At 45.1% G+C, this 288,358-nt stretch overlaps 6 protein-coding genes across 18 annotated transcripts; 2 read left to right on the forward strand and 4 right to left on the reverse strand.

The window, feature by feature from the left end:
- Positions 1-13,738: 13,738 nt before the first annotated feature.
- Positions 13,739-44,818, forward strand: LOC146351930 (elongation factor 2-like). Its single transcript, XM_084832860.1, has 15 exons — positions 13,739-13,855; positions 21,504-21,718; positions 28,187-28,368; positions 30,172-30,383; positions 31,436-31,617; positions 32,368-32,473; positions 33,638-33,751; positions 34,355-34,493; positions 34,959-35,154; positions 35,477-35,735; positions 37,023-37,130; positions 40,626-40,979; positions 41,508-41,690; positions 43,215-43,347; positions 44,437-44,818. Exons 1-15 carry the CDS (start codon positions 13,853-13,855, stop codon positions 44,628-44,630), a joined length of 2,580 nt encoding a protein of 859 aa, XP_084688986.1. The 5' UTR covers positions 13,739-13,852; the 3' UTR covers positions 44,631-44,818.
- On the reverse strand, positions 44,809-99,810 carry PIAS2 (protein inhibitor of activated STAT 2). 8 transcript variants are annotated; one of them, XM_084832863.1, is made up of 15 exons: positions 99,709-99,810; positions 90,128-90,231; positions 84,301-84,775; positions 81,466-81,550; positions 80,673-80,723; positions 80,487-80,577; positions 79,775-79,909; positions 79,451-79,556; positions 78,314-78,387; positions 76,772-76,932; positions 74,551-74,684; positions 69,787-69,955; positions 53,375-53,514; positions 51,609-51,646; positions 44,809-50,864 (listed from the first exon to the last, which is right to left on the reverse strand). In XM_084832863.1, the coding sequence occupies exons 2-15, from the start codon at positions 90,221-90,223 to the stop codon at positions 50,679-50,681; spliced, it is 1,941 nt and encodes a 646-aa protein (XP_084688989.1). In that variant the 5' UTR covers positions 90,224-90,231; positions 99,709-99,810; the 3' UTR covers positions 44,809-50,678. The 8 variants fall into 8 exon arrangements, with proteins under 8 accessions (XP_084688989.1, XP_084688991.1, XP_084688988.1 ...); XM_084832862.1 differs by having other exon boundaries at positions 50,170-50,867; positions 90,128-90,227; XM_084832866.1 differs by having other exon boundaries at positions 50,170-50,838.
- A 16,290-nt stretch (positions 99,811-116,100) lies between these two features.
- On the forward strand, positions 116,101-160,588 carry KATNAL2 (katanin catalytic subunit A1 like 2). Its single transcript, XM_084832871.1, has 16 exons — positions 116,101-116,267; positions 130,550-130,620; positions 134,396-134,562; positions 136,012-136,048; positions 136,987-137,116; positions 138,332-138,430; positions 139,262-139,360; positions 141,877-141,954; positions 143,061-143,159; positions 144,010-144,073; positions 145,061-145,179; positions 148,232-148,323; positions 150,236-150,346; positions 155,796-155,958; positions 157,954-158,056; positions 159,917-160,588. Exons 1-16 carry the CDS (start codon positions 116,217-116,219, stop codon positions 160,054-160,056), a joined length of 1,623 nt encoding a protein of 540 aa, XP_084688997.1. The 5' UTR covers positions 116,101-116,216; the 3' UTR covers positions 160,057-160,588.
- A 5,297-nt stretch (positions 160,589-165,885) lies between these two features.
- On the reverse strand, positions 165,886-188,566 carry HDHD2 (haloacid dehalogenase like hydrolase domain containing 2). Of its 5 annotated transcripts, none has more exons than XM_084832874.1 (7): positions 188,494-188,566; positions 186,024-186,124; positions 185,075-185,283; positions 176,818-176,902; positions 174,051-174,267; positions 173,502-173,565; positions 165,886-166,710 (listed from the first exon to the last, which is right to left on the reverse strand). In XM_084832874.1, exons 1-7 carry the CDS (start codon positions 188,494-188,496, stop codon positions 166,607-166,609), a joined length of 783 nt encoding a protein of 260 aa, XP_084689000.1. In that variant the 5' UTR covers positions 188,497-188,566; the 3' UTR covers positions 165,886-166,606. The 5 variants fall into 5 exon arrangements, with proteins under 5 accessions (XP_084689000.1, XP_084689003.1, XP_084688998.1 ...); XM_084832877.1 differs by having other exon boundaries at positions 188,378-188,566; XM_084832872.1 differs by having other exon boundaries at positions 188,332-188,566.
- Positions 188,567-193,575: 5,009 nt separating this feature from the next.
- Positions 193,576-208,124, reverse strand: IER3IP1 (immediate early response 3 interacting protein 1). Of its 2 annotated transcripts, none has more exons than XM_084832878.1 (3): positions 207,947-208,124; positions 195,457-195,558; positions 193,576-193,762 (listed from the first exon to the last, which is right to left on the reverse strand). In XM_084832878.1, the coding sequence occupies exons 1-3, from the start codon at positions 208,035-208,037 to the stop codon at positions 193,707-193,709; spliced, it is 249 nt and encodes an 82-aa protein (XP_084689004.1). In that variant the 5' UTR covers positions 208,038-208,124; the 3' UTR covers positions 193,576-193,706. The 2 variants fall into 2 exon arrangements, with proteins under 2 accessions (XP_084689004.1, XP_084689005.1); XM_084832879.1 differs by lacking the exon at positions 207,947-208,124 and adding an exon at positions 198,626-198,808.
- Positions 208,125-225,021: 16,897 nt separating this feature from the next.
- SKOR2 (SKI family transcriptional corepressor 2) lies at positions 225,022-269,822 on the reverse strand. The gene is made up of 8 exons (XM_084832014.1): positions 267,429-269,822; positions 260,926-260,986; positions 260,412-260,486; positions 245,321-245,386; positions 244,793-244,891; positions 239,968-240,035; positions 233,650-233,715; positions 225,022-225,783 (listed from the first exon to the last, which is right to left on the reverse strand). Exons 1-7 carry the CDS (start codon positions 269,820-269,822, stop codon positions 233,653-233,655), a joined length of 2,826 nt encoding a protein of 941 aa, XP_084688140.1. The 3' UTR covers positions 225,022-225,783; positions 233,650-233,652.
- Positions 269,823-288,358: the final 18,536 nt, after the last annotated feature.

Genomic DNA, 288,358 nt, shown 5'->3' on the forward strand with positions numbered 1-288,358 from the left:
GCAGCAGAACACCCAGATGAAAAGGCTCTTTGAAATTAAAGATTCTTTTAGCTGATACCAAACGAATGTGATGTGCCTCCCAAAGGAGTTCCAGAAGACTCCAGATAGACCAATGATCTGACCTCGGCCTAGATCTCAATGGCCTGGTTCACAAGTAACACTAACCCATGGTTTATTTAAACCATGATTTCTTGCCCTACCCAGGGTTTGTCTGGCAGAAAATAAATCAAACCATGACTGGTTTTCTCAGTCTCTGAGTTGTTTGTTTCCCCCCTCCTTTGCCCACTACCTCCCCGTATCTCAAATGCCTTTGTGGCCCTACAGTACTGGCATGAAAAGTGGCTGCTTTAAAAAAAAAACAAATCAGTTTTACCCACCACCTCTGTAGCCCGGCAAAACAACCCATGATTCTAGGTTTGTATGTAACAACAACCCATGGTTTAAACAAACCAGAATTTACAACCCAACAACAAACTATGGGTTCTCTTTCTGGGTTGTTTGTGGTTAGCAAAACATGGTTTGTTAGCCTGGCTGTGTTCACACATCATGACAACTGAGAATTCAACAACCCATACCCTGGGTTAGTGTTATGTTAGATAAAGATAATTTTTATCTTTGTTGTTTTAAATCTGTATTTTAAACTCCTGTACTGCTGCTAGGTTTTATTGTGGTTGTATTGTTATATTGTGGTTTTAATGTTCTATATATTTTAAATTGTTTTATTGTGTGTTGTTTGGCTTTAATTTTTGTGAACCGCCCAGGGAGCTTCAGCTATTGGGCGGTATAGAAATGAAATAAATAAATAAATAAAATAAAATTATGTGTGAACCAGGCCACTGTGGTTGTAAACCTGCGTCTGAGCTTCAGACTACAGGTGGGGGCTCACAGGATGGCATGCTCCTCTATTGGAAAAAACAAACAAACAACCATCTATGTAGAATGCTAGGTGTTCAAGATATAGGGTTGCCATATTGCCCAGTTGGCCAGGTTTTACCGAATTGCAGCCTCCCTCCCTCCAGTGCACCTAGCTTGCCTTGTAAGGTGCATGCAGCATGCTAGCCCCTGGGATGCAGGCATGGCCCCCTCTGGCTCAGGAATCATTTTGGGAGAAGGTAGGGTGGAAGTCATAGAGGAACAAGCAGAGCTAGTTGATGGAGCAAGCTGCACTGTTTCTGTCCAGGGGATACGAGATAACTTATTGGGAGACTTTTTGGGAGAAGGTAGGGTGGAAGTCATAGAGGAACAAGCAGAGCTAGTTGATGGAGCAAGCTGCACTGTTTCTGTCCAGGGGATATGAGATAACTTATTGGGAGACTTTTTGGGAGAAGGTAGGGTGGAAGTCATAGAGGAACAAGCAGAGCTAGTTGATGGAGCAAGCTGCACTGTTTCTGTCCAGGGGATACGAGATAACTTATTGGGAGACTTTTTGGGAGAAGGTAGGGTGGAAGTCATAGAGGAACAAGCAGAGCTAGTTGATGGAGCAAGCTGCACTGTTTCTGTCCAGGGGATACGAGATAACTTATTGGGAGACTTCAATGGGGTACACACTTGGGATCAAAGTGCTTGGCAGCCACAGTTTGTAGGTGCTTCTCAGGGCATCTCCGCACCTGCATTTTATCGCACATTCATGATTGGCCACTCACGGAGGTTTGCAGGTCCATTACACAATGTCATAATCCTCCAGAGATTTTCCCACCTTTTCCCCCTGCCTATCCCGGGCCGTGTTATCCCCAAATGGGGGGGGGCAGTATTTCTTCAGCCCACGCAACAGGAGCACCAAGACCTCCCCGTGTATTTCTCCCATAGTGCGAAGGAACTGCTGTGTGTGTGGGGCTGTGGGCGGTTGTTGGGGGTGCGGTCATGGTGATGACGGCAGTGACATCGGTGCAGTGGGCATGTCGGTGTACTGACCTGCGGGCTTGCTGCCACGCTGGCTTGCCGCCATGCCATGGCTAAATGCGATGCACCGACTTTTGCTCCCAACTTTGGCTCCCTCCTCCGCAACACAGAATGGCCGGCATGCCAGCAGCTCACCAGGAAGCCGGTGCCTGCAGGGGCAGGGTTTGGGCAGTTCAGTGGAGGTTGCTGTCTACCCATTGCATGTCAATCACAACCAAGCCACCAGTAATCTGCGAAGGGAGGGAAAGGGGCAGGAACCAGGGAGGAAATGTCGTGATGCTCTCAGTGCGTATAATGGCTTTTCGTGGAAAAGTAGCCGCCCCATGAAAAGGTAAGGAATGGAATATAACAAGATAGAAACAACTGTGTAAAGGAGCCCAGTCTAATCCCGTGATGAAACCAGATGGAGAAAGCCCTGGTACTGAGACAGATTTCTGCCCCCGTGTGATGAACCCCTCAGTCTCTGCCTCACTTTTACCATTCTCCCTGCATGAACTGACCTATTTCTTGAGGAGCTTTTCTGTTTCATCCATGCAGCCCCAAATTCACCAGGTGCTTTGATCACTGGAAGCATGAGGAAGGAAGGAAGGAAGGAAGGAAGGAAGGAAGGAAGGAAGGAAGGAAGGAAGGAAGGAGGCCCTGACTGACTCCATCTACAAAAGCCTGCCCAGAGAGCACCACTCGATGGGGTGCATGTTATCGGACAAATTGTTGGGGGATGATGGCTGAGATTAAAGGCACAATCCTATGCATGTTTGGACAGAAAACATCCTACAACTCCCAGCATTCTGCTGTCAACTGTAATGCTGCTGTTTGGGCAGACTTTGGATTGAATTGGTTCCAGCCACCAGTAGGCAACCCACAGGAAGCACTGCCCACTTTTCCCCACAGCCTAGCTGATCAATGATCAGCTTTAGGTGCTTTCAGCCCAGTGGAGGCTGGTGGCTCTGATGTCAGTGGGGCGGTAAATCTGCTCCAGTGAAGAAGCACCTTGGATAGTTCCTTTAAAGGTCTGACTGGTTCTGACTGAAACCCGGAGCAGATTCACTGCTCTGCTGGCATCAGAGCCACCAGGCTGCACTGCTTCAACCAGAGCTAAATCCATTTTGTCTTGATTAACTTTCAGTTTATTCATCCAGTCTATTAGTGAGGTGAGGCAGATCTTCAGTGATGATACTCCCATACCTTGTTCACATAAAAAAGAGAAACAGTTGAGAGTTGTTAGCATACTGATGACAACCTACTCCAACCCTCCAGATAACTTCTTCCAGTAGATTCATGCCTGTGTTATATAGAATGGTCTTTGTCTTTAAAAAGGACCATGCATGCCGCTTTACTTTCAAGGATCCATGGATTAAACGCATGTCTTGTCTTGCACGAAGACTTGATTAGAGCTGGCCTTGCTGGTTTACATAGCCAAAGTTGCTTCCAAGATTTTCAGTTCAAGGTTGTTGCTCTAAATAGTAATGTCAGGTTGCTGGGTGAAACCCAACGTCACTCGAGTGGACTTCCACTCACACAAAGGGACTTTCCTCTCCTACTATCATCTCTGCATCCTCCCTCACCTCCCAAAATCTCCTCTGGAGTTTCTCCCAACCCTTCAGAGCCACTTTTGAGGGCGTGTAGGGGGAATGTAGGGGGGAGGCTGCATTGACCCCTCCCCATTCTGATGGAAGCCATTCTGTCTGCAGGAGGGACTAATGCCTGAGAGCTAAACTCAATTGGGAGAAGCTCTCAGGGGCCATATTCCAGTGGTGGGCAGAGCCGAAGGCAAAATGAGCAGGGCCACCATTCCCCAAATGCTGGCAATTGTAGCTTCAAGCTCTGACTGCCAGTAACTGAGCCTTGGGAGAGGCATGCCAGCTTTTTAGAATGGGAAATAAAACCTGTGCAAAAACTGGGAAACCACCAAAGAACCAGCAGTTGAGGGGAAAGGGTTTATTTTTATTTATTTTTAATTTTATTTAAAACATTTGTATCCTGCCTGATATCATTACAATCTCAGGGTGGCATACAGATAAAATCAATTTAAACAGTGTGAAGCAATAAATAATTTCAATAACTAAAAGTATATTAAACCATTAAGCTAGCCAATACCAATTTAAAATGTAAAACAATAAAACAGTTAAAACAGTTTGCAAACTCAGGGAATCCAAATAGCCCTCAAAGGCTTTGGTAAAAAGCCATGTTTTAACTTGACGTGCAAATGAAACCAGTGTCTGCACCAATCGGGCCTCCAAGGGGAGGGCATTCCACAACCGGGGTGCCACAGCAGAGAAGGCCCTCTCCCACATCCCACCATAATGTATGTCTCACACTGGTGGGATGCACAGGAGGGACCCTCCAACAGATCTCAGTCCTCGGGCAGGCATATATAGGGAGAGGCGCTCCCTCAAATATCGAGGTCCCAAGCTGCTTAGGGCTTTAAATGTCATCACTAGCACCTTGAATTCTGACTGGAAGCGTATCGGCAGCCAGTGCAATTCCTTTCAGACCGATGTTATGTGATCTTTACGTGATGTTCCAGTCAGCAGTCTAGCTGCTGCATTTTGCACTAGCTGCAATTCCCGAGTCGTCTTAAAGGGCAGCCCCATGTAAAGTGCATTGCAGAAGTCTAACTGGGAAGATGAGCCCAGGAGAAGAGTGTGCGGCCATCTGACAAAACCCAGAGGGCCAGATTGGAACCCGAGGTGTGCTGGATTTTGCCCATGACCTCTGGTTCTGCACTCCTGGGCTAAGAGATACAACCCACTGCTTGTCCATTACATTACCCCCAAAGTTCATGCTGTTGTTCGCACTGTCCCATATCTGGATATGAAACAGAGGAGGGCTAGCGTCCCTGACTTTCAATAAATACACATGGCCATCTAGCCGACTGAGAATGTCATTGCACTGGTGTCTCTCAGTCTGGAAGCAGGTGTTCATGCAAGCCAGAAACGATCCAGGCCAACGAGGGGGGAACTGTAAGTAAAAACAGATGTGGATGCCTGAGCAGCAACTGAAAAGCTACAGCCTGTGCTAGTCACCCTGAGTCCTCTTGTGGATAGCTGCTTACAAGAGATTAAGTGTATTCCTGCACTGAATGCTAAAAATAAAAAATTAGGACTGCTGTTATCCAAAATAAAGAATTCCTTGTATTGCTACAGTATACAAGTGAATCATGGAGAGACTGGCAAGAGGACACTGGCTTAAGTTCTTCTTCCTCTTCTTCTTCCTTTTCATCCATTACTAGAGAGTGGTTTCATTAGAACTAATCTGGGTTAACATGGTGTTTTAAGAGTGATCAGATTCCTGCACAAAGGAGATCCTCTCTATAGGCATGCTTAAATTGGTGATCGAAGAGCCCGTGTCAACATACACACATCGTAGGGTGCAAAAGGTTTGACCATCTAGACATCTTACAAAAGTGGTGTCATCTCTAAAACCTCCAGTCTTATGACCAACTTCTAGGGGCTTATAAAGGGCGTAGCAGCCCCCCATAACTGATTTACAAGGCCAATAGTTACATCACAAGGTACATGGATGAAACAAGCTGGGGAACAGTGTATATAACTCCAGACTGTCCACTCTGACTGACCTTGGTGGGGCAGACCACCTTTCTGAACCCTCCAAAAAGGAGTGACGGGACCACTACTTACACCAACATGGCTGAAACTGGTGCCACTTGGAAGAGATCACCTTCCCGCATCATAAAATTTCCCATCTGACTACTTTACATGGGGTCAACCCCAAATCAAGCACTTCAATATGGTTGGAGGCATAACAACGTTCACTATACTGATGTTGGTATTTTGACACGGGCTCTTGCACTATGGGGAAACATCAGCTGCTTCCAACCCACCCACCCCTCAGGTTCTGGACATGTGTTTTTATTTTGTAGAGATGCATCTCAAACCTCTCAGAGCTACAAGGTAGGGGAGGGGGCTGTTTCAGGAGGAAAGTGGTGGTTAGGGGAAAGGGTTAAAAAAAACCTTCATCCCTGCCACTCTGATCCAAATCAATCCTTCCTGATGCGGCGTTGAAGCAAAGAAGCAGGCTGTTGGTGGTTTTATTTATTATTCTTGTGAGTTTGGACAAGACGGTGTTCATGCACTGAGGATACTTCCAGATGAGGCTTGTATCATGCCGTTGCTCCGCCTCATTCACTGAATTTTACTGGAGGTCCAGATGATGAAGTCTTCCACTTATAACCCTTCTGTTTCCCCACCACTGCTTCCATGTTTCTTCTTACCGTGGAAAGTCCAATTTCGGCTGTCTAGCCGCAGGAAAGCAGAGTGGGGGAAGCGGCTGCTGGACAACACATAGGATGTGTCGTACCGGCAGCAGTTCCTCATTCCCCGCCCTGCAACACCCCACAGAACACTGCGTTTTCACCACTCCATGCTCCTCTTCCGAGTGTGGGGCTGTTCCGAGCTGCCTGCAAGGCAGCACGGGGGGGGGGGGTTGGTTCTCTGGGAACCAACCTCGGAGCATGGGCTCTGAGGTCGGTTCCCGGAAAACTACATATCCTGTGGCCGTCTATCCGCTGACTAGCGGCCATAGGATTGCTCTCTCCAGGATATAAAGATCGAATATCTGTACAATGCACTAGGAGCTCTCCATTTGGAAACACCCTACATCTGACTAGCACTGGTAGAGTGGACCCAAGTCTCCAGAGATGCTGATGTCATCTGATGTTCAGAATTTCCCTGTTCCCTCTCAGCTTAGCTGCAATCATCACAGTAGCTGGGGAAAGGGATTTTTCCAGCAATGATATATTGTCCCCTGTTAAAATGCACAGTATTTTGGGGTGGCTTGGTCTTGAATGGGCAACTGAGATCTGACAAGGTGCTGTGTGCTGACCCCAGGCCAGCAAACGAGAAGTTAAAGTCGTTGTCTAACTAGTCATGTTCTGCACTCTTGTGAAGGGGTAGAAGGGTCTGGTAAGGACTGCATATTAATGCTTAAGAAAATAAAGCATCTTATGACACTTTGAAGACTGGTGGATATACTGTGGCATAGCCGCATAAACTTTCGTGGGCCACTTTGTCAGATGCATGAAATGCTAGCCTCAACTGGTGAATATATGTATACATGAGGTGGTATAGAAGGGGAAACATTGTAAACAGTGGGACCAAATGCTTACAAATGCAAGCCACCCAGTAGATCTGTGACATTTCTATGCAAAGCTCCAATGTAGAAAGGACAAGAATGTTGAGCATTCACAAGAGCAGGAATGAGTGATAATATGATTTCCTTAATTTTGCTATGCTAATCAAACATCTGTAGTGGGAGAAAAAGCTAAAATCATGCTTAAGTCCTAAATGAATAGAATCAAATTTGCTACTCAGAGAGCAATCCTATGTCCCCTAGACAGTGTCTAGTGGATTGTTTGGTTTACTGGCTCCCAGGTCAGAACCAGGGCTCCAACCTTGAAGTCAGTAAACCGTACTTCCCTCTCCTGGATGGAGACCGGGGAAAGGGGTCCAGGGGGCAGGGAGGGGATGAGTCCAGCTGCCTTATGCAGCTTCCTACGTTCACCCCAGCCTCCTTCCCTCCTGCTCCCAAGAGCCACTGCTAGAGTGGCGAAATTGCCCATCGAGCAAAAATGCAGGGTGGCCAGAGCACAGAGACGAGGATCGCCTCCATGTTCCAGCCGCCCTGCATTAGGGTACTCAGCAGCCTTCAGCCTCAGAGGCTGCCAACTATCCACACAGGATTGCACGGCACCCCACATTTGACTTCAAGAACTCTCATGCTAGAGTCTCCCTTTCAAGCGTTGTTATTAGTGTATGTTAGTGGTTTTCAGCTCAGCAGCAGAAGAATGTTCTGGGAGACTGAAACATTCTCCTGCTGGTTTCTGTATGTTGCCCTTTTGGAAGAAGGGTCAGATTTGTGCCCACTTATTCTTTTGCTAGAGAACGACCTGTTTGTTCTACGTAGTCAGAAGAAAGGCATTGTGAGCTGGTGACAGCATACAGATCACGCTGAAAGATGAGCGGACAGATGAGCCTCTCACAATGTCGCTAATATTATTGGGTCCCGTAATGAGGGGGCTGCAGGTATCTCACTCACATATACACTGAATGTGTGGAGGCAGCTGTTACCCCCCACCCAACCCAGCATCCATGCATTCAGCATTTGTGTGTAAAGTGTCAACACACATGCAAATGCATGCAGATAAGGCACCCCAGCAATTGAGTAAGTCACTTGATCACCCAGGGTTCTTAAATGCGTGGAGAAACCCTGCGCACATACAGTGGTGGGGTGCTGAATGTTGAAGTGCAGGTACTCATCATGACAATCCCCAAAGCCAAGCCCCCGAGGAAAGTCCAAAAATGCAGCCAGCTATGTTGATCCATGAAAGAACGAAAGAAGCTCCGTGCTACTGACCCTGGACCGTTTCTTTACCCTGCTTCTGAATTCCGTAACGTACCTGACTGATTTACTGTGCTTGACCACTCTTGCCTTAGCCTAAACCTCCTTGGACTGAAATCTGTGTGCTTGACCATTTGCACGCCAAATTGACTATTCTACTGCATTGCTCCCTGTACTTGCTTGCAAAGAGCCAAGACGCAGTCTAGAGCAGGACAGGTAGCAGATGTCATAATGGTCTGCGCGAATCGAAAAGTAACAGTGCTGCATCCCTGTGAGCCCAGGCTCCACTACGCCACTGTGCTGAAGGCACAGATGCTGGAAGCCTGGCCAGCAGGCAGGTAAATCGATATCAGAAGGTACAGCCAGTGGGCATAATCCAGCTTCCACTCTGCCCTGTGAGTATGCACACGGGGATATGTGTGTGTGCACCCCCTATAGTGTTGACCGAGTGATATGGGGACAAAGTTAGGATTTAGATTTGCTGCAGAATCTGTGACCTGGGTTTGTATCTCTTACAGTTAGAGATCGTTGTGAGCACATCAGGCAGGGCTGGAGTCAAGGGTAGGCATGGTTGAGCACCAGCTGAGGGCCCAGACCGCAGCAGCCCCCACCCCCCAACAAGAGCCCCCTGGACTTGCTTCTCCTCTTCACCCTTGCAATCTGCTTGTTCACCTGCCCCTTGCTCTGGCCCAGACAACAGTGATAGTGAGAAGGAGGAGCAATAGAAGCCATTGCCTACCTGCTGACTGGCTCTCTGCCTGTCAAACAAGCGGCAGCAATGATGCAAAAGAAGATGAGGAACTAAAGAAAAGCCGTGCTGGATCTGACTAGGGGTCCATCTAGACCAGCATTCTGTTCACACAGTGGCCAACCAGTTGTTGACAGAAAACCCACAAGCAGGACATGAATACAATAGCACCTTCCCACCCATGTTCCCCTGCAACTGGCGCACATAAGCGTACTGCCTCTGATATTGAAGGTAGCACATAGCCATCACAACTAGTAACCATTGATAGCCTTTTCCTCCAGGAATTTGTCTAATCCCCTTTTAAAGCCATCTAAATTGGTGGCCATCACTACGTCTTGTGGTAGTGAATGCCATAGTTTGATTATGGGCTCTGTGAAGAAGGACTTCCTTTTAATTGTCTTGAATCTCTCACCAATCAGCTTCAAGGGATAACCCCAGGTTCTAGTATTATGAGAGAAGAAAAACATCTCCCTATCCACATTCCCCACACCATGCACAATTTTGTACACCTCTATCATGTGTCCCCTTACTCGCTGTTTTTCCAAGCTAAACAATCCCAGCTGCTGTAAGTTTCCCTCATAGGGGAGTTGTTCCAGCTCTGTGATCATGTTAGCTGACCTTTTCTACTGCTAGAAAAGCTAGCATTAGCAGCTGGTGACAATGGCAGGGAGAAGGTAGATTCATGGGGGGGGTGGCGGCATTGAGGGGGTCTTGCCCAAGGGGCCTCAAAAACCTAGAGCCAACACTGGCATCAGGACCAGAAAATTTAATTAGCTTTTAAGAGGCACTGCTGAATATTGTTCGTTGGTGGATTGCATTCTAAACTACCAAATATATTAGGGTGATGTAAAGTGACAAACAAGCTCTCCAAGATCAAAGCAATAGCAATGAGGGAATGACATGTGTACCTTGCACACCCTCTGCTGGTTAGGCAGCCATCTGTGAAAATGCTTCAGGATTTGAGCAGATGAAAGTCGGCTGCTTTATAAAGAGAAGGCTTGCATTTATCTCAGAATTTTATAAACCGCACATGGGGGAGTAAATACACACGGCCATTTTCCAAGCACTAACTAACTACACTGTTCTTGTAACTCCTTGGTAAACTAGTCTTCTGTAACGTCCCAAGAAGTGGAAAGAAGAATTCACCTCACCACTTTCTTTCTTCCTTTAAAATATTTTTAGGCGCCCTTCAGGAGAACTCTCGGGATAGTGTACAAGGAAAAACATAGATATGATAGACCACAATAAAATAAACACAGAGCAGTGTTTAAACCCCCTTCATGGATCACTGCCTTGTTGTGGCAAAGGGGCTTGCGTAACTCAGTGAAGCCATAAGCTATGCCGTGCAGGGCCACCCAAGACGGACAGGTCATGGTGGAGAGTTCTGACAAAATGTGGTCCACTGGAGAAGGAAATGGCAACCCGCTCCAGTATTCCTGCCAAGAAAACCCCATGGAACGTATCATAAGGCTAAAAGAGATGACGCTGGAAGATGAGCCCCTCAGGTCGGAAGGTGTCCAATATGCTACTGGGGAAGAGCAGAGGGTATTTCCAAGTAGCGCCAGAAAGAGTGAAGCGGCTGGGCCAAACCCGAAAGGACACTCAGCTGTGGATGTGTCTGGTGGTGAAAAGAAAATCCGATGCTGTAAAGAACAATATTGTTTAGGAACCTGGACTAGACAGCATCACTGATGCAATGAATATGGACTTGAGCACGCTCCGGGAGAGAGCGCAGGATAGGAAGGCCTGGAGTGCTATGGTCCATGGGGTCAGAAAGAGTCGGACACGACTGAACGACTGAACAACAACAACAACAATTGTTTAAACATAATAAACATAGTGCAACACACCAAAAAATCAGCATAAAAATTCAGCAGAGCAGATAAGTGGAGTCAAGCCAAGCCAAGCCAGGTTTATTTATAACCCCCTTTTCTGCATTTACAGTATGTACACACCAGATATACATACAGCAATATTCTGTAAGAATTATGTTCATTACAAAATGATCAAAAGGTGCAATCCTGTTCTGAAGGAACATAGCGGGGGGGGGGGGAACCTCAGGCCGTGAGCTAAATCCGGCCCTCTTAAGGTCCCCGTTTGGCCCCCCTGCTTTCCCCAGATGGCCACATCCCTTTCCACAACTGCCAATTGTTTGGTGGCTTCCCAGGCTTTTCACGGTTTATTCCCTGTTCTAAAAGGTTGAAATGCCTCTAATAAGACTTAGGGCTTCTCCACATGGGGCTTTAATCCTGCGATTGAGATTGGTTACTCAGGGAAGTTTGCAGGTCCTTTGCATGATGTGGTCAACCTGCAGCACCTCTCCCGTGGGTTCTGACCATTTCCGCGGCTTAATTTGAAATGGAAATGATGAGCTAATAAAAAGAAGCAGTTTGATTTTGTCTGTGTAAAGAGGAGGGGGCGCTATAACAGTGCCATCTGGTGGCTGTATAATGAAAGTTGCAGATAAAGGGGGGAAGGGAAGCACACAGAAAGGGATAATCCTGCAAAGAATCTGGAAGGAGAAGCCACAGTAAAATCACGGGATAAAAAGCCTCTGTGTGGAGAAGCCCAGAGTTACTGCCAGTAAGAGCTTTAAGCTAAAATATGTGGATTTTTTTTTTACCCTTTTGCCTTGACCCCGCCCTTTTTCCTTTGAATCTGCCCACCACTGGAATGCAGCCCCCAAGAGCTCCTCCAATGGAATTCAGCCCTTGGGATGAAGGAGGTTCACAACCACAGCACTATAGGATCTGACAGAAGCCCCGCTACACCTGCACAGCATGACACATGCTGTCACCACGGCTCATATATTCCAGTGGCACTCTCCGCTGGCATATCTGCTAAGCCGGTGAAAATGTGCCAGCGGAATAGGATGGAGTCGTGGGTAGAAAGTGAGCAACACAGGGGAGAAGCCCACTTACACCAAATCCTATAGTCCTCCAGACCATGCCCATGCCCATCGATGGCATAACTTTACACCAATCATGGAGCCAATGCAAGGAATCATTCTCTCATTGAACTTAATGGAGAGGAAAACATAAATTTTAAAAAATTACTGCTCCTGCAATGATGACCATCCCACCCACATTGCCGCAAGGAAGTATAGAATATGACATAACTCTGCACCCAAATACAGTGTACCGGCGCCTGCTTTTAAACCCTAGACTGGGAACAGGGCATGCAGCATCTGCATTGGTCTATATCACTCTGGCCTCATGCTGTGCCCACTAAAGGCTAAATTGCACAATATGCTACCTCTTTTCTTTTTTGGTTTACTTACAAGTAGGTGGATTGGGACCACCACACATGGGTAGGGGAGGTTTAAGCCTTCCCTTTCCAGCTTCCTGTTTTCTTAAATTCTCCCCCACCCCTGCAAGAGGGCTAAAAAAAGAGAGACTCCATTGGCATGAAGTCGCTTTTATTTATTACATTTTTATCCCACCCACCATCCAAGGAACTTACGACAGTGTGCACAGTTGTCCCTCCCTCCCACCCATCCACCCAATTTTATCCTCACAGTAATCTTGTGTGATAGGTTAAGCTGCCCCAAAGCCAGTCAGTGAGTTTCATAGCTGAGTGCAAATTTGAATCTGGGGCTCTCTGGATCCTAGTGCCATAATTCAAACATCTGACAAAGTGGGGTCTGGCCCATGAAAGCTTGTGTTACAAGCAACATTTGATAGTGTTTAAAGGGTGTCACAGGACTCCTTTGTGTGACGTTTGCTGCAGAAGCAAAGAAAGGAAGACTGCAGGCTTGTGTGTTTTCGGGTTGTATTACTCAGATAGTTGTGTTTCGTGTGTGAACAAAGACACACATGTGCAGTGATGCAATTAGGTAATACTTGATTATGGACCAAGGGGGCAATCCTATGCATGTTTAGACAGAAAAAAAGCCCTATAACTTGTTGTACGATTTTTTTTTCTGTCTAAACACGCATAGGATTGTGCTCTTAATGGTCTTCTGGGGTATATGTCTCTTTAGATCAGGGATGTTCACCTCTTTCAGTCCAGGGGCCACATTGCATATCAGCGGCCGCATTCCAGTGGGAGGCTGGGCCAAAGGCAAAAAAGGTGAGGCCAAAATACCAAAAACACCAGCATATTTTAGCTTAAAGCTGTTACTGCTAGTAACTAAGCCTTAGGGAAGGCACATTAACCTTTTAAAATGGGGGGGGGGGTCTGCACAAAAGCTGGGAAACCACCAAATACCCAGTGGTTAAGGGCAAGGGGGTGTGGTCAACTGGGGAACCCTGGCCGGCCAGATTTGGCCCCTGGGCTGTAGCTTTCCCGCCCCTGCTTTAGATGGCGGTGCGCGCCTTCGCTCCACGGTGTGGTAAGCCAGCCTTGCTGTGTTTGCCTCCCCCCACCCCAGTTCAGCTGCGTGGGGCCCTGGGCCTCTGCCCCATTGCCCTGACAGCACCACTGCAGCAAGTGCCCCTATTTCCCTGTGCAATAGGTTGGACAGTGAGCATTGGCTGTACTACAATGCAAGGATGGGAAGGTGCTTCTGGGAGAGATGGGCTGTGGCAGGGGAACAACTTCCTGGAGGCCTGCGCTGCTCCGCCGCCATGGCAACGCCAGGCTCCGCCCCGCTTCCAAGACCCCTCCGCCTGCCCGCCCTCTCTCCCTCCCTCACAGAGCCGAGTTGTGAGGCCGCAGATCATAGACGCCGCTCCGAAGGCTAGAAGGCCTCCCCGCGCTCGGCCTCCGGAGCGTCCGCTCTAGGAGCCCCTCGCCCGTCGGTGGTTTTTCGCCCTCCTCTCCCGGCACTGAGCCCTCCTCGGTCTCGGCTGAGGCGGCGGCACAACCAGGGCGGGGGAACGGAAATATCCGGAGCCATCCGCCAAAATGGTGAGCGGACCCCCGGGGGGGAAGGCCCGATACCCCGAGCGGGGGCGGCCGGCGACCCGCCCGCGCCCCCATTTTGTGACGCAGACGCCTTTCGTTTCGACACGGCCCCCTCGTTCCTCACGACCCCCCGCCCTCCCCGCGACCATTTTCAGGGCCCCGCCATTCCCCCCCCCCCGGCCCAGTGAAAGGGCACCTGTCAGGGTGGTGTCGGGGGCACTTGCCCCGCAAGACTTGGGCGCGGGGGGGGGGCTGGGATGTATGTGGGGAGGGGGGTAGTAAGCCCCCCTCTCCCTTTGGGCCCTCTTATGTCATAAACAGAATGGACGCCTGTTGGGATGGCATCGCTTCCTGCCCCTCCCCGGTGCCTCTTGCCTTCGTGCCCGTGATATTTTATAGCATATAAAACCCATTGTGGTAGCAATGCGAATTTAGGCATGCGTTTACCTTGGACATCGTCTCTGGAGGGTGGAGGGATCTGTGAAAACCTTGGCGGGGAAACTCCTGTCTTAAAAGCTGTTGAGGTGATCCAGACTGGTAATTAAAGGAATCGCCCTCATCCGTGAAATTTCTGCAGCCCCACAAGCAATCCTGAGTACGTTTTCCAAAGCCTTGCTCTGGGTTTGAGACTACTGTGTAACTGCCCTTTTCTTCCCACTCAAGAGGATGTTCTTTTTCCCTGTCGCTCACATTATCCGTAACGGTTTGGTAAAAGGGTTCCTGTGCAGTGGAAGAGGTAGATGGCTGTTCTGCTTATATCTATATCTGGACCAGACCACAAAGGCCGATTTATTTATTTCTGTTTTGTCCAGATCGTTGTTGACAGCATTAGGAAAAGAGAGGGTGCAGGTTTATTGTTAATCTGGGCCTGTATTCTAAATGCCTTGTCAAATATCGAAATTTGTTTTCCTCCTTCCTCTATTGCTCAGGTGGTAAAGGACTGTATGCGTTTATGTACACACTCCTCTCCCTCTGTGTGTGAGATAAATATTGTGATGCACATTCATTGCAGTGGTCGTCTGGTGCCACAGAATCTAATGAAACTATGTGCAAAGTAATTCAAGGAATGGCAGAATTTGAGAGAAAGAAACGAGAAAGATGCATTTTAAAAATAATGATCTTAACTGCTGTTCGTTTGTGTTGATTCTGTACCTTGTTTGAAGAAGATCTGTTGTGTCTTCGAGGAGGGCATCCATATACTGCAGCATGCACTGCAAGAGTGTGTGTGGGGGTGGATGTATTTATTTTTTGGCTAGCTTCCCTCTCTGGCTTTAAATAGCAGCAGAATCTAGCAAGAATATTTAAAGAAACACAGTCACAATTCTGCTTTCTTCGTCAAGGGAGAGACTGAGTGATGGCAGCTTTAAAGATAATTGTACATTTCAAGTGTTCTAAGTGCTAAGTGAGATACATTATCTCAGTAGTCCTTATGACAAACCTGTAAAGTAGGCCAGTATTAAGATTCTTATACTGCTTATACAGAGGGGCTGAGAGAAAAGTGGCTTGCTTAAGGTCACATAACTGTTGTGCCTGAGGTGAAATATGGATCAGGTACTTCCTGGCTTATGCTTATGCAGCCCAATCCTTTGTGTGTTTACTCTGAAGTATATCCCACTGAGTTTAAGAGGACTTGTTCTCAAGTAAATGTGCATAGGATTACAGCCAGTATGCTACACCAGCACTTGCCAGGAGTTTTGCATAGAACGGTTTACCCTTCAAATCTAATTTGTTATTTTCATTCCTTGGTTGGTTATTTGGTAGGGTGCTTCCAGGCAGAAGGTTTTTTGAACATAAGACATGCTGATTTGGTACACTTGATACTGGCAAACCATTGGGGGCAGGGGTGTGGGATGTGTTGATGCCCATAGGGATTGCTGCTAGTCCAAACAACTGACTGGGCATGAGAGAGTGACACAGGCCCAAACAATTCTGAGAGGGTAGCTGTGTTAGTCTGTTGCAGCAAAAATGGGCCAAAACAGGTGGTACACACAAAACAGGTGTGTGCAAAGCCCACACACAGTTTCATCTGCTTTCAGTTCAGATGTGTTCAGGCCTAAATCAACCGTGGAGAAGGGTGTGGTCTGGGCACAGGCCTGTTTTATTCTTTGTAAGCATATGAGACCCAAGATAACTTCTTTGCAATGTCTTGTTTTCTTTCTCTGCCAGTGTTTTGTTAGATTCCCGCCCCCTCTGGCTTAAACATAAGAACATAAGAAGAGCCCTGCTGGATCAGACCAAAGGTCCATCTAGTCCAGCATTCTGTTCACATAGTAGCCAACCAGCTGCCCACAGGGAACCCACAAGCAGGACATAGTGCAACATCACCCTCCCACCCAAGTTCCCCAGCAGCTGGTGTACATAGGCACACTGCCTCTGATACTGGAGGTAACATAGAGCCATCAGAACTAATAATCATCAATAGCCTTATCCTCTATGAATTTATCCAGTCCCATTTTAAAGCCATCCAAATTGGTGGCCAGCACTACCTCTTGGGGAAGTGAATTCCATAGTTTAACTATGCACTGCGTGAAGAAGTCCTTTTATCTGTCCTGAATCTCCTGCCAATCAGCTTCATGGGTTGACCCCGGGTTCTAGTATTTTGAGAGAAGAAGAAAAATGTCTCCCTATCCACTTCCTCCATACCATGCATAGTTTTGTACACCTCTATCATGTCTCCCCTTACTCGCCTTGGCAGGCCCCAAACATTTTCTAGGATCAGCAAAAGAGAAAGATAGGTGGGGGAGGGAAATGTATAGAAAGAGATGAAGAGAAAGTAGGGGAGAGATTAAACAAACAGAAAGACGTACATACAATTTTGAAACGAGAAAGTGGGTTCTGTGTAGCAAGGCTGGAGTTAAATGTGGGTCTGCATGTGAAGAGGTCTGAGGCTACTGGCTTAGCTCCTGCAGCTCATTTCCATATAGCAAGTGTAGGGAACCTGTAGCTGTTTACCTATTGGACTACAACTCCCAGCAGTCCCAGCCAGCATGACCAATGGTCAGGGATGATGGGGGTTGTAGGTCAACATCATTTGGAGGGCTACGGATTCTCTACCCCTGCCATAAAGGTTATTGCTTGAGGTTGTTGGCTGGGGGGCAGGTGGTATACTTTGGTGGGTCCTGGTGAAGTGCCTGGCTCAGGCTGCAACCCCATTATGGGTAGCTAAATTGTAAATCATGATTACTTTGCAAACTTGTGAGATTTGCTGGAGCCAATCAGAGGCAGTGTTACAACAGAACAGGCAACATTCGGAACAGTGTATTGCTGGTCCAGGCCTTTCTCTGAACACAGAACTTGTGTTTGTGCAGTGAAACTGTGACATGTAATTCGAGAGACAGAGATGATAGCGTAGTTTGCATGTCATGACAACCCACAATTTTATTATTATTTTTAATTGTGGGTTGTGAATGAGAGAGCATGTTGGTGCATGCTGCACAATCATTCCTGCTGCAAGTGGGAGAGGCTAAACAACCCAGGGCTGTTCCGTCCCTGGGTTGTTTAGCAGTGTGTCTGAACCCAGACCTCTAGCTTCTCTCTCCCCTGACAAGCCACAAAAAGAATTCATGGAGTTCAAGAGTTGTTTCTCTGGCTTGCTGTGGAAGAGACAAGCCAGGGGCCCCGGTCCAGACCCAGTGCTAAACATTACCCACTTACTGGGAGTAAGCCCCATTTCCTTACTAAGGCAATATTAATAAATTGGATATAGGATTGAACGGTGGTATAAAAATTCTGTAGGGTTTTCCATAGGGTTATGCCCTCACTGCTCGGAAGCCTTCACACTCTGAAGCTTCCAAGATTTCTGTGCCCTGCTGGGCTGAAGCCAGCAGGGTGGGAGGAGCAGCAGAGGTGATCTTTGCCTTCCGGTCCTCCGAACCATATTTTCGCTAGAAGGGCTTTTTAACCCTTCTAAATGAGGGCGCTTTGGGAACTCCCTCTTTACCCCGTCCCCAAGGTCAATTTTCTGATCTCAGAGAGACAACCAGCATGGTTCTCTCTGCACCGGCTGCAAGGGGTCGGGGGTCAGATCTCCAACTCTCCCTTCTGAGGTCAGAGCACTGTCTCAGACCTTGGAAGGGGATTTCTGAGTCATCTTATGGTCCCTGAGACACTCAACAAAGGACCATAGGATTGCTCTCTTAAATAATAAGTAAAATAAAATGGTATATTCTCTCTGCTTATCCTATAAGCTGCGTACCTAGAGATGTGAAGACCCTGAAAATAAATAGAAACTCTTGGAGACCCTATTTTTTCCTGAAGCCTTTAAATAATTTTCTAGTGGAAAAAATGGACATTTGGGAGGAAATTGAGGGGAGGAAAACCCAACCTGTTAAGAATGGACTTCTCTGTTAGAATAATGTGAAATGCTTTTTAAGGCAGGGTTGTTTTCCTGCAATTTACGCTCTCAAAATTGTTTCTAATAACCATGCAAGACAATCTGTGGCATTAGGAAATTATAATCACTATATTTGGAAAACATGTACAACTAACCCCCCCCCCCCCCCGAATTGAGAGTTGGAAATGTTTTGAAAGAGGGATCATTGCATACAGTGGTCACATTCAGACAGTCATCCACAGTGTCATAAACTATGGGTCATGAAGCTGTAGATGAGAATCATGGCTCTCATTCCTTTTTCACCCTCCCCTCCTCTCATTGTGCAACAGTTCTGGGGTGGTCCTGGCTTACATTAAGCCAGATCTCCCTATTATGTCCAAAGTAGACATGACAATGTACAAACCGGGTCATTAAGCCCATGAGCTTGGAGTATATCTGAAGCTGATCACTGCTACAGAGAAAGCCCTGCCCTGCACCTCAGCTTGGAGCCAAGCACCTCCAAAGCTCAGGTGTTGCTTCATAGATGAGCCCCTCTCCCTGAGCTCTGAGGAGGATAAGGGCTTATCCTTGCCATGCTCAGCTTTATGCTCATTGTCGTGACTGGCAAATGAATTTGTGGACCTCCGATCTTAATTAATAGAAGGCTTTTTAGCAGGGGTCCAACATTTTTGACTGGCTTACTAGACAAACCAGTTAGTGGATGCCTCCACCACCCCTCCTGGCTAGTACCCCGCTCTCCTGGCAAGAGGAATGTGCCAGCTTGGATGCCACTACTTCAAGGCACCCTGAATGCCTCCACACAGCAACACCCAAGACACACACATCCCTTGCTGGCCTTTTTGAGAGGAAGGGCAATTGGGGAGCAGCATCCAATGCCTCATAGAATCATAGAATAGTAGGGTTGGAAGGGGCCTACAAGGCCATCGAGTCCAACCCCCTGCTCAGTGCAGGAATCCAAGTCAGAGCATCCCTGACAGATGGCTGTCCAGCCTCGTCTTGAACGCCTCCAGGGTGGGAGAGCCCACCACCTCCCTAGGTCATTGGTTCCATTGTCGTATTGCTCTAACAGTCACGAAGTTTTTCCTGATGTTCAGCCGGAATCTGGCTTCCTGTAACTTGAGCCCATTATTCCATGTCCTGCACTCTGGGATGATCAAGAAGAGATCCTGGCCTTCTTCTCTGTGACAACCTTTCAAGTACTTGAAGAGTGCTATCATATCTCCACTCAGTCTTCCCTTCTCAAGGCTAAACATGCCCAGTTCTTTCAGTCTCTCTTCATAGGGCTTTGTTTCCAGTCCCCTGATCATCTTTGTTGCCCTCCTCTGAACCCTCTCCAGTTTGTCTGCATCCTTCTTAAAGTGTGGTGCCCAGAACTGGACACAGTACTCCAGATGAGGCCTAAGCAGTGCTGAGTAGAGGGGAACTAGGACTTCCCGGGATTTGGAAGCTATGCTTCTATTAATGCAGCCCAAAAGAGCATTGGCCTTTTTTGCAGCCACATCACATTGTTGGCTCATATTCAGCTTGTGATCGACAACAATTCCAAGATCCTTCTCGCTTGTAGTGTGGTTGAGCCACGTATCCCCCATCTTGTAACTGTGCATTTGGTTTCTTTTTCCTAGGTGCAGAACTTGGCATTTATCCCTATGAAATGTCATTCTGTTGTTTTCTGCCCAGTGCTCCAGTCTACCCAGATCACTTTGAATTTTGTTTCTGTCTTCCAAAGCATTAGCTGTCCCACCCACTTTGGTGTCATCTGCAAATTTGATCAGCATTCCCTGCACCTCCTCCTCCAAGTCATTAATAAAAATGTTGAAGAGCACTGGGCCCAGGACTGAGCCCTGCAGTACCCCACTCGTTACCTCTCCCCAGTTTGAGAAGGTCCCATTGATAAGCACTCTTTGAGTCCGATTCTGTAGCCAACTGTGGATCCACCGGATCGTTGTTTCATCTAGCCCACTTTGAGCTAGTTTGCTCATCAGGATTTCATGGGGCACTTTGTCGAAAGCTTTGCTGAAGTCGAGGTATATGATGTCTACAGCATTCCCATGGTCTACAAGGGAGGTTACTTGATCAAAAAATGAGATCAGAACTCCTCCCAAGGAAATGCTGGCAGAGAGGGGAGCATGCTGGCTTGGATGATGCTGGGTGAAGATGCTCAGGTGGGGACTGGTGGGGTGTGTGCAGCAGTTTTTTTCCTCTGAGGCCAAAGTGCTCCAGGCACCATGTCCACATAATTGTCAGAAAACCCTGAGTCTTTCTCTGAACATTAGAGCTTTGGAGATGATGATGATTGCTATGAACCTGCTGAGATAATCCCTGCCCATTTCTGCATCCTTGAAGTTGTGCAGAAGTCTGGTTGTTTGCCATGCTTGCCAGAGGCTGGTGCCACACTCACTGTGTTTAGAACAAGTGGTAAAGCCTGCTCTTTGGTTATGAGGCCTAATAATGACAGAATTGCTGTTACAGCCATGTGAAGATATGTATGGCCATTTTGTTGGTGTTGAAAAGCCATTTTTTGGCAAATATTGAAAGCCATAGTTTTTGTGGGTTATAGTTTGGTGATACAAGTAAGTGGAATTTTGGAGTGTCATAGTCTCTTATTTCAGCTCCTCGCTTCAATGGCACTTAGGGGTTGCATGCTGGTCAATTAACTGCCTGTTATTTGACTATGGTCGAATATTCCATGAGGCCCAGCATGCTGCTGTGTAGGTGGCAACTTAATTTTTAAATTTATGATGATTTTGTTTGTTAGTGAGGAGCTGCTTGTCCCTTAACCCTGAAGCAGACAGGGACAAATCTATAGCATGCTATAACTACAAGCATCTCTGGGTAGGAATGTAAGCAGCCATTAGCGGCAAAGGTCAATGTTTTAATTGCATTAAAAAAATAATTTGTAACTCTAGGCTGACACTGGTGTTCCAAGATGAAAGCCAAACAGAACTGTTTGGTGAATTGTTCACATTCATAGAGACTTTACCTAACATCGTTTAAAGTTATAAAAAATCATTAGTCTTTTAAATTTCATTGTATTATGATAAATGTTAACTAATTTGTTTTCATAACTAGCATAAGGATTAGAATTGTAACAACAACAAATAATGTTGAACAATAAAATGTGCTAATAAAATTCGTGTTTTAAAAATGCTTGACCGGTATCTGATCAACTACCCTGCTCTAATGCTATAGAAACTAGCGGTTGCAATATATGAGATTCATTTGAAAAAAGTCCTTAGAGTAAGACATGCGTGTATTTTCTGTGTCTGTCTTGGCGGAAAAGGCCTGAGCTTTGTTTGCTGTCCTCCCTTTTTCACTCAGGTGAATTTCACAGTAGATCAGATCCGAGCGATCATGGACAAAAAGTCCAACATCAGGAACATGTCTGTGATTGCTCATGTTGACCATGGCAAGTCTACGCTTACAGATTCGTTGGTGTGTAAAGCCGGTATCATAGCTTCAGCCAGAGCTGGTGAAACACGATTTACTGACACACGGAAAGATGAGCAGGAAAGATGTATCACAATCAAGTCTACGTGAGTATCATTAACATTGTGTAGACTGTTTTTGGCAGTAAACCACAAGCCAGTTACAAATGAAACATTTTAAGACAATGGGATTAAATTAGGTTTATTTCAAATATTTCATCTTAACTGATTTATGGATCAGGTGGTTTGTCTGATTGAAGCAACTCAGAGATGCCAAGTTGCCTTTCCTTAATTGTGGACATGAAAAGGCTGTTTTATGTTCTTCTGTAGGCTGGGTACTTCTAGGGTTGGGTTCCAGTGGGGTAGCCATGTCAGTCTGTTGCAACAAAAACAGTGAAGAGTCTCTACTGAAGATGACAGATTTAGGTGGCATAAACTTTCATGGACTACAATCTACTTCATCAGATGCAATGCACATTTATTTGGGAGTAAGTTCTACTTTTTAATTGGGCTTGGTTTCCAATAAATGTGCATTTACTTTTCCTTTGTTTCACTAACTCAACAGTACTTTTTTGCTCACCAGTATGCCTGGTTTAATTTGGCCCCTTTTTATTTTAATACTTATATCCCACCTATCCAGCATAACAGCAGCTTACACAATTTTTGCAACATTATGAAAATGATTCAGAAACTTTGCATTCACAAGCAGCTAACAGTGAAGATGTTAAAAACATTTTTAAAAATCCCATTGGCTATGCGAGTAATCCCGAAAAAGGGGAGGCTTGGTTTCACTCTGAAAACCCACAAGGGATTTGGCCAGATGTGACTCTCCTGGGAGGGAATTCCAAAAGGAGGATGCCACCATTTCAGAGAGAGCCTGACATGTGGCCCCTAACACTTGCCTTTTGTAAAATGAAGGGACCCTAAACAGTACCTCCTCAGCTGATCTTAATGCGCATAGAGGAACACATAGGAGTACTGTAACCTGTATCAACCCATAGGTGTGGTGTTTGTTGTTCATTTGGTCAGTCACTTCCAACTCTTTGTGACTTCATGGACCAGCCTACGCCAGAGCTTCCTGTCGGCCATCGCCACCCCCGTCGCTCCCCCAAGGTCGAGTCCGTCACCTCCAGAATATCATCCATCCATCTTGCCCTTGGGCAGCCCCTCTTCCTTTTGCCTTCCACTTTCCCTAGCATCAGCATCTTCTCCAGGGTATCCTCTTTTCTCCTAATGTGGCCAAAGTACTTCAGTTTTGCCGTTAATATCATTCCCTCAAGTGAGCAGTCTGGCTTTATTTCCTGGAGTATGGACTGGTTTGATCTTGCAGTCCAAGGCACTCTCAGAATTTTCCTCCAACACCACAGTTCAAAAGCATCTATCTTCCTTCGCTCAGCCTTCCTTATGGTCCAGCTGTCACAGCCATAGGTTACTACGGGGAATACCATTGCTTGAACTATGCGGACCTTTGTTGTCAGTGTGATGTCTCTGCTCTTCACTATTTTATCAAGATTTGTCATTGCTCTCCTCCCAAGAAGTAAACATCTTCTGATTTCCTGTCTGCAGTCAGCATCTGCAGTAATCTTTGGGCCTAGAAAGACAAAGTCTGTCACTGCCTCCACGTTTTCTCCCTCTATTTGCCAGTTATCAATCAAGCTGGTTGCCATAATCTTGGGTTTTTTTAGGTTTAACTGCAACCCAGCTTTTGCACTTTCTTCTTTCACCTTCATCATAAGGTTCCTCAGCTCATCCTCGCTTTCAGCCATCAAAAGTGGTATCATCTGCATATCTGAGATTGTTAATGTTTCTTCCAGCGATTTTAACTCCAGCCTTGGCTTCATCAAGCCCAGCACGTCACATGATGCGTTCTGCATACAGGTTGAATAGGTAGGGTGAGAGTATACAACCCTGCCGTACTCCTTTTCCAATCTTAAACCAGTCCGTTGTTCCGTGGTCTGTTCTTACTGTTGCTACTTGGTTGTTATACAGATTCCTCAGGAGGCAGACAAGATGGCTTGATATCCCCATCCCACCAAGAACTTGCCACAATTTGTGATGATCCACACAGTCAAAGGCTTTAGAAGAGTCAATAAAACAGAAATAGATGTTTTTCTGAAACTCCCTGGCTTTCTCCATTATCCAGTGGATATTGGCAATTTGGTGTCTAGTTCCTCTGCCTTTTCTAAACGCAGCTCGTATATCTGGCAATTCTCATTCCATGAATTGCTGGAGTCTACCTTGCAAGATCTTGAGCATTACCTTACTGGCACGTGAAATAAGTGCTACTGTTGGATAGTTTGAACATTCATTAGTGTTTCCCTTTTTTGGTATAGGAATATAGGCTGATTTTTTCCAATCTGGTGGCCATTCTTGTGTTATCCAAATCTGCTGGCATATGGCAAGCATCACCTTGACAGCATCATCTTGCAAGATTTTAAACAGTTCAGCTGGGATACCGTCGTCTCCTGCTGCCTTGTTATTAGCAATGCTTCTTAAAGCCCATTCAACCTCACTCTTCAGGATGTCTGGCTCTAACTCACTGACCACACCGTCAAATCTATCCCCGATATTATTATCCTTCCTGTACAGATCTTCCGTATATTCTTGCCACCTTTTCTTGATCTCTTCTGCTTCTGTTAGGTCCTTGCCATCTTTGTTTTTGATCGTACCCATTTTTGCCTGGAATTTACCTCCGATGTTTCTGATTTTCTGGAAGAGGTCTCTTGTCCTTCCTATTCTATTATCTTCTTCCGCTTCCACACATTGCTTGTTTAAAAGTAATTCCTTATCTCTTCTGGCTAACCTCTGGAATTTTGCATTTAATTGGGCATATCTCCCCGTATCACTGTTGCCTTTTGCTTTCCTTCTTTCTTGGGCTACTTCCAGCATCTCAGCAGACAGCCATCTTGCCTTCTTGGTTTTCTTTTTCTATGGGACGTTTTTTGTTGCCGCCTCCTGATCAATGTTGTGAACTTCTGTCCATAGTTCTTCCGGGACCCTATCTACTAAATCTAGTCCCTTAAATCTATTCTTCACCTCCACTGCATATTCCTTAGGAATATTAGTGAACTCATATCTAACTGATCTGTGGGTCTTCCCTGTTCTCTTTAGTCTTATTCTAAATTGTGCAATAAGAAGTTCGTTATCTGAACTACAGTCAGCTCCAGGTCTTGTTTTTACCAACTGTATAGATGTCCGCCACCTTTGGCTACAAAGGATGTAGTCAATCTGATTTCGGTGTCAACCATCTGGTGAAGTCCATGTATAAAGTCATCTTTTAGGTTGCTGGAAGAGAGTGTTTGTTATGCACAGTGAGTTGTCTTGGCAAAATTCTATCAGCCTATGTCCTGCTTCATTTTGTTCTCCCAGACCATGCTTGCCTGTAATTCCAGGTGTTGTTTGACTACCCACCTTGGCGTATTGTCCAGTAGGTGCTACAAATCCTCATAGAACTGATCTACTTCTGCTTCTTCAGCATCTGTGGTTGGGGTGTATATTTGGATCACTGTGATGTTAAATGGCGTACCCTGAATTCGAATTGAGATCATTCTATTGTTTTTTGGATTGTATCCAAGCACTGCTTTTTGTTGTTGTTGTTGTTGTTGTTCGGTCGTTCAGTCGTGTCCGACTCTTCATGACCCAATGGACCATAGCACGCCAGGCCTTCCTGTCCTGCGCTCTCTCCCGGAGTGTGCTCAGGTTCATATTCATTGCATCGGTGATGCTATCTAGCCATCTCATCCTCTGTCGTCCCCTTCTCCTTTTGCCTTCAGTCTTTCCCAGCATCAGGGTCTTTTCCAGAGAGTTTTCTCTTCGCATTAGGTGGCCAAAATATTTCAGCTTCAGCTTCAGTATCTGTCCTTCCAATGAGCACTCAGGGTTGATTTCCTTTAGGATTGACTGATTTGACCTCATTGCAATCCAGGGGACTCGTAAGAGTCTTCTCCAGCACCACAGTTCGAAAGCATCAGTTCTTCGGCGCTCAGCCTTCCTTATAGTCCAGCTCTCACAGCCATACATTACTACTGGGAAAACCATAGCTTTGATTAGACGGACCTTTGTCGGCAAGGTGATGTCTCTGCTTCTTACTATGCAGTCTAGGTTTGCCATAGCTTTCCTCCCAAGGAGCAAGCGTCTTTTAATTTCATGGCTACAGTCACCGTCTGCGGTGATCTTGGAGCCCAAGAAAGTAAAATCTGTCACTGCTTCCATTTCTTCCCCTTCTATATGCCAGGAAGTGATGGGGCCAGATGCCATGATATTCGTTTTTTTAATGTTGAGTTTCAAACCAGCTTTTGCACTCTCCTCTTTCACCCTCAACAAGAGGCTCTTTAGGTCCTCTTCGCTTTCTGCCATTAGGGTGGTATCGTCTGCATATCGGAGGTTGTTGATAATTCTCCCGGCAATCTTAATTCCGACCTCTGATTCATCCAACCCGGCGTTTCTCATGATGTACTCTGCATATAAGTTAAATAAGCAGGGTGACAATATGCAGCCTTGTCGTACTGCTTTCCCAATTTTGAACCACTCGGTTGTTCCATCTCTGGTTCTTACTGTTGCTTCTTGACCCTCGTACAGGTTTCTCAGGAGACAGGTAAGGTGGTCTGGTACTCCCATCACTTTAAGAATTTCCCACAGTTTGTTGTGATCCACACAATCAAAGGCTTTAGCGTAGTCAGTGAAGCAGAAATAGACGTTTTTCTGGAATTCTCTTGCTTTCTCCATGATCCAGCGAACGTTGGTGATTTGATCTCTAGTTCCTCTGCCTCTTCGAAACCCAGCTTGTACTTCCGGTAGTTCTCGGTTCGCATACTGCTGAAGCCTAGCTTGTAGGATTTTGAGCATCACCTTGCTGGCATGTGAAATGAGCGCAATTGTGCGGTAGTTTGAACACTCTTTGGCGTTGCCCTTCTTTGGAATTGGAATGTAAACTGACCTTTTCCAGTCTTGTGGCCACTGTTGAGTGTTCCAGATTTGTTGGCATATTGAGTGCAGCACTTTAACAGCATCATATTTTAGGATTTTGAATAGCTCAGCTGGAATACTGTCATCTCCGCTAGCTTTGTTGTTAGTAATGCTTCCTAAGGCCCACTTGACTTCACTCTCTAGGATGTCTGGCTCAAGTTCAGTGACCGCACTATCATGGCTATCAGGGACATTCAGATCTTTTCTGTATAGTTCTTCTTTGTATTCTTGCCACCTCTTCTTAATCTCATCTGCTTCTGTTAGGTCCCTGCCTTCTTTATCCTTTATCATGCCTGTCTTTGCACAAAACGTTCCCTTGAGATCTCCAATTTTCTTGAAGAGATCTCTAGTCTTTCCCATTCTGTTGTTTTCCTCGATTTCTTTGCATTGTTCATTTAAGAAGGCCTTCTTGTCTCTCCTTGCTATTCTCTGGAACTCTGCATTCAGTTGGATATATCTTCCCCTTTCTCCCTTGCTTTTTGCTTCCCTTCTTTCTTCAGCTACTTGTAAAGCCTCATCAGACAGCCACTTGGCTTTCTTGCATTTCTTTTTCTTTGGGATGGATTTCGTTGCTGCCTCCTGAACAATGTTACGGACCTCCATCCATAGTTCCTCAGGGACTCTGTCTATCAGGTCTAATCCCTCAAATCTATTCCTCACCTCCACTGTATATTCATAAGGGATATGATTGAGGTCATACCTGAATGGTTTAGTGGTTTTCCCTACGTTCTTCAATTTCAGCTGAAATTTTGCAACAAGAAGCTCATGATCTGAGCCACAGTCAGCTCCAGGTCTTGTTTTGACTGACTGTATAGAGCTTCTCCATCTTTGGCTGCAAAGGACATAATCAATCTGATTTCAATATTGACCATCTGGTGATGTCCATGTGTAGAGTCGTCTCTTGTGCTGTTGGAAAGCACTGCTTTAGCCACTTTATTATTAATTATGAAGGCTACTCCATTTCTTCTGTGGTCCTCTTGTCCACAGTAGTAGATCTGGTGGTCATCTGATGTGAAGTGGCCCATTCCAGTCCATTTCAGTTCACTGACACCCAAAATGTCTATATTTAATCTTGACATCTCCCCAATAACCACATCCAATTTGCCCTGGCTCATAGATCTTACGTTCCAGGTTCCTATGGTATGTCGATCTTTAGAACATCGGATTCGTCGTTCACCGGCCACTAGCTGTCCTTTTGGCTTTGAGCTAGCTGTGTCATCACATCTGGGGCTAGTTGAACTTATCCTCTGTTCCTCCCCAGTAGCATTTTGACCATCTTCCGACCTGGGAGTCCCATCTTCCGATGGTATACCGACATATCTCTGGTTGTACTGATCCATTCAGTTTTCACGGCAAGAATACTGGGGTGGGTTGCCGTTACCTTACACAAGGGATCGTATTTAGTCTGACCTCTCTGCCATGACCTTCCCGTCTTCAGTGTCCCTTCACGGTTTAGCTCATGGCGTCATTGAGGTGCTCAAGCTCCAGCACCACGACAAGGTAACAATCTCCTTTGCTGGAGTATACAGCAAAGTGTGGTGTATACAGAAGTTTTAAATAAATAAAATTTAAATGTATTTTGGGAAAACCCTCTATCTGTCTGTTTTGTAGGGCTATTTCTCTCTATTATGAGCTGTCAGAAAATGATTTGGCCTTTATCAAGCAGTCCAAAGATGGCTCTGGTTTTCTTATTAATTTAATCGACTCCCCTGGGCATGTGGATTTCTCCTCTGAAGTCACAGCAGCACTTCGTGTCACTGATGGTGCTCTTGTTGTTGTTGACTGTGTTTCAGGTAAGTGTACTTAAAACTGGGAAACTTTAAATGCACATGAACATTCTGTTCTATGTGAGGCAGCTGATAAGTGGTAGCATAGCATTTGGAGGAGAAGAATCATCTGAGAATAAGCATCTATGTTTTCAGGTGTCCACAATTCCACTTGCCATGGTAAGTGCTCCACTACCCTCTGATAAGTGTGATTATGAGTTTCAGCCTTTCTCCCAAGCTTGGAGCTCAGAAGGGGAACAGGGAATTGTTCCTGATCTTACACTGACCTAGTTTGCATATAATGCTAACCCACTGTTTACCCAAGTCATGGTTTATTTAACCCATAATTTGTTGCCTTATTCCGGGTTTGTCTGGCAGATGATTGAACAAACTGTGGTTTGTTTTCTCAGTCCATGGATTCTTTCTCTCCTCCTGTGCCCACTCCCTCCCTGTATCCCAAATGCCTTTGTGGCGCTGTAGTACTAGCATATAGAGTGGCTGTTTGGTTTTTTTATCACTCTTGCCCACCACTTCTGTAGCCTGGCAGAACGACCCATGAACAACCCACGGTTCTGAGTTCACACGTAACAACAACCCATGTTTTAAACAATTCAGAGTTCACAACCCAACAACAAACCATCAATTCTCTTTCTGGGTTGTTTACGCTTGACAAGCTGTGGTTTGTTGTTAGTGCAGCTGGGTTTGCACATCATGGCAACCCAGAATTCACGAACCCATGGGTTAAATAGACCATTGGTTGGCATTGTGTTCAAACCTGGTCACTGAGTTTCAGAGGCACAGAATGATGTTGGGGACGAGACCTGCCCTGGGGCTGAGCAGGGTCCTTGCAACCACAGATTCCTGTGGATCCCTGTCTTGTTTTTTCACAGCATGGAGAGTGTTGAGGAGTACACCTGATCATTGTACCATTTAGTTGTGTTCCAGCCACAAATACTCCAGAAATTGGAAACGTGGTTATGTGATCTATGGTTGATATTGTTTGCCCCACCTGTTAACCCTCCAAGTTGTTGATTCAGATTCTCCAGAATGCATGCAATAGACTGGAGAGCCAGTATGGATGTTGCAAGCCCGGTATCAAATCCCTCCTTGGCAGTGAAACTCAGTGAGTAGACTTGGACATGTCACTGACTGTCCTATATCACAGGGATGTAATGAGTCTAAATTGTCACTTTGAGCTCTTTGGAAGAAAAGTGGGATGTAACACTTAAAAAGCTATTTTAATAGTTATGTGGGGTGCACTGAGATCCTGTCATAACTTGACCTTTCAACCTTGAGAATTTCACTTTTTTTCCTTTTTCAATAAGCAAGTTTCTGGCCCTCATGGCTGTGAAGATAGGCTTCAGAATATGTGGGCACTGTCTGATGACCTCTTTAGAGCAGGGTATGCTGGGATGGCTCAACAGAATTTCCTGTAGTTGGGGCTTCAGAATAAATTATGTGAAATGAGCGTATTCACATCTGCCTGATTTATTAAGAGCACAGAATTTCAGCAGCGTACATAGTACTAAAGCTTCAAGACTACAGGAGGCAAGAGCTGATGCCGCAGCAGTCCTTCACGGTCTTGTTTTTTGTAAACTGCCCTAAAAGCATTTCTAAGAAAGGGTATATAAATATTTTAAATGACAGTTTTTAAAATTAATTAACAGTCACCTGTAGTTCAGGCTGTTAGGCAGCAAACCATCTCGTTTTTTCTTCTCTTCATCAAGACAAAAATGTCAGGACAAATTCAGTGGGGCAGATCAGTTCTGCTGCAATAGGTTTTCTCTAGAAGCAGTCTAGAAAACATTGGCTATCAACTTTTTCATCTAGGGGTTTGTGTGCAGACTGAGACTGTACTTCGCCAGGCAATTGCTGAGCGCATCAAGCCAGTGCTAATGATGAACAAGATGGATCGTGCTTTGCTGGAGCTGCAGCTAGATCGAGAAGAGCTTTACCAGACCTTCCAGCGCATTGTGGAAAATGTTAACGTTATAATCTCCACTTACGGAGAGGGTGAAACTGGACCCATGGGTAATATTATGGTAAAGAGAACTTACATTGAGATTGGAATAGATCTGAATTTTTTTCATTGGGGGGTGTGTGTGAGTGAGATAGACAGACAGACAGGAAACCCTACTACATAGAATGCAGCACAAAGCTGACAAAAATAAGGATTTTTTAGGCTTATCTGCGCAAACAGTAATCCTACTAATGGAAGCCGCTGCTGCAGTCTTCTCTGAGTAGCTCTTCCAACATCATACCACTCCTTGGTAGAGCACACGTGTTTCATGCAAGAGATCCCAGGATCAATCCCTGACATCTCCAGTTTGAAAGAGAAAAGAAAAAAAAAAAAAGGTCTTGGGTAGCAGGGCTGGGAAAGACATTCCTTTGCCTGAGGCCTTGTAGCAATACTGTTAGATAGTACTGGGCTAGATGGACCAAGGGTTTGATCCTGTGTATGCTCACACTGTAGTGCAACTGCATGAACAGTTAGTTATTTGTGCAGCAAAGCCATGAAAAATAACATTGATGCTGGTATCTGTATTTCTCCATGGAGAAGCCATATTAAAATTACACGATGTAGCTGACTCAAATACCTTTTTAAACATATGACATGGATCCCACAAATGGTTGCCCTGGATAGGATCAGGCTGCAGTCCAACCAACCTTTCCATTGCTCATCAGATCAGCAGATAAGAGGCAGAATCACAGCAAGGCACTTATGTAGTGCAGTGCCCACTAGAGTAGCATGCTTTCATACTTAGGAGTTGCCAAAATGATGCTTTAAAAGACAAGCTAGAATGTACCTGGGGTATGTTCAGACTTTGCTGGCTTTTCCAATAATAGAACTTGGTGGGGTGGAATATAGGGTTTATTTTACTTAGGTAATGTGCTTTGAATTTTTAAATTCTCCTTTCTGCCTCGTAGCCAGCCACTCAAGTACACATTAGCCATTGTTAAAATGGCTCAGCCCTAATTATGTTCACTTGGATACAAGCCTCATAGATTTAATGGAAAATTAAGAAAGTACCCCCAAGAAAGTATGCTCAGGATTACATCCCTCGTAACAAATGAACCCTCCTTCTGTTTGTAGATTGACCCAGTGATTGGTACCGTTGGCTTTGGCTCTGGCTTGCATGGTTGGGCTTTTACTCTTAAACAGTTTGCCGAGATGTATGTAGCCAAATTTGCCGCCAAAGGGGAAAAGGCACATCTCTCTGCAGCTGACAGGGCCAAGAAGGTAGAAGATATGATGAAAAAGCTATGGGGAGAAAAGTGAGTAGAGGCATATATATTTATACATAGCCTTTGGTGTAACCCAGGTAGTCAATTTAGGGAATATTTACAAAAGGGTGATGTGTAGTTATTTATTTATGTATTTATTATTTACAACATTTACATACCGCTCCATACCTAGAACAGATTTCGGAGCCGTGAGCACAAGGAATAAAAGAATTAAAACACAAGTTATACTTGTTTAAAAACACAGTACCAATAGAAATTGTAACTCGTCAATGAAGGAATGCCTCCTGGAACAGTGCTGTTATCAGGAGGCACTGGAAACAATGCAGTGTTGGTGCTTGCCAGACGTCTAGGGGCAGGGAATTCCAGAGGAAGGGGGCTACCATGCTGAAGGCTCTTCTCCTGGTGGACTGAAATTGGGTCATAGGTCTATGTGGAACCACCAGGAGCAAGCCTTCCGATGACCTCAGTGACTGGGCAGGTTGATAAGGTTAATGCATTCATCTGTTATATAACAGTGAGAAAATGTTTAAGTTCTGAAATAACTGGAGATAATAGTGTCTATGTGACTCTGACAACTTTAAGTGTATATTCAGTTTCCTTCTGGTTCTGTAAACTATGAAGATAGTGAGAACAGAGTCAGTTGGGTGTTGCGGGGCACAGTGGGCTTTAATTGACAGATGAATAGGTTAGGTCCAAATAAATAAGCTAGCATCAGGTTCTTTTTCTTTCTCATTTCCTCAGCATGTTACAGTATGTAAGTAACTCTAATTTTTAATTTAGGTATTTTGACCCAGCAACTGGAAAATTCAGCAAATCGGCAACCAGCCCCGATGGAAAGAAATTGCCACGGACATTCTGCCAACTCATCCTGGATCCCATTTTTAAGGTAAAAAAAAAAAAAATTGTGATTGACCAAAACGGTATTACGATGTAAAGCTGAGTGTTATTTTCCCCTCTAGCTGTTAGAACTCTGCCAATAAATTTGTACACCCAAGAACTGGCTAATTTGCATCTACATTAAAATATTAATAATGTTCTTAATTTTATTCTCCCAGTATTTTAGCACTTGAGCTTCCTAGTCTTTTAGCTTTGGTGTTTTAACTCTGTATTTTAAATCTCTACATTGCTGCTAGGTTTTATTGTGGTTGTACTGGTATATGTGGTTTTAAGCTTTCATATTTTGTATTGTTTTATGCTGTGCGGTGTGGTTTTAATTTTTGTGAACCGCCCAGAGAGCTCTGGCTATTGGGTGGTATTAAAAATAAATAAATAAATAAACATAAAATAATTTGGTGTTACCTTTTTTTAGCAATGCTGAAGCCTGAAAAACTCAAACCACTTATTACCAACAGACAGGCTTACCTAGTTCTGATAAAATTACTCTGGAGTAAATGTTTTGAGTTTGCAGCTAAGCAGCCTGGTACTCTCCCTCACCTAGTTATACTTGGATTTAAGGTGATATACAGCCTAATCCAGAAATTAATGTGCCATAAAGCAGACTTTTAGGACCAGGCATGGTGAATGCTACTCTGACAAAATGTCATAGCCCCAGTATCGTGAACCCAGCAGGGCATGCAGAATGCAAAGAGCGCATGAGCTTCAGTTGTAATGAGCATTCCTAATAAAAGGTTGTAACAGTTGCAAGCTATAAGATGGGGAGCTTCTGTTGAGCAGCATTTGGAAGAAAATCAAGTTTAGCCCATGAAAGAACTGTGTATTCAGTAGAGCTGACATGAAATTAAATCTGGCTTTTACGGTGCAATCCTATGCATGTTTACTCAGAAGTAAGTCCCATTGAGTTCAGTAGGACTTACTCCCATGTAAGTGGGTACAGGACTGTAAAATTACAAGTCACTTAGGGCACAATCCTGTGCATGTTTTAACAGAAAAATGTCCTACAATTCCCAGCATTCCCCAGCTAGCCCTTATAGGTAATTCTCATTTAGCTTGACTCTCAACACTCAGTACTTATTTAAATTTGTATCCTGCCTTTAGTGTGTGTGTGTGTGTTTGGCAAATAAAATCTCTTTAACCTACTTTTGCTGTATAGGTCTTTGATGCCATTATGAACTTTAAGAAGGAAGAGGCATCCAAGCTGATAGAGAAATTGGACATCAAGCTAGATGCTGAAGATAGAGAAAAGGAAGGGAAGCCACTTCTCAAGGTACTTTGAAATAGTATGTTTCTGGAGGGGCGGCAATATTAGTCTGTTGTACCAAAACCAACGAAGTCTTGTGGCACCTTACTGACTAACACATTTATTATGGCATAAGCTTACATGAACTACAGCCTACTTCATCAGATACATGAAGTATTATCCTGAGTTCCAAGTGTATATACACACGCATGGGGCGGAGGGTATAAATTTGTAAATAGTCCGTTCAAACGGAAATAGAAATGCAAAAAATACAGACAGTGATAATGACCTTATTTACAGTGGCCATTCACGACACAGTTGTTGAGTGAAACTGTATATTTGTATGTGTGTGTCCCCTCTTAGTATAACATTGCTAAAGAGCACCTGCTTCCTATACAGAAAGTTCCAGGTTCAGTCTTGGGTAGCAAGGCTGGGAAAGGCCTTAAGCAGAGGCACTGGGGTGCCATGGCCAACTACATATGTTCATATGAGATGGGCACTAGAACAATAGTATTGCATTTCTGAAGAACTGAACACCATCCTTTCAAAGTAACCAAACAAGGAAATGAAAGCATTGCTCAGTAACTCTTAACAGAATTTCCAAAGCTGATTTCAATGTATGCTTCCAAGGCTGTAATGCGTCGCTGGTTGCCTGCTGGAGATGCCTTACTTCAGATGATTACCATCCATCTGCCTTCCCCTGTCACTGCACAGAAATATCGCTGTGAACTTCTGTATGAGGGACCACCTGATGATGAAGCAGCAATGGGTAGGACAAGAACATTCAGTAGTTCAAGACAAGAATGTGATTACTTTGCAAATCTCATGAACAGTTTTACTTATATTGTTTTGAGATGTGTCCCAAATTTTCCTTAGTCATATTGTGTTCCTTTGGCTGAAGTTGGCCTCCTCCTTGCTGAGAACATAAAAATATTTAATAATAGGGAGTGAGTCCTGATAATGTGATACAACTTGGAATTCTCAAAGGTCCTCAGCTGAACCATCATAAATCTCTGTATAAGCAGACATCTGTCAAACAAATTTTCTATTTTCTAAGTGTCCCACTTGGACATGCCTAGTTTTTGTCCAGATAACCTCCTGTACCTGATTGATGAAGGAATACGTACCCTAAATGGTACTTACTTCATTAAAAAAGCAAAGCTCCAGTATATCTCAGCCACATTTCAAGAACTGCCTATTTATGCCTCACCATTTATGCCTTGTTTTGCTGCAGGTGTTAAGAACTGTGATCCAAAGGGCCCTTTGATGATGTACATCTCCAAAATGGTCCCCACCTCTGACAAAGGCCGTTTCTATGCCTTTGGGCGGGTCTTCTCTGGCATTGTTTCCACAGGCCAGAAAGTGCGAATAATGGGACCAAATTATACCCCAGGAAAGAAGGAAGATCTCTACCTAAAGCCTATTCAAAGGTAGGTGGTGTTGGCTTTCCTTCTCTAGGAAGTCGAGTGCATGCAAAGAAATCACAATCTTATGAAACACCTCTTGTTTCATTGCGGGTGGTGGTGGTGGAATCTGTTGGGAAGAGGAGCCATTTTTCTTTTTTATAAGATCCCCCCCCCCGTCTTTTATAGTTGGGGGCATATCCAGTAGAAATGTAGTGATTGCAAAGTATGGTAGACAATTTAAAAAGGCACTTACGGAGAATACTTTTTATGTGACAAGGTTGATTAAAAATACTTCCAGTAATAAAACAGATACTCAAGGATTGTTACCCATCCTCTGTCTTTGTAGAACCATTTTGATGATGGGTCGTTATGTTGAGCCCATTGAGGATGTACCTTGTGGCAACATTGTTGGTCTAGTTGGTGTTGACCAGTTTTTGGTGAAGACGGGCACCATTACCACCTTTGAACATGCTCACAACATGAGAGTGATGAAATTTAGTGTTAGCCCAGTTGTGCGTGTTGCAGTTGAAGCAAAAAACCCTGCCGACCTACCAAAACTAGTGGAAGGTCTAAAGCGTCTTGCCAAGTCTGACCCTATGGTCCAGGTGAGTGTTAGCTGTACATGTGTGACTTGGAATTAATGGTTTGCAGTGGAGCTCTGTTAAAAGAGTTTATCTCTGGTTTTCCTAATAGCATTTGAAAGCGTACCACTCAACTGAAGCAACTATATATAGGCTTGTTCAGAACTTGGTTAGAAATCTCCAAAGAAAACTATCCAACCCTTAACTTGGCTACTCAGTTCCTTCCAGTTGAAGACTGAAACAAACCTTTTTGTAAAACCTGGGGTTGGTGGAAGAACAGTACAAGACCTAACCCACCCACAGACACTACACATGTCACCCATGTCTGTAGGCTAAGACAGGATTTAAAAGGATGAGAGGGGAGAGATGGTATATGGGCAGCATGGAGTACTGCTGCAGACATAAAGAAGACTGTATCATGTGACAGAATGGTGTAAAAAAAAATGATCTCAGGAAAGATTTCTTGCCCATTTAATTGATTTTTCCATGGTATGGTGATGCAGTTACCCTGCTGTAGCCAAGCAAGTCTGGCCAGTGCCTGGACAGGAGACCACCTGGGAACCCCATGTATGCTAGCTTGAGTTCCATCATGCCAAAATGTTGAGGTATAAATGGAATAAATAAAATAAGTTCATCTCTGAAGATGCAATCCTATGCATGCTTAGACAGAAAAAAGTCCTACAACTTCCAGCATGCCCCAGCCAGCCATGATAGATTTGCGCCTTTGGACACTTCTGTATTATCCATGATCTTGGAATCTTAAATCCCAGGATGGCATTTTTTTCTTAACACATTTTTAGTGGAGACCCCTTGTTATCTTTCCCAAGCCTTCAAGAAAATAGGATAACAATCACAAATAGACAAACATAAGCCTATCGAGGCTTGATTTTAAGCTGCGCTCCTTCGCTTTGTAAATTGCTTGTGTGTTTTCAACATTATGAAGTGTTTGCCTCCTATTCTGGTGTGTAGTGGCTCTGTTTGAACTGCAAGTTCATTTATTAATGCACAAGCATTAGAGCATAGCATAAGTATCAGAACTGCAGAGTTTCAACTGGCAGCACTCTGCATTTCACAGGTAGGTGTTTTGTTGGGAGATCATTCATGAAAGGTACATCATAGCCTAAAATGGCATTTTTATGATGATTTCAGCCATTTTAGAAAGGCCTACACTGAAGTCCTTTCAAAAACACTTTGCAGAAATGTACCATGTTGCATAGCATGAACTACCAGACTCGTAAATGCTACCAGATTTTGGTAACATTTTCCCCTGGAACCAGAACAGCCACATAACCTGGCTTTCCTATTCTCTAGTGCATTATTGAGGAATCTGGAGAGCACATAATTGCTGGAGCTGGTGAGCTGCATCTGGAAATTTGCCTCAAAGATCTGGAAGAGGACCATGCCTGTATTCCAATCAAGGTATGCAAACTGACTTGCTGGGTGGGAAGGTTTGGGACATGTAAATGCTGATGGACTGGAAATGATGGGTTAAAAAAAAATAGCTGTCTGGGTCTGTGCCAAGAAATAAAGTATAGAAATGGAGTATCTTCTTATGATCTGTGCATGTAATTAATTCTGCTCCTAGAACTTAGATTGACTTTGTTGGGTGAGACTCTTATTCTGTCTGCAAGGGCTGATATAGGAATGGGCAAGGAGGGAGAAGCCAAAGATATGGGACAGGGGTTAAGAAGGTGCAGAGTAAGCTGCTGAAGTCCTGAGAATTGACCAAATTCTCAAGAAGCTTAATTTCAGCAGTAGATACTAGGTTTTAAGTTTACTTGATAGATGTACAGAGCTCTGGCTGTGGGTTCTGCCTGTTGACTTCTAGACTACTGCTGTCCTCTCATGCAGCTCTCAGTAATTTCACTGGGGCTTGTGAAGATTTTTCTCAAGGATACACAAATACGACTTCCGACTGGGACCGATGTCACTCTGGTAGCTTCCCACAGGCACTCTGTGAGAGCTTTCTCAAACAGCTTTTTAAAAGGTTGAAAAACCTTTTCATCTGCCCCCTGGAATTGAAAGGGGGGCAAGGCAGCAGCTCTGGATAACATCTTGGAGAAAAGTAACCCCCATGAGATAATGGGGGCTGGATTCCAGGATTATCTCCCCCGAGCTTTACCAATGCAAAAAGCTGTACTGAGACTCCTATTTTATAGGAGAAAACAGGGCTGATGTGTCCCATAACAATATATGCTTTAAGAAATATCAGCAACTTCTGAGGGATGATTTAAGGAATGTTAACAATATTTGAGAACACCTGAGGACCTGTAAGATCTGTTTGAGAGAAACATATCTGCGCTGAGGAGAGGAAGGGAGCTGGCATCGACTCCCGCCACATCCTCTGTGTCAAAAGTGTTGAGAACAGAAGATACAGGGGAATTATTGACGCTGATAAAGACTTTATCTTCGCAATTTACGGAGCAAGTCAAAAGGTTGGATTTAATCCAAAATTCCATCACCGCCCTGAAAGGAGCTGTAGATTTAATTAATGCGTCACGGCAAAAAATTGAGACGAAAATTAATGAGCTGGAAGACCGAGTGGCAGGAAATGAAACTACAACACAAATTTATTTTAAAAATATCTCTGATAGAATTTCTCAACTGGAGGCCTTCACGAAAAGATCCAATGTACGTATTATTCGGATTAAAAATTTGCCTAATGATGTAAAATTGTCTATTTTTGTGGATAAACTTTTGCATGAGATACACCCTATCCCATCTGATTATTTACTTGATATTGACCAGGCATTTCGTGTGCCAAATACTAAAGGGACTGATTACACGATCATAGCTCAATTTACAAATAATTATATCCTGCGTTTGGCAAGGGAGTCTGGAAGCCTTTCCTGGAAACAAGATAAAGTTATGTTATTTCCAGACTACATCAAAGAGGTGGAGAATAAAAGAAGGCAATTTATCAAAGCAAAGAATATGGCAAAACAAATGAACTTACAATATTATTCAAAACATCCTGCTACACTTTGTATTGTGTCTGAAGGTCAGATGAGAAGTTTCTAAATCATGAAATGGCGGAGGCATGGCTGAACGTAAAATTGCGTGAGAATTCTGTTACAACCCATGAACTGGAATCTTTAAACAAGCTTTGTTAACTGTTTTGTGTTTAGTCTACATGATCCAGGCTAATTCAGAAGATAAATGATTATATATTTATTGGATTACTCTCTTTCATCTTTTATTCTTTCTTGCTTTTCTTTATATTTTTATTTCAAAACAGATAATATATCTAGTATAAAATATATTACTGATGGTTGAAGGTTTATATTAAGTTTTATTATTATATAATACTATATATATATATATATATTCATTACTACTACTACTAATAATAATATAGGCTTTTGGGAATGAATTGTAGACCTGTTTCTTTGATATACAGAGCCTCGTGTGGCGCAGAGTGGTAGGCGGCAGTATTGCAACCAAAACTCTCCCCAAGACCTGAGTTCAATCCCAGCACAAGCTGGGTCTTGGGTAGCCGGCTCAGGTCGACTCAGCCCTCCATCCTTCCGAGGTCGGTAAAATGCGTACCCAGCTTGCTGGGGGAAAGGTAGTCATGACTGGGGAAGGCAATGGCAAACCACCCCACTACAGTCTGCCATGAAAACGCCAGCGGAAGCAGCGTCCCTCTAGGGGTCATTAATGACCCAGTGCTGGTACAGGAGGAACCTTTTCTTTCTTTCTTTGATATAAGATTGATGATATGATATAGAAATGTAAGGTTGTTTATTAAACTGTAAGATTGTTAAGGTTATATAGTTTTTAAAATAGAATGGCATCGGAGGCCGGGGGGTGTTGGAGTTTAAACTCAATTCTTTAAGGGGGAGGGAGAGGGGAGGGAATTTTCTTCTTTTTTCTTCACTTCACTTCACTTCACTTCACTTCCTTTCCTCATCCCTTTTTTTCTCCTGTCTTTGTTATTGTGGTGTCCTCATCAGAATATTGTACTGTCGGGAAACTGAAGTATTGATTAGGTTGTTGGTAATTTTGGTATTGTTTATTTCACTTATAAAGATAAAATAAAAATATATTTTAAAAAAAGGATACACAGATACACTTGCCAGGTTGCTACGGACGAGTACATCTTTCACTTTAGTGAGAGCACAAAACCCCGTTCTTCAGTGTCTGGAGAAGTTAGAAGATTCTCTGTGGTGCTAGGCTGACTTCAGTTGCCTGGGACAATGGCAGGAGCTCTCCTTGATATGGCACTGAGCATCAGAGACACTTGGAGAGCCAAGAGACTTCTTGCTGTTTTCTGAGTGGGGACAAGCAGCTCTCCCACTCCTCAGCTGTAGAGGACAAGTGGCTCAACCCCCATGGTTTTCAGGTTCAGTATAATGAGAGGGAAGGGTCATAGCAAGAAAGAATTATGGCTGGCTACCAAGGTGAAGCAAGATTTGTTGGATTTCACTTGGCAACATACCTCTGACTCAGAAAATTGTGATCATGCATTAGCATTCCAAGAAATAAACAATGCACAGGTTTGTTCAAATGAGATGGCTAACTTGTAACTTGCTGTGTTATCTGTATTACTCTGAAGTAATCCTGAGGGGACAGCTGATTTCACAGATGCTTATGCTAGAGGGTAAACCTGGCAGTTAAACTTGCAATTCACCAAATGTAACTTCCATGTCTGCTGGGTGTGTCTGGCTGATATACATGGCCTGGCATGTTATGAACCCACCCTCCACAAGGGCCACACACACACACCAGGAGGTTCTGCTTTTTGTAGAGGGGCATTGATTTTTGAATGTGTTTGCATGATGGGAATGGATGAGGCAGGGATGGATGACACTTTCCCTTCCATCACTGAAAATTGAAATGTGAATTGTTAAACTGGGACATTTAGGATATGTCATCTATGCAAGCTGGACTGGATTTTATTTGTGTTTGCAGAAATCAGACCCAGTAGTATCTTATCGGGAGACGGTCTGTGAAGAGTCCAGCCAGATGTGCTTGTCCAAATCCCCTAACAAACACAACCGGCTGTACATGAAAGCCCGCCCCTTCCCCGATGGGTTGGCAGAAGATATAGACAAAGGAGATGTCAGCTCCCGCCAAGAGCTGAAGCAGCGAGCTCGGTACCTGGCTGAGAAGTATGAGTGGGATGTGTCTGAAGCAAGGAAGATCTGGTGCTTTGGTCCTGATGGGACAGGTCCCAATATTTTGGTTGACATTACTAAGGGTGTCCAGTACCTCAATGAAATCAAAGACAGTGTGGTGGCTGGATTCCAGTGGGCAACCAAAGAGGTAGGTCTGCTACCAAAATGACACATAAGATATTTTGGGAATAACTCTGTGAATAATGCAGAGCTTGGGTTCAATCTCTAACAACTGCAGTTTTTAAAAAGGTAGCAAGTTTGAGAGATTTCTGCTAAACAGACAATTCTGGACCCCAGTAGACTGACTCAGTATAAGGCTGTTTCACAAGTTTTAGTAGTTTCCCACTAATAATAATAGTCGGCTCTTTTTGTAGCCTAGATATGAACTGACTTGCATAAATTAAATTTTGCCCTGTGGGCTCCATCTGTAACATTCACTGTAGTTCCTATGTCAGTAGATGTTTGACTTTAGGTTTTGATGATTTGCAGTCTATGCAGTGGCAGGAAGATCCCTGCCCATGAAAGCAATATAAATTTACTGTTTCGCCATACAAGTAGTCAGTGAACCAGCACCATAAGTAAACTTTTATTCAAGTGAATTCAATAGTTTACGCATTACAGCACTGTAGTGCCAGAAACATCTTTTCCTTTCCACTTTTGACTGCTCTCCTTGCAGGGCGTTCTATGTGAGGAGAACATGCGGGGGGTTCGCTTTGACATTCATGATGTTACTCTCCATGCTGATGCTATCCATCGTGGTGGGGGACAAATCATCCCAACTGCAAGGAGGGTTTTGTATGCCTCTGCCCTGACTGCACAGCCCCGACTGATGGAACCCATCTATCTTGTAGAGATTCAGGTACGTCGCTGGCATTAGCTTCAAGGGTAGGCAGCTGATGATCCCTCCTGTCATTCCCTGCCCTAGGATTTCCCCATCACAGTGGTTCCAGTCAACTGCAGTTATACTGTACTCCCAGTAGGATTAGAGCAAAAGTGGCACCTCTAGCTTCTAGGAATATCCTCAGTCCCAAACCCAACAGCTTGCTCTGGTATAGGCCTTCACGACCTTCCATGGTGGGGGTGTTTCCTCCACTGCTGTTAGTCTTTCATATGTCCTCCGCACCCTTTGGCAAGTAGAGAAATCTCTGCAACAGGGCTTGTAAATATTTCCAGAAACTAGACTGATGGGATGTTGCTCTTCATCCCAACTCTTTCCCTGCCTTGGGCAGTGGATGTAGATCTGGATTCAAGTGGCCGCTTCTTTCAAGGATGCAGAGTGTGGCTCAGGCCAAACTACTTTCTCTTAGCTTTAGCTCTCTATCTCAAACAGAAATAATACAGACACTTCTTTCAGGCAAACACTGTAAAAAGCCTTGCAATATATTGCTACATAAAGTGCTAGTAACAGCAGCTCTTTTAGTTCTACCTCTGGGCTTCGCCAAGGGGAGTAAGCAGCTTGCCTGTGCTGCTGTACTTTCTGAATTTACCACTTGTGCACAAATGGAGACCTAAGGAACCTCATTTGACAGCTGTTAGGATTTTTTCAGAAAGTGTGTTTAGATGCTTACAGGGCAATTTTAACCCCTGATCTGATACCTGGTGGGAGTTAGGATAGGGTGGACAGGTTCCTCCACCAGCAAGTGGGGTATGTGCCCCCCAAAGACCATAGTTATGCCCACAGAGAACTCTGCAGACATAGATCTGGTGGTGGTAGACCCTGGAACAGGTGCTGTAGGGGAAGGAAAGGAGAGAGGCTACTTTTAATTTTAATCTAAAACCCCTCCTTTCTCTAGTGGGGCAGGACAGTGGATTAGCTACACCAGCCCTCAACTGTGCTAGCCAAGAGCTGGTGTAGCTAATCCCCCCCCCCAGGTTTCAAGCAGGGAAATTCTTTTGAGGAAAAATCTGCCCAGTTAAAAAAGCCCCTGCCCGGTTCAGACTGGCAGGGCTCTGGAGATGGTAGATATCCCCCAAGCCCGATTCATCCAGTTTTGTCTTCTCATTCATGTGGAGGATTCTAGTTCAGCACCAGACTGGGGAAGCTTATTCTTTGCTTTATGACTCAGGCAAGAATTTTGCAGCACAAAACTTAAATGTGTTTAAGACCTCTATTTCCTTAACTCTCCTACTGCGTTAAAATATTCTTCAAAGATTTCAATGGAGCTGTATTTATGATTGGATGTATAATTTTATTTTAAAGGCTGTATTTATATGTATTATGTAGATAATTTTGCAGCACAGAATTCAGAATTACTTGCTTTGATAGTATGAGATCCAGTGTCTGAAAGTGAAATGTATAGCAGTCATGTGGAAGATAAAATTATGCACTGTGGTCCTGCCATTGAGCCAGTAGGAAAAAATCTAAGTGGCTTTTTCTTCCTAGTGCCCAGAACAAGTGGTTGGCGGCATCTATGGTGTGCTGAATCGGAAACGTGGGCATGTTTTTGAAGAGTCCCAAGTAGCTGGCACCCCAATGTTTGTGGTTAAAGCATATCTGCCTGTCAACGAGTCCTTTGGTAAGATACCTTCATTGACTTCAGGACCCTACCCGCTTCACTGGAGTGTGGGGGCTTGTTCAAAACATAAGAATTCCTGATTGTGTTTTGGCTCAGCTCATTAGTTTCAAACCAGTAATGGGGCCTAGCCAACCCAGTGATGAGTTACCACTTTGGGGAACACTAATGTGGGCTGGATGGGCTGCTTGTTCTCCATTACATTTGACAGGGCTAGTTGCATGGGGCTAGTTAATCGCCTTGTAGGCCATTTTAATGCACTTTTAGCTGTTGAAACCCGCCTTTCATCATCCCTGACATCACAGAACAGGGATGGTTGACACTGTGCCCTTCCTTACCTCTCTTCAAAAGAGCAGGCCAGTTAGAGAACAGTGGGCATTGACTGACAGTTTAGCAGCAGAATGCCAGCTGTGTAACTGGCCTTGGCTGGTTCCTTCCTTTCCACATCGTTCTCTACTGTAACTGGGTAAGTCTGGAACCTGTCCATTTTGGAAGAGATCCAGTAAGAGGGCCATGGCTGTAGTTAACCCCTGAATTTTGTGGGGAAAGGAAAGAGCACAAATCCTTAAGGGCATATAAACCAAACACATTTGTCATCTATCAAAAGGTGAGTTACCTTACACATGTCACTGAAAACTCTGCACTGAACAGCCTATCTTAGTAAAACAATGACAATTAGCACTCATAGCATTCAAAATTCTGGGGGAAAGGCTGCCTCCTACTAGCTTATGCAGGGAAAGTATCCCATAGGGGAGTGGTACCAACTCAAGAGGAAGAATGAGCCAGAAAGAACTAAGGTTGAAAGTGAGAAACTAGATAGTGATACTGTAACATGATGAGAAATGGGATAATCAATAAAAAAAGTTACAAGACTAGAGGTACTGCAGAAGGGGAAATGATTGGTTTTGGAAACAGATTAGAGTTCAGGTACCAACCATGAAGTCAAGTCACATGCTGGAACGCTGCTTAAGGTAAACTTGGCAAATATGGATGAAAACTTTGGTTTGAATAAAAGGTCTGACTGTTCTATTCCATTACATGTGAGGTTATATAGTTCCTAGAAGTCATTCATTTTTTCTTCTTTCCCCCTAGGCTTCACAGCTGACTTGAGATCCAATACTGGTGGCCAGGCTTTTCCACAATGCGTCTTTGATCACTGGCAGGTTTTGCCTGGAGACCCTTATGATGCCAATTCACGTCCCTTCCAAGTTGTGGCTGAAACACGCAAACGTAAAGGCTTGAAGGAGGGTATTCCACCTCTGGACAACTTCCTAGACAAATTGTAACTACAGCCTCATCCAAGTGAGGGGTAGCCATTACAGTACCCAACTTCATCATGGAATTGGATTACTTCACAAAGCCAGGAAAGAAGTGGGAAACTGAACAAAGCTGAACAAAAACACAAACCAGCATCTAGCAATTATGTCATGTTCACCCAATGAGAAATAAAAAGTATGTGTTGTTGAACAGCTTATTTGGTAGAATTTTATTTCCTCTAGAAGTAGGTTGCTTCATTTAATGGTTTCCAATGCTCAGATACACAAATCAGGTACAGTTTATGGAGACTTGATGGCCTCTAAGCTTATGTCCATTTGTCCCATACTTACTGCTACTTGCTTGGCACACGATAAGAAATTGTTTCTATAGGCTGAAGACATGTTTACGAAGTGTCCTTGCAAAGCCAGAACTCAATTTTGGAAGTGTTGTCTCCTGTTCTCTAGTACAAGAATATGGCTTAGAATTTGACTGTTTCACAAAGCTACATTTCAGCTCTGAAAAAATGAGATCATCTGACCCAGTGAATCTACCTCATCTCCCGGGATCTGCAGCGCTACAACACAGCAGGTTATCTGGTACACAGTCAGTCTTGGGTTCAGGTGAAATGCACAAGCACTGAACGGATATTAAGCTAGCAAACAGCATGGCTTTAAGAACAAAAGCACAAACCTATCAGGTTGCTTAATTCTGTATGAATTAAACATACGGAGACCTAATGCAATGCAAGATCGATCGTATGAGCTGAGAATTGGCTTAGGTAGTCATTTCGGAAAAGGGAAACCATACCTGGTCATTTAGGCACCTCTTATGTATACTTTAAGTCCAAATATACTATAAATGTTAAGATGTGCCTGTAATAGCAAAAGATCAACATTACAATGAAATTGCAGTTTCAGTTCAGTTTCTTTAGGACTACAAATTGGAAAAAGTAAAAAAAGTTTAGTAGGGAAGAGTTTGCAGCACCTAACAGCAGCCTTTCAGTATAGCTCCTGTTACTTTTCAGCAAATTACAGTGAGAGTTACCCAGCTTTTCACACCCCTGATACACTGCTTACAATACACATGTAGATATGAAAAGGTAAGGCGCCTTTGTACTGAAAGGCTTGCAGGCCCTCTGAGGTAGGAAGAACATGATTTTCCTCCCAATTGTGCCCATATGACTTCCAGAATATGGCCTATGTCAGGGGTAGGCAACCTGGACCCCTCCAGATGTTCTGGACTACAGCTCCCATAATCCTCTACCACTGGACAGGCTGGCTGGGGCTGATTAGAAATATAGTCCAAATATCTGGAGGACACCAGGTTGCCTACCTTTGGTATGTTAAATTAAACCTGCAGTTCCCTCCCAAGGTGGTCCTACTCCTGCTTTAAACATATGCTTCCAGAGCCTCTCAGCGTTGTACCACTTAAACTTGCACTTGGTGCTCCTCAGGTACGAAGTCTGGCTATGGAAGAACTTAACAAAAAGGAGCCATTCACACACGTTTCTCCCAGTTATGGAGGATTCCCAGAAACAAATGTGTGCCAAGAATCCTGCAGATGAAGTTGCACTCCATCTGCAGAGTTCCTATTCTTGGGATGCTCAGGAATCACCCAGCTGATAAGGAAATAATGTTCTGTAGAAACCCCTCTCCACTGGAGGCGATTCCACAGTGGCCTCATCTGAACCAGGACTAGCTGGATCAGAGTGTAAACCACTCTCCAATAGTCCTCAAAGCACTCATTAGCCTCTTCAATTGTTTTTTAAACCCTAGAGATTTGATATAGACCTTAGGGTGAGATCCTAACCTGTTTATGCAGTCAAGTATGTCATTCTCACAGTTACCTAAAGAGAATTAGGATCAATCTTTCTAGCAGCAGCTTGTCCACGTTATATGAATTGAGATTATAAAAACAGTTTTCACACAAAATGTGGCATAACACAAGCTAACTCAGCAGAAGCTTAGCACCACACTCAAATCTGAAGCACTGGCCATTTTGCAGGACTTAAAGAACTGCTTTTCCTTGCCCCTTCAGCCAAGGAGAACAAAACCTTGGTCACTTAACGTGAAGTTTCCTTCTGCTGTGACAGAGGTATCAAAGAATGGGCTACCTTCCCCTGCTGTTCGGGAAGAGCGGGAATCAAGCGGCAAGAGATCTTGCATTAGGCTTAGTACCATCTGGTTCTGGTGCCAGTTCTGTCCCATGGTCAAACTTAAGACAGAAGGAGATTTGTGGAGTGTTGTGTGTATCGAGGGTGAAAGAGAAAGGACAATAAGAGGAGGAATAGGCACCCTACACTTCTGATAAGTACAGGAAAAGACAAGCGCAGCCAGAGCTGAAGTCAATTATGTGCGTTCCTGCAATTCAGCCACCAGTACTAGGGTGAGGTCTGAATGCTTCAGTCACACCAAACCAGAAGGCACCTTCAGTGAGTGACCAATATTCCGTTCTCAGTTTGGTGTGAGGATGCACCCAAGAATGGGATGTGTAACTGCCAACTTCATTATTAGGATTGGTTGGTGGCTGAGATTAAGTGGGAGGAAGCAAGTCTTGTAGTGCCCATCTCCCAAGCTCTACACGCCTCCAGCTTAAGCCATGACCACTCAGAAAAGTGAGAGGGGTGGGGACAAAAGGACTGGATGATGAGCTCCTGTGATATGTGGAAGAGAATGAAGGCATCCTAGAACAAGCTTATGTGATCCTTGATAGAAAGGGCTCTTAGCTCTGAGATCCTTTTGGTAATGTGATTGTCACTAGGAAGGCCGCCTTTAACAGCAACTACACTGAAATGGATCTTAATGGCTCAAATAGTGTCTTTTTAAGCACTTTGAGAACTATACGCAGACTCTACGAGGGGAAGCTGTGTCTCACGGCTGAGGAAAGATTATCCTTGAAGGAATCTTCTGAGATGTGGATGCGACCCTATGGGCATGCAACTATACTTGGAGAGAGGGCCAAAGCCTGTTAGGCTTAAGACCCAAGTCTAGGCCTGGTTGTGACTGGAGATAACAATAGGGTTGGGAGCGCAGCAGCTCTGCCTGTCTTGCATCCTCTTCCCCAATGGGAGATGGCGTGGCGCATGCAAAATGGCTTTGCTGTGTGCATGTCTTCTCCAACTGGAGAAAACCTGAATGTAGCAAAGCCAGGAGGATCATCCTTTCAACGGGCCTGCAGGAGACCAAATGTCATACCTGTTAACATCATGGAGGCATGGCCCCTTACATCATTGTTCACTTGGACTTCCAAAAGGCTTTTGACAAAGTCCCTCACCAAAGACTCCCGAGCAAACTTAGCAGTCATGGAGTAGCAGGACAGGTCCTCTTATGGATCAGTAACTGGTTAGAGAACAGAAAGCAGAGAGTAGGAATAAATGGTAAATTCTCCCAATGGAGGGAAGTAAATAGTGGGGTCCCACAGGGATCTGTATTAGGGCCAACACTTTTCATCCTGTTCATAAATGATCTGAAATTAGGAGTGAGCAGGGAAGTGGCCAAGTTTGCAGATGACACCACATTATTTAGGGTGCTTAAACAAGGGATTGTGAAGAGCTTCAAAAGGATTTCTCCAGACTGGGAGAATGGGCATCTAAATGGCAAATGTGGTTCAATGTAAGCAAGTGTAAAGTGATGCACGTTGGGGCAAAAAATCCCAACTTCAAGGATAGCTTGATGGGATCTGAGCTAGTGGTGACCGACCAAGAAAGAGATCTTGGGGTTGTGGTGGACAGCTCGATGAAAATGTCAGCCCAGTGTGCAGCAGCTGTAAAAAAAGCAAACTCCATGTTTGGCATAATTAGAAAAGGAATTGAAAATAGAACTACCAATATCATACTGCCCCTATACAAATCTATGGTGTGGCCACACTTGGATACTGTGTCCAGTTCTGGACACCACACCTAAAAAAAGATATTGTAGAGCTGGAAAAAGTGCAGAAAAGGCAACTAAAATGATCAAGGAGCTGGAGCATCTCCCCCTATGAGAAGGTTACAACATCTGAGATTGTTTAGCTTGGAAAAAAGGGTACGGGGAGACATGATAGAGGTGTACAAAATTATGCATGGTGCTGAGAATGTGGATAGGGAGACATTTTCCCCCCTCTCAAAATAGTAGAACCCGGGGTCATCCTATGAAGCTGATTGGTGGGAGATTCAGGACAGATAAAAGGAAGGACTTCTTCACATAGCTTAAAGTTAAACTATGGAATTTGCTACCACAGGATGTAGTGACGGCCACCAATTTGGCTTTAAAATGGAGTTGGACAAATTCCTGGAGGAAAAGGCTATCACTGGCTCCTAGGCTTGATGGCTATGTGCTACCTCCAGTACCAGAGGCAGTGAGCCTATGTGCACCAGTTGCTGGGGAACATGGGTGGGAGGGTGCTCTTGAACTCATGTCCTGCTTGTGGATTCCCGGTGGACAGCTGGTTGGCCACTGTGTGAACAGAATGCTGGACTAGATGGACCCTTGGTTTGATCCAGCATGGCTGTTCCTATAATTCGGCCTACGGAGTGCTGGGTGAGGGGGTCACTTGCCGTCCATCCCATTCTGGTTGCCCATCCCTGCTGTAAAAGCATTGGAGTTGGCTGCTTCAGAGTAGAGGGACTGAAATGATTGATGCCTTCTGTTGGTCAGAGGAGGTGTCCTACTACCTGCAAAATGGTGATCTTTTCGGCATGCAAATGGGAGGCTTGAAGGAGCAGCACTATCTTGGGCCCTCACCACCGCACTGCCCTTCTTCCAAACCTCCCCGCTGATGCCTTCTTCCAAATCTCCCTTCTGATACCGATTGTAGGAGATGCTCTTTGGGCAGAAGACCAACTGAACAGGGCACACTGATTCGCTGCTTCAGATATGCGGAAGATGGCTAGGACTGGCACTTGTGGGCTCCCAAAGATACTCCTGGGTTGCGGTGAGGGCAGATGGAAGTATTGTGGTGCTGGAAGGAGTCTGAGCAGCGCTGGTTGTTTTTAACCACACAATGTTGAATGGCTGTTGGCTTTTGTTTTGCAGGCTTGTAGGCCAAGGACAGAGGAGTAAAGTGAAAAGGACTAAGGAGTTAATGTTTAAGAATTTTAAAAAGGATTAATGGCAGAAGAGTTAAGAATTAGTAAACCTGAACAGCTTTGCAACTGAAAAGAGCAAAGTAAGCTCTGTGCTGGGCAAAAGGCAGGGAAGAACTTGGGGTGGAATCAAATGGTACTAAGTGAGATCTCTTGACGCATGAACCCTTCCTTTCCTGGGCGATGGGGGGAGTTAACCCATTCTAGGATGGCTCCTCACACCCAAGCCTAGAACCGATAACCCGTGTCCTGAAAGCAAATTACTAGGCTTTTCGTTCACATTTAATGAAAATGGATTAGATGCATGGAGCTGACTTTGCATAGCATTCTCCCACCCCACCCCGCCCCCATTCTTGTGCTTTTTTGCACCTGTAACTAAACAGTCTCTGAGCAGCATAAATTTCCAAATATGAAAAAAATTCCGGATTTGGGAAAGAGCTGGTGATGTGACTAGAGAGGAAGGGGAGAGGAGAGCGTAAGTTCACACAACTGTTTCACAAAGATTTATCCTCTCCCTGAAGATTTATTATAAGCTCCAATGAAAGGTCAAGAATGCAAACAAATGTGACTCCTTTTCTCTTGTCCTTACATCTGGGATAAACATAGGCTCCTGTCATTCCAGAGTAATTAAGTGCCTTTTTAATTTTTCTTTTAAAAAAACTGTTTACATTATTGCTAGATGTAACAAAAAAATTAAAATTAGGGTATGGAATCCACATAGCAAAGCCATGCCAGTTTCTTCATAATAAGCTTGAAGGGCTGACTTGTTCAAAAACAGACCATATTTTTTCCAAGTAAAGAGAGAAGTAAAAGCCCAAGATGATTAAAAAAATCCTTCCAGTCAGTTTTCTTCCTCTTGCAGTAGTACTGTCAATTACACATGTAGCAGGTAACAGAATCCATTTTCTTCCTTCAATAAATATCCAAACTAAGGTCCAGACAGCAGATGGTCCGTGGATTTAGGCATGCGAATGGCAGCCATGTGCAATTTCAGACCGGCGGATTTTGCCAGCTTTTAGTCCAGGGAGATGATGTCAGGAATGTTGCTCCCACTGCTGGTGAGAACTGCTGTCTCGCTCCGGCCTGAGGAACTAACGCGAGCGCTGCTCTCATGGTGGCTGGTGGAGGTGATGATGTTGCCGGGAGTGGTGCTTGTTGGCAATGTCGAGGTGAGACTATCCAAAAACATAGGAGCACAGTACTGCTTGAAACAAATAATGATGCATATAAGAGAGACTAGATGCACAAGGAGGGGAAAAAACACAAGCATCCAAGCTACTAGAGTAAGGAAACTGCATCAAGCTTCAGCTAAGACATGGCCAATGCCAATCTGGCTATTGTAAGCCACCAATGAATGGCTCAAAGAGGGCAATTTTGGAACACCGCATTACACAGACACACAGGGTGGAGAACATGTGGCCCTCCAGATGTCGCTGGGCTGCAATTCCAGTCATCCCTCACCACTGGCCATGCTGTGGCTAGGGCTGATGGGAGTTGCAGTCCACCAACACCTGGTGGGCCATGTATTCCCTACCCCTGCTACAAAGGAATCGGTCCACACAGTACATTATTAGCCATACGCACAGGCCATGCTTATCTGTCACCTATCCAGACACCCTCAGTGTGCTGCCTTGTGGACATGAGGTGGGATACAAATGAAATTATTAAAAAGCGTTGCTCTGCTATGAAATCGTTTCTAGCACTTCATGTTTCTAGTGCACATGCCTCACAGGGATGTTGAAAGTTTCAACAACAAATTTAACCTGAGAATGCTACAGAGGGGCCATGGGACAGCAGTCAAGGCCTTTTTAATCTGCAAAAAGTGTAGGACTATCAGTACTAAGAGGGCTTTCCCCCCTTCACTCATTTCCAAGTAATTCCAGTTTAATTCATATTTCTAAGATGTTATTAACAAAAGTAGATCATTTGTAGTCAAAAGACTTACCTGTGGATCAACTTGGATTAAAGAAAGAAAATCCAGACCTAGGAAGAAGAGACACGCTGCCTTTAGAGAACAGGTAAGATTTTATTAAAGGCTGCGTCAACAGAGCCAGTCTAGCAAGAGGTTGGAGTCTAGGACTGGGGAGAGCTAGGTTCCAGTCCCCACCCAGCCATGAAGCTCAGCTATTATCTTGGGCCAGTTATCATCTCCCAGCCTAACCTACCTCACAGGGTAGGATAAACAAGGAAGACAGAATGGAAGGAGTGGCTGGGGAGCAGATAAAATGCATAGACAGAACTGTCAGACTGGATAGGCTGACGTTGAAAAGCTTTTTTAAAAGTGTTCCCAGGGACAGATGTTGGAGCTGCCCATACAAATCAATGGAGAAATCCAATTTAATGTAGCTGGGATTGGGCACAAGCGTGTTCACCCTACTGCCCAGAAAAAATCTCAAATGGAGAAAAATTCCCAAATACAATCCAATGAGGACTATGTATGAGGATAGAAAAAAAGGAAAACCCAGCCAGGAGAATGGGGAGTAGAAAAAGAAAGGGAATGGTGTGGCTAGAATCCTGAGCAGAAGCATTCCACACATATAGACCCCACCAATATGCTCTACCACCAAGCTCTGGCTCTTTCCTGAAATATACCCAGCTGAACTACCGCCTACAGTGCATGCTTTTTCAGCAAAAGAAAGCCCTTACTGAGCCTGAGAAAAGGACAAGAAATGTATCAAAAAAATATTATATCGGGCAACACTACAAATACATTTCAGAACCAGGAAGGATTTGCTGGATATCTTCAGTAATGTAGGGCAAAGTTTGGGAAGTGTGCAAATTCACATTTCAATTCAAGAAGTTGGATAAAGAATTCTTGTTCTGCCAGCAGAAGGATACCGCTTGCGAAACTGGAGTTCTGTGCCCTCTCCTCCCCAGTGAAGCCCCCACCCTCCTGTGGCCTCCAAGTCTCCCCTGGAGGATCCCCTAACTCTCGGAACAGATTTGAAGGGTGCATGGGGGAAGAGGCTGCAGTGGGGAGGATGAAGAAGTCCTGTTCCACCAGGGGTATCCTTCCGATGGCAGATCAAGGATTCTGGATCCAAGCCAAGATATGTAGCTGTTTGAACACTGACGCTTTCAAGTTGCAACTTAATTCAGTTAAAAGTTTGAACCAAATCTTCCACTGGCTCTATACGCCGAGTGACTGTTATAAAAGAATTAAATGGGCTTATGTACTAGGTATATATGCCAAAGGCTTACACTGCTTTCCTTTAAGAAGGTTGGGTGGCTGAAGATTCAACTTTGCTGATAACACTGATAGCGATAACTGTAACTGCAATATTCCAAGTGAATTACACTGCAATCAGATGTCAATTAATAAAGGGTAGCAAGAAAAATCTCATTAAGTACTGAAAGAGTGAGAAGAGATGCACCACTTTGCGTGTGAACAAGAGAGTTAAAGCAGGCCAAGAGATAAACTAATAAATTATTCCAGCACATAATTAATATTCTGTACTTTAGATTTTGAGTTGACAGGTTATCTGAATCTTGAGCAAAGTATATTCTCAGTGCACATTCAACAAATGTGGGAGTTTAAAGTCTAGAATAAAGCACACAAGTATTATGTACATGTTGGAAATTATATGTTTGGGGTGCAGGAGGGAAGTTCAGACACTTCCCCACGTAGCCTCACTGGCTTCTTACCTTTGCTCCAATTACTATCAGAATGAGTTCAAGAAAACAGACACACACACCAAGAAGTCTACCTACCAGGCAAGTCTGAAGAAATACTCGATATTGGTGGATGATGGAATGGTACAGGGTAGTCCGTTAATGAGGGTGGAATCGCAGTAGGATCCACTGTGCTCACCCCAGGGACTCGAACAGAGGATGGCTGATACATGAGCACCCTGTTTGAAACAGCAGGTGAGAAGTTAGAAATAACCCAGTTCTAAGGGAAGTAATGTCCAACAGTGACCTCTTGTTCATGATGTCACTAGAATACAGCACAATTAACTAGCGTGTGGCACTTCCATGGGATGTCTTTAGTAAAATATTTCTTTTTTGTTTATTTGGATTTCTATCCTGTTAATATGTCCCAAAACAGGCCCTCGTGGAGACTGACAAACACACAATATATTTTTAATATTCAGTTAAAAACAAAGTGATAATTAAAATCAGAATCTAATCACTTTTTTAAAAAGCAAATAACATATCCCCATCCAAGGCAAAAATATGTGCGAATCTTGACTTTTAACAGCAGTCATGATTTAAGAGAAAGCAAAAAGTTAAACACAGAGTTTGGTGCGGGAGATTTAAACATACTATCATCGATGTGTACATGGTAAAAGCCACTTGCGTGCAGCACTAATGAGACAGATGCAAATCTTGCCCAATAAAGTCCTGTTTTATTTACTATTTGAGCTGGTCTCTCCATACAGAAAAACCTCCACATACCATGTTCCTGCTTTACTCAGTTCTCCTGTAAGGCATCTGCTGCCTCTTTAGAATCCAAACTAGCCAGGATTGTGAGCAAGTGTGGGAGCCGTGCCTTCTGGCATCTCAGAAGTCAGAGAGGTGGCCGATTCAAGATGCCCAGTGACCGGGGCCTGAACTCCTTGCCCACAAGAAACACAGGAAGCTGCCATATACCGAATCAGACCATTGGTGTATACAGCTCAATGCTGTCTACTGCACTGACTGTCAGTAAAGACCGTCAGTGGAGGCTGGTGGCTCCGATGTCAGTGGGACAGTGAATCCACTCTGGGTTTCAGTCAGAACTCTAAAAGAGCGATCGTTTTTATCCGCTTCGGATGGTATACCAACTACGCCCTTATCTGGACAGAAACAGCCTAGCTACAGTTATCCATTCTCTGATAGCCTCTCATCTGGATTATTGCAATGTGTTATACGTGGGGGTGCCTTTGAAAACGGTCTCGAAGCTTCAGCTAGTCCAAAATAGGGCAGCAATATTGTTAACAGGGACTGGCCAATGAGATCACATTACGCCAGTACTTTTCCAGCTGCACTGGCTGCCAGTCCATTTCTGGGCCCAATTCAAAGTGCTGGTATTAACATTCAAAGCCCTAAACGGCTTGGGGTCAGGTTATCTGAAGGAATGCCTCCTCCTATATATGCCTATCTGGACCCTAGGATCATCCTCAGGGGTCCTTCTCTGGGAGCCCCTGCCAAAGGAAGTGAGGTGGGTAGCTACCAGGAAGAGGGCCTTTTCTGCTGTGGCACCACAGCTGTGGAATGAGCTCCCTAGAGAAGTTCGCCTGGAACCTACATTGAACTCCTTCTGGTGCCAGGTGAAGACCTTTTTATTCTCAGTATTTTAGCATTTTATTCTTTTAGCTCTGGTGTTTTAAATCTGTATTTTAAATCTCGGCATTGCTGCTAGGTTTTATTCTGGTTGTATTGTTACATTGTGGTTTTAAGCTTTAATATTTTATATTGTTTTATACCGTTTTAATTTTTGTGAACCGCCCAGAGAGCTTCAGATATTGGGCAGTACAGAAATGAAATAAATACATACTTATCCAAGGTGCACCTTGGATAGTTCCTTTAGAGCTCTGACTGATCCTGACTGAAACCTGGAGCGGATTCACCACCCCACTGACATTGGAGCCACCAGCCTCCACTGAAGACCCTGTCCTTAAGGTTTCAGATAAGAGTTTTTCCCAGCCCTACCTGGAGATGCCACTGAACCTGGGCCACAGAATTCAGTTTTTGGATTGTGAAAGTGTAAACTGTTTAATAATTTTGCAATGTGGGCAAAACACATGGAAGAGACCAGAGATCTCTTCTGTTTTTCAACGTCTGACCACATGCTTTGCATACAGAAGGTTCCAGTTTTCATCCCTGGCATCTCCAGTAAAAACATTCTCAAGTAGCAGAGCTGAGAAAGAGTTGGAGCAGACAGTACTTGACTAGATAAACCATTTTCATATATGAACATATTAATTCCTTTCCACCATCAAAATGTAGGCAAAGGAAAAGGAAGCAGAGAGGGAAATGGTAATTAGCTGTGAGAATTTAGCTGCATTGAAAGTGGTTTAGAACTCCTAGTAATGTCAGATTGTTCTACACAGAGTATGGAAGGGACTCTTCTAGTATTCAGAATAATTCCGTTCTACATTCAGAGGAAGGACCAACTGACATGTGAATGAAAATACTGCCTTTTTGCAAGGTGTGATGTTGGCCGTGTCAAGAGCAGCCATTACAGTCAGCCTAGAAAGGGATGGAAATGAGGCAATAACCCAGCTGTGTGGGAGAGGCTCACCAGGTACTTAAAAATTTAAATCCAAGTTTCATATGGCACAACCGCATTCTAACTGAAGCCAAAAAGGATAGAAAAGGTTTTGTGAGGACTAAGAAATTGTGTCTTAATCAAGGTGAGATGAATTAACTTTGTGTGCCTCTGTTAAGAGATACTTATCGACAAATGGCAAGATGAAAGCCTGTAAGGATTAGCTAATACCAACAGACCTCTTCATAGCCACTGTGCCAGTATGGGCGCCCATTTGAGCCACCCAAGTAGCAACGCCCCTCCCAAAGTCCAGACCCAAATGCTTTGGTAGTGTTACTGAGTGGTTAGGCAACGTGAGGAAAGAAAACCTCCCTCCTGGATCTTGTTCGGAAATCTTTAATCCACATTTCCCATCTAGATTGGGGGGGGGGGGTATTGAGACAACAGGAAAACAGAGGATACATAAAACAGGAAAGTAAAACTATATCTTCAGTCTAACTAGCTTCAAAGTTACTCCTCCATGACAGTCACTGGAGAAGGCCTCATACGTCTATGCCTCTACCCCCTTCCTGGGAGAGAAGCCAGGGTCTGGAACAATAATGCATCTGGCTATCCAAGGACCCCTGGTCTCAAAAGAAAAGGAATTCACCCCCTTTTTATCAGGGGTAGCCAAAGGAGGAGGACAAAGGAGTCAGACACAGACACACAGGACTTGCCAATCAAGTGCAAATCATGCATACAGTGAGCACACACCTGCTCCTTATTAGGATGGACAGAGAAAGGGGCCAGCTGTTAATTAAGGGAAAGATACTTGGCCCAGTTTCAGCAAACCGGCTATCTCAAAAAGGAGACTTAATAAAAGAAACTAGGTATGGAAAGGCAGCCCCATGTCACAGCCCCATTCTTCTGGGCTGGCTTCAAGAAACCATGCCAGCACTAGAGACCCAATGAACGATCTGGGGCTTCTGTTCCACAGTTACAATTCATGATAAATAGGAAAGCTAGAAAGTGAGCTGCTGAATCAAAGACAAAAGAGAATCCAGCCCCCTTTGCAGCTACAAAATTAATTTATATGGTAATAATTCAGACAACCATCATGTGTTGAGTTGCTCCAAGTTAAAGAAAATCTCAAACACAGACCTCAAAGTGGCTGTCTTACAACAGAGAAACTTTAGGGACAGAATTCAGCGTGAGACCTCAGAGCTGACATTCATTGTTAAGTATAACACCTTGGAACTTGGCTTGAACAGATCAACCAAATGGCTTAGTCATTATGGTCTGTAGAGTCCAAGTCCCATCTTGTAGTTCACTTTCTTTAATATTGTAGATGTCTCTTTAAACTGAAATGGAGTGTTTGTTTTCTACCTGCCTGTAACCGACCTTTCCATCTTGTTTCTGTCCATTCCTGCATCTGACAAAGTGGGCTTAGCCCATGAAACCTCATGCCTTAGTAATAAAACACTGTTAGTCTCTAAGGTGCCACAGACTCTTTTTGTTTCCAAGCTAAACAGGTATGGCAGCTATCTGACCAGAAAACTACCAGTTGCAATAGAATGATTCTGAGACCTGAACCACCTTTTCCGCTTTAGGAATCTTCAAAGTAATCTACAGCTTACTTGTAATTTTAAATCTCTCTTTTGCTTAACAGGTTTGTTTTGTCCACTGGTTGTTCAAAGTGCTTGACAATCAAAGTCTTACAGATGCCTGCAATATGCTATTCTTGATATAATTTAAAGCCCTGTTGTGCAGCCCGCCAAGACCCACAGCTGTCATCATGAAAACCACTGCCCAAAAAGCTGTGGCATGAATGACAGTGGTAAAACAGTCTTCAGAGGTTGCTAGGGTGGGGAGGTGGCTTTACCTGCAACTTTGTAGCAATCCGAATCACTGCTTTACTGCTGCTAATGGTGGGGATAAAGCAGCAATCTGGTCAGGGGAGACTACTTTCCATTGTCTCCATTTTGACACATGGAGCTATGAGTGCACTTGTAGAGGGAAACATTATCTCAGGAACACCTAAAGCACCAATTTCCTAACTCCTAAACCCATAGTGGGATTTGATCTGTCTGTAGGCCGACTCTGAAAATGCGAAGTTGATCACCCTTCGTGAAGTTCAATGCTGGTTTTGTATACACATTGGGTGATCTCCTCCCACTGGCCAGGACAAGGCAAGGAGCATGTGACCAACATCTTTGCCTTGGTCCTGGCCTCTGCGGCTCCCATCTTCCAGTTCTGTCCTAGCCAAGCTAAAGAAAGAGTAGCGATAGAGGAGCCTCTTTCCCTCTGAGAAAGGAAAGGATGAAGTGACAGGATAAAGTGCACCCCCATGAGAAGCTGGTTTAGATGATTCCTGTGTGTTAGAGTGGAGTCCTAATGAAACCATAGCCTTAGACAAGGGGGGTGGGAATCATTATTAAAACAGACAAGTATAAGAGGGTTCCTTGGTAAGGTCTAGGACAGACCATTCCCCTCCTTCTTTGGATAGCTCCTGTACCTGGGGAGAATCTGTGGAAGCAATCTTAGGATTGCTATGATTACCCACAGTCACGTCCCAGGGATTGGGAGACTCTGGTGCAGAGCTTGCTCAAGAACAGAGTTCTGCTGTAGGTTGGACAGTTGGCTTATGGCTCTTAGAGCACTTAGTCAAGGCAGGTTGCTTACCTGTTACTGTAGTTCTTCGAGTGGTTACCTGTGCATAACACACATGGGCTCTGCACCTACGCTGAACCTCATTCGGGAATCTTCTAAAGCTGAGGAATGTTTTTGGCGGGAACCTTCCCCCACTGTCCATATCCCAGCGGGTTTCTGCCTGTTCCCTCAGTTCCTTGAGACTGCCTACTGTGGCCCTGGATCCAAGGGAAAACACACACCTCAGTACCAACATCAAAATCGACATTGACACCAAAGTGGGGAGTGTCGGTGGATTGTGTGATGCACAGATGACCACTTGAAGAACTACAGGCACAAGTAAGGAACCTGCCTTCCTTCTTCATGGACTCTGTGCATCACATATATCGGTGATTAACAGGCTCACTAACCGGAGGTGGGTAGGTGTCTCGCTATAAGATCAGTGACAGCATGGCTTGGCCAAAGGCACAATCTGAACGTGCTTTGACATCCAGTTTGTAGTGCTTTACAAACAGCGAGGGTTTCAATCATGTTGCTATTTTACATAAGCCCAACAATGGAACACCTTTGCCAAAGGCTGTAGATGTGGCAACCTCTTGTGTCAAATGGGCCCGGATGTGAGACAGGCGCTCCTGACAGCTCATAGGCTAAACAAATTGTTTGTACTATCAATGAGGCTAGCCTTTGAGATGACACAGGAAGACCCCGTAGCAAACAAAAAGTCATTGTGTTTTACGAAAGGATGCTGTTCTTGATCTATAAAAAGCCAATGCCCTGTTCACATCCAGAGCATGCAGCTTGCTCTCCAGTTCAGAAGATGACTATGGGGAAAAAGGCGGCAGTGAAATAGATTGATTGACATGGAAATCTGAGACCACCTCTGGTAAAAAATCAACATTCGGTCTCAGATCAATTTTGTCTTTGTGGAAAATCAGATAGGGATGATCAACTCTCAGAGCACAAATTTCACTAACATGCATGGAGGAAGTGATAGCAACTAAAAAGGCAACTTTCCAACACAATAGATGGAGGTTCGCTGTAGCCACAGGCTCAAAAGCTTTTGAGAGCACAGCATGCAAGACAATGGAGCAGCTCCATTGAGGCATCAGAGTTCTTCACCGGAAGTGCCAAATTCTTTACCCCTCACAAAAACCAATGGGTAGTATGATGTGTAAAGAGTGAAAGCCCTTGTACTTGTCCTCAATAAGGCAAAAGGCTAAATAAATCCTTATGGATGAAAGCTTCAACCCTTTCTGGAGCAAGTGGTGAAGGAATTAAAAAAAAACATTTTCAATTGATCCTGTGAGTGGATTAAAACCCTGAACTTCTGCAACCTTTGTAAAATAAGACCATTTAGCAGCATAAGACTACTGTATGACAGGTTTCCTGGCCACATCTAAGACAGTTTGGACTCCTAATAGAATCTGAACAGGGTTACTCGCAGATTCTCCAGGCTGTGAGTTTCAATGTGTCCAGGTGCTGGATCTTGCCTTGATCCCAAGAGATTAGGTCTGGGATCTGTGGGATTCTCGTAGAAATTCTTCATTGGATAGGCAAAGTAGAGTCATGAACCATGACTCTCTTGGCCACCAAGAGGCGATCAAGATGCAAACCGTCACATCTTCTGTCCATTTCTGGAGGGTCCTCAAGAGGAGTGGGAATGGAGGAAAGAGGTAGAACAGCTCCTCTTGCCACTGGAGTTGGAAAGCATTGCCCAGTGACAATGGGCCAATCCCCACTCTTGTGGAGAACCTCGTGCAAATCGCATTCGATGGAGTTGCAAACAAGTCTGTCATTGGGTGACCCCAACTCCAAAATAGGGGACGTATGATGGTCGGGGACATTTGCCACTCATGGTAAGGTTGATACAAACAGCTTAGAGCATCTGTTAAAACATTGTCCTCTCCTGCAATGAGAAGAGTTCTCAAAATGATGTTCAGCTGAATTGCCCAATCGAACATGTCCACTGTTAGGTCCATGAGCTTGGAGGAGTGTGTGCCCCCTTGTTTCTTGATATGCCAAAGCGCAGCTGTACTGTTGGTAAGGATTTGTACATGCCTTCCTTGTAGGTAAGTCTCAAAGGCACGCATCACCTTCCAGACTGCAAGGAATTCCAAGAAATGAATGTGATACTGTGTCTCCACTCCAGACCATGTCCTTTGGATTCGGAGCAGGCCACAGTGCGCCCCCCATCCCGAGAGAGAAGCGTCTGTTGTTAATATCCGTGTAGGGGATGGTTGGACAAAAGGAGCGCCTTGACACAGGTTGTGGGGCTGCATCCACCACAACAGGGAGTTGGCTACCTTTCTGGAATTTTTAATCGACAGCGTCGAGTATCAGTGGTGGAACTGAAGTTCCAGAGCAGCCACTTTTGCAATGGTCACATCTGAAGCCTTGCCCAATGTAAACTGTGATCGTAACTGCCATATGTCCCAGGAGCGTTTGAATCATATGAGAAGGGACTAGCCACCGAGAATAAAGGGTATTTCCTAGGATAATTAACTTGTCCTGTTGAGGAAGGTAAGCACGTGCAACTGTTGAATCCACTAGTGCCCCTAAAACTTTGAGGTTTTGAGATGGCCTTAAGGTTGACTTTTCTTTGTTCACATATAGGCCTAAGGCTCCCAGAAGGATCAGAACAATCTCGATGGCACAATGCAGGTAGTCTTTGGAATCTGAGACAAGGAGCCAGTCGTCCAGGTAAGGGTAGACTTCAATGCCCTGAAATCGAAGGTACACACACAAAACTGCCATGCACTTTGTAAAGACTCTTGGAGGGGTTGCTAATCCGAAAGGTAGGACTCAGAACTGGAACATGTCGGTTCTGATGATGAATCTCAGAAATTTCTGGTGGGCAGCTGTGATTGCTATATGAAAATATGTGTCCTTCAGGTCTACGGCTGCAAATCAAACATCCTTCCAGAGGAGGGGAAGGATCAATGCCAATGTGGTCATTCTGAACTTTCTGGGGGTAACGAATTTGTTCAGATTCCTTAAATCTAGGATCGGGCGGAGTCCTCCATACCATTTCGGTACTGTAAAATACTGGGAGAAAAAGCCGTTCTCTGTTTGGTATGGCAGAACTCTCTGAATTGCTCCTTTTTGGAGCACAGTCGTCGTCTCTAGAAGTAAGGTCTCTGATGGGGGCATCACCCGAACAGTCCCCAGTGCGGGAAGGGTATGGAACTCTATTTTGTATCCCCCGACTGATTATATTTAACACCCAACTGTCTGTTATTATTGCATTCCAGGTTGAAAGGAACTGAGCAAGTATGGAGCCGAAAAAGGGCTGACTGGGGAGATCATACACAGAGAGTATTAGGAAGTTAAAGCTGACACTTGAAGGCAGGGTCATTCCTTCCACACCCGTGGAAGTACTTAGAGGAGGGAGTTTGCTTCCTCTGTTGTTGGGGTGGCTGGTACTGAGGGTAATGGTCAAATGATTGTTTGGTGGAGTACGGCTGCTGCTAGCGGAACCACTTGCAAGGTCTGTAGGGTTGCTGCTGGTATTAAGGCCCCAGACCCATTTTTCTGGCAGTTGTTTTTGCCTTTTGTACAGAATCCATATATTCAGATGTTGAACAGCCCCTCACCATCAAATGGCAGGTCCTCTATTCTGGAATGGGCCTCAGGAGTCAAGCCAGCAGATCGTAACCAGGCATGCCTCCTGAGCATGACTGCTCTGACCATGGATTTCATGCCGGTTGCTTTGTGGTGGGAGGTACTGATCTGCTGTCTTGGAAGTTTGACAGCTTCCGCATGAAAAACTCTAGCCACATCTCTTTGGTCATCTGGGAGATATGCACAAAGTGAGTCCATTTTTTCCACAGAGGAAAAACTGGTACTGAGCCATCACGGCCTGATAGTTAGCTGATGAGTACATCCGTCGACCCAACAGATCCAATCTTCTACCTTCTTTGTCCACAGGTGATGCATGGACCGTTTGTGATTGTCCCTGCACCGACTCAACAATTATGGAATTGGGACATGGATGTGAATATTAAAAGGCTGTGTCCTTCTCTTGGACATGGTACAAGGACTTGGGCCTTTCTGAAGAGGGTGTCATTGAAGACGGGGCCTTCTACAATTATTGTACTGTTTGAAGGAGAGTCAGGAGAAAAGGAACTGCCGCCACCGGTTTTGATGATTCAGTATGGACAGCATCGAAAACTGGATCTTGGATGTGTTGCTCCAGTTGTTGAACATCAATCCCCAGAGACTCAGCCATTCTACTGACTTGCTCTGAGAAATGGAACATGTCCTCAGAGGGTGATGCTCCCTCTTGGTTTCCAGCAATATCGTCCAGAGAGGAGATGGAATGAGGTATAGATGAATACAGTGATGAGCTGGATTGGTAGTCATCAGCCAAATTATGAGGCGGTGATGGTCTATGCACCGCAACCGACGTAGAGTCTGCTGGTACTGTGGCAGAAGATGGTAATGGACAATCTGGTAACTGCATCCCATGCAACTGAGGTGATTTGTTCTTTGATGCCAGTTGGCTCCTTATTAAAGATGATGAGTGAAGAGGCACAAGCAATGGTGGAAGAAATCCATTCAATGTTGGAGGGTGAGATAAAGTTGGTGACAGAAAAGGCTGGTACGGAGCAGAGGTTGCTCCAAGGTATCTGGTGCAATCATAATAATTTTCTTGATCCTGAGAACAATGCTAGTCATCGAGGGTATAACCTGAGGTGGGAAAGACCATTCAGAGCATCAATCCCAGTCCCGCTGTGGAGATTGGGCCCTCTCCCTGTATTGGTGCCCGTACCAACGGTCTGCATTCAGCGATCTGAGGGACTCAGGGGAATGGAATCGATGTCTTGGTCTAGGCTCTGCAAATGGAGAATGAGGCTGTCGATCGCGAGATGGTGAAATCCTTTGGTCTCAACGCTGAGAAGTATCATCCAGCAAAGAAGACGCAGGCTGATGCTCTCGAGTTGGAGAGATTCCTCGATTCCGAGATGTGGGGGTGAAGACAGTTCAACAATTTCGCCCTCTGAAGCTGCAGAGACTGGCTCCAGTATAGGGGCGTTTGGTATTGTTTGGATCAGAGTTCAGTAATGGTGGTATTGGAACCTTTGCTTTTGAAGATTTAGCAATGTTTCTTTTGCTTTGTTTTTTTAAGCTTTCTCATCCAGATCTTGGATCTTCAGTCTTTTTAGAAAGCTTCTTCGCTAACGATAGTTAGTGAGCGTCCTAGAGTCGGCAGATATACTCGATCCGCAACAGGGACCGAAGACTGCGGGGAGGAGGGGTTGGACAAAAACATAGTGGTTGCCACCTTCTCCTTTACATGAGAGTCGGTCGATTTCTTAGAATCCACTGCCAGTAAGCCTTGCCTCCAAAGCTCCACTTTCAGTCTATCTGACCGGTTTCGCCTCACCTGCTTAGTAAAGGACCGGCAGAGCGAACAAGCCTTGGGTGGATGTGCCTCTCCCAAACAAAAAAGACAGAGGGAGTGAGGATCAGTTGGAGACAATTTGCTCCCACATTTCACACATTTGCAGAAAGGAGCCTTTGAGGCCATACGCTGCAAAGGCCGCAGCTTGTCACAAATAACGAAAAAAGGAGGAAGCCAAACTTTTTTTTTAAGATAACGAAGAAAAGAAAATTAAAATAAGCAGAAAAAGAAAAAAAACAAAGTCCTCAGCAATAGTGCAAAGTACTAAAACGCTCTCTAATTATGGATGAAGATCCCATAGAGGCCACCAGCTAGGCAACTGAAAGAGAACTGGGGGAACGGGTGGGAACACGCTGGAATGTTCACACTGGACAGTGGGGGAGGGTTCCCACCAAAAATGTTCCTCAGCTTTAGAAGTTTCCCGAGCGAGGTTCAGCACAGGCACAGAGCGCATACGTGTGATGCACAGAGACCACGAAGAACTTGAAATTGCTTTGTTTTAGGCTCTTTGCAGCCTAAGAAAGAGAAGGAATCTGAAGAGGAAGGCTCCCAAACCCACTTATGTGTTTCTCAACCGCCTCTTTGTGGCTTGGAAGGTGAGCGAACTCCTATCTGATAGCCTGTTATATGATGGTGCAACAAAATCACAATGCTTGCCATGTGGAGTCTGTATTAATATTTATATGTGTTTGCTGTGTTAAATAGAACCTAGGTAAGTTAGGGTTAACTGTTTGGAGGTGAGTGAGTGCCCCTTCATGGATCACTGCCTTGTTGTGGCGAAGGGGCTTGCGCAACTCAGTGAAGCCATAAGCTATGCCGTGCAGGGCCACCCAAGACAGACAGGTCATGACGGAGAGTTCTGGCAAAATGCGGAGAAGGAAATGGCAACCCACTCCAATATTCTTGCCAAGAAAACCCCATGGAACATATCACAAGGCTAAAAGATATGACGCCGGAAGATGAGCCCCTCAAGTCGGAAGGTGTCCAATATACTACTGGGGAAGAGCAGAGGGTATTTCCAAGTAGTGCCAGAAAGAGTGAAGCGGCTGGGCCAAAGCCGAAAGGACACTCAGCTGTGGATGTGTCTGGTGGTGAAAAGAAAGTCCAATGCTGTAAAGAACAATATTGTTTAGGAACCTGGAATGTAAGATCAATGACTCAAGGTAAGCTGGAGGTGGTCAAACATGAGATGGCAAGATTGAACATCGACATCTTGGGTATCAGCGAACTAAAATGGACAAGCAAGGGCGAATTTAATTCAGGTGACCATTATATCTACTACTGTGGGCAAGAATCCCTTAGAAGAAATGGAGTAGCACTCATAGTCAACAAAGGGGTGGGAAAAGCAGTACTGGGGTACAATCTCAAAAACGACAGAATGATCTCAGTACGAATCCAAGGCAAACCATTCAACATCACAGTAATTCAGGTCTATGCCCCAACCACTGAGGCCGAAGAAGCTGAGGTTGATGGGTTCTATGAAGACCTACAACACCTTCTAGAACTAACACCAAAAAAAAATGTCCTCTTCATCATAGGGGATTGGAATGCTAAAGTAGGAAGTCAAGAAATCAGCGGGATAACAGGCAAGCATGGCCTTGGTGTACAAAACAAAGCAGGGTAAAGGCTAATAGAGTTTTGCCAAGAGAACACGCTGATCATAGCAAACACTCTTTTCCAACAGCACAAGAGGCGACTCTACACATGGACATCACCAGATGGTCAATATCGAAATCACATTATGTCCTTTGCATCCAAAGATGGAGAAGCTCCATACAGTCAGTAAAAACAAGACCAGGAGCTGACTGTGGCTCAGATCATGAGCTTCTTATTGCAAAATTTCAGCTGAAATTGAAGAACGCAGGGAAAACCACTAAACCATTCAGGTATGACCTAAATCATATCCCTGATGAATATACAGTGGAGGTGAGGAACAGATTTAAGGGATTAGACCTGATAGACAGAGCGCCTGAGGAACTATGGACGGAGGTCCGTAACACTGTTCAGGACTCAGCAACTAAAGCCATCCCAAAGAAAAAGAAATGCAAGAAAGCCAAGTGGCTGTCTGATGAGGCTTTACAAGTGGCTGAGGAAAGAAGGGAAGCGAAAAGCAAGGGAGAAAGGGGAGGATATATCCAACTGAATACAGATTTCCAGAGGATAGCAAGGAGAGACAAGAAGGCCTTCTTAAATGAACAATGCAAAGAAATTGAGGAAAACAACAGAATGGGAAAGACTAGAGATCTCTTCAAGAAAATCGGAGATCTCAAGGGAACGTTTTGTGCAAAGACGGGCATGATAAAGGACAAAGAAGGCAGGGACCCAACAGAAGCAGATGAGATTAAGAAGAGGTGGAAAGAATACACTGAAGAACTATACAGGAAAGATCTGAATGTCCCTGATAGCCATTATAGTGCGGTCACTGAACTTGAGCCGCACATCCTAGAGAGTGAAGTCAAGTGGGCCTTAGGAAGCATTACTAACAACAAAGCTAGCGGAGATGACAGTATTCCAGCTGAGCTATTCAAAATCCTAAAAGATGATGCTGTTAAAGTGCTGCACTCAATATGCCAACACATTTGGAACACTCGATAGTGGCCACAAGTCTGGAAAAAGTCAGTTTACATTCCAATTCCAAAGAAGGGCAATGCCAAAGAGCGTTCAAACTACCGTACAATTGCGCTCATTTCACATGCCAGCAAGGTGATGCTCAAAATCCTACAAGCTAGGCTTCAGCAGTATGTGAACTGAGAACTACCGGAAGTACAAGCTGGGTTTCGAAGAGGCAGAGGAGCTAGAGATCAAATCATCAACATTCGCTGGATCATGGGGAAAGCAAGAGAATTCCAGAAAAACGTCTATTTCTGCTTCATTGTCTACGCTAAAGCCTTCGATTGTGTGGATCACAACAAACTGTGGGAAATTCTTCAAGAGATGGGAGTACCAGACCACTTTACCTGTCTCCTAAGAAACCTGTACAAGGGTCAAGAAGCAACAGTAAGAACCGGACATGGAACAACCGATTGGTTCAAAATTGGGAAAGGAGTACGTCAAGGCTGCATATTGTCGCCCTGCTTATTTAACTTATATGCAGAGTACATCATGAGAAACGCCGAGTTGGATGAATCACAGGTCGGAATTAAGATGGCTGGGAGAATTATCAACAACCTCAGATACACAGACAATACCACCCTAATGGCAGAAAGCGAAGAGGATCTAAAGAGCCTCTTGTTGAGGGTGAAAGTGGAGAGTGCAAAAGCTGGTTTGAAACTCAACATCAAAAAAACAAAGATCATGGCATCTGGCCCCATCACTTCCTGGCATATAGAAGGGGAAGAAATGGAAGCAGTGACAGGTTTTATTTTCTTGGGCTCCAAGATCACCACAGATGGTGACTGTAGCCATGAAATTAAAAGACGCTTGCTCCTTGGGAGGAAAGCTATGGCAAACCTAGACAGCATAGTAAGAAGCAGAGACATCACCTTGCCGACAAAGGTTCGTATAATCAAAGCTATGGTTTTCCCAGTAGTAACGTATGGCTGTGAGAGCTGGACTATAAGGAAGGCTGAGTGCCGAAGAATCGATGCTTTCGAACTGTGGTGCTGGAGAAGACTCTTACGAGTCCCCTGGACTGCAAGGAGGTCAAATCAGTCAATCCTAAAGGAAATCAACCCTGAGTGCTCATTGGAAGGACAGATACTGAAGCTGAAGCTCAAATATTTTGGCCACCTAATGCGAAGAGAAAACTCCCTGGAAAAGACCCTGATGCTGGGAAAGATTGAAGGCAACAGGAGAAGGGGACAGCAGAGGATGAGATGGCTAGAAAGCATCACCGATGCAATGAATATGAACTTGAGCACACTCTGGGAGAGAGCGGAGGACAGGAAGGCCTGGCATGCTATGGTCCATGGGGTCACGAAGAGGCGAACACGACTTAACAACTGAACAACAACAGTGAGTGAGTGAAAGGTGGGAGGGGCACGCGTGCGTGCGTGCACGTGTGTGCGGGGAGACTGAGTTTATAAAAGGCAGGAGCAGACAGTTGGGCAGACAGGGCCTTAGGGTTTAATGAAGTTACATCTAGATAGTGAAGTTGTGGGAACAGGAGTTAGAAGGAGTAGAGTAGGCAGGGTAAGGCCGAGAACTGAGTGATTAAATTATATGGATAATATCTCTTGTATTAAATAAAGTTTTGTTTTTAAATCATAAAATCACATGTCTTGTTCACCTTTATGTGCCACCAATAGTATTCATATTGCCTGGGTACTTCTGATTGGGTAAAGGGAACCAATTAGGTATACTGGGTGTCTCTTTTACCTGGTGAATTTAGGAGCTGAAACTCATGGGACAGTGAGGACAGCTGTCCCAAAGCAGAGGCAGACAGACCTGAGGGAGGGTTACATCACAGGTGGCAATTAAGGCATTATCTTGACCAGGGGGGCTGCGGGAGGATTCATTAGTCACACGGATGGAGGCTATTGGGAAGGTAGTTGTGGGTGCAGCCTGTTGGAGGACCCCTTCTGCAAATAGATGCTGCACAAATTGCAAGTCCAAGAAAATGGTGGGGTGTTTGGTGGGAAGAGGGAGGCTGGAGAGTTAGGCCATCCCAGTCTGGGCTGGAGGGTCCCCATGGTATCTTACATAAACTTTCTTTGTATCTAAATGCAAGACTTCAAATTTATCTCGGTTGAATGTCATATTGTTAGATTTGGCCCAGTGTTCCAGGCTGTCTAGATCCTTTTGAGCCTTGAGCCCAAATCTTTTAGGCATCGGCTATCCCTGCTAGCCTTGGTCACCTCCAAATTTGATAAGCAACCCTTCTACAGTCTCATTCAGGTCATTTATAGAAGTGCTGAACAGCCCAGGGCCTAGGACAGAGCCCTGTGGCATTCCGCTAGAGACCACCCTCCAGGAGGATGCAGAGTCTGAGTAGGCTGCTTAACCAACTGTTAATTTACCTAACAGTAGGAGTGTCTAACCCATATTTTACCATCTTTTCAACAAGGATATAATGGGAAATCTTGTCAAATGCTTTGTTGAAATCAAGATATACTACGTCCACAGCATTCCCATGATCCACTAAACTAGTTGCTCTGCCAAAAAAAGAGATACAGTTGGTCTGGCATGAATTCATTGGTCTGGCAATGAATCTTTGAAATTTAGATATGTTTCTTAGGATATATGAGCACAATAAACTGCCTTATACCCAGACAGAGCGTCGATCCATCTACTCAGTACTGTCTACTCTAACCAGCAGTGGCTCTCCATGGTTTCAGGCAGAGGTATTTCTCAGCTCCTCCAGTGCTGCCCAAGGTTCTTTTACTAGGAGGGCTGCCACTGAACAGTTGCGCACACACAGTGGCCAGGAACACTTCATGCCTTGCCTTCATGCCTTGCCTCTGGGCTTCTCAGAGACATCTGGTTAGCCATTCTAGGAAACGGGATGCTGGACTAGATGGACCTTTGGTCTGATCCAGCAGGGCTCTTATGATGTTCTTACAATAAGGTGGGGAATTGAACCCAGGACCTTTTGTATACAAAGCAGTAGTTCCAACATCAAGCTACAGCCCCTCCTCAACTAATAGTAGTCCACTAGTTAGAGAGTGCCCAACATGGAGGAGTAACAGATATTTCAGATATGATTGAAATGCAGCGGAAGCCTCACACTTCCTGTTTAATCTGCCACAAAGTTATTATCAAAATGGCCCATGCAACTACTGTCGAATTCATGTATGGCCTGAATAACTTCCCTTCCCTTCCTTCTCACTTCTTGCGATATGGAACTGTGTCAACTCCCTTGGGATTCTGAAAACCCAGTCTGAAGAAATGAAGACCTGACATTTGGACCGACCAATGAGCAAGGACAGACAACATTTATTCATTTAAAAATCAACAAACCCTTTGGTGGGACTTGCTTGTGTGTCAGACATATATATGCATTTCCTTTTGGGAGGCGCATCTTCCTCTTCATCAGATGAGCTCTCAACAGTAAGATCAATGACATCAACTTTCTTCTTGCTGACCTCACCGATGGGCATGGAGCATGGCTTGCTGACCATGGTGGAACCTGTAAGGTGCACAACCAATGGAGAAAACAGCTACAGCAACTCCTGTCTTGGAGAAGAGAGTGATGTCTACTTCTGATGGTAGTCTGAGTAAATATCTCTACTGAACTTTACAACAGGGGCAGGGAACCTGCAGCCGTCCAGATGTTGCTGGACTCCGATTCTCAGCACTCCTGGCTATGCTGGCTGGGGTTGATGGGAGTGTGTGTCCAACATCTGTAGGACCACAGGTTTGCTTTACAAAGTTCAAAGTGCTTTGTAACCGTAACTCCTTTCAAAGGTAAGCATGGTACCCCCTATGGCAGGCTTGTGGTCAAACTGTGCTCGAACAAAGTTGTTACCCTGCTTCTCTCTTTCAGGCAGGGCTGTACAACCCATGGTCTGCATATAGCCCAAGGTGTTATCTGTGCCCATGTATGACCAAAACGATCACTTAATCGCTGCAGCTGTGGCCTGTTTCCCAGAGGACACTCCAGAAACTAGCACTGCTTCCAGGTTTCGAGGGAGAGTAAATGAATATGCGTATGCATGTGTACGGGGTAAAAGTGTATTTATGTGTGTGTGTATATGTGCGCACACATGCGTGTGAGGCCCTTGGCCCCAACTGACATTCCATGTGGCCTTCAGGACCAAAAAGGTTATGCACCCCTGCTCTAAGAGAAGGTCTTCTCATGTTGAAAAATACAGCGTTGTTTCAAGATCTGATCCCCTGAGGACAGGAGAATAAAGACTGGGGCAGAATCTGTGGACCCAACTTATCCTTTCTTCTGTGACAGGCAATGTGGCAGGAGAAGCTGCAAATTCCACGCTCAAAGCCCAGAACCTGCACTCTTGCCCTCTACAGCCTACCAATGCCTCTTCCCTTCTTCCTTTTTTGACTTTCTTCAGTTAATGAGCAGTTGTAAAGAAAACTACTCATTCACTATGGAGGCATGAGAAGACTGGCCTTAGAGAGGAAGTGGGAAGGACCTCCTACTCCAGGTATTCAGCCAAGTCTTCCTTCATTTGAAGAATTCTGCCTCCTAGTGGATGGAGCTGAGAGCACCCCAGCATCCCAGGCTAGGACCATGTAGGGAGAAAGATTGGTATTTACTATGAAGATTTCTTTTTTGTTGGTGTGTGGAAGGTACCAGGCCAAGCTTTTACTCCTACTTGCTCAAGAGGCAGAAATCATGTAATTTAGTCACGGTCTTCTGGAGTAAATCCCTCCCAGTTCTGTACTATGGATAAGCTTATGATACAAGCCAGAAACTCCATGGTTATCCAGAAAATAGGCAAGGCAGAGAGGGGCAACTTCTTGGGGAGTATTTGGTGTCTCTGGACCATGATACAGGTCTGTATGTAGTTCATGAAAAGGATTAAGAGCTACTGGATGCCCTCCACACACCAACAATAAGAAACCTTATGGTAAGTACTAACATTCCTTTGTCACTGTGGGAGAATATGAAAAAAGCTGGGATATGAAAAAGCAGTGCAATAGCCTGAGTGAGATGAGTGGCTGCTTCGTAACAGAGGGAATATGTTTTGTAACGCTCTCTTCTCAGAAGCTGCCTCTGCGGAGGTATAGGTGTTTGGCTTGCGATGCTTCAGGAATGTATTTGCAGAGGACCAGGGGCACCCAAGCAGACAGAATCTTTGTTGACAGGCTGCTGAGGTAGCCACAGCCTTGGTGGAATGTTCCAAGATGCGGAAAATAGTTGTGCTGTGTTTGATTTGCTACAGCAATATACACCTTCATCTACCTAGCAATGGTGGAAGTGGATAACTTATTTCCCCACGGACACAGGGTAAAGGAAAACAAAACAATGTTCAATTGTCCGAACACTGTGTGTTGACTTAATATTTTAAGAGCTCTGCGCACATCCAATTTGTTCCAGAGGGGTTTAGTAGGCTCTCAAGTTTTGGAATAGAAGGAAGAATGGATTCCCAAGATCTCTGGAATAAGGGGTTAACTTTATATGTGCACAATACCTTCTTGCCTACATGGTATGAAGAAGGGGTCTTGTTTGTAAGGATCACTTTGTCCTTAGAAAAAACACACAACTGGTCTCTGACAGAGCGATTTTTTAGCTCTGAAACCCTACAAGTGGACATTATTTTCACCAGGAAAGCCACCTTGAGGGAAAGCAGCCTTAGCACCTCCCATTTAAGCAGCTTGAATGGGGGCGTCAGTAGAGCTCCTCGAGTACTGTGTGCAGTTTCCAAGAAGGGAGTCTGTGGTCCACTGGAGGGTTGATTAGGATGTTCCATGGAGGAATAGCCAAAGATGTGGATATATGCCTACTGATCTGGATCCTAGTTTACCAAACTGATGAGATCTGCCCTCTTAGTGTTAGGCTTGAGCCCCATTTGTAGGTCTGACTTTAGGAGTGGCAGTAGTTCCCCGAGGCCTGCTGTTCTGTGGTTAATCTTTTCTTTTACTTCAACCAGAGAAGGCTTTCCAAGTTGCTTTGTAGAATGAAGGGAGGCCCTCTGTGGATGAAAGGAATTATATGTAGCCCTGGATTGTCTGCGATCCTCCCTTTTTTGACAGCGTGGCATTGACTTATGTTTGTCCTGCGTCTCAACTATTATCTCTGAGCAGATATATTGATGGAATTCTTTGAATGGACCTGTTATTAGATTGGATCTGGATACTGCATCTTATGTTCCAATGCTTAAGCCAAATACAGCAACTAACAACAATATTGGCAGCCATAACTCTAGATGAAAATCAGACGGAACCAAAGGTAGCATCTGCCATGAAAGCAGAGGCTTTTGACAATTTCAGGAGGGGTCTGTGTAATTTTGCGGAACCTGGGCTTCAGTCTTCTAGGAAGTCCTCAAGCCAGAGGATTGAGGCTCTGGGAAAAAACTAAGTTGGCTCCGATTGCCAGGGCAGCAGCCTCATGGCCTTTTCATAAGACCACGTCTGAAAGTTTTTTTTCCAAATCTCTAAGGATGTGACAGGGGCATCTACTAGTGGAATCTAAAGGTCATGCATTGCAGATTGTTAAAGAGGGTCATACTTATGGGCTATGTGATTTGCTAGTTTACTGTTCAGCGGGGTTACCCATTCTGACTTTATTACCTCACTGAAGGATGGGGAGAGGGGGAGGAAAACACACTGAAGTGGTTTGGACTGAGAAGATTGAGGTACCCTTTGACAATAGAGCAGGATCCTGGGGAGGCACCTGCAAACCTGGGATAAAAGAGAGGTAAGAGGTTTTCACTGTAGAGGAGCCTAGAAAATGGTGATTTCTCTGTGATAAGAGTCCTGATCTGACTGCTCCTTCCTCATCTGAGGGGAGGGGGGATTCTAAACCATTTTTACTCAGTGCAATGCACTGTTTGATCTATACTAGACAGTGTCCAGAGGTGGAGTAAACTAATTATCATAGAATTCTTCAGATTTACTACAGAGAATTCAGCCTGATGTCACCACGTGGTGATCAGGAGATTCCATCAGAGGCATCTGAGTGAGAGGTACATGGGGAGTCTTGGGGTGTTCATGCCAGGGCCCCAATTTTAATCTCTTTTTCCCCTTGGGGTGGGGAGATTCAGGAGGAGGAAAGGAGTCCTGCCCCTTTTATGGGTGTGCTTTGTTGTTCTGCTTTTATGCAGCTGTTCAAGAATACCATTCATTGTAGCCTCAACTCTCTGAATGAATAGAGCATTGAGGGAAGATGCAGAGAAATGGGAAATTGCATCATTCTGGTCAGATACAAGTCTCAGATGCTGGGCTTTCCTGATGGGAAGCAGATCTTGGAAGGTTGTGGAGTTGCTTTCTAACAAATGTATCCCTACTGCCATACAGGAGCCATTGGGATTGTATAGATTACCCTCTGTTGCCATCTGGTGGCCTGCGAGCTGAATACCTTCACTTTGCCAGGGAGAACTGCAGATGGGCTGGAAGTTGTCTACTGGGACTGGAAAAACCTGAATGCGGGTGCTGCTGATGGGGGTGTTGCTCTACTCCAACCTGTGGGAGGCCAGAAGGAAGCCTGGATTCTTTGGTGGAGCTGTCAGTGAGACACTGCCCTTAGATGCCAGTTTGCCACTGAGTTGACTGGAGATGGAACGCCGGTCTTTTCAGCTCTTTTGCTGGGTCGTTTGAGGATTGTGCAAGTTGGGAGTTCCCTTTGTGGTTTGGCAGAGCAAACAAGTCTGATGTTTTGGGCACACAACTTTTTTTGCAGGCTTCATTCCAGAATGCTTCTCTGTTGATGCCATGAGAAGCCAAGATTCGAAGGAGAGAAGAAAAAATGAAAGTGGAGATTTCTTTGGTTTTTAAAACAAGAAGGAACCTCATGAAAGAGTCAGAGCATAAAACTAAGAGGCAAGAATGACAAAGGGTAAGCAGGTTAAAGGATATTTGAAAGGCCTGGCACAGATTTGTTCTCCGGGAACAGGGACGGGGCACGACAAAAATGTGTGTTGGGCTCCTGAACAAGGCAGGGAAGGAACTTGAGGAGCTTACTCCAGGGAGGCAGAAGTATATAAAAAAACCCAAGTCACCCTGCCTCTTCAGCAGGTAGGTGGAAAAAAAGCCCAGCCTGGATACTTTCACATGCCAACAAAGAAAAGTGTTTCATGGCCCAAGCCTCAAGTTACTTACTTTCTATTTTGGTGCACTGTGGGCCAACTACTTTCAAAGCTTCTTTCTTTGGCCTCATAGGGCACCACGAACCATCCTCCTGGAATTTGATCTCATCTACATCCGAACATTCATTTAGAATTTCCATAAAGAGCCTGGAAAATAGTATTAAATATGTTTATTAGTTTGCCTCCATTAATTATGCTGATAGTGCCTTTCAAAGATGCTTCCCATCTAAAAGGAGCTAAAGTATCCTCTCCTCATTCCAGTGGCTACTACTACTGTGAGGTACTACTTACCAGCTGGTATTACATCCTACCAGCATGCATTCTGGGACTGGACACTGGTAGTGGACTGCAGTGTTTTCAGGCTGGCAGGTATACAGGTTTGACCTAATGCTTATTTTATCAGAACTAGTTACATAGGGTGAATTTTTATGAATAGGATTTATTAAGATACCCTTGTAGACATTTACACGTTTGATATTTTGTACTTGTACTTTATGACCAATACCTTGAAACCAGGTTAATATTACTACACTTTTTAAAGTCCCATGTGAATCCTTGAATTCCACAAGGTTCAATATGAATTCTGATCGTGGGCTGTGTGTCAGGGCCCGGCTTCAGCACTGCAGCGGGCCTTGTAGGTTATAGCTAAGATTTGAGTAGAGGTAGCTTTGAAGGGCTTGCGCGCATTCAGCCTCTAGAATGTCAGAACTGGTGTGAGCTTATCTCTGTTGGTGTTCTTGGAGCAGAACCAGGGGGAGTCACCAATTCCCTGTCCACCTGCTGGTCTGGCCTTGGCAGGCAGGGAGGCTGGAAGCTGTCTGTGAGAACCTGACAGAGGTGGGGTGGGGTTTGCAGAAGGGTTGCCCAGGTTGAAGCGTCACTGCTGGAGGGCTGAGCAGTGACACCCTGTTTAGACAGGGACCTTGCTGAAAGGCCCTTGTCTGTCAAGGGATCTGGAGGGGGTGTCTTATAGTCACACCTTCCCTTTTAAGCTGATGCAACGGTGAAGAGCCTTTGCTAGGAACATCTCGTCTTCATTGCCCGAAGCCTTCTTTGTTTGGATCTATCATTGTCTGGGCTTTTGGAGGCACTCTGCACGTGAACTGGAACTTTGGATTGTTAAGGACTTGCCATGAAAAGTACTGCGAGGCTTTTCATAGACTTCAACTCTTGTTGCTGTGGATTGTATGTGTCTGTTTGACATCAGCTCAGCGTTCTGGCAGGCTGGGTTTGTTCTACAACTTTTGGACTTTCCTCTGCCTGGACGCATGCAGTGTGGAGTTACCAATGCGAAAGAGGTGGAACTGAACTCCCTGCGTGTCTGGGTTTACCCTTCCTTTGATCTGGATAGGCCTTGACCATGTAGCCTGGAGTTATCAACAAAAGATTCAAAGTTGGACTCTCTATGGGTGTGGCTTGTTTAAGCCCTTCCAGACATTATCCCTTGATTGCCTGATGGGTTCATTCCAGGAATCATTCCCTTTCCATGTCCGGGGTTGGAACCTCGTAAAAGGATTGCCTGGGTTAGGTACCCAGGAATCCAGAGTCCCTTCCCTTGAGTTCAGAACTGTGGAGAATGACAACGGGAAACCATGTTGATGAGGATCTCAGTCACGGTAGTAGTGTTTAGCTTTGGACTGTTCTGGAATTACATAGAGCCTATAGCAACTGACCATCAGCTATATGATTTCTGAAGAGTGTAACCATTAAGCTTTTGCCATGGGATTTCCTGCAATAAAGAAATCTCACTGATTTGGGTGTCCAGTGTCAGATTGCCTGAGCGTGTGCGCTGGGGGGATTGGGGAGCCTGACACTGTGGAACCAAATCATAGGATGAGGATCCATGTGGTTCTACACTCATATGTTAAGTGCATGTCATCTCACAATCACATAAAGCCACTCACAGACTTCAGTATGGAGCAAACAAAGATTCACGCCAGGCCTGTAGCCTTAGAAACTGGTTGGTAATATAAAAGGTTATAAAACCTTTTGTCACAATACAACACTGGGCCCATATAAATATAATGCTGGTGATCACTTAAGTCCCCAGCTTCAAACTACCTAACAAGTTTCAGATCTGGGCACTAGCCCTTTTATCGCTTTAAATCAGTAGAATGTTTCTGGAAATATACAATGCTAGTTCCTTGATTAAATAGCTCAAATTCAGCAACTACTTTTACCGTTCTAAGATGACAGCTATCTCCCAAAAGCAAGGTATTACATTCTTTTCTTACCCATCTAAGATGAGACTCTCATATGCAGCTTTCTTGTCACACACAGGACATATCCAGGTAGGTTTCTTTTCATTCATTTGTAGATAGAGAGCAGCATCAAAGCACTGCAGGTGGGTACATGTACCAGCACGGCAGGGAATTGTCAGCCTCATTTTCCCCAGCTGGAGACCAGGTCAGGTAGAGACAGTAAGAAGTGATAGTGGGGAGAGGCAGAGTTGGTAATGGAAAAAGGGGGGAAATCCATTGTCAGAGAATGGAACCAGATGGGCTTATTTAAAAAAAAAAATAACACCACACAAGACAAGAGAAGGTTTTGCCCGCAAAAGCTTAAAGCAGAGATCCTCACGTACCCAAAACCTACAGCGTGGATGGACAGGCTTCCTAGGGAAGGTGCAAACTCCTTTTTGATCCATCTCCACCCAAGTTACAGCACTCCTGCCCAGCAATCACATTGCCTCCCACATCTGATCCATGAGACTTAGGGGGAGGAAGGTTTCAGTTATAAGACCTTCCATCAGGAAGAAGTGTTGTATAAAATGCCACATATACCTCTGATAGCACTGTAAAACAATAGGGTGCATGTGTAGATCAGAGGCTTGTATACTCCACAGACCTAATCAGAGAAGCATTCTGTCAGTGGAGGCTGTGACAGCACACTAGAAATGTGGTCAACTAGAATCCTTCCAACAATGCGTTTGAGTGACTCAAATGTCTTAGGGAGGCTCTCAGTAACAGAGACAAAGAACTTTTGACATCTAAATTAGCAGTACAGGCTTATAAACATATGAAACTGCCTTATACAGAGTCAGAACACTGCTTCATCTAGCCCAGTATTGACTACTCTGACTAGAACCAGCTTCCAGAGTTGATTTCCAGCCTGGCTACCCAAGAGGGGGAAGTAGGGCCATTCCACCAGCCCTGCTGAAGACCACCCCCATGAAGGCTCTTCTTCCCTCAATTGTCACCACCAGCAGCCATTCCAGTAGGCTGTGCTGGGGGGTGGAGCTATTCTACCAGCTCTGTTGAAAGACTTCGTTTCCCCTCCCTATTCCCTTTTCCTTGTATCTTGTGTCTTTTAGATTGTAAGCCTGTGGGCAAGGACTGTCTTCTTTTACTGATTATTTGTAAGCTCTTCCAGGAGCTTTTCTGGCTGAGGAGCGGAATAAAAGTACTCTAAATAATAAGATCATTTTTAGCTGAAAATGCTAGGGAATGAACCCAAGACCGTTTATATACAAAGCATGTCTATCACAGGACTATGGTTCCTCCCATCTAGAATTTTTTTTTTGGTAGAAGTTTGTTATCGTACACATAAAGGACAATTCTAGACTTCATTGAAATGAGATGTAGTAATATTTTATCAACCTTCTCTTAATATTTTAGGGGGCTTTCAGTTCCACCCTAAAAACCCGAACTGCACATAAATATGCTAACTATAGTAACTCGGCATACACAATTACTGACATGCTTATTTGCAGAGCCCACCGACCAAGTAAGCTTAACCAAAACAAAGGATTTCCCTGTTTCTCCAGCTTTACTTACAGGACACATCAGTGATACCCGCAGACTGGTGGTGGCAATTTCACTGTCTGGGTCAGCTGTAAGTTTTTCTTTAACTATTATTGGGAGAGGGAGGGGGAGAGAGAAGATTAGAAAATAGAATTACTGTCTTAGTAAAATAAAATGCCAATCTGGTTACTCAACCACTTCAGAGAAGTTCATCGACTACTTATTTCATCTATTTGTAAATCCAACATAAAACAAGAAATTTGATAAAACTGCAAAGTTTTATGCTACAGCACTTTTGAAGACCAACCACACAAATTTAATACTGCAGGGGTAAACTACCTTTGTGGGCACATGTGGAATTTTGAGGGTGCCATGGGCGCCAAAACAAAATTGGCCGTGTATGGCCGTATGTGATTGGCAAGGCGACGCGCACCCAAGTGGTTAAGGTTTGGAAGATTTTATTTATTCAAAATTGTATAAAATATAACATAAAATTTATAAAACATATAAAATGCATAAAACACCCACTCATCCCTCTTCATTCTCTCCTACTCGCACACACACACACGTAGTAACAGAAGGAGCAACGGCAGTAAAATGCATTTGTTGGGAAGTGCAGCAAGTAATAGCGACAGGGAACAAAAGGGAAGATGAGAAGGAGGATAATCTGGAGTGGTGTTGGTGGCAAAAGGTCTGGTGGGCACAGTGGGGGCGGGGAATGCAGGTGCTGTACCACCATCACCTACACTACTGGTTTCCCACTGAGAATACATTTCTAACATCAAGTCAGTAACAAAGGTAGGGAACCTGTGGCCCTCCAAAAGTTGATGGACTAAGCTCCCAGCATCCTTAACATTTTCTCCCAAGTTCTGACAATATTCTGGTCCTTCTCAAGTTTAGTCACATGGGACTTCAAGAACTACTCTGATGAGGAGGCACCTAACTTGAGCAGGAGGGTGCTGTTGCACTCTTGTTCTGTTTGTGGGTTTCCCATGGGCATCTGGTTGGCCACTGTGGGAACAGAATGCTGGACTAGATGGACCTTGATGTGATCCAACATGGCTCTTCTTATGTTCCTAACTTCTTTTATTGGAGTAATTACACTGGAGAAACCTAGAGCACATTATGAACAGGTCACTGAAAGAAAAACACAAGTATCACTCTACTCACTTAGTGCCCGGGAATGATCAGGGTTTCGAATACCTTTCATTTTTAGCCTCTGTAACAACATTGCTGAAGTGAGCTGGCGTACAAGGTAGACAGACATCGAGTAATTCTACAGGGGGGAATGTTATGACAGAATGAGAAGGTCCCAAGATATCACAGAGAATTAAAAAATCTTTATTTACAACAGACACAGAGGACATCATAGCAAGTTAAACAAAAGCTAGAAAGAGTATTTCATGAATATGTTACTTCTGCTTTTTATCCAACACAATTCTGTATTCTTTTACATGACGACATTTTGTAGCATACAAAGAGCTTTCAATTTACCTTTCCAATTTCAGATGCCCAGGAAATAGAAATCTGGTTTGGCACTGCGGAGGATAGCCTGACTAAAGATGTAATATTCAAGGGGCGTCCAGGTCTCTTTTGCTCAATCCCATTTTTAGGTGGCGGAGCATATCCCTGAAAAGCATAGGAACAAAAGTAATATGGCTTATTTCTAAGTATGAATGCAGAAGACTGCAGCATGACAGTGCAATCCTACACAAATCTATTCAAAAGTAAGCCCCACTGAGTTCACTACAACTTATTCTCAGGTAAGTGTGTAGAAGACTGCAGCCTTAGTTACTTAAAACAGCTTTGAGGAGGGAAGAAAGGGCCACATCACTTTTTAAAAGAAGTTCCCTGTGACAGACATTTGGGGTTGTCAGACTTCTAAAAGCATAGCTATGGGAAAGCAAACTTGGATACAATACACACAATACATGTTTGCCAATCTTTCCTTGAAATCAGAGAAGAAAAATTGGAACAAGACATTCCAAGGTGTGAAAATAGGACTTCTAGATCTACTGTGCAAATAATTTTTGTAATGTGTCAGTTCACAGAATTCTGCAATTCTAAATACTATAGTGATCCAGTTCAATGACCTTAATCCCAGGGATATTTAGGTGTGAAGTTGTGTGACATTACCCCTTTGTGTTGGCAAGTCAGGATTGCAAGAAACTTTGGTTCATGCAGAAATCCTATTCCAATATCTTACCGGCAATGGAAAGAGTTTCCCATTTACTTTTATGCACAAACTACTAGGGTAGTTATCTTCTTGAAGGCAGCTTGTTTCTGCCAGGCACAACCTATTTGCAGAAGAGAAATGGCAACATAAACATAAGTTTAAATGCACCTCAATTAAAAGACGCATTTATACACTAATGTAAATAAGTTACGTCACCTCAGCTGAACTTGCACAGTATAATCCCTTCTGCCTCCTGGCAAAAAGTCCCTGTTGTAACAAAATTATAAGTTAGACAATTTTAAGATTACCTTTCAACTCCTGATTTGTAACACAACCGTTTTTTAAAAGAGCTTTAAGTATCTGCAGCCACAGTGTGATCTACTTATATACATGCTTACTATGGGCAGCTATTTACACAATGCAAAAGGTCAAATGTAACCATATTCCATAGGCAGCAACGAGTGAAGCTATTTGCAAACAACACATGGCCAGCCTTCACGGTTGCAGAGATAAACCTGCAGGCAAGCTGACAAATGTGCTCTAAAGAAAAACCAAATTTATTAGTGTTTCCAAGTGCCATTACTGCTAGGTCCATTTATTGTATTTGAGGCAGTCACAGAGTGAAGCCAAAGTGCTATAGATCTACGCATCATGAATCATCACTCATCATATTCTCATTAACTGCATATAACTCGACTTTCAAGTTAGCTGCTGTCATCCAGTTTCATGTTTCCAATGGAATTCTCATTTCGAAACATGCTGCCATCACTTTGTGTAGCCTGGCAAAATAAGTCCATGCATGCTAAAAGACTGTTAAGTGCAAGTCAGGGAACTATTTTGTCTAGAGGTAGCTTTTAGGATGCTGAGTACCCAGCAGGTATTTGCCACTTTACATGGAAGAAAGGATGCCCAAAATAATTTCCCTTAAAGTTCCACTCTCCTGCAATTCTGCTAAAAAAGTTGACCAAACTATACATGAGGAAATTCAGGCTAAGCACTCTGCCATTACCTGGAAATGCAGATTTCTCTCACTTGTTGAGGTGTTAAAGCAAAGATAAAGAACTTCTCTTGGAATCTCTGAATGCTGCTCTGTACTAAAGAGACACACAGAAAAGATGTTTTAGCTGTGATAATCCACTGACAAAGTCCAGAGACTGCAGAAGGCAGTAAAGAGGTAAGAGTCCACACCTCCCCATTCTGTAAGAACACAGATGGCCTTAAACTAACTGAGCTGTCGCTGAACAGCTTTCAAGTCTTCAGCACAGATTAAATGCAAAAATCTTACATCTGCATTTAGATGACTTTAAGTGTTCACCTAGTACGATCAGTTCCCAAAACTATGATATTTTGTATTCTTCAGTAGCTTGGCAAGCCAATAGCTTTATAGTTATCATAACAGAAGACAGCTGTGGCACCTTGGGAGTTGACATGATGTAACTGGTATTAACTGAGGAAGCTGAGCCCTAAATACAGATGGTTAAGTGATTTGCTGTGCTCAAACACTGAAATAATTCCACGGATAGAATTCTGTTGGTCATTGGATAGTCACATATCAATACAGCCAAGCACGCAGGATGTACACATTTAGTGACTTAAACCTAATATATTCTTGCAAAAAAGATAAGTTAGTTGGACCAGGGTACTTAAGACTGTGTTAATGTCAAAATTAATTTTTAGATTGCACATATGTGCACTCAGGTTCCTTGATGCTCTTGCATTCCTTCAGCTCTAGTATGGCTTGCATGCATCCCTCTTTCCCCGCCACCCACAAACTCAGATAAAGGAGAGCAAGATAGGGGAGCCAAGAGCAAAAGGAGAAGGAGGAGGGAAAAATGAGGGACAAGCACCAGTGGAGATGGGGACAAATAAGACAAAGCTCAAGAGAGAGAGGCGGGGGGAAGCAGAAAGTTATGAAGTGAGGGGAGGGAAAAGGTTGAACAAATAACAAGAGAATTCTGGAGATTGGAACAATAAGAGGACCTGTAGTTTGCAGTCTTAGAACACTGAGAAGGCACACTTTATTCTTGGTGAGGGGGTCCTCAGGCACCACCCCTCTACAGAGGGAGAACCATCCCCAGTACCAAATCCTGATCCAACAGCTCCCCTCAGCCACAGGCTCAGGTAATACACATACAAGGGATACACTGTGACATTTTACTGCAGGGGCCCATTTGCTTATCTTATTTACAGCAGTGTTGGTTGAGGCAAATTAACACAGGATCAATTCAGACACCACACTAAATCACACTCAAGGACACTTAACTATGATTTGCCATTATACCAAAATTGGCAAGCCACAGTTACAGCTATTGCTCCTCCTCTGGTGGGCATGGCTCCTTAAATATAGGAGTTGAGCAGATGTAAAATTAAAGCAGACAAGCAGTTCTAAACCACTGTTTGCCTGCGCATTTGGAAGCTCAAACCATAATTTGAGGTCTAAACTATGGTTGGGGCAAACCACAGTTTGGCTGAATTTAGTCACTGTGGTACTTTGTTTTTGCTGAAGTTTTACATGGTTCTTGTCAGATTCATAAATTTCAGTGTACTTCATATAGTAAAAGGACTGTCATTCAAGTTCTTCACACTTAAGAGCACTGATGGACCTCAGATGAACCTACATGTCTGCACAACTTGTGCTGCTAAGAAGCGTATGTTATAACATGATAGCTAGGTACTAACTTCTTGGTTACAACTTGTGCCCCAGGGTTGTTGGTTTTTTCCTCTTTTTGTTTTTGCAGCATCACGTCCATTGTGTGTTTTACATGTCAGTTTTCTACAGGGTTTAAAAAAAATGCTTGCACATACTTTTTTCTATGTCTTCAGTTACCTTTGATCCTTTCTGGCACTGACCACTACGCCCCAGTGTTTTTCCTGGGCTTATATGCAAACCTGATGTGGAGGTTTGATGCCTACAGAGGCAAAAGGAAAAAAGAGTCAGGCTTGGAGGCCTGGAGTTTTCTGTTGGGAGGGGGTAACACTGAGAGGAGTAGTTTCATTTCTCCTGTTAAGTGTCAGTTTCATTTCTTCACCTAAGTTTCATTTCTTCCGGTTTGAAGCGGTACTTTCGGTTTTTAAGGAGGAGGGTATATAAAGACAGCAAGAGCGCCAGTAAGAGTCAGAAAGATCAGACTACAGCCAAAGCAAGAGCAAGGAAGAGAGACAACCAGAGCCTGAAGAGAGAGCAGAGTCTGAAGAGTGAGCAGGAAGAAGCAGCCTAGAAAAGTCTAAGGACAGCTAGGGTAGAGGAACTTGCATTTAGCAACTTTTATTTTCTTTTAATGCCTTTTGTATCACTCAGCTCTAATGTGTAAATATCTTTAATTGTACTGTGTTTGCTTTAATTCTACTAATAAACTGTTGTGGTTAAACCCTGTGTCTAAAGTGTCAGTTATCCCATGTCTACAGCCTGAACCCCACATTACTAGGAAGGGGAAGTTTAAAAGAAGGAAGGTGGGACTCTTAAGGAGGCAAGAGATCCTTAAGGAGCTGCTCAGGGTGTCCAGGTCATAAGGGGAACCTTGGCACCTTGTTTTTGACATTTGTCCCTTACAGAAGTAAAGTTATGGCACATATTTTGTGCTTTACAGCAATGGATTGATTTAAGCATTTGGTGTAAAATATGTGGGAAACTTTAGTCATGCTGAAGTGATACACAGAGAGCATTTTAAAAGCTTCTTGGCATATACAGCACATGCAGTGTGGCCACTACTTCCAGATTATGTAGGAGCTGTGCACATGGTAAGGAACCTTTAAATACTCCTGACAAGAAATTTCAGCATGAATAGTGGCTCTCTCTCTGCCTTGCTAAATCACCCAAGTTATGTTGTTACATTTTAACACTTACCTAAGCTTGTAGGTTTAATAAGAACATCAAGTACATCATAAAATGGAAGGCTTTTCAGCTGAACATCAGGATGCACTGGTGGAACTGGAGGCGATGGCTGCTGCATCTCAAAGCGAGGCTTTGTATCCTGAAGTAGCACTGAACCAAGAGGCGAGGAAGGGGATTGAGGAGTAACTGAAGTAGAGGGGATTGGATGTAGTCCAGCAACAGCCAAATCAGATTCCACAGGAGATGAACTACTGTCCAGATTGAAGACTGAAGGTTTTATAGCAGACAAGTCTGAAAGACCTTCTATTGTCCTAGGATACCGGCGTCGGTAGAGTTCTCGGATCTTTATCTGAACTGCTGGGCTGCAGCCACTCTTCAGCAAGTGCAATGCCCTCATCAGGAGGTCATGTTTGCGCCCACTTTTATTACGTCCAGCAAAGCCTAACAGCACTTGAAGTTCAGAGACCCGAAAACTTGATACCATATTCTAAAAGAAAACACAGATTAACACCATGTCAAAACATGCACAATATATTGAATCAATGGCACTAGACATACAGGTACAAAACTGTAAAATAAAAAGAGATTGCAAGTGTTGTTTAGGAGCTCTCTTTCTCCCTCACTCCTGAAGTTTTTCCTACATCATACAATATTATGCCATATCATGTATAGGCAGAGTTGCAGTCAAGCCTTTGTGGTTTAGTCTCGCCTAACTCACCCAATAAAGTCACTGAAGCACAGACTGTACTGGCATGGTGATGTGGCTGTGAACCCACCCATGTTATGGAAGCAGATGAGAAGATATTCCAGCACATGCATTTATGACTATCCATATCACCTCTGAACTAATAATTTAGATAAATCAATGCATCTCCTATTATGATAGCAACTCCACTAGTAAAATACCAGTTGCAACTGAACTGAAATAGGTATTACAAAAGGATATTAAAAACTCCAAAGGCAACTTCTGGCTGAGCATCTTCCCTTTGTTACAGAAAACATGATCAACACACTGTGGAAATATTACAGAAAATATAAGTTGCATCCTGTGGAGGGTGGCATCTTACACGACAATGGCTGAATCAAAAGGGATTTGTTTTAGAGAATCATAGAATTTTAGAGTTGGAATGGACCTTACAGGTCGCCTAGTACAACTGTCTGCTCAATGCAGCTACAGCATCCTTGTCAGCTCGCTGTAAAGCCTTTGCTTAAATACCTCCACCAAAGGAGAGTCCATCACCGCCCAAGACAGTGGTCTGGTTTGCATGTAATGGCAGAGTTGCGTGCCACTGCCATTTTGAATATGCAACCTCTGATTGGCTCAACTGGAACTTGTTCTGTGACATGTGAACCTGGACGCTATGGGTTAATCCACCCGAAGTTAACCTACAATTAGTTGTTAACCATGATTTGCCGCCTCTATGTGTGAACAGGGCCAGTCTGTTCTACTGTGAAGCAGTTCTTACTGATAGGAAGTTTCTCCTAATATTTAGCCAAAATCTGCTTCCTTGCCATTTTTACCCATTACTTCTAGTCCTGCCCTCCAGAACAATAAAGAACAAGTCTGCTCCTTCTATGGAACCCTTCAGAAAGTTGAAGACAGCTATCATGTCTCCTCTTAATCTTCTCTTCTCCAAGCTAAACATACCCAGCTCTTTCAACTGTTCCTTGGTTTCCTCCACCATTCTACCCTCTTCTGGACGTTTGTCGCTGCCCTTCTTAAAAAGTGGTGCCACTCAAATACAGGACTAGATTTTCAGAGAGTTGGGAAAATGCAAGTCATCATCAGCTTTTGAACACAAAAGTTCAACTGAACTAGTTACCACAATAGACCTTATCTCCTTTGTTTCATCACATTCTTTAAGAACCACCTACACTGTTCCGCCTGTGAGCCAAGTTCAAATAACAACGGCAAATGAAGAGGCATGCTTGGTAGCTATCCTACAAGTGTTAAACTTCCCATCCTTAGAAATCAATCAATGGATGCCCTTAAATATTTTTGGGAGCGCTGGACAATTTTCTTATTCTATCTGGCTTTTAACACCTGCAGTTAAGTAGGCATGAGGTTTTACATCTATACTAAGACTAAACATTTTAATGTCTATACTAAGTGTACAAAGTAACTGAAATAATCACATATTCTTCTCCTGTTTAACCCTATCTTTCCTCTGTGCTTTTCTAGATCATGCGGCAGAGTACCTCTCCTGTCATTCTGTGTGAAGTGCCATGTACATAGATGGTGCTACGTTGGTGCTAATAAAAACAACGTTTAATTGAATTGTTTTCATAATCCATTACCTGCTCCAAACCAGTGGGAAGGGGCAGAAGCTGAAATAAATGCTTTGAGAAAGCTTCCTGGTTGTTTCTTTACACTTGAAACTTCAGCTTTTTTCAACCAGAGATGCGAAAACTCCCAACTACAGTGAGCTCTCTGCACATTCAGCGTTTTAAAGTAGAGTCTCACCGAGAATATCCTCTTTAGTATTGTGCTCTATATATGCTTAGATACTGTAACTAGTTGCCCACATTATAACCAATACAGAGATCATAGGCATTATCACAACCACAATATAGTAGTTTGGCCATTACCATTTTTACTCTTATCTACATCCTCAAGAGCAATGGAACTGGACATCCAGGCAACAATAGAGACGCAAAGATATTGGCAGCTTTAGCTAGAACTGGTGCTGCACACATAAGAATTGATTATTTACGAAGCACCAATGCACATAAATATACAGAACATAAGCAAAGGCACACAGGCCCATTACCCTAAGGAGATTATTAGCTACGTTTCAACAGTAGGGGACACAGAGTAGGAGATTTAACGAAAGACATGGAAAGATGCAAGTTGCTGAGCATCACCAATGAAGCTATCTATGTGAACTCCTAGGTAAGGAGTAGAGCTTGCTCCAGTGAAGAATTACACCACAGATGACCCCGGCAGATACAAACTTGAAAGCTATCATGTAAACAAAGCTGGATGCATAGATCAAAGTAATAACATTTAACATTTGTGTGCCATGTTCAAGTGATCAAAGTACATCATATAAAAGGTAAGCCAACACCATTATCCCCAATACTGCAGATGGGGGAATGAGGCTTAAAGTCTTCTCCCATGGGTCACCTAGCAAATTCATGGCAAAGTGAGATTCAAACTGCGCTCTGTCTCTTAGCCACTATACTACATCAACTCATGTATATAAAGCAATCTGAGGAAATGAGCATAATCTTATATATTTTCCTTGTTCTATGGTGTCTTTGACATATCTGTCATCTACTTTTAAAATGCATATTCATTTTAAATAGGAATAGCAGAAAACATGAAGAACCATGTATACTATCTAAATAATAGATGTTTAAGCCAAATGTCTCTATTCCCACTTCTCTGGTTCAATGCCTGTAAACAAAAATGGTAGAAGTTTAACATTTTGTATTGCTCTTACGATGTGTCACTCTGATTCCACAGAAAATTGTAGTGTATTTTAATTTCTTTCCTTGCAAAAAAATTAAAAGAAGAAAGTGAGGAAGGCTACCATGGCAGTTTTCAGAATTGGGCCTGGGTTGTACATCACAGTTAAGTCAGAATTTTGTGAAATTCTGACTTACCATGAAGGCGTAAATGCACTGGTGTATGCTGCTCTATCACTCCCACTTGGCTCCTCCTATCAGTGGGAGAGGCTAAACAAGCCACTGACTCTCCATCCATAGACTGTTTAGGGTGATATTCAAACTGGGAACTTTGGCTTTCTCCTCTAACAAACCAGAATCATAAGCCAAAGTTTGTTCTTGGCTTATGACTTTGGCTTGTTAGGAGAGGAGAAAACCAAAGTTTCCAGTTCAGTTATCATTCTAAATAGACTATGGATGGATGGCTCTGGCTTCTTTATCCACTCCCTCTGGCAGGAGGAACCAAGTGGGAGCAAGCGGAATGTACCAGCACACTTGTTCATTTGCAGCAAGCCAGTTTTTTAAAAAAATGTTGACTTACTGTGATATCTGAACATGGTTGTCTTTTTAAAAAACCTGCATAGCTATATTGCAGGAATAAATAAAAATCTAACATGCAATGAAGTTCAAATTTAACAATAGTTAGGCAGGTTGCTGACAGACAAGAGGAAGACATACTAGTACCTTTTCTAGTACAATAATGTAATGCTGTATACATATGATATTGCTACTGCAGAAGATTCTGAACATTATAACAACACAACGAAGATGCTTCATCCAACAATAAAGCATTTAGCAGCTTGCACAACTGGTTTAAAAAGTGGAGAGCCACTGCTTATGGGGAAGTGGAATATATCCAAGAGTTCCAAGATATGCACACTTTTGAAATATTTACAATGCTGACCTCGCCCTAGACAACTGAAGATCACAGGATGACCAGTAGCAGGATTACAAAAGGTGACAATCTGATACAATGTAGATGTCACATTCATGAGCTGGAATGAGCAGCTTTCTTGAAAAAGAGGAGATGGGCAGTAGGTACAAATGAAGCATGCTTTGCCTCTCTTACTGGGATAGTCAAGCTCAATTTGTAGCAACACCTGCCAATCAAGGAAAGTTAGGAGACATCAACCCCATGCTCAGGCCTTTTCAACCTACCACATGCAAGCCTGCAAAAGAAGTTGGTACTCTGAGAATAGTAGTTTTGGTATCATAGCCTTCTCCCAACTGCTCTGCTTGGATTGGGAGAATGGGGGAACACAGGACACACACCTCCAAGTGAATCCTATCTACTTCAGAATACTCTGAGCAACTATAGGAAAGGCACTTCAACTTGAACCAGGGACTTGATTACCTATCACCTTTCAGTAGTTGTATAGGGCCACATTTTTTTTAGAAAGTATATGCAACTGTTAGGACGCATTTCATGGAACTCTTATACATGTTTTGGAAACAAATTATGATCCAATAAAACTAACTTTTTGTTCCTACTGTGAAGTACTTGGTTATTATAGTGGCTGTATACACTAGTGTTACAGGAATTTTTTTGGCAAGTTAAGGACATCCACAGGGCACTCTTTAAGGTAGCTGTGCCAAGTAATCTGTAACTTCAATTAACCTTCCTCCATTGCGCATGTAATCAATATTAATCTCTTCCTTTTAATATTTAATACTAGCTCTATTTACAGTTTTGAATTTTATCTTATTTTTGGCCTGGTCAATTGTTTTAGCTTGTTAGGGCGCAATGCTATTGGGATCCGCCCCAATGCTCACAAGCCTCTGAACTAGGAGGCCTACAAGTATCCAAAGCAGAGTGGGAGCCACAGGGCAATTTAGCTAGACAGGCATTTTTGTCCCTCTAGCTGAGGCATCGGGGAGGGGAGGGGAGGGGGCTGGGGAGGGCTGAGGATATGGTGAAAGTCACCCCCTCCCCGCCCCCGGCATGCCCCCTTTCCCTCCTCTCCAAGCTCCCAGGCTCGTAGAGGCATCTGGTGCAGTTCTCTCTGCGCTGGCTGCAAGGGAGAGGGGAGCTTGGCCTCCTGGGTCCGAGGTTGGAGCACTGTCTCCGGCCTCAGATCCAGGAATCAAAAAAAACCTATGCCCCCACAGGATTGCTCTCTTAGTTTCAAGTAGTTATTTCATACACAAATGAAATATCCAAAGGACATTTAATATTTGAGGTGCTTCAGAGTTGGTTTAAGAATATAAATGGCCTTTGAAATTACATTCTTATATTTGTGAGCAATTTTCAGAATCCCTTCATTAGCAGAATATTCAGTTCACATATTTTCTTGGTGTTCAAATAATACCTATTAGGGTTATTACTGAAGTGTTCATAGTTTTGTTTTTAGAAGAATTTTGTGAAATTATAATTTTGGGGTAATCTTACTTGTAGGTTAGAAGCTGCTGAGGTAGTTTTCTGTTGTTTCTTAGCTAAGTTTCTTGCTTGTCTTAGTAGGCGACGTTTTCTTAAAAGGGTCACCATGTTTCTGTCTGGAAAACAAAAAAATAGTAGGAAAACATAGTAGCATGGAGAATAGCTACAGAAGTTTATCTGATGCCTGCAGTAATACTAATGTGATTACCAAACGCTTTGGTAATACAGAATTGAACAATGTAGGTAGGGTTAGAATAGGAGGCAAAGTTGCCCCATTTTCTAGATGAGCAAGACCGGTTATTTAATCAGTCAGATGTTGTCCTGTAGGGCTCAAGAATTCATAAGGAATTTATCAGATAAAGGAGTTAGTCCTCAGGGAGTTAAATACCTAAGGTTTTGATTACCATATGTTTACTACTATTGGGAAATGGTATTCTGCGAATCATGAGCTTCCGTCGTGCATTAAAAACGTGGTTGTTCAGGCAGGCATTTGGGGTGGGTTAGGGTATTTTAGGAAATGTTTTTATTGTAGAATTTTATTGTTTTAAACTGTTTTATTGTATGTTCTACATCACCCAGAGTGGCTGGGTGACCAGCCAGATGGGCGATTAATAAATTTAATAATAAATAAATAAATAAAAAATGATGAATAGGGATGACCGCAATTTTTCAATGTAAAGGCATGTAAAGATGAACACCCAAAAGTAGGATGTTCTTCCCCTTGGTTTTTGTCCTGTAACCTAAAATTGAGACTGCACTGTCTGTCTATAGTTTAATGTTTCATGGTATCTCTGTGTTCAAATTCAGCCAAGAGCCAGCCTCTCATTTCTTAACAGCATTTCTAGATTGATATTGCAGACTACCTAATTATGCAGGATGGGGGAGCACAAAATGTCCTGTGCACCCTGTATTTTGCTGCTGCCTATGAAGTAATTCTTTGCTTCATAGAATCTTAACCAAGGTCAGACAGTAGATGGCTAAGGGATAGTATGTGGGCAGTCAAAGTATCAGCTTCCCACCATTAAAGACAAGAACTGAACAGAGGGATAAAGGGAGCACAGAATGAAAATGCAGCAGAAATGTCTATGTCATCTGTTGGCTTTAGAGGAACACAAGACACGTAGATCCGCTGAACATTCAGGGCTCAGGAGAAAGGATCACTACTTGGCTCCTCCTCTCCCCGGACTGCTTCCATTCAAGCTGATTATTGTAAGAATTCCGTAATTTTAAAAATTGGTGCCGGAGTTCACTGGTTTTCCTCTTCCCTCCCTAAACCTGGGGACCCCTTTGGCTGAAGACTGGGGTAAAATGTTTTACATAAATAAATTTAAATCTAACAAGTTATATTCCTATCATAAGCTTGTTATAGAGCACTAATAAAAATAAAATCAAGTGTTACTAAAAGTAATTTGAAGATGCTGCGATTAGAGGGACAACAATGTCATCAGAAATGATGTGCAGGAAAGTGTGTGTGTGTGTGTGTGTGTGTGAGAGAGAGAGCATGCGCTCATTATTGTATGTGACTGTGGTGCAAGGAGAAATTCATTTAAGCCACTCTGAATGTTCCTTCCTCACTGTTAACTTTTTTAGTTCCATCTAACTGAAATGTGAGTTTGAATACTTTCAGCAAAACTTCTCTGAAAGCAAGGTATTATGATGTAGGAGGAAAACATTTAAAAATATGTTAAAGGCATGAAAAAGTTGATTCAATGGAAGTATGCCAAAGTCTATACAGCATAACTACCCAATTATCAAACAGAGCCATCACCACTCCACAAGCTATCAAAGTATATTATTACATTCAAATGGCAGCATTGCAAAAGTTAACCAATGATTACAAATACATTTTCCAGTTCACATATTCTGGCATAATTTAACAGAACTGTTACATAACTGAGTAAACATTACTTATTACTACTGATCGGCTAGTGGCAATAATTATAATAAAGTAGGTGGAACTAGCATATTACTGACTGTGCAGTCTAACCTTCTTTTGGTCACAGATATGCATCTTTGTGCTAGGCATTAAAGACATCTTCCAATGTTAAGAGTTACTGAGAAAAGTTTAGCGGAGGAGAAAAAGTGAAGGGACTGTGCCCCATCCATCTAATCCGAAAGTTAATAACCTAAAACCAAAACTCTAATCAAATGCACACGTAGCCTGTCTAAAGGGTATGCTAAGTCTCAAAGTTACATAACATCTTGGAACAAAATATTTTAAGATCTTGACTCACAATGAAACTGACAGAAAACCTTTTGTCCATCAAACCCCACTACCTACAAGAAAGCAGTTATTGCAATTCTGGTACAAACTATCTCCCTGTAGGGTGAATTTAAAAATCACGATTTTTAAAAACTCAAAACATTCAGAAGTTTAATAGCCCGATTAAAATTAAATATGAGTACAGGCATGTTAAACCTACACTTAGCACAACCCTATACCCACTTACCTGGGAGTAAGTCCCATTGAATTAAATGAAACTTACTTCTGAGTAAATATGTATAAGGCTGAGCTGATAACCTCTTAAAACTAAATAAATGGTCCTGTATCCAGCATGTTGAGTTGAAGGCTTCTTTCCTATGTAAACATACATTGTAGGAAAAATATATTTGAGGTCAAACATAAATATGGCATTTTAACAGGTTATTATATTGTTATGGGCTTGATCATGGGACCCAAGAACCAGCAAATCACAGACACAGAGATCCAGCCCCTGGCTCTAGCAGATGCCATTTGCATACTACTATAAGGATCATCCACTATAGGTGAGTCTGGGAGACCTCTGTGGGTAACCTAGGTGATCTTTTATACTCGAGTTTTTATGCTCTTAAGTTGTAACTTAGTATGTTTTAATAGTTAGAAACACCACTGGAAAACTTGATTTAGAAATACCACTGGAAAACTTTAATGAGCTTCCGCAGTGCATTAAAAACATGGTTGTTCAGGCAGGCATTTGGGGTGGGTTAGGGTAGTTTAGAAAATGTTTTTACTGTAGAATTTTATTGTTTTAAACTTTTATTATATACTTTGTACATCGCCCAGAGTGGCTGGGTGACCAGCCAGACGGGCGATCAATAAATTTAATTAATAAATAAATTTAAAATCAGCCTTTTCTTTGTGACAAGTCAATTCACCCATTTTCCTGTTTTAAAGACTGGAATCCAAGCCCCCCACCCCACCATTGAGCAGCAATATTCCATTCACTCTGGTTTCCCCTCCATTAAGTACCTAACCAGTGTGAAAAACGAAAACATGCCAAAACAAAGAAAACCTCAACATAAAATGAAGAAAATATTCAGCAGAAAAAGATGAGTTGAAGCAGCAAACCATCCTTCAGTGGCTCAGTGACAGAACATATGCTTTGTGAGCAAAAAATCCCAGATTCATAGACTCACAGGGTTGGAAGGGGCCTACAAGACCATTGAGTCCAACCCCCTGCTCAGCGCAGGAAGCCCGATTCCCAGGCAGTGTCCCATCCAAGTACTAACCAGGGCGGACCCCGCTTAGCTTCTGTTCTGAGATCAGAAAAGATCAGGCGCATCAAGCAATCTCTGGTACCTCCGGGTAGGTCTGCGAGGTGTCTGAAACCCTGGAAAGCCACTGTCGGACAACACCAAACTAGATGGACCAGTGTACTGCGTTAGATGGGCTAGTGGTCTGACTCGGTATAAAGGCAGCTTTCTATGTCCTAGTTCAAAGATTTAAATTGCTGGAGAGGAAAGGGAATTTATAGTTCAGGGTCAAGTCCTGTACTAATGGGACGTTCATTTTATCATCACAGTACACAACCACTGACACAAATTCCTGTGGGATACCAGGAACGCTCAGATAATCACAAGATTAGTTCTAAGACACACTGGTATTAGTGCAGATTAGAAGGTTTGGCTAACAAAGTTTCTCCTACAGCAAGTTTATCTCGAATGTGACTTTTTATTCTACCTTAAACAGAAACCTTTCGGCCCACATAAACAACCAGTGCCTTCCCTCAACAATGGCTGTGTTTGCACACAACGCTAAGCCTTGGTTTATGTTAACCATGGTTTGTTACTTTAGCCATGAATTGTCTTGTAGACAAGCAAACAAACCATGGTTTGTTTTTCCTATTTCTGGTTTGTTTCTCTCTCTCCCATTTTGCCAACCTTCAGAGTGATTTTGTTAGGCTCCTGTCGGTGGCTGACTGTTTCAAGGTGGACAGCAGCACAAACAACCCGAGGATAAGCCACAGTTGTGGATTCAGATGGCTTACAAAGTGTGGCTTGTAAAGACAACAAACCATGGCTTGTATGACCTATTTGCATATAACAAAAAGCGATGGGCTGTTGTGGATGAGTGGGAGAGAGGCACCTGCCTCTTCCTCTCTTCCTCAACAACCCACAATCATAGGTTGCTGAGCTTGATGTCCGAACCCAGACCACTGGGTAGCTTAGGGGCCAAACAACTCAGCAGTTAACCCATGGTTTGTTGTTGGGTTAACCACTGGGTTGTTTAACCCCTAAACAACCCAGCAGTCTGGGTCTAGACATCACGCTCAGTAACCCACAAAGGAGCAGACTGTGGGTTACTGAATCAAAGAAGAAGAGGTGGGTGCACTGCAGGCAGTGTGCCTGCTCTCTCCCACTTGTGCACAATGACCCACCTGTTTTTAAACTGATGTGCTGTTGTTATATGTGAACAGCCTCATTGTGTGGTTTGCAGCTGGTTAACAAACCATGGTTTATTGGCAGCTATTGGTCAGACATGACAAGCCAGATTTCAAACCACACCATCACTTAGTGTTATGTGTGAACCAAATCACCAAAACAAACCACACCATCACTTAGTATTATGTGTGAACCAGGCATTGTGTTGTTAGAAACTAGAAGCTCTAGGTGCATTAGCACAGCAGAACAAATGGACAAAAGTATTCCATAAATGCCTTCTGTACATCTTCCTCATATTAATGAAGTCAGTGAATGCATAAGCTCACGTAACCAGATAAGAAACAGCTTGTTAACCGGGGGTGGGTGGGGGAGGGGGGAGTAGTACAAATTGAAGAGGTAATTGTTGAAGCCCATTTTCCAAGTCTGCTGCATTTGATTTTTTTAAAAGAGAAATATAGCCCCTAGACCCAATTCTGAATCAGTTAAACAAGCAGTTTTGCCAAAGGTAGCATAACTAGATGTTTTAGAAGACCAGGGCCTTGGCCAAATGTAGGCAGTTTTGCCAAATGCTGCCAATTTTATACTAAATAATGAACCACAACGTATGGACCAACAACAATGGAATCTTATGTATTAATTAATTTATGCAAGCTTAAGCAGATGAGATTAAGAAGAGGTGGAAGGAATACACAGAAGAACTATACAGGAAAGATCTTAATATCTCTGATAGCCATGATAGTGCGGTCACTGAACTTGAGCAGGACATCCTCGAGAGTGAAGTCAAGTGGGCCTTAGGAAGCATTAGTAACAACAAAGCTAGCGGAGATGACAGTATTCCAGCTGAGCTATTTAAAATCCTAAAAGATGATGCTGTTAAAGTGCTGCATTCAATATGCCAACAAATTTGGAACACTCAACAATGGCCGCAAGACTGGAAAAGGTCAGTTTACATTCCAATTCCAAAGAAGGGCAATGCCAAAGAGTGTTCAAACTACCGCACAATTGCGCTCATTTCACATGCCAGCAAGGTGATGCTCAAAATCCTACAAGCTAGGCTTCAGCAGTATGCGAACCGAGAACTACCGGAAGTACAAGCGGGGTTTTGAAGAGGCAGAGGAACTAGAGATCAAATCGCCAACATTCGCTGCATCATGGAGAAAGCAGGAGAATTCCAGAAAAACGTCTATTTCTGCTTCATTGACGACGCTAAAGCTTTTGATTGTGTGGATCACAACAAACTGTGGCAAATTCTGAAAGTGATGGGAGTACCAGACCACCTTACCTGTCTCCTGAGAAACCTGTACGAGGGTCAAGAAGCAACAGTAAGAACCAGACATGGAACAACTGAGTGGTTCAAAATTGGGAAAGGAGTACGACAAGGCTGCATATTGTCACCCTGCTTATTTAACTTATATGCAGAGTACATCATGAGAAACGCCGGGTTGGATGAATCACAGGTCGGATTTATGATTGCCGGGAGAATTATCAACAACCTCCGATATGCAGACGATACCACCCTAATGGCAGAAAGCGAAGAGGATCTAAAGAGCCTCTTGTTGAGGGTGAAAGTGGAGAATGCAAAAGCTGGTTTGAAACTCAACATCAAAAAAACGAAGATCATGGCATCTGGCCCCATCACTTCCTGGCATATAGAAGGGGAAGAAATGGAAGCAGTGACAGATTTTACTTTCTTGAGCTCCAAGATCACCGCAGACGGTGACTGTAGCCATGAAATTAAAAGACGCTTGCTCCTTGGGAGGAAAGCTATGGCAAACCTAGACAGCATAGTAAGAAGCAGAGACATCACCTTGCTGACAAAGGTCCGTCTAATCAAAGCTATGGTTTTCCCAGTAGTAATGTATGGCTGTGAGAGCTGGACTATAAGGAAGGCTGAGCGCTGAAGAATCGATGCTTTCGAACTGTGGTGCTGGAGAAGACTCTTACGAGTCCCCTGGACTGCAAGGAGGTCAAATCAGTCCATCCTAAAGGAAATCAACCCTGAGTGCTCATTGGAAGGACAGATACTGAAGCTGAAACTCAAATATTTTGGCCACCTAATGCGAAGAGAAAACTCTCTGGAAAAGACCCTGATGCTGGGAAAGACTGAAGGCAAAAGGAGAAGGGGACGGCAGAGGATGAGATGGCTAGATAGCATCACGGATGCAATGAATATGAACTTGAGCACGCTCCAGGAGAGAGCGCAGGACAGGAAGGCCTGGCGTGCTATGGTCCATGGGGTCACGAAGAGTCGGACACGACTGAACGACTGAACAACAACAACAACATTCCTACTGTGAGATTCTTATATACCAAGTGCACACAGAATACAGTTTGTTGTAATATATAACAAGGGTGGTGAGTAGGGAACCCAAGATGTATTAATGTACTTGTGCAATGTCAAAAGTTCACAACCCAGTCCTACCCTCTCCTCATTCTGCCAAAGAAAAATTTATAATGTGTGATCAGTCTATGGTGAATATGCCAAAAATTAGCTCCATTTTTTAAAGGGAGAAAGTTCCAGTACTTGATGCAATGGCGGAAAACCCAGGAAAGTCGCTGCAAGACATTTGCCAACATAAAGGATGCAATAGATAGGCTAGTACTTCAACAGAGTGCTGACTTTCATACAAAGAAACCAAGAAGTGAAATGCTGGTCAGTAACGATCAGGGACAGCAGAAGGGATGAAATGCTAGCTCCTCTCAAGCCTCTAATAAATGGTATTAAAATAAGCTGGTACTGACACTTAAAACAATCAAAAGAGCAGAACTGTATCAATAACATATTTTGCATAGACACACAGTGTAAGACATATTTCGAAGTGTGTGTGGGGGGATCACTTGATAGGATTCTCGCAGACGACAAATGAAAGGAAACTGAATGTGCAGGCAGAGTAGTATTAATCTATAATCACTGCATTTTCTCCAACATTTCTTAGGTTAATTTAAACTTAAAAATTCCAACAGCTATGCCACAAATCCTAATATTTCATCTGGGGTATTAAAAAACAACTTGAAAGATAGACAAAGAAATATCAAAAGGGGGGGGGGACAACATCAGATGCAAGAACACACCATTTTAAATCATTCCTGTACTTCTCCCTCCCACATCCCCACTCATGAGTACAAACTATTACTACTGATAAGAGATTATTTTTAAAATATGTCAGAATAAATTCTGATTTTGAAAAGGAAAATTAGAATCTGTACCATTCCCCCTAATCGAGTATACTCCAGCACAGGAAACAAAACCAAACATAATTCATTCAAAGTCATATTAGGTTGAAATGGGAAAAAAGAGGGCGAGGTATAATGAAAGCCACAAAGCATCTTAACATCTCATTAACACAATAGTTGCAATCCATGTGTATTATATTCTCCCTCCAGCTCCTAATTTGCAGCAGACAAGGATGAACTCAAAAGCAGATTATCCATGAGGGCTCTCAGTTTCCTTGGGGGAAATATCTTCACATCAGGCCCCCCAAATATAAACACACACTAATAGAATGACCACGTGCATTTTTATCCAGAAGTTAAGTCGCGATGAATTGATGGGGCTTTCACTCAAATAAGCATGCCCAGGATTGTATCTTAAAAGCTGCACAGAGCCTGGTGCTCTCTGCGCTGCCAGTTTTTTAGGAGGGGGGGGAGCAAGAGCAAGGCTAGAAAGGTCAGGAAATGGGCCACAGTAGTAAGCCAGCATGAAGATGGGTGGAGAAAGAAAAACATGTAACAAGATGGAAGGGGAGGTAGGATGCTGTGGGAGAACACAACAGATCTAAAACTTGGCTCTGAGGTGTTTTTTTTTTTTTGAAGGAATCAAGGGGCGTATTCAGTAAAAGGAGAAAAGGATGCAGAAGGAAAAAAGGAGGAGCGGGAGAATTAGTCTGACTGTCCAATATAGGAGAAAAATCTTTATGTGAAATGTCGGGGGAGAATGAAAAGAGAGGCCTGAAAAAGCATTGCAAGGGGCAAAATTCATGCAGAAGGATGAACAGATCAGAGAAGTATCAGAAACAACTCGTGTAACATATGAGAGAAGAAATGCCCAGCAAAAAGAGCTTGTAGGAGTGAGGCAGGGGGAAGAGAAGACATGCGGAGGGTGAGGAATTTGGGGATGAGGAAGGCAGACCTCGAAGGGGCCAGCCTTGTGAAACGTCAGGAAGAAAAAGATGCCATAAACTGGTGAGCCATCTGAGCAGCTAGGAGAAAATTGGGGGGGGGGGGGAGGAAGAGAAATGTAAATTGCATCGCTATGGGGCCAAAGTCCTAAACGATGTGTCCGGGTGGACAACACAGACTGAAAACCTGGGCAGGCAGGGCACGGGGAGGCAAGTATTTGAATGGGGATTTTCACAGAGGGGAAACGCAGAGGCTGCCCCTTAAAAATATAGTTATGGGGCGACTTTTTAAAGGAGTCCGAGCGCGTGGAGAGGCGGGTGGGGGAGAAGTGGCCGAATAAAGCTCATGGCCAAAAGGCTCGGTTCGGGGAGGGGAGAAGAAAGGAGCCCGAGTTAGGCCACAAGCTGCAAAAACAGGAGGAACTGCAGCCAAGGAACAAAAAGGACGCGGTGCTGGTTCCTACGCCGACCTACTCGGAAGTAAGCCCGGCTCAGTCCAGTGAGGCTTACTCCCAGGCTGACGCGGGGGGGGGGGGTGAGTGTGCAGCCGGTGCCTCTTCAGGCGACCATCGGGGGAAGCTGCAGGGGGCGGCGGGGGAAGGAGGAAGAAGAAGGGAGATGAATGGGGGGGCCCGAAGAAGGGGTGAGGGGCCGCCGCCGGCCCGGCCCGCCGTCCGTGTGTGAAGGGGAGGGCGCCGAGAGGCGGTCCCTGGGGGCGGGCGGGAGAAAGGGAGGAGGGGAAGATGCTGCCCCGGGCGCCGAGCGACGGCGGTCTGCGAGGAGCCGCGTTAAAGGGGCGGGCGGGCGGGCGCAGCGACAGCGGCTTCTGCTCACCCTCAGCTCCTCGAAATCCGCCATTTTCTACCCGCCGCCCGGCTCAGCCTCAGCCGCCGCCGCCGCCACCATCCTGCACGCTCCGGGCGCCCCCTCCGCCGCGACGGCCGCGTGACGCGAGGGCGGGGCCGGCCCGGGACGCGCCCCTTCGCCGCCGGGGCGGGGACGCGGGCGCGAGCCGAGCGGCGTGTGCGGCCGCGGGGGGGGGGAGGGGGGCGAGCAAAGGCGACTTTCCCGCCTTTTCGAGCGGCCGCCTCGCCGGTCGATATCGGCGGCCGGCAGAGCGAGATATAAAGCCAATAAATGGTCTGTGCGCGTCTCTGATTCTTCCCCCTCCACGGAAGCTGATTTACTCTCTCACCGCCACCCCGCCTCCCCCTCCTTCACCTCAGATTTATTCTGGGCGGGTCCACTTTTCTTCTTCGGAAACACTGGCGCTCGGTTCTTACCTGGAAGTAGGCCCCAACGAACCCACTGGGACTGACTGAGGACATGTGCAACGCCTGAACTTTTAAGAAGGGCCTAGAGGATATAGGGCGTGCGGGGAGAGGATTGCTTTTCTTCCAGGACCACGGAGGAAAACGTCCGTTCTTTGTTTTGCAACGGCCTCTGGCAGGAATCGCCTCTGGTGCATGTGCAGAATGCAGTTCCCCATGGAAGGGAGGTAGCAAAGCTGAACAGCAGGTGGTGGTAGTGTATGAGAAACTTCTCACTCCTTGTACCCCACATGGGGGTTGGACTCGATGGCCTTGTAGGCCCCTTCCAACCCTACTATTCTATGATTCTATGCATAAAAAAATTATGATGGCTTCCTTTAGTCATCTTCCCGCCCCCTCCCAACCAAACAGCCCCAAACACTGACTTTTCCTTGTAGGGGATGGTTACTTCATCATTTTGCCTGCGCTTTTCTGCACCTTTTCCAGCTCTTTAATCATCCTTAACCTGAACTGTACACATACTTTTATTTATTTATTTACATACCGCTCCGTATCTAGAACAAATTTCAGAGCAGTGAACGCAGTAAAACAGTAAAAGAATAAAAAGATTAAAACACCACATTAAAGTTTGTTGTTGCTCAGTCGTTAAGTCGTGTCCGACTCTTCGTGACCCCATGGACCATAGCACGCCAGGCCTTCCTGTCCTGCGCTCTCTCCCGCAGCATGCTCAAGTCCATATTCATTGCATCGGTGATGCTATCTAGCCATCTCATCCTCTGCCGTCCCCTTCTCCTTTTGCCTTCAGTCTTTCCCAGCAGCAGGGTCTTTTCCAGGGAGTTTTCTCTTCGCATTAGGTGGCCAAAATATTGGAGCTTCAGCTTCATTATCTGTCCTTCCAATGAGCACTCAGGGTTGATTTCCTTTAGGATGGACTGATTTGACCTCCTTGCAGTCCAGGGGACTCGTAAGAGTCTTCTCCAGCACCACAGTTCGAAAGCATCAATTCTTCTGCGCTCAGCCTTCCTTATAGTCCAGCTCTCACAGCCATACATTACTACTGGGAAAACCATAGCTTTGATTATACGGACCTTTGTCGGCAAGATGATGTCTCTGCTTCTTACTATGCTGTCTAGATTTGCCATAGCTTTCCTCCCAAGGTGCAAGCGTCTTTTAATTTCATGGCTACAGTCACCATCTGCGGTGATCTTGGAGCCCAAGAAAGCAAAATCTGTCACAGCTTCCATTTCTTCCCCTTCTATACGCCAGGAAGTGATGGGGCCAGATGCCATGATCTTAGTTTTTTTAATGTTGAGTTTCAAACCAGCTTTTGCACTCTCCTCTTTCACCCTCAGCAAGAGGCTCTTTAGATCCTCTTTACTTTCTGCCATTAGGGTGGTATCGTCTGCATATTGGAGGTTGTTGATAATTCTCCCAGCAATCTTAATTCCGACCTCTGATTCATCCAACCCAGCATTTCTCATGATGTACTCTGCATATAAGTTAAATAAGCAGGGCGACAATATGCAGCCTTGTTGTACTCCTTTCCCAATTTGGAACCAATCGGTTGTTCCACATGTTTAAAAACACAATGACAATAAAAACTGTAACTGGTCAATTAAATAATGCCTCTCAGAACTGTGCTCTGGTTTGTGTACTGCTTTTGCCTTCGCCTGTCCCCCTTCACAATTCGGGAAGAAAGTTTGGGATCTGTATTGACAGTACCCTCTACCAACACCACCCCAACTAGCTTCCCTCAGACCTGACTCAAGTATTCTGTTTCAGCCTGGGTCTTCCCTCACCCCCTCAAATTGTAGCTACGCATTGCCCACAATCCCGCCAAACTACTGCAGGGTTAATTTGCTGAACCCTGGGTGGCTTGGTTCTTCTATGTATCATTCTGCCAAGCAGTATTTTAGCACACATCTATGCAACAAGATGTGGCTATTGCCAAGTACCCCTAGCAGAGAATTGTACCATCTCAACAACTACCATCATTTAGGGAGCAATCCTATGGCCGCTAGTCAGTGGCTAGACGGCCATAGGATATCTGGTTCTCTGGGAACTGACCTCAGAGCCCATGCTCCAAGGTCGGTTCCCAGATAACAGACCTTCCCCCCTTCTGCATTGCCTTGTAGGCAACACTGAACAGCCCTGTGCTCCACGCTCGCAAGAGGAGGATGTAGCGGCCAAAACTGGGCGTTCCAGGGGGTATTCTGGGGTGGGGAGAGTGGAAATGCTGGTACGACACATCCTATGTGTCGTCTGGCAGCCTCCTCTCCTGCTCCACCCGCCCACAGCTAGACAGCCAGAATTGGCTGTCTAGCTGCAAATGCAGGACAGGAGAAGCACGGAGGGAACGATCCTCTCCATACTTCTGCTGCCCTGCATTGGATAGGTGGTCACGTCCGAGTTCGGAGGCATCCATCTATCTGCATAGGATTACGCCTTTAGGCTACCAAAGAGAAGGGAGGCCGATGCAAGACATCCCTCTATCATACCTAGACCCAGCTTAGAATGGTCGTCCACCCACCAGTATTCTCTACAGCATTTTCATTGCTTATTATTCATTATTATTAAAAAAGGAATTAGATGCCTCCCTCTAAAAAAAAGGATTCAAGAAGACTAACAGCAGAATTCAAGCATACAAAATTTTAAAAAAGCTACAATTATACATTAAAATACAACCATGCCATAAAACAGCTAAAACATCAGTGACAACCATAAGCAATTCGCCTGATGCTTTAAACAGCTCATCATATGCCATCAAATACTTGGGAATAGAGTGTTAATCTGGTGCCAAAAAGATATCAATGTTGGTGCCAGGTGGGTCTCATTGGGGAAAGCATTCCGCAATCAGGAGGCCACCACCAAGAAGGCAGTCTTGTTGCAATCTTCCAAACCTCCCTCAGAGGCCTATATTAGACTTTAATTGCTGTGAGACCCTTAAATAATTTAAGGGTCTCAGAGCAATTAAAGTCTAATACACTTAAGTTAAACTTAACTGAAACAGGAGATGAGACGGCTAGAGCGCCGATGGCGGAAGTCTCGCTCCAAGGACGATCAGATGCGGGCTGGAGCTGTATCTTCAGCCTATCATGTGGTGGTGAAGGCAGCAATAAAGGAATTATCATGCTGCCGCTATCGCGTCTGCAGAGTGCTGTCCCAGGAGGCTGTTCCAAGTGGTCCAGAGCCTGGTTGGTCCAGTTGCTCCAGAACCACTCGAGCATTCTAAGGCCTCCTGTGAGGCCTTGGCAAGGCACTTCGCGGATAAAATTGATTGGATTAGGAGTGTTATTCCGTGCACGGTGGATACAGTTAGTGAGCAAGAGGCGGTCTGTGGCAAACCGGCTTTGTGGGATAGGTTCCAGCTTTCATCTGTAAGGCCGACCACCTGCTTACTTGATCCTTGCCCATCTTGGCTCATTATGAGCTGCAGAGAGACTGGGTGAGGGGATCAGGGTGGTGGTGAATGCCTTCCCTGAGGAGAGAGTGATGCCATCAGCCCTCAAGAAGGCAGTGATAAGACCGCTCTTAAAGAAGCCCTCCTTGGATCCCCAAGTTCTGAAAAACTTTCACCCAGTCTCGAATCTGCCATTTTGGGGCAAGGTGATTGAGTGGGTGGTGGCGATGCAGTTGAAGGCACACTTGGAAGAAGCCAATTATCTAGATCCATTTCAGTTGGGCTTCAGGCCTGGGCATGGGACAGAAATGGCCTTGGTCATTTCATTGGTGGATGATATGAGGAGGGCTCTGGATAGGGGCGAATGCTCCTTACTTGTTCTCCTCAACCTCTCAGCGGCTTTTGATACCGTTGACCATGGTATCCTCCTGGACCGCCTGGAGGAGTTGGGCATTGGAGACACCGTATTACGGTGGTTCCGGTCCTTCCTCTCCGGCAGGTACCAGAGGGTAGCACTAGGAGAGGAGGTTTCGGACCCATGGCCGCTCACTTGTGGGGTGCCACAGGGTTCTATCCTCTCCCCGATGGTATTTAACATCTATGTGAAGCCCCTGGGGGCTATCATCAGGAGGTTTGGGGTGCGGTGTCATCAACGTGCGGATGACACGCAGCTCTACCTCTTGTTCAAATCTTCACCAAGGTTGGCAGTAGAATCCCTGTCCAAATGTCTGGAGACAGTGAGTGGCTGCATGGGGAGGAATAAGCTGAAGCTGAACCCGGGCAAGACCGAGGTACTTTTGGTGGGAGACAAGAGGAGGTTGGGGGATGTTGACCTGGTGTTGAATGGGGTACGCCTACCTTTGAAAGACCAGGTCCGTAGCCTGGGGGTCATTTTAGACTCCCAGCTGTCCACGGAGGCTCAGGTGTCAGCTGTGGTCTGGACAGCGCGTACCAACTCCATCTGATACGGCAGCTGCGCCCTTACCTTCCCGACCATCTGCTCCCATCGGTAGTACATGCTCTGGTCTCCTCTCGTTTAGACTACTGTAATGCGCTCTATATGGGGTTACCCTTGAAGACGGTTCAGAAGCTGCAGCTGGTACAGAACGTGGCAGCTCGCCTGATTAAAGGCAGCCACCGGTGAGATCACATCACTCCAGTGCTGAAGGAGTTCCACTGGTTACCAGTTTCTTTCCGGGCCAAATTCAAGGTGCTGGCTTTGACCTTTAAAACCCTATACGGTTCCGGCCCAGCCTATCTTACGGAGCACCTCCAGCAACACCAGACAGGCTGCTTAACAAGATTCTTGGATGGCCTTCTCTCTGTCCCATCAGCCAGGACAGCTAGACTGGTGAGGACGAGGGAAAGGGCCTTCTCTGTGGTAGCCCCCACTCTGTGGAACTCCCTCCCTAGGGAACTCCGCCATGCCCCCTCTTTAATGAGCTTCTGCCACGCATTAAAAACGTGGTTATTCAGGCAGGCATTTGGGGTGGGTTAGGGTATTTTTAGAACTATGATGTTTTTAATGTAAAATTTTATTGTTTTAAACTGTTTTTATTATTGTACATCGCCCAGAGTGGCTGGGTGACCAGCCAGATGGGCGATTAATAAATTTAATAAATAAACATAAAATAAATAAAAAATTAATAAAATGTTCATATGTAGCCATCCATACCAGGCCGCCATGTAGCTACAATTACATTTTAACTGTTCTTCCCACACGAGTCTCAGAAGTAGTAACTGTGGTAGTGCCACAATTACAGGGAAAAGCTTAATCACTGTCACAGCTGTGAGGAACCCCAACTATGCAGCTACATTTTGAGGGTCCAAGTATTATTAAAATCAAATATTTGAACTAGGCCTTAGGCTAATTTCACTGATTAGCAGTACAATGATTTCCTCCTCGAAAGCCAGAAAGGGTGTTTTCTTGGACAGGGATTCTAATCCATGATAGTGAGTAAGGAAACTGGAGTGTGGTAGTAGTATTTTTTTATTAATTATATGAAGCACAAATGTGCATGCTGTGAAGCACAGTGTACATGCTTCTAAGTACGGAATGCCCATCTTAAATGAGACATATAAATGCAGATCTTCATACTTCACGCTAAGTAATGCAGAAGTACTACCCTGGTTATAATCGGGTTGCATTCTGAAGCTGCTCTCTCTAATTAAAAAGTATTTATTTTTAAATGGAAACATATCCTCCATTTCATATATTAAAACACTGAAATCCCATGCATACTTACTTAAAAGCAAGTCTCAAAGAGCCATGGGAAAAATATAGCCATGGAAACAAGAGTGTCACAACAGCAGTCATTCATTCCAAAGTAACACTAAGATGCAAAAGCAGCATTTTGCATTTATAAGAATCCTACCCTTCCGATAATGAATTCTGGATGGCATATGTGATCTCCCATACCCCTTCAACAACCCTGTTCGGGAGGTTAGGCTGAGACACCATGAGAGTGGGTGAAGGTCATCTTGTGAGCTTCAGTAAATGAGGATCTGAACCTGGGCCAAAACTGACACTAACGTCCCATGCTAGCAAGACTCTGTACGTTGCACCAAATTGTACCATCAGAACTATCCAAATCACAAAATAATCCTATTCCACATTATTTATTCTTTTCAAAATTGTTTTTCTAAGAACCTGGGACTATGACAAGAACTGTACATAATCTCAATAGAAACGCATCATGGATTCATAATGGCATCATCATGCCCTTACTCAATAATGAACAGAACATTTTTGGCCTTCTTTTATTGTGACGACATACCAAGTTGACATTTTCAGGAGGCTTTCACCAAGACCCATGTAGCTTTTCCCATATAGCTTTATTATTTATATCCCACCTTTCGTTTAAAACATCAAAGCAACTTACAAAAGGAAAACAAATACAAATATAAAATCCAATAAAATGCAAGCAGCACAAACAGTGAAATGGCAATCAAGTGAGAACCCATCGCTCTCTATGTGTACTTACAATCATGTGCATTAGTTCATGTTTTTCAGTGAATTTTGTTGGCTAAGAAGGGATATGTACGTGCGTGCGTGCATGCACGCTGTGTACTTGTGCACAGCTGTTTTCATGCACATTTTTAAGATACCTGATCCAAAGAATAACTCAGAATCCCAGAAGAAGTGTTATAGGTAGGAAAGATACGAAGTCTGGGATGGTTAACAATTGCAACAAAAGGGCACTGCTGGATATATACCTTAAGCATCCCCTTAATCTTCATTTTCAGTTGTAACCAAGTTTTAAATTACATGTAACTCCACTTTCCCACATTTATCCCTTCTTGTTTCTCTCACCCCACTTCTGTTATTTTTCACATTGTCTATTTTAGACTGTAAGCGCCTTGAGGACAGGAAACTGTCTATTTTTTCCTATGAATCTCTAGAAGGCACTATGCACACTGCTAACAACAACAGCAGCACATTTCATCTGGAGCCTTCAACAAGCAATATTATTTACAGTGATCTGAAAGAATCCAAATACATTGTATCCACTGGTTCATACCACCATGCCTTTAAATGAACAAAGTGTGCGTGTATGCAACCACAGTTGCTTGTAGTTAGGTTACCACCCTTTTTTATGGACAGAGATTTTGCGAGTAACTGAAAATCAGCAGGTAAAGCTTCTCCCATGTGGATATTACCATATTTTCATGCTGGGAAAAAGCTCCTCCTGTTGGTTGTCTTCCTGCTTTAAAGACACAAAACCACTGACATATTAAAAATAGCAATCCTAATTTCTATGAAAATCACAATTAAGCTTGTTTCAACTGGGGTACACGAATTGTACTTGAAATACCAGGATATAGCTTGCCCCAATCTTTTGTTGCTGTAATATGCCAGGGGTGCTGATTTAACACCACTACAGTTAATAAGCTGTTGAATACAAGATTTTGAAAGGGAAATAGGGTATATAGAGTTATGTTGCAGACATACTCCAGCTGCAGTCTAGATGGAAAAACCACTCAAAGAAACCCCCAAACATTAACTTCCCTGGGATTTCAATGCTGAACTCATTTACAAGTATAGCAAATGAGACCCTATAAGTCAGCAATACATTCATATTAGAATTAATGAAACTTTACTAGAGCATTCCAACAGGTTTCTCCCCTTGCATAGCCCATGGATACAGAGGCAATTATTCAAATCCTATTGGAAAAGCTCATATATGATGAGGCCACAAAGGAATCCCTCCCTGCACCCTACAGGCAGAACTCTATTCTGTTGTCACCTCCACATATTTTAACAGGGTGTGTGGTCGGTAGAAGAAATTGGCACAAAGTTTACTAGAAGAAGTTAATATATTCTGATTGATAACTGTTCAAATTATTTTTATCCCATCTTTTCTCTCTCCCTCTCTCTCTCTCTCTCTCATGTATATGTACCTCTTTTGTCCCTCTCCACACATGGACTTATTTTAATCATCTGTGGTTTCTTCCTTGGCCTTTCTTGTACCCCCCCTTGTTTTCTTCATTTCCTACTCCCCCTTCCATATACAGATGTGCTCAGAGCACTCTCCAGTTCCTTTTTTTCCTTGAGCAAAGCTTACTACAATCTCACTTCCTTTCCACCGTGCTAAGTTTTCGAAGATGAAAAAAGAAAGCTCTTCCCCTCCTTAGCCTCTATGCAACACAATCCTATTCAAGTTTACTCTGAAGTAAGTTCTACTGTACTGAAATAGCTTACTCTCAGGTAATAGTGTATAGGATTGCCACCACAACCACCTTTACTCTACAACATTCCTCGCTGCCTTTATATATTTCAGTCATTTCCCAAGCTTTTCTAATTTTCCATTGCTCTTCCCTACTTCCATACACTTTTTTTTAAAAATCACACACTCAGCTCAAGTGTTAGTGGCTTTATTATTCATTTCTTTTTCTGTCTCCTTTTAAACCTCCTGAAACATCTTCTTAACCTTACAGCTTCAGATGTGATTTCTGCCTTCATCCTTTTCCCTCCCTCTTTTTTTGTTTTGGTAGATCTGGGGTTAGATGTGGAAACAGTTGTTGAGGTATCTCCCCTAACCCCGTTTTTCCTCTTTCTCTGAGAAATATCCATCGGGGAAACTGCAATGGTGTTAAATCCAAGCACATAGCACCACTACAGAATAAGGCAATAGGCCTTCTTTTTAAATAATCAGTGTTAGAAACTGAGGCTGAAATCTCCACCTACCCACTTGTTCACTCCAAATCTACCAGGGACAATTGTGTTTGCAGGTTTTCACTACTAATCCCATAGCTTTATTTGCTGAGATTTGAAATTGATTTTTCATTCAGCAAGGATGCAGATTCACCACCATAAATATGGTTGTTATGATGCTCTTATCACATTTTAATGGACTATTCCTACTTAGGAAGCTCTATTTATAAACAATAGAAAACATATTTGTAGGCAAAGATAGTTCATAATTGTGTGTATGATGGACAGAGTTCTATGACTGAGTGAACTTCAATTGGTCCTTTCTGTTTTGAATTTCTGGAAGCAACAAAGAGCAATAAATATGCAAAGAAAGGAGGGGAGTGGAAGAATTAGAGAGTCTTTGCATTGTTTTCTTTGTCCTCACTCAGAAAACTGAAGTAGGAGAGTGGATGTAGCCCAGTGACGACGAGACTGAGCTATGAATGAGGGTGCTCCCCAGTTTGACACTCACCTCTACCTCATCAGGTGGCCTTTGGCAAGCCCATGTCAGCCTCAGTCTCCCATCTACAGTATGGGGAAAATAATACTGCCAGCTTTACAGAGTTATAAGGATTACAACAAGGCTGAATCTATACATAGCAGTTTTACCATTATCATACTGCAGTGATAACTATTGGTGCCCATTGGTGTCATGTGCACCAATAGTTATCATTGCAGTATGATAATGGTAAAACTGTTATGTGTAAATTCAGCCCAAGATAGTGTATGTGAAGCACCTTGAGCTGATCTACAACAAGCTGTAGAAGCGTTAAGTAAATAGGATGTGGGTATATAAATAATTATTGATTAAGCATTAGTAACCTGTTTAAACAGCACCTCCCATGCACCCTTGTGTGATAGAATAGATCGCTCCTTCATTGTCTGTCACAGGAGACTTACTGGTGTTTTGTAGTATTTGCATTTATTTACTAATATAAGGTTGAGCTTAGGTGGAGGTTCGCAACAGTAACACCTGAACAAGTGTCCTGAAGTCCCATCAGATTTCTCTGGGGTGGGGGCACCCAGAACCATAAAGATGTTTCTGGAACTTCAACTAAGCTCTGCCTCTCAGTCTGCATCTTTCTCAGACTGATCTCAGCTGCAATGACCAAGCTGCTTTCTTTGTTCACACAGACTGAATTAGTACATTTCACAGCTGAGGGGGAGGGGAGGTAAGCCTCCTTCCAGAACGTGGCTACCGCCTTGCTAGGGATGGAGGGCTATCAAGCTGAACACCAAAACAAAGGGGTTCTGCCAGGCTATACTTTTCCACCCAGTTTTGGCTTCTTGAAGCACTACCCTGCCCCCCCCCCTGAAATTTTTATAGTGAGTTACTGGGCTGGGGGGATCCCTGAAAGGGCATTGTGACCAACCCTCCAGATCTGTTTACACATCATGCCAGCCTGTGGCTTAATTTACCCGTGGGGGCTGTCACATCATGTCAGACACCTGCAGGAGCCATTTTTGCATGGTGCCCACAGGCACCTGGCTTGCCATGACTTGTCATGTTGTGAAAACCCAGGTGGCAGGGGTTGTTTGAGGGTTTACCTTCAAATAGCACTTAAACAAGCCATGGGTTATTTGAGGGTTGTCTAAGCCTCAGACAACCCCTGCCTTCTGTGTTCGCTTGCCATTGCAAGCCATGGCAAGATGGGCACCATGCAAAATGGCACCCAGCACAATGCACCAGCCCCCACTGGTAAATGATGTCACGGTGGGCTATCATGTTATGTGAACCAGATCTCCATTTCATTACGGCTGGGACATAAGAACAGCCATGCTGGATTAGACCAAGGGTCCATCTAGTCCAACATTCTCTTCACACAGTGGCCAACCAGCTGTCAACCAGGAACCCACAAGCAGGGTATGAGTGCAAAAGCAACCACCCACCCATGTTCCCCAGCAACTGGTGTACATAGGCTCTGCACCTCTGGGACTGGAGGTAGCACATAGCCACCAGGACCAGTAGCCATTGATAGCCTTTTCCTCCAGGAATTTGTCCAACCCCCTTTTAAAGCCATCCAAATTGGTGGCCATTCCTACAACCTGTGGTAGCAAATTCCATAGTTTAACTATGTGCTGTGTGAAGAAGTATTTCCTTTTATCTGTTCTGAATCTCCTACCAATCAGTTTCAAAGGATGACCCCGAGCTCTAATATTTTGAGAGATGGAGAAAAATATCTCCCTATCCACGTTGTCCATACCATGAATAATTTTGTAGACCTCTATCATGTCTCCCCTTACCCTCCCTTTTTCCAAGCGAAACAATCCCAGCTGTTGTAACCTTCTCTCTTAGGGGAGATGCTCCAGCCCCTTGCCCCTTTCTGCACTTTTTCCAGCTGTACAATATCTTTTTTAGGTGTGGCGACCAGAAATGTACACAGTATTCTTCCAAGTGTGACCACACTATAGATTTGTATAGGGGCACTATGATATTGCCCCTTCATGGATCACTGCCTTGTTGTGGCGAAGGGGCTTGCGTAACTCAGTGAAGCCATAAGCTATGCCGTGCAGGGCCACCCAAGACGGACAGGTCATGGCGGAGAGTTCTGACAAAATGTGGTCCACTGGAGAAGGAAATGGCAACCCACTCCAGTATTCTTGCCAAGAAAACCCCATGGAACGTATCACAAGGCTAAAAGATATGACGCCGGAAGATGAGCCCCTCAGGTCGGAAGGTGTCCAATATGCTACTGGGGAAGAGCAGAGGGTATTTCCAAGTAGCGCCAGAAAGAGTGAAGTGGCTGGGCCAAACCCGAAAGGACACTCAGCTGTGGATGTGTCTGGTGGTGAAAAGAAAATCCGATGCTGTAAAGAACAATATTGTTTAGGAACCTGGAATGTCAGATCAATGAATCAAGGTAAGCTGGAGGTGGTCAAACATGAGATGGCAAGATTGAACATCGACATCTTGGGAATCAGCGAACTAAAATGGACAGGCATGGGCGAATTTAATTCAGGTAACCATCATATCTACTATTGTGGCCAAGAATCCCTTAGAAGAAATGGAGTAGCACTCATAGTCAACAAAAGGGTGGGAAAAGCAGTACTGGGGTACAATCTTAAAAATGATAGAATGATCTCAGTACGAATCCAAGGCAAACCATTCAACATCACAGTAATTCAAGTCTATGCTCCAACCACTGAGGCCGAAGAAGCTGAGGTTGATCGGTTCTATGAAGACCTACAACACCTTCTAGAACTAACACCAAAAAAAGATGTCCTCTTCATCATAGGGGATTGGAATGCTAAAGTAGGAAGTCAAGAAATCACCGGGATAACAGGCAGGCATGGCCTTGGTGTACAAAATGAAGCAGGACAAAAGCTAATAGAGTTTTGCCAAGAGAACATGCTGATCATAGCAAACACTCTTTTCCAACAGCACAAGAGGCGACTCTACACATGGACGTCACCAGATGGTCAATATCGAAATCAGATTGATTATGTCCTTTGCAGCCAAAGATGGAGAAGCTCCATACAGTCAGTAAAAACAAGACCTGGAGCTGACTGTGGCTCAGATCATGAGCTGCTTCTTGCAAAATTTCGGCTTAAATTGAAGAACGTCGGGAAAACCACTAAACCGTTCAGGTATGACCTCAGTCATATCCCTTCTGAATATACAGTGGAGGTGAGGAATAGATTTCAGGGATTAGACCTGATAGACAGAGTGCCTGAGGAACTATGGACGGAGGTCCGTAACATTGTTCAGGAGGCAGCAACAAAATCCGTCCCAAAGAAAAAGAAATGCAAGAAAGCCAAGTGGCTGTCTGATGAGGCTTTACAAGTAGCTCACGAAAGAAGGGAAGCGAAAAGCAAGGGAGAAAGGGGAAGATATACCCAACTGAATGCAGAGTTCCAGAGAATAGCAAGGAGAGACAAGAAGGCCTTCTTAAATGAACAATGCAAAGAAATCGAGGAAAACAACAGAATGGGAAAGACTAGAGATCTCTTCAAGAAAATTGGAGATCTCAAGGGAACGTTTTGTGCAAAGACGGGCATGATAAAGGACAAAGAAGGCAGGGACCTAACAGAAGCAGATGAGATTAAGAAGAGGTGGCAAGAATACACAGAAGAACTATACAGGAAAGATCTGAATGTCCCTGATAGCCATGATAGTGCGGTCACTGAACTTGAGCCGGACATCCTAGAGAGTGAAGTCAAGTGGGCCTTAGGAAGCATTAGTAACAACAAAGCTAGCGGAGATGACAGTATTCCAGCCGAGCTATTTAAAATCCTAAAAGATGATGCTGTTAAAGTGCTGCATTCAATATGCCAACAAATCTGGAACACTCAACAGTGGCCACAAGACTGGAAAAGGTCAGTTTACATTCCAATTCCAAAGAAGGGCAACGCCAAAGAGTGTTCAAACTACCGCACCATTGCGCTCATTTCACATGCCAGCAAGGTGATGCTCAAAATCCTACAAGCTAGGCTTCAGCAGTATGTGAACCGAGAACTACCGGAAGTACAAGCTGGGTTTCGAAGAGGCAGAGGAACTAGAGATCAAATCGCCAACATTCGCTGCATCATGGAGAAAGCAAGAGAATTCCAGAAAAACGTCTATTTCTGCTTCATTGACTACGCTAAAGCCTTTGATTGTGTGGATCACAACAAACTGTGGCAAATTCTGAAAGTGATGGGAGTACCAGACCACCTTACCCGTCTCCTGAGAAACCTGTACGAGGGTCAAGAAGCAACAGTAAGAACCAGACATGGAACAACCGATTGGTTCAAAATTGGGAAAGGAGTACGACAAGGCTGCATATTGTCACCCTGCTTATTTAACTTATATGCAGAGTACATTATGAGAAATGCCGGGTTGGATGAATCACAGGTTGGAATTATGATTGCCGGGAGAATTATCAACAACCACCGATATGCAGACGATACCACCCTAATGGCAGAAAGCGAAGAGGATCTCAAGAGCCTCTTGTTGAGGGTGAAAGAGGAGAGTGCAAAAGCTGGTTTGAAACTCAACATTAAAAAAACTAAGATCATGGCATCTGGCCCTATCACTTCCTGGCATATAGAAGGGGAAGAAATGGAAGCAGTGACAGATTTTACTTTCTTGGGCTCCAAAATCACCGCAGACGGTGACTGTAGCCATGAAATTAAAAGACGCTTGCTCCTTGGGAGGAAAGCTATGGCCAACCTAGACAGCATAGTAAGAAGCAGAGACATCACCTTGCCGACAAAGGTCCGTCTAATCAAAGCTATGGTTTTCCCAGTAGTAACATATGGCTGTGAGAGCTGGACTATAAGGAAGGCTGAGCGCCGAAGAACTGATGCTTTCGAACTGTGGTGCTGGACAAGACTCTTACGAGTCCCTTGGACTGCAAGGAGGTCAAATCAGTCCATCCTAAAGGAAATCAACCCTGAGTGCTCATTGGAAGGACAGATACTGAAGCTGAAGCTCCAATATTTTGGCCACCTAATGCGAAGAGAAAACTCCCTGGAAAAGACCCTGATGCTGGGAAAGACTGAAGGCAAAAGGAGAAGGGGACGGCAGAGGATGAGATGGCTAGATAGCATCACGGATGCAATGAATATGAACTTGAGCACGCTCCGGGAGAGAGCGCAGGACAGGAAGGCCTGGCGTGCTATGGTCCATGGGGTCACGAAGAGTCGGACACGACTGAACGACTGAACAACAACAACAACTATGATATTGGCAGTTTTATTCTCAATTCCTTTTCTAATTATTGCCTAACATGGAGTTTGCCTTTTTTTACAGCGGCTGCACACTGGGTCAAGATCTTCATTGAGATGTCCACCACAAGCCCAGGATCTCTTTCCTGGTGAGTCACCGCTAGCTCCCATCCAGCTATACTTGAAGTTGGGATTTTTGCCCCAACTTGCATCACTTTACACTTGCTTACACTGAACCACATTTGCCATTCAGATGCCCATTCTCCCAGTTTGGAGAAATCCTTTTGGAGCTTTTCATAATCCCTTTTTGTTTTAATCACCTCAATAATTTGGTGTCATCTGCAAACTTGGCCACTTCACTGCTCACTCCTAATTCCAGATCATTTATGAACAGGTTGAAATGTCCTAATACAGAACCCTGTGGGACCCCACTATTTACTTCCCTCCATTGTGAGAATTTATCATTTATTCCTCCTCTCTGCTTTGTTCTTTAACCAGTTACTGTTCCACGAGATAACTTATGGATCAGTAACTAGCGCAGATGCAGTAGCATGCCTAAAGCCATGTAATAGATTCATAGCAGAGATCAGAGTTCAAACAGGAAGGTCTCTTTTTCTCTGTGCCAGATTTTGGACTCCAACTCTCATTATCCCCAGTCAACAGGACCAATGGTCAGGGATGACAGGACTTGGAGCCCAACAACCTCTAGAGCAAAGGTGGACAACTTGTAGTCCTCCAAGTGTTTTAGCCTACAGTTCCCATCATCCCTCACCATTGGTTATGCTGGCTAGGGGTGATGGGAATTACAAGCCTAAACATCTGGAGGGCCAGAAATTGCCCACCTCTGCTCTAGAGGGCCACAGGCTCCCTACACCTGGCAAAGTGAACCAGAGAACCCATCCAGATGTTGTTGGGACTCCAACCCCCATCATCCTCAGCATGGGCAATGGTCAGGGAAGATGGAAGTCCTAGACCTAGATGGAACACCATCCCGGAACCCACAGGTCCGCAGCCCCTGCTCTATGCTGTATTAGAGCCTTCCCCAACTAGTCCTCCGGATGTGTTTGACTCCAACTTCCATCACTCCCAGGCAACCTGCAGGGCCCCAGTTTGGGCAAGGCTGCTATGCAAGTTCACCGGCCCTTCTAGTCGCAGTTTTCGAGCTCTATCCCGTCTGCCATATTGTATGCCATATTGTGTGCCAAGTGGACATCACGTGCGGGGGAAAGACAGCCCCCACCTCACAGCATCATATAAACACGTTAACCTGGTAACTCCTAGCGTGCATCCACGCATATGTGGATGCACACGATATGCTGTCCAAATGCAAAGCGGGAAGGGCACAGTGCACAGTAAATTGCGAGAAAAGCACATCCTCCGCACTGCTGCCCGCGCCGCGCTTACTGGGCTCTAAAGCAAGCCCCCGCCGCTGACTCAGCGAAAGCCCACACAGGTCTGCGTACGCACGCCCGAGCAAGAGGGGATGCGGAGGTGGGTTGGGAAAAGCCCCTCTTTGTGCATTCATTGGCTAGTCTCCCCGCTTTATCCTGCACTGACAGGCCAGTTCCGAAAGAGACCCTGCCTTTCACCGGAGTGGCTCGTAATTGGCCAGTCTTTCAACCCGCCCCGTGACACTACTGGCTAGTTCCTTATGCACCCCCAGCCGTCCTTTTATTGGTTAAGCCTTCTACGTTCCGGGCTCTTGATTGGTCAGTCTTTTGCACGGGCAAAAGCCGCTGCTAAGGCCGCCGTATTCGCGTAGGGCCGGGTCGGCCGCTGCGGCGTAGCGTCACGCCCTGAACGGAGGCCGCACCGCCTAGCCGTACAAATGGAGCTGACCTACCAAACGCTGAAAACGACGTATCAGGCCAAAGAGGCGGTGAGTGGAAAGGGAAGCCTGGCTGTTGTTTCCCCCCGTTACTATGGTAACCCCAGGACCGCGGCCCTCCGCGCATGCGCCCCGCGGGCTCGCTTGTGCGCATGCGCAGTGGCTGTGTCGTTGAGCGCGGAGTTGTTGGGCTTCCTACTTTTGGCTTTCAAACGGTCCCCGCGTTTGTTTAAATTTTGTTCCTTTCAACCAGCCTCCCCCACCCTGGCGCCCTCCAGAGGTGTTGGACTGCGCGTTGGCTGGGGATGATGGGAGTTGCAGTCCAACACCTCTGGAGGGCGCCAGGGTGGGGGAGGCTGGTTTAAACCTTCAGTAAAAATGCTGGTGGTAAGGAGTGTGGGAGGAGGAAAGAGAAGGCGGAGCAGGAGTAGGCTGGCCACATTTCCTTGAGACAAAATTGGGATATTGGGGATGGGGTTATGTAATACTCCATAGGCTATAAGAGACCTAAAAAACAACCTAAACTCACTGCAAAAGAACATGGAACGGGGCGCAAATGAATAACACTAATTTATTGCATATACACACACAAAACCACTCATAAATATACATATATAAAATACTTATAAAATACCACATGAGCAGTAAACAAATCTGTACGGCATACCACACTGAACACTCTAATGCAGGACTGCAGTGGCCAGACTGCAAAAAAATCATAAACATACATCAAAAAGAAAAAAGGAATGAACACCCCGACCGCTATCACAAGCCGGTATACGCTAATGTCCCATTGGAGAGTTCCGCTGTAATAAAAAAATAGCTAACAGCCTGTTGAACAGAAATATGAGTCTGAAAAGTCTGAATCAAACAGAATGTAGGGCAGAAAGAATCTCTGTGGGCGGAATGATGGTAGAAATAACAGCAAGACTCGCCCTCCTGGCTCCCACGCGCTGAATGGGGCTTAGTGACTGCCTCTTGAATTCCTCGCCACTGCAGACAAGCACGGGGGCGGCGATCATCGCCAGCTCAAGAAGCCTGGCCCTGGCTGGATAAAGGAAATGGGACTTCCTCTTTCGTCACACTAGTAGTTTTACTGCATGCATTGATTAGCATAGAGCCTTATGATAAATGCGTTCAGTTTTTTACAAAAAATTAAAAACGGGACAAAATTGACATTTATATTAAAACGACGGGACGGTCAGGAAATATGAAAAAAACAGTACTGACCTGTTTAAAACGGTACGTATGGTCAGCCTAAGCAGGAGGCTTTGCTAGAAGCCTCTGAGCTAAGATGGTAGTGTTGGAGTGCCTGGTTTTCAAGGAGAACCTCGATAGCGTGGGCATAACACAAACCTGGCGGAATGGCGCAAACCGGTGCGGTAAGGTCATCTCTGGATATGAACTCTGTAGGAAGGACAGGGAAGGCTGTACTGGAGAAAGTGTCACTGTACATCAAAGAGGGCGTAGTGTCAGAGCAGGAAACCTTAAACGGGCAGACTCCTCCATGGAACTGCTGTGAGTGACAATACCAGGCTCCAAAAGCGACTTAGTACTAGGGACATGCTATCATCCCCCAGACCTGAACATTCAGGGTGATCTTGAGATGGTCAATGAAATCAGAGAGGCCTCCAAACAACAAAGTGTTGAAATAATGGGTGACCCTAATTACCCCTGCATTGACTGAATAAATGCACGTTCCAGTCATGACAAAGAGGTGGGGAGAGCAATCCTATGGCTCCCAGACAGCATCGGGGGGTGTGTGTGTGTGTGTCATAGGATACTTCAGATTCCTGGCTCTAAGGCCAGAGGTAGCGCTTCAATCTCTGATGCAGGGGTCCGAGCTCCCCTCCCCTGCCCTCTTGCAGCTAGTGTGGACAGAACTGCACTGGCTGCCTCTCCAAGATCGGAAATGTGACCTTGGAGACAAGAGGAAGGGGACGTGCCAGTGACTGGGGAGGGGATTGGGCAAGTGGGGATACAAGCTATCCCCAGCTTCCGTCCCTCCCCCTCCCTCCCTGATGCCTCAGGTCGATGGGCAAAAACACCTGTCTAGCTGAAATACAAAGCAGGGGGAGCACGGAAGCAAATATCGCCTCTGGGCTGCTGCCACTCTGCATAGGATTCCCATCAGCCCCTGAGTTTGCAGGCTGACAGGAATCCCGATAAGATTGTGCCCTAAATTTCTTGATATCCTAAATGACTGTGCTTTAGAACAATTGGTCATGGAACTCACCAGAGGGGAGGCGACCCAGGATTTAATCCTAACTGGAGTTGCCCAGGACCTAGTAGAGATTTGAATATTGTCGAACAATTTGGAAACAGTGCTATCAGATTTAATATATATTTAAGTAGCAAACTGCCTAGGTAGTCCAACACAGTCACATTTGATTTCAAAAGAGGAAACATCTCTAAAAAGAGGGAACTGTTAAAAAGGAAGTTGAAACAGGGAGGCAAGAGGATTAAATATCTCCAAAATGCTTGGAGGTTATTAAAAACTGCAATAATAGAAGCTCAGCTAGAATGTATACCACAGATCAGGAAAACAGCACCAAGTCCAAGAGGTCACCAGCATGGTTAATGAGCAGTGTCAAGGAAGCTATTAGAGAAAAGAAGGCTTCCTTCAGAAAATGGAAGTCTTGCCCAAATGAGAAGAACACCAATGTGCCCAAAGGAAATGTAAGCAGACAATAAGAAATGTAAATAAGCATTTTGAGTAGCATAATGCTAACAACATCAAAGTCAATAATAAACAATTCTTTAAATATATCAGAAGAAGGAAACCAAGTAGAGAGGCAGTTGGACTGTTGGATGAAAACTGAGTTAAAGGAGTAGTAAGAGCGGATAAGGAGATTGCAGAGAAGTTGAATGAATTCTTTTCATCTGTCTTCACTGCAGAAGAAATAGGTCAGATACCTGCACCTTAACTGATGTTTTCAGGAAGGGAGGCTGAGGAAGTGAGGCAAATAGTGGTGACAAAAGATCAAGTTCTCAACTGTATTGACCAATTGAGAGCTAATAAAAGAGCAATCCTATGATTGCTCTCTTATTAGTGTCTCCCAGGAGACACTCTCCTGAGAGAGTGTCCCAGGGACCATAGGATTTTTTGCCATCCCACTTCCAAGGCTGTAGACACTGCTACGACCTCAGAAGGGTGATTCTGGTATCCAGTCCCGTCCCTGCCCCCTTGCAGCTGCTGCTGAAAGAACCTTGTCGGCCGCTTCCCAATGTTGCAGATGCGGCCTCTGAGAGGACAGAAAAGGGCTGTGCTGGTGTGCTGGGAGAGAAGAGCCCAGGATAAAAGGAATCCTATGGCTTCTCCAGCCCTAGTCCTACCCCATCAGCGTACTCTCTCTAGAGTGGCTCAGAGACCCATCTAGAGAAAAAAGCAAAACACAGAGGACGGAGAGGCAAAAATGCCATCATTGCTCCTTCCACCCTGCTGGCAGAAGCTCAGCAGGGAACTGGATACGCAGAAGACTTCCATCTGATAAGGGCACAGCCCGTAGCCCAGATGGTATCCATACTTGAGTTCTTAAATAGGTCTTAAAGAACTCAAATGTGAAAATGCTGATTTTCTAACAAAAATATGTAACATGTCCCCAAGATCAGGCTATGTACCAGAAGACTGGAGAATGGTCAATGTAACACCTTTAAAAAAAAAAAAAAGGATCCAGGTGGAACTAGGGAATTTCAGGCCAGTTAGCTTGACATCTGTTCTGGGTAAATTGGTTGAAAGCATTATTAGTGATAAAATTAGTAAGCATGTAGAAAGACAAGCCCTCCTGAAAAAGAATCAGCATGGCTTCCACAAAGGTAAGTCCTGTCTCGCAAACCTTTTAGAGTTCTTTGAGAGGGTCACTAAACACGGCTGCCAGTCCATTTCCAGGCGTAGTTCAAAGTGCTTCTATTAACCTGCAAAGCTCTAAAGAGCTTGGGACCAGTTTACCTGAGGGATTATTATCTCCTTTCATATATACCTACCCAGACCCTAAGGTCATCTTCAGAGGCCTTTGTCCAGGTGAGGCAGGTGGCTACTGAGGAGAGGGCCTTTTCAATGGTAGCATGCTGGTTGTGGAATGCCCAGAGAGGCTCGCGTGGCACCTACAGTGTGGTCTTTCTGGTGTGAGATGAAGAACTTCTTATTTTCCCAGACTTTTTACTTCAGTTTTTTTAAAAAATATGTTAATGTGATTGTAGATATTTGCACCACTGCTGGCTTTTATCTTGGTTAAACCATCTTTGGCCCTACCCAACACTGACATATGGCCCCCGACTATCTACTAAGGAATGTGGTCCTCATCTGAAAAAACGTTGCCCACCCCTGCGCTAGAAGATGTTTTAGAATCTTATGCAATATGTAGTAGGGGTTTCTCACCAGTTGTATTGATGTGGAGAGATTTCCTGATGTTCCAATGAAAGTGTGAAAATTGTCGGGCTTCCTGATCCCCAGTCTTCAAGTGGTACTGGAGAATGTCCACCTGCATAGTGTCAGTCAAGTAGTGTACTCAATGGATGGTCAATGTACCTGGGGAAGTTGTGCATTATTGACTGGGCAGTATATTTATCCTCTCTGACCATATTGTCCAACATGCATTGGTGGTTATCCACATCTACTGTGGAATATGCAAAATCCCATCAATGCTGTCAGTTTGTTGACCTTCTCCAGGCCTTCATGCAAATGTGCAGAATTGCAGTGGTTATTTGTGTTCACTGGTCCATTCATGAACAACACATACATGATGGCAGAGAAAACAAGAGAGAAGGCACTGTGTGAAACAGAAAGAGGGCAGGGGGGACATGGCAGATGTACAACTGGTAGTGTGGTCCTTTACAGGTGGCCCAAAAGTAGGTATACAGTTGTTTAGAATGTTGATGGGAGGGGGAGAGAATGTGTGAGTAGAAGATGTGTGGGTGGAGTCAGAATGACAGTTGGGAAGAGGGAGTGACAGTTAAATCAGTTAAATGAAGAGAGTGAGGGGAGTGAGGCCCTTAAGTAGGTATACAGTTGTTTAGTCGTTTAGTTTTTTAGTTTTTTTTAACTGATATTGTGAATGATGGCAGCGAACTTGAGTCAAGAACAAAGAAAGTGGATTCTAAAGCAGTACTGGAAGACTGAAAATGCCAAGCGGGTGCGCACAGCATGGCAAGAAGCATCTGACACTCCTCCACCAACACGTCTGACAATTTATCGTCTTAGAGATAAATTTGAAGCAACAGGTGCAGTGGCTAATGCACTAAAATCTGGATGTCCTAGGATGTCTGTGACAGAGGAAAATGAAATGAGAGTCACTCTGACATTTGTGAACAGTCCGAAAAAGTCCACACGACGTGCGTCTAAGCAGCTATCCATACCTAGAACGTCCTTGCAATGCTTAATGCGTAAATTGAAATTGAAGCCGTACCATCAAAGGCTGTTACATGGTCTTCTGGAGGATGACCCAGACTGTCGGCTGCAATTCTGTGAGATGATGCGTAACCAAATCTCTAACGAACCAGACCTTCTTGATAAGATCATCTGGTCAGATGAGGCTTCTTTCAAGTTGTCAGGCCACGTGAACAGGCATAACTGTGTGCATTAGGCAGATGAAAATCCTCATTTGACTATCACATCTCAACTGAACCAGCCAGGCGTCACAGTGTGGGGTGCACTGTCCAGCGAAGGTGTTGTAGGACTGGTTTTCTTCGATACAACTGTGGATAGTAACAATTACCTAAACATGTTACGCGACGTGGTAGTACCACAACTCAGAACCAGGGCTAACTTCGCTGAACTGCTCTTCCAACAAGATGGGGCACCTCCTCATTATGCTTTTGCAGTAAGGGACTATCTTGACAGCACCTTCCCACAGCATTGAATTGGACAACGTGGCAGCATTGAATGGTCACCACGTTCACCCAACTTAACACCAATGGACTTCTTTTTGGGGGGCGTAGGAAAGAATAAGGTTTTTGAGAGGAAACCCCGGACATTGGACGAATTAAAAGAGTTCATCTTGGAAGCATTTATGGACATGCGGACCGGAATTTGTGTCGTACTGTGTGTCACAGTGTTCTGGACAGGTTCGAGGAATGTTGCAACGTTGATGGAATACATTTCGAGCACTTACGAGATTAAACAGTGTTAAACAAATGTAAATATAATAAACAATGTAATAAAATGCAAATAAACTATACTGTATACCTACTTTTGGGCCACTCTGTATATTGAAATTTTGTTGCCTGCCTGAATAAAAGATTGGTCTGCAAACCTCTAAGATAATAGCAATGTTCTGCTGTATAGTTGATGCACATGCATTCAACATTCCTTGCTTTCATTTAGACTTGCTAATTAGATATTTAATGAGACTCGGGTGCCCTTTTGAAGATGGAAGGGGGTACCAAAATGTCCAAGGACCATGATAAATGGAGGACAAAACAGGTCTGATCATCCCAGCTTCAGATCCATTAAAATTAGCAGAGCAACATCAGCACCTTTTCAGAGAGAGGAAAAAAAGAACCTTGAGGAATTATCTGATTGTAATATTAAACCTTGATTGCACGCTAATTCATCTTTTGGCAGCTGCAAAGAAAACAATGTGTGGCATTTTAAGAAATGAATAATGTGCTCTGTAAGCATTGAAGCTAATTAGGGAAGCACTTTTAGCATTTAAAGCTAGCTCCTGTTTAAGTGCCTTAAGCTTTTATTAATTGTATGGACCAAAAACCCCTTATAGTAATTGAAAATTTAATTACACCCATTTTTTTGTTCTAGGAATGGGAGCTTATTAAACTTTAAACACTTAAACATCTATTGAAATACCAATGGCTGTAAAGTTGGGGGCATTCTACATACCAATTAAAGAAGCAAGTGTAAATCACTATAAACCTAAACTGAATTTTAAGTAATGTTTTGCTCTTTAAGTGCTTCTATTCTTTCACGCATGTATAAGATCTACCACTTCTATGGTAACCACTGGCAGTGTTTGTCTTTGGCAGTATGGTAGGCCTGCATTAACTCTGGTCTTTAACAAAAAAATCTAAATATTGTGCTTGGAATAAATTATGGAAAGCATGCAAATCAGTATGTGTGTCACTGATCTGCATAATTTATTCTGAGTGCAGATGTGCATGGCGTGTTTGAGTTTTGGCCATAGAGGGAATGTTTGCCTAGTACTAGAATGTTCTGCAGTAAGGAGAAAGGGTCAGCGTGGACTCAGGCTTACAAGGGAAGGAGCAGAACCTAGACTAGGGCCAAGTGAAACAGAAGGAAGCTATATAGGCTATAATAATCATGTTACCATTGGAAATGCCCAGGCACCCTTGGGTTTCTGAGCATTCCATAGTCTCTAATCAAAAAGACTCAAATGCCTTTCCAGCAGTCATGAGGTCTAGAAACATGAAAACTTAAAAACACTGAAGTCTCAAGTTTTCTGTAACAATGTGAAATAAGTGCAGCTCAGCACTTTATAAGCAACATAGCAGGGTGACCATATGACTCAAGGATGTAATTTGCAAAAAGATGGATAGGGTCAAACTTCTCACTGTTAAGGTTTAAATCTTAGGTCTGGATTTGTCACTTTGAGCAGTTGCATAACTTTCAGTCGATCCAGGATTTCAGATGACTATGGACTCAGCAAGTACATGATCTGTTTCGTCTGGTAGGGGAAGCAATTCCATCATCACACACCTGTGGAAGCCTAATATTTAAGATGTAACAGGAGTGGGCTAGGAAGAAGAATGTGTCACGAAGAAGAATGTGTCATGTTCCTTCCTCCTCTCCCTTTGCAATCAACACACTTCAGGAAACAAAGATTCAGGCCAACGCTACTTTATTAGTAGATGACTAGCTTCTTAGCAAATGCAGATTCTAGGAAACTCTCAGACTGCATCAACCCAGCTAATCCACTGTTTGTCTTAAGCTACAGGTATCTCTGCTGGGAACCAAGCACTGTTAGTCTATGCTGAGAAAGTTGCAGATGAACTCTAATTAACTTGCTGCTGTCATGCTGCCTCATTGCTAACATGCATGGTATAAAACCCATCTTGCACCACAGCTCTTTGTACAGAGAAGCTGTCTGATCCAACCATTGGGTACGCCTGCGCGCTGTAAGTACTCAATAAAGTCCCTTTGTAAGGAAACCTGGATCTGGCTTATCACTTTCTCGGCACCTTAGCAGCCCACAGCCAGGGCATACATCCACATGTCTACAAATATAAATAGAAGATATGAAGTTAGAGAAGTTGCCAGCAGTCTGGGCATGAACTTCATGGCCAGACTTGCTTCGCGGGGATGCCCCTCCCTTAGGGTGGCTCCCTCCTACGTTGGCTTCCATAAGTGGTCAACCTGGTGGAGCGTCTGAGCCTTGCCCGTAATATGTCCAGCTTCGCTCTGCGACGGACTCTAGCATCCCTCAAGTCATACCCCTTACCTTCCTCCTCCACCGAAACTGAGTTCTCATGGTGGAGGAATGGGGGAGCTGTTCAGGCTGGGCCATCTGTGTGTCAAGGTCTTGGGAAGAAAGCTTTGCCGTATCTGGGCTCACTAGGGAGGGTTCCTCCCTCTGTTCTTGCTGTTCCCATTCTGATTCTGAATCTGAGCTGCCTGACATTTCCACACACTCAGATTCATTCTTGACAGAATGTAAGGCTATCTTTGTGGGGGCCAAGCCAAGCTCCTTCCTGCTACAGTGCTCTGGGGGTTTGTCCACCTCACCAACTTCTTCTACCTCTTGTGCTGCAAATTCTAAGGAGAAAAGAGATCAGTATAGGGCTGGATTTGCCAAATGTCTGCCTGAAATGGGAACGCTTGAAGCTTTCTCCTAAACGCTTTGACTTGGAAGTACCATTGATATTAGTGGAGCTCATTTTGAAAGATGTTCTCTGCACCCTACAGTTATGCAATCGTCAAAAAAAAAAGTGAAATCAGTAACATTTCTGTGGCATCCAGTTTACTCACTGGTTAGTGTGCTTTGGATTACAGCCTTAGTTTATAATTTCCTAATAGCCTGTTATCTACTGAATTGATTCCTGGATGCCAACATTATGTAGCAATGTATAAATCACAGAAGCAGCAAAGTAATATATGGGGGAAAGTAGGTGCAGTAAAAAGAGCCACTTAACATGGATAGGGAGGCAAAACCATACAGCTTTGAAAGTGGTAAACAAATAACTAAATAATTTAGAGAAGATGAACGCCTCTTGCCCTAGTTCGCTCCTGTTGTACTTAAACAGGGTATTTACTTGCAAAAGGACAGGTAGCAATACATACATAGACTGCTGGGAGCCCAAAGTACCCATCCACAGATGGGGCTACCCGTTGCATCTCTGAACGATTCACTGATCTCGGCTTGCCTCCCTCCAATCAGCCTCTGCTGCTGCAGTTCATTCTGCTGTCTACATTGGGTATGAGACACAGCAGAATTATCTGCCCGCTGAGGAGGCTGCCCATTCCATCTCTGAATGAATTACTGCTCTGAGCGTATCTTCTGCCAAATCAAGAAGCTCTCACACAGAAACACAAGAAACGGGGTAGGCATCTCAGTTCTTACTCTTCACAATAGTACATCATTTCGGGTTTAAGTGTGTGCAGTGCCACCAATTTCAAAGTTCAGAAAGAAATATGCCTTAGCTATCACTATTTTTGGGAAGCAATCACTGAATAGATAGTCATTTATCTATTCACATTGAGAGCCAGTGTGGTGTAGTGGTGAGAGTGTTGGACTAGGAGCTGGGAGATCTGGGTTCTAGTCCCCACTTAGCCATGGAAGCTCACTGGGTGGCTTTGGGCCCATCACAGACACTCAGCCCAACCTACCTCACAGGGTTGTTGTTGTGAGGACAAAATGGAGAGGAGGGGGATTATATAAGCCACCTTGGGTTCCTTGCAAGAGGAAAAAAGGCAGGATATAAATGCAGTAAATAAATAAATAAATAAATTTAGCCTTCTTGAGAGCGAAATCTACATTCCTATTATTATTATTATTATTATTATTTAGTACCCAACAGCCAAAGTGCTCTGGACAGTTTACAAAAGATTAAAATCTTAAAATACAATATGAAATATAAAAACAATTTACATACAAAATAATGTAAGGGAGCAATCCATTGGGAATAGTTGGCCGTCTCCTCCACGCTCCAGCTGCCCTGCATCCGCAGATCGCTGGCCAATTTTGACTGTCTAGCCATGGCACATCAGAGCACAGGGTGGGGAGGCCGGACAACACATAGAAAGTGTCGTGCCGGCACTTTCGAACTCCTCGTCCCGCCCCCGGGAACATCCCCTCCCCCCCTCCATGCTGCCTACGAGGTGGCGGGGGAGGGGGTTTTCTGGGAACCGACCAATCCTGTGACCATCTAATTGCTGTCTCGCAGCCATAGGATTGCACCCTTAGACACTTATGCAGGAAAAATGAGGCATTCAGTGTAATAATTCCAGGTCCGACAGAGAGTGGTATCCAGTTATCCCCTCCCACAACCAAAATGACTTCCCTCAGCAGACCGGGGGGGACGGGGCAATTCCCCCTCCCTGTCATGGTCCAGGACTAAGAGCCCTCTAAGACTGACGTTTCAAGTGGCAGCAGCTCCAAGGAGGAGTTGGAACCAGTTCCTGGACCTTCACAAGTGGGACCTGCACCTTGGACCCTGCACCCTGTCCTCTCAATCCCAGGAGGTGCCGCCATCCTCCAAATCTGAGGAGCAGATGTCAGGTTTCAGCAGTGCACAGGGAGGCCCCGGGGAGCATCCCCCCAACCAGCTCCTCACTCCCCAGACCCTAACCCCCCCCCAAGCCAGAAACTGCAGGAAAAGGCACGGCCCTTAAAAACAACTGCAACAGATGCAGCACTCGAGGAGGCAAGGCTCCCAGAAGGACTCTCTTGGCTTGGCTGTAGAACTCTAAGCCAGGAGCAGGCAACCTGGTGCCCTTCAGATGTTTTGGAGTATGCCTCCCAAAAATCCTGACCACCGGCCATGCTGACTGGGCTTATGGGAGCTGCAATCCAAAATACCTGGAGGGTACGAGGTTGCCTAGTTCTGCTCTAAGCCAGTGCTGGGGTTGCTTGTCTCACCTGGCTCCCCAATTGCTCTCCATGGTCCTGAATCCGAGCCCAGACTCTACCATGGAACAGGATGTTTCCCCTTCAGCCCCCTCCACAGCCCCTCAAAACCTGTTCCAAGAGGGTTAGAGGGGCAACCCCCTGGAGCATCTCTTGAGGGGAGGGGGGCAGGGGGCTGCAGATCGCGTTGTGCAACTGCAAGCCTGCTTGTGCAACATTGGATTGCACCTGCAGCATTTATTCAAACCAACGCTTGCCATTTCTGGCACTGGTTTCCAAAAATGAGCATTTCTGGAAACCCCAGCACTGGCTTAGAGCATGAGTAGACAACCTGGTGCCCTCCAGATATTCTGGACTACAACTCCCATATACACCAGCCAGCATGGCCAATGGTCACAATTAATGGGAGCTGTAGTCCAAACCATCCCAATATAGGTAAGGAGAATGGAAGCCATTTCCACATGCAAATCACTTGCTAGATCAGGAACTTGTTACGTGATGTGCTCTAGTTAGACCTGTGTACAAACTTGTACATGTTCTAACAAGACTCACACCACCGCTTATAAGGAATCTTTAGACATTGGCAATAGAGTGTCTATGGCTAAGAAGGCAATTCCCACCCAAAAAGATTCACACTCAGACACTGTTGGAGCAGATAACACCACAATGACACATTTATTGGGGTTTACAAAGATACAAATGCACAAGCTAGTTTTGGGGGAATTAGCTTAGCAAATAGATTTAACACTTAAGACCAATTGGGGATGCTCCAGCCTTCACCAAGTTATGCTTTGGTGGGGAAATTAGCTGCGTTCTTGGTGAAGCTATACTCCAGGCCTAAAAGTCGTTTTCAAGACTATGGGAAGGAGTCTTCTTGAGGCTTGAAGTGCACAGAGAGAGAGAGAGAAGGGAAAGGGGGTGGAGGCTACAACTGGTAGTAAGACCTTCTAAAAACAATTACACCTTTCCTTGGGCTGAAGCCCTTTCCTGCAGACAGAAACTAGTGCATGTTGCAATTCCTGGTCTCAGGTGAAGAGGAAGGAAAGGAGAGAGCCTTGACTAGGGGAGGCCAAGCACCCACTGTTGGCACCTTGCTCTGGCAAGGAGCTTAGTGATTTCAGCATGGAGCCTTTCCAATGGGAGGAGAGACTCTGAGTGATTTCAGCAGCAGTGTGGCACCATACCCCTGGAGGCGTGAGGCACCTAGTGATTTAAGCAGCATGCCCCCCCCCCACACCCCTGGGAAGAGGGGGACTTGGGACTGCCCCAACCTGAGGCTTCTTATACAGTTCAGGGAAAGGCAGTGACATCACAACTCTGATGAGCCAGACACTGCTCATAGGCACTGGAAATGATGCTACTTGCTATGAGAGGAAGACTGAGTTGGTCTTCCATCCAGTATAACAAAAGAGGGTGCTTGGGGATGGTGGCTGTACTTGCTGGAAACAAAAGTCCTACTTACTATCTCTTACTCTTTTAACAAAAGATGACTTTACATGTTAATGACTATCTTAAAGACAGGTATCAAGGCTGGACTTCAACAATGGGAGCATACTGCAGGTAGTTGACTAAGTAACTTACCAGCTATTACTCCTGTTATCCAGCACATTCATGTTTTGCTGAATTTTGACCCCCACCTTTGCCTTTGGGGAATGCATTTTAAGGAGCCCATCAGAAACTGAACTGCTTGATCTAGTCTTGCATGATGCTCTCAACCCCATTCTTCTGCCTTTCTCCCACCTTTGCTGAGGCTGGGGATGAAGATGCCTGGCTTTTGGCTTTTTGTCTGTGTCTCAAAATGGAGTCAGTACTGTTCACTCAAAAGAGAGCCACTTCGTAACAACTGTAGATGCAAATCTGATGTGCTTCCAAGTATGGATGCCACATGGTATTGCTTTGAATTTTCTTCAAGTACGAGACAAACATTCCTTTTCAAAAATGCACAGAAATGGAAATAGTTTACCTTCTCGGGCCACTAGATGGCTCTCCACTTCCTGCAAAAAAGTCAGATTCCTTCAGCCAAATTAATTCTTCAAAAAGGTTTAATAGTTTTCATTGTGAAATAATAAGAGTGACCCTTGCTTTCTGTAGACTATAATGATCACAATCCTATGTTTACAGTGCAAGCTTGTATGTGTCTCCTCAGGAGTAAGCCCAATTCAGTTAAGGTAAGTATGTATAGAATTGCAGCCTGTGTTGCATGTGTATAAAACCCATCATTTCAGTGTAAGTTGCATGTGTATAACTAGCGAATGACTTAAATGTATAATATTATTTAAAGAGCACCATCAGTGTGCATGGCGTTTTATTATTTATAAACTCCAAGGACCATACAATTTCAAATAGACAGTGGGGTTGGGAGAGACCAGGGTAGCCAAGTATAAATGTGAAATAATGCACTTACATTTTACTTAAGCTTCTTAAAACATTAAAGCTGACTGCTAATGGCAACAATATTTATATCCCAACTGAAAAATCTACCAGTTGTCCCATCCTATGTAATATTCCTAACATTTACTGGGTAAACTGTATGCTAGTGATATTTACTAGCGCATGTGTGGATATAGAAAATATTTTAATAGGAACCAGTATATATTAGGAACCAGTGTTTTAATAGGAACCAGTGTAAATCTACCACTGATAGATAGATAGATAGATAGATAGATAGAGCTATCCCAATCTGTAAAATGTCAAAACCAAAATTGCCTTGTTTGTAGACTGAATCTCTCTCACTCACACTCTCTCACGCACTCACACCCCTACCTTCCCACCCACCCATGGACAGCTCTTCTCCTGTGGTCTCAAAAACTTTGCATTCAGATGCCATTATGATGATCAGCAAGAGTATGAAGGGCTCCTGGCAAGTAGCTATAGAATTAGTGTGGAGGAACAGGGGATCCTTGACTGCAAGCAATACCCCTTTGGGACCAAACCTAACTGAAAGGAAATCATGAGGTTTTCAGGCAATATCTTGTTTGGTTCCAACTTTTCCAGGAGTATGTAGGCTTTTGAGTTGCACAGAACTCTGGGGCAAAATAAAGTGATAGGCAGTTCTCACCTACATTTAGAACCAATATGGCTGTAAACACATATGCAGTTTGTTTATCAGCGGGTACAGGTCTACATGGCACTTTGCAGAGTTTCATAAGACATACACGTACATGCACACAGACACTTACTTTCATAAGACACACCCACCCAACAGGTCTCTGCTCCCAGGAGACTTACAATCTCCAATCAGCAGTGTTTGCCTTATAAAAGAGAAGCATATTCTAAAACTTTTCCTTTTATTTGCAGGAAGAGATGCGGACAGAAGCCCGTCGAAAAAACCTTCTTATTCTGATTTTACATTATTTAACTGAAGAAGGGTATGATTTCTTACACTTAACAGGATAGATGTTGTTTTTATTGTTTTTCATTTTTGTTTCTAAATGAAAAATATGGTAGCAAGGATACAGCCTTCCTTGCCTGTCCATTTCTTACCACAATCCTATGTGTGTCTACTCAGAAATAAGCCTATTGAATTAAATTGGGATTTCTCCCAGGTGTCAAGGATTGCAGCTTTGGGCATTTATGGTCTAGAGAGAGAACACATTTTTGAAAAGCTCTTCTGCCTAATCACCTGGAGCAGATTCCTATTTTCAACAGGCAAGTGGGTAATTTCAAGCCTTGTTCTTCGGATGACCTGTTAACAATCCGTTCATGTGATGACAGTTTCTCATCAGGTGTGAGCATTTTTTCCAGCTCACGAAAGGTGCTTCTGATTGAAGATGTAACTCGGAGGGATGGAGTGTTTTTCATGTGATGAAAGCTTCAGATGACTGGGCTATTATGTGATGACCATAATTTTCACATGAATAACCTGGTCCTTCAAAATGACGTAAGAACTGTGCAGTATATATATATAATACAAATGGTGTGGAAGAGTCAGTGCATCAAAAACTGGGGCAGAGGGAGAGAAAGGGAAGGAATAAACAAAAGTGAAGCCAGATGGTGTGGAGTGGAGTGGGGGTAGAAGTTTGGGGTTGGAGGTGGGGCAGGTGAGGTGTGGGTGTGGGAGGGAAAGGTAGAATGAGGGAGGGCAGAGGAGCAAATGCTTGAGCTGTCTCTTTAACCCAAATAATCACAGTACTTTTCCCAGTTCTATATATATAAAAGCCAGTCCTCAATTTATGTACCTGTTAAATGAATGGCAATGGAATGCTAACTGTTAAAGCAGGGCTGGGCAGACTTCAGGCTTGTGGGATCTATGGGTGAAATCCAACATAAGTCCTAGTTAGCATGGTGGAGCCCCCCCCCCCTTTTAACTGACGGCCTTAAGTATAGTTGTCACTGATGTGACAGCTATACTTATTATTATTAACAGGCATCTAGTGCAATATACCGTTGTTGTTGTTGTTCAGTCGTTGGGTCGTGTCCGACTCTTCGTGACCCCATGGACCATAGCATGCCAGGCCTTCCTGTCCTGCGCTCCCTCCCGGAGTGTGCTCAAGTTCATAATATACCATACAAACATCATTTAAACATCTCATAAAACCACGAACACAAACAGCAAAACAACAAAGAAAGCAACAAAACCAATAAAAAATATTAAATTCAAATTCAGGCCTATACATGCCACAGAATGGCATGGTATAGCCCTGATGTGGTAGAATGGCCTTAGCTTCCAATTTCTTGGCTTTTGGGAGTTTGAGCCAACATGAGATAGTCTTAACTTTGGTCATAAACTGGCAGGTTTTTTGATAATTGCATAAATGGCTGTCTGGTGAGCTCCAGGCAGATCAGTGGGCTGGGAGACGGAGAATAAGTGGCATAAGACTCGTGAGGCTGACCATAGATGTGAGAGAGTGCATAATCGTGCCTACTGTATGGTGTAGTGGTGAGAATGCTGGGCTGGGAGATCTGGGCTCTAGTCCCCACTCTGCCATGGAAGCTCACTGGGTGACTTTGGGCCAGTCACAGACCCTCAACCCAACCCACCTCACAGGGTTGTTGTTGTGAGGATAAAATGGAGAGGAGGGGGATAATGTGAGCCGCCTTGGGTTCCTTGCAAGAAGAAAAAAGGCAGGATATAAATACAATTAATAAGTAATAAATAAGTCTTACTTAAGAGAAGATCCATTGAAATGAATGGGATTTAAGCTAGTCATGACTAACTGAAGTCCCATTAATTTCAATGGGTCTACTCCAAGTAGGACTTACATTGGGTTTCACCCTATATATCCCCCAATCTCCGAAGCCCAGGATCAACCTATTTATTTATTTAAAGTATTTTTGTCCTCTTCCTCAGCTGACAAGGCTCCCTGAGTGGCTTATGTAATTTCAGTTAAAGCAATAACAAATAGTTAAAACAGTAAAACAGCATTTGTTTTTTGGAAAGCCTATTTAAAGAGGTCGCAATGAAGATGTTGGTTTGAGGCAGTCACAATGGTGGCTTAGGAGCGGGCCGTCCATTAGACAGAGTGAGGCAACTGCCTGAGGGAGCTGATTTTGTCTTTCATGAAAGGACAGCAAATTAGTAGCTATGGAAATTATTTATTTATTTAGTTTGTTACTTATTTTTTATTTATTCATTTTATTTCTATACCACCCAATAGCTGAAGCTCTCTGGCAACATTATTATTGTATTTTTATTGCTAGGGAAGAGGAAGAAGCGCTTATGGGATTTCCTGCCGCAGGTGCCAGCATAACTTGCCTGGCATTGGGTCTTGTGCATTTTGACTTTGGGAGTTTGGGCGCTATTTGCTGTTCTCCTTCAGGCAGCAAAATGGCTTGGACCAGCCTTAGCATTGTACAAAGAGCTAGTTGTACAATGGAAGCTCGGTGATTGGCTCAGTATAAAGTAACCACTTTTGCAAATGTTGCATGTGGCCAACATCAATGATACTCTGATGTTAATTGTGGTATATGCCCTGGCTCAGAGATTCTCTCAGACTATATTGTCTGTATGTTGGCAACCACTGATCACCTGTCTACTGTGTATACAGTCAGATTTCTCTTACAACCAGATACCATCTACAGCCAGTTCCATACTTCACTCTGATATGGGTAATACAGAATTCTAGTTTTTAAGAAACACTCTCTCAGACAAGATTTGTCTTTTTGTCTTTTACTACCAAGTATTAGCATAACAGTTCTAAATACAATAACTTATGCATGCATAAATTCAAACACACAAAACATCTAACATCATTCTTAAACAAGGCTTCTAAGCAGAGTCAAGTACATTTGCTAGTTCTCAGTGATAATATCAAGCTTACTAGGTTGATTCTACAGGCAACACATTAGGGAAAGCTAATCCTAAAGGATAGCTTCCACTGTTGCATGTTCTGAGTCTCCTTTATATACTTTTTGAATGCTATAAAATATGTCCAAACTATTTTTACGACAGTTTATATTTCTTAGCCAAGAATTCCAAAGATAACCTTTCTATTCTAAATCTTCATATGTCTAAATAAGATTATCAGATTTTGACGTTTCTTATCGAGATTAATGTGCATACCAACATACTTATCTAAACATGTTATTTTTCTCTGACATGTTACAGGTATGTTTTTGACACAAAATATTTACTTGACATCATCCTGTCTTGTGAGCTTGTTTTTCTTACGTATTTATGGTCTCCAGTGAGGCCTCTTGGTCACTTATCTGATGGCCCATTTAACCTAATAACTCTACTAAGTGAATGTCCTAAACCTAAATTTAACATTGACACCTCCTTATCTGGATTCCTTTTAAACAGTAAAAGGATCTAATGATCTATTTCTAATTGCCTGGTACAATTGTCTCCCATCTGGCAAACCTCAGAGCTATGACATTTTAATTACTCTTAGGTGAGAAGACCATACTGAGTGATATTAGGCACTGGAATCCCATTTTTAATTCCAGAATTCTCTTGGAGGCATTTGATGATAGAATTTCCTAATCGAGCAGCAGGGGTAAGATCGTGCAAATATGAAAGATTTGCTTGATCTGCCACATAATAAATATATTTGATTACTTCAGTGATCACTCAACAATCCTGGTCTGGTATTATATTGCACTTTCCCCTCTGTCATTTAAAACTTACTTCTTTTTAAAAAATCTGTTATAACAATCGCATCTTGACAATACACTGAAACCTCTGCATCTTGTCATTCCCAGGTATGTGGATGCCGCAAATGCACTGGAGCAAGAAACAAAGCTGGGCTTGAGGCACTTTGAAGTTTGTGACAATGTTGATCTTGAGACTATTTTGATGGAATATGAAAGCTACTACTATGTAAAATTCCAAAAGTATCCAAAAATTACGAAAAAAGCTCTAGACACTAGTACGTGACTCTGTTGGGAAGAATGCCTTTCCCCCCTCAATGTTAAATTTAGGTTTTGTTTCTTCAGCTAATATTTAAAGTTTTTTAGTACCAACCATGTGTAAATGTGGCAGCGAACAAAGCAGTGTCGTGGTCTCTGTCCTGGAGGACTGTCTTATATACGCTGATCTGCATAAATACACCATTCCTAGTCTGCATACATATCACTTGCTAGATTAGGAACTATGGGCGTACATTGGGTGCTAATCTGACTCTTGATGCTCCCTATCCACTCTGCATCATTTTCAGCTGGGTATGCAAATTTGTATGTACCTCTGGAGGCACCTCCCTGTCCACATTTTGGTGCAACTAGTCATGCAGTTGGGCCTTTCAACTATGAGACAAGGGGGTTAGGTCTAGATTTACACTGGATCAACTACACTGGCAGAAGTAGACTTCCCCGCCCCTCCCTTTCCACAGCAGACCCTCCAGCTGCCTGAAAGTGCTACACAGAGAGCCAGAAGAGCCTGCTGAATGGGCTGAGCTGGTGTGGATGTGTGGGGAAGGGGGCATCCCCAAAAATCAGGCAGAGGGACCTTTGCGAGTGGAGCCCTTCTTGCAGAAGGCAAATTCTGGCTCCAACGCAGGGTTGGGGGAGAAGTCAGGCTTTAGCAGTAAATAATGGACATGAGAACAGGCACAGTCCGCTGTCTGGGATGTCTTCCTTTGCAGACCTCAGTGAAATGAAGGGAAGCAAAAGTACCGCCATGCACTTCTCCAGCTCCCCTTCATTTCAGTTCAGCTTACAGTGGAGAACTTTCCAGTTGATGGTGCTCCACGTTGAATACAATCTGGGGACTCTTAGTGTTTACTTGCTCTGTAAAACCCACTTGGATGTAGGGAACAACAGTCTACATGATAGCAAATATTAGATCGCAGTCCAGCACACGCTCTGTGTTGGATTGAGGCCTTTGGGGGTTTTCTTTTACATTTTTTAAAAATGAAAAGCCGGTTCCCTTTCATATTGCGAGTGGAGCCCTTCTTGCAGAAGGCAAATTCTGGCTCCAACGCAGGGTTGGGGGAGAAGTCAGGCTTTAGCAGTAAATAATGGACATGAGAACAGGCACAGTCCGCTGTCTGGGATGTCTTCCTTTGCAGACCTCAGTGAAATGAAGGGAAGCAAAAGTACCGCCATGCACTTCTCCAGCTCCCCTTCATTTCAGTTCAGCTTACAGTGGAGAACTTTCCAGTTGATAATGCTCCACGTTGAATACAATCTGGGGACTCTTAGTGTTTACTTGCTCTGTAAAACCCACTTGGATGTAGGGAACAACAGTCTACATGATAGCAAATATTAGATCGCAGTCCAGCACACGCTCTGTGTTGGATTGAGGCCTTTGGGGGTTTTCTTTTACATTTTTTAAAAATGAAAAGCAGGTTCCCTTTCATATTTTTTCTCTCTCCACACAGCAGGTAATAAAACAAGAAGTGGAGGAAAATCGAAAAGGTAAGATGGGTGGCAGCTGCAAGGACAGCATTAGGTAATAAGAGTTTTTGTAACCATACAACACAGTGTTAATTTCTTAATTCGTTTAGCTCTCCCCCCCCCCCCACTCCACAGTGCACAAAGTGCTGCATGCAACACACAAACATTCTGATTTCTGCCTTTATATGGCAGTGAGGACAGTGTGGAATCGTGGTAGAAGGAAATGAAAGTAATTGGTCAGAGTATGTTCTAGGTAGGTAAATCTGTTAATGGGTACATTAGGAGAGACACAGTAGGTAAACTGGTATCCTGTACTGGAGTGAATGAAAACTAACATAAAATACAGCCAGAGGAAAAACCTCAAGAGCAACCCCAAAATTAAAAACAGGTTTTCAAACTGAGATGTCCAGACAGCATGAGTTTTTTAAAAGGTCTGAGTGAACAGAACTGTCTTCATCTGATGCCAAAAAGACCACAGGGTTGGCCCCAGGCAAACCTCTCTGGGAAGGATGTTCCATAACTGGGGTGCTGCTACTGAAAAGGCCCTCTCCCTGGTGCTTACCTGCGGCACTTCATTTGGTGGGTGCCCTCTAGAGTAGGGCTTCTGTAGAAGACCTTAGGGTTTGGATAAGTAAATATGGGAGAAGGAGGTCTTTCACGTAACCTGGTCCCAAGCCATTGAGGGGTTTAAACTGGGCTGGAAAGGGACTGGGAACCAGTGCAGCTGATAAAGCACATGCATAATATGGTCAAACCTCCCAGTCCCAGTTAGTAACTGAGTGGTCTGTATTGGACCAACTGCCGTTTCTGAACTGTTTTTAACTGCAATTGTCCAAATGGGACATTACCAGAGCATGGGCGATTGTAGCTAACCTCTGTTAACATTCAGCCCTGAGTCCCTCAGCATTTCAAGACAGGTTGTAAACCTGACACCTCCTGAAAGCTGTTTTTTATCCTAGGGCGGTGAGCGGCACATGTCGGAATCTTCCTAAGATCAGCCACCATCAAACAACACAGAGGCCAGTATCGAAAGCTATGCCTGCTAGAACAGCTGACCCCAAATATTCCAGCAAGGAGAGCCCTAAACAAGTTGAGATTCCTCATTGGTTTTTCACGTTCCGCTTATTTTGGGGAATGCAGTATGTTTAGCAGTTGGAGAAGGCAACCGGTAGATTATTGGGACATCAGTATTTACAGAGAAAAGTAACGCTGTGGACGTTGGCTCGGCACTGGGTTGAATGGGCAGGTCTCCCAGATCTAACTCTTTGTCCTGCTGTTCCACAGTGGCTCCAGCCTGGATTGTTCAATAGGAAGATAGTTGGGAAGATGTGAAGCTGCCTAATACTGTCATGCCATTGGGCCACCTAGCCCAGCACGTCTGACTGGCAGCATCTCTCCAGGGTCTTGGAAGCCTTTTCCCAGCCCCAAACGCTGCAGATTTTTTCAGTCGGAGAAGCCGGGGCGGATGTGGTCAAAGGGTTATTTGGGATCCATGCGTTTGGTGCGTTCAGCCATTGTTTGCGGCCTTGTATGTGTGTTGCACCCTTCTCAGAAGTGAGGAACTGAGCAAGCGTCGAATGGCGAAGCACTCACTTCCAATGGCCATACTACGATGGGAGTTCAGTCCAACACACCTGGAGAGTGCCAGGTTAGGGAAGGCTTCTACTGCGATTAGAATCGCTGTCTCCTGGTGACAGCCATACTGGATGTTACAAACTTAGCAGAATGCACCGGTCTGGCTAGCACGTAATGTTAAGACTGGGTTTGGTGTCACATGTATGAGCCTCAGCATGACTTGAGTGAAGCTTTGGGCTCAGGCACTCCCCCTCCCCACTCCTCCTTTTGCATGACTGGGAAGCAGAGTAAAGTATGGTTCTGTTCTACTTTCCCTGATTCCTGGCTTCTCATTATGTACAGACCAGGAATTGTGTCTTCAAACAAACTCTAGTCAAGTGCTGAACAAGCCACCAACAAACCCTGGATTGTTTTTGCTGGCTTGTTTAACAAACCAGAGTTTGTTTTAAACCGTGATTCCTAGTTTGTACTTAACAGCAAGCCAAGAATCAGGGAAAGTGAGGCTTGCTTTATTCCTCCTCCCAATCTCACGGGAGCAGGAGAGAGGAATGTGTGAGCCTGAGACTCATGCAAACGACGCTAAGTCCTAGCTCAGCATTGCAAATCCGGCCATTGGTTCTGCTGGAGATAGCAAGCACAGGGAATTGTGGGCATTTCTAAAACTTGCCTGCTTAGAAACCTCAGCATCCTATAATTTGAAAACTGGTGGTTGTTGTTCTTTTCCTATAGGACAGTGAAGATGCATTAAGCCGAGTGCCATCTGAGTTTGGTTTAAATGTATCTGCAATCCACAAAGGAGGAGGTGGAGAAGGCTTTCATCCCAGAAGGGTTAGTCAGAATCTTGCATGCATGAAGCAGATTATACAAGATTTTGGCGTGTCTGGAGAGGGAAACTACTGCAGAGTCACAGGATCCCAAGACCTGTCCCTTTGTTCAAAATCCGTCTTGGTCCTTGCTTCTACCAAGTCAGGCTGAAAGTTCCTGGGAGCTAAATAAGGCTGGGTGTGGGGAGCAGGACCGACATCAGAACCCTTGGAAAACTGCTGGGGCTGCAGTACCCTGCCTGGACCCACTGCTGATGCCTGCCTTGCACCCCCCGCCCCTGCCCTCCCTCCCTCCCTCCCTCCCACCCACCCCCACACACACACTTTTAGTCTAGCTGATATTTATATTCCCCACAATCCCTCAACATAGCTTTGCTCTGGAGCATCATGAGAAAATAGAATGGCAGTTGCAGCCAGCCCTCTGTCACTGCTCAGAGTTTTGCCAGCCAAGCCCCCCCAGGCCCCACTGATGGAGGAGGGGGCGCACCAGAGGGCACTGTGCCCTCTTCAGACCTGGAGCCAGCCCTGGGGGGAGGCAGCGGCAGTGGCAAAGGGGTGGGCAAAGCAAGGCAGAAGCCAAAGCAAAGCAAGGCAGGTCTGTGGCAAGGGCTGCCACTACCCTCTATAGCTCAGGCCAGAGAATAGACCTGAATTAGAGCCTTTGTAGGGGGTCAGGCCTTACCACGTGGCCCCCTCTGGCCAGTTGCGATTGCAAGGGCTTCCCCACTGGTCTGGCTTGTTACCCTTTTCTTCCTGCCCTGATATCCTGCAGATTCCTGGATCAAGACCCATTATGCGCTTCAGGCCTGGCAAATGTTGTTTGTTTCCCCTACAGGGCCAGATCATTGATTTCCGTGGAATGATCCAAGATGCTATCAAAGGAGCATCAAATGAAATTGCTTTGCACAGCCTGAACTGCAATCCAGATCCTTCAGTGAGTGGTGTTCTTTCCATCCAGTAAAATTAATTAAAGAAGTAACTGATGATGACTGGGAAACTCAGCTAGAAATCAAAGTGTAATGTGCAATGATGTTGATGTGTCTGACTTTCTGTGCTTAAAAAAACTTTAATATTCCGCATGCTGGAAAACTCAGACTTCCATGAAAATCATGGAAATGTGAATGCATTTGTTTAATTTCTCCCAATTAATTAGAATAGCAACCTAAGAGTTTTCGAAGAACTGGAAGCATGTGGGGGGCAGGGCCTGGGGCAAAGGAATATCTTAGGGCTCTGGTTGGCTGCTAGGCTTTAACAGGGGTCATATTTTGAACTGAGCAAGGGTGGAAGGGCCAGCAACCGTACTCCTGACCATTGACTCACCCCCATATAAACTGACACATACACAAGGGCTCCTTCCTCCTCCCTCCCAGTGTCAGGGCTAGGCGTGAGGCCCAGGGGAAGCAGATGGCACAACTGTGCTCACTGTTTGTTCTGGGTCATACTAAGCAAAGCAGGAATCAAGGCAGAACCTTGGAGAGCGCCCTGCATAATGTGCAGACTGGAGTATTCTCCCATAAGGAGCTGTTGTCCCAGCAAAGAACTGCAGTCAACTGAGGCCTTAAGAAGGCTGGCAGAGCCTGGTCTTTCAGTGGCTCCAGCCCTGCTGGATACTGACTGTGGTTCTTAAAGGGCCAGTGTCTGTTTCTGCCGTCTCATGCTCCTGCATGGCTGATGGACAGGAGAAGCTGCAAGGGGACTCATCCTCAGAGCCAGATGATGAGAGAGCTACATCATCTGGCCAGGAAGAGAGAGAAGGAGGTGCTGAAGTGGGGTGACCTGTGACCCATGTGAATTGGAGTCCTCAGGGGAGTGCGGAGCCTCGGTATCAGGGGACATTACAACAGCAGAGTTCTCCTTTTTATGCACCTCAGCTCCTCACTCCTATTCGCTCCACCTTGGCTCACACAAGGGAGTGAGCAGCTGAGGGACAGCAGGGGAGGATTCTCTCAGAGCCTCAGGTGCTGTTCATGCGAAGTGAATAGGGAGCTAAAGACTGCACTGCCTGTGAGAGACAGTCTCATGCGAGAGAGAGAAGGGTGGTGGGGACACTGAAGGCTGCCTAATTCCAGGCCAGAGTATTTGTCCATCTTGCTCAGTGTTGTCAGACTGGAAGTGGCTCTCCAGGGTCTTGAGCAAAGACAGGTCTTTCACATCACCTCCTACCTGATCCTTATAGCTAGAGATGCCGGGGATGGAACCTGGGGCCACCTGCATCCCAAGCGTGTGCTGCATCACTAACTACAGTCCCACCCCAGTAGAAAGCGGGTCATCCTCATAATAGTGTGGGGAGGATTTGGTCCTTGGAACGAGGTCTATGCCAGAGACTAAGTGGGAAGGCCCTGTGAGCTGGATTGGGTCCCTGTGCCTCCAGTTGCTTATCCCTAAGGCCCACGTGATGCCAACAGACCCGTCTCTTCAAATCTGAGTCTGCCCAGATTGTGTGAAAAGTGGAGCATGCACTTTGAAAGTGCCAAGGAGGCACATGGGCAAAGGGGTACTGAAACTTTCCCCCACTGGTTACTTTTCTCTCTGCAGTCCCTCCTGCAGAAACCATTCCCCCAGCCAGGATTACTTGCAGTATCTGATCTGGGGTAGTGGGGACACGTTGTGGGGGAAAGTGGTGGGTATAGGAATGGTTCAGCACTCCCTGCCTGTGTGCCTCTTTGCTGCTTTCATTTGCCTTCCCACCTTAGACATAATTGGGGCAGGGGCCGTGGCTCAGTGGGAGAGCCCCTGCTTTGCAGGCAGAAGGTCCCAGGTTCGATCCCCAGCATCTCCAGGTGGGGCTAGGAAGGCACCCTGCCTGAAAGCTGCAAAGCTGTAGATGCTGGCTGGCAGCAGTACTGGGGTAGCTGGACCAGTGGACTAAGGCAGCTTCCAGTGTTTCTGTGGGATAGGTTTCCATTTTGAAGACATGCTGTCACTTGTAGTCTGAGAGTAATATGGATGCATGGGGTGGGAACAGGGAATGGCCAAGGAGTTCTAAAGCGCTATCAAGTCCTGCATCCTGACCTTCAGAAGTCACTCCCAGATCCCTGCCTGCACTCCTGGTTTCTTGAATGTCTGGCCCTTTTTCCAGGTTTTTTTCAGCACACCTTCATCTTCATCTTTTCATAAACAGTGACCTCCAAATTGGGAGACCCCGTGGTTGTTTGAACATGGGTCCTCCTTTGATCATGCATCAGATGCAATATCCAGGGTACAGGGAAATTCCCTGTCCAAATAACCACAGCGTCTCCTGATTCAGATCTGCTGCATTTGGAAAAAAGTGGGAGAGAGTATGTGAGCCTGATGTAACAGGGAGTGGGGATTAATGTGTCTGAAGAGGATCTAATATACCAAAGACTATTTCAAAATGTTTAAAGTCCCATTTGATGGTATCTCTAGATAACTCAACCAATATTTTTACATGCTGTGTATGTTTCATTTGTTTGTGTGTTTTTTTAATAGGAACGCTTATTAAAACCTCTGGGTGCCTTTGTTGGAATGACGAGTGAAATGAGAGAACTTGCAACTGTTGTGAGCAGGGTGAGACTGAACCTTTCTTTTCAGTCTTGGGATGTGTTCTGATTGCTAGCCTAGTTGGTTGAGGACTTAATATTCTTCTTCTTCTCCTCCACTTCTCAGTACCAGAAGCCAGGCATGAGCAACAGGACAAGCGTCTATGGATATACTGGTGCATTTTGTGCACAGTTCTGTAGGAAAGCTTCCTGCATGAGCATCACTGAAGGAAACTCCCCTGCTTGCTCAGCTCCCATCCACTTCAGTGGAGTCCAGGCAGGAGACTTTCCTGCTCAGTTGCACGTTGTGTATGCATGTAAGAAGAGGTTACTGGCAGAGGAAGGAGATGGGGGTTGATGGTCTATCAACATAACCTTGAACAGCAGCTTGTATGTTTCCAGCTCTCTGCTCCAACAGGCAGCTACACTCAACCCATGGAGTGGCTTAGGGAGTAGAGAGCTTCTGGATCTCTTCTTTCAAAAAGAAGAAAGAAACCATTCAAGCAGCCCCCTACCCCTAAGCTTGAAGGAGTCTCATATGTTTCATCTGATGCAATGCAGAGTAAGGATGCAAGTATTTGCGAGCAAGGGTGCAATCCCATGCCTGTTTAGACAGGAAAGGTCCTGCAACTCCCAGCATGCCCCAGCCAACCATATTGGCCCTAACCATGTATAAAACAGTAAGATTCCAACCCTGTCCCTCCCATGCTTATGCAGGGCCAGCCGTAGGTTGGCCTAACTAGGTGCTCACCCTGGCTGGGGAATGCTGGGAGCTGTAGGACTTTTTTCTGTCAACATGCACAGGATTGCATCCTTGGTGGCCTTCTTTTGGGGTGTATTATGGCCTGCCCATATGCCATAAAACTCTTGCACTGCATGCCTAAGCTGAATAACTCAGCAGGAAGTCCCATCCGTTTCAGTGGGATTCACTCCTAGGTGAGCATGCTTAGGACTATCAGGCCCTTGCTGCATTAACAATTTAGAGCTTATGCTCTCGAAGCAAAGCAACCTGTCCTTTTCTGTATCAGTGTTTAATTTTATAACCAGGCGGAACTGAGCTTATTTTGTTGCAATGTTTATTGTACGGGGAAATCAGAGTCCTGTTGTTTAAGGAGATCAAACAATGTCTTGCAGGATATCTACCTTCATAACCCCAATGTAAAGTGGGGCGATATTATTGGACTCGACACAGCCAAGCGGTTAGTAAAGGAAGCTGTTGTGTACCCCATAAGGGTAAGCAAATCCTAAATAGCTATTTTAAAAGCCGCAACACTGACCTCTCCTTCTATCAGAGTTACGTGGCCCAGATGTTACCTGCTGCTTTTGCTCCCCCCCCCCCCCGCTTAGTTACATGCAGTGAGAGCTTTAAGCTAGAGTATTCTGGTATTTCTTACCCCACCCCTTGCTTTTAGCCCCATCCCTTTTGTCTTGGGCTCCACCCACAATTGGAATGTGGCCCCAAGAAGCTTCTCCAAAATGGAATACAGCACTTGTGTGCTAGCGGTTCAGCACCCCCGGTTTCAGCCCTCTAGGAATAGGACTGGGAAAGACATTCCTCTGCCTCAGACCTTGGAGAGACGCTGCCAGTCAGAGCAGACTGTATTGGTCTAAATGGGCCAGTGTTCTGATTCACCATGAGGCAGCTTCATTTGTTCACTCAGTTTCTTCAAAGTGTGTTGGACCACATCATGAGTGGCAGTCTACCCAATCCCCCCACCCCGCCCCGGTTGCTTATGATGCTTAGGATGCTTTTAGACATGCCTAGGGACATGCCTGCGAAGGGCTTTGGCTTCTTGCTGTCATCTGAGTGCTCTGGTGCAACTGGAAGTCTAAGAAGCAAAGCTTTGCAAGAAGTTACCATTTTGCACGGGTGGTGGTGGTCTTGCACTTCTTTCTCCTCTGTAGGTTGTTTAGCGACAAACTGCCCCTGTGATTCATGTGGTCTGAATATGAACAGTTGAAGAATTGGCAGAGGGGAGGGGAGTGACAGCTTGGATGCCTGTAGCTGTTGCAAAACTTATCCTTTGACTCCAAAGATTAACTTTTTTTCGTAATTCTCAGATTCCTCCTCTTTTTTCCCCAGTATCCACAACTGTTTACGGGCATCCTCTCTCCATGGAAGGGACTATTGCTCTATGGGCCTCCAGGTACTGTCTGTATAACTGCAGCAGCTTGTGAAGCCTCTCCTGCAGTCACCTGGACATTTGTCTTGTATCTTACACTGGCTGAAGGCAGACATAACATTCTTAGTGATGGTGACAGCAGGTTCTTCATCCATGGTTTGGATCCATCTGCATAACATGTCTTGCACCCTTACATGTCTTGCATGATGGGTGCTAGTTTAGCTGCCAGTCATGACCCTTCCTTCATTCTTCAGGTGAGCTGCCCTGTATCTTTTTTTTTAAGGAAAGAAAACCTTTTAAACAATCATGTCTGTATATGTATGCATTCTTTTAAAAAAGACGAACCCTTTAACCCCTTTGCAAAAGTGCTCCAGGTATTGGGGGTGGAAATATGCTGGTGACAGCATGGACGCTAGCCAATAGGCAGTCACCATATCTGTTTCCCCCCTTGAAATACTATTGTCTCCACCATCATCACCAGAATTCATTCTTGGACATAGGTTTTAAGGCAGCTACGGTATGCTCAAACTACCTCCACCATATTTGAAATACATTTGTCATTCCCTATTGTGCTTGTTTTCTTCAAAGGTCTTTAAAAAAATTTATTTCATGCAAGGAATGCTCCATGATAACTTAACTGCTACACACAATCCCCAAAATAGCCTCCCTTCCTCTCACTAGGGCATCCATTTCTGCGGAAATGTCATTTCCCCAGAACTTGAACTGCAATATTAAGTTGCTGGAAATAATTTTATTTTTTCCCCTTCCATCTAGCATTTCCATGGTAGTTAGTAGCATTGTTTGTATTCTATTTGAGTGGCAATAAATCTTTTCACTCTTTTAATTCCTTTAAAAAATATATTAATTGCAGGATATTTAACAGGGGTAAGCTACTCTTGACAAAGTAACTCAGGAAAATTATTATGAGAACATAATGCATGTGAAATTCCCAAGTGGGGAGTAATCTAAAGTAAGGCTGAGAGTAAATGCCTTCTTTCCTACACCTTGTAGGTACTGGAAAAACTTTGCTAGCCAAAGCTGTTGCCACTGAATGCAATACAACCTTCTTCAACATCTCGGCATCCACTATCGTCAGCAAATGGAGGGGTGATTCGGAAAAGCTTGTCAAAGTAAAAACTGCTTTTGTTTTCCTTAGACACCAGAAGAATTAACCATCAAAGAATTTTCTAGTGAGGTGGCCTAAGGAAGGAGTGAAAATAAGAACGTAAGAGCCATGTTGGATCAGACCAAGGGTCCATCTTGTCCAACATTCTGTTCACGCTGTAGTCAACCAGCTGCCTTTGGGAAACCCACATGTAGGACATGAGTGCAATAGCACCCTCCCGCTCATGTTCCCCAGCAACTGGTGTACGTAGGCATACTGCTTCTGATACTGGAGGTTGCATATAGCCATCAGGACTAGTAGCCATTGAAGTCTTCTCCTCCAGGAATTTGTCCAACCCCTTTTTAAAGCCATCCAAATTGGTGGCAATCACTACACCCTGTGGTAGCGAATTCCATAGTTTAACTATGCACTGTCTGAAGAAGTCCTTCCTTTTATCTGTCCTGAATCTCCCACCAATCAGCTTCATGTCATGACCCCAGATTCTAGTATTACGAGGGAGAGAGAAAAACGCTCCCTCTCCACTTTCTCCAGATGGCAAAGCCTATCCCCACAGCGAAGACAACTCCAGTGCTTAGGATGCTGAACTCTCTGGTCTGTGCCACAAGCTCTCTGGTCTGTGTGCACTGGTGTGGGAATGCAGAACACACCAAGAACCATCTGGTTGCAGCAGCAGCCTTGGAGAGGATTGGGCTGTCAGTATGGGATGCCGTTAACTGCAAAGATTAAAGCTGTAACTTCATGTCCATGGTGGAGTTTACTTCACTGTGCATTTTAATGCAGTCATCTTTAAGCAAGAAAATAACACATGGTTCTATAAGTGACAGGATGTCAGATCAAGTTGTTTAAAGAAGAATTCTATTTGTAGAGAAAAATCACCATCATCTCTTTTTGAACAAACACCAACAAATCCCACTTCATTTTATGTAGTGTGGGATTCTCTGCATTTTGTGTTGGTCAGATTCCCCCGCCCCCAGACCCCGCTGTGTTTTAGTTCAGCCCAACTTTATTTTAAATTGCATTTCTTTTCTTTTTTTAATCCTTATTTAAAAATCTACTAATGGAGCAACAATACAAGAAATGAAATATTTTAATCTCTGGTGGCTGCTTTAGGATTTGCCCAGAATCCCTTTCTGGTATAATTTTCTTCTATCCTATTATTTCATATATACTTGGATAGGATTTAGGAGGAAAAGATTTAAACATAAAGACAGGATTATTCGTGTATGTTTGCTCTTTCTCTCCTCTTTTGTAAGCCATGCAGATTTAAGAAAGGGTTTGTACTCCCATGCCAAGGCAGTATTTCAATTTTTTCCCCTGAATAGTCTTAGTCGGACATGCATTTATTTCTCTCAAAATATTAGTAACCACATCAGCTAGAGGTCATAGGAAAAAATAAAATGCATAGCACATTAGTACAATGTTTTTTATTTATTGTAATTATAGCCCGCTATTCTGTTCCATGGCTTCAGGGTGGCTTACGCGTTTTCATCTCTGGATGGCTCACAAGATCATAACAACATGATATGAAGAGGCAAACATAAGCAATTACTACAGTCAGATTACATCAAAGGGCACAAATGTACACCAATTGGTTATATTTGTTTCCATTAGTTTTAAAAACATTTTAAACATTTTAAAAATATTTCTGAAGTAAAAACAAAAGAGGTCTCAGCCCTGGTAAATGTAAGGATCTTTGGTATTTGACATAAATAGCATATGATTTGTGTAAATACTGTTTATAGATGGCCCGGGATGAGCATCCAAACTTGGCCACCGACTTGAATGGCTTTAAGAAGGGTTTTAGATGGCTGTCAATGGCTTCTAGTCATGATTGCTATATATTGCCTCCAGGACTGGAGGCAGCGTGCCTCTCAATAGCAGTTGCAAGGGGACACAAGCAAGAGGGTGTTATTGCCCTTATGACCTGTTTGTGGGCTTCCCATTGGGGCATCTGGTTGGCCACTGTGAACAGAATGCTGGACTAGATAAGCTTGTGGTCTGATCCAGCATGACTCCTCTTACGTTCTTATCAGAATAACTGGAAATCTGATTAAACAGGAAGGTTGTTCTACTTCGGGTTGTTCAGGCTACAGCAGGAAGAACATAGTAACTGTGCATATCAGTAACTTTGGAGATTACTGTTTTTCTTATAAATTCTTTTTAGGCAATTCATTTCTCAAATCTTGTTTATTTATTTATTATTAAATTTATTAATCGCCCATCTGGCTGGTCACCCAGCCACTCTGGGCGATGTACAACATACAATAAAAACAGTTTAAAACAATAAAATTCTACAATAAAAACATTTTCTAAAATACCTTAACCCACCCCAAATGCCTGCCTGAACAACAACGTTTTTAATGCATGACGGAAGCTCATTAAAGAGGGGGCAAGACGGAGTTCCCTAGGGAGGGAGTTCCACAGAGTGGGGGCCACCACAGAAAAGGCCCTCTCCCTCGTCCCCACCAGTCTAGCTGTCCTGGCTGTTGTTGTTATCTTATTTGTCTGCATGACAGTTTTCGGTTACAAGCAGAACATTTTGTTGGGATGATTTCTTGCACATGCTCTCTTAAAAAGGAGGTGTACATGAGCATGGCAGTGGGGGAACATAGAACTTGCATGCAGAATGTCCCAGCATCTTTGGTTGCAAGGCTTTCTGGAAGCAGGTGAAAAGACAGACCTCCATATGGCATCCTGGAGAGCTGCTGCCAATTAGAGTAGACAGTATTGGCTTAGAGCAAGGGTGGGGAATGTGTCTCTCCCGGATGTTGGACTACAACTCCCATCATCCTTCACAGTTGGCTATGCTGGCAAGCGCTGATGGAAGTTTCACTTCAACAACATCTGTAGGGCCACACGTTCACCAGCCCTGGGCTAGATGGACCATTGGTCCAGCTCAAGGTCAGGTACCTTCCTATGTTCCAATTGTCGCTCTTGGATAGTGGCTTGCCATAGCAATGCAGCCTTCCCAACTTTAGGTAATCAAAGAGAAGCCCCAGGCAAGCCCAGTTTGCCCTCCTGACTTGTCCTTTCTTGGTCTCCCTTTTTCTGAACAGGTGTTATTCGAACTTGCCCGCTACCATGCCCCCTCCACAATCTTCCTGGATGAGCTGGAATCGGTCATGAGTCAACGGGGCACTGCTCCAGGGTAACAGGTTTCAAGTGACATGTTCTTATCAGAATAACTGGAAATATGGTTAAACAGGAATGTTGTTTTATTTTTCTGTCAGGTAGATCTTTTGGCCAAATGGCTTAGAAATAAACCCACCCAAATTGCTAATTGCAGCATGGGTGGGATTGAGACCCCGGAAGAAAATCTGTTGCTCCTTCCCACTCCTCCTTTTCTGTCTCTGAACATCCCTATATACATCTGAGTGCTTGGCTGTGCTCATAAAAGCACATGCAGCATGCAGTTTGACCTCCCCTAACTAGGAGCAGGAACTACACGCATCTCTGTTGGAAGGAGCAGCATTTGCAGCTTTCGTGGATATTAAGAACTGGGCTGCGATCTTCTCTTTATTTAAGTAATGATGATGAAGTGTGCACCTTCCTCTCAGGGCAGGGCTGCTTGGCCACTAGGTAGTCCTCCCCAGGTTCCCTCTGAGAAGCCTCTGGGTAATACAGTCTCTGCTGGATAGGGAACAGCTTGGGCCAGCCTTCCCCAACCTGGTGTCTTCCAGATGCTTTGGACTTTAGCTCCAGTTGTCCCTGACCCTTGGCCATGTTGGCTGGGGCTGTTGGGAGTTGAAGTCCAAAACATCTGGAGGACACCAAGTTGGAGAAGGCTGGCTCAGGCCTTCTCCTGTTTGAAGGAGCCATTGGGTAGCCTTGCAATGCATATACATCATTCAGACCTCTCTCTTTCTCTTCCCTTTTTTTCTTTTTACAGATAGAGGCTCTGGGATTTTGAGAGGTCTGTAACTGTTGCAACCAAAATGAACAGCTGCATAACCAAAATAAATCAACAGGGAAAGCTTTTCATGCAGTGGAGATGAGCTTCCCCTGTGGATTTCTGATTGTTATGCAGCTGTGTAGAAGATGGAGGCTCCATACCTTTAAAAAGGTAGGATCCTGAAGGCATTATGTAACCAGTATGGCCTGGTACTCTTTTCTTCAGGCAAGTTGGGTGACATGGACACATGCGTTGAGGTGTTTAGAGTATGGGAAGTTCTTCCAGAGCTTGAGCAGACTTGATGACCACTGTGTTAGGTCATGCTATGATTATTCTGTTATAGCACAATAGAGTTGGCCCTGAGGAAGGATTTTGGCTACTCTCTTTATAAGCTTTGCCAGTGACTCAGATACCCATATTTCCTCTCATAGGAACATGAGAAGTTGCCTTATACCGAGTCAGACCATTTGGTCCATTTAGCCCAATAGTCCCTCTCAAGACAGAAGATACTGAGTGCACGCTCTCATGTTTGAATAACCCAGAAGATCTTTCAAAACTTTCAGATAAATAGAAGGGTGATTTATACAGAGCTCTGTATTGTGATCACTCAAGTTCAAATGATTAGGGGTTGCTCTGATTAACCAAGTAGTGGAACTCTGCTGTATTTTATTTATTTATTTGACTTGTACCCCACCTTCCTACCAAAAATGGCATTCAAGGCTGTCTGCTTTGGAATGTATTACCAGATAAGCAAAGCCTGCATTCTGCCACTGTGTTGTGGCCTGTTTGTGTTTTGTGTAATTATCCAGCACTATCCAACTCAAGGCTTAATAGTCTTCTCACTAAATGCCAGCTCTGGTATTTCCTCAGTGCCTCTCATATTAATCTGCATGCAAAGATAAAACTCCAGAATGTGCATTTGCTTTCATTCGAGTACTCTTGTGAGTGGATTCATCGTAGAATTAACTTCTGGGCATTAATCGTCATGAAGTTTGACATAATGCTGAGGTTTTAGCTATTGGAACTGAGCCACGCTTGGAATTTGGGGTGGGGTGGAAGACTCATGACTGGGTTTCTGCATGTGAGCTTGTCCCTAAAGGGGATTGTTGTGATGAGGCTTGGGAATAATGTTTCCCCCTTTGCCTGTCCCCCAAATACATCTTGGTAGTGGTGAACATGAAGGAAGCAGGCGGATGAAAACGGAATTATTGGTGCAGATGGACGGCTTGGCCCGATCGGATGATCTTGTCTTTGTTTTAGCGGCTTCCAACCTGCCCTGGTAAGGGATCCAGAGAGTACGTTTTGAATACATTTGCATGAGCCTCTAAACACAGATAAAGATTTTACTTAGACTCAGAGCAGTGAAAGCCTTGATATTTGGTTAAAGCCTTCAAAGATTAATTGGGAGCTTTTTACTGTGTGTGTGTGTGTGTGTGTGTGTGTGTGTACGCTCATTTCTGCAGTTCTTGTTGTTTGTGCCACAGGAGTACATAATCCTTTGTAATGTCAACATATGCCAGCGCAAGCCAGTTGCTAATATTTAAAAAGGGACTTGATAGCCAAGTTATTTACTATGGTTAATCTAAAGAAGGGTTTCAGCAAAGAAACTCTTAGGGTGCTTAAAACATGCAGCGCTCAGGAAAGATGTGCTCTATAAACAGGGAAGGATGGATTTTATGGTATTAAAAGGTGACTTTTAAAAGTTTCAGGATAAAACCCTTCAAGCTTTTTTAACATCATGTAAATCTAGTGGGGGGGAGGGGGAATGGGGCATAATAGAAAATGCATACCATTTAGTATCTTCAGTTATTTTATAAAGAAATAACAAGGGGAAGGGACTAGTTAGTGTCATGGCTGAGCTGTGAATAGGAGCTTCCAGTTCAGATCTTCATTCTGCCATGAATTCACCGGCTGGTCCTAGGGCAGGCTCACTCTCTTGCTCTCTGCCCCAGCATCCCATCTGCAAGATGGGGATGATGATAATAGTAATGGTACTTCAGAGGTGCGTTTAGTGGTGACGCGAGAGAGGGCCTTCTTGGTGGCTGCTCCCAGGCTGTGGAGCGCCCAGCTGAGGGAGGCTAGGCTGGCTCCCTCTCTGCTGTCCTTCCACCGGTGGGCAAAGGCATTTCAGTTCAAAGACTTGTGGCCGAAAAGCTGGTCCGTTGGGTTGGGTGCTGTTTTTATTTTGTGTGTGTTTTTATCTGTGTTTTTAATGTATTATTATTGTTCTTAACCAAGTCTTCATCTACCTGTTCTTAAGTTCAGCCACTGTGAGTGCCACTTTCTTGGTGGAAGGACGAGGTGCAAATCAAATCAATAAATACTGACCTCTCCTACAGAGAGACTGTAAGAAGTCAGAGGGAATATCTGTGAAGTGCTTTGAACTTTCAGTATCAGGGGTGGGGCAGTTCATTGGGGTTGGGGGATGGATGACCCCCACCCAGCCATACATCATCCCGTTCCTGGCCGAAACATGGGGTGGAGCGCTCCTCCACCCCGTGCCTTGGTCAGGGTGGCTTTCCCCACCCCACACATTCTCCTGTTGGGTAGGATGCGGGGCAGGCAAAGTACTTGCCGCACTGCTCCTCCCCCCATTTCAGAAGGTGGTGTTGTTGTTCAGTCGTTCAGTCGTGTCCGACTCTTCGTGACCCCATGGACCATAGCACGCCAGGCCTTCCTGTCCTGCGCTCTCTCCCGGAGTGTGATAAAGTTCATATTCATTGCATCGGTGATGCTATCTAGCCATCTCATCCTCTGCCATCCCCTTCTCCTTTTGCCTTCAGTCTTTCCCAGCATCAGGGTCTTTTCCAGAGAGTTTTCTCTTCGCATTAGGTGGCCAAAATATTTGAGCTTCAGCTTCAGTATCTGTCCTTCCAATGAGCACTCAAGGTTGATTTCCTTTAGGATGGACTGATTTGACCTCCTTGCAGTCCAGGGGACTCGTAAGAGTCTTCTCCAGCACCACAGTTCGAAAGCATCAATTCTTTGGCGCTCAGCCTTCCTTATAGTCCAGCTCTCACAGCCATACATTACTACTGGGAAAACCATAGCTTTGATTAGACGGACCTTTGTCAGCAAGGTGATGTCTCTGCTTCTTACTATGCTGTCTAGGTTTGCCATAGCTTTCCTCCCAAGGAGCAAGCGTCTTTTAATTTCATGGCTACAGTCACCGTCTGCGGTGATCTTGGAGCCCAAGAAAGTAAAATCTGTCACTGCTTCCATTTCTTCCCCTTCTATATGCCAGGAAGTGAGGGGGCCAGATGCCATGATCTTAGTTTTTTTAATGTTGAGTTTCAAACCAGCTTTTGCACTCTCCTCTTTTACCCTCAACAAGAGGCTCTTGAGATCCTCTTCACTTTCTGCCATTAGGGTGGTATCGTCTGCATATTGGAGGTTGTTGATAATTCTCCCAGCAATCTTAATTCCGACCTCTGATTCATCCAACCCAGCATTTCTCATGATGTACTCTGCATATAAGTTAAATAAGCAGGGTGACAATATGCAGCCTTGTCGTACTGCTTTCCCTGTTTTGAACCAATCGGTTGTTCCATGTCCGGTTCTTACGGTTGCTTCTTGACCCTCATACAGGTTTCTCAGGAGACAGGTAAGGTGGTCTGGTACTCCCATCACTTTAAGAATTTGCCACAGTTTGTTGTGATCCACACAATCAAAGGCTTTAGCGTAGTCAATGAAGCAGAAATAGACATTTTTCTGGAATTCTCTTGCTTTCTCCATGATGCAGCGAATGTTGGCGATTTGATCTCTAGTTCCTCTGCCTCTTCGAAACCCAGCTTGTACTTCCGGTAGTTCTCGGTTCGCATACTGCTGAAGCCTAGCTTGTAGGATTTTGAGCATCACCTTGCTGGCATGTGAAATGAGCGCAATTGTGTGGTAGTTTGAACACTCTTTGGCGTTGCCCTTCTTTGGAATTGGAATGTAAACTGACCTTTTCCAGTCTTGCGGCCATTGTTGAGTGTTCCAAATTTGTTGGCATATTGAATGCAGCACTTTAACAGCATCATCTTTTAGGATTTTAAATAGCTCAGCTGGAATACTGTCATCTCCACTAGCTTTGTTGTTAGTAATGCTTCCTAAGGCCCACTTGACTTCACTCTCTAGGATGTCTGGCTCAAGTTCAGTGACCGCACTATCATGGCTACCAGGGACATTCAGATCTTTCCTGTATAGTTCTTCTGTGTATTCTTTCCACCTCTTTCTTCTTAATCTCATCTGCTTCTGTTAGGTCCCTGCCTTCTTTGTCCTTTATCATGCCCGTCTTTGCACAAAACGTTCCCTTGAGATCTCCGATTTTCTTGAAGAGATCTCTAGTCTTTCCCATTCTGTTGTTTTCCTCGATTTCTTTGCATTGTTCATTTAAGAAGGCCTTCTTGTCTCTCCTTGCTATTCTCTGGAACTCTGCATTCAGTTGGATATATCTTCCCCTTTCTCCCTTGCTTTTCGCTTCCCTTCTTTCGTGAGCTACTTGTAAAGCCTCATCAGACAGCCACTTGGCTTTCTTGCATTTCTTTTTCTTTGGGATGGATTTCGTTGCTGCCTCCTGAACCTCCGTCCATAGTTCCTCAGGCACTCTGTCTATCAGGTCTAATCCCTGAAATCTATTCCTCACCTCCACTGTGTATTCATAAGGGATATGATTTAGGTCATACCTGAATGGTTTAGTGGTTTTCCCTACGTTCTTCAATTTAAGCCGAAATTTTGCAAGAAGAAGCTCATGATCTGAGCCACAGTCAGCTCCAGGTCTTGTTTTTACTGACTGTATAGAGCTTCTCCATCTTTGGCTGCAAAGGACATAATCAATCTGATTTCGATATTGACCATCTGGTGATGTCCATGTGTAGAGTCGTCTCTTGTGCTGTTGGAAAAGAGTGTTTGCTATGATCAGCGTGTTCTCTTGGCAAAACTCTTATTAGCCTTTGTCTTGCTTCATTTTGTACACCAAGGCCATGCTTGCCTGTTATCCTGGTGATTTCTTGACTTCCTACTTTAGCATTCCAATCCCCTATGATGAAGAGGACATCTTTTTTTGGTGTTAGTTCTAGAAGGTGTTGTAGGTCTTCATAGAACCGATCAACCTCAGCTTCTGCGGCATCAGTGGTTGGGGCATAGACCTGAATTACTGTGATGTTGAATGGTTTGCCTTGGATTCGTACTGAGATCATTCTATCATTTTTAAGATTGTACCCCAGTACTGCTTTTCCCACCCTTTTGTTGACTATGAGTGCTACTCCATTTCTTCTAAGGGATTCTTGCCCACAATAGTAGATATGATGGTCACCTGAATTAAATTCGCCCATGCCTGTCCATTTTAGTTCGCTGATTCCCAAGATGTCGATGTTCAATCTTGCCATCTCATGTTTGACCACCTCCAACTTACCTTGATTCATTGATCTGACATTCCAGGTTCCTAAACAATATTGTTCTTTACAGCATCGGATTTTCTTTTCACCACCGGACACATCCACAGCTGAGTGTCCTTTCAGCTTTGGCCTAGCCGCTTCACTCTTTCTGGCGCTACTTGGAAATACCCTCTGCTCTTCCCCAGTAGTATATTGGACACCTTCCAACCTGAAGGGCTCATCTTCTGGTGTCATCTCTTTTAGCCTTGTGTTACGTTCCATGGGGTTTTCTTGGCAAGAATCCTGGAGTGGGTTGCCATTTCCTTCTCCAGTGGACCACATTTTGTCAGAACTCTCTGCCATGACCTGTCCGTCTTGGGTGGCCCTGCACGGCATAGCTTATGGCTTCACTGAGTTACACAAGCCCCTTCGCCACAACAAGGCAGTGATCTATGAAGGTGAGGGGCGCGCTAAGGTCAAATCGCCACTGTTATGTCCAGTCAGAGATTTATTGATTTTTTATGTATTGCATTTATATCCCGCCTTCTTTCCTCTTGCAAGGAACCCAGGCAGCTTCCATGATCCTCCTCCCCTCAATTTTATCCTCACCACAACCACCCTGTGAGGTAGGTTGAGCTGAGAGTCTGTGACTGGCCCAGAGTCACCCAAGGAGCTTCTGTGGCTGAGTGGGGACTGGAACCCGGATCTCCTGGCTCCCAGTCCAACGCTCTCGCCACTACACCACTCTGGCTAACGAGAGATAACGAGGATCCCTCTCCCCACTAGCCCTGAAGTGGAGGGCCTTGGGGGAGGACCCTTGGCCAAGGGAACCGCAGGCCGGATGTGCCTGCCTGGCAAGCCAAATGGCACTATGGGCTGGAAGCTCCGCAGCCCTGATAAATACATTTATGTATATATAAGAAGGCCTGCCTGCACTGTTCTGCCTACACCACCAGCTCTAGCCGGAGAGCTAGTTCTTCTGTGCATGTATGGACGTTGCTTAATTACTGTATGCTCCATGACTCAAAACCGGAAGTATAAACTGGCTCTGTTGTAAAGCGTTGTGCGCGAACGTAGTGTTTTCCCTCTGATGGCTGCATGCAGTCTGGGGTCAAGATCTCACCCTTTCACTGCTTCCCCAGGGAGATCCCTTGCAATCTGCACTTCAGGAAGCAGCGAACCCTGAAATCTTTCAGCCAACAGATCTCTAGAGCAGCCTTCCCCAACCTGGCACCCTCCAGACGTGTTGGACTGCAGCTGCTGGCTGGGGGATTTTGGGAGTTGTAGTCCAACACGTCTGGAGGGCCCCGGATTGGGGGAAGCTGCTCTAAACTGTGTAATAATTACCTGAGATGCTCTTCTCTCTTCTAGGGAACTGGATTATGCCATGCTGCGCCGGCTGGAGAAGAGGATCCTGGTTGACCTCCCAAATAAAGAGGCAAGGCAGGTGATGGTCCAGCACTGGCTTCCGTCAGTGAGCAACAGCGGAGGAGTGGAGCTGAGGACAGACTTAAACTACACCTTGCTCAGTCAGGTGAGGAGAGAGCAGGTCTAGTTGCCCATCACAGATAGCCAAGACTCTTTTACAGACGGAGGAGATGTGTACTTCCAGGAGTGGTCTGTCGAGGGCTGTCAGTCAGATGGTCATATGGAACCCGCAAGTTTAGAGGCGATAAGCCACCCGTTGGTGGGAAGCAACAGCAAGGGGGGACTGTTGCCGTGGGCTTCCTGGAGGCTTCTGTTTGGGCCACTGAAGGAAGCAGAACGCTGGACTTAGATGTGCTGCTGTTCTGCTCCAACAGGGCTCCCTAATGTTCTCCTGATGAGCTTTTGTAATGGCAGAACAGCCACTCGCAAATGTCATTTGTCTTGAGGCAAACCTCTCTTCCCAGCCTAAGTGGCCAGGATCCAAGGAACTGTGCAGCTGGTTCCACACGCCCAAGGGTCCTCTCCATTTGGTTTTTCCTAAAAATCAGCAGCACACACACACACCCTGCCCCAGTGCCATAAGGCAAGCAACTTGATATCGAGCTGCGCTTTAAAAGCAGTTTGAGAGTTGGCATGGAGAAACAGGGGAGCTGGTCTGCATGGCAAGGAGAGAAGTAAACAAGAAATTGCACGCAGTGCTAGGACCCCCGAGGGCACCCCCCTCAGGGAGTTGACCTTCTCGCCGCCATCATCGCCTGCTGCTGTGGCTGCTCGTCATCCTTCTCATCACTGCCACTGCTTGCTTGCTTGGCAGGCAGGCTGCTGGGGAGCCGGCAGGCAGCGGCATCTATTCCTCCTGCTTCTCACCACCGCCACTGTCTGGGCCAGAGGGAGAAGCAGATGAACAAGCAGGTTGAAGCGGTGAAGAGGAGCAGCATCCAGGGGGCTCTGTCAGCAGGCCCCTGCTGGGGTGTGGATCGTGCCTACCCTTGACGCTGGCCCTGATCCTGTGCCTGATAGATTCCGACCCCTGTTTTATAAAGTCAATGCTTATGCGGCTCATCTTATATAATCTTTTTTGTGTATCTGGTGTTCCCCTCCTCCCAGCCCCCAAATCTCACCTGACTCAGTTGACAAGGAGCAACAGAGTTGGGTGTTGTCGGCATATTAGGAACATGGGAAGCTGCCTTATACTCAGACCACTGGTCTGTCTAGCCCAGTATTGTCGACACTGACCGGCAGCAGCTCTCCAGGGTTTCAGGCAGAGGTTTTCCCAGCCCTACCTGGAGATGCCGGGGATCGAACCTGGGACCTTCTGTGTGCAAAGCAGGTGCTCTGCCACGGAGCCACGGCCCCTCCCTTGAATTGGTGACACTTCTCTTGAACTCCCCTGGTGAACTCACCCAGCGGCTTCATATAGACATCAAAAAGCATAATTTGTAGCCTAACAGCTGCATTTTAAATTAACTGTGGCTTTCAAAGGCATCCAGATATACAACATATTGCTAACTGGGAGGTTACCAGAGCATGGAGAATTGGCCAGGCTGTCCCTGTCCTAGAAGGATGTAGAGTGACTGCAGAGCCGTGTTCCAAGGCCCCGAGAATTCCCGGAAGACGCCTGATGTAGTTTCATTTCTGAAAACCCTCTGTAGCCCTTCCCGGTGCCTCCTGGCTCGGAGATGGACTGGAAGCCTCCGTGTACACCACTCTGAGTTGCTTGGAATGAGAGGCACATGCACCAGATAGTTCATTAAGCTTAAGTAGCCAACTACCTGACATCATATCGGTGGGACAACTGCCTGACGAGAGGCAGGAAACCTGGGCCAGTAAAAGTAATGTGGAGCGAGCAGATTGTAGCTGGGGCAGTTGGCGTCCTTCATTTGTCTAGGGTGAGAATTAGGAAAAGAGTAATATTGGGGAGTCCTGCATTCTAAATGGACATACCAGGCAATGGTCTTATGCAGGAAGGACCCTCACAACCTTCTCCCTGTTTAATCACCTCCTTAAACACCCCCATTCTGCTCAGTACTAGCTTTGCAACCATCTACAGTGGGAAGGAAGCCTCTACAGACCAAAGTGTGTCTTGCTGATTATGTCCTAGGAGATGGAAGGGTACTCTGGCTCTGACATTAAGTTGGTCTGCAAAGAAGCTGCTATGCGTCCCGTGAGAAAAATCTTCAGTGCCCTTGAAAATCATCAGTCAGGTACAGTAACCCTCGTGTAGAGAGTGCTGGGGTGGGTGGGGGTGCTAACCAGCTAGCTTCCCCGGGGTACACGATGAACTGTGCAGCTATATAAACACACCAGTAGGTGGCAGCGCTCTATTTCCTGATAGTCATATTAATTTTGACTTGTGAAGAATAGCTATTCTTCCAACCTTCTTGGCAAGTAGAAACCTCCATGAATTATGTCACTTAAAGAAAACGTTCCTCCTCTTCCTCTTGCCACAATTTATTGTGGCATTTAACTGATGATAAATCTGTCAGTCTATGTAACAGCTTTCCCCGACCTGGTGCCCTCCAGATGTGTTGGACAGCATCTTCCATAATTCCCAGTTAGTACTGGCCATGCTGGCTGGGAATGCTAGAGGCGTTGCACTCCAACACATCTTGTGGTGATGGGGACTGGATTGAGGAAGGCTGCTTTATAATGTGCCCAAAGACTAGAGTTTGGGTTTTTTTAAGGAGGCGGGGAGAAGGTTGCTGTAAGTGACCAATCCGAGTACCCCTCTGGGATGTGCCACAATTTGTCGCTCAAGAACAGATCTCCTTCTTCAAAAGATTTGTCATATGTATATAATAATGGCACGTTTACCTGTCACTCAAATGTTAAAAGTGCTTCACATACACTACTAGGAATCCTTACAACAGCCCTGAAGGCAGGCCCAGGCCAGATGATTGTGGCCGGAAGACTGAGTTTAAAAGCACTGTGGCTTGCTTAAACGAGACTGTGGCTGTGGAGAGATTTGAATTGGGAACTTCTGGCTCAGACGTTTAATCGCCAAATAAAAATCCAGGCAGAGCACTTTATATATCTTAAGCCCCGCTAAGCTCACACTGGCCAAAGGCAAGGGGGGTGGTGGGGGGGGGGTTATTTCCCTTTTTCTTTCTGCCAGTTTTTCCTGCTTTTCCTTTTCCCTCTCATTGGTTTCAGTGGGAGTGGAAATTAGTGTACTAGTTCCAGGGCTGGCATACGTTTTCACCCTCTCTGAGGGTGTGTTGGGGGACCGAAGGGATTTTGGATGCAGCAAATCCAAGGCTTCTCCCGAGTCTCTGTCCCACAAGGGTTCCACAGTCTAAACAATCTGAAGATTTATTTGAAGTATTTTTATCCCGCTCCTCAGCTAAAGACTCCCGGAGTGGCTTACTTATAATCAGTAAAGCAAGACAGTCCCTGCCTGTAGGCTTACAATCTAAAAAGGCATCGCACACAAGGAAAAAGGAATGGGGAGGGAAGAGGAAAAAATTAAGTCTTTCAGCAGGGCTGGTGGAATGACCCTGCTTTTCCTTCCCATCTCCCTCAGTACAGCCTGCTGGAATCAGGTTTAATTAAATAGCTGGGGAATGAAATTAAAATGATACCCATAGTATGCCCTATAAGATAACCAGTTCAAACAGCCACCAAAAGCGCAGTGCTTTCTCCTGGCAACCGCTTGCCCAGTGGCTGTTCGTGCGAGAGGTGCGGTGGAGTGGGGTGGTCTGGGCGGAGGCCAGAGCTCAGTCCCAGGTGTGGTGGGGACAGTGTCCCTGGAGCTTTACCCGGGAGGCGAGTGGATCTTCAGTGCCAGCCCTTAGAAGATTGCTGCCCTCCAGCAGCGGCACTAACTCTCAAGTGGTGATTGAGGGGGAAATGTGGGTAGACTGGATGGGGACCAGAGCTCAGCCGCAGGCGTGCTGGCAAGAGCATCTGAGAGCTGTGCCCCTTCTGTGGTCCTACCATCGTTTCGGCTGGATGCCATTCAGCAGGGGGCAGGGCTTGTGTCGTTCTCTCGCCTGTTCTTGCTCAACAGGGCAGTCAGTGTTTGGGAGCCCATGAGTTTTTAGTCACCGTTCTTCTTCCTCCAGACAGCGGGAACTTGCCCATAATCCAGCTGGACATTGTCACAACAGAAGACTTCCTGGACGTGATTGCTCACACCAAGCCCTCAGCTAAGAATTTAAGCCAAAAATACACCGACTGGCAAAGAGAATTTGAGTCCGTCTGAGCTGGACTTAGGTTTTGAAACCATAAGCCAAGATTTCAGCCCTCCCCCACCCCCTCCTCCCCCAAGGCAGTCCCAGCAAATTTCTGCAAGCTGAAGTGGCGGAATACGTATATTAAAACAGTTTCTTTTTACTTTCAAAGATAGTATCAGGAGAAACTGAATGGCCATTCTCAGAGAAGCATGCTAACTTTTGATGATTGAGAGTGGGTTGCAAATTTTTCTTTGGAGAACCTCTCTCCCCAGCTACCAAGATACAACAACATTTTTGCACTATTTTAATGCCTAAAACCAACTGGTAATTTTAATATATGCTTGTGTTATCCAGCTGACATCTAGGACCCATCTTATAGACTGACCATACTAGTATTTTGCTACTGGAGTTCTCCTCCATGGAGGAACAGAGATAATATTGCAATACTGGAAGTGACAGATGGTTAGTTGGCCTTACCAGGGATGTTTGTATCAAACCATAGATCTTGAGCAGGACTGACAACAATGAAGAATAAATGATTTGGTCCCCTCTCAGGGATGTAATTTGGGATCTTATTTACTTGTGCAAAGGCTGGTATCTCTCGTTCCCCTTGCCTTGGTCATTTAAGAATTTGAGGTAGACTTTTCCAAGATTATTTTCCTTTTGTGAAATGATTATTGAAGTCTTAGGGCCAAATTAGATGAGAAATGTGGAACGTCTCCCAACAGTTCATTGTATAATGTAGCTATGGGAGCTCCAGATCTAAACAGGGCAGGAGGTGTTGAAAAAGTAATATAAATGTATATTTTTATAGACTAGCGTCTGAAGAAAGTAATCTTTCCAAAATGCATCAGGCTCAAATAAATTCAGCCACCTTTTGATAATTCCTTCGCTCTTTCTGTTGTTTTCCAGTGATTTCAACAGGACAGATTTAAGTCTGTGCTTAACTCTTCCTTTTGAAATCAGCGGCCCTGTTCAGACATAATGCAGGGAAGGGTGGTTAGGCTAACCACGGTGGTTACCACTAACTACACCGCGTGCCCCCACCACACATGCACAGAACCATGGCCTGCAACATGGTTAGCTTAGCCCTCCATCCAGCAAAACCCTGCAGTCCTCTGGACAGGCAGTCGCACATCCCAGTGGCCTCAGAGGAGCAAGTGGCCGGGGGCAGCCATTTTGGATCTCGGCCTGCAGCAGTCGCAGGCGGCCATTTTGGATCTTGGTGCTGCAGCAGTTGCGGGCGGCCATCTTGGATCTCGGCGCTGCACCAGCCACGGGCAGCTATCTTGGATCTCGGCTTGCAACAGTCACGGGCAGCCATTTTGGATCACGGCGCTGCAGCAGTCGCGGGCAGCCATTTTGGATCATGGTGCTGCAGCAGCCGCAGGCAACCATCTTGAATCTTGGCCTGCAGCAGCCACGGGCGGCCATCTTGGGGCTCAGCAGTGCAACAGCCACCTCTCTGCTGGGCACGTCCCGCCACCTGCACACATGCAGCCTGTGATCCATCTTTCCTGTGCCGGACGCCGCCTGCCAGCTCCCCACCCGTCCTTCCCACAGTGGCATGGGGCGGTGACATTGCTCACATACTGGGGCTTTGCCTTTGCAGCACTGGGCCTGGGTGGGGGACTACAGTTTTGCGAGGAGGGATGCCATGAGAGGCAGGGGTGGTGCTGCTTGGCCAGCGGACGGATGGGTGGGGATGTGTTCCCTTATCGCAGTGGACACAGGTGCTTGTGCCTGGGAGTGTGAAGCGCTCCAGGTTGCTGTGGTGGTAACAGAAGCACGGGATTGAAAGCGTCTTTGTTCCCCATGCACTTCTCCAGTTGTGCACTGCGGGCAGGGATATAGAGCAAGGAGGCTGGCTCTCGGCTGCCGCATCATGTGCTGCTAGACCGAATTCAACCATGGAGATGTCGCACACTGGCTGGAGTGGCAGGGCTGTTTTCGGCCGCTCTTGCCATGGAGTTCTGTGGCAGCACTTGGATAACCACGGGGGCTTGTCAGACATCATGCTAAGCCATGGTGAGGGCTGCTAACCCTGCTGCAGCACATGCTTAGTGAGCGTGGTTAAACCATGGTATTATAGCCACCATGGTTAGGACAAACACTTTACATGCAGCATGCTAAGCCATATAGTTAGTTCAAAACATTTAACCATCATGGCTTACCATTATGTCTGAACAGGGTCAGTGAGAATTAAGCAACACTTAGCATTGACTAAATGATTGCGTTTGTTTTATAAGATCATTTCTGATCGGCATTCCCAATCCTGTTTCATTTGACTATGCTCTATAGCAACCTTTCCCAACTTGGTGTCCTCCAGATGTGTTAGATTTCAGCTCCCATCATCCCCAGCCAACATAGCCAATGGCCATGCTGCCTGGAGATAATGGGAACTGGTATCTGAAGGGCACCAGATCGGGGAAGGCTGTTCTACAGTAATCCTGGTGTGTTTTCCTTCCAAAAACTTGTGCAGTTTACTTTCAGTAAAGCCAAAACTACAATTACAGTCTAATAATTTAACACTCAGGAGTACTATAAAGTTAATTGTAAAGGGCTTCCATTCTTACAGTTTTGCAAATGGACCAGAAAAGCCATTTATTGTCATTACAAAAGTTAGTTCATTTTGGTGCAGTTAACATGTGCAGGAAGGATGGGGTTTGGTTCAAATTGCAATTTCGTTTTACAACTGTACTAACAAAACCCCATAAAAGCGGGGAATGTCTCCCTATGGTTTCTGAAGGCTTTGTCCCCCCACCCCATCTATGTGTTAGAAAAGGGGTGGGGATGCCCCCAACCCAATAAAATGTTGCAACTGTCAAGTTAATAGGGCCCTGGTGATGCCTAACTTCAGACATTCATGGTCTATAAGCTGTTATGGACCAGATCTTTGTTTCCCAGCCATTCCTGTTAATAACCCCACCTAATTAAAACATCTGTAAAACTCTGATAGCTTTAATTTTTACATAAAATTTGAAAAACAACCCTAGTCCCTATTAATGGGCTGGTAGAAATTCAGCCAGGAATATGGTTATGAATGGTAGGAGTGCTCTAAATTAAGAATCACTGATTAAGATACAGCCTCTCTGTATTTAAATTGGATCAAGAGAAAGCAAGAGGCTACCCTTGGTAAGTAACCTAAACAAAATCCCTTGCTATTTTATGATAAAGGGTCCTAATGAACAATGTCTCATTGTCCTATTTACCATGAGGCTTAACAATAAAAATAGTTACCATGAAATGGTATAAATATGGTTGTTGATGTGGGAGTTTATCAGGAATCAAGAAACTTCATTCAGGTAAGCAGAGACTCCCAGGTTATTTTGGCCACAGGCTTAGCACGGCTATACATACAAACCCAGTTATTGTCCAGAGCTATACTGTTGACACACACTTAACACCAGCTTTGGTAACAGAGCATTAGGCAACTTCAGGCTGTCGGGGGTCAGTTTTGCCTCCCCCTCCACAGGCTGCACATACCATCATCCTGCGGCAACAGGAATTTCTTTTAAAAAAACAAAACACGGCGGTTTAACCACTACAGGGCTTGCTAAGGGCAAGTTTAGCTTGTTTTCAAATTAAATTTGACCTTCAGTAAGCATCCGTAGTGGCTATGGAGGTTTACTGCGGATAGACAAACAGCTGGTTTTCCATCTCAATTTGGCCTTGGTGAGCCTGTGTAACGGTTCCCCGCTGAATTTCAGTGGCGAGCCACCAGTGTTCTTATTTTTCCCAACCTTTGGAGGGTCATGCGGGCTGCATACAGCCCACACCGTGTTGCCCACCCCTGCAGTAACAGCATCATGTTCACATCAGGCCTTTCCTGGGGAGTCCATGCAGCCAAGAGGATTCATCGGACATGGGAGAATCCATTCTAAGGCCTCGTTTATTTGGATCGCCTCGAGCAAATCTGTCATACTTCGTAGCACTGTTGTGTGGATAAGAAGCAGTTCGGACAGTACAAAAAGACTAAATATTTGCTTGCTTCCTACTTGGGCTAAGACAGAAGCTGTAGAAAATACCTTGCTCACCATTTCTCTAGCATTTGCAACATCCACCTTCTCCCCTTCTTTGCCTAGGATTTTCTTTCCGCACTGATCACTGATGAGTCAAGTGACTGTGAAAGAATTCTTAGTATTTGGTTGGGAAGGGGCCACAGCTCAGTGGCCAAGTGACTGCTTTAGCTGCCCAAGTTTCATCCCTGGTATCTCCACTATAAAGAATCTTGGCAAGTGCTGCCTGTCTGAGTAGGCAGTATTGAGTATTACTGAGTAGGCAGTAATGGTCTGATTCATTATGAGGCAATTTCCTATGATCCCTTAAGCATAAGCATTAATTCAACACCTAATCCTTTAAGGGCACAATCCTATGCAGGTTTAGACAGAAAAAAAACTTAAATGCCCAGCACCCCTTTAGCCAGCCACAATGGCTGGGGCATGCTGGGAATTGTAGGACTTTTTTTCTGTCTAAACATGAATTGGATTTTGCCCTAAGTCTGCTGGCACATTTCCTCTAGAGGAGATATTTTAAAAGCAAATCATGTGCAGTTTCATCCTACTTTTTCTTTACTTTCACACAATGTGAAAAATAAATCACTTCATCTGCTGTTGAAAAACAAAGTGCATTCTGGGTAGCATCTGGCATTTCATTTTCCGTATAAGGCCTGAAAACATTAATATGTGCAGTAAACAAACTGGTTTGGTTTGGATAAAAACACCCTAGGATTCCCTGCGGGTGTAAACAAGGACTGCTGATTTAGGCCAGTATCACTGAACACTATCAGTTCTTTTGGTCAGATGAACAAGCTGCAGTTGTCATATTTGGGGGAAAAGAGTTCCTCCTCCAACTTTCACTGGCTTATTACAGTGGGGAAATGGTTTGCTAGTTTGAGCCCTTTGCATTCATTGCCATATATGCCTTACCAGCCAGGTGCTGTTCCATATAGTTAGCTCATCTTGCCCAAGTCATCTGCTTGAGAAATACTACACCCTAGATACTATCTTGTTCAACTGTTACAGACTAAGGGAGGGATGGGATGCATGTAGCCCCGCATAGGCTTTTTTTTTGCGCATCCCCCTTGCCCCCACCTCCAAATTAGCTGCTGTGGTAGCAAAGAAGGTGGCAGTTTTGCAAGGAAACAAGGCATATTGCGAAGTAGAATCGCACCGTAGGAAGTCTCCCAGGAGCGTGACTCTTCTTGCAAACAAGGCATCTGCTCCCCACGCATCTTGTTTCCTTGCAAAATTGCCACTGGCGGTGCAGATTCGGCAGCAATTTTGATGGTGATGGGATGTGTCCTTCATTGGGTTCTGGGGGTGGGGAATGTAGCACCCTCCCCAACCCCTAGAGCTTCCCCATCCCTGGTCTAGGGCTTAACTGGGGCCAGGATACTCTGCCCCTAGCATCTGTCTCCAAATGACTGGGTTCAACCCTGGAAAACATGAAGTCAAGCAGAGGACAGTGGTCCTGAGAATGTGCAGAGTGTTTGGGACCACATTTCCCTTGCTACTAACTCAGCAGGGATTAGGAGGGAAAGCTTCCAGACCAGAGGGTGTTTGTTACCAGACAGATTTGAGGCCCTGATTCCCCCCAGCCCCAAAGAAATGAAGCACTGTTGAGTCAGTTGGAGGCTGTACTGGATTGCTGATGAGATCATGCCAGGCTCTGGTATGCCTTCCTTTAGTCTTTGATCTGCTGAAGATTTGACCAGAAATCTAATATCCTTTTATATATATATCAATAATTATATATAATATTAAAGGATATTAGATTTCTTAGTTATCACATACACACACACACTTCACGAATTAGACCCACGCAGAAGCTCACAAACTTGAGATGTCAGACAAGCCTGCATTTCCCCAACCTTTTATTGCATTCCTAGACATATCCACATTAGACCGTTGAACTTGTTGCCACAGGTGCCTCGCCCCCACACTCCACCTCTCATTGAAGGAACCCACTCTGAAAAGATGTCAGCTATCCTCGCTGGACAAATGCGGCAACCCCAATGCTGCGTAAGTAGCACAGGTGCCCAAGTGGGTGCCCAAGTGGAAGCCTCTCCCCGTGGCAGCAATGCGTGGAGCTAGGCCATCCCACTCACGCCTCGGTGGCTGTAGCAAGGCTTGGGAGTCGGGCTGAACTTTGTCTTCTTTTCCATTCAAGTGTCCAGGGTTGCAGTTAAGAACTGAGCGGCTGCGTTCTGCAAAAGCACAGGATGTGGGGTGTGCCACTCCAGACTGCAGGTGGGGGAAATCCCATGTTAGCGTTCTCCCGGTCAAGACAAACAAACCGCCACGGCCACTTCTTGGCACACAGAAAAGTAGCATGCCAAGAGCGAAGCCTAGGCTAGCACTTCTCTTGCTGACGTGCTAGTTTTCTATGTGCAGGGAGGTATTTTTTATAGGGAGAGCATTCAGATGTGATCCTCCTGCTCACAGTTCAAAGTGGTGCAGTCCAGCGAGAGCTGCGCCAAGCACGTCTGCTGACCGGCCAGCTGGGCTCTGTGAAGGATGTTATTGCATGTCAGCTTCAAGCACTAAAAGGTGGTGTTCAAATCCAGTAAAATTTATTTTACAGCAGATGCTGGAGGATGTGGTCTACAGCATGAGGGAAACTCTCACAGGTTAAATAAGGAGGTGGGTTAATTTTGCCTTCGTCGGCTTCTCGATATTTCCCTACAACAAAAGCAGAAAGAAAACACTGCTTTTTAAAACTAGGCTAGGGTTAGCTTAAAGTTTCCTGGACATCTACGCAGATAACTCATGATGCTTGCACAAAGTGAGCTCTAGGCGCATGGTTACCACCTAACAGGTTTATCTACATATCCCCATTGTCAGGGTGGATACTGAGCCCATAGAATCTCAGAGTAGTTCTGATTCTGAGGAAGAGCAGTTGCTCCTGGGAAAGGAGCGCGCTCCTCTTTCCCAGGGCCAACAGCTGACGGAGATTCCTCCCACCAGCATTCCTAGCTTAGATAGCAGTCCTGGGAGTGACAGAGCATAGGAAGCAGACTTGATGGACGTGCGACACCGACGCAGAGAGCGGCGCCAAATGGAGGGCGCAGAAAGGAGGCGTAGTGCCCGGCTGGCACACAAACAACGGCTGCATCCAGAAGATCCAAGGGAAAAGGGGAGGGACTCTCCCTAGTCCTTAAGTTCAGGGGTCTGCCAGTAATTCCCTTTCAAACGGGGACCAACTGTTCCAACGTAGGGCATAGGTACTCTGCTGCTCATATCTAGTTGCTAACAGTAGAGTTGTTAAGTTGTAAAAGAGGAATAAAGCTTTGAAAAGAATCCCTTTGTCTGTGTCTGGACTTGGCTACTGGATTAGACTGAGAGAGGCCTCCAAGGAGCCCTTGACACCCATATGTGACCTTGTTACCCCCACCTCAACACACACACACACACACACACACACTTACTTCTGTTTTGCTATGGTGCTGTTAGCTTTGAAAAAGCATTTCATAAAAAGTGTTTATGGGTTTTTTTTTAAGTTATCCTTCTAGAACACAGGAGGTTGTGTTTACCCTGAAGTTATTAACAAGTTCAGCATTCTGTGCTGATAAATAGCTGACAAAATACATTTTATTTTGTGTAATTTATTCTGCTTCTGAAACTCAACTTTTTGAAAAATTTGAAGATGCTAGCAAAGACTTAAGGGAAACCATGGGATGCAGAAACATGGAAATTGGGATAAAAAACAATTGTGATTAGGTGTAGTCACCATGGGAAAAGGGATTAAAGCACCGTTACCATTGGAAACCCCTTTCCAGCCCTCTTCTGGCTTCCAGTTCTTTACTAAACACTGTGAAAACTCTTCCAAACTTTTCTGCGTCGCTCTGACATGAATCTTTTATGGAAACACATGAACATAATATGCCCTGTGTGAAGATTTGAGGCCTACAGACGCAAAAGGAAAATAGAAGTCAGGCTTAGAGGCCTGGAGTTTTCTGTTGGGAGGGGTAACATTGAGAGTAGTAGTTTCATTTCTCCACTTAAGTTTAATTTCTTCAGGTTTGAAGCAGTACTTTTCAGTTTTGAGGGAGGAGGTTATATAAAGAGAGTGAGAAAGACCAGGCTGCAGCCAGAGCAAGAGTGAGTCAGGAAGAGCAGAGCCTGAAGTGAGAGCAGGGTCTGAAGAATGAGCAGGAAAAAGCAGCCTAGGAAAGTCTAAGGACTGCTGGGGGAAGGAACTTGTGTTTTGCAAACATGTTATTTTCTTTTAATGCCTTTTGTATCACTCAGCTCTATTGTGAAAATACCTTTAGTTGTGATTTGTTTGCTTTAAATCTAATAGTAAACTGTTGTGGTTAAACCCTGTGTCTAGAGCTTCAGTCACCCCATGTCTACAGCCTAAACCCCACATTACTGGGAAGGGGAAGGCAAAAGGAGGAAGGTGGGACTCTTAAGGAGGCAAGAGATCCTTAAGGAGTTGCTCAGGGGGACCAGGTTATAAGGGGAACCCTGACACCATCAAGGTTTATTCTAAGCGTTTCATGTTGAAGTGCTGGACCCCTTAAGAAGTCCTGCTCTATAGTGCACTTAGCACAATGGTTAATCCAGCCCTGCCTGCTGTGTTCCATAGCACAACCTCCCACCGAAGTAGATCTCTATCAGTTGTCCAGGAAAAGGTGCAGTCTGCATCAAGAAAATCCAGTCTACACTAACGAGACTATTGCAAAGTTGAAACTCTGCCTTCCAAACTGGTCCATTGTTCCCCACCCATATGCTTAAGAATTACTTCCCCCCTGCCTGCTCACACCAGAAATTACACAGAGAAAAAGCAAATTTATTTTCTCTCTGGCTGGCACTTTGAAAATCTATTTCCAAAATCCAGTGGGCCATTCTGAAGTGAGTACTTGGCTTGTGTTTTCATTATTAAATCCTGAGAGTGGGGATTAATAGAGCAGGACAAGTCTCAAGATCTGTGAGTCTTTTATTTTTTTACTCCAGTAAGGCTCCTCATTGCTGGGTCCTGAGAGGAACCCACCCCCTTCTTCTCTGTCTCCCCTCCTCTTTCCTGAAGCCCAGCAGAACTTCCAATATGGTCAAGGCAGAAGATGACAAATACTCTTCGCACTAATTGCAATTTTTCCTTCTAATTGGTCCATAGCCCAATTAACTGTTTCTTTCCGTTTTCCCCAATATACTACCCCATCCTCAATATCCACAGACTCAGGGTAGAAACTCTTGTGCGTGGCTCACCATCTGAGACACAAAGATTTTTTGTGTATCCCACCACATCACTCTCTCTCTGCTTATTAAGTGCTTGTTATTTTTTAGCCTTCTCACTGTTAATGCCTTTTGGATGTATGACTAATTCCCCTGCTGTATGATTTAAGTCCACTTGAATTCTGCTTTAATAGAGACATAATTGTTTTCAAAGACCTTGTGTGTAGTCTCTTGATTTCTTTAGTCTTTGGGGTGTCAAGTTTTCTTCGGTGCCTGGAGTTCAACATCAAAAAGATCCTTCATGTATGTCTTCAGTTTACATCCACATGATGCAAAGTGGAGGGGCAGATTTGGGAACTGGAGGCAGGAGTAAAAGCCTCTTTCAAGCTGGCCTATGGAAAACCCTTCCAAACCTCTTCCAATTGCAGAGCCTTTAGCAGACACTGCCTTCTTTCTTTTTTTTATTTGTGTGATCATAAGGATTACAACTATGGCTCTGCTTTAAAAGAAAGCTGTGTTTCTTAGGCCCTTTGCCGATAACACTGGAAGCCAAGCCAAGCACAGCAACCATGGCCGTGCACTCAAAAAAGGGTCCCTAGAGCAAAAGTCAGAACATAAGGAAAGTCCTGCAGAATCCGGCCAAAGATCTCTCAGCCTGTTCCAACCTTGGGTTCCTAGATGTTGTTGGACTACACAACTCCCTGGCCATCAGCCCTGCTGGCTCGGGATGATGGGATTTGGAGTCCAACCACCTGTGGACCCAAGGCTGAGAGCAGCTGGGCCCAGTTTCCTGCTTTCAAGAGTGACCAGCTAGATGTCTCTGGGAGGAGACAGCATGGATTTTGACGGGACAAAGAAACTGTGGACGAGAGAACCTCGCTGGCGTACACAAAGGAGATGCTTGTGTGGGCGACATTGGCACTTGGGCTGATACGAGGAGGAGGAAGGCCTAATTCGTTGATAAAAAGGAAAAGTATTGTTGACGGAGGAGGAGTTTGGCAACACAGCAGAGGGTGTAGCCATGGCAGGGCTTGCAACAATGCTATTTTCTCATGAGACGATGTGTGGAATGTGCCAGCAAGACAACTGGAGAACAAGTGAAAAATATGCAGGGATGCTGGTGTCATTTTTCCCTGATAAAATCTGGGTAAACAGAGAGAGTGGAAAAGCTCTGTGCCCACCTCCAAGTAACGTAGAAAGGTCTGGCCTCACCTCTCTTCCTCTTACACCCTCACTTTCTATTATTTATGTTTTATTTACAGTATTTATAAGCTGCCCTATAAGCAAGTTCCCAGGGCAGTTCACAATAAGAAATGAAACCAATTACAATTCAATCACAATAAAAACAAAATATAAATTTTGTTTTTCCAGAAGGGGAAAAAACACAGTTGCAGAAAGTATTTCAAAACAAAACAAAAATAATTTTCCCCTCTGAAAATTCATGAAGAATCACATCAGACTTTGAAGCTTTGGGAAGGAAACGCAAGAACTTTGGGGCCCGGATAGTTTTCTCATCCATCCTTCCAGCAGTCAGAAGAGGAATAGAAAGGGAAAGAAGAATACTCTGGGTGAATGACTGGCTACGAAGGTGGTGCCGGCGCGAGAGATTTGGATTCTGGGACCACGGGCTATACTTCCTGGAGGATGAGCTGTTGGCAAGGGACGGGTTGCGCCTCACAAAGGCTGGGAAGAATGTGTTTGGCCACAGCCTGAAGAACTTCGTCAGGAGGGGTTTAAACTGAAGCCTACAGGGAGGGGAGACGTAAAGTTGGTGGTAACAATGGACGAAGGCTCATGCACTGCAACGGAGAGAACAGCTCTAATAGCGCCCAATAATAAGTCTTCACAAACATGTAGGAAGAAAGCCAGATCATGAAGCACATGGTCTTTGATGTCTATATACTAATGCCCAGAGTATAGGAAACACACAGAATGAACTTGAACTCTTAATACAGGAGGGAAATTATGACTTGATAGGTGTAACTGAAACTTGGGGGGAATGACTCTCATGACTGGAATACAGCAATTGAAGGATATAACTTGTTCAAAAAGAACAGAACGGGAGGTGGGGTTGCACTATATGTTAAAAATACGTATCTCTGCACAGAAATACAGGAGGATGAGCTTGGTAGCCCCATCGAGAGCATCTGGGTTAAAATAAATGGAGCAAAGAATAAAAGGAACCTGGTGGTCAGAGTCTAGGAAGGTGGTGGGCTCTCCCACACTGGAGGCATTCAAGATGAGGCTGGACAGCCATCTGCCAGGGATGCTCTGACTTGGATTCCTACACTTAGCAGGAGGTTGGACTCGATGGTCTTGTAGGCCCCTTCCAACCCTACTATTCTGTGATTCTAAGAAATCACTCCATTAATTTGTGTAGGAAAAAAGTAGCTTGCCGGATAGGTAGGTGCCAGGTGAGCCTCTCTGGGGAAGGCATGCCACTGCTGGGGCACCACCACTGAAACGTGTACCTCCAACTCTTCCCACTTTCATATTCTTCCTTCCTGTCCCTCTTTTAGGGTAGCTATGGCCTGCTTAGAATGACAGAATATTATGAAACTCGGAACAAGTTAGATCAGCCTTACCCAGTCTACTTCCACATGCTTTGGACTACAACTCCCAACATTCCTGACCACTGGCTATGCTGGCTGGGGCTGATAGGAACTGAAGTCCAAAACATTCAGATGGCATCAGGTTGGCTGAGGGGAGTTTAGAAAGACGCTGGAAAACTTCCAGTAATGCTTTGTAACTCCAAACTGCAGGAGAACGTAGGGCTTGATTTTATCCAGTTCATTGTTGTATTGATTTGTTTTCTCATTTCTTTATCATTTCTGTTGTTTCATTTGATTTTTATCTAGTTCTTTATTGGTTCTATTTGCTTTATTATGGATTTCCCTATTCTTCCTGTAGTAAACACTGCGCTTCAATAACTGTTTAATTCATTTCAGTTACAAACTTGTGTCTGTGATCCTTGTTGCTGGTTCAGCTTTACCCCCCAGGGTGCAAATTTGAACCCAGATTTACAGATGTATTTTATTTTGCCTGTCTTGAATCTCCTGCCAGTCCGTTTCATTGGATGACCCTGAGTTCCAGTATGTTGAGGGTGTAAAGAGCTGGATATGTTTAGCCTGGAGAAGAAAACATTAAGGAGAGTCATGGCAGCTATCTTCAAACATCGCAACGGCTGACACGCAGAAGGTGGAGCAGACTGGTTACAACAGCTGGTTACAACAGCTGGGATTATTTAGCTTGGAAAAAAGGCGAGTCAGGGGAGACATGATAGAGGTGTACAAAATTATGCATGGTGTGGAGAATGTGGGTAGGGAGACATTTTTCTCCTTCTCTCATTGTACTAGAACCCAATGGAGTCATCCCATGAAGCTGATTGGTGGGAGATTCAGGACAAATAAAAGGGAGGACTTCTTCACACAGGGTATAGTTAAATTATGGAATTCACTTCCACAGGATGTAGTGATGGCCACCAATTTGGATGGCTTTAAAAAGGGGTGAGACAAATTCATGGAGGAGAAGGCCATCAATGGCTACTAGTCCTGATGGTGATATGCTACCTCCAGTGTCAGAGGCGGTATGCCTATGTACACCAGTTGCTGGGGAACATGGGCGGGAGGGTGCTCTTGCACTTGTGTCCTGCTGGTGAGTTCCCCGGTCGACAGCTGGTTGGCCACTGTGCGAACAGAACGCTGGACTGGATGGGCTCTTGGTCTGATCCAGCAGGGCTCTTCTTATGTTCTCGTTCTCCATGGCTTCAGAGGGAAGGACCAGAACTGATGGGTGGAAATTTCAAGGAAGCAGATTTTGGCTACACGTTCGGAGAAGTGTCCTAACTGTGAGAGCTGTTGTACAGTGGAACAGATTACCTCAGGAGGCGATAGGTTTGCTGGAGCCACTTAAGCAGTGGCTGGATGGTCATCTGTCAGGGATGCTGTAGCTTCATTTTGCGTTGCAGATTCTGCCTTGAGCAGGAGGTTGGAGTAGATGATCTCTGAAGTCCCTTCAACCCTATGATTCTAAGAACAGATTCTCTCTATTCACTTCCTCCACATCATGCATAAGTATATAAGCTTCTATCGTGTTCGTGCTTAGCCACTGCCACCCCACAGCTAACCTTACACCCCAAAGCATTACCCTTTTCTCATAGGAAAATTGCTCTAGTCCTTTGATCTTTTTGGTTCTCTGTTTTCAGCTCTAGAAGGCAGAGTAGGAAGAAAAGTCATCCTGAATTAATCTGTGATTCCTCAAAAGTCCAGAGATGCAAAAGAAGATACGGCACTTACCAGTCTTTACCAATATTCCCAGCATGCCAGCATTCTGAGCACCTCCAACATCATCCCTGCAGTCCTGTGGGGCAGAGGGAGACAAAAAGCCAGCTTGGATGAGCCTGCGGTTCCTCAACATATCACAAGAGGGTGGATCTCCAACTGACTGTTCCCTGGGACGGCAGACCCTGGCCTCATCCATCAGCCAGAGAGCCAAGGGCCATTGGGAAGCTGTACCCCCTGCCTCCCCGGGTGAACATCACGGCAAGGAGAGACCAACATGGCCCCATACGTCAGCCAGAGGAGGAACAGCTGTAGGGAGCTCGTTTCACCCTTCTCTGCCAGAAGGAACTGTAAGAACTTTGAAACTAAGGACTGGTGTCTGGGTTTTGCTTTTTTCCTTCTCCCTCCCAATCCCCTTTCCTTTTGTGTTGTGTTTTCTAGATTTTGAGCCTCAGGGCAGGGGCTGTCTCATTATTAATCTTTGTAAGCCTCTCTGGGAGCCTCTTTTGGCCGAAGCCTGAAGTAAAACTGCTGCAAATGTAGATTAACAAGTCGAGCACTCACATCGCCAATCATGACAGCTTCCTCCGGTGCACAGTCGGTACCCTGCAAGGCTTCCAGGAAGAACGTTCGCTCCGGCTTCCCCACCACAATAGCCTTCACATCAGTGGCATATTCCAGTCCAGTAACGAAAGGCCCAGGGCCGAGAGCGAGGCCGTCTTTCCTCTTGTAGTATCTAGCTTTGTGTACGGCTATGAGGGGAGCCCCATCGAGGATCAGCCTCATAAAAAGAAGGGGGAAAGAGCAACAGTGTAGTGGAAATGCAGAAGACTATTGTGCTGCTGGTTCCTCGCTATACATCACAGTTGTTCTCTTCCATGCCCCAAATACACACGAGAGCCCAGCTTATGTCTGTACCTGGATTTCCTGTCCAGGCCTAGTAGGCCTTCTGTACTAAGCCGCCCCAGTTGCATGCATTTCCCCAGCTGCTAGCTTTAGATGTTGGCCTGGGAAAGATCTAATGCTTATCAGTAGGGAAGAAGACCCAAGTCGGTTGCTGTTTGTTATCATCATCTGCCTGGGCTGCCTGCCATGGTTCTTTCTCCCAGCCTGAAGACACGGGGGGAGAGGTGAGGGACGGCAGCCAGATACTGCCGCTGACCATTTCCCCTTTGAGATGAAGTCTGGGAAAGGGAGGAAGGAAGAGCCCACCAGGTGCACGCTTTACTATACACAGCTCTGAGGGAGGTTTGAGAGGGAGAGGCTCAACACAGATCAATCGTGACAGTGCTGTGTACCAGCCAGGCCGGTTCTTGGGGTATGCCTGCTGTTGGAAGGGACTCCTGGTAGCTGGAGGGGCATAAGCATATTCATCGCCATGTAATTTCTTTTTGCTGCCATTGTTCAGTATTCTTTTGTTCTCTTGCCTCCTTAGCCTACTTTAGGCTAACCTTCAGGGTATCCCACAGCAGAACCTTGGGCCTTACTGAACCTTCAGTCCCTGAAATGGTGCTCTCTTCATTCCACCCCCGCCTGGCTGAGGAGGCCTCCAGCGCCGTAGCAACCGGCCATCTTTCTATGCTGCTAGAGCTGCCAAGGTAGCTGAAGCCTCTTCACATTAATGCTTCTGCCACAATGGGCTCAAGTGACAGGAAGCCAGATTCTGGCTGAACATCAGGAAAATCTTCCTGATCGTTACAGCAAGATGACAATGGAACCAGTGACCTAGGGAGGTGGTGGGCTCTCCCACAACGGAGGCATTCAAGATGAGGCTGGATCTGTCAGGGATGCTCTGACTTGGATTCCTGCACTGAGCAGGGGGTTGGACTCTATGATCTTGTAGGCCCCTTCCAACCGTACTATTCTATGATTCTATGATTCTCTGGTTTGGAATCTAGCAACCTTGTTTCAACCTTGTTTGGCGTTGCCAGATTCTGAACAATGTTCAATGTTGAACAATGTTCAAACCCCTTATTTTTAAAGGCCCTCTATCACAAGATTTTATTTTCTTGGGCTCCAAGATCACCGCAGGCAGTGACTGTAGCCATGAAATTAAAAGACGCTTGCTCCTTGGGAGGAAAGCTATGGCAAACCTAGACAGCATAGTAAGAAGCAGAGACATCACCTTGCCAACAAAGGTCCGTCTAATCAAAGCTATGGTTTTCCCAGTAGCAATGTATGGCTGTGAGAGCTGGACTATAAGGAAGGCTGAGCGCCGAAGAATGGATGCTTTCGAACTGTGGTGCTGGAGAAGACTCTTATGAGTCCCCTGGACTGCAAGGAGTCAAATCAGTCAATCCTAACGGAAGTCAACCCTGACTGCTCATTGGAAGGACAGATACTGAAGCTGAAGCTCAAATATTTTGGCCACCTAATGCGAAGAGAAAACTCCCTGGAAAAGACCCTGATGCTGGGAAAGATTGAATGCAAAAGGAGAAGGGGACGGCAGAGGATGAGATGGCTAGATAGCATCACTGATGCAATGAATATGAACTTCAGCACATTCTGGGAGAGAGCGGAGGACAGGAAGGCCTGGTGTGCTATGGTCCATGGGGTCACGAAGAGCTGGACACGACTTAACGACTGAACAACAACAATCACTAATATAGAACCCTCCCTTAATTAGTTGGCACTGCTGAAGAACAAAACAAAGAAACAAAGCCCTATGAGGAGAGACTGAAAGAACTGGGCATGTTTAGCCTTGAGAAGACTGAGGGGAGATATGATAGCGCTTTTCAAGTACTTGAAAGGTTGTGACAGAGAGGAAGGCCAGGATTTCTTCTCGATCATCCCAGAGTGCAGGACACGGAATAATGGGCTCAAGTTACAGGAAGCCAGATTCCGACTGAACATCAGGGAAAACTTCCTGACCGTTAGAGCAAGATGACAATGGAACCAATTACGTAGGGAGGTGGTGGGCTCTCCCACGCTGGAGGCATTCAAGATGAGGCTGGGCAGCCATCTGTCAAGGATGCTTTGACTTAGATTCCTGCATTAAGCAGGGAGTTGGTCTTATAGGCCCCTTCCAACCCTACTATTCTATGATTCTATGATAATGGATGGCAGTGTCCTTCTCTATGGGGAGCAGCAGCCATGGGACTCATGGAGCTCTGAAAGCCCCCAAGCGGATGGATTTCCACCTGGGGTCGCCAAACCTGGTTGCTTAGTTGTTGCGATCCTCCCAGCAGTACACACCCTCCAGCTGATATCTCCATAAATTCCCTGGAGGTACGCCGTCATGACAGGAAGAAATGTACCCGGCGTCCCATCCCAATGAGGAGTGTAGGAACAACCCTCTTGCAAAAACTGGGATGGAACGATCCCTACTTACCTAAAGGCTTCGTTCATCATTGGATAATTAAAGTGGGCAGGGGCCAGCCCTATCACCACGGCATTGGGCTCGTTTGTGTTGATTCCTTTAAAAAAAAAAAAAGAGGACAGCAGAACAGTCGACCTTCGAGCGGCTCACTGGTGACAAACTGCCTTTGAATGAAACTCTCTGGATAGGAACAGTTCAAATCCAGGCTGGAGAGCACTCATTTATTGTTTACTAGTGAACGTCAACACATGTTGTATATCACGGTGAATTTTACATTTTATTTTTTGTTTACCAATTTACCTATGTTTGTACCCTATATCCCCTTATACTCTGTCCTGAGGTGGAGCTGACGCATAGCAGGGGGGATGGGAGCAGCGTATAACTCTGTCCCTCAGCTTGCTAATCTCCCCTTGCTTCAGGCTGTATGGACTATGTGAAAGTTAAGGAAGTCTGCCCCCCAGTGAATTAAAATGTTACTGCGGGCTTCAATCACATGGACACATTTAAATTAACTTAAATTGATGCATTTTTAAAACAAAATAACCCTAAGATACACACCACTATGGTCCCCTTAGTATGTATGCCAAGTTTCAGGTATCTAGGTTTCATGGTTTTGGCACTATGGTGCTGACGGACAGACAGAGAGACAACATCCTCATTATAGCTGGATTTGATAGAAGTTTCCCCCTATTTATTTTTTATTTATTTATATTTCTATATCGGTGGGGGGGGGGTACCACTGAGAAGGCCATCTCCCTTGTTGCTGCCTTCTGAGCCTCCCTCAGAGGAGGAACCTGGAGGAGGTCCGTACATGATCCATCAGCCAGAGATCCAAGGGGGGCTGCACCTCTGGCCTCCCAGGAAGAGCATCATGGCAAGGGGGAAACCAACCTGGCCCAATACATCAGCCAGAGGGGGAAGACCGGCAGGGAGCTCGCTCCACCCCTCCCTGTTAGGAAGAACACACAGCTCCAATTGACAGTTCCCTGGGACTGCGGACTCTGGCCTCATCCATCAGCCAGAGATCCAAGGGCCGCTGGGAGGCTGCACCTCCGGCTTCCCAGGAAGAACATCATGGCAAGGGGGAAACCAACCTGGCCCAATACATCAGTCAGCTAGGTATTTGCTTTCTCTCCTCTCCTCCCTCCCTGTCCCTTTTCCTTTTGTGTCGTGTCTTTTAGATTGTAAGCCTGAGGGCAGGCACCGTCTTAATATTAGCCTTTCTAAGCCACTCTGGGAGCCTTTTTTGGCTGAAGAGTGGGGTAAAAATGCAATCAATCAATCAATCAATCAATCATGACTGTGGTGTACAGGTAGGTTCATGTTGGGAGAGGTGCTCCACTTTTCTAAGAGACTGCTATCGGGAGGTCGCCCCTGCTGCCTTCTGAAATCCTCAGGTAGCCAGAATCAACATGCGGACAATAGGGCTCTTTTCCAAGGCTTTATTCCCATTCAACCTAATGACGCTTACAGATGCTAATTGCTTGATCCTACAAGCGAGACTTAAGAGAGCTGCCTACTTGGGGGTTCTAGCCTTAGGAATCAGTTGATCTCTGTTTGGAGGGGAAGGCGGGAAACCTCTGTACTTATGGGCTAGGAGGAGAGAGTCCACCCCTTTCCCATGGGGCATCGGGGCGCTGCTGTTGCCGTCGTGCCAAGCAGGCTGAGCGCCTCCTCTCAGCGCCCACCATCTCCCGCTTGATGCTGCGCCTGTGCCTAGCATCCAGAAACTGCTGTTGCGCCTCCCTCTCCCTGCCAGTGTCACTATCACTCTCAGGAATGTGTACTGGGAGGGGCTCTCCCCCTGGCTGCTCCTCTGAACAGCACGCGGGTTCCTCTCCCGCCGTTTCTATCTCTTCCTCAGAATCAGAACTGCTTTGGGGCTCTCTGGGATCCAATCCAACCCTGACAACTGTATTCAAAGCGGTTAACAAAAGAAAAATTGTGGGCTCCATCCAACATCACATGAGCGGACTTCTGTGATGCGATGGGACTTCCTGCTCCAAACCCTCTGGAGCAGATTTGGTGGTGCCAAGGGAGGTACGGAAGGAAGGGGAATCCGTCCCAGCACAAGTGTCCACTCCAATGGCGTTCAATATAAATATATTGAGAATCTGCCCAATTCTGTGGGATTCAGGGCAGCATATAGCAAATTCATTGCATCCCAGTCTAAAGAATTACAACTTGGGCGACCCGAGGAAGGTGGGCAAATGTGAAATAATACATTCCATCCACTCCAGAAGATTTCTTGTTGCTCTTCCCATTCCAAAATCAGGTTCTCTCATAACACAAACTTTGTTCCACATTTCCCTCTCCCAATTCGGAGACCACAAATACGCAACTAAAAGAAAATAGTTTTGTTTCTTTTAAACAACAACAAAACAATAATTTTAGAGCTTCCTTCCCACTGTCACTTTTTAGAAAGGTGTATTTCGTTCTTAAATACACTGCTTTGAAAGAGAAGGACCCAGCCCCCGCTGGTGAAATAGCCACAGGAGGAGGAAACATGCATCGGACTGTGCTGTACATTAACTGTCTGGCTTGAAATTAATTTAAGGATCAGTCCTATGCATGTTTAGCTAGAAGAAGTCCTACAACTCCCAGCATGCCCCAGCCAGCCATTAGGATTGCGCCCTAAATCAATTTAATTTCCATATTGCTAAACCTAAGCCATGGTGCTCTTTTGAGGACCCTGACGCTTCTTTAAAACGTGGGATCACCAATAATTTAAAGCAGGTATGGGGAACCTGCAGCCTGCAGAGCCTCCGCATCTGGGCCACCAACCACCAAGTGCTGGGATGTGGCTCATGGTGTCCTTGCTCAGAGCCAGTTCAGCTCTCAGGCCAAAAGATGGATATAAACCATGATTTAAATCAATGCAGGCCACTTGGCATTGTTAGGAGAAAAGGCCATCTATCCTTTCTCCCCCCTACCCCCATCAGAAGTTGGAATATTCCTAATTATAGTAAGCCAAGTGAGCAGAAGCTCCTCAATAAATAAACAAGTTCAAGGCCCATCAGTCTTGTGGAAGATCTATCAACAGCGATCACCTATTGACAGCGATTTCAATGGAGCCGACTGTCAGTTTCAGTTCGCAGTATTTCTGTCTGGTGGAAGAAAGGCAGTAGTAGTTTTGCCTTAGAAGGTGAACTATCTGCTGGATTTGGAAACAAACTAGAATGAAATGCTTCAAACTTAGACATCAGGGGCCAAACTAGATCTTATGAAGAAAATATGGGATTCCAACCCAGCGTTCCCTTTGCAATGCTCTTGTGGGTGCACTTGCAGGGGAGAATTGGTGTGCGGGGTAGGGTGATGCTTAATCCTTCCCCCACGCACCAATTGTCACCTGTGGATGCTCCTTCTTAGGTCATTTTTAAAGGGTTTTTCCCGTCCAGGGGTGTGAAATCACAGGTTAGCCCAGCTGGGAGAACAACAGTCATAGCCAGGCATTTGTAGTTATGAATTGGCAGGTGTTGGAAGGGTTAAGTACCCTCCAAGGTCAAGGTAACATTCAGTTCAACCTTCAAAACTGCTGTAGGCCAGGGATTCCCTGTGAAAGGGTATAGGCTAAATGAGATGGCTCCACAATGTCCTTTTGACATTATGCAATGCAAAAATAAAGATGCGGAAATGGGAGATACTCCAGTATAGATTTTATGCATTTATTGTATTTATTTTGTGACATTCCCTGGGAGCATCTGGGTCCATTAACCAAAGAATGGATTATGCTTATCCATCTGCAAGCAACCTTAAATGAAGATTATCCAAGAATAATTCCATAGTAGTTACTAACAGGAGCTTAAACATCTTTCAGCGTACTTAAACTACTGAAAAGTGGAGGAAAAGCTACGTGTGGAGGGAAGGGAGAGTCATGACCCACTGAAGTTGATGTCTGGCTTAATCTAAGGACAGGAACTGAACTGATTTAACTAAATCTCTAAACCCCGGTGTTGAATTAAGATGTTTCAGTGTCAAATATACCGATGGGAAGAAGAATGCATGGGGTAGGCCTTATGGGCCTATCTGCCAAAGCACACACCATGGCTGGAAGTCAGAGTTTGGCAAGCCCCATAGATCTGGAAGTGTGGCTGGAGATGAGCTCTCCAGCCACCATTCCTCCAAAACCATGAAGTCCAAGTTAAGCTTGAGACAGGCAGCAAAGGCGGAAGCACGAGAAATCCTTCATTAAGTTTTAAATAAAGCAAACAAACAATACAGCCATCTCATCATGGAAGTATGGGGTTTATGGATCATACGGATTTTACTGAATGATGCAATAGTCCGTTAAGTGATCAGAATATAGTCATATGGGCTTGTGTGCTCCAGTTTAATTAAAGTCGGCAGTACAGAAAACTCATTCTGCTCAAGTGCTGTAATGGTCCATTGCAATTCATAAAGCAATTGTGCTTCTTTCACAGAACATGAGGCTGATGCTCCCCCATTGAAATGAGTGCTTCTAAGGCAGGCCTGCAGAGATTGTGACACCCCACGCACACACCGAATAGAGGCCACCAGTCACGTATTATGGCCCCTTGCCAGCCTCCCTCATTTTTGCAGCCATAAGAACAAGAGCCCTGTTGGATCAGACCAAAGGCCTGTCTATTCCAGCATCCTATTATATCCACAGAAGCCTACCAGATACCCCAACGGGAAGCCCACAAGGAGGACACGACTGCAATAACCCTCTCTTGCTCAGCAACTGGTACTGAGAAGCCTATGACTTCTGCCATGTAGGGCTATATGGAGGCAGCATATAGCCCTACATGGCTGGGGACCCCAATACCTCAAGGTCCGCCTCTCCCCATATGAGCCTATCTAATCCCTGGTGTCCGGTTCACGGGCCCTTCTGTGTGTGCTCCCTCTGAGAGAAGCTTAGGGGCTATCAGTTCAGGAATCAGCCTTTTCTGTGGTTGCCCCACATTTGTGGAACACTCTCCCAAAGAAAACTCGCCAGGCGCGACACTGTCATCTTTTCGGCACCAGGTGAAGACATACTTATTTCCCCAGGCATCCGGACATTAGTTGGGGCCCAATTGTTGTGGGCTGCTTTTGTGGTGTTCCTCCTAGGCTGTGAGTGGGGGCGGGGGGTATGTGTTATGTCTTGCGGATGATTAGTTTTCATATTGTATTGTTTTTAGATTATGTTTTTATGGTGTTTATTTTTAATTGTACTGTGCAGATCATGGTTATGATTTTTCCCTGTTACATTAATTATGGATGTCTGTATGTGTGCGTGTAAGTTGCTTTGAGATTGCTTTTTGCGAAGTGGAGCATAAATTTAATAAAATGATAACGACAAAAAGCAGCAGCAGCAGCCACTGAAAGTCTTATCCTCCATGAATTTGTCTAACCCCCTTTTAAAGCCATCTGTGCCAGCAGGCATAACCACACCTTGTGGCAATGAATATCATTAATTAATTAATTAAGTCTTCTCTGTTCTGAAGCCGCTCATCAATCTCTTTCATTGGCACCAAGTTGAAGTATATCCTTCTCATTATTGATTTTCTCCACACTGTGCATCATTTTATACACCTCTGCCATCTTTTTTGTTATTTATTGTTCATTGAAAACTTTTTCGAGATTTTTTTTTTTTTTTACAATAAAAGAGACCCCTCCCACTTATTCAGTTGATGGTACAAGATATATAACCACGAGCCTGCACTTCCCATGGTTCACTCTTCCTACCCTTCCCTTCAAGTCACTGACATATGTTAAGTTCTGTGTCTCACACTTTGCCATCTTGTTTTTCAAAACTAGACATTCACACACACCCCTCCCAAAAAACCCTCACTATTTATTTAATGCATTAATGCACCATCTTTCTGCCAAGGCACCCATGGCATTTACAACTTTAAACTACTAAAACAAACCAGCATGACAAAAAATATAGAACAGAACTCTCTCGGGCTGACAGAAGGTCCCTTCAGGAGTGGATGGCACGAGCTCCCTGCCCTGGCCTCCTCCACTTCTGCCTTCCTTCAGGGCACACAGGTCTTAAGCAGCCTCAGGGAAGGTGTGGGGAGGACTTCCCCAACAGCCCTCTTAGGCCACTGGTGGCCCCAATGGGAGCAGATGGCAGGAGCTCCCCGAGGCTTACTGCTTTAACCCATGAATGCAGCACCTCCGGCATGCAGGCCAAACCTGGCCCCCCAGGGTTGCGCAGAACACCATGACCCCTTTTGTTGGGCGGTTTTCTGGCTTTTGCATTTTCTCCCATTCTGAAAGGCTGAAATGCCTCTCTTAAGGCTTAGATACTGGCAGTAAGAGCTTTTGGCTAAACTATGCTGGCATTTTTGGCATTTAGGGCCTGCCCCTTTTGCCTTTGGCCCCACCCACCACTGGGATGCCGCCTCCAAGACCTTCTCTGAAACTGAATTCGGCCCCCTGGCTGAAAGAGACTCCCCACCCCTGCTTTAACATTCCTTTTAGGGAAGGTGCTCCAACTCCCCGATCATTTTAAGGGTGCAATCCTATGCATATTCAGACAGAAAAAAGTCCTACAATTCCCAGCATTCCCTAGCCACCATGGCTGGCTGGGGAATGCTGGGAGTTGTAGGACTTTTTTCTGTCTAAACATGCATAGGATTGCACCCCTAGGCCCCTTTTTCTAACTTGACTTGGTATCCTTTTCGAGATGGGACAACCTGAACTGTACACACTATTCCAGATGTGGCCTCGTGAACAGGCTTTTTCTATGGTGGCCCCCAAATTGTGAAATGCCTTCCCTAGAGAAGTCTGCCTGGTGCCTACTTCATTGACTTTGCAGCACCAGGCAAATACTTTTTTTTATTCTCTCAGGCCTTGGCCTTTTAAAAGAATTTTAACTGCTGTTTGTTTTCGTTTTAATGATATGTTTAATGCTGCACATGAAAATTGTGTTTTCCCTTATTTTAGCTGCTTCGCTTCTTTTAACATTATTTTAAATTATTGTTGCTGCTTTCAAAATGTTAAAAAAATGTGTTTTATCACTGGTTTTACTGTATTTATTTTTATTATATATGTCGACCCGAGAGCTTCGGCTGTAGGGAAAGCTTATTCATTAAATAAATGGCCAGCACACTGTGCTGAGGGAGATGAGAGGGCAAAGCAGACCCATTCCACTACACCGGCTGAAAGACTTGCACTTACACACACACACACTTCTCTTCCCTCCTCATTCCTTTTTCCTTGCATGTTGTGTCTTTTTAGATGGTAAGTCTGCAGGCAAGGACTGTCTTGTTTTGCTGATTAGATGTAAGTCATTCCGGGAGCCTTTTTTTGTGCTGAGGAGCAGGATAAAAATCCTTGAGATAAACTAAATAAAAAATATTATGTATTTCCCTTGACACTGGGGTCAGGCTGTTGCTTGGACTTCCACCAGTGGGGAAGGGTTGAGAGAGTATGGCATCTTGATAATGTGACAGTTAAAAAGTGACAGCTGAGAAGATCTACGGAGAGGGAAAGAGTCTAGAGGGAGCTGGCAGGATCTTCACAAAGGAGCAGCCCAGTAACTGAGAAGTTTTTTTAAAACCATTCTGGAGAAAGCTATATTTGTCAGACCCCCCAAAACTTGCTAAGTAAAGCCGTTGGCAGAAAGTAATAAATATGACTGGCTCTCCAAAAGAAGATACAGCAACAGCCTGGGTGCTAGCTGGTACAATACAGGGAAATTTGCTTTGCAACTTCCTTTCTCTGAGGAATCTATGGAGTGGATGGTGATTTCGAGTGTTGCCACTTTACCTGTTGAACTATGAATACAATCCCAGGCACTGACTGGATGATTATTCTTCCCAGCCATTATTTCAAGAGGGTCTTGGATAATACGGCGGGAATACGCGGGGGGGGGGGGGGGGAGACAGAGGGGGAAAAAGACTCAGTCCCATGCATATATTACTGATATGATGTTATTTACTTAAAAGAAATTATATTTGTTGGTTGGCTAGCTGTTTAAGTAAAAGCTATTACTTATTAGGTTATTCCTGTGTAAAAGATCTGGGGTGTTATTTTCTTTTTCTGAGTCTTGTCAAAAGTGAACATGGAAGGCACAGGTAGGGAACTGTGGCCCACCAGATTTTGTGGGACTCCATCAGCCCCATCCAGCATGGCAATGGTCAGGGATGACGGGAGTTGTAGCCCAACAGAACTTGGAGGTCCACAGGCTACCACCCCTGGTGTGAGGGAGAAAAGAAACCCCTAAAACACTTTGGACTAGGTTCTCATGCCACAAATTGACCCCAGCTCCTTTGCTTTTACATTACCACCCCGAAGCAGAGTTACTCCACCATACCTCTGAAGTCATGCAGGGCACTGTCTTCCACCAGTAGCAGGGGCCTGGCTGCCTTCTGCTCCAAGAGATTCCTGGCCGCTGTGAGAGATGTGAAGATCTCCTCTTCCTTAATGTCAAATTCAAGTTTCTTCAACCTCTCCAACAAGTCTTGCTTGCACTCCTTAGTAGTGTTGGTCACAAATCTGATGGTAACAGGAGCGCTGCGCAGCCTTACCCAGGGAAAAGAGAGAAGTAGGTTAAGCCGGTGTCCTTTTTACACTGCAAAATACAATCTCATGTTCAAGAAATAGCTTCATCAGAAGATCACAGGAGCATATTAAAACTAATGGGGCTGCCAAGTTCAGATGCTAGGAAGACTTCTGAACCTTTATGAGTTGAACAGGAATGGAAATTCCACCAGATACCACTTCCTGTCCCAGCATTAGTCTGAAGGTATGTTATAAGACAGTTTCCCTGCCAGCAACTGGATTCTTAAGGGTCTGCTGTGTTCAATGCCAAAACCTAAATTCTGTAACCTGAGACTGGATCATATGTTGTACTACAGGGGTGTTAAAACGGCTTTCAGCCCGAGGGCCAAATTCCATTTTCGAGAAGCTCTCGGGGGCTGCATTCCAGTGATGGGCGGGGCCAAAGACAAAAGGGGTGGGGCCAAAAATACCAGCATATTTAATCTTAAAGCTCTTGTTGCCAGTAGCTAAGCCTTAGGAGGGGCATTTCAATGCTTTAAAATGGGGGGGAAAACTGCACAAGACACAAGAAACCACCAAACGACTGGCGGTCGGAGGAAAGGGGGTGTGGCCCTCTGAGGAACCCCAGGCAGGCCGGATATGGCCCTTGGTTGTGCACCCCATTGTACAAGGTACGGCAACACCCTTGCCTGCAAGAGCTCCTTCTCGGCTAATTAGCTGCCTTGGAGAAAATGGCACTTTTACACGTCTTTCTTTCTTGCCTTTTAAGAGCTTCCTGGGCTCCCGGGACAGCTGAGTCTTCGATGTGAAGCGTACCACTGAGATCCACCAAGACAGCTTTTAGTACACGCCGGGTTGCCATCTTTCACAACAGGGAGAAGGAGGAAGCAGGAGAAGAAACAAAAAGATTAAACAAAGTGGTTAGATAACAATGGACAATTAAAACAAAAGGACACTCCATTATGTACTCCATTTGTGTCAAACCTGGTAATACGTAGAGTATTACCCAGTGTGTTAAATGAGCCCCCTTAGACAGAGAAATAGGAGGCAGCATTAAAAATATATACATAATTGATAGAACAATATTTTCTCCAATTCACTATAGACAGAAATTATCTTGCAATTTTGGGGTAAACCCTAGAAACAGGCCAAACAAACAAAAACTGGAGAGAACCAGCATGTCCAGTTCAGTATAAAAGGTGCAGCCTGCCTTAACTCAAGCCTTCAATCATTCGATCTCCCCTGCTACAGTGGAAAGGCTCATGCCAACCGCGGCAGTGTGACACAATTAAAAAGCAATTACGCCACCCTTTTTTTCACTGGAGATCTTTACAAAGCATTCCAAGTCAAATATTGTTCTGGTTTTGTAGGCGGGGCCTTGGATGCACAGATGGGAAAGGGGTCTGTTGGAGCCACAGAATACGACACAACCAGCAATAGGGCCTCGGAGTCCAATCTTACACAGCAGGTGGTAGAGGACGGAAGACCACCTCATATCACACTTTGGGGACCGCTCCTCCATCCCACCTCTCCCGGCTGAAAAACTGCAGGTGTGACCAACTGTTCAGAAGCCACAGGAAGTTGGTGATAAATGCCTTTGATTTGTGCACATGAGCTGCTGTTTCATGTGTGTGCATGAGGTTGTATGCTTTTCCTCCAGGAAGCACTTCCATTTCAGAAATGCAAAAATGCAAAGAAACCAACCCTTGAGCCTGCCTTGACAAGATCCTCGTGATGATCAGCAAGATGAGAATTGTACAGCACTCTGTGCACCGAAGCATGTTACAGAATTGGCTGAACATTTATTTTCGAGTTATCACTTGGAGTGAAGGGAGGGGGGAATCTTGGATCTCTCTTTCCGGGAGAGCATCATGAGAGCGAGATGTCTTACCAGCACTTTTCAAAACTTTGAGCCTGACCCCCCCCCCGCCCCCAAATATATTCTACCTTTGTTCACTTCCAACCCAGCACCAACTGCCTTGTGTCCCAGTAAAGCTTGCAGCCTGCTTCTGTGTGCAAGATTATGCGGCTGAGGTCCCCCAACTCATCACTAGCATTAGAAAATGGCATATTTCAGAAAAAGACTTCAGATAAGAACATAAAACAAGCCCTGCAGGATCTGACCTGTGCCCTCCAAGGCCTCACCCCCTTTTTGGAGAACCATTGCCTAATACAGAAATTATTCAGCATTTTTGCTACTGTACAGCTGGAAGGAGCATACTGCGAGAACCTCAGCTTTTGGAATTCTTGATGACTGCAGACTCTGTGACTGGCACCAAGAAGTCCTCAGGAATTTAAAAGCTTTATCAGAGTTCTCCATAACCTGGTGCTGCGATGGAAAATACACTTTTCCCAGTCCCCACCAACCGCATCTCTAATGGTGGTGGAACACACAGCAGAGCCTCCCGAAACCTCAAGCCAGTCATACACACACACAGCAGGAATTACCCGCTCTTGCTGGAGTTTGACTGCAATGCCAGATCAGTCACTCATACAGAGACACAGCGGACAACCCTTACAAAAGGGGCTTAATTATGCGCCATTTCTGCATGGGGAGCTCTTGAATGCGCCCTTCACGCACCCATGCAGAGGCACAAAAGAAACGGCCCACTCCTCCACTGATTAGGAGGTAAAGCCAGATCAGTGACTCATGCAGAGACAAACAGGCAGCCTCCTTTGAGGGCAACCAATTACAGTCCACTTCCATACCAAGAGCAATCAAGAGGGGGCAATCAGACATGCCCATGCAGAGCCACAACAGCAATTACCAGCCCACCGACCCCCAGCAGAGTTTGGAAGGCAGTAAAGCCAGAACAGGTATACATACAGAGGCACAGCAGGCAGCCTCCCAGCTACTGGATGCTTTGGGCTCACAGGAACCTTTAATTCCTTACGGAAGTGAATTCTCACAGCACACTTCCAGGGAATTGCTGTTCCACAGGCTTTACAGCTTCCGCCATCCGCTCACCATCGGGGGAAAACAACACTCCGCTCCTTGTGTCCCTTACACACCCGCCAAGGTGAAGAAACGAGCGGGGGAAAGAGTAGCTTAATGTTGCTATTTCCCACCTCAGCGCGGAGATGGTCCCGTCCTTCCACCTCAGAGAAAACGTACCCTGGACTAGTCCATTCCCTCCTTTGAGAACAAAGCGGGGAAGGCTGTTTCCCCCCCCCTTTATCACACAGTTGGTACTGGTCTCGCCCTTGACCACAATGGGAGCCAGACCGTACCATGGCGGCCCGCGGGAAGGAAGATTTCGTCCCTCCCCCAGCTCGGCCGGTCACCAGAGCGACGCGCTCAGTCAGAGCGGGGAGGGGTTTGGGAGCGAGAGGCCCTTCGCCCAAGGCCCCAGGTGGCTCCTTGCCTTGAGAAACGCCTGCGGGTCCTTTTCTCCTTCTTCTTCTTCCGCACACTCCAAAATAATTTTCCTGAGGAGGGGAACGCAATTTCAGTTTCCCAGTCTCTGCTCCTAAAATTAAAAGTTTCCGTCAGATAGTGGCATTAGCGAACAGGCGCTTAAATAGACACCCCCGTGGCTCGCTGGGGCTGCGGAGGAAGGGAAGAGAGTCCCACGTGCGGCGAAGGCCCGCTGCCGCCGCCGCCCCTTTTCCGGCAGGGAATGCGCTCCTGCCGAACTTCTGCCTGTCTCTCGGCAGTCCAGATTCCAAAGGAGGAAAGCGGTGCCGCACCTTCCATCGCCCCTATAGAAGCAGGAGCCGCTGAGAGGGCAGCCATAACCGCTGCCATTGCTCCAGCCAAAACGTTAAGGGTACCAGAAAGAACCCTGTTCTCCCTTGCATCTGGCCACCCTAACGCCAGGCAGAAGTTCCAAGGTTTGGAAACCTTATTTTATTTTATTTATGTTATTTATTTTCATGTCTATACCGTCCAGTAGCCGAAGCTCTCTGGGCGGTTCACAAAAATGAAAACCAAAAAGTGCAGCATAAAACAATATAAAAGCGTTACGACCACAATATAACAATACCACCAGAATAAAACCTTAGGCGGTAATGTGACAGGTTCACCAGTTGAATTTCTGCCTGGCGTTCAGCCGCTAAAAGCACAGGAGCACTGCTTTTGGAAAAGAGTATATGCACCTGCCAATCGTCATATTGCAGAGGGCTAACAGAAGCTGTTTTCAAAGTTGAAATCTTGCCATCTTGCTCCTTCCCACAAGAACATTTACAGAAATTACCTTCTTGCAAATGAGAGATCTCATAAGCCAAGCTATAACCTGTATTTTTAAAGAGAACCATAGTCAGTGAAGCCACCTGTAATCTCAGCCCTCTCCAGTATCAATACTCAAACAAGTGGCTCGCTGCAGTAAGAGGCAGGCACTTTAAGGAACCCCCCTTACTGTAATATTGTCATGGGGAAAACTATGAAGGGGATTGCGAGATTGAACACATCAAGGATTTCTTAAACTATGTAACTATCCATGTACTCGTGGCCTATAAATCAACTACCACCATTGGTTACGTTTGAGGTGCAGGCACACATTGTATATTTACTCTGGTAGTTTGCTATTCATCAGTGAGAGGTTACCACCTGCATCGTCTTATCTACAATGACATGCACACAAGTTGTTAGAGGTTGAGTTAATGTGTTCAATGAGATTTACCCTTAGGTAAGTATATATATTAGGACAGGAAGGCCTGGCGTGCTATGGTCCATGGGGTCACGAAGAGTCAGACACGACTGAACAACAACAAGTATATATATTGGGGACCGCGGTGGCTTAGTGGTTAAGATGCTGAACTGCAGACTGGAAGGTCAGCAGTTCGAGACCAGAGTGCTGCGTGACGGAGTGAGCTCCCGTCTTCAGTCCTAGCTCCTGCCAACCTAGCAGTTCGAAAGCAAGAAATTGCAAGTAGATAAATAGGTACCGCCTCGGTGGGAAAGGTGACAGCGTTCTGTGCACCCCGGTGTTTAGTCATGCCAGCCACATGACCACAGAAGCGTCTTCGGACAGCGCTGGCTCTTCAGCTTAGAAACGGGGATGAGCACCGCACCCTAGAGTCGGACATGACTGGTTGGGGACACCTTTACCTTTAAGTATATATAGGATTGCAGCCTTTTAAGGTGCAAATGTGTTAATTTAAGCAGGTTGAAGATTGTACCCTAAGAGCATCCTACTCATCTTCATCTACAAGAGAAGACTGATTATAACTGCTGTCTGCCTTCCATTTCAGATCACATTCCTATAGCAGGAAGCTGTTACTTTCATACCACACACTTCAAACAGCTGCCCTGAACCTTGGAAACATACAAGACACTGGTCAACCATGTTGTATGCCATGCTTGCAAAGACGCTTAGGAGAAATAAAATCAGTATTTGAGAAGGTGGGGGATAGTATGAATACACTCCAGCAAACACTTATGTTCCATTGGTTTTGGTCTAAGGCATTTAAACACATTTTAACTCTCCCACTGGAGTCAATACGATTTCAGTGTTCTTAACTAGATCATGCCCTTTAAAAGATTTTGAAGTTTATCTGGTAAACTTGTCAATATTAATTTCTCATTGCTAGCTGAACATCAGGAAAGCTCTCTCAGTACCAACCATACCATTTTCCTGTGGGTTTTTTTCCTTGTGTGTACTAATCCAGGCAACTTTCACTGCATCTTGAGGACAAGCCAGAGGTGGTAGAACCCCACCATACATATTGTGAAAAACCTACCAGATTTCAGGGAACATGTTAGAAATAGTAAATGCATAGAGCACTCTTACAGTAACTGCCATTTGCAGCAACATCAATTATCAATTCAGCTTTAGGGCACCAGGTGAGATACACCAATACCACTTTTTCATTTTATAGAGTACTGCAGAAATAATCTCGGAACGGCTTTTAAAGCTCAAAAACATTGGCCAGAAGGCATTTGCAGTTTAAGGTTCGTAACTATAGATGTAGAACCAAGATGGGTTGGAAAAGAAACGTCCTTAACCATGGGGTTTCTGGCACCTCAAACCTGAAGCAATTAAGGTTTTTCAACTGTTAACTAACTTTGCACTACACTCTTAAGTAACATTTCCATTGTACTGACAAAACAGTATTGTTACAAAACATGAATGTAAAATGTACTGTTGATAATTATACTGTTTCATAGTATTATAATCTGCATATACGCTATTCACTGACTGTCAGTGCTGAGTAGTTCTATGTTATCATCTAGCTTCAAGTGCAAAAATTGTTTTAGGACCTGGGGCAAGGGAGCTAGCCACAGGTTACTTGGCGAGTTCTTGGAAGTGAAATGCTCATTACGTCATGAGATGGACCTTCGGAAGGGTACTTTTGAAGTTAGCTCTAAGCCTGGCTGTATAAGGGCTCTCCTGAGGTCAAGGGCAAGAGCTGTGACCGAGTCCAAAAAGTCACCTGTTTTAAATTAAGAAACCAGAGCTATTATTAGGTAGAACGTTATAAATATTAAAATTTTTACATGGTTGGGGCAGAGAGATCCTGGGAGAACAAGAAGGCTATCAAACATGATTACCTAAACTTTGCCAACCATGCGTGCTAGACAAGTAAATACAAGATTTTAATAATGACTGTTTTGTTGGTTGAGAGGAATGGAACTTTAATTTTAATAAGAAATATGCTCACTGCTATTTTTATTATGCTCCTAATCATCCTAATTGTATTGTATGTAGTATGCTTGTTTTATCCAGTTTTATTTTCTAATACTGTTTGAGCACTAGATATATATTTTATGGCACCACTTTGTGCTGTTTGGCTTCAGGGGTGCTTCATGGACCACAACCCATATAAATTGATTCTTGAAGTGCAGAACACTCAGCTGGGATTTATAAATCTGTTGATGATTGTGGTCTGTCCATATAGCTGCTGTTTTCTCTCAGTCAGGTCTGTCTGTGACTCACCTGTGCAGGTAAAGGAAATAGCTGGATGGAGCAGGAATGGTTATACCCATCTCAGTATATGTAGCTCACGTGTTTGCAAAATCTTATACCAACAGAAGTTGGTGTAAGAAGGTATCATAACTACCCGGTACCATGTCGGAGACAAGACCAGGACCTTTCTTCAAAGGAGTTAAGTCCCTGTAAGGGTAAATGAAAGGTGGGTACCAAAGCAGAGGAAGAGGGAAAAGAATTACAGGGAAAAGCAACAACAGAATATATCTAGCTATTAGAGAAGCAACAGACTATCAGCAATACACAGATGAAATCCATTGAAGAGCAGGACTTCCTTCTGAGTAAATATGTACACTGTACATTATATAGGATTGTGCTGTTAAATGCACTCCTCAGGTGGTGAACAGGGGACTTCCACCCTCTTGCTCATCAGATTCCCTTCTTGCCAACTTCCCATTCTCCACATACAGAGGGTCTGATCAGAGTCCAAGTTTCTTTGGCATTATTTTCTACTTAAGGAAAAGAGAAACAAAAACCTGTTCCACAGTCTGAAATATATTAATCCAAGAAGCAATATTTCACTGGGCACAGTCCTATTGTCTGAATCTAAATAAGATCTACTTTGAACTAACTGTGAACTTAATCTCGTAAGTACACACTGAAGATACTAATAGTTCAACTCTGCACAATTATTTCTTTTTGGAAAAAAGAATGAGCGCAGCCACTTTTTTAAAAAAAAGTTGCAATATTTTTTCCCAATATTTAAAAATGCATCCAGCAAAACAGTTAAGACTACACAAAGTATCCACAGTTCAGTTCATACAAACTGCTACTTACATGTATTTTAAACTTACAAGTATGGGAAAGGAACAAAACACACTGTAAACGTACTAATAAGAACTGCACTCTCTGAAGGTTTTTAGATTCATGCTTCCACCGTTAGGCCTAATCCTTTCAAGTTTTGCTACATAACAGTTACAATGTATACTCAATTTTCAATTAGCTTAAAATGCCACTGGTGTGTAAAAGTTATCAACTGTATACCACTGTCTCAACTACCAAAGTATTCAAAAACTTTTCATATGTGCCAACATCCAAAATTTTGATTTCTCTGATATTCACTGTGAAGCCCATGGGCCAAATTTGATCCCATGCTCCACGAAGTCTACATCATTCATCTATTTATCGATGCGGTCATTATTACTGAAACAAAAGTCAATTTTAAAAAAACAGCTCAAGTGTATTGTTAGGAAATCCAGCCCTCAGCCACAAGGAATTTAAGGAACAGCACCTTTAAGTAATTACTACTGTATGTTACAACGCATGACATAAACACTTGATGCTGCTGAAAAAATCTGTTTCAGGTTCAGCATAGCTACAGCATTATGTATTTATTCAATTCTCCGGTGAAATGAAATGGGAGTGAATATTAAGGAATACAATAAATAGAAATAGTGTCTTTATTGAGACAAATGTGTAGTTCCGACAACCAAGCCAGATTGGATCCCAGTGAGCAAATTGGTCTGCAGTCAGTTTGTTCGAGATACTACACAGATTGTTTCGAAGAGGACATCTTCAACCAAACAACAAAAGCAACACAATTGTAACGGTGTTCACTCCAATTAATGGCACTGCAAGGAAAAACAGAAAGAGCATCAAATAAAATCTCATTAAACAGAGAATTTTTTAAGAACAAAAAATGCAACTTCTCCTCCCGCTCCTTTTGGGGGTTTGATGCATTTTCTGCATGCAACTTTACAGGACAACAATCTCGGTAAAACAGGGATAAGGAACCTGCGGCCCTCCAGAACTTCTTGGGACGACAACTATCAACTCTGACCAGTGACCATGCTGGTTGGAGCTGATGGGCTCTGGAGTCACGCAACATCTGGAGAGCCATAGGTTCCCCACCCCTGCAGTAACACAGCATTTTAAAAGGCTGTCCATAAGTATTTCACACTTTAAAAACCCTTTTTAAATCCCTCCCCACCCTGGCCATGATTTGTCACTCAGGTAACAGTCCTCACCCCAAAACAATCGCACATTTACCATGACACACTCACCCTGCATGTATGTTTAATATCTGCAATGTGTAATTCTGTTGAATACATGCACGGAATGTCTTTTTATTGACAAAGAGAAAGTTAACTGAAAGTGAATAAAATATTCTTACATTTTTGCAAAACTACACTCAGGAATCTGCCATAAAAAAAAGATGTGGCCCTAAAATGTGTGTGTGTATTTTTATTAAATTTATTAATCACCCATCTGGCCGGTCACCCAGCTACTCTGGGCGATGTACAAAGTGTATAATAAAACAGTTTAAAACAATAAAATTCTACAGTAATAACACCGTATTTCTAAAAATACCCTAACCCACCCCAAATGCCTGCCTAAACAACCATGTTTTTAATGCGTGGCGGAAGCTCATTAAAGAGGGGGCATGGTGGAGTTCCCTAGGGAGGGAGTTCCACAGAGTGGGGGCCACCACAGAGAAGGCCCTCTCCTTTGTCCTCACCAGTCTAGCTGTCCTGGCTGATGGGACAGATAGAAGGCCATCCGAGGCTGATCTTGTTAAGCAGCCTGTCTGGTGTTGCTGGAGGCGCTCCTTGAGATAGGCTGGGCCGGAACCATATACGGTTTTAAAGGTCAAAACCAACACCTTGAATTTGGCCCGGGAAACAACTGGTAACCAGTGCAACTCCTTCAGCACTGGAGTGATGTGATCTCGCTGGCGGCTGCCTTTAATCAGGCGAGCCGCCACGTTCTGTACCAGCTGCAGCTTCCGAACCGTCTTCAAGGGTAACTCCACGTAGAGCACATTAAAGTAGTCTAAATGAGAGGAGACCATGGCATGTACTACCGATGGGAGCAGATGGTTGGGAAGGTATTTAGAGATTCAGATTATACAGAGCAAGCAGAGCGCTGAGGTGGGTGGATTAGGGGGCCTGCGATCAGAGGAACCCATGATGCGCATAAAATCATCAGGACATCAGAATAGCAGGGAGGACACAACTTTCAAGAGCTGGTTTGTACATGTGTTGGCACCACCAAATTCCTTCCACAAGGTCACCAGGCTTCTATATAAATAATAGCTTATTCCTAAGGCCTACTGGGCCGGATCGGATGCAATAGTCCTCCAGCTGGTGCAATGTCATCTGTCATGGCGTTACAAGGAAAACACTCAGGAATTTCATGGATACAGCAACTCAGGAAAATTAAAATTAGACTGATATTTAAGACTGATTGACAAACTGCAATTATTTTAACAGTTACGAGGCACTAAAAACAATGCCTTACTGAAACAGTATTATGTCCACATTACCTCTCATAACTGTTCGTACAGATCGGATAAGGTTCATTAACTGTCCTTTAATTCCTGGATCTTCTCCAAATCCTCCAATCCCCTGGTCTGTTCCCCAGCCAACTGTATAGTGCAGAAGTTTTATTTTTTGTTAAAGTAAACATGCAAATACTTCATAATAATTTATCAGACATTTAATGAGCAAACTTAGAAATAAGAGGTACTTTAAGCCCAAATACTGTGATAAAGATGCTTCTAATTCTCCATTTCAGCATCCGGTAACCATTTGAAATTATTATTTAAACTGGATATATAAAATGTATTACGAGATAAATAATGGCCAGAGAGCAGAATTTCTGCAAACTAGAAGCCTACATATTAGTACGCATTGTAATTACCTCAAGGTATCAGAAGAGGACATGGAAAACTACTGATCAGCCTCACAAAAAGCTAAAGAAGTAACTACAGAATTACAATTCGGAGAAATAATCTTATAACCTGGCTAAACTATCGAAAGCAAAACTTTCAAAGCTATTAAATTTGGTGTGCTGTTCCACAACCACTTGCACCAGAGTTTGGCTTACTTTATTCCAAAGCCTCTAGTACTGCTTCGGTGTCATAGTTAATAGGATTACAAGGACCACTTATCTAGACCAGCATTCCTTTATCTAGGTTTTACTCTGAACAATCGTAAGCCTAGATTAAACTGTTTAAAACTAGAATGTGTGAGCTGGCTAGCGACACATGCAATCGTAAGGTAAAAAATGGTTAAGGCAGAAGATGTTGTACCAGAAGGTCATAAAGATAATTGGAATATATGTGCAATGATCTGTATTATTCCACCTTAACCACCTTTTCTCCTAAGCTAAAGAGTTCCAATCTTTACAGGTTCACTTGCTACAGAAGGTATTTCATACTCTTATTTTTGTTAACGTTATCAGTATTTTTTTTTTGCAGTTCTTTCACATTAATTACTGGGATAGGCTAGAACCATTCATGACTGATACCTTCAGTAGTGGGTGGGAATATACTAAAATTATATACAGCAGCCATGCAATCAAGCTGTTTACTGGGGGCAATTAGTTGTCAAAAACCACATCTGCTCCTGCACCAGAGAGCTGCAACTGCAACTACCCTCCTGCCATAGTTTGAGACAACCTAGAAAAGCACTATGGGGACTGCAAGTGCACTCCCCCTCCCCTACCTTACAGACCCAGCACCCCTTTAAGGCTACAAGTGCAAAAACAGGGACACACCGAAGCGGCATAGCATTATACCTTGTAAAAATGGAATGAGAGGATACACCACTCCCAGGTGAGTAGTCTCACTGTCACATCTACCAAATCATTTGCACCACGCATTACTTAAAAAGACCCTTCATAGTGTAGTGGTTAGAGTTGGAGGCCTGGGTTCAAACACTCACTCAACCATGACACTCACTGTGTGACCTTTGGCAAGTCACACCCTCTCTGCCTAGCCATACCATAGGGCTGTTGTGAGGATAAAAATGGAGTGGATGAAGGAGGAACAGTGGGATATAATTTGTGGGATATAATTTTAACAAATAAATGAGAGTAAATGTTGTGTTCTGGTACCATAATCACTTGAGGGCGCAATCCTACTGGATCCGCCCTTGATACTCATAAGCCTCCAAACTTGGAGGCTTATAAGTATCCAAAGCAAAGCGGGAGACATGCTGTGCCTCCTGCTCTGCAATTTAGCTTGATAGGTGGTTTTGCCCATCTAGCTGAGGCGTCAAGGAGGGGGAAGGAAGGAGGCTGGGGAGGGCTGGGTCTACGGTGTCCCCTCCCCTCCCCCTCTTCTCCGAACTCGCATCTGCGAGCTCATAGAGGCAGCCAGTGTGGTTCTTTCCATGCTGGCTTTGAGGGGGAGGGGGCAGGAAGCTCAGATTCCTGGGTCAGAGATCAGAGCACTGTGTCTGGCCCCAGACCCAGGAATCCGAAAAATCCTGTGGCCCCCCAGACACTGTCTGAGGGCCACAGGATTGCTCTCTAAGTGGATTAAAATCCTCACATGACCACAAGTACACCTTCAAAATGGGGAGGAAATAACTCTTCAATTACTCTTCATGATCCCCGATTGCAACTTTGGCAGAATGGTTAGAAAGGCATTAAGGAGTAAATAATCTTCAACAAGGATGGAAATGCAATAGTCCAGGCAAACGCAAACTGGATGAAAATTACTATGAACATGAATTATGTGCAAGAAATCCCAGTTCCTATCTCAGCTTGGCCTTGTTCAAGCTACCAGAAGAGACTGGAATAATTATGCAATTTTGAGCAGCTAGGAAAAACATGACATAGATACTAAAGCAATGATCCATCCACACTGCTTGCTTGGTGCTTAACTATTAGGGGAGCCTATGGGTACCTCCCATCCAACCCTCCTTCTCACCTTGGCTCCTAGTTGTGCGCATGTGAGTATAAGATGGGAACAACTTATATCTAGCTTACATTTGGGGGTGGGGGGGTGACAACAGAGACTTGCTACAATAATATACCATGTGTAATATGTATCTGTGGTCTAATATGCACAAATATCTAAGCATTTTTAATTGTTCATAAATGATCTGGAGTTGGGGGGGCCAGCAGTGAGGTGGCCAAGTTTGCCAACAACGCCAAATTATTTAGGTTGTTAAACAATAAGGGATAGCAAAGAGGTACAAAAGGATCTCTCCAAACTGGGGGAATAGACACTAAAAGTGCCAAATGCAGTTCAATGTCAGCAAGTGTAAAGTGATGCACACTGGGGCAAAGACTCCTAACTTCACCTATACAGTGATAGGGCCTGAGCTGGCAGTGCCTGACCAGGAAAGGGATCTTGAGGCTGTGACGGATAGCTTGACACAAATGTGGACCTTGTGTGTGGCTACTGTGAAAAAGGCACAGTCCATGTTGGGGATCATTAGGAAAGGAATATAAAACTGCCAAAATCATAATGCGTTAGATAAATCTATGGTGTGACCACACTTGGAAAACTGTGTACAGTTGTGGCCTCCACACCTCAAAAAGGATACTGTAGAGGGTGTGGAAAGGGGCAACCAAAATGATCAAGGAGCTCGAGCAACTCCCCTATAAGGAAAGGTTACAACATTCGAGGCTTTTTAGCTTAGAAAAATATCAAGTAAGGGAGGGGGTGATATGATAGCAAAGTGTATAAAATTAGGCACATGGCATGGAGACAGCGGACAGCGAGATGTCTTCTCCCTTTTGTATAACACTAGAACCCGGGATCATTCCACGAAGCAGAGTGGTGGGAGATTCACTGCAGCTGAAAGGAAGGACTTCTTCACACAGTACACAGGTAAACGATGGAATTTGGTACCACAAGATGAAGTGATGGCCACCAACTTGGAAGGCTTTAAAAGGTAATTAAACACATTCATGAAGGATAAGGTTACCAATGGCTACCAGTCATGATGACTGCATATTGCCCAAGAATCAGAGGCAGTGTGCTTCTCAATACCAGTTGCTGGGGAACAAGAGTGGGAGTGTGCTACTGCCCCCACAGCCATCTGGCTGACCACTAGAGGAACATAAATGCTAGACTAGGCAGGCCCCTGATCCTGCAGGACTGTTCTTATGTTCTTAATACTTAATGCATGTGTTTACATGTATGTATACATATACCCAGTGGAGGCTGGTGGCTCTGATTTTGGTGAGGCTGTGAATCCATTCTGGGTTTCAGTCAGAACCAGCTAGAACACTAGAGGAGCTATCCAAGGTGCCAAACCCGTTTTGGGGATAGGTTTGACACCTTGGATAGCTTCTTTAGATTTCTGGCTGGTTCTGACTGAAACCCAGAGTAGATTCAAGGTCCCATCGAAATCGGAGCCACCAGCCTCCACTGCATATACATGTATCCCTTAACACACACCTTGGCACATAATTTACATAGCATGACTCATAATACTGGCATTTTGTTATTTTAAAAAAAAGAGTCAGTCCGCACAGATTGTGTAAGCACATAGCATCTTTTTAAATATGCACAGTGATGCGTTACAGGAAAACAGCCAACCAACTGCAGAGAGCAAGTTTAGCCTCAAATGGGGGGAGGAGGGTAGATACCAATAACTCACATTCATTTGCCCCCCCCAAACTTTATTTTACCATATTTGTTTTTCATCAAATGAATTTCGCATCCTACCCTTCCCGCCCCCATTTTTGGGGTCCAGTCTTGTAGACTGCGGGCAGGCAGTGCCTTGTTTCCTTAGCCTAAAGCAGAGTACACTGTAGGCCCTTTAAAAATAACAATTCCATCATCATTTATTATTATTATTAATAATAATAAACGGTTGGGCTGATCCCCAAAGGCCCCTAATAACAATAAATGGGCTGATCCCCAAAGCCCCTTAATAGTAATAACAATAAATGGTTGGGCTGATCCCCAATGCCCCTAGTAGTAATAATAATAAGGATGATAATAAATGGTTGTGCTGATCCCCAAAGCCCCCAATATTAATAATAACAATAAATGGTTGGGCTGATCGCCAATGCCCCTAGTAATGATAATGATAATAAATGGTTGGGCTGATCCCCAAAGCCCTCTAATAGTGATAATAACAGTAAGTGGTTGGGGTGATCCCCTACACCCCTAGTAATAGTTGTAGTAGTAGTAGTAATAATAATAATAATAATAATAATAATAATGATATTAAATGGCTGGGCTGACCCCCAAAGCCCTCTAATAGTAATAATAACAATAAGTGGTTGGGGTGATCCCCTACACCCCTAGTAATAATGATGATGATGACGATGATGATGATAAATGGTTGGGCTGATCCCCAACGCCCCTACTAATAATAATGATGATAAATGGTTGGGCTGATCCCCAACGCCCCTACTAATAATAATGATAATAAATGGTTGGGCTGATCCCCAAAGCCCTCTATTAGTGATAATAACAGTAAGTGGTTGGGGTGATCCCCTACACCCCTAGTAATAGTTGTAGTAGTAGTAGTAGTAGTAATAATAATAATGATATTAAATGGTTGGGCTGAATCCCAAAGCGCCCTAATAATAATACATGATCATCATCATCATCATCATCATCGGTTGGGCTGATCCCCACAGCCCCTTAATAGTAATAACAATAAATGGTTGGGCTGATCCCCAATGCCCCTAGTAGTAATAATAATAATGGTGATAATAAATGGTTGGGCTGACCCTCAACGCCCTCTAATAGTAATAATAACAATAAGTGGTTGGGGTGATCCCCTACACCCCTAGTAATAATGATGATGATGATGATGATGATGATAATAAATGGTTGGGCTGGTCCCCAACGCCCTCTAATAGTAATAATAACAATAAGTGGTTGGGGTGATCCCCTACACCCCTAGTAATAATGATGATGATGATGATGATGATGATAATAAATGGTTGGGCTGGTCCCCAACGCCCTCTAATAGTAATAATAACAATAAGTGGTTGGGGTGATCCCCTACACCCCTAGTAATAATGATGATGATGATGATGATGATGATAAATGGTTGGGCTGATCCCCAACACCCCCTAACAGTAATAACAACAATAAATGGTTGGGCTGACCCCCAACGCCCTCTAATAGTAATAATAACAATAAGTGGTTGGGGTGATCCCCAACGCCCCTAGCAATAATGATGATGATGATAATGATAATAAATGGTTGGGCTGACCCCCAACGCCCCTACTAATAATAATGATAATAAATGGTTGGGCTGACCCCCAAGGCCCTCTAATAGTAATAATAACAATAAGTGGTTGGGGTGATCCCCAACTCCCCTAGCAATAATGATGATGATGATGATGATGATGATAATGATAATAAATGGTTGGGCTGACCCCCAACGCCCCTACTAATAATAATGATAATAAATGGTTGGGCTGACCCCCAACGCCCTCTAATAGTAATAATAACAATAAGTGGTTGGGGTGATCCCCTACACCCCTAGTAATAATGATGATGATGATGATAATAAATGGTTGGGCTGATCCCCAACGCCCCTACTAATAATAATGATAATAAATGGTTGGGCTGACCCCCAACGCCCTCTAATAGTAATAATAACAATAAGTGGTTGGGGTGATCCCCTACACCCCTAGTAATAATGATGATGATGATGATGATGATAATGATAATAAATGGTTGGGCTGACCGCCAACGCCCCTACTAATAATAATGATAATAAATGGTTGGGCTGACCCCCAACGCCCTCTAATAGTAATAATAACAATAAGTGGTTGGGGTGATCCCCTACACCCCTAGTAATAATGATGATGATGATGATGATGATGATAATAAATGGTTGGGCTGATCCCCAACGCCCCCTAACAGTAATAACAACAATAAATGGTTGGGCTGACCCCCAACGCCCTCTAATAGTAATAATAACAATAAGTGGTTGGGGTGATCCCCTACACCCCTAGTAATAATGATGATGATGATAACGATAATAAATGGTTGGGCTGACCCCCAAGGCCCTCTAATAGTAATAATAACAATAAGTGGTTGGGGTGACACCCAACGCCCTCTAATAGTAATAATAACAATAAGTGGTTGGGGTGATCCCCTACACCCCTAGTAATAATGATGATGATGATGATGATGATGATAATAAATGGTTGGGCTGGTCCCCAACGCCCTCTAATAGTAATAATAACAATAAGTGGTTGGGGTGATCCCCTACACCCCTAGTAATAATGATGATGATGATGATAATAATAAATGGTTGGGCTGATCCCCAACGCCCCCTAACAGTAATAACAACAATAAATGGTTGGGCTGACCCCCAACGCCCTCTAATAGTAATAATAACAATAAGTGGTTGGGGTGATCCCCAACTCCCCTAGCAATAATGATGATGATGATGATAATGATAATAAATGGTTGGGCTGACCGCCAACGCCCCTAGCAATAATGATGATGATGATGATGATGATGATAATGATAATAAATGGTTGGGCTGACCCCCAACGCCCCTACTAATAATAATGATAATAAATGGTTGGGCTGACCCCCAACGCCCTCTAATAGTAATAATAACAATAAGTGGTTGGGGTGATCCCCTACACCCCTAGTAATAATGATGATGATGATGATAATAAATGGTTGGGCTGATCCCCAACGCCCCTACTAATAATAATGATAATAAATGGTTGGGCTGACCCCCAACGCCCTCTAATAGTAATAATAACAATAAGTGGTTGGGGTGATCCCCTACACCCCTAGTAATAATGATGATGATGATGATGATGATGATAATGATAATAAATGGTTGGGCTGACCGCCAACGCCCCTACTAATAATAATGATAATAAATGGTTGGGCTGACCCCCAACGCCCTCTAATAGTAATAATAACAATAAGTGGTTGGGGTGATCCCCTACACCCCTAGTAATAATGATGATGATGATGATGATGATAATAAATGGTTGGGCAGATCCCCAACGCCCTCTAATAGTAATAATAACAATAAGTGGTTGGGGTGATCCCCTACACCCCTAGTAATAATGATGATGATGATAACGATAATAAATGATTGGGCTGACCCCCAACGCCCTCTAATAGTAATAATAACAATAAGTGGTTGGGGTGACACCCAACGCCCTCTAATAGTAATAATAACAATAAGTGGTTGGGGTGATCCCCTACACCCCTAGTAATAATGATGATGATGATGATGATGATGATAATAAATGGTTGGGCTGGTCCCCAACGCCCTCTAATAGTAATAATAACAATAAGTGGTTGGGGTGATCCCCTACACCCCTAGTAATAATGATGATGATGATGATGATAATAAATGGTTGGGCTGATCCCCAACGCCCTCTAATAGTAATAATAACAATAAGTGGTTGGGGTGATCCCCTACACCCCTAGTAATAATGATGATGATGATGATGATAATAAATGGTTGGGCTGATCCCCAACGCCCCCTAACAGTAATAACAACAATAAATGGTTGGGCTGACCCCCAACGCCCTCTAATAGTAATAATAACAATAAGTGGTTGGGGTGATCCCCTACACCCCTAGTAATAATGATGATGATAATAAATGGTTGGGCTGATCCCCAACGCCCCCTAACAGTAATAACAACAATAAATGGTTGGGCTGACCCCCAACGCCCTCTAATAGTAATAATAACAATAAGTGGTTGGGGTGATCCCCTACACCCCTAGTAATAATGATGATGATGATGATGATGATAATAAATGGTTGGGCTGGTCCCCAACGCCCTCTAATAGTAATAATAACAATAAGTGGTTGGGGTGATCCCCTACACCCCTAGTAATAATGATGATGATGATGATGATGATAATAAATGGTTGGGCTGATCCCCAACGCCCCCTAACAGTAATAACAACAATAAATGGTTGGGCTGACCCCCAACGCCCTCTAATAGTAATAATAACAATAAGTGGTTGGGGTGATCCCCTACACCCCTAGTAATAATGATGATGATGATGATGATGATAATGATAATAAATGGTTGGGCTGACCGCCAACACCCCTACTAATAATAATGATAATAAATGGTTGGGCTGACCCCCAACGCCCTCTAATAGTAATAATAACAATAAGTGGTTGGGGTGATCCCCTACACCCCTAGTAATAATGATGATGATGATGATGATGATAATAAATGGTTGGGCTGACCCCCAACGCCCTCTAATAGTAATAATAACAATAAGTGGTTGGGGTGATCCCCTACACCCCTAGTAATAATGATGATGATGATAATAAATGGTTGGGCTGACCCCCAACGCCCTCTAATAGTAATAATAACAATAAGTGGTTGGGGTGATCCCCTACACCCCTAGTAATAATGATGATGATGATGATGATAATAAATGGTTGGGCTGACCCCCAACGCCCTCTAATAGTAATAATAACAATAAGTGGTTGGGGTGATCCCCTACACCCCTAGTAATAATGATGATGATGATGATGATGATAATAAATGGTTGGGCTGATCCCCAACGCCCTCTAATAGTAATAATAACAATAAGTGGTTGGGGTGATCCCCTACACCCCTAGTAATAATGATGATGATGATGATGATAATGATAATAAATGGTTGGGCTGACCGCCAACGCCCCTACTAATAATAATGATAATAAATGGTTGGGCTGACCCCCAACGCCCTCTAATAGTAATAATAACAATAAGTGGTTGGGGTGATCCCCTACACCCCTAGTAATAATGATGATGATGATGATGATAATAAATGGTTGGGCTGACCCCCAACGCCCTCTAATAGTAATAATAACAATAAGTGGTTGGGGTGATCCCCTACACCCCTAGTAATAATGATGATGATGATGATAATAAATGGTTGGGCTGATCCCCAACGCCCTCTAATAGTAATAATAACAATAAGTGGTTGGGGTGATCCCCTACACCCCTAGTAATAATGATGATGATGATGATGATGATGATAATAAATGGTTGGGCTGACCCCCAACGCCCTCTAATAGTAATAATAACAATAAGTGGTTGGGGTGATCCCCTACACCCCTAGTAATAATGATGATGATGATGATGATGATAATAAATGGTTGGGCTGACCCCCAACGCCCTCTAATAGTAATAATAACAATAAGTGGTTGGGGTGATCCCCTACACCCCTAGTAATAATGATGATGATGATGATGATGATAATAAATGGTTGGGCTGACCCCCAACGCCCTCTAATAGTAATAATAACAATAAGTGGTTGGGGTGATCCCCTACACCCCTAGTAATAATGATGATGATGATGATGATAATGATAATAAATGGTTGGGCTGACCCCCAACGCCCTCTAATAGTAATAATAACAATAAGTGGTTGGGGTGATCCCCTACACCCCTAGTAATAATGATGATGATGATGATGATGATAATAAATGGTTGGGCTGACCCCCAACGCCCTCTAATAGTAATAATAACAATAAGTGGTTGGGGTGATCCCCTACACCCCTAGTAATAATGATGATGATGATGATGATGATAATAAATGGTTGGGCTGACCCCCAACGCCCTCTAATAGTAATAATAACAATAAGTGGTTGGGGTGATCCCCTACACCCCTAGTAATAATGATGATGATGATGATGATAATGATAATAAATGGTTGGGCTGACCCCCAACGCCCTCTAATAGTAATAATAACAATAAGTGGTTGGGGTGATCCCCTACACCCCTAGTAATAATGATGATGATGATGATGATAATGATAATAAATGGTTGGGCTGACCCCCAACGCCCTCTAATAGTAATAATAACAATAAGTGGTTGGGGTGATCCCCTACACCCCTAGTAATAATGATGATGATGATGATGATGATGATAATAAATGGTTGGGCTGACCCCCAACGCCCTCTAATAGTAATAATAACAATAAGTGGTTGGGGTGATCCCCTACACCCCTAGTAATAATGATGATGATGATGATGATAATAAATGGTTGGGCTGACCCCCAACACCCTCTAATAGTAATAATAACAATAAGTGGTTGGGGTGATCCCCTACACCCCTAGTAATAATGATGATGATGATGATGATGATGATAATAAATGGTTGGGCTGACCCCCAACGCCCTCTAATAGTAATAATAACAATAAGTGGTTGGGGTGATCCCCTACACCCCTAGTAATAATGATGATGATGATGATGATGATGATAATAAATGGTTGGGCTGACCCCCAACGCCCTCTAATAGTAATAATAACAATAAGTGGTTGGGGTGATCCCCTACACCCCTAGTAATAATGATGATGATGATGATGATGATGATAATAAATGGTTGGGCTGACCCCCAACGCCCTCTAATAGTAATAATAACAATAAGTGGTTGGGGTGATCCCCTACACCCCTAGTAATAATGATGATGATGATGATGATGATAATAAATGGTTGGGCTGACCCCCAACGCCCTCTAATAGTAATAATAACAATAAGTGGTTGGGGTGATCCCCTACACCCCTAGTAATAATGATGATGATGATGATGATAATAAATGGTTGGGCTGACCCCCAACGCCCTCTAATAGTAATAATAACAATAAGTGGTTGGGGTGATCCCCTACACCCCTAGTAATAATGATGATGATGATGATGATGATAATAAATGGTTGGGCTGACCCCCAACGCCCTCTAATAGTAATAATAACAATAAGTGGTTGGGGTGATCCCCTATACCCCTAGTAATAATGATGATGATGATGATGATGATGATAATAAATGGTTGGGCTGACCCCCAACGCCCTCTAATAGTAATAATAACAATAAGTGGTTGGGGTGATCCCCTACACCCCTAGTAATAATGATGATGATGATGATGATGATAATAAATGGTTGGGCTGACCCCCAACGCCCTCTAATAGTAATAATAACAATAAGTGGTTGGGGTGATCCCCTACACCCCTAGTAATAATGATGATGATGATGATGATGATAATAAATGGTTGGGCTGACCCCCAACGCCCTCTAATAGTAATAATAACAATAAGTGGTTGGGGTGATCCCCTACACCCCTAGTAATAATGATGATGATGATGATGATGATGATAATAAATGGTTGGGCTGACCCCCAACGCCCTCTAATAGTAATAATAACAATAAGTGGTTGGGGTGATCCCCTACACCCCTAGTAATAATGATGATGATGATGATGATGATAATAAATGGTTGGGCTGACCCCCAACGCCCTCTAATAGTAATAATAACAATAAGTGGTTGGGGTGATCCCCTACACCCCTAGTAATAATGATGATGATGATGATGATGATAATAAATGGTTGGGCTGACCCCCAACGCCCTCTAATAGTAATAATAACAATAAGTGGTTGGGGTGATCCCCTATACCCCTAGTAATAATGATGATGATGATGATGATGATGATAATAAATGGTTGGGCTGACCCCCAACGCCCTCTAATAGTAATAATAACAATAAGTGGTTGGGGTGATCCCCTACACCCCTAGTAATAATGATGATGATGATGATGATGATAATAAATGGTTGGGCTGACCCCCAACGCCCTCTAATAGTAATAATAACAATAAGTGGTTGGGGTGATCCCCTACACCCCTAGTAATAATGATGATGATGATGATGATGATAATAAATGGTTGGGCTGACCCCCAACGCCCTCTAATAGTAATAATAACAATAAGTGGTTGGGGTGATCCCCTACACCCCTAGTAATAATGATGATGATGATGATGATGATAATAAATGGTTGGGCTGACCCCCAACGCCCTCTAATAGTAATAATAACAATAAGTGGTTGGGGTGATCCCCTACACCCCTAGTAATAATGATGATGATGATGATGATGATGATAAATGGTTGGGCTGACCCCCAACGCCCTCTAATAGTAATAATAAAGGGCTGGGCTGACCCCCAGGGCCCGCCGTGCCGCCTCCCGCCCCCTTGGCCTGGGCCCGCCGCCCTCCCCCACAGCCGGAGGACGGGTGAGGGAGGCGGCATGAGGCCCCGCCCCCCCCCCGCCCGGCCGACTCACTCCTGCGAAGGAAGCGCTCCTCGTGCAGCACCGCGATGGCGTTGACGAAGAGCAGCGCGGCCTGCAGCAGCGAGTACAGCGTGAACGCCATCGCCGCCGCCGCCGCGGCCCGACCCTCTCCCCTGTCCGCCGCAGCGCCAGGCCAGCGCCGCCGCAGCTCCGGGCACCGCGCATGCGCGGCGCTCGCCACGACGTGACGCTGGTCGCGGCGGGACGTCAGAGCGGGCGCGGCCCCGAGGAGGCGCCCCCCTCCTCGCAGAGGAGTAGGGGGGGAGGGGGAGTGTCCCTCAGCCCTTTTCCCCCCGCCTTTCCCCCCTCCCCCTCTATATGGAGCGGGGCGGCGTTGGGAAAGGGTGCGCAGCCGCGGCAGGCCGATAGGGGGACGGGGGCGGGACAGAAGTGCGTCCTCCCGCCCGGTGGACTTCAGCTCCCATCAGCCCTAGCGAGTGTGCCCGGCGGTCGGGAGCGCTGGGAGTCGTGGTCCCAAACGTCAGGAGGGCGCCCGGCCGGCTGTTCCTCGCGATGCGCGAAAGCCGGCCTGGGGCTGTGAGGGAGCCGCGGGGAGGCGGGGCGTTAATGTTTTTTATTTATTTATTTATTATTAAATTTATTAATCGCCCATCTGGCTGGTCACCCAGCCACTCTGGGCGATGTACAACATACAATAAAAACAGTTTAAAACAATAAAATTCTATAATAAAAACGTTTTCCCAAATGCCCTAACCTGCCAGAACAACAGCGTTTTTAATGCACGACGGAAGCTCATTAAAGAGGGGGCATGACGGAGTTCCCTAGGGAGGGAGTTCCACAGAGTGGGGGCCACCACAGGAAAGGCCCTCTCCCTCGTCCCCACCAGCCTAGCTGTCCTGGCTGATGCAACAGAGAGAAGGCCATCCGAGGCTGATCTTGTTGAGCGGCCTGTCTGGTGCTGCTGGAGGCGCTCCTTAAGATAGGCTGGGCCGGAACCATATAGGGTTTTAAAGGTCAAAACCAACACGCATAAGTAAACGTTTCACGCGGCCCCTGGCTTTCGCAGAGCCGCCTGACGTACGGACGTGAGCCGGTGGTCCTGTCCACCACAAGCCAACGAGGGGGAGAGGGCAAGTCGGACAGGGCTGAACCTGAACCAGCAGGCCAGGGCGAGGGGTGATCCGAACTGAGGCAAACCACGCCAGGAGGACAGCCTGACCTCTCTCTTGGTGCCACCACCCCAGCCTGACCGGCGCAGACCCCCTAATGCAGGCCCACAGAAGCTCAGGCTTGTGGGCCGAGTCTGGCCTGCTGGGGTCCCAGTCCAGCCGGCCAGGGTTCCCCAGGAGGCCACATCCCCTTCCTCTGGCCACACCAGCTTTCCCCAGCCACCCGTGGTTTGGTGGTTTCCTGGCTTGTCTGCATTTCCCCCTATTCTGGAAGGCTGGAATGCCTCTCAAGCACTGACAGTAAGAGCTTTCAACGAACTTATGCTGGTATGCTGGGCCTCGCTGCTTTTGCCGTTGGCCCTGCCCGCCCCCGGAGTGCAGCCCCCGAGGGCTTTTCCAATATGGAATGCGGCCCTCAGGCCGAAAGAGGTTCAGCACCCCTGCTGTGACGTAAGAACAGCTGTGCTGGATCACACCAGGCCTATCTAGTCGGGCATTCTGTTCCCTCGGTGGCCAACCAGATGCCTTTGGGTAAGCTCACGCTCAGGACATAAGGGCTCTGACATGTACTACCTTACTCATTTGTTCAGTCGTTCAGTCGTGTCCAACTCTTCATGACCCCATGGACCATAGCACGCCAGGCCTTCCTGTCCTCCGCTCTCTCCCGGAGTGAGCCCAGGCTCATACTCATCGCATCCGTGATGCTATCTAGCCATCTCATCCTCTGCCATCCCCTTCTCCTTTTGCCTTCAATCTTTCCCAGCATCAGGGTCTTTTCCAGGGAGTTTTCTCTTCGCATTTGGTGGCCAAAATATTTGAGCTTCAGCTTCAGTATCTGTCCATCCAGTGAGCAGCCAGAGTTGATTTCCTTTAGGATGGACTGATTTGAGCTTTCGACAAAGTGCCCCATGATATCCTGATGAGCAAACTAGCTCAAACTGGGCTAGATGAAACAACGATCATGTGGATCCACAGTTGGCTACAGAATCGGACTCAAAGAGTGCTTATCAATGGGACCTTCTCAAGCTGGGGAGAGGTAACGAGTGGGGTACCGCAGGGCTCAGTCCTGGGCCCAGTGCTCTTCAATATTTTTATTAATGACTTGGAGGAGGAGGTGCAGGGAATGCTGATCAAATTTGCAGATGACACAAAATTGGGAGGGATAGCTAATACTTTGGAAGACAGAAACAAAATTCAAAGTGATCTGGATAGACTGGAGTGCTGGGCAGAAAACAACAGAATGGCATTTAATAGGGACAAATGCCAAGTTCTGCACCTAGGAAAAAGAAACCAAATGCACAGTTACAAGATGGGGGATACGTGGCTCAACCACACTACGAGCGAGAAGGATCTTGGAATTGTCGTCGATCACAAGCTGAATATGAGCCAACAATGTGATGTGGCTGCAAAAAAGGCAAATGCTCTTTTGGGCTGCATTCATAGAAGCATCGCTTCCAAATCCCGGGAAGTACTAGTTCCCCTCTACTCAGCACTGGTTAGGCCTCATCTGGAGTACTGTGTCCAGTTCTGGGCACCACACTTTAAGAAGGATGCAGACAAGCTGGAGAGGGTTCAGAGGAGGGCAACAAAGATGATCAGGGGACTGGAAACAAAGCCCTATGAAGAGAGACTGAAAGAACTGGGCATGTTTAGCCTTGAGAAGAGAAGACTGAGGGGAGATATGATAGCACTCTTCAAGTACTTGAAAGGTTGTCACAGAGAAGAAGGCCAGGATCTCTTCTTGATCATCCCAGAGTGCAGGACACGGAATAATGGGCTCAAGTTACAGGAAGCCAGATTCCGACTGAACATCAGGAAAAACTTCCTGAGTGTCAGAGCAATACGGCAATGGAACCAATTACCTGGGGAGGTGGTGGGCTCTCCCACACTGGAGGCCTTCAAGACGAGGCTGGACAGCCATTTGTCAGGGATGCTCTGACTTGGATTCCTGCATTGAGCAGGGGGTTGGACTCGATGGCCTTGTAGGCCCCTTCCAACCCTACTATTCTATGATTCTATGATTCTATGACCTCCTTGCAGTCCAGGGGACTCATAAGAGTCTTCTCCAGCACCATAGTTCGAAGGCATCGATTCTTTGGCGCTCAGCCTTTCTTATAGTCCGGCTCTCACAGCCATACGTTGCTACTGGGAAAATCATAGCTTTCATTATACGGACCTTTGTCGGCAAGATGATGTCTCTGCTCCTTACTATACTGTCTAGGTTTGCCATAGCTTTCCACCCAAGGAGCAAGTGTCTTTTAATTTCATGGCTACAGTCACCGTCTGCGGTGATCTTGGAGCCCAAGAAAATAAAGTCTATCACTGCTTCCATTTCTTCCCCTTCTATATGCCAGGAACCTTACTCATATTTTCCCCCTAAACTGAAAAAGCTCTTAACAGCTTACATTCCTCATTGGGAAGGTGCTCCAATTCCTTGATCATTTTGGCTGGTTCTGTAAGAGATGCTTGCTAACATGTAGGGTTTTCAACCGGACGTGCGAATAGTTGTTGATGAGATTTACATGGCTCTCCACACACAGATCAGCTTTCATGGGTCTCTACACACATGCAATGAATATGAACTTGAGCACGCTCCGGGAGAGAGCGCAGGACAGGAAGGCCTGGCGTGCTATGGTCCATGGGGTCATGAAGAGTCGGACACGACTGAACGACTGAACAACAACAACACACAGATTGCCCATAACAGGGTGGAAAATATCAAGTCCATATTAGGACAATACCTTCATTAGTACAACTCAAAAGTCACACAAAGAAGAGAGGAAATAAATAGTCCTTTCTCTATCCAGACTTAATTTTGAGAGTGCAAGACACTGGAGAATATATTTTTGTATGCACTTAAACTAGCAAACAAAATTATGCCTTAATTACTGCTCATGCATTCATTACTTAATACTTGGGTAGATTTTTTAAATGCATTTGCTTTGAGTAGTTAGTATTACTATGCTATTTAGCTGGTTAATTTCATTATTGTCTCTTTCAATATTTTTATTTTGTTGGTGATGTAAATAGAGTTTGAAATAGTAATTAAAAAACTCATCAGGTCCTAATTGTTATTTACCCAAAATGCAGGTGTCAAGATTAATAACAGATTCCAAGCTAAAACAATTATGTTTTGTATTGTATCCACCATGTCTGGCCTCTGGGCACCACTGTAATACAGATAACAAAGCAAATAATAACCGGAGCTCAGGGATACTATACAGCTAGCGATGCATAAATAGACACATTTTTCTCACTTATATCTTCCATTTTGATTGGCGGCAGGGTTCTGATTTGCATCATCACAGTGATTTTATTTCGCAGTAATCATACCATGTATGAACGCCTTAATTCTGAATGGTTGACAGGTTTTATTACCCAATCAGAGCACAATGTCTGGCAATATTGCTGTGCTTTGATAGCTGCTATGAAATCCTTCTGTTTTGATCGGAAGGCTCATTTAGCGGTGAAGACGCAGGACAGAGACAGCGAGACATGGGGTTTCATTGTGTTCCCAGCCAGAGGCCTCCTGCGGACCTTGAATAGGGTAATCACATCTTTCTAGGGGTATTTAAAGTGCTTCCAATGTCTTTGTGCGCTTTAACCCCAGAAAGCATTTGCTCTTAAGGCATTTTATAAGTGATCATAAAAATGTGCCTCTTGCCCTGTTTTGGAGCGGGAAGGTGCACATATAATTGAGTCCAGTGTTGTATGATTGACTATGGCTGAATCTACACATAGCAGTTATACCATTATCATACTGTTATCATAACTGTTGTTGCCCACTGGTGTCATGTGTACCAATAGTTATGATAACGGTATGATAATGGTATAACTGCTATGTGTAGATTCAGCCTATACAACTCAGGGTTGTATTCAGACTTAGTCATACTTACAGTTGAAATCAATGGGACGTAAGTTGGCCATGACTAACTTGTCGCATTGATTTCAGTTGGTCTACTCTGACTAAATCTAGATTCATCCCCTATTTTTTAAGCAGTTGCCTGAGACAGAGTAGCATTCATATTAAGCATTTATTGCGCTAATTTTCATTCACATCTAAATGTATGCTGTCTATCTGGCATGTATTGGTGGACCTGCAGCTTTTGTAGATACAAGTAATGAGTTCTGAGAGAACAGGGGTTATGTCGTTAGGCAGATATGAGAAACAGGAGAATACAATATTTTGACCACTCCTAGAACAGGCCTTGGGATAGTTTCACAGGCAGGGTAAATGTTAGCATGTTGAACTAAACTCAGGGAGACCCGAGTTAACCCTCCCCTCCCTAAACACTTCCACCCCTCCAGCCCCATGCAGCTTACAAAAAAGGGACCCATTGGGGCAGGAGGGATTTTGGGGTGATGGCAGCTGGTGAGGGAAGGTTTTATGTCATGAATGCACCCTCCTTCCTCTCTCTCACAACCATCAGTGGAGGGAGACCCTACTCAAAGAAATTCCGTCCTGAGTGCCATGAAGGATGACAGAGCTAAGTTATATTTGCTCCCCTGGATACACATGTGTGAATCCCATTAGTGTAAATGGGATATAAATGTGTATCTATTGAGGGTAAGATAGACTCACAAGAAAGGATGGACAGGTAATGCAGAGCATTAGAACATGGTGCATGTGTGTGTGTGTGGTGGGGGGGAACGATAATTTTGTGCTTTAAAAACTTTAGCTCTGTCATTAGGATAGATAGTATTATTCAAGTTCAAGAATATATATTGTATACACATGACACTGTATAAATCTCAGATGATTTTCTTGTCGTAAAGGTGAAAATAAAGCTCCTGGTTTACCTGGGAACAAGATTGTGTGGGTTTGAGGTTCTGGTATGGAGGAATGGGTAGCCATCTACCCTACTGCTCACTTCCTCCCTGCTGGAACCAGGCACCCCCACAACCTTGCTACCAGGTAAGTTGGGAGCCTTATTTGTGTAGAGCAGCATGGAGTTGGGTCCTGTCAGAGAAGGAAGGGGAGGTTAACAAACAGAAACATACATAAACCTGGATAGATTAATACATGGCCGGTTTCATCTTTGAATAGAATTTTGCTGGGGACACAGGACATGGATCCCTCATCAAGTAGCTTGCCTGCTGGCTGATTGTGCCATCTTGGCCCACATGCCAGGAGCCTTAGTGGAGTGGCAGGAGTCATGGGCTCACACCAGGGTGCAGACCATTAATATGAGCCCCTTTCTGCCCTCGGGTGTGGCCAGCTTGAAATGCATTGCTTCATATGCTGCTGGCCAGCTTGAAATGCATTGCTTCATATGCTGCTGAAGTTAGTGATGCTGCTGAAGTTCAAAATTAACAGGCTCAAGATAAAGAGTTTTCCCAGCTCACAACTGTGTTCTGAACTAAGCTCTGCTGAAATTCTTAGTCCCTTCACAATTAAGAGATGCATTATGAACGTTTGTGCCAATTTTGTGCCTGCTTGCTCAGCGGTGATCAAGGTAGGCATCCTAAGCTAGTAGTCGCTGGCATCAAAAGTTCAGAAGTAGACCTGAAATCCCAAACTTTCCTTAATGGCTGAAAGTGACTTGGCATTTTAAAACGGGATTGTATTTACACCACAATACTTTGGTTCCTGAACAGTCAGAGAATGTCACTTACTATGTTTGGCTGGAGTAGGGTGTATGTGTTGGGGGGGGGGGGTAATCCATGCCATTTCTCACTCTGATGAGCCTTACTATCCGGTTTCCCTGGAAGTTACTGGGAAGATTTACATGTGTTTTAAGGCTGCTTGCTTTGCTTGTGTGTACACCGTGCAGGCAGGGTGTATGTGTGAAAACCTCCTGGAGTACTCGCAATCTGCCCCATTAAACAAAGGAGCAGCTCTTCTCAAATCAGGTTGTGAGAATGGGGTAACTGGAGGAACACGCAAGCACCCCCACCAATCTTACATGGATTGCTGAGGGTCCTATCCTCTGCAGGAGCAGCATTCAAGTCAGTGTGTCTTGTCTGCTGCTTGGGATGAAAGCTCTATCTGCCTCTGGATCTTAGTCCTTCCTGGAACTTTGCACACACAGGCCCTCGCAGTAGTCTTAGGTATTTCACACTCGGACCCATCTTCTATTAACTAGTTGGTTATGCAGCCGTGTGTGTCAACAGATCATAGTTCACATACATTGAAAGTGATGACACTCTGTTTGAAGAATAGCAGAGAAACCACCATGAGAAGCTTAAGTACAAAGAAACAAAAAGATTAAAGATATTTAAGCAGACAGTGGCAGTCAGTGGGCCCATGAAGCAACAGGTGATGCTCACAAGGGGACTTTTTAAGGGATCAAAGTGGTCATTTTTTCATTCATTGTATCTGAACTTTGTAAGCTATGTGAACCAGAGGTGTTGTTAGGCGCTCAAAAGGTTTGGGCCCCAGGCTCATATGACACACATCTGCATAAAATTTGCATGTGCTAATTTATATGTGCATAGAAATAATGGCTAGGATTTATTTAAAGTTCACAGAAGGCAAAGCCAGTCAATTCATTTCCCATCTAAATCACCCCAACTAAAAGCTTACTTTGGCACCAGTGGAAGCTGCTACACTGGGGGTAATTTTGAGGATCACGGCGCACAAGGAGGGGAGGGTGGACTTTTCCCTCCCAAACTGCAACCCCCCTGGACATCCCTGCCCTCCTCGGAATTAAGCTTAGGGAGGGAAAAACACCTTCCATTGGCAGTAATGGATGCTCAGTGCTCTTGGAAATAGATCTAGGGTCCTGGGAAATATTCCCAGGCCTAGAAGCATCCTTGATGTGCACCCTTAGCTGAGCTCATGTTGGCCTGTTGTTTGCTTGGGTGTCCAGGCAGTAAAGCAGAACCCACAGAAGCTATACAGGGTGCTTTCAGGAGCATGTTTTACCACACCATTGTCCTGCCTCTTGCACAGAATTTTACAGGGGGGGGGGGGGCGGCAGTCCAGATGACATTCTGCTCCACCCATATCCTTTCCATGTTTTTCCACCTCTTTTTCCGTCTTTCTTCCTACTGCAGAAATCCATTACAAACGCAATCCTGTGGCGATACCCGTAAGCCTCTGAACTCGAGTCTGGATGCCGTCTTCCATTTGTAGCCCTTCAGTGTGTACCCACCATTTCTTGTCTTTTTTTTTCCTAACCAGAAAAAAAATATTTTAAGAAGGAAAAGACAGGATAGCTGCATAATGCAATTTGACTAATAGAGCTAGGAGCCCTCCATTTAGAAGCACCATCAATTCTCCTGATCCAATTCTCCTGATCCACGCAACCCAAAACCACATTAAGCTTGGGTGGTGGCGGGGAGGTTTTAATAAAGCTTGCCTCAGATGCTAGAGACCAGCAATACAGGCTTCAGGGAGTAGAGGACAGAGAACATGTTAGTGTGTTTGTATAGGTTTGGACTTACCTAGCAGAAGGGGCTTCAATGGCAATTAAGGCCTTCAAATGCTTCTGTGAATGGAACTGATTTATCACTAATTGAAAGAGCGATCAGAGTTTTGCAGAGAAGAGTACCTGATTCTTTGGAGGAAAGGGTTCCATGAAGTTCATTCTCCACAGGCACAGGCATGCTGTATTAAAGAAAAGAAAACAGATTGCACTTAGAAATATGAAGGGCATTACCATGGTAGATTAGGGGTGATAATAAGTTCCTAAAAAAATTAAGAGTCTTGCGGCACCTTAAAGAATAACACATTTTATTATGGCACAAGCTTTCATGGACAAGCTTTCATGGCCCACTTCATCGGATGCGTGGAGTATGATCAGTTGTCATACACACACATACACACCCCAGCGTGAAAGGAGAACAATGTAATGGTTGGAGTTAAATGGCAGTGGGATGCAAAAAGTGCAGTCTATGACAATTCAACCAGTGCTTAAACGTATGCAAAACACCAGCAGTAACTGGTGATGTATATTTACCTGACAATTAAAGATCACACTCCACACATCTGATGAAATGGGTTCTAGTCCTGTTTGCAACCCTCAAATCCCCTACAGACCGCACAGCTGCCACCACTGCAGTGCTGAATTGCAGTGGTGCAGCAGCATATATATATATATTTTAAATGGCCAGGTTGCTACCAAAATTTGTACTTTTAAAAGATCCGTAGCACTTTGCCATCAAATTTCAGAAGCAACCCCCTGGGTTTTTACCCCACTGTGTAGTGTGAGCAATTTCGACAGTGGCAGTGGGAGGCAGCGAAGAGGATGGGGGGAGCACATGTCTTACACCCCTGAACTAGCTGAACCTTTGGTCTGATCCAGTAGGGCTCTCTTTTTATGCTCTTTTTCCTATGCAGCCCCAGCTCTGGCAAAGATGCATCAAACTGTGACAGTCCAGACACAGCCTCACCTGCAATACCATTACCTTTCTTCTGAAGGAAAAAAACCTGTCTGTCTCTCTGTCTGTCTGTCTGTCTGTCTTGGTCTCTCTCTGTGAAAGTGTTTGCTTATCAGGAAAAATAATATACGTGACAACAAAACTCCTGTTAAACATTATAGCAAATAATTTCAGAACCCGATTCAGTTCTGAGCCTCCATTAAAGCCTTGGGATTTAAAGGCCTTCCTTTCCCATCAATTCATCCCAAGGCATTTTCGTTTGTCACTTGTGCGTTAATATAGTGGTTTCCTTGTGGCATTTACGCACTGACCCTGCCTGCCCCTTATTCCAGATTATAAATGAGGTGTGGAATTACAGAATGCATATCCTGATAGCACACCTTTAATAAATATGTTAATCAACTGTCTCTATGGCATGTCCCCGGGTGTCGAAGAGTTTGTGCCTTGCGTTATGTGTGGGGCACTTTACATTCTATTCTCTTTGCAGTGACAACCTTCAGTTAAAACGGATTTATTGGATGGGGGAGAGGGAGAGTCCATTAGCCATGAGTTGCATATGTGAAAATTATACACTAGAATGCTGGATATAGCTTTCACTTGGTCATCTAAAAGGCTGGTCAAATAAAAAAGGCCCTAAGAAAAGGTACTGCAGGCTTGAACCAGAAGCTCTGCTGGTCACAATTGATTTGAGCCATCTGGGTCATTGCTTGAAAGGGGGAACTGCAGGTGGTTTGAGCCAAACTACTAGAACCACCTCCCAGAATCCTCCTTGTAGTCAAGTCATCCAAGACAGCCCATCACATGCCACTTTCTCCTAAAAAGTTCCCAGATCTGCTGCTCTCCCTCCATTTGGGCACCTTGTCCCTGAGTGATGCCACTAGGACAGGGGTGTTGAACTTCTTCCAGCTCAAGGGTCTGCAATCCATTTCGGAGAAGCTCTCGGGGGCTGCATTACTGTGGGGTAGGCCCCAAACACCAAAAATGCCAGCAAATCTCCTCCTTCTGTTCCACTAACATTTTGATTCTGCTGGTCAGGAAAAGCCTTTTTACAAATGGAAGGACGCAACTGGATTCAATCCAAGATTATTATGGTATTATCTTCCAGTCCTCTTTTGCTTTGCTTCTCCTTAATAATAATAGTGACGTTTTTAGTGCATTTTAAAAATTGTTTTTGTATTTTTCTTCCCCTTTTCTGACCTGCCTTGAATATTTAGGAAAGGCAGGATATAAATGTTTCAAATAAATAAACACATGAATATATAAACATTACAGGCATCAAGACATGTACAAGATAACATAAAGAGGCAATGATTGCCTATATTATAGCATCTCTGATTTTCCTTAAACTAGTTGGAATGGGAGGCAGAACGTGCTGGCTGCATTCCTTCTTCTTTTCTCTGGCCCCTCCACCCCCACCCCTTTTATTGTTGTATGTTTCTTTAGGGCATGCATTTATGCGTGCAATTATAGATAATGGTTTGGATCTTGAGTTGCCCTTTTGTTTTGTGGAAGGGCCTTAGATGCAGCAGAGGCTCCTGCTAGTGGGGGGGTGTATGTAATTTTTTGCCAATTTCCCCTTCCACCTGCAGCCCCTAAGCCACTTCCCACAAGGTACTGGAGGGTCCCCAACCCCCTGGAGCAGATATTCCAGGGGTGCAGGGGACTGCAGAAGGATGGGGGAAATCGGCAGAAATATTGCTCTCCTTCCCTTCCACCAGAGGGGAAAATCTTGTGGATGGAGTTCTGCTTACACGATCTCAGCATCTCAGGCCTTTGTATTGTTTCTGTAGGTATATGATATGTTTCTAGCTTGAAAAAAAATAAAATGAAAATGTCTTGAGTACAAGGACATTTAACATATGGTTTAGCCCCTAGTTCTGTGTAAGTATACTTGGTGAGCCTGTCAAAAGATTAAGGGTGAGGTTCTATGGATTGCGCCCTGAGTACTCGTAAGCCCATGAACTCGGGGGCTTACAAATATGCCATGCAGAAAGGAAAATGCGTTGTGCCTCCCTCTCTGCATTTTAGCTAGACTGGCAATTTTGCCCATCTAGCGGAAGCTTCGAGGAGAGGAGGGGAAGGGAAGGGAAGGAGGCTGGGTTGAGCACAAGAAGCTGCATAACGCAACTTTTGCAGTCCTCTCCCCGCCCCAGGAACGCCCCCTTCTCCCCATCTCCGTGCTCTGTTTTACGAGCATGGAGAGGCAGCTGGCGTGGTTCTCTTTGTGTGGGCTATGTGCAGGAGAGGGAGGGGAATGCGGTTTCATGGTGGTGTCCTGGCTCCGAGCTCAGAGCCCCACCTCTGAGCTCGGAGCCAGGAAAAACCGAAAAATCCTATGTCCCTCAGATGCTGTCCGAGGAATGCTGGGAGTTATAGGACTTTTTTCAGTCTAAACATGCATAAGACTGCACCCTAAATAGTTTTTATTTATTTTGATGGGCCTTCTAACAGATTAATCTATTAAACGTAAATGTATTTGCAAACTGCCAACAACTCCATCTAACTGCCTTGGTCAAATGTTGAAAGAAGTGTCAGATAAGTTACACTGTCAAAAACACTTATTGTTAAACAGAAAGACCATCTTCTATATGTTATTTTTCATTCCCTGTTACAGTAACACACTAGCTCTTAATTTGCTGCTCCGTTGATTCAAATTTGCCAATGAAATTGAACCAGATCAATCAGCTAAAGATTTAGTTGACTCACTACTGATTAAATCAATTGAGGATGCAATCCTAAATACACTTAAATAGAAATATTCCCCATTGAACTCAATGAGACTTACTTTTGAGTAGACATATATTTATATTGCACCATAAAGCTTGTAGCCCTACTAATCAAGTATAGGGGACAATATTACCTGTAAAGCAGCACCTAAATTCCACTGAATTAACTGGGATTTACTTCTAGCTAAATGCATTTCGTGCATTCTGCAAGATTCGGGTTGGAGCACTGATTCGGAGCCTGCCTGCTTCAAGTCAGGTCCGCATCTTGACTTGGAAATCCAGATCTTCGTGCCTCCCATTGACTATCATTGGAAATCAAGAAATGGCTATAACTTTGTCCTGTTTGTCAGAATTGGATGATTTGCAGATATTGTAGTCCCGTAAGGGGGCCTTTTTGTGTAACATGCCTTTAAATTGAGGGGTTTTTAAAAAGGAAACTCCTGGTAACACTTTTTCTTAGCAGATAGTTGTCCCTTCGGAGGGTGTCCCTGGGCAAGAAACCTGCAAACTTTCAGAAGGATAGGTGCAGGGACAAGTGAGTTGCAATGAATAAAAGCAGTTCAAGACTTTTTTGTTTTCTGCTCTACTGGCATCAAAGTCCAAGAAAGTTCAATAGATCAGGGTGAGTGATGGTTGTGGAACATACAGTGGCAGAGGAAGAAGGACTTGAGCATCCAGCAAGCACCCAATGGTACGCCCTCCCAGGTCCCATAGTCTCCATCAAACCTCTTTTAACATCCCTGCTCCTGGGAAAGGGAACTAGCACATGGAACACTATCAGTCCTGTGATATATTACTTAAGAACATAAGAAGAGCCCTGCTGGATCAGACCAAGGGTCCATCTAGTCCAGCATTCTGTTCACATGTTCACACAGCAGCCAACAAGCTGCCCACAGGAAACCCACAAGCAGGATATGTGTGCCGCAGCACTCTCCAGACCATGTTCCCCAGCAACTGGTGAACATAGGCATACTCCCTCTGATTCTGGAGGTAGCGTATAGCCATCAGGACTAGTAGCCATTGGTAGCCTTCTCCATGGATTTGTCCAATCCCCTTTTAAAGCTTCAAATTGGTGGCCATCACTACATCATCCCGCTACTTCAACCCCCCCGCCCCCCGCTCTGGGATTGAAGAGTCCTGGTAAAACCATTCACTGTGATTAGAAGCTAGAGCTTCCAGTCACAAAACTACACCTCCGCTTTTGTCCCCCTCCACACCCTGGTGTTTTCCTTATATGGACAGCTTGGGAAGAAATGTATGAATTTTGGAGACATACTATATGTCTGTATTCCTCCAAATCCTGAATCTTCAGGAATGTTTAAACTCAGCTTTGGTCTGCTTCAGAGGAGCCCCGAATCTGTTAGCCTGATTCGGTTCAGGATTTGGATGAATCCAAAGGATACCCCTGGTTTGCAGGTAGCCAATAGCTTCAAGTTACCCAGGTTGATTAAGGGCACAGTCTTATGCACGTTTAGACAGAAAAAGAGTCACACAACTCCTAGCATTCCCTCCTATCCAGCCAGGTTTTTTTTGTCTAAAACCTTTGATGGATCAGATCAATGCCCATCTTGACCAGCATTCTGCTTCCAACAATGGACAACCAGACTTCCCTTCGAAATGTCACAGGCAGAGCTAGATAGAGGTAGCTATCCCCCGTTCCTAGTCTCCGGTATCTGGTACACAGAGGTAGATTGCTCTAAATATGCAAGCTCCATTTAGTTGCTATGATTAATGTTTTCCTTATATGGACATTGATACAACATTCTCCAAAGCTTTTCATAAACATCTGAAAACCCATTGCCCCAGTGAAATGGCCACATCTGGGACACATAGGTGGTATTTTGGAAATAGATCAAAGTACCCATGGACTTTGAGTTGAACAAATTACACTTGGAGGGAAAACAAACAAAGAAGAACACAATTTTAGGCAGAACAAGAAGATGTATGGACTTACCTTGCAGCTGTAAAGTAGCCACCCATGGGCTTTTTTCTATGGGACTCTGAATAAAAGAGGATCTTGTCCACAGTGTTGACATGCTGAGCTCTCATATTGTTGTCTTTAGGCTGCTGCTTTCTCATATTCCTGGTTTGTATGAAGAATTCAATTGTCCTTAGCCTTTTATTGAACAGTAACAAGAGAGATTTGGGTCTACCTCTTACAATTTGCCACTCAATTTCTTTCTTTGTATAAATAAGAAGACTCCCTCTACCGGCATCTATGATACTACTCAATTCACACCACTACCAGTAGTAGTAGCAGGAGCATGACAGTGTGAATAGGTGTATCCAGACGACTGATTTATTGCATGCTCGTGATTGTCACTCATGGAATTTTGCAGAGATAAACTAGTAATAAAAGTTCATGGCGCTGTATCGGCAGTGCGTAATGCCGGCTTGGCGCCACGAACTTGCCAAGGAAGGCCGTTCCTTGATTCAAACCACGTGTCTCTCAGAGTAAAATGCCTCCCTGGAATGAAGGGAGACATCTGATCCCCCAACCTCGGAATCAACGTCCTCGTTAAGTTCAGCGGGGCTTACTCCCAAGTAAGTATGCTGAGGGTCGCAGATCTACAGTGTGATCTTATGTCGATTCAGAAGTAAGTCCCACTGACTTCAATGGGGCTTACTCCCAAGTAAGTATGCCTTAGGGCTGCAGAGAAACAGTACAGCACAAGTTAAGCAACAAAAGCAAGACTTCCCCACCCCGTTCCTTTGCACTCATGCCAGGGAGGTGCTCCCTCGATTCAAACTACATGTCTGCTGTGTAAAGAAGCCCATCCTAATCCCACAAAGAAAGAAAGTGAAAGCAGAAAGTCCTCGAAAGGATGCAGGGTCACCCAGTGTCACCCAGAGAAGGGCAATCTTTCATCTCAGCAGCAGCAGCATCTCCGCCTCCCTTTCCCATCACTTGGTCCTTTGCACTGTCCTGCAATCCTTACTTTGAAGAGGTAAATTGAAAAGGGATAGCAGCAACAGCCTCAAAAGATAAGCTGTAATTTAGTTTGGTGGCTGATACATACACAAAAGACCCAGATGGGAAATTCAGTAGGCCTTGCTCAATGTTCCCACTGACTGGGTTGGATCCAGATTTAAGCCGGATCAACTGTACTGGCAGAAGTGGACTTCCCCTCCCCCACCTTCCCACAGTAACCCCTCCACCCCCTGAAAATGCTACACAGTGAGTCAGGAGACACTGCTACATGGGGTGAGCTGTGGTGGATGGACCTTTCAGGCAAATGGACCTTTCTTTCACAAATGGAATCCTTCCTCTCACGGAAGGCAGATCTTGGATGCAACCCAATATCTTTATTCAAAAGGAACGCCCAAGGGTTTCACAGTTTACTCTTTGTTCATTGAAGCTGTCTAGTACAAAGATAAGAATGTCATATTCATAAAGATAAGAATGTCAGACTCATAAAGCGGTGGTGTGTGTGTGTGCGCGCGCGCGCGTGTGCAGATATGTTTGCAGCTGAAGACATGCAATTGGACTTCATCACATTGCTACTCTGCATCAATGGTGAATGACTTACTGGGTTTCACCAAAAGAATTTCAGACTCTGTAACCAATGGTGCAAAGGTCCTACACAATGATTACATAATCATTAGGAAGCTGTAGCTGTAGCAGAGAGCACATACCTATAAACATGGTGATTTGAAGGGGCATAGCTCAGTCAAACATGCAAGTCACACTCATCAGAATCAGGTACAAAGACTGGACCTAGAACTTGCACTGTTGAACCAGAAGGCTCCCTAAAATAGGTCTCTTTTCCTTTGCACTGGAAAGGCATTTGGGGAGTGAGACAGGGTCCTCAATCCTGTGTAGAGCTTCATACAAATGTCAGCTGCAGCCACCTAATGATGGAGACAGGAAATCTACCTGCATTGTAAGAGAAATTTGGGCAGAGGTGGGCAACCTGTTTTCTTGGCAACCTTTCTTGGCACTCACCCAAGGTGCCCTACCCCTCCCACTTTTTTTTACTAACACATTTCCTAATGAGCAGCCGGGATTGCTGTGAAATAGGTTTCAGTTGGAGCTGAAAGCTGGGTTCAGAGGAGTTGTTTTCTGTGCTGGGGTTCAGTCTCCACCTCTGCCTTGTATTCAGTCTGTTGTGCAGCTGACTTGTCCTTTGCCATGCCTCCCATGGAAGCCATTTTGTGGCAGTGCCCATGACTGTTCTTAAAACTGCCTAAGTTTTAAGACATGGCCCAAAAAAGTTGCCTACTGTTGACCTAGGCTATATTTTTGTGGAGGAATCTGACTCACATATTGGATGGAGTGTCATTATATATTTAACTGTGAAAGTTATAATGTGCTAAGGAACAAACTGACTCCTCCTTAGCCACCTTTAGGAAGAGTCTGGGTCACCATGACCAGCAGTGGTAGTGAGAGCACTCCCACCACTGTACCACCAAAATTCAGTGGGGAGGAGGCAAAAGAAAACCGAGGCTTTGCTGCCATAATTCAGAGGCAACCAGCTATGGATCTTTTAAAAGGACAAATTTAGCTTGAAAACAAGCTAAATCTGCCCTATTTAAGGATCCAAAGTGGTTTGCCACTGAATTTGGGCAGCAAACCACTGATTTTTTTTTTTCCAGCTGTAGGGTGGGGGAAATGTTGACAGTGCAGGGGGGGGGCAGAAAAGGAGGGGGCACATGCAGCCCATGGGCTGCATGCTACACACCCCTAAATGAGACGGACCAATGCTCTGACTCTGAATATGATGGCTCCATATGTTCAAGACCATCAACCAAGACAGTTTTCACCAGCCTTGACAAATGGCAGGATGAAGAGGGAGGGTAAGCAAATGCATGCAACAACCAAATTTCAGGAAAGCATCAACTATTACATATAGTTTTCTGTTTTTATTATAGATTTTTTTTTTTTATCCACATGAATGTTAAAGAAACTACAACAGAGTTAAATACCTTTGCTTTTAATCTCAGTGGTTATATTTTTAATTACACTCAATAATAAATTGTAAAATATTTCCAGAAGAGTACAATCTTCATTCATACAGCAGGCAAAATACCAGGAGAATGGACAGAGTCTGGGAAGGGGTGGGATGGGGGAGCACATCGGGTGTCCTTGAAGTTTCCAGTCTGCTTTTAGAAAGCGCTGAATATGGCTAATGCTCTTCCATCAATGCATCTTGATGTAATGGCTGCCCATGTTTTTCTCAATCACATTTCTTTCCACAAGAGAATCATTCTTCAAAAGGGAAACAGTTGAATTCTCAAATGCTTTTGTGGCATTGGACTGGGAAGCACTGGGAGATTCTTTGCACGGGTTTATCCACAAGACCCAGTCAAAGCCTTTTCAGTTTCTATCAAGTTCAGGAGTCCTTCTAAAAACACCAAACCAAACTTTGGTACCACCAAAAAGATCCAAGACAGGCATTCTTGAATTGTTCCACTTTTTCCTTGTGTGTGTGTGTTTAAAATTAACAAATGGCTGCTACATTCTAATTTACATGGTTGTCCATGAAGCTTTGAGGTCACTTGTCCTTAGGTTCAATGGAACCTGATCCTTTTTTGTTTCTTCCTTATGTTTTTTTTTTACTACCCAAAGCCCTTCCATTTTCAGTCTTTAGGTAAGTCTGAATTCAGAGTGATGGGTGGTATCTTACAAGAGGATCCTGTGCTCCTGCTATAAGGAGAAGGAAAAGGAAACTTTAGAGAACATTGATCCCACTCATTGGAGCAAGCACAAATCTAATAACATGAATTAATTTAATTAAACATATTTTAACTAAAAATATTCCAACCACAATCCAACACAAGTCAGTCACCTCAAGTGCACTTGAACCTGCGTTGGATGGGCAATCCCCAGTTTTATAATACAAACCTACAATATAACAAATCAATTAAAAAACCCTATATCAGTTCATTCAAATAAAACATATAAATTAAATTGGTAAGCTTAATAGGTAGATTAATAAACTATAGCTTTAGGGAGCAATCCTATGGCTGCTAGACAGCAGTTAGATGGCGATAGGATATCTGGGTTTCTGGGAACCAACCTCAGAGCTCACGCTCTGAGGTTGGTTCCCAGAGAACTGACCTCCCCCAACTTCTGCGCTGCCTTGGAGGCAGCATGGAACAACTCCATGCTCGCAAGAGGAGCGCAGAGTGGCCAAAAAGCGACGTTCCTGGAAGGCGTTCCAGGGCGCGGAGGGTGGAAACGCCTGTACGACACATCCACTGTGCCATACAGCAGCCTCCTCCTCTGCTCTGCCCTCCAGCGGCTAGACAGCCACAATCGGCTGTCTAGCTGAAAATGCAGGGCAGGAGAAGCACAGAGGAAATGATTCCCTCCATGCTTCTCCTGCCGTGCACTGCATAGGTGGTCACCTCCAAGTTCAGAGGCGGCCGCCTATCTGAATAGGATTGCGCTGTTAATTGATTAATTCACTGAGGCCAATTTTAACAAAGGAAGCTGCATTTTGCATTTGGAGACTATTTTAGTTTTGGTATGTTACTGTAATAGAAGGGCCTAGGTTCAATCCCTGTCATAGCCAGTTAAAGGCATCCCAGGCGGCGGATGTGTCAAAAGAGTCTCTGCCTTAGGGATGTGTGGATTGTGTAAAATCTGTTCTGTCTGTTTTTTGTGGATTGTCAGACAGGCACCTTTTGTTTCACCATCCACCCATCGCCGGAATTAGATTTTTTTTTGTTTCCAAATTTGCACAAATTCACGTTTGCACAAACACACTTTTGTACCATTTTGCGCATGTGAAAATGTCCAAATTCCCTCCAGATGTGCATTTTCACACTTTACCCTATGGAGGAAATGTGTACTTTTGGTCGTTTAAATTTTTTTTGCATGTTTTCCTCAGATGAAACTTGAGCAAAATTCAGGAAAGTTAGAAAACTGGTCCACAAGTCTGCAGAATGTGCCTAACAGGGAGAAAGTTGGTCCACTGCTGAATCCATGGGTCTAATTCATGAAAATCCAAACTCATTTGTTTCAGTTGTGGATTTCTCCGACATCCCTACTCTGCTTACAACCTTGGACTGTACCGGATTAGATGGACCAGCGGACTAATCCAGTTTCACATGTTCACCAGCAAGGGCCCCGTTTTCATAGACTTGCCCAGCCTCAGGGTAGGCTAGGAAGAAGCCTCTATTTCTGACACCCAGTTCAACCTCGCTCCTCCAACCCAATTCCACAATAATGTGTTCTGAACTGGAGGCAACCCTGAACCTGTATTTACGCCAGTGGAGTCTGCTTTAAATCACTGGCTCTAAGTAGCCATTATTCATAGGACATAAAAGTGGGATGGAGAATCTGTGCAACATTCAACATGGGCAGATGTGGCCCCATTTTGCAAATCAAGTCTGATTAGGCACCCAGTGGACAGCTGTCCAAAGTGGGCCGAACCTGGAAAGGTGGATTGAGTCGCAAAACTGGATTGAGATGTATGCTAGTGCTGAAATGAAAACTACGTGCAAATTCAAACGTTTCAGAATTTAACATTTCAGTTTATCTAAATCTTTAAATCTGACATATATAAATGATCTTTATGAGCAAAATTCAAGGCAGGAGAACTGGTGTGAGAATCTCTCCCCATTCGTGTTCATCGCAGTTCCAGCTCTCAGGCCGAGGAAGTCGTTTGGCCTGACCTTTACTGCTCTGCAGTGCCACCCAGATAATGGCCAAGAAGGGAGCTGCAGCTCATGAGCCTAGCTGGACCTGGTAACTGGGTCAGCCAATAGGGACCTGACTGGCATTAAAGAACGACAATGGAACCAATTACCTGGGGAGGTGGTGGGCTCTCCCACACTGGAGGCATTCAAGACGAGGCTGGACAGCCATCTGTCAGGGATGCTCTGACTTGGATTCCTGCATTGAGCAGGGGGTTGGGCTCGATGGCCTTGTAGGCCCCTTCCAACCCTACTATTCTATGATTCTATGATTCTATGAACTGTTACTCTGAGATTGGTTCCTTAGTCTGAGAAACTCATCTGATTGAGTAGCTACTCTGGAGGCAGCCTGGCCCTGGCTTGGTGGCTGCCCGACTTACATCCCTGCTTCTTGCCCCTCTGATCATTGTCTGCTGTTCTGGACCTTGGTTCCTGAACCCGCAGCTCTCTCCCCCAACATAGAATCATAGAATAGTAGGGTTGGAAGGGGCCTACAAGGCCACTGAGTCCAACCCCCTGATCAATGCAGGAATCCAAGTCAGAGCATCACTTTGCTGCCGTTCCCTGCCTCCATCATCTGCCATCTGAGGTAACTGCCTCGCGCTGTCTAATGGTAGGGCTGGCCCTCCTAGCAATCCATTTCAATCCAAGAATCCCATCTTTTCTTGCTTGTTAGTCACAGGCAGAGAGTGTGGCCATGTTGGCCCTCAAAGCAACATTTTATTTTTGGCTGGGACTTAGGAAGTCTTGGAAATGGTGTCTGACAAAGATCCATGTGTTTCTTCACATGGTTGATTTAGTGTAGCATTTAAGCAAATACTAATCACCAGATGGTCAATATTGAAATCAGATTGATTATGTACTTTGCAGCCAAAGATGGAGAAGCTCCATACAGTCAGTAAAAACAAGACCTGTGCTGACTGTGGGTCAGATCATGAGCTGCTTCTTGCAAAATTTCGGCTTAAATTGAAGAACGTAGGGAAAACTACTAAACCATTCAGGTATGACCTAAATCATATCCCTTCTGAATATACAGTGGAGGTGAGGAATAGATTTAAGGGATTAGACCTGATAGACAGAGTGCCTGAGGAACTCTTGGACGGAGGTCCGTAACATTGTTCAGGAGGCAGCAACGAAATCCATCCCAAAGAAAAAGAAATGCAAGAAAGCCAAGTGGCTGTCTGATGAGGCTTTACAAGTAGCTGAGGAAAGAAGGGAAGTGAAAAGCCAGGGAGAAAGGAGAAGATATATCCAACTGAATGCAGATTTCCAGAGAATAGCAAGGAGAGACAAGAAGGCCTTCTTAAATGAACAATGCAAAGAAATCAAGGAAAACAACAGAATGGGAAAGACTAGAGATCTCTTCAAGAAAATCGGAGATATCAAGGGAACATTTTGTTGCAAGGATGGGCATGATAAAGGACAAAGAAGGCAGGGACCTAACAGAAGCAGATGAGATTAAGAAGAGGTGGAAAGAATACACAGAAGAACTATACAGGAAAGATCTTAATGTCCCTGATAGCCATGAAAGTGCGGTCACTGAACTTGAGCCGCACATCCTAGAGAGTGAAGTCAAGTGGGCCTTAGGAAGCATTATTAACAACAAAGCTAGCGGAGATGACAGTATTCCAGCTGAGCTATTTAAAATCCTAAAAGATGATGCTGTTAAAATGCTGCACTCAATATGCCAACAAATTTGGAACACTCAACAGTGGCCACAAAACTGGAAAAGGTCAGTTTACATTCCAATTCCAAAGAAGGGCAATGCCAAAGAGTGTTCAAACTACTGTACAATTGTGCTCATTTCACATGCCAGCAAGGTGATGCTCAAAATCCTACAAGCTAGGCTTCAGCAGCATGTGAACCGAGAACTACCGGAAGTACAAGCTGGGTTTCAAAGAGGCAGAGGAACTAGAGATCGAATCGCCAACATTCGCTGGATCATGGAGAAAGCAAGAGAATTCCAGAAAAAGTCTATTTCTGCGTCATTGACTACGCTAAAGCCTTTGATTGTGTGGATCACAACTAACTCTGGCAAATTCTTAAAGATATGGGAGTACCATACCACCTTACCTGTCTCCTGAGAAACCTGTACAAGGGACAAGAAGCAACAGTAAGAACCGGACATGGAACAGCCGATTGGTTCAAAATTGGGAAAGGAGTACGACAAGGCTGCATATTGTCACCCTGCTTATTAATTATATGCAGAGTACATCATGAGAAATGCCGGGTTGGATGAATCACAGTTTGGAATTAAGATTGCCAGGAGAATTATCAACAACCTCAGATACGCAGACGATACCACCCTAATGGCAGAAAGCGAAGAGGATCTCAAGAGCCTCTTGTTGAGGGTGAAAGTGGAGAGTGCAAAAGCTGGTTTGAAACTCAACATTAAAAAAACTAAGATCATGGCATCTGGCCCCATCACTACCTGGCAAATAGAAGGGGAAGAAATGGAAGCAGTGACAGATTTTATTTCCTTGGGCTCCAAGATCACTGCAGACGGTGACTGTAGCCATGAAATTAAAAGATGCTTGCTCCTTGGGAGGAAAGCTATGGCAAACCTAGACAGCATAGTAAGAAGCAGAGACATCACCTTGCCGACAAAGATTAGTCTAATCAAAGCTATATTTTTCCCAGTAGCAACATATGGCTGTGAGAGCTGGACTATAAGGAAGGCTGAGTGCCGAAGAATCGATGCCTTCGAACTGTGGTGCTGGAGAAGACTCTTATGAGTCCCCTGGACTGCAAGGAGGTCAAATCAGTCAATCCTAAAGGAAATCAACCCTGAGTGCTCATTGGAAGGACAGATACTGAAGCTGAAGCTCAAATATTTTGGCCACCTAATGCGAAGAGAAAACTCCTTGGAAAAGACCCTGATGCTGGGAAAAATTGAAGGCAAAAGGAGAAAGGGATGGCAGAGGATGAGATGGCTAGATAGCATCACCGATGCAATGAATATGAACTTGAGCACGCTCCGGGAGAGAGCGCAGGACAGGAAGGCCTGGCATGCTATGGTCCATGGGGTCACGAAGAGTCGGACACGACTTAACGACTGAACAACAACAACAACAACAACAACAATCTTTGATTAGCGCCGCTGCTTCTTTTTTTTAATCCCTATTGTCTGCAGGGAGGGCATGTCAGTGACAACAGACGCAGCATGAGAAATTTATCCACTCTGCTGTTCACTCTCTCTGCATACCTAAGCGAGGTGCTTTTTTTGCTTCTTGCACTGTGACTTTGGGCGGGTGGATGCTGGGCATATCCTGGTCCATCTGCATTTTGTTCCCCAAAAATGTCCAGCCAGATGCCTCTGGCATTAAGGTGATGGCCATTCCTTTGTTATCCCTGCCCAGCATCCAGTACTGAGAAGCATACTGAAGTATGCTGATGACACCCACACCTATTTCTCCTTAACATTTTTATCCAAGGAAGATATGACTGCTCTGAATGACTGCCTGAAGCTGGTCATGGGCTGGATGAGGGAGAGCAAGCTGAAATTGAATCCAGGCAAGCAAGACAGAGGTGCTCATCGTGAAGGGTCCTAATTCAGGTATTGAGGTATGTCAACCAGTTCTGGATGGGATTGCTCTATCCCCTGAAGAAGCAAGTTCGCAGCTTGGGGGTACTTCTTGACCCAGCCCTTCTCCTGGCACCCCAGGTGGAGGCAATGGTGAGAAGTGCCTCATCAACTTCGGCTGATACGCCAGCTATGCCCATTCCTGGAACATGTGGACCTGATGACGGTGGTGCATGCGCTGGTAACCTCTAGGCTTGATTTCTGCAATGCGCTGTACTTGGGGCTGCCTTTATATTTAGTTTGGAAACTTTAACTGGTACAAAATATGACAGCCAGGTTGGTCTCTGGGACACCCCATGGAGACCATATTACACCGGTTTTAAAATCTTTACACTGGCTGCCAATTTGTTTCCGAGCATAATATAAAGTGCTGGTCCGAACCTTTAAAGCCTTACATGGTCTAGGTCCAAGGTCCCTTAGGGAGCGCCTTCTCCCCTGCATCTCAGTCTGCCACCTGAGGTCCTCTGAGTGCTATCTGCTGCAGCTGCTTAATGTGAGACCGGCAGCCACACGCAAGAGGACCTTTTGCTTTGCCGCCCCTCACTTGCGGAATGACCTGCAGGTTGAAATGTGCCTGCTGACCTCGTTGAAGGTTTTTAAGCGGGTATTAATTATTCCGGCAGGCCTTCCCTTTTGAGAATGCTTGTTCCTTTTGCTGACTTTTGTGTACTGTTTTTAAGCTGTGTTGTTTTAAGCTGTGTTTTACTGTTGGATTTTTAAACAAATTGTTTCTAGTTCTATGTTGTTTTTAGTTATATGTTGTTTGTCTGTAGGTTTTATGTAAATGGTTTTTAAATGTTGTATATTGTATTTTAATGTTTTAACTTTTGTAAACTGCCCAGAGAGCTTCAGCTATGGGGCGGTGTAGAAATAATAATAATAATGCCTCTGGACAAAAGGATTTCCTTTAGCTACCAGGGCCAATAATAGCCATTGATGACACTTCCATCTTTCATGAGTTTGAACAGACTTGGCCCATGCTTGCAGGAGCCACGCCTCGAAGCGGCAGCCAAGTCTCTGGCTGTGTGTGCTGCTCACTGTCCCAACTGGGATGACAAGCAGGATGTGAAGCCAATTCCCTGATCCGTGATCAGAGATTGCAGCATGGATTTCCCTTAGCATGGCACAGTGGGGATTCCTCTCCCAGGGAGCAGAGCTTGGAGGAGGGGGCCTCCATGGACCAGATGGGGAATCTCTTCAGGACAGGTTATGCCTGTGGGCCAAAGGTTCCCCATCCCTGTTGTAAGGGATCCTGAATCGATATGCAGGAAGAGGCACTGAACATAAGAACATAAGAAGAGCCCTGCTGGATCAGATCAAATCCAGCATTCTGTCCACACAGTGGCCAACCATGCTGCCTATGGGAAACGGGGTTGCAAGGGATCCCTGAAAGGTTCTTTAGGCTGACCCCAAATGCATAATATTATAATAGAATCTGATGCCACTACAGCCATGCTGACTCAATATAGCAGCATGGGTTGGTTCAGAATATCAGAAGTTATGATCTAATGCAGGGGTGTAGAACCTCAGGCCCATGGGCCAAATCTGGCCCTCTGAGATTTCCCAAATGTCCATGCCCCCTTCCCCTGGCCCGCCCCCTTCCCTGACCACTAGTTATATGGTGGTTTCCCAGCTTTGGTGCCTTTCCCCTCCCCCGAATTCAAAAAGGTTGAAATGCCTCTCCTAAGGTTTAATTGGAGAGTTTTAAGCCCCTTTTGCCTTCGGCCTTGCCCGCCACTGGAATGCACCCCCAAGAGCTTCTCCAAAACGGAATTCAACCCTCGGGTTGAAAGAGTTCAAACCCCCTAATCCAATGCATTCGTAGCTGTTATTGCACCTTGGCTGAACTCATAAGTTCTTCTGCAGAAAAGAGAAGCTTCCAAAGAGGTTGATAGAAGATCCGACTGCTGCACCTCCCATTTTGCTCCTCCACCAGTTCCTTCACTTACCCTTCTCCCCTGCCGGTGTGGGGCAAAACCCATAGCAGCAGCACAGAGAACTGAGCCTTAAATAAATGGGTGAGTGTGCAGTAAATCACCGAGTGGTGTTGAGACAGTGTTTTGAACTTTTGATTGTGCTATTGGGGGACCACTTTAAATTACATGATTTGGACTCAGGCTTCTAAGAGTTCTTGGAAGGATTATCTAGTTTTCTTGGTTTAAAATCCAGTAACACTGTAGGTTATCCTTCACAGAGATCTCATCCAAGTTCATATGATGAATTTAACCTGCAGTGCCAATAAGCAGCAATGACAACGTAGTCCATCCTCCACTCCTTCTAGCTCACCTTTTAGCTTTTGCTGAGATGTGTGCCGAGTTTTTCTTTCCTGATCAAGCTGGCTGCATAGGGGATCTGCAAGGATAGAGAGAAAACCATCAGGGGAAGATGAAATATCAGAGATGGAAGTGTAAATAGAGGATAGGCCAAACATTTTCTTAGGGTGCAATCCTATGCAAGTTTAGACAGAAAAAGTCCTACAACTCCCAGCATTCCTCAGCCAGCATGGACTTTCCCCCCAAATGTTTCTAAAAGTTGTTTTCTTTTGTAATCAGTTGCTTCAGAAACACATATAACATTTCAGCCACCCAAGTTTGAATTTCTAGGGTTGAGGTGAGCAGGTAGGGATGTCCTCATCTTCCCAAGCTTGAAGTATCAGATGTTTGGCAATAACTGGAGGGGGTTGGCTGTAGCTCAGTGGCAGAATGCATGCTTCACACACAGATGGTTCAAGCCCCGATGTCTCCAGTTAAAAGGATAGCAGGTAGCAGGAAAGGCCTTTTTCTGCCTCAAACCACACAGAGCCACTGCTAGTCTGAGTAGACAATCCTGGATTAGATGGACAAATTGTCCCATATGGTATGAAGCAGTTTCTCACCAGAACCAAGCTTGGGGAAGATGGGTCAATCTTGGAATATAGCCAGTCATTAAGAATTCCAAGGAGCAAGAACAGGTCAGGGTAAGATGAATTGGCTCATCCCAGGCTCCTTTCTCTTACGGGAGGAGCCATGGCTCTGGGCCTCACACATGGAGGGGGCCATATTGCATACCACAGGCCTCGCTCATAATCCTAGAATCTGGGCTCATCCCATGAAGCTGACCGGTGGGCGATTCAAGACAGATAAAAGGAAGGGCTTCTTCACATGGTGCATAGTTAAACGATGGAATTCGCTACCTTAAGATGTAGTGATGGCCACCAATTTGGATGGCTTTAAAAGGGGGTTGGACAAATTCCTGGAGGAGAAGGCTATCAGTGGCTACTGGTCCTGTGTGCTACCTCCAGTACCAGAGGTGGTGGGCCTGTGTTGCTGGGGAACATGGGCGGGAGGGTACTGTTGCACTCATGTCCTGCTTGTGGTTTCCCATAGGCAGCTGGTTGGCCACTGTGTGAACAGAATGCCAGACTAGATGGACCCTTGGTCTGATCCAGCAGGGCTCTTCTTGTGTTCTTATATTCAAATGGCATGTTACATTCAATGTGCTACTCCATGTAAAAATTTAAAAGCCATAATAGCAGGCATGAGGGCCCACAACTGGGATCAGGGCCTTCCCCCCAGGCACAGTCCTAATGAAAAGTCCTCCCTGAAGCTGCCATTTGAGCAGGGAGGAAGGCTGCCATTGGCACCAATAGGAGCTTTCCTCCCAATGCAGAGAGCAGCTCCATGGATTTCCCGCAGGCATTGACAAAGGGAAGAAAAGGGTAAACTCCCCCTTCCCCAGCCATCACAATCCCAGTCCGGATCAGGGCTCCCGTGCCTCCCGTTTTGGCTTTTTAATTATTTTTAACCCAATCACATTAAATGCAATAACACATTTATCTTAAGGCCAAGGGGGCATTGCGGAGGGAACACATACTTTGCATGTAGGAGGTCCCAGGCTCAATCCCCGGCATCTCCAGGTAGGGAAAGAAAAAATCCTGCCTGACTCCGTAGAGAGCCATTGCTGCCAGTCAGTGTGAACAATACTGGGCTAGACAGATCAGTGGGTTGATTCAGTATAAGGCAGCTTCCTATGTTGCTATGGCTAAACATGGAGTACAAACAAACAAACAAACAAACAAACCCCTAATAGTCCTACAGTAAGTTATCAACAAAGTAGACCACAGCAACTGCTGCATGTGGAATGGCAGACTGTGCATGGATCCGGGGAGCATACAAATCATAGAATCATAGGGTTGGAAGGGGCCTACAAGACCATCGAGTCCAACCCCCTGCTCAGTGCAGGAAGCCTGATTCCCAGGCAGTCTCCCATCCAAGTACTAACCAGGGCTGACCCTACTTAGCTTACGAGATCAGGCTAGATCAGGCACATTTCTCTAGGTGCCATCAAGAGACATCACTCTACTCAAGAATTTATTCAGTGTCCTGCACTCTGGGATGATCCAGAAGAGATCCTGGCCTTCCTCTCTGTGACAGCCTTTCAAGTACTTGAAGAGCGCTATCATATCTCCCCTCAATCTTCTCTTCTCAAGGCTAAACCTGCCCAGTTCTTTCAGTCTCTCTTCATAGGGCTTTATTTCCAGTCCTCTGATCATCTTCGTTGCCCTCCTCTGAACCCTCTCCAGTTTGTCTGCATCCTTCTGAAAGCATGGTGCCCAGAACTGGACACAGTATTCAACATGAGGCCTAACCAGTGCTGAGTAAAGGGGCACTAGTACTTCACAGGATTTGGAAGCTATACTTCTATTAATGCAGGCCCAAAAAGCATTTGCCTTTTTTGCAGCCACATCACATTGTTGGCTCATATTCAGCTTGTGATCGACAACAATTCCAAGATCCTTCTCGCTTGTCGTGTTGATGAGCCAAGTGTCCCCCATCTTGTAACTGTGCATTTGGTTTCTCTTTCCTAGGTGCAGAACTTGGCATTTATCCCTAATAAATTTCATTCCGTTGTTTTCATCCCAGTGTTCCAGCCTATCAAGGTCACTTTGAATTTTGTTTCTGTCTTCCAGGGTATTAGCTATCCTGCCCAATTTTGTGTCATCTGCAAATCTGAGAAGCCTTCCCTGCACTTCCTGTTGAAGTTCAGGCGCTCATCATGACTATCCTTGTAGCCAAAATGCAGCTGTATTGATATGCCTCTCCGTCTTTGTCCCTCTCTCCCTCCCTCTCCCTTCTCTCCCTCTTGGTATTACTTGTTTTTGTAGCTGTTCATAAGGTTCTTAATTGCCCATTCAAGACCAAGCCACCCCAAAATACTTTGCTTTATAACAGGAATAGCTCACAACAATCTATTGTTGCTGGGAAAATCCATCTCCCCTGCATCTACTATGAGGAATGCAGCTACGCTCCGGGGGAGCAGGGAAGTCAGGGGGTGGTAGATGATGTCATCATTCCTGCTAATGGAAAGGGCCTCGTGCTTCGACCCTTGTGAGCCCTGGCTGCACTATGCCACTGCACATGCCACATCGGTGCTCCAGGGCTGGAGGAAAGCAGATCATTTGCAGCATGCATGGTGTGGGTCTTTCCTCCTGCATATGGCCAGTGGTGGCTGGTGCTCACTGGGGTTGGTGGGGCAGAGGGCAGGGCAGATACTCAATATTTTACTGAGATTGTTGAAGGAGGGCAGGAGAAGGTCACGCGTGGCCATCGGTAGCTGCATGCCATGCATTGGAGCAAACGTCCCTGGGTGTGAGGCGATTTTTCTGCCACAAGCAGGTGGGGGAGAGGCAGGGGGGCACTGCACTATTCACCCCAAATATAGAGCAGCCTCTTTCTTTCTTTCTTTCTTTCTTTCTTTCTTTCTTTCTTTCTTTCTTTTATTTAAAATATTTCTTGGCCACCTTTCAGGGCAGATGCCTCTGCATATGACATATTTCATTTTGCAGGCACGTTTCTCCCTTCAGCTCTGAAAGGGAACGGGAATGTGCAATGCGAGCCTAGGCACGTTTACTCTGAAGCAGAACCCACTGTGTTCAATGGGATGACTCCATAGGAAGCACGCTCAGGACTGCAGCCTTTTTACGCGTTCTGTGGGCAGCTCCAACATACCCCGTGAAATGACTCCGAAGAGAGGATCTCGGAGCGTTCCCTTCAGCAGGTAGTTCCTGCACCTGTGTTCCGTAGCCCCACCTCACGCTCATCACTTTGTCGAAGGACATAATTTCCTCCGGCAAGGGATGTGCAGCAGAGGAGAAAGGCTGTATTGCCAATTTCCCAATTATTGGGAAAGCCAAGGAAGCCAGACGCTCAGGAAATCGTAAAAAGAACCATTACAAGTCCACGGTGGACAAAAGCTGAAAAATGAAGCCTACTGATCGAGCTTTACACTGCCTTCCCTGAAAAGCTGCTGGAGGGTGTAGTGATTGCGTGGAGGCAGAAGGGGGCACTTGGAGACCAAGGCTGAATAGCAGTTACCATGATCATACTGTTATCATAACTATTGGTACACATGACACCAGTGGGCACCAATAGTTATGATAACGGTATGATAACGGTATAACTCTTGTGTGTAGATTCAGCCCGAGTGGTTACAGGAAGACCTTTCGAGGGATCCACCAGCATTCGCATATACATATAAAGGATGGCAGGACAGCATGCCTGCATTGTCTCTTTGTTGCAAGAGGCTGCTCCCACCAGGCTTGCCCAAACCTGGTTGTTTGTGTATTTGCTGGGGAGGATGGGAGTTCCTGTCCAACACATGGTTTGGGCAAGGCTGCTATAGATTAACAGCAAACTCATTTCTCCCAGTGCAGATCCTTAACGTTCCTGTGCAGATCCTGGGCAGTATCCAATGGCACTCCTCCACAGAGTAGACCCATTGAAGTGAATGGGCATAGTTTATGTAGGACCACCATTGGATGCTGCCCCACGACTTAATGTGGGCCCCAGTCCTGCTGGAACTTATATTTACGGTTGACACCTGATTGGGGGACAGGGTGGGGGGGATCACCCAGCCTCCTCCTGTGCCTTTAACAACTGGCTGTAGAAATTGGCAGGTGAAGCTTTTCACAGCATAGAATCATAGAATAATTGAATCATAGAACAGTAGGGTTGGAAGGGGCCTACAAGACCATCGAGTCTAACCCCCTGCTCAATGCAGGAATCCAAGTCAGAGCATTCCCAACAGATGGCTGTCCAGCCTTGTCTTGAATGCCTCCAGTGTGGGAGAGCCCACCACCTCCCTAGGTCACTGGTTCCATTGTCGTGTTGCTCTTACAGTCAGGAAGTTTTTCCTGATGTTCAGCCGGAATCTTGCTTCCTGTCACTTGAGCCCATTATTCCATGTCCTGCACGCTGGGACGATGGAGAATTGATCCTGGCCTTCCTCTCTGTGACAACCTTTCAAGTACTTGAAGAGTGCTATCCTGTCTCCCCGCAGTCTTCTCTTCTCAAGGCTGAACAGCATGAAAACTCACATGATCGCTGGCTGTGAAGCTGCTGTTAAAGGCACAGCTGCAGAAGACAGGTCAGAACGTAGCTGCCCTGTTTATCTCTTTGGCCGCTCTGAGTGCTTGGACTGCCTGAGGCTGAACAGTGATACCAGAACACATGTGTCTGAAGTGCCAAGTCCCATCATCCCCAAAGAGGATGAAGAGCAAGATCACTAAGAGTTTGCACCAGTGCACATATTGATGAAGCCTGCGATGAGCCATTGCTCAGTAGTAGAGCAAACAAGTGTCAACTGTAACAAAATGTTGCAGTGTAGACTGCTTTTGTTCAGGGTTCCAGCCAGCCAGCCAGGCCCTGTTCCAGAATACTCTACTCCATCCCTCCCCTCATGACAATTGGCCAACATTTTGTGGCTACTGAGGATGCTCAGTCTTCATTGGCCTGTTTTGGGGTTCCCTCCCCCTTAATCTTACCCCCTACAGATTATTATTATTTTGTACTTCTGCAAAGCTTTGAGTTCCCCCAAGCCTGCTGCTGCCACCCTCTTTGTGTGTGAGCAGTGCCATTTTGGCAAAATTAAGGATTTGCACTCAGAGAAACGAGTTTGCTATTAGTCTATAGCCTTGCCCAAAGTGGGTGCCCTCCAGATGCTTGGCACATGGAAGGTCCCAGGTTTGTATGTTCAGCTCTCTGCAAATAGTCATAGGACACATCTGCCAGCCTGTCATCTTAGCCAACTTAAAGAGCAATCCTATGGTCCCTGAGTGAGCATCCCAGGGACCATAGGATTGTTCGGTTTCCCCCTTCTGAGGTTAGAGATAGCACTCTGACCTTGGAAGGGGGAGTTGGAGATCTGACCCCAGATCCCTCCCCCTCATAGCTGGTATGGAAAGGTCCATCTGCCCTCCAAGGTCAGAAAAGTGACCTAAGAGGAGGAGGAGAGGGGGCGTTCTGGTGGGTGGAGAGGGGAAGAGACCAGAGAGGCCAGGATATGAGTTATCCTGAGCCTCCTCCAGTCTCCTCCCCTTCCCCTCCAAAGTGCCCTTGCTAGACAGGCTAAAAAGCCCTTCTAGTGAAATCTGCAGGGCAGGAGGATGGGGAGGCAAAGATTGTCTCTGCCAGTCATCCTGCCCTACATTGGATGATCAGATGTCTCCAAGTTCAGGGGCTTCTGATCACTGAGGGCACAATTGATGGGACTGCACCCTTGTTTAAGAAATGTTGAATATTCAGTGGTTTTAATCTTAACATTTTTAGTAGAGGAGAAATCTCTTACAATTTGTAATTGTTGAACCATCTCTTCTCTGTAGGCCAATTCTCGCTTCATCTGATCTTGAAAATTATCTGTGGGGGAAAGAAAAAAGAAAGGAAGATCCATTAAAAATCTTTTTTAAATGGTATAAAATCAAACCAACCAAATAGAAGTTCAGTTTAAAAAACAACATCATGCCATTAGATATTCTGAAAGAGTTCTGTTGCAGTTCTCTGTGTGGGAATCTTGTACTGGTGGAGAAAATTTGTTATTCAAAATAGCAAGGTTTATGAACTCAGCTGTGCCACCAACTGTAAGATATGCCCAACTGTAAAAATAGGCTAATTGTTACACAAAGCAAAAATATTTAAGCTGCCCTCTTGAACCAACCTGTAGAATCGGAAAGCCAGTGCAATTCTACACAGGTCTGCTCAGAAGTAACTTCCACTGATATACATACAGTATTAGATTTGGTACCCAAGGAAAGACCTGATAGAATGCCAAGCAAACATATGCCATGGGCTGGTAATGCTCAGGATTAGACAGAGAGATTTTAGGCAGCACAGCTTAATTGTGTTACACATGTGGATCGGTAGATCCACTCTGCCAATCAAGATCGGATTCGTTCATCATACACACCTAGGATCCCATGTGGATTTCCATATGTGGAAGGAAAGAGTAGGGAATCTGAGCATCTTAAGAACATCAGAAGAGCCATGTTGGATCATACCAAGGATCCAGCTAGTCCAGCATTCTGCTCACACAGTGGCCAACCAGCTGTTGACCAGGAAACCATAAGCAGGACATGAATGCAGCAGCACCATCCCACTCATGTTCCCCAGCAACTGGTGTACATAGGCATACTGCCTCTGATCCTGGAGGTAGCACAGAGGCATCAGGACTAGTACCCATTGATAGCCTTCTCCTCCAGAATTTTGTCCGATACCAAGCCATCCAAAGTGATGGCCATTGCTACATCTTGTAGAAGCAAATTCTGTAGTTTAACTATGCGTTGTGTCAAGAAGAACTTCCTTTTATCTGTCCTGAATCTCCCACCAATCAGCTTCATGGGATGGCCCATGTTTTCTGTTTGTTACAGGATCCCATCCTTGTTTGTTTCTCAAGCATGATATCCCGCCCCCCCATGGATGGAAAGGACCGCCTGACTCAAGTGGATGGCTTTGAGTGTGTTGAACTGTATACTTGTGACCATATAGTTTGCAAAGTCGGACATTATATTCTTAACAGTGGTCACAGTGGTTTCTTCAGCCACAGTGTGAATCCAGCCTCACAACTGCAATTGTGAGGAGGAGGAGCAATTCCAGGGGGCCCTTGCCAGTGGGCCCTTTCTGGGGTGAGGGGCTTTAGCACATGCCCAACCATGCCCTTGACAGCCCTGCTATTGAGTGAATATGCATAACATGGGGCTGTAAGTAAATATGCAACTCTGTGCATGCTTAACTGTACCCCGTGCGTCTTTATGTGGGAGTAGATCCCACTCAGCTCTGGGACTTGCTTCTAAGTACATGTATGTAGGATCAGGCTGCGAAAAATTAAAGCTGGCATTAAGCTCCCCCCCCCTTCTCCACAATTGTTTATAGTCTGGTATTTGTTTTCCACTTTAATCTAGGAGCAAAATTGACCACTGCTTTGTGGTACGCAAAGACCACACATTCTTCAAATTGGCGAACGCCTCCACCACCACTTCCTTGGTCAGCAGCATGCGATGATCCATTTTAGTTTGAATTGTTATTTTGTGTGGTTTCATCGCAGGCTTTATTTACATCAGAGGGAGGCACGTCTTAAATTTTACTGTGGTGCAAAAGGATACACGGGGAACTGCGGATGGCAAAATTCCAAGCCGCCATATTGACATTACCTGGCAGGTAATGAACGTACAGCGGTATTTGGAAACCAAAGACATAACCAAGCAATTTAAGTGGGCTCATTTGGGCTCATTTTGATTTTAAGTGGTGTGCACTGTACAACTTTAGAAGTCTATTTTACTTCAGGAGGATCAGCCAAATATTTTGATACCCGAAATAAATGGGGGCTCCCCCCCCTAGAATATTTTGCTGTGCAAGTATAGTTCAAGACATTTTGGCTCTTGAGGCAGAATATCCAAATGGTACCCCTCCTACGGTGGCTTAATTAATAATGATAATGATAAGAATAAGAATAAGAATAGTAAAAACAACCATTTGCTGCCTACAACGGAACCCCCAAAGTCTGTTGCCTACGTCATGGTGTGGCCTTGCCTTATGGGAACACCAGACCTGTTCACATGGGTAGAAATGCACTCCTCCAGACCAGAGGCATCTGGAGCTCATAGGCTGGAGCTGTCAAATCACAGGGTGGGGAGCCTAGAGGTATTTGGTGATTTTAAAAAAGAGACCATAAGCCTCTCCTCTTAGCTGATCTCCAGTGCAGAATTATCACCCAGGTGTTTTCAAAATAGATTTATTGGTACAGAGGAAGTCAGACCCTTGGTCCATGTACTGTGGACACCAACCAGCAGTGATTCTCCAGGGTTTCAGGCAGCTATTTTCCCTAGCCCTCCTTGGAGATGCCAGGGATCGAACCCGGGGCCTCCTGCATGCTAAGCAGGGGGCTCTACCACTGAGCCATGGCCCTTCCCCTCAAGAGTTGTATTGGTGTCCACCTCACAGTTGCTGCCCCACCATCCCCACACACACACGGAAAGAAAGGATAAGATACTAAGGCTGGAAGAACATGTTGGAAAAGGTGATAGTTAAAACATTAGGATGGGGAAAGGAAGTTTGAATCAGCCCCCTGGGAAACAGCTTTTTCCCTTGCTTGCAATAAGAACATAACAACAGCTGTGCTGGTTCAGACCAAAGGCTTATCTAGTCCAGCATTCTGTTCTCACAGTGGTCAACCAGAAGCCCCAGTGGAAAGCCCACAAGCAGGACATGAGTGCAACAGCACCCTTGCACTCATGTTCCCCAGCAACTGTATTAAGAGGCATACTGCCTCTGATAATTTAGGCAATGTACAGCCATCAAAACTAAGAGCCATTGCTAGCCTTATTCTCCGTACATTTGTCTAATTTCCTTTTAAAGCCATCCAAGTTGGTGACCATCACTACAGCTTGTGGTAGCAAATTTCATAGTTTTAACAATGTGCTGTGTGAAGAAGGACTTCTCTTTATCTGTCCTGAATCTCCCATCGTTCACTTCCTGGGATGACTCCAGGTTCTAGCATGATGAACACTTTCTCCACACCATACATAACTTTATACACTGCCATCAAGTCCCCCCTTATTCATCTTTTTTCTAAGCTAAAGAGCCCCAAATCTTGCAACCATTCCTCATAGCGGAGTTGCTCCAGCCCCTTGATTGTTTTGGTTATCCTTTTCTGCACCATTCCTGGATTCCCATTATAATATTTAAGCCCTTCCTCTGGAGAAGGAGGCTAAAAGCCTAGCACTTCAGATCAGATCCAGGGATCTGGCAACCTTGGCCATGTGTTCTTTGCATTCCTTATATTATTCAAAAATGTGTCCCTGGAGTCACATTTTGGGGTGGACAAATCTCTCTGATTTTCACTTAATGCAGGTGGTGCAAATGTGGTGTTTGCATTTCTGTGACCTGCAAGCAATTTCCAGTGCACACACCCCCCGCCCCGTTATTATGCAGAAATTTGTGTGTGGGAAGAACAGGATTCATCAAAAGATTAAGACTGAGAAGATTACACTCACGCGGGGGGGGGGGGGAGTCAAGGCATTGGTGTGCAAGATCAGGGCTAGGGGGCTGGGCAAACTGCAGAGCCTCCAGGCAAACCTACAAAACTACAGATTTAAAGCTTAAAGTTCTTACCGCTAGTAACTAAGCCTTGGGAGGGGCATTTCAACCTTTCAGAATGGGAGCGGGGAATTCAAAAGCCAGGAATTCCCCAAACCATAGGTGGGGGGGGGGAAGCAGTTTGGGCCAGGGGAAGGAGGCATGGCCAAGGCAAACTCCATGTTAGGCATAATTAGAAAAGGAATGGAGAATAAAACTGCCAACATCATCCTGCCCTTATACAAATCTATGATGTGGCCACACTTGGAATACTGTGTACAGTTTTGGTCACCATACCTAAAAAATGATACCGTAGAGCTCGAAAAAGTGCAGAGAAGGGCAACTAAAATGATCAAGGGGCTGGAGCATCTCCACTATGAGAGAAGGTTACAACAGCTGGGATTGTTTAGCTTGGAAAAAAGGAGGACAAGGGGTGACATGATGGAAAAAAGGAGGGTAAGGGGAGACATGATAGAGGTGTACAAAATTATGCATGGTGTGGAGAATGTGGATAGGGAGACATTTTTCTCCCTCGCTCAAAATACTGGAACCTGGGCTCATCCCATGAAGCTGATTGGTGGAAGATTCAGGACAGATAAAAGGAAGCACTTCTTCACACAGCACATAGTTAAACCATGGAACTCACTACCACAGGACGTAGTGATGGCCGCCACTTTGGATGGCTTTAAAAGGGGGTTGGACAAATTCCTGCAGGAAAAGGCTACCAATGGCTACTAGTCCCAATGGCTATGTGATACCTCCAGTACCAGGGGCAGTGAGCCTATGTGCACCAGTTGTGGGGAACATGGGTGGGAAGGTGCTGTTGCACTCATGTCCTGCTTGTAGGTTCCTGGTCGACAGCTGGTTGGCCACTGTATGAACAGAATGCTGGACTAGATGGGTCCTTGGTCTGATCCAGCATGGCCCTTCTTATGTTCTTATGGCCATACGGGAAATCCCAGGTGGGCTGGATTTACTTGCGGACCTGAGCTTCAACACCCCTGGTTTAGAATGAGAGAAATAATAATAAAAAATATTGCTCTTACTGAATACTGGAAAAGAAGCGGTTCCTTTCAGGACTTGGAACTCTTGTTCTAGCCTCCTCCGCAAGTCTATCTGTTCAAACAAGACCTTCTGAAGTTCTTCTAGACCAAGAGGGGGAAAAAAGAGCCATTTTAATCATCAGCTGAAATAAATCTTGAGAGCGTGTTTGTTCATGCAATTCATTATTCCAAAGACAAAATACTTTTTTGGCAGTGTAAGGGTGCCAGTGGCACGTCTTGCATAGGCCTAGGATAGATTTTGTGCAGAAATCCATGAATATAAATCAATGCAATATATTATTTTAAAGTATTATAGTACAGTGTCATGTATTGATTGATATGTATGCATTAATCTCAATTATAGCCACACAAAAGGTACATATATTATTCATATGTTACTTGTCAAGCTTAAAATATGGTGGGGAATAAAAAAAATTACCCTCAATTGTCTTTGTATTCTACTAAAACAAAGGGTTATATCACAATAACAGATCTATATCTATTATCTATATATAATCTTTCCGTCTTTACCTTTCCCCATGTTTTCTACATCCTTTTTCAGAGAATGAGGTGGATTGGTTTCCTGTATGGGTTCACCTTAATGAAGAGAGGAATACAAAGTTATTGATTTATTCATATGCTGCTTCTTATCAGATATCATGTTCCATTTTGATTCCTCGTCAAAGGGTGAGGTGGGATGGGACAGAGGGAGAAATATGAAAATGGTTTTACTGCAACAGTGAGAGACTAGCCGTCCTGCCTTTGTTCATTTAAACTCAGTCACAGCTCTCGTTTGTGCAAAACGTATTCAGCACTGACAAGCAGAAATGCCGCTTTTACTAAATAGTAGTAGTAGTAGTAGTAATAATAATAATAATAATAATAATAGTTCCCCTAGTTTTCCAAGGCATAGGATAGAATCCCCAAGCTTGAAGGGACATGAAGTTCACCTAGCCCAGCCTTCCCCAACTTGGTGCCCTCAATATGTTGTCAGACTACAACCTCCACAATCCCCACCCAGCTATGGGGGATTATGGGAGTTGTAGTCCAACACTTTGCTTGGGGAAGGCTGATCTAGCCTCACATCCCAATCTTAATAAAGCATTTACTTGGAAGTAAATCCATTTCCCCAGTCCATACCAGTGACTTTCAGCAAAAAAAATCCCTCTGTCCTTTTGCCCTGTTCCATTGGTGTTGTCACATATGTTCTTGCTTCAGTTATGGGGTTTGGCTGTTTTAGTGCATTAGTATTTTGCTGGTATTTGCATGTTTAGCTTTGTAGTCCTAAACTATAGTTCTCAGACATACATATTTTACTGCTGTATGTGTTTTGTATTCTAAAAGTTCTACAAACAGTTGTTCTTGCATATAATACTGTGCAAATACAAATGTCCCACCTGCCTTTTAACAACCCATTCATGTGATATTGATTTCCTCATAGGGGAGCCTTCTTTCCACTGATTTCAAGAAATGAACAACAATGTAACAAGTAACCACATGATAAAAACTTCAGATGGCCAGGCTATCACGTGATAACTGAAACTATTGCATGAAGACAATGATCAACCCAGTTTAACTGATTTGCTGAATGCAGAGAACAACAATTCTTTGCACTCTTGCAGTCAAGTTTGTTTTCATAAACTGTCTGTGCTCATGAAATATAACATTATCAAGAGCAAATCCAGAGAAATAATGGACATTTTAAAATGCACACGCTTTGACCAACAAGAAATCTAGAATGTTGCCCATCGGTAGCTTTGAGATGCTAAAAATTTTGGTGTTGCACCTATGACTTATTTCCTTTGGTTCTTGATTTACTGGATGCTACTGTGCTACTCACTGATGCTGTGACTGACAGAGGGCCCCATAACCAGGCTCAAACACTTTTATCTGAAACTCTGTGAAGATTTTTCTACATGGAATTGAGCTTGATGAGCCACCGTTCTATGTCAATAGGAGACAGCTTCTTATATCTGATAAAGTAGCCTTCCCCAACCTGGCACTCAGATGTGTTGGACTACAACTCCCATCATTCCCAGCTAGCATTCCTATACAAAGGAACCCAACACTACAAATCATAACTGGATGAAAGCCAAGGTGCCAAAATGTTGCTCCAAAAACTGAGAGCCAGTAGCCACAATCTAACACAAAGTTAAACTTTTGGGGTTGGATCCAGACATGCCCATTCACAGAAGGGACTCTTATCCAGTAGAGGCTTCTGTGAGACAAAAAGGTGAGGTGGGGTGGGGGAGAAGAGATGTCATTGATCTCCCCTTCCCACCTGGAGCCCCCTGCACCATGTCTCATATGGGTCCAGGGGGTGTCCCCTAACCCTCCAAAACAGCTTTACAGGCAACTGCAGGGGAAAGGAAGAATCTGTGAATACCAGGAGCTCCAATCATGGTTAGTCTGGATCCAGCCAGTAAAGTTGGTGGCTTTGCTTTTGGTGGGGCTGTGAATCATAGAATCATAGAATAGTTGGGTTGGAAGGGGCCTACAAGGCCATCGAGTCCAACCCCCTGCTCAATGCAGGAATCCAAGTCAGAGCATCCCTGACAGATGGCTGTCCAGCCTCGTCTTGAATGCCTCCAGTGTGGGAGAGCCCACCACCTCCCTAGGTCATTGTTTCCTTTGTCGTACTGCTCTAACAGTCAGGAAGTTTTTCCTGATGTTCAGTCGGAATCTGGCTTCCTGTAACTTGAGCCCATTATTCCGTGTCCTGCACTCTGGGATGATCCAGAAGAGATCCTGGCTTTCCTCTTTGTGACAACCTTTCAAGTACTTGAAGAGCGCTATCCTATCTCCCGTCAGTCTTCTCTTCTCAAGGCTAAACATGCCCAGTTCTTTCAATCTCTCTTCATTGGGCTTTGTTTCCAGTCCCCTGATAATCTTGGTTGCCCTCCTCTGAACCCTCTCCAGTTTGTCTGCATCCTTCTTAAAGTGTGGTGCCCAGAACTGGACACAGTACTCCAGATGAGGCCTAACCAGTGCTGAGTAGAGGGGAACTAGTACTTCCTGGGATTTGGAAGCTATGCTTCTATTAATGCAGCCCAAAATAGTATTTGCCTTTTTTGCAGCCACATCACATTGTTGGCTCATATTCAGCTTGTGATGGACAACAATTCCAAGATCCTTCTCGCTTGTAGTGTTGTTGAACCCAGAAATCCATTCTGGGTTTCACTCAGAACCCGCCAGAGCTCTAAAGGAGCTATCCAAGGCTCTGAACTGATTTGAGGATAGGGTCAGCTCCTTTAGAGTTCTGGCTAGTTCTGACTAAAACCGAGACTGGATTTATAGCCCCTCCTCCCAAACTGGAGCCACCAGCCCCCACTGGATCCAACTGTATTAAAACGATGTTATTAACTGTCTGTTAAGTAACTCTGCCTAGAATGAGAGCCAGCGTAGTGTAGATATTCAAGTTTGGTCCTTAGGTGTGGGAGACCTGGGTTCAAATCCCTGCATAGCCATAAAGTCCACCTTGGGGGAGTCACTAACTCTCAGCCTAACTGACCTCACAGAGTTGTTTTCACAGAATAAAATAGGATGATGCAGCATACAACTGCATGAGCCCTTTGGAAGAAGGGTAAGATGTAAATCAGGAAAATGCCATTCTAGTAAATTAGATCATGATGAGATATTGTTCTAAAACATGAGCTTCAGCTTTGTAGATTTTATGAATATTTACAGTGAAGGGGTTATTCCTAGTTCTCCACTGATCAATGCGCCCTTCCATCCAGTCTCTCCAGAAATCATATTATTACATATGAAGCATATTCAATAGTGACATTTTCCCTCTCTTCTCAGTATTTCTTGTATTAGTGCAATCGTGCCTGTATAACCAGAGGTAGTTAAAATAGTGCCAGCACATCCATTATGCTCAGAAAGATGGCTGTAAAAATTCATTCCAGGATGTTGTGTGAAAAGCACAAGATCGCTGTCCAGAGTAATTGTGTCATAAAAAAATAAAAATAAAATAAAGGAAAAAAAATCAATACTAAAAAATACCACACTTATAAAAGCAATTGAAGTTAGGTAGTCAGTATATATTATTTTGGGGTGAGAGAAGAATGAAATGAATAGTAATCCCCCTCTTGTGACTTTTGTTAATGGTCGATGTCATCATTAATGAGAAAAGGGACTAGAACTCTAGAACACCGGTGGGGAAACCATGGCCCTCCAGATTTTGTTGGACTACAACTCCCATCAGGTCCAGACAGCAAGCCAATGGTCAGGGATGATGCGTGTAGAAGTCTAAGAACATCTGGAGGGCCAGAGGTTTCCTACCCCTTCTCAAGAACTTAGGTTAAAATCCTAAATACATTTGTATAAAAAAGTGATAAATGTATGAAGCCAAATTTCACATGTGTTGAGCCACTGGTCTATTTGACTGGGGGCTGTTTCTCCAGAGGACTGAGCCAGGGACTTCCTGCATGGAAAGCATGTGTTCTGTCATTGAAAGACGCTTCCTCCTCAAATGACCTACCAGCTAAAAAACATCAACACATGGATTTATTTTACTGGAATTAATACTTATATCAATCTAGGATGCAATCCTATGCATGTTTAGACAGAAAAAGTCCCACAATTCCCAGCGTTCCTCAGCCAGCCATGGCTGGCTGAGGAATGCTAGGAGTTATAGGACTTTTTTTCTGTCTAAACATGCGTAGGATTGCACCATTAACATATTAATTCTCAGGCTCATGTCTCTTTCATAAGTTTAGATCTGAACATGTAAGGCTCCAGGGATTTCTCATTCTTAGCTATGATTGATTGAGCTGTAAAAATTAAATACCAAAAATCTGAATGTTTTCTGTGGATCTCCTTCATGTCCCCCATTACTTTCTTTGATCATAACGTGAAGTTGCTTTGGTCCAACTAGTCTTCTGTTGTCTACTCTGGATGCCAGTGGCCTCTGGGGCCCCAGGAAGATACCCAGTACCAGATCCTGTTTAAATGGAGACACTTGAGAGAATCTGAGACTCTACATATAAAGCCTGTGTTCTGGCCCTGAGCTATGCCCCCTCCCCAAAACAAATATAGCCGAAGTAAGTAGCCTGATTCAAGCTGCTGGCTGTAAAGTCTTACATGGCTCAGGACCACAATACCTGAAGGATCACCTCTCCCAGCATGAACCAACCCATACTTTATGTTGGTTCATCCAAGGCATCCAAGCATCCAAGGCCATCCTCTAGGAGCCTCCTCTGAAGCATTAAAATGAGTTCAGATTTCTAAAAATCCAACCTGCAGAATCCGCTGTGGACCAGCCTCCTCAGGCCATGTGGAGTCCGTGGACTTTTGGATCTTTTTTTTTTTTTAACTTCCCTGAAATTTATGCAAATTTATTCATAGGAAAATAGCACGCATTTCTGCTGAGAATATGCCATCCTGGAAAATACACGTGGGTAAAAGTTGAATGGAATGGGGGACAATATGCTAAATGTTACATAGCAATGTAAATTGTGTAAATTGTTGCGAACCCTCTTATGGAATTATTTGTGTATTTTTCCACATAATGGGGAAAAATCCATTTGTGAGCAGATGCCACAATGAGTGACACTGCGCAATCCATGATACATACATGGGACAGATTTCACAAAACCTGGACATCCCTAGCTGGGACAGAGTAAAGGCAAACCCTCCAAGATATTAGCACATAATGTGTGTATTCATTTCACTAGCCTTCCCCAGCCTGTTGTTGTTGTTGTTCAGTCATTAAGTCATGTCTGACTCTTTGTGACCCCATGGACCATAGCATGCCAGGCCTTCCTGTCCTCCGCTCTCTCCCGGAGTGTGCTGAAGTTCATATTCATTGCATCGGTGATGCTATCTAGCCATCTCATCCTCTGCCGTACTCTTCTCCTTTTGCCTTCAGTCTTTCCCAGCATCAGGGTCTTTTCCAGAGAGTTTTCTCTTCGCATTAGGTGGCCAAAATATTTGAGCTTCAGCTTCAGTATCTGTCCTTCCAATGAGCACTCAGGGTTGATTTCCTTGAGGATTGACTGATCTGACCTCCTTGCAGTCCAGGGGACTCGTAAGAGTCTTCTCCAGCACCACAGTCCAAAAGCATCAATTCTTCGGTGCTCAGCCTTCCTTATAGTCCAGCTCTCACAGCCATACGTTACTACTGGGAAAACCATAGCTTTGATTATATGAACCTTTGTCAGCAAGGTGATGTCTCTGCTTCTTACTATGCTGTCGAGGTTTGCCATAGCTTTCCTCCCAAGGAGCAAGCTCAGAGGGACTTACATATGACTCCCCATAATCTCTCATCCAGGCATTAGCTCAGCCCATGCCCCCTTAACATCAACAATGCTGCAGCCTCCCCACCTGCTCCATCTTAGCTATGGTCTCTTGCTCATTCTTGGCAAGAGAAACACTTCCTTAATTGGCCCCCTACAATCTTTATTTTCAGGAAAATCTCAGTTAATCTTCTTCTGAACTCACTGAGACTGAAATCCTCTACCAAAGAGTATGTCCCATTGAACCCAATGGGACCTACTTTTGTGTAGACCTGTCTAAGATTGCAGTACTGAACTATTATCTTGGGGTCAATCCATGCTGAATTCCTTCTCTAGATATTTGGCATTAAATCACACCCATTAAAATCAATAGGGTACAGGTTATGCCCATAGAAATATCAGCCATTTGGTAATAGTTACACCTCTTATAATGTAACAATGCAGAAAAATATTATATTGTGAAGATTTCAGGCCTACAGAGGCAAGGTAAAAAGGTATGGCCTAGAGAACTGGGTTTGTTGTTGTTGTTGTTGTTGTTGTTGTTGGGAGAGGGTAACCCTGAGAGGAGTAGTTTCATTTCCCTGGTTAGGTTTCATTTTCCTGAGTTAGGCTTTATTTCCCCAGGTTTGAAACAGTACTTTCAGTTTGGGGGAAGGAGGGGATAGAGAGGGAGAGAGAGAGAGAGAGAGAGAGAGAGAGAGAGAGAGAGAGAGAGAGAGACCAGAGCATGAAGAAGCAGCCTGGAGAAGTCTAAATGCAGCTAGGGTAGAGGAACTTGTGTTTTTGCAACCTTTATTTTCTCTTAAAGCCTTGTGTATCACTCAGCTCTATTCTGTAATACCGTTAGTTGTAATTTGCGTGCTTAAATTTACCAGTAAACTGTTGTGGTTAACACCCAGGTGTCTGAAGTGTCAGTCACCCCATGTCTACAGGCTAAACCCCACATTATTGTGAAGGGGAAGTTCAAAAGAAGGAAGGTGGGGCTCTTTAGGAGGCAAGAGATCCTTAAGGAGTTGCTCAGGGAGTTCAGGTCATAAGGGGAACCCTCACATATACATAGGAATGTGTTTAGATAAGACTTCTTTAAATATCTTCCTATGTGTAATACTGTTGCCTGAACTGTATAATTATAAATGACTAGGCATAAACCATGTATCCCAAGAGAACCACAACCAACGGGAGATTTCCCTTTGGCTGTAATGGATGTAGATCACACCCCTAATCAGGGCTTGGGCATGTTTGGCCACTTACTGAGGGTCCGCACCCCATTAGAGGCCCACTGACAAGGGCCTCCTGCAGTTGCTTCTCTTCTTCACCACTGCATCCTGTTTGCTCACCTGCCTCTCACTCTGGGCCAGACAACAGTGATGGTGAGAAGGAGGAGGAGGAGATGCCACAGCCTACTTGCTCCCTGGCTGTCTGCCTGCCAAGCACGCCAATGGTAGCAACAAAGGGAAAGAGGATGAGGAGCAATAACAGCAGGTGACAATGGCAGTGGGAATGTGTCTACTGAGGGTGAGGCTGAGAAGGTGTCTACTGGCAGTGAGAAGGTGACTCCCTCAGGTGTCACTGAGGGAGGGGACCCTCTGATGGTGTTTTGCCCAAGGACCCTCAAAAACCTGGAGCTGACACTGCCCCTAAATATTGAACTATATACCAATATTAGGGCTAGATTCTTTAACAGGTAGATTAATCAACTAAACTTTAATTGGTAGATTAATCAACTAAACTTTAATTGGTAGATTAGTCAACTAAACTTTAATTGGTAGATTAATTAACTAAACTTTAATTGGTAGATTAATCAACTAAACTCTGACTTGAATAATTGGTGGAAGCCACATTCATTTACTGGAGCTACGAGCAAAGAGCACACTGGGGTTTGAGAATATCCGTGTACATGAACGGGGTCTGGAAAAGCACATGGGGTGGGGCACAGACCAGCGGGTGGTGTGGGGCTCTGCCCATGGCAGGCGTGTGGTCCTTGTGTGGAGTGAATTTGGCTCTCAAGCTGATAAAGATTCCTCACCCCTGATTTACAAACTACTTTGGCTATGGTGCATTACTGTACCTGAGAATGAAGGAAAAAACATTAAAGATGGTTCTTCCTTCTCGCAACGGATGGCTGTTTTGGTGACATGTTTCATATTTCATTCAACATTTAAATGGAATTGATCCATTAATTAAGATGAAGGCGCTTAATCAAGTAAAATCATTTAATTGGCTGACAGCTAATATTTCAATGAGAGATGTGGAACTATCATCTATGTATCTTGAGGGCTGTTTTAACACATGGCATTCACCATGTGGAAACCATTTGAAGAAGAGAGAGAGAAAAAAAATCTCTTGAATTATCCTCCATAACTTGTGGTCCATTAGGCAGATCTTTGAAATGGAAAACGTCCACACCAGTCTGGAGGAATCACACGACAATCCCTGCTACAATTACAGTGACAATGTGGAGGAAATACACCTAATTCTAAAAGAGATAAGGAACTATCCATCACTGCACCTATGACTCCCATCATTCCTTAAGGTTCTACCCTTATAGGCACCCTAGAAATAATTTCAGTTAGATAGATTCCCAGCCAGCACAGCAGATAGCTTGTGTTGTCTGGGGATTATGGTTATTGTAGTCCAACACATCAGAAGGGTTGGGGAAGGCCGCATGAGTCCATTTTAAATACTGTCTTCTAGTTAAAAAACAAAGAAGGAAAATCATAAGTAGCTGTTGGACCTGTGTTAACATAAGAGCATAAGAAGAGTCCTGCTGGATCAGACCAAGGGTTCATGTGGTCCTTCATTCTGTTCACACAGTGGCTGACCAGCTGCCCATGGGAAATCCACAAGCAACAGCACCCTCCCACCCATGTTCCCCAGCAACTGGTGTACATAGGCTCAGTGCCTCTGGTTCTGGAGGTGTTGATAGTCCTGCTATTGTTATTGTGGTTTACAAAATTGCTGGGGAACCTTGGGCCCATGGCCAAATCAGCCCACCTGGAGTCCCAATTCAGCCCTCTGGGGTTCTTCACACCCCCTTTTCCTGGCCACCCCCCCTTTTCCTTGATGGCTGATCATTTGGTGGATTTTCAGGTTTTGCATGCTCCCCCCCCCTTCTAAAAGGTTGAAATGCTCCTCCTAAGGCTCAGTTACTGGCAGTAACAGCTTTAAGTTAAAATAGGTGGGTATTTTGGTTTTTTGGCCCTGCCCATTTCACCTTTGGCCCCATCCTGGCATGCAGCCCGGAGAGCTTCTCCAGAATAGAATTCCACCTTCGGGCTGAAAGAGGTTCCTCACCCCGGTTTAAAAACTAACCCCCAAGGAATGCTCTTAACAATGAGCGGCTGTGGGGCGGGGGATGAAGATGGTGCCAATAGAGGCATTAAAAAAGCCTAATTGCCATTTGGCAAGCATTTTGCGGGGATGGAGGGTTTCACTGCTGGGAAAGGAAGAGCGAACCCACTTCTTCCTGTGTTCTGCACTCCCCCCCCAAACACAGCCCCCATGGAAGGCTTTCTCCAAGCCTAATGGTAATATGGGGGATCTGTGTGTATGTGTAAAGTTGAATGTGTATATATGTGTGTTATGTGTGTGCGCAAATGTGTATGTGTATGCAGGCCCGGCCCATCCTGTCTTACTGCCAGATGCAAGAAGCTGACCACCACCTGCCTGTTGGTTCCAAGCTGTGGGAAGCTCAGCCAAAGTCTCAGAACAGTTTGCTGAAGTCTCATGAAAGTTCAGGTGAGCTCTTGCAAGACATCAGCCAAGAGGGCAGGTGGCTGCTCCAGAGAGCCCTGCAAGCTGCTGTCTCTCTGTGGCAAATGCTGGAAGGCTGGAAGCGGCTGGAAGGGCTTTCAGTTGCACCCACTGGAGGTTGTAGCAGTGCAGTTTGTCACTCTTCCTGCTCTGCTCCCTGATGCATGAATGTGTGCATTGTATGTATTTGTGTCTGTGTCTGTGTGTGTAAGAGAGAGAGAGAGAGAGAGAGAAATTGCCAACACTTACTAGGGATGTTGGAGAAATTTGCAATGGGACCAAATGAGTTCAGACTTTCATGAATCTGACCTGTGGATTCTGCAGTGGACCAGCTTTCCCCTGTTGAGAGGATTCTGTGGGCTTGTGGACTGGGTTTCTAACATTCCCAAATTTTGTACAAATTTTGTCATAGAAAAATATGCTTTTTTTAAAAAAAAGCACACGGCCAAAATGTGCATTTCCCCATAGGCAAAAGTGTGAAAATGTTCATTTGGGGGGAATTTGAATGTTTTCACAAGTGCAAATTTGTGCAAATTCAGAAGCGAAAAAATATGACTCTGTCAATGGGTGGACGATGGAATGAAAGGTGCCTGACAATCTGCGAAACACAGATGGAACGGATTTTACACAATCTGTACATCCATAGCACTTACCCCACCCTGCTAGCATCCAGCTCCTGACATGTTGCCACCAAGGCCATGTGGCCCTCAGGCCAGCCCCTGGACAAATACATGGTTGTGGGCCTAAACCCATGTTTGCTCTTTTATTTTATTTTATTTTTATTTAATTATTGCATTTATATATGACCTTTCTTCCATCATGGAACTTAAGTTGGCCACATGTGGTTCCCAGGTGGTCTCCCCTCCAAGCACTGACCAGACCCAAACCTGCTTAGCTTCAGCAAGGAGGCTGCCTCATGTGCCTCCAGACTATGCCCTAGGACTATGCCCCTTTCCCTATTGGTTGGTTGGTTGGTTGGTTGGAGGAGTAACTACCCTCCTCTATGGCTTATGCAAATTAAGGCTCAATCCTATGCATGTTTAGACAGAAAAAAGTCCTACAACTCCCAGGATTCCCCAGCCAACTCTGGCTCCATCTTCAGTTTTTGTTGATGGATAGATTGATTCTGGAACAACAGACTGAAACATTTTCTCCCTGCCCAAACCCAGACCTGAGAAAAGGCTTAGGTGAGGATGACTCTTCAGTTGAAGAGCCTCACATTACTTAGCCTGAAGACCTTGTGGGACCCCCTGACCCTAGTGAGACTGCCAGACACCTCTAGCAATTGTGGGGAAGCTACACCAGGCCCTTCAACAGTGGTGGATCCCAAGGAACCCCCAGACAGGACCCCTGAGGACTATACCTTGCCCTTGGGGTCAGAGGAGGAGGCCAAACATCTGCCCAACCCTAGACCACACTGGCTCCAGAAGGAGGCACAGGCTGCCACTCAGAGACAAAGTGCACATCTCAAGAACTGTAGCAACTGGGCTATTTGGGAGTAAAGGACTCCTAGTGAGCAGGGCCCTCCTCATGAGGAGGACTTCTTCCAGAGGGCTCTGATGTGCCACAGATGAGTTCTGGGTGAGATTCCCAAAGCTCTAGCTTATAAGCCTTCAGCTGGGACTTACTAGCTGCTGGAATGACACTTTTATCCCAGCTTGCAGTACAGTGTTATACTTTGGACTGATCTAGTATGCTTCTGCGTTCCGGACTCCGGACTCTGCTTTTGGACTGTCCTGCTTTTGGATTGGTAATACTATGCTTTTGCCTGCCAGTTGACTTCACCTGCTTTGAATTGCCCTTTTTGCTGGACTGGCTTGCTGACTTCACTAAATGGACTTGCCCTTATTTTGCCATAGGGCTCAGCCCCAACCCAGCCATAGCAGGACAAGACCTGAATGCTTCAAGGGAAGGAGTTCCCATCTGCTGAAAAGTCTTTCATCTGATGACTTGGGGCAAGACCTATTGCCTTTAATGCTTGTGGATTGTTTTGTCTATATATACTCATAATTATTTAATGTAGACATATGGACAATAAATCTATGGACATAGGAATGCAGGAACATGCCTTGAAGCATGTCAGATTATTTGTCCATCTATCCCAGTATTGTCTGGTCTGACTGGTCCATCTATCCAAGTATTGTCTGGTCTGCTCTGACCAGGGTCTCAGGCAGTGGTCATTCACATAACCTGTTACCTGAATCTTTTTACACTGGAGATGCCAGGGATCGAACCTGGGACCTTCCGTAGGCAAGAAAGGTGCTCTACCACTGGGCTTCTCAGGGGCCACATGGCAAACCATAATTGAAAATGAGGGGAGCCTCAAAAAGATGTTTATCCTTTGGGGTGTTCAAACCAAGATTTTGGTTAAGTATGTATCTTGTGCCATCGTAAGAACATAAGAAGCGCCCTGCTGGATCAGACCAAGAGTCCATCTGGTCCAGCATTCTGTTCACACAGTGGCCAATCTGCTGTCCACCAGGAACCCACAAGCAGGGCATGAGTGCAACAGCACCCTCTGGCCCATGTTCCCCAGCAACTGGTGTACATAAGGCTCACTGCCTCTGGTCCTGGAGGTAGCACATAGCCATCAAGACTAGTAGTCATTGATACCCTTTTCCTCCAGGAATCTGTCCAACTCCCTTTTTAAGCCATCCAAATTGGTGTCCATCACTACATCCTGTGGTAGCACATTCCATAGTTCAACTATGTGCTGTGTGAAGAAGTCCTTTTATCTGTCCTGAATCTCCCACCAATCATCTTCATAGGATGACCCCGGGTTCTAGTATTATGAGCAAGGGAGAAAAATGTCTCCCTACCCACATTCTCCACACCATGCATAATTCTACACCTCTATCATGTCTCCCCTTACCCTCCTTTTTTCCAAGCTAAACAATCCCAACTGTTGTAACCTTCTCTCATAGTGGAGATGCTCCAGCCCCTTGATCATTTTAGTTGCCCTTCTCTGCACTTTTTCCAGGTCTACAATATCTTTTTTTAGGTGTGGTGACCAGAACGGTACACAGTATTCCAAGTGTGGTCGCACCTTAGATTTGTATAGGGTCAGTATGATGTTGGCAGTTTTATTCTCCATTCCTTTTCTAATTATGCCTAACATGGAGTTTACCTTTTTTACAGCGGCTGCACACTGGGTTGACATTTTCATTGAGCTGTCCACCACAACCCCAAGATCTCTTTCTTGGTCAGTCACTGCTCGCTTAGATCCCATCAGGCTATACTAGGTTGGAATTCCCCCACCCCCCGACATGCATCACTTTACACTTGCTTACATTGAACCGCATTTGTCATTTAGATGCCAATTCTTCCAATTTGGAGATATATTTTTGGAGCTCTTCACAATCCCTTTTTGTTTTAACCACCATAAACAATTTGGTGTCATTGGAAAACTTGGCCACTTCACTGCTCACTTGTAATTCCAGATCATTTATGAACAGTTTGAAAAGTATTGGTCCTAATACAGGTCCCTGTGGAACCCCACTATTTACTTCCCTCCATTGAGAGAATTTACCATTTATTCCTAATCTGTGCTTTCTGTTGTTTAACCAGTTACTGATCCATAAGAAGACAACATGCACAATGCTTTACAAAGGGCAACAGGATAGGTTTCTGCCCTGAGGAGCTTACAATCCAAATGTGGCAATGAATACAGCAGCCTTCCCCATCCTGGTGTCCTCCAGATATTTTGGACTCCAGCTTCCATCAGCCCCAGCCAGTATGACCAATGGTCAGGGATGATAGGGTTTGTAGTCCAAAACATCCGGAGGACACCACATTGGGGAAGGCTGGTTTAGAAGAGAAAGATGAGAAATTTGTGTTGGATCTGGGTGCAGACAGGAATTCAAGGAGGGTCTGTCAGCTACCAAAGGTGCAATCCTATGCATATTTACACAGAAAAAAATTCTACAAGTCCCAGCATCCCCCAGCCAGTGCAACGCTAGAGTCCATCAGATTGGTCAGTTGCATCTGAAAGCTTATGCCATAATAAATGTGTTAGTCCTTAAGGTGTCACAAGACACTTTGATGTATTCATTTCCTGGGTGAATGGGTGGCCATTCTAGTCTGTTGCAGCAAAAATAACAAAAAAGTCTTGTAGCACCTTAAAGACTGACAAATGTATTTTGGCATAAGCTTTTGTGGACTTATGCCAAATAAATTTCTTAGTCGTTATGGTGCCACAAGACACTTTCTTGTTTTTTATGTGTCCTCTTGTGTGTGTGTATCTATCTCCAGTAATCTTACTCATATATGACATATAATGCTATAATGTAGGAAGACAAGTATGGATCTGGAACTGCGTTTTCCATCTATACATGTGCTTCCATTTATCAAAATGTGCTGCAGTACAAGGAGCCAAGAAACATACAGAGTCTTCTTAATAATTTACTCCAGACCATTTTCCTGCTGATACTTGGCTCCCTGATGAGCCATTTCACAATACTCTGGAAATAATCAGGCCAGATTATCCCTTGCCCCACTCTAATATCAATTTCCCTTTTTTGTCATCTATTCACTTTATTTAAAAGGATATTGTTTCCTCTTCCTTCCCCTACATCCCCTTTCAAACTGGGCTTTTTATTCACGTGAAATCTTTAGAAGGACTTCGCCTTTTGCAGTGGGACAAAGGTGCAACCACACTGAATCAGTTTGGTTTTTAAAAAAGAAAGAAGTTTCTGAATTGTACTTGCTTATATAAAATTTCTTTAGGATCCCATTTTCATCAGCAGCCTTACACTCCACTTGCATCTCTCTCTCTCTCTCTCTCTCCCAGGCTTGCTCTCTCTGTCTCATTTGACAGGCAAATTTGCAGACATAGCCTCGGGATAACAACCTCGTTTGACAGTCAATTAACCGTGAATAGTCAAAGCCAAGACAGTTTGCATTACATAAATGGAAAATTAGATTCCCTTTCTCTCTCTCTCTCTCTCTCTCTCCCTCTCCCAAGAAACAAAACCCCCTTTCCTTATAACCCTCCCTGGCAATAGACAACTTAGTATCAAAACTTCTAATCACGTCTTTCCCTCCCCCCTCCCCCCCAAACCCCTTGGAGACATTTAGCAATCAGTAAAAGGTGGTTCCATTTAATTTGTATAATGTAATTTTTGTCAATGTATTATACATTTTGTGTAGAGATCATTATCACGGAGATAATATAAATGTTGCCATAGATCTCATAAAACACCTTTAATGTCTCTCTGACAGATATTAAAAGCAATAAGCTGTGATCCTTTTTAATGGAAGGTTTCAAAGAGAACATTTCAATTATTGTCATTTTATGTTTTTTCCCCCCACCAGCCTGCTCTATTGTGTAACCTGATATATTCCCGAAATTTCCTGCTGAAATATGCCCAGCAATTAATAATCTTATTGCTATTAACACCTACTTGCCCCTCCCAATTTACATTTTCCCTTAGTTATTATATCTATCTGGGATGGGGTTTTTTTTGTTTGTTTTTTAATCCTTCTACAAAATATTCAGTCATTTGATTAGGAATTTTAAGGCTGAAGCCTTATGCACACGAACTTGGGAGCAATCCCGATTGAACTGATTGGGGTTTACTTCTGAGTAAACATGGTGGGATAGAGCTGTAATCACCCCCTTCTGAGTTTACCTGCTATATTTCTCCAGAAGTCTCCTCCCGGATGTTCGGAATCTGTGATGAAAAAAGTGTGTTCTTTGTTCTTATCTAAAAACAAAGAAACAAAACAAAATGAAAATGAAATATTCCAAAAGATCAGGACGTAGCCCCCCCCCCCCCAAAAACCTGGGGAGGGAGTGGTGGAAAGATACAATCCAGCATGTAATGGTTTGGACTTACAGAAAGAAAGACGTGTTAAATTAGATTGCCACACCGTATTCACAAATTATTATGTTAAGTTGATTGATATAGATAGTGATGAGTATATTTTAATCAATGTAATTTGTGTGTGTGTGTGTGTGTGTGTGACAAACACACATATAAATACTTTTATGATGTATCACGGATTTGAGCTTTTCCCGTAACCAAATTCAATAGCAAAAATCCAATGGCAACATTCAAGGGCACAACCGGATCTAGGCCCGCGATTGCCTGTTAGTCAATTTCTCTTGGATCTGAAAGAAAATACAATCCCTTCGTGTCTTGCCTGAGAAATTATTTTCCTTGGAGGATACGACGACTTGGTTTCCGTCTTTGCTTTTCTGGACCTGCCAGGATGCAAACAAACAGACAAACGCGAATTAAAAAACAACAACAACCCAATTTAATCGATGAGCAATTAACAGGAAAGGGAGGACAGCAGCAGAATAGGAAAAAGGGGGAACCGGACAGTAATATGGGTGATGTTGGTTGGATCTCCACGTCCTCGGGGTGTTATTTGGGAGAGACAGATTAGCAACAGCCCCAAACGGGTCTCTTCTATGGGGAGGGGTCGCACTCACAAATGACTGCAGGAGACGAAGATAGAGCCCAAGGCGGTTCTCACAGTGGAAGCTGGTGACTCCGATTTCGGTGGGGCTGTGAATCTATTCTGGGTTTCAGCTCAAATTAGCCAGAACTCTAAAGGGCCTGACCAAGGTGCTGAACCTATTCTGGGGGGATTCAGCACCTTGGATAGCTTTTTTTTTTAGAGTTCTGGCTGAAACGCAGAGTGGATTCACAGCCCCACCGAAATCGGAGTTCTCATCCCGTGGCTTGAATTGCTTCCCGTGGGATCCTGTCCAGTGTGGATGTTGTAGATCCAAAGCACACCCCTCTTAAGCAGGAAGCCCCTTTGACCTCAGTGGGACCCACTTTCGATCCTGCCCAGTTCGTGTCCCTGAAAAAGCCCGGCAGCGGGAGAGCGTTCCATGCATTTCAGTTGAAAGCCGCAGGAGGCTGAAAGAGGAGCTTAAATGTACTGCCGGATAGTGCCTCGTCGTGCTTACTCGGAAGTAAATCCCGTCCATGGCACTGGGCCGCCCAGTGAAGACGGTGGCCCCGCTTCATGGCCGCGAGGTTGGGGGGAACCGTGGCTCCTCAGATATTGTCGGACTCCAACTCCCATCGGCCCAGCCAGCACGGCCAGTGATGATGGGAGTTGTAGTCCAAAACCATATGAAGGGCCAAAGGATGCCCCACCACTGGGTTAGAGAAACTCGTGGCCGAGAAGAATCAAGGCCTATTATTCGCCATCTCACTGGAAGCCAGTGGCAGCTGGGGGCTCCGATTTCGGTAGGGCTGTAAATCCATCCTGGGTTTCAGACAGAACCATCCAGAGCACTAAAAGAGCCATGCAAGGTGCTGAAACCTATAACCAAAACGGGTTAAGCACCTTGGATAGCTCCTTTACAGTTCTGGCTGGTTCTGACTGAAACCCAGAATGGATTTACAGCCCCACCGAAATCGGAGCCCCCAGCCGCCACTGTTGGAAGCCTTCCTGTATCATGGCGGTATAGCTCTGTATATACTTGATGCTGGAGAAACACACGAAAATTCAGGATGCCCTCGCATTTTCAAGCTGCTTCTGAGCGCTTCAGGGAACCATCTGTTCAGCCCACTATGGGAAACCGAGGGTGCGATCCAGATTTAGCCATACTTAGAGTGGGACCCATTGACTAATTTCAGTTCCATTAGGTTGTATCCAATGTTGGTCCTACTTAGAGTTGAACTTAGCTTAAAGCCCATTGAAACGAATGGGCTTTAAGTTAGACTGACATTGGATACAATGTATTGGATACAACCCATTGATTTCAATGGGTCTAAGTATGACTAAATCTGGATCCAGCCCAATATTTCTGGGCTGTACACGGACTCAGCTTGAGCTGATGCGCAGGCGATTCTTCTGTGATTATGTTCCCGAGGCTGTGTTCCTACAGGACCTTACTCCGGAGAAGGGCTATTGAAATCAGTGGGGTTTGCTCACAAGGGAATATATGTTAGGTTAGGGCTCAGATTGGTAAAGGGAACCAAAGTGATGGCAAAGAGGGGATCCCGTCCCCCTGCTTTGTGTACGAGTTAAAGGGTACCGATCCATATTAGATAGAAGTAAAAAAAAAAAAGCACCGCCAGTGACGAAGTGATTACGAAGAATTGCTTAAGGGGAGCCCTAAATGGATCGATTGAAACCTATTAAAGCCGATGTGGTTTATCGCTAACAGCTCCCCCCCCCCTAGTTAACAGTGTAATCCTATACCTGTCTACTCAGAACAGTAAGGTTCATTGAGTTCAATGGGACTTACTCCCAGGCCACTGTGTATAGGATTTAAACAGACAAAGATAGCATATAAGAAAAACAAAAAACAAAAACCCAAACCACAGTTGGGGAATGACTTTATTAGGGCCAACCAATATCTTTATTCGGACCAATTGGGTTGGTCTTAATAAGTTTATTGCCCAACTGTGGATTTTGTGTATAGGATTGTATCCCGGGTCCTTCTTATCCTGCTATTGTTGTGTTTTTAACTGTGTTTTAATGCATTTGTTTTATTATTGTTTTAATCCACTTTCACTGACACTGCCTTGAGTGCCATTTTTCTTGGTAGAAAGGTGGGGTACAATCAGTCAAACAAAATAAATCAGTTAGGGCTGCTTTCTTCTGCACACATACCCTGGCAATGATCCCGCATTGAATGCAGTGGACGGTACTTCTGCGTAAACATACAAAGGATCTGGCCTTTGTCAGAACCAGTCAGAACTCTAAAGGAGCTATCCAAAGTGCGAAGACTTCTGACTGAAACCCGGAGGAGATTCACTGCCCCACTGACATCAGAGCCACCACCCTCCACTGGGCACCCTTGGTTCCGATGGTGCCACTAGGTTTGGCGTTCAGGGAGAAGTCCAGGACCCTGCATCTCTGGAGGGGACCCAGGGGACCACCTGGAGAGCGACAGGTGACGGGGGCAGTGGCAAAAAATTCCAGTGTCAACTCCTGGGCAGGCGGGTGCTTTCTGGGGCTGACCCTACCTGGTGCAGCAGCTTTTTTCTTCTTGTTTTTTTTTTTTTTTTAACATCTCAAATATTTCTACCCGTCAAATGGCACTGATTCGTAAGTAAAAGTGCACTCTTACGGATATTTAGACGGGGAAAAAAGTCCTACAGTTCCCAGCATTCCTCAGCCAACATGCTGGGAGTTGCAGGATTTTTTTCCTGTCTAAACATGCATAGGATTGCATCCTAAATTTATTTGGCATCAGGGCAGCAGAACCAAGCTCCATTTTATTCCTCTAGCCATGATGGTGCTACGATTTAAGTGAGTTTAAAATGCAAACCTGCACATGCTCAGAGTATTCCCCCCCCCCAGAGTTGGCAAAACATGGTTCTCTCTCTCTCTGCTGTAACACAGGGGTGGGCAGAAAGTAGATCTCCAGATGTTTTGGATTTCAACTCCCAGCATTCCTCACCATTGGCCATGCTGGCAGGGGCTCCAGTGCAAAACATCTGGAGATCCACCCATCCCTGGAATGTAGAAACAGTTGTAAAGCATGGGATTGGACTTGGTGGGGGGGGGGACAGAACTGTGCTTCAGAACTGGAGCAATGCCCATGGCCATCTTAAGAGGGACCCCATAAGAATATTAATTCCAGGATCTAAAATTACCCAGGTGTGCCACTGAGTAGAACCGTCCCTTGTTCCTCTCCACCTGTTGCACTCAGAGACAGATTCTCTCTACAGCTGGTGGTTGCATATCTATCCTTCATTACTAACACCCATTGATAGGCTTTTCCTCCCCCAATCAGTCCAATTGCCCTTTAAAGCCATCTCAACCAGAGGGCATTGGCATCACCACACCATGTGGCAAGGAGTTCCATAGGTCAGCCATGCGTGGTGGGAGGAAGAATTTCCTTTGGTCTGTCCTGGATCTCATGCCAATCAGTTTCCCTGGATGACTCCATAATATTCTGGCATTGTAGGTGCTTCCAGAGGACAGACAGATCCAACTGTTACCAGTCAAAAGGCATTGTGCTGTGCAGCTGTTCCTTTCCTTAATAGATTGCGGGTAGGATAGTAAGAAAAAAAGACAGAAGAAACGGTGCAAAAGCACTGGAGGGCTACAAATGGAAGACCTCTGGACTCAGGGAAAAAGAATCAGGATTGTCTCCAATGTTAGTCCTACTTAGAATAGACCCATTCATTTCAATGGGACTACTCTACATAGGACTAACATTGGAGACAACCCTAATTCTCCCCATTCATTTCAATGAGTCTACGATAAGTAGGACTAACACGGAGTACAACTCTCAGTGCCTGAGGCAGGGTGGTAGCGCAATAAAAGCCTGGGGTTGTCTCCAGTGTTGGCCCTATTTAGAGCAGACCCATTGAAATGAATGGGACTTAAGTTAGACTAACATTGGATACAACCCCTAGTCTGGGGGCACCCTATGAGAGAGGGAGATAAACTTTTTGCTCCCCACTTTTTTCACCCCATGGCATAAGTGTATAAACCTCTGTCATCCCCACCCCCAGCCTTTTTATGTAAATGTAAACAGAAGAAAGCCCAAACTTTGCAATCATTCTTCCTAGAGCAGTCGCTGTTTTAGCTCTCAGGCGCTGATCATTTTGGTTTCTCTTTTTCTGCCCCCTTTCCCGTTCTACAGTATCCTTTTTGAGATGCGCCGGTGGCCAGAACCTGACACGGTATTCCAACGCAGGACTTGGCCTAGATGATGATCCTTCTGGATTCTAAATCATGGAAGTAGAGCAGCTCCAGACTTGTGAGATGGACTTTGTCTTTCGAGGTCCGGCAACTGGAGCCAAGTGCCGAAGAGAGGCACAGGAAGGTGTCCGTAGAATTGTGGAATGAGGTGCCTCTGAGAGCACATGCTCAGCCCGAGAATGTGTTTTCTGCGTCTTGCACACACAAATCCTTTCACACATCCACAAAACTACTCCCCACCCCGCCCCCTCTCAAGCTTTCTTGATTTTAGCAGCTTAATTTAGGATGGAAAAAAGGCTTTTTGTTCTCACTGTTGTTAAACCATTGCAAATCGGGAATCCTTGCTGATCTATTAGAAATCACATGGAGATCTTCTAGGAGGTCTTGATCTAATCATCTACCCCTGCCTGAACTAGAGTACATCTGTCACAGACAACAGAGTAGGTAGCAAACCAGTTTCTAGGCTCTGCTATATTTTAGGTGGTTCTTCATGCCAATATCATCATCACCATCGCCTAGCATTTCAGGGAGAAGAATTTGAGCCTAGTTTCTCCCCTGACAGGCTAGTTTTCTGCACGAAGAGAGAGAGAGAGAGAGAGAGAGATCTATGGAGCTTCCAGACATGTGATCCCACCAGAAGCCATTAAGCCATTAAGGTAAGGTATGGTGAACAGATGTATAGGTCCCAGATATAGATTTCGCCAGCTCTGGGAAAACAAAACAAAACAAAACAAAAAAAAAACAGTGGAGGCTAAAACAAAACAAACCTCTGCTGAAAATATTATGCCTATCTGGCTTGGTGACCCTCAGAAATGTAATTCATACCCAGAATGGAACTTCAGAGTAGCCCTGTTAAAGTCAGAGGGGCTACTTCAAACTGTGCGACTTTAGAGGCCAGAGAAGAACCCAACCCTAAGGCTGCTTACTCACGAGTAAGTCCCACCACTTTCCAACGGAGTTTCTCAGGCAAGTGTGTATTGGATGGCAGTTTTACAGCACAAGCCCCCCCCGTGAGTCTACTCAGAAGTAAATCCCACTGTGTTCAATGGAGCTTGCTCTTAGGTAAGAAGGTACAGGGTCTCCACCTAACAAAGCCCGAATGGATTTTAGTTGGTGTACCTCAGCTTCTGGAACGAGTGGCAGAAAAACTGGTTCGAATGAAGAGGATTGCAGGTGAAACTAGGTTTGTGGATTACAGGTTTGCCTTTCAAGGCGCCCCTCCCCCTATTTTGGGACTGTGCCCAATTGGCAGTGGCATGGTAGGACCCCCCCCCCCCCTTGACTCCAGCGAAGCCTCACTGGCAAGGAAAGGCGCTCGACTCAATGTAACTACTTCCACATCCCATTGCTTTCTGTGGGGGAAAGTTAAGCACTTGCTTCCAGGGAGATAAATGGGACCTGAAACAGGCCGGATGGTCCCCAGCGTCGTGTAGGAGGGGTGGTCAGGCGCTTTGGAAATATTGGGCTATTTATTTGAAAGCAACGTTATCAGGTGCGAGAGAAGACCCTGGGCATGATCCATCCCAAGCCAATTGGGGGCGGGTGGGGGGAGGGAGAGAGGGAAGCCGGCTTGTAGATCTGTCTCACTGGGTTGAACGCTCTAAGTGAGACTAACGTTGGATGCAAGGCACGGGCATCAACAGGGCTAAAAGGGGCTCAGCTTGGGCCGGCTCGAGCCCCCCGTTTTCCAGACCCCTCCCTCGGGAAAGGTGTGTGGGGAGGTGCGGGTGGGGCGCCGGCCAGGGCTGAGGGTTGCCGTCCAGCCGACCAGCAGTTTGAACTGACGCGAGAAATCGGCCTCTGCGGGAGGAAGGCGAACGGCCGCCCCGCTGCCTCTCTGCGCAGGAGAGAAAGCCTGCGGGATTTCGTTTCGGCGGGGGCGGGGGCGGGGGCGGGGGGAGCCCCTCCGCGATCCATCTTCCCCCGCCCGCATCTGGAAGCGGCTCAGCCTAGAGGTGCATTTCAATAAAAATAATTGGCTTGAAGGAGCCTAGCGGGGGGGGGGGGGTATTTACATCTTTGTACGGCGGCGGCTCCTCCTCTGATGGATGGTGCGCTGGGCTGCTCCCGCCGCTGCCCCCCGCTTCTGGGGGGCAGGTGGGCGGCGGAGGAGGAAGGGGCAGCAGCTGCTCGGAACGGGGCGGTCCAGATTTCTCCTCCTCTTGAGCCGGCCTGCAGGAGGCCGCAGGATAAGGCCCGGCCGGCGGAGCCAGGGCGGCCGTAGCGCTCGGCCCGTCGCGGACGGCCGCCTTGTCCGTCAGTCCTCGGCTCTGGAGGGAGCGCCTGGGGCCCCCGGCGGGATGCGCCGCCTCCGGCTCCCCCCGCCCCCCCTCCTCGTCCCCGTCCCCGTCCCCGTCCCCCTCCTCGGGTTGCTTGTGACTCTCGACGTCCACCTCCGGCTCCTCCTCCTCTTCCTCTTCCTCCTCCTCCTCTTCCTCCTCCTCCTCCTCCTCCTCGCTGCTGTCCTCGCTGGGGTAGCTGCAGCTGGTCCCCCCGGGGGAAAGAAGGCGGTGCCCCGGCGGCTGGACGGGGCGCTCGCAGCCCGCCGGCTCCCGCTCGGGGGGCAGCAGCAGGAGGGGCGGGGGCGAGGAGGAGGCCCGAGGCTGGTGGTGGTGGTGGAGTTTGGCCAGGCTCTCCGCGTCCTCCTTGCCCCCCACCGGGCGGAAGGCGCTGGAGTGGCGGTAGGAGGAAGCCCCTTTGCCCCGTGGCTGCCCGTCCAGCGGGTGGGGCTGGTGAGCCGCGGGGCCGCGGGGCCCTCCGCCCTCGGCCGCGGGGGAACACGCGGCGTCGCTGCCGCCGCCGCCGTCGAAGGCCCGCGGGTCCCTGCCTCCGCCGCTGCTGCCGCTGCCAGCTTGCGGGGCGGCCGCCGCGGGGGGAGTGCCCAGCCCCGCGACGGCTCCCCCTTCGCTGCCGGGGTCGGCCAGGTCCAGAAAGGCTTGGCGCAGCAAGCTGGGGCCCTCCCCGGGCAGCGCCGAGCAGCTGGGCGGCTGCGCGGGGGGCTGCAGGTAGGTGGGCAGCCCCGGCAGCCCCCCCGGGGCCCGCGGCGGCCAGAACATGCAGAAAGGCGGGTAGAAAGCCGCGGCGGCCGCCGCCGCGTCCTTCCTGGTGCCCGGCCAGAAGAGGCCGGAGAGTCCCGCTCCGGCGGCCGGGGCGCCCCCGGCGGCGGCTTTGTGGCCCGCGGGCCCGGCTTGGCCGCCGACGGCCAGCGCCTCGGCGTCCTCCTTCTTGTGGCAGAGGCTGAAGGCGGCGGCGGGGAAGCCGTAGGGGTGCGGGAAGAGCCCCCCGCAGCCCGGGAACTTCTGCAGGACGCCGCCGAAGGACGAGCCTTTGCTGGGCACCGGGATGACCGGGTAGTTCCGCGCCGCCTTGCCCGCCCCGCCGCCGTGCGCCGCCGCGGCCGCGGCCGCCGCGGCCGCCGCCACCGCCTCCTGCAGCTCGTCGTCGTCGTCGAAGCGGCCGCGCTTCTGGTGCAGGTCCGGGGGCGGCGGGGGCGGCGCGCCCAGGAGGTGGGGGCTCAGCAGGCCGCCGCCGACGCCCACCACGGCCGCCTTGACGGCGCCCAGCGGGTGGCAGTGCGGCGCCGAGCCCGCGGCGCCCGAGCCGGCGCCGGAGGGCTGCGCGTGGTGGTGGTGCTGCTGCGAGGCCTGCGGCAGGGCCCGCTTGCGGCTGCCGCCGTTGAACATGGCCTTGACGTCCTCCCAGGCGAAGACCAGCTCGTCCTGCGGGGCCTTGTCGGTGAGCTTGAGGTGGCGCCGCCACGAGTTGAAGTTGGCGGCGTCGGGCTGCGTGTACTTGGCGTCGGGCGTGCGGTGCGAGTGGAAGATGAACTTGTTGGGCGAGAAGTACATGCTGCAGTAGCTGCACTTGATGCACTTGGCGCGCGAGCTGTTGTAGCGCGCCGGGATGAAGCTGCCGCGGCAGCCCCAAGCGCACTCGTGCGACACGTCGAAGGCGAAGTTGTCCGGCAGCTTGGGCGGCCGGTTCTCGCCCAGGAAGGACTTGCACAGGCGCTCCGCCTCGCGCTTGGTGATCATGCCGCAGCGCCGCGACGAGATGGGCATGGCGCCGGCCCGCCGCAGGATCTCCAGCTGCACGGGCGTGCACTGCACGCACGTGATGCCCAGCGCCACGCGGCGGTTGTGGATCTCGTTGTAGCTGAAGTTCTTCAGCAGAGTGTTGGAGATCTGCGCCAGGCACAGCCGCTCCTGGCCGTCGATCACCAGCGACACGATGGGGATGCCGTACAGGATCACTTGGCCCACCTGGTTGGGCTTCATGGCGCCCGCGTGCGCGGAGCCGCGCGGCGGAGGGGGCGGCGGCGGCGGCTGGCTCAGGGAGTCCGCCGGGAAGGCGTTGGTCGGCGCGGCCAGCAGGAGCTCGGTAGGGCCTGGCAAGGGGCTGCTGGCCATGGTCCTGGGGCCCGGGAGGCTCCTGGGCAAGCTGCAGCGGGGAGAGAGAAAGCACGCCATGAGGACTAGCGCCGTGCGCACGACGCTTGAAAGGGGTGTACAAGCAGCGGAAGCTGGTGGCGCCTATGTCAGTGTGTGCGTGAATCCGCACTGGGTTTCAGTCAGAACTCGAAAAGGAGCTATCCAAGCTGCTGAATCCATTTTGGGGGTAGGGTTCAGCACTTTTGGTAGCTCCTTTAGAATTCTGGCTGAAACCCAGAGCGGATTTACTGCCTCACTGAAATAGGAGCCACCAGCCCCCACTGGATAAAAAAAACCCTCAGTGTGGGAGCCTTCCTTAAAATAGTGAAGAACGTGCAAGATAATCTACAACAGGGGTGGGCAACTTGTGTCCCTCCAGATGTTTTGGCTTACAATTCCCATGATCCCTCACCATTGGCTATGCTGGCTAGGGCCTATGGGAGTTGTAGGCCAAACCATCTAGAGGCCACAAGTTGCCCACACCTGATATGCAGTTTAACAAGCTGCAGCTGACCGTTAGCATTTTAAAGATTCTATTTCCATTCCAGGGTGTTACTTATCATCACAACAACACACCAGCATCAAAAGAGCATCAGCAAATGAACAGGATGAGCCCTTTACCTGTAGCCCCAGTGAATCCAGTTGGCTCTGTTGCATTAAAACCACACTGTCCCCCATCCCTCAGTTAAAACTGTACGGTGCAATCCTGTGCCTGTTTACACAGAAGTAAGACACACTTGGTAGTGGAATTTGCTCCCAAACATAAGTGTGTGTGAATAGGATTGCAGCCATGTGGCATGTCTGCTCAAAAGTCAGCCCCATTGAACTAATGAGACTTCTGCTCAGGTAAGTGTGTATTCCTAGACTGTGGCCTTAGAGTAAGTCCCACTGAACTCAGCAGGGCTTTTGAGTAGACACATATAGATTACACAGCACATCCTATGCATGCTTCCTCAGGAGGAGTGAGCCCTATTGCTATATTCAGTACACCTCATTCACAGGTAAGTGTGCCTAAAGTGTAAACTTTAGATTTGTAGTCCCAATCAGGACACATTTCAGAATAGTAGCCTGTTAGTCTGTTGGATCAAAACAACACAGAGTCTTGTAGGACCTTAAAGACTAATTAATGTATTGTAGCACTAGCTTCCCTAACCACCTTGAGATGATGCACTGCATACTCCCAAGGGTGCACCCCCATGATTTCTAAGCTGCAGAAATGCCCTCCCCTTCTGTTAGTCCTAGGTGTGGGCAAAGAATTAAGCAGGGGGCGGACATTGCCTCTCCCTCCCATCATTGTAATAACTGCCCCTGAAATGTACCATTGTCCATAATCTTTCAAACTTATCTTTACCATCATAAGGACTAGAAACTAGGTTGTTGTTGTTGTTTTAAAGAAGGACACACACACGAGGTTGTCAAGACACTGAATTCCATGCCATATACCAAAAACTAACCTTACACATAATTGTAGAATTGCAATAATTAATATATATAAGTAACTCTGGTCATGGGGAAATTGTTAATACTAATTGCTACCAGTGCATGGCAGCTTGTACTGGTAGAGGCAACAATGGTCCACCTGAGGACCTCTGTCTGGGCTGTACCATTTCAGACTGCAAATTGGGACTCATATAGATTGAACACTCTACCACCCCCGCCTACCCCCTTCCATTTCCAAAGCATTCAGGGAGCTGGATTATAGGTAGTTTTCTATGCGCAGGGAACTGTTTTGTATGGAAGAGCATCCATCAATAGCAGTCTGAAGTGGTACAGCCCAGACACAGATTTACCACTGCAGTAAGAACTGGGCCAGTGAATGACTCCAGGCTTAGTACATTACATATTTCGGGTTGAGGTCATGTATTCCATTCCTTGTGACTTCACCCTTGTTTTGACGCCAGATATCAGAGCCAGGAATGTTATATATTGAACAAACCAATAGATGCCTTTTGCAATCTAGCACAGCTTTGACCCACTTGAGACCTTGGACCTGTGCAAGATGAACTGTGTTCTCCCTCTTGCCCAACACAATAAAAGACAGAAGTAGAATTAAAGGGAGTTATTAATATATACTAAACACACCACCCATGCACCCTGCTCCAGAATTAGTGGAGTGAAGCTTTCAGCTCAACCATCTTTCAGGTATACCCTCAATCAGCTTTAAGCCCATGTGAATCCATTTGATCCAGATCATAATATAGGCAGGAGGGGATCATGTTCTTAGTCCCTGATCTGGCCCTCTCACCTATGACTTGCCTCCTAGTTGCAAACTGCAAACCAGGGGTGGGTAACTTGTGGCCTTCCAGATGTTTTGGCCTATAACTCCCATCATCCCTCACCATTGGCTATACTGGGTAGGGCTGATGGGAGTTGTAGGCCAAAACATCTGGAGGGCCACATGTTGTCCACTCCTGCTGTAAACCCTCTGGGGCAGAGAGCTTAACATGTCTCAGTTAAATTTCTAAAATGAAAATTGCATGACCGTAACACCCTCTAACAGGGATGGCAATCTCCTCTATTATCATAACAGAGGGCATTTTATTCTCAACCAACCAGTGGTCTGGATTCTGGAAGCACAGGATTGTATCCAATGTTAGTCTGACTTAAGTCCCATTCATTTTAATGGGTTTACTCTAAATAGCAGTGACATTGGATACAGCCCATAGTTTCCTACAGGACCCACTCTCTCTATGATGAGTAGTCCATCATCACTAAATCTTACTGGCTAAGGGCTTCACACTTGCATAGCACATGCAACTGAATATGTGTAGGCATTCAATACAAAACTCAGGGAGATGCGACAATAAAGTATGAATCCTCTATGGCAGGGGTGGAGAGATTTCAGGCTTGCCAGATCTTTCTTTGTTTTTGTTTTTTACAACAATCTAAAGACATCTAATTGGAGTCAAGCACAAAAGAGTGGCTCAGGATGAAGGACATGATCAAGGGGCTGGAGCTTCTCCCCCTATGAGGGAAGGTTACAACAGCTGGGTTTGTTTAGCTTGGAAAAAAGGAGGGTAAGGGGAGACACGATAGAGGTGTACAAAATTATGCATGGTGTGGAGGATGTGGACAGGGAGACATTTTTCTCCCTTGCTCAAAATATTAGAATCCAGTGGGGTCATCCCATGAAGCTGAGTGGTGGGAGATTCATAAATGGCTGCATTTAGGTTAATCTAACAGCTTTACGGCCGCAAATGGCATCCACTACTTCATTTGTGTCCGGAGTTAGTCCCTCACTCAGCCAGCGATACGGCACGGCAATGGCAGCTGGCCTTATCGCCAGCGATGCGGAGCCGGCGGCCAGCTCTGCAGGATTGCCGTGGAGTGGAGCCAGCTCAGACGGATTCTGGGGGGAGGGATGGATTGCCTCCCCCTATAGGCAGATTCCCACCCAGACCAGCAGGTAGGGAATCCGCCCATCCCCATCCCTAGCTTTCAGTAGCAGAACTGAGCTCACAGTCCTTTCACCCCCAAATGCACTCCTGATTTCCCTCTAAAGGTTTCTTCATGTCAACAATCTTATTTAGAGAAGGGTGAGGGGGGGAAGAGAGGCTTTTAAAATAGCTGCTATACTTAAATGATTGAGCATCATGAACCCCTGCCCTTCTACATCAAAGCATCCAGAAATCTACCAGATCAGGTCATTTTAGACCCTGGACTCTTACGAGGGCCCCTTTTAGAAGGCCATGTGTACTGCATCAGTTGTGAAGCACACAGCTAACATTGCTGTTTGCCCCAAACCACTGTACTATGCTTTAGAACTGCTTCAAGACAGAGATTTGCATTTTAAACTCACTTAAATCCTAGCACCATTATGGCTATAGGAATAAAATGGAGTTTGCTTCTGCTGCCCTGATGCCTGTATAATCTGACACTTTCTGGGTGATCCCTTGGGCTGTGAAGCCTGGACTTCAGTCCCATGGTTCACCCCTGGCTGGACCACGCATTAGGTCCCAATCCACTTTCGGGCCACCCCAGCTCTACGAGAAACAGACAATTCTAACTTTCTTTTCTTTTCCTTACACAGGAAGAGGATAAAAGGTATTAGGGTCAACAGCAAATGGGTAAAAGTTAGTGTAGGTCACGGGCTGGCTAAACAAATGAGTTATGAACCAGGAAGCCCCAACTTCAACTCTTGCCCCTGCTGTAAACCCACTATGTAGCACTAGACAAGCACGAACTCTCAATCTCAATCTGAAATACAGGGATAATAATAAAACCCAACCTCACAGGGGCTGTTATGAGAACCAATTAACTACAAAATCTATGAAACTCTTTTGCTTTAAACAGCTATTTTAATGTTGTTTTGTTGGCCGGCTGTGGCCCATAGGCAGCCCATTAGCCAACCCCTGCCATCTTCCTCTGAAGTCCTGGTAGGCAGAGAGTGCAAATTATAAATCAAATAAGTAACTCTCCCTCCCAGTCTCAGAGAGGGTGGGAAGGATGCAGTCATGGTTGGAAGAAGCCCATTTTTACCCTTGCTACCAGGGGCATTACTAGGCACTTAAAAGTTTTAGGGCCCAGACCCATGGGACACAAATCTGCAGAAAATCTGCATATGCTAATTTATATCTACATATGCACATTTAGAAAGAATTACTAAGATTTTTTAAAAATTTCAGAGATGGCAAGGGCAGCCAATTCATTTCTCATCCAAATCATCTCAAATAAAATAAATTCTTCAATTAGGTTGTGCTCTGACCCAGATCGTCTCAAACCAATGGACATTTTCTTCCTAAATGTAATTGCCATGCAGCAGAGGTTTTTTTTTTTTTTTTTGAGGGAGTGAGGGTGTTGCAGCATATCCCCCTTGAAAATTTCCCCCAGCAAGGCAATTAAGCTGAGAAAAAAACCTTCCATTCACACCAGTGGACACTGAGTGCTCTGGGGAATTGAACTGGAGCCCTGGGAAGTAGATCTGGGACCTGGGATACATGCCTAGCAATACTCTTGCCTGCTACCTGAAGCAAACTGTTGATGCCCTTTCGTACTGCCCCTGTCCCAGCCCTGCATCCTGTTATACAATGAACGATACTACAATAGCACATTCAGTGATCAAGAGTTGACCAGATTTCTCATTTTCATTATTAAAAACATAAGAACATAAGAAGAACCCTGCTGGATCAGACCAAGGGTCCACCTAGTCCAGCATTTTTTTCACACAGTGGCCAACCAGCTGTCGACCAGGAACCCACAAGCAGGGCACAAGCGCAACAGCACCCTCCCATCCATGTTCCCCAGCAACTGGTGTACATAGGCTCACTGCCTCTGGCACTGGTGGTAGCACATAGCCATGACGACTAGTAGCCACTGATAGCCTTCTCCTCCATGAATTTGTCCAATCCTCTTTTAAAGCCATCCAAACTTGTGGCCATCACTACATCTTGTGGTAGAAAATTCCATAGTTGAACTCTGTACTGGGTGAAGAACTTCCTTTTATGTGTACTGAATCTCCAACCATCAGCATCATGGGATGACCCCATTATGTTTTAGTATCATGAGAGATACTAGAACATGAGAGATACTATCCACTTTCTCCACACCATGCCTAATTTTGTACACGTTCATCATGTATCTCCGTACTCACCTTTATTCCTAAGCTGTTTATATTCATCCCTTTCATTTCTTTACTTCCTTTCCTTTATAACTGGATCTATTAGCCTAGACAGCTAATGGAGACCAGTTCTCTCCCAACCATATTCCCTTGGAATGCAGCAGGCAGCACTCAACTCATAAGCTCCTAAACAGGGTCTGTGCTCTTCCACCGAAAGTGCAAACAGTAGCTCTGAGGAATTTCACTCCTCCTGGAATTTCACACCCTTGGTGGTTGCCTCCTTTGCCTTTATGGTTCAGCTGGCCCTTGTTGTGCTTATGCAGTGGCACCAGAAATATATTATGTGCTGTCATTTATTACATTTATTACACCCCAGTGTCCTCCAGAAGACTGAGAATACAATTTTTCTTGACCATCAGCCATGCTGGCTGGGGCTGATGGGAGCTGTAGTCCAAAACATCTGGAGGGACCCAGGTTGGGGAAGACTGCTTTACAAGGACTCCATGGATCACAAAGTTGCTAGGCCTGGCTTCAACAAAGCCTGGTCATTCCTATGTTCCATACAGGACTTAGCAAAATATTGGCATTACAGGAATGTTAAAGCAGTAATAGCAAATGCATACTCTGGAACAGGGGTGTAGAACCAAAACTGGCCCTCCTGGGATTACAGACTGGACCCCTGGGGTGTCCCAGATGGCCATGCCCCCCATTTAAAAAAAAAGTCCGCCAGTCCACAGACTTCGAGTGACTCAGAAAAAGCTGGTCTGCTGCGGAATCCATGGGTTGGCTTAACAGAAATCTGAACTCATTTGAATCCATTGCAGATTTCTCTGAAATCTCCAGTTGGGACTCAGAGCCAACCCTCTCATAGATGGCTAGTCAGTATAATATAGTTGGCATCAAGCAATAAAGATTTCACAGGAGCACACACATTCAAATGGTATGAGGTCAGGGGGTAGGTGACCTCTGCCCTTCATGTGTTTTGGGCTACAACTCCCATAATCCATATCACTGGCCTTGCTGACTGGGGCTGGTGGGAATTGTACCCCCAAATCTGGAAGGCACCAGCTTGCCTTCTCTTGGACTAGGTGGTGGTGATGACTTGGGCTGAGGACTGAGAGGGTAATCTATTTGGTTATCACACTCATGACTCACCTTTGTGTAACTGTTCAAAGGGATGTACAAGAACTAAAAGGACAATACAAGATGGCTTCCCTGAGAGATACCCTTGAGAGTCAGATTAGCTGCTATGGTGCTTTGCCTTACCAGAAAGTGCATGAGTTTGCAATGTGATGAAAATGCATAGGAAATACAGTGGAGACTCACCACATCTCCCTGTGCAAGTGAACCTGTGAGCAACATTTTCACCGATGCTGTGGTTAAAATTTGGTGCAGCCAGATAAAATGTCTTTGGAGGGGGAGAGTGGATCCCCACTAGCCATTCCACATCTGAGCACATGGAGCTGCCTTATACAGAGTCAGGCCATTGGTTCATCTAACTCAGTATTGTCTAATTTGATTGGCAGTGGCTCTCAAAGCTTCCAGTGCCATCTTTTCAGCTGAAGAATCTGGGAAGTGAACTTAGGAGCTCAGCATATGAAGCATTGGCCCATCCCCTCTTGGAAAAATCTTGGTTCAGTTCCCACCTCTGCTAGGTGTGTGTGTGGCCATGAGCAAATGATGGATAACAATTGCTTTTCTGGATCAGACCAAAAGATCCATCTAGTCTAGAATGCTGCTGCTCTAGCACTGGCCAGCCAGATAACCCTGGGCACTCACAAGTAGAACATGAAGTTGATGGCCCTCCATGGTTGCTTCACATCAGTGTCTAGTATTCACTCCCATCAGTGCTGTGGGTAAGTAGTTTTAGATGCTGGACTTAATGGTCTGACGGAGGTCTCCCTCTTTTGATGGTAATGCATATTACTTCACTTAGTTAAAACTATGATGGGCCCCCTCTGTGTTATGCTGGAGCCAGGGCTCACAGGGTTGAAGCACTGGGGCTGTTTTTTTTTTTAATTAGCAGTGTTTGTGACCTCATTTGCCACCCCCCTCAGCCTTCCCTGTTCCCCCTGAACTTAGCTGCAATCCTCACAGTAGCTGAGGAAGATGGATTTCCCCAGCAACAATACATGGTCCTGAGCTCTCCCTCTTGTAATGCAAAGTATTTTGTGGTGGCTTAGTCTTGAGTTGGTCTTGAATGGGCAGTGAAGACTCATTAGCTTTACAAAAGGCTTGTTCCTTATGGAGATGAAAGCTGCTGGAAGTGTTTTGTTGAGATGGATCAACAGAGCTGCCTGCATTTTTGGACTCTTCTTGGGTACTGTTATGATGAGTACCTGCATGTCAGAATTAACACCACTGCCCCGCCCCTCATTCTGCTGAGTGGGACCCTGGACCTCTGCCCCAGAGTCCTGTCCAGATGGCATCACTTGACAGTCCTTCTCAGCCTTAAGTCTGAGTTCTGTAACATGGTAATGACCTCTGTGTATGTGGAAAGGGCCACTGCTCTACTCAGTCTAAGAAGTGTGACTCTCACAGCAACCCCTTGCAAGGAATTCTGGAATAGATCCTCATGTCACACACACCTTCACGGGTGCTGCTAACATATCCAGTGGAGGCTGGTAGCTCCAATTTCTGTGGGGCAGAGCATCTTAGATGCAAATAACCTGAGATAGCCCCTTTAGAGTTCTGACTGGTTCCGATTGAAACCTGAAGGAATTATCTAACATAGAATCAACTAATAGTAGGGTTGGAAGGGGCCTATAAGACCATCGTGTCTAGCCCCTGCTCAGTGCAGGAATCCAAGTCAAAGCATTCCTGACGGATGGCTGCCCAGCTTCATCTTGAATGCCTCCAGTGTGGGAGAGCCCACCACCTCCCTGGGTCATTGGTTCCATTGTTGTATTGCTCTAACAGTCAGGACGTTTTTCCTGGTGTTCAGCCAGAATCTGGCTTCCTGTCACTTGAGCCCATTATTCCATGCCCTACACTCTGGGATGATCAAGAAGAGATCCTGTCCTTCCTCTCTGTGACAACTTTTCAAATACTTGAAGAGTGCTATCCTGTCTCCCCTCAGTCTTCTCTTCTCAGGGCTAAACATGCCCAGTTCTTTCAGTCTCTCTTCATAGGGCTTTGTTTCCAGTCCCCTGATCATCTTGGTTGCCCTCCTCTGAACCCTCTCTGCAACCTTCTTAAAGCGTGGTGCCCAGAACTGGACACAGTACTCAAGATGAGGCTGAGCAGAAGGGAACTAATACATCACCACCCCAAACTTAGGCTGCTTGTCTAGTCAAGCTGACTGTGGATTTAAACCTAATACAGAATTGAGGGATGTTGCATATTATTTTTAAAAAGTTTCATAACAGCATCAGCAACAACAATAGAACACCAGAAATGGTGATTTTGATGGCAACACTATTGACAGCTTCACATTATCACCTCCTCTGTTCCTACCTATAGCCATGGGTATTTCAAAGGGTTGGAGCCTTTCTGTCCTAATTCTGACCGCTGTGATGGGTATCTGGCACATCCTGCCTCACAGACTGACTACAGCTTGATCTATACATGCAGCAGAATGGAGGTGCTAATGAAATGGCAGATTCCTGAAGTGATAGGATAAACTAATTTCAGATTCAGGGCAGAGGATCACATTTTTGGATCCTTCCCTATCATGGAAAAAAAATCTACCTGCAAGAAGAAAAATAGCACAGAATGGAGCAGAACTTTCCCCCCCCCAAAGAGCTACATTTTTTTTTTTACTTGCAACATGTGTGTTTTTCCCTTGGTTTATATATATCCTCCACATGCAATTTGAAGTGGGTTGGTCCACCCCAACTCCTCAGGATTCTATTATTTCATTCTGCTGCCTATGTAGACTATGTATTAGTCCAGATTAATGTGTGATAACCCATTTTATCCTTACAACAAACCTATGAGGTATGCGAATGTCATATTCTCTGACTCTATCGATTGAGCTTGGAGGAAGACCCAGAGAGGAGGCACCCCACAGGGAGTAATTGTCTCCTGCATCCAGACTTTCCAGGTTGGTGGCTGTTGCTTTGTGGGGCTCCTCAGACTTGAAAGACATACTTCCAGTGCAGCTCCCATCACCCCCGCCCACATGCCATAAGAGCCAATGGCTGAAGAAGTGGGAAACAGCCCTTTAAGGACACAGAGAGCTCCTCTGAGGAGGGCAGAGCAGAGTAAACACCAGGACCAGACTGGCCAGCTTTCATATGGCCTCTAAGAAGGCCTCTGTATCTTGCTGAAGCAACAGCTCACCCTTCCACAGTGCTCTGTCCAGGGTCCTGACAAACTCTGCCTTATTGGAACAAGACTCTACCCTATGACTAAATGTCTCTACTGCTGTCCATTTCCCCTGTGAACATCAAACTGTGATGGGACAGGGCAGGTGAGGCTCAGATATGGTGAGTGGTCCAAAGTCATCCAATGAGCTTCATGGCTCAGTCAGGATTTGAACCTGGGTTTCCAGGTTCACCACTTTAAATCAGGGTCCGGGAACCTTTGGAGGGGGCCTGGGGGGCCATTTTCACCCCCTGTGCCCCTCCAAAGGCTGCACCTCCCCTGCCCATGGCATCTTTTTTAATGGAGTGTGGAGTGGCTACAGAGAGCCAAAAAAAGGGCAAACAGTTCAAAATGACCACTCTGGACACCATTTTGGTTTTTAAAAATTATTGTTTCACAATTTGTGGGGGCAGGGGGAGCAAGGGCTGCATACAGCCTGTGGGCCAAACATTGCCCACCCCTGCTCTAAATGCTACACCACACTAACTCCCACATTGGGTATCTCTGACGACAGGTTTCTGTGCTGCCCAGTTAGTTCATACATGCATGTCCATTACTGGAACACCAAGTGCTGATGGCATAAGTGCATGAGTGAGCCATGATCAACCCAACTCCACAGATAAAGAATCCATATCACTGTAGTCACAACAATGGAGACCATCCACATATTCAGCTGGAAGTCATCAACTGTTGAATCCTCAAGCAAAGAACACAGAGGAGTGTGAGCAGGCTAATCGGCCAAACCCACATGAATTCCAGTTCACACATACATGCTCATCACTCATTGGCTGTAACATCAAGTGATGAGTGCATGTGTGAATCAACTACCCTGTATATTAAGACAGGAAACTCAGTTCTCCAAGTATGGAACTGTGCATTGCTAAATCAGCACCATCCACACACAGGAGGGAGGAAGGTATCAGCAGGTTTGGGGGGACCTCCAGGTTTGCAGATGTACAACAAAAACTTTAGAATAGAAACCTGAAATGGCCCAGTGATAGCTGAACATGCTTGCCTGTGGGAAGGGGAAAAATAGCTGATGGGGAATTGGGGATGTATGGGTTTTGTTAAATCCATTATGTCTGTGTTTTGCAGATTGTCAAGCATCTTTTGGTTCATTGTCCACTCACTGACAGAATTGGATTGGGGGGGGAGGATATATGAGAATTTCATTCCACGTGCACAAGTGTGCGTTAGTGCTAATGCGCATTAGTGGAAGTGCATATTTACGCTCATGCACATTAGTGCAAGTGTGAATGTGTGAATCCTTTCAAAAGTAAAAAAAAAACATTGTCTGCACATCTGCAGGATGCACACAACTTGGAAAAGGCCAGTGCTGCCCAGTTCAGAAGTGGGATTCATAGAAATCTGAACTCAATTGAATCTTAAAGATTTCTCTGACATCCCTAGGGAGAATGAAATAGAGTATACTGCAGGAGGGCTGGCTGGGACCCTGAACAGAAGCACTTCATATTGCAACATATTGTTGCACATCCCGCTTGTCAGAGACTAATCACCACAGACAGAACATTTCTATTCCAAATGGTAATGCAAATCAAATGCTTTTCAGGTGACACAGTTCCTGTGTTTGCCCATGTTATCAACTGATTAAAAAGCACAAGGGAATCAGCCCAGAACTTGGCAGTTGCCTTAATCCCAAAAGAATTGTGAATCCAATCATGGGAAGTTATTGTTTTGGGTTGTCAGAGCACGATCCCCATTTCATGGCCGCCCATTCTCTCTTTCTTTTTTTAATCCTTGCAATTCCACTGGGAAACAATTTTCCAAATTTTGCAGCATCCTAGTAACAGCATGATGTTAAGCATAATTTAGTAGTTAAGTCCCAATTTGGAGCCATGCATCTATCGCAAATCCACACAAGCACTGAAAAAGCACATCATTTGCCAATGGGTGCCTGAATTCCACATTCAGAGCTTACCTACTTACCATCTTGCTTTCTCAACAAGTTTCTAGCCCTTATGTAACTGGGGGTGGGTGGGGTGGGGAGGGGATAGATGAAGGCAGAAATTGATATCTGAATGGTGCAGCAAGACTTCTTAAACTTTTGGCTTTAGTGGGGGTTGGAGAACCATTTGGGCTTTGCTTCAGGCAACAAAATGTCTTGGGCTGGTACTGCCCTTTGATGTGGGTGTGGTTTGGAGAAACAGCAGAAGCAAATCACATGTCTATTGGCCAAAGAAGAGTGGGACTTCTGTGTTGTTTCTCCTCCCCTCTCTCCTTGACATTCGTAATCTGCCCAGAGAACATTTGTTATTGTAGGTAGATTAAGAATAATATAATATAATAAATAAAATAATGAGTAGCAGAAGCAAAGTACATTGAACAATTCAAGCAAATTATGCACAACAGTGTAATTTATACAATTCAGTTTCATGGGTTAGCTTGATGCAGAAATTGCATTCTTTTTTCTTTTTAATCAGCCTTGAATATAATAGCCTAACTACCAAATGGAACAGAGATGGCACACACAACTGTCAAGGCCTGGTGCAATATAAATGTGTATATTTAACTGCCTTATATGGAATCAGACCTTATCTTATCCAATGTGGTATATAAGGATGTGATCCTATGTGTGTGTAGACAGAAAAAAAAGTCCAACAACTCCCAGAAGTTGTTGGGAGTTGTTGGACTTTTTTCTGTCTAAATATGAATAGGATTGCACCCTAAAAGGGGTATTCAACCTCTTTCAGCCCCAGGGCTGAATTCAATTTCAGAGATGCTCTGGGGTGGGGTGCATTCCAGTGGTGGGGGGGGGGCTGAGAGAAAAGGTGTGCAGCCAAAGTACCAGTATATTTTAGCTTTAAGCTGTTACTGCCAGCAGTAACTAAGCTTTAGCAGAGGTGTCAACCTTTGCACGTCAACCTTTTAGAATGGGGAAGAGAACTGCACAAAGGCCAGGAAATCAACAAATGATTAGCGGCTGGGGGGGGGGAGTGGGTGGGACCAGGGGAAGGGATCAAGGCCTTCTGGTCAACCCCAGAGAGCCAAACAGAGATCCCAGGTGGGCTAGATTTGGTCTGAGATTTGTTCTGCACTCCTGGTCTAGAATACAGTCTCAGTCGGAGGTCCTCACTGCCAGGCCCTTTTATTTAAGTCTGGGTCTCCACATGCAACAGAAAGAGGTAGTGAAATGCTGAGATAACAAAATGGATAGCTACAGGTGTGGGGGGCAGTACATATTGGAATGGCCCCCCACCTTTAAAAAACAAGTTTACCAAATAGAAAACTAGCACATCAGGGAGAAACATTTGAACTCAGCTCTTTGCCTGCTGTGCTAATTTTCTATTCGCAGGGAGTTTGTTTTTTGTTTCTGTTTCAACACAGAGAAGAGCTCAAAAAATGGCATCCCTTACCTGCAATCTGAAGATTGCAATCTCAGCATTTTACCACCACCCCTTAATGTTGCAAGTTGAGACTAGGCCTCAGAAGATCATTTAAACTGGAGATGGGTGGGTGTGTTAAACCTGAGAGTTTCACCTGATCGACCTGACCTGTATGTGAGAACTAGCTCAATATGTTCCCCTTTCTTAAAGGGCAAACACCTGTCTAGGGAGCCTACAAGAGGAATGTGGTAGAATTCTAGACTACACTAGTTTGGATTATGGGGGGCGGGTGCGTATCTGAAGGCTTCCCCATGTAGAAGAAAAGGAAAAAAAACACCCCTCCTTGCTTGTAGTAAATTGGCAAATCAGAGAGAAAGATTTCACTCAGCCCTTTCTGAGAGGTGCAAATAGCTCCCATCTCACCCCACCCCACCATGATAATGGTGTTGAATGGGGTACGGTTACCCTTGAAAGACCAGGTCTGCAGCTTGGGAGTCATCTTAGACTCCCAGCTGTTCATGGAAGCTCAGGTGTCAGGTGTGAGCCGGACAGCACTGTACCAACTCCATCTGATACAGCGGCTGTGCCCCTACCTTCCTGACCATCTGCTCCCATCGGTAGTACATGTCCTGGTCTCCTCTCGTTTAGACTACTGTAATGTGTTCTTCGTGGGGTTACCCTTGAAGATGGTTCGGAAGCTGCAGCTGGTACAGAATGCGGCGGCTCGCCTGATTAAAGGCAGCCGCCGGCGAGATCACATCACTCCAGCGCTGTAGGAGCTGCACTGGCTACCAGTTGTTTTCCGGGCCAAATTCAAGGTGTTGGTTTTGACCTTTAAAACCCTATATGCTTCCGGTCCAGCCTATCTCAAGGAGCGCCTCCAGCAACACCAGATAGACCGCTCAGCAAGATCAGCCTCAGATGGCCTTCTCTCTGTCCCATCAGCCAGGACAGCTAGGCTGGTGAGGATGAGGGAGAGGGCCTTCTCTGTGGTGGCCCCCACTCTGTGGAACTCCCTCCTTAGGGAACTCTGCCATGCCCCCTCTTTAATGAGCTTCCGCCATGCATTAAAAACGTAGTTGTTCAGGCAGACATTTGGGGTGGGCTAGGGTAATTTTAGAAATGTGATGTTTTTAATGTTGAATTTTACTGTATGAACTGTTTTTATTGTTGTACATCGCCCAGAGTAGCTGGGTGATCGGCCAGATGGGCAATTAATAAATTTAATAAAATAAATAAATAAATCCAGGATAACTTTTTTTAAAGTACAGTTCACCATTCTATCTATTACCTTATCTTTCAAAATAGGTAGAACCAAAAATACCCTCCTCCCCTCATATACAAAAAAGAAAAAAAAAGATAAATAGCTAGATACATAGATAATATATACATCCATAGTACAGGTTAAACTAACAACATACCTTCTAATACCTATGGAATTCTCCAGAGGCTTTTTATAATCCTCTTCCAGAAATGAATGATCTCCAGCAGAGGCGTGTGTGTGTGCGTGTGTGTGTGCGTGTGTGTGTGCGTGTGTGTGTGTGAACCAGGGGAAGGCAGAGTTCAGGTTTGCTGCATCTATATTGTTGCTTTACTAGGCCACATCTATCTGATGGAGCCTGTTGCAAAAGAGGTGCCCTTAGAATTAAAGAATCATGAGTCTAGGAATTTGTTTTGAGTAACAGAACTGAACAGAGTTTACAGTCCTTCAACAACAACAAGATCTGATCCTGGTTACCCCAACCTTTCTTCATTTCAGCAGTATAAATGGTGGAGGTGGAGTAATTTTGTTGCAGCTATTATCAAACCATTGGGAGTCAGAAATCCTTGCAAACCATCCAGAGATCTACCAGAGATCCACTTCTGCCCACCCATGTAAATGGATTAAAAACCATCATCCACAGCTCTTGTGGCTTTAGACATTATACTATGAAACCAACTGTGTGCATCAGGGTGGGGCTGGGAGGCCCAAAATGTAAGAACAATCTAATATCTCGATTTTAAAGACATGGTTTGACAGAAAGGAAGTCCTCTAACAGAACCATCCTATATCATAGAATCATATAATAGTAGGGTTGGAAGGGGCTTATAAGACCATTGAGTCCAACCCCCTGCTCAATGCATATGTCTACTCAGAAGTAAGTGCTTTTGAGTTTTATGGGGCATATGCCCAGGAACATGGGCATAGGATTCCAGTGTTAGGGCACAATCCTATGCCTGTTTAGACAGAAAAAAGTCCTACAACTCCATGCTGGGAGTTGTAGGACTTCTTCTGTCTAAACAGGTGTAGGATTGTGCCCTAAGGGACTTGCTTCCCAACTTGTATGTAGTATCAGACCAGAAAGGTTATTAGGTTATCAGACCCGAAAGGTTATCAGACCTGAAAGGTTATACATCCTCCCCAAGGTCTCTACATTAAGGGACAATCTATTCTCCATGACAATAGATCACTTTGGCTTTCGTAGGCCAGATCAGCAGTTTCCTTTTCTCCCCAAAGGGACGATCCCTGTATCTGAAGTTGGTTGGATAGCTTTATTGGGTTAGGGTATTTTAGAAAATGTTTTTATTGTAGAACTTTATTGTTTTAACTGTTTTATTATATGTTGTGCATTGCCCAGAGTAGCTGGGTGACCAGCCAGATGGGCGTTTAATAAATTTAATAAATAAATAAATAATAAAAAATTCAGCACTAGGAGAAGACGATTCTTGTGTATTGCCAATTTCATCCTAGAATTTCATCCTAGAAGGATAAAAGCTCCCCCCCCCCCACCTCGATTCAGACCAAAGAGCAGGTTTTCCTTTGACCTAAGAATTAGGAGGTCTTAGCTATGGAATCTATTTTTCATAGGAATTTCAGAAGTTGCCTTACACTGGGTCCATGTAGCCCAGTATTGTCGACACTAACTGGCAGCTGCTTTCTATGGGTTCAGGCAGGGTTCCTTCCTAGTCCTACCTGGAAGTTGAACCTGGGACCTTCTATGTGCAAAAAAGGTGCTCTGCCACTGAGCTACAGCCCCTCCCTTTTCAAGGGGACTGGCCAGCGGCAGGAGGAGAGGGGACAATGTCACTGGATCTGTGAAGGCGATAATAAAGGGAACAGGCACCTGCACCTTTCCATGATCACTGAATAAGCTAGAAAGGCCTGGATCAGAGGGCAGGCTGGGTCCCGAACCTCCGCTTGTAGACACTAGGCTCCTGGAACTACCTTAAAGATTAGGTTCTTGCTAGGTGAGGTTTCCTAAGACACAGAGCGGATTGTGTGAGGGTTGATTCACACCTGCTGTGTTCTCTGCGTGATCACTTCGCCATCAAGGGATGACTCGCAGGGGTGAATGGGCCCCCACTCATCTAATCTGTGACTTTCCATCTCACAGCACATACCCTCAAATGCAGGTCCCCGACGCAGACAATTGACACTGTTCACACATTCATTTGCCAGTCAGAGCCATGCAGAAATCATGTATTTCATGATTTCTCTACAGCCCAGCAATTACTAAACCGTTTATAAATGGCAGCGGAGTTCCAGGCCACTGACAAAGTTTTGCGTTTAAGGCGATGTGAAAGCACATGGACGTTCTGTGAAGGGCCCTTCACGCGAGAAACATACCCGCATGAGCCAAACACAGATACAGGAAGAAATCACAGGTACACCTGACCTGAACAAACCCTGAATTCATTTAAGGCTGCTGGTATATTTATAAGGGGCGGTAGAGGCAATGCTAAGATTCAGAAGGTCAGTAAAGTAATGTCTGTATGCACTGTGCCCATTTTCAAGTTACACAACCTCTTCCTTAAACCGGATTTCATTCATATATATATATATATATATATATATGGAAAATTACTAGCCAAGTGGAGAGGAGTGTCATGTTTTCCTTTTAACAGGCAGCAGAAAATTGCATTTTTGAAGGATCCTGGAGATGTTGCTTGCCAAAGAAAAGCTCTAGGGAGGAAGAAAATGATTCCTTTGGAAGAAGAGAATCTAAATTAGAAACCCTGGATTTAAAATATACACAAGTATGCTTCTTACATTCTTGGGGATTTTTAATTTCCTGTGTATTGGAATAATACAATTTATGAAAGAGTCCTCTATTAATTGAAAGTTTGCAAACGGCATTGGGATCATTACCTATTGTCTTATTTTAAAAAATACCGTGACTTTTGTTACAGTGGAGTAAATACGATCTTCATTCCGGTAGTTGGGGTGTGAAACAGGAATCCAGATTATTATCTTCGATTCTGAGTTCTCAGGAATTTAAGAACCTTTGCCAGAGATTTTTAGTCAATAACCTAATGATTATTTACTTTCATTATTATTGTTTAATCCCTACAACGACGTCGCTTCAACTAATTAATTAATACACCCGTTTAGGGTTTTCGGACTGCTTTTAGGGCTTTTCAGAAAAGATATTTCTACACAATATACGAGCGATTGAATCGAAATGATTTCACTGTGACTGTACCCAAATTATAATCCTTGACAAACAAGATAAAGGAAACCAGAAAATAATACAGAAACCCATAGGCCCATCCACAAACAGGTAAGCCTGAATTCAAATGAGCTAAGGCCGCTATCAGTACGCCACGAATGTGAAACAAGGCTTCTCTTAAAACAGGGGAGCTTACTTCCAAATAAGGAGGGGACACCCGGTTGCATCATAAGGCCCGATCCGCGAGCAGCTATTGCAACATCAGCCCTCATACTTCAGCGTTGCTTCGGCTGAGAATGGGGCTACTCGAGAGGCATTTGATGCTAGTCCCAAACGCCTATGACGTCTCGGGCTTAACAGTTTTGTGGGTCGCCGCTTTGGCGCCTTTTTGTTTGGTCTTTCAATCCGCCTTTTATACTAGGGTGCATCACTACGCCATCCTAAAGGCGTTTACACCCGCTAATCCCAATGCAGACGGTATTCCCAAAACGCCCGCTTTAACTCCTGACGGTGGTAGCTTCGTTTCTGGAACTTTGGTACCCCGGAGGATCCTGGCAGTAGGTATCATCCTGACAAGCAAGATCTGGCTACACCTCAGGCCCAGAAGTGTGGTTAACGTGGTCTTGTGAGATGGGCCCACCCACCAACTTCCAAGATCGCGGGCTCGAGCTAAAACTGGTCACTTCGGATTAAATGCGCAGAATCAGGTCTTTGGGACCCCGAACCGGCCGTCGTCCAATTTTCTTCCAGGACTACAAAGATTCTTCGCTTCCCTCCACCCTCTTTTTCTTCTCCCGTCCGTCTTGAAGAAACAAACAGGATCCGGATCCTGCTACACAAGGGCAACGTCTCTCCCCGCTTTGCGACGAGGAAAAG

Source organism: Heloderma suspectum, chromosome 2, assembly GCF_057233095.1.
Source record: "Heloderma suspectum isolate Gila_16-S chromosome 2, 16-S_ref, whole genome shotgun sequence".
Taxonomy (NCBI): domain Eukaryota; kingdom Metazoa; phylum Chordata; class Lepidosauria; order Squamata; family Helodermatidae; genus Heloderma; species Heloderma suspectum.

Bases quoted from the DNA above. Each gene is read 5' to 3' on its own strand.
- LOC146351930 (XM_084832860.1), top strand. The intron at 30,384-31,435 runs GTAAAGAGAACT...TTCTGTTTGTAG, and splicing joins GACCCATGGGTAATATTATG to ATTGACCCAGTGATTGGTAC. The intron at 40,980-41,507 runs GTAGGTCTGCTA...CTCTCCTTGCAG, and splicing joins TCCAGTGGGCAACCAAAGAG to GGCGTTCTATGTGAGGAGAA.
- PIAS2 (XM_084832862.1), bottom strand. From the start codon at position 90,223: ATGGTGACCCTTTTAAGAAAACGTCGCCTACTAAGACAAGCAAGAAAC. The intron at 80,724-81,465 runs GTAATGGCAGAG...TTGTTACAACAG, and splicing joins AGAGAAATCTGCATTTCCAG to GGACTTTTTGCCAGGAGGCA. The intron at 80,578-80,672 runs GTGACGTAACTT...TTCTGCAAATAG, and splicing joins ACTGTGCAAGTTCAGCTGAG to GTTGTGCCTGGCAGAAACAA.
- KATNAL2 (XM_084832871.1), top strand. From the start codon at position 116,217: ATGGAGCTGACCTACCAAACGCTGAAAACGACGTATCAGGCCAAAGAG. The intron at 130,621-134,395 runs GTATGATTTCTT...TGTCATTCCCAG, and splicing joins CATTATTTAACTGAAGAAGG to GTATGTGGATGCCGCAAATG. The intron at 144,074-145,060 runs GTACTGTCTGTA...TACACCTTGTAG, and splicing joins ATTGCTCTATGGGCCTCCAG to GTACTGGAAAAACTTTGCTA.
- HDHD2 (XM_084832872.1), bottom strand. From the start codon at position 188,496: ATGGTACGGTCTGGCTCCCATTGTGGTCAAGGGCGAGACCAGTACCAA. The intron at 174,268-176,817 runs GTAAGTAGGGAT...TCTTTTTATGAG, and splicing joins ATGATGAACGAAGCCTTTAG to GCTGATCCTCGATGGGGCTC. The intron at 166,711-173,501 runs GTAAGTGCCGTA...CTTTTGTTGTAG, and splicing joins GGGAATATTGGTAAAGACTG to GGAAATATCGAGAAGCCGAC.
- IER3IP1 (XM_084832878.1), bottom strand. From the start codon at position 208,037: ATGGCGTTCACGCTGTACTCGCTGCTGCAGGCCGCGCTGCTCTTCGTC. The intron at 195,559-207,946 runs GTGAGTCGGCCG...TGCACTATACAG, and splicing joins GGAGCGCTTCCTTCGCAGGA to TTGGCTGGGGAACAGACCAG. The intron at 193,763-195,456 runs GTAATGTGGACA...TTTTCCTTGCAG, and splicing joins TGTACGAACAGTTATGAGAG to TGCCATTAATTGGAGTGAAC.
- SKOR2 (XM_084832014.1), bottom strand. From the start codon at position 269,822: ATGGCCAGCAGCCCCTTGCCAGGCCCTACCGAGCTCCTGCTGGCCGCG. The intron at 240,036-244,792 runs GTAAGAGCAATA...TTTCCCCCACAG, and splicing joins CGCTTCTTTTCCAGTATTCA to ATAATTTTCAAGATCAGATG. The intron at 233,716-239,967 runs GTAAGAGATTTC...CTATCCTTGCAG, and splicing joins TGGTTCAACAATTACAAATT to ATCCCCTATGCAGCCAGCTT.